Source organism: Eulemur rufifrons, chromosome 17 (genome assembly GCF_041146395.1).
Source record: "Eulemur rufifrons isolate Redbay chromosome 17, OSU_ERuf_1, whole genome shotgun sequence".
Lineage (NCBI taxonomy): Eukaryota > Metazoa > Chordata > Mammalia > Primates > Lemuridae > Eulemur > Eulemur rufifrons.
This window is the reverse complement of record NC_090999.1, coordinates 27,476,695-27,701,432: the sequence shown is the minus strand read 5'-3', so window position 1 is coordinate 27,701,432 and position 224,738 is coordinate 27,476,695. Positions and strand designations below refer to the sequence as shown.

The 224,738-nt window shown below is 38.6% G+C and overlaps 5 protein-coding genes and 1 non-coding gene across 9 annotated transcripts; 4 read left to right on the top strand and 2 right to left on the bottom strand.

Annotated features, from left to right (window-relative positions):
• Window positions 1–10,085: 10,085 nt before the first annotated feature.
• On the top strand, window positions 10,086–68,923 carry MROH2B (maestro heat like repeat family member 2B). The gene is made up of 42 exons (XM_069492264.1): window positions 10,086–10,605; window positions 11,602–11,663; window positions 14,036–14,146; window positions 15,797–15,956; window positions 16,664–16,762; window positions 19,317–19,471; window positions 22,455–22,595; window positions 22,956–23,048; window positions 23,140–23,209; window positions 24,881–24,994; window positions 26,324–26,397; window positions 28,272–28,394; window positions 30,016–30,129; window positions 31,713–31,869; window positions 32,008–32,048; window positions 32,683–32,824; window positions 33,369–33,412; window positions 35,315–35,422; window positions 38,159–38,275; window positions 40,131–40,238; window positions 40,799–40,951; window positions 43,320–43,346; window positions 44,039–44,158; window positions 44,368–44,447; window positions 47,779–47,914; window positions 48,012–48,107; window positions 48,373–48,462; window positions 48,847–48,967; window positions 51,072–51,169; window positions 56,296–56,448; window positions 57,627–57,784; window positions 58,348–58,474; window positions 59,001–59,188; window positions 59,911–60,051; window positions 60,424–60,538; window positions 61,538–61,684; window positions 61,928–62,110; window positions 65,530–65,685; window positions 66,726–66,857; window positions 67,269–67,371; window positions 68,275–68,340; window positions 68,788–68,923. Exons 1-42 carry the CDS (start codon window positions 10,578–10,580, stop codon window positions 68,892–68,894), a joined length of 4,758 nt encoding a protein of 1,585 aa, XP_069348365.1. The 5' UTR covers window positions 10,086–10,577; the 3' UTR covers window positions 68,895–68,923.
• Window positions 68,924–80,181: 11,258 nt separating this feature from the next.
• On the bottom strand, window positions 80,182–136,790 carry C7 (complement C7). Its single transcript, XM_069492128.1, has 18 exons — window positions 136,630–136,790; window positions 128,830–128,885; window positions 126,961–127,036; window positions 123,971–124,112; window positions 121,563–121,710; window positions 120,347–120,485; window positions 112,522–112,692; window positions 110,639–110,882; window positions 108,007–108,117; window positions 105,415–105,581; window positions 102,924–103,152; window positions 100,800–100,971; window positions 98,834–98,921; window positions 96,441–96,573; window positions 92,395–92,586; window positions 86,020–86,110; window positions 82,940–83,124; window positions 80,182–81,444 (listed from the first exon to the last, which is right to left on the bottom strand). The coding sequence occupies exons 1-18, from the start codon at window positions 136,633–136,635 to the stop codon at window positions 81,263–81,265; spliced, it is 2,532 nt and encodes an 843-aa protein (XP_069348229.1). The 5' UTR covers window positions 136,636–136,790; the 3' UTR covers window positions 80,182–81,262.
• Window positions 136,791–154,298: 17,508 nt separating this feature from the next.
• On the bottom strand, window positions 154,299–162,565 carry CARD6 (caspase recruitment domain family member 6). Its single transcript, XM_069491935.1, has 3 exons — window positions 162,283–162,565; window positions 159,559–160,119; window positions 154,299–157,442 (listed from the first exon to the last, which is right to left on the bottom strand). The coding sequence occupies exons 1-3, from the start codon at window positions 162,563–162,565 to the stop codon at window positions 155,167–155,169; spliced, it is 3,120 nt and encodes a 1,039-aa protein (XP_069348036.1). The 3' UTR covers window positions 154,299–155,166.
• A 6,253-nt stretch (window positions 162,566–168,818) lies between these two features.
• Window positions 168,819–171,370, top strand: RPL37 (ribosomal protein L37). The gene is made up of 4 exons (XM_069492398.1): window positions 168,819–168,877; window positions 169,456–169,591; window positions 169,794–169,878; window positions 171,249–171,370. Exons 1-4 carry the CDS (start codon window positions 168,875–168,877, stop codon window positions 171,316–171,318), a joined length of 294 nt encoding a protein of 97 aa, XP_069348499.1. The 5' UTR covers window positions 168,819–168,874; the 3' UTR covers window positions 171,319–171,370.
• On the top strand, window positions 171,092–171,169 carry LOC138398535 (small nucleolar RNA SNORD72). The gene has a single exon (XR_011236013.1). It is a non-coding gene; the product is annotated as a small nucleolar RNA SNORD72 (small nucleolar RNA).
• A 20,932-nt stretch (window positions 171,371–192,302) lies between the features above and the next one.
• Window positions 192,303–223,626, top strand: PRKAA1 (protein kinase AMP-activated catalytic subunit alpha 1). Of its 4 annotated transcripts, none has more exons than XM_069491916.1 (9): window positions 192,303–192,429; window positions 208,892–209,033; window positions 211,000–211,093; window positions 214,234–214,378; window positions 215,961–216,048; window positions 217,771–217,995; window positions 220,233–220,719; window positions 220,831–220,957; window positions 222,524–223,626. In XM_069491916.1, exons 1-9 carry the CDS (start codon window positions 192,303–192,305, stop codon window positions 222,766–222,768), a joined length of 1,680 nt encoding a protein of 559 aa, XP_069348017.1. In that variant the 3' UTR covers window positions 222,769–223,626. The 4 variants fall into 4 exon arrangements, with proteins under 4 accessions (XP_069348017.1, XP_069348020.1, XP_069348018.1 ...); XM_069491919.1 differs by lacking the exon at window positions 192,303–192,429 and adding an exon at window positions 193,712–193,762; XM_069491917.1 differs by lacking the exons at window positions 192,303–192,429; window positions 211,000–211,093 and having other exon boundaries at window positions 208,969–209,033.
• The last annotated feature ends 1,112 nt before the right edge of the window (window positions 223,627–224,738 follow it).

Sequence of the window (224,738 nt, the reverse complement as noted above, 5' to 3'; positions counted from 1 at the left end):
TCACCAGTACAGGTGCTCTCCGTCTCCCAGGGACCTGGCTGGATCCCACTTGTGGATCCTGTTGGTTGGGGCGCCATGCAATTGGTGCAGATCAGTGAAATGTGAGTAGGAAATGTGTGTAGCTTCTGGACCAAGCATTTAATTGCCAGCATGAAGATTCCTCCAGAGTTTCCCTTTCCCTATGGCACATTTGAGATGGTTGCTTCTCCATCAGCCTGAGTCCCTGAGTCACTAACAGTGGCAGAGACCCTAGGGGCTCAAATTTCTGTGGGTATGTGGCATGAGCAAAAAATAAACCTTTCTTGTTTACCCTGAAAAGCAGCCCACCCTGGGTTTTATACTCCAACATCACATCAATCACTGGGCTAAAGCATTAAAGCACATGATTCTGGGTGGGGAACTAGAACAGAGTCCAAGCTAATCCAACCAGTCCTTCCTATCCCAGGATGTTATATCCCCAGTACTTTCTGCAGTTATTCTTGAGAACCACAAGTGAGAAAGGAGGGAGAACTGGGTTGGTTCAAGGACACTTGGGGAACTGTCCTAAATAAGAGGCATTCATAGTGAGTGCAATTCCATATAATTTTCCTGTCCCCCATCATTATAATATTAAACAGTCTGTCCATCACAGTAAAAAACTAATGTTTTACTTAATAATAACTGCCAGTTTATGACGAATCTCTTCTTTTTAAAGATATACATTTCTTTCCCAGACCAAGATTATGAGGTCAAGCTAAAAAGGATGCTGAGTCATCACTAGAATAAACCACCTTGAGTTTCCACACACCATTCCATACATAAATTCTACAAAACTATATAGCAAAGTCTTTTTGCTTTTATTTTATACATTTTTAGAGATAAGGTCTCCGTCTGTCATCCAGGCTGGAGTGCAGTGGCATGATCATAGCTCACTGCAACCTCTAATACCTGGGCTCAAGCAATCCTCCTGCCTCACCTTCCCTGGTAGCTGGAACTACAGGCATGCACCACCATGCCCAGCTAATTTTTTTTTTTTCTTTTAGAGACAGGGTCTCACTTCACTACATTGCCCAGACTGGTCTTGAACCCCTGGGCTCAAGCAATCCTCCTGACTTTCAACCTCCCAGGGTGCTGGGATTACAGGCATGAGCCACCATGCCCAGCCAGACAGTACTTTTGAGGGGAAATTTGAAAATGCTCCTCCCCAGCACTAGCTTATCTCTATTGACTATTCTGAAACAAGCAGGAACAATCTCATTCAGCAACAAGTTGACAAATCAAAGTTGGCTGCAATCCTAAACCTGGATAATTAAAAATGTTATACATCAAGAAGTTTATCTCTCTAGAACTTTTGTCTGGCTGTCCTGGTTGATACATAGAATCAACAATATCTGAGACAGATCTTCTACAATGCTCTTCTGCCATCCTAGATGATAACATTATCGAGTCAAAGTGACTCACCACAATATCCACGTTCCAGCATACAAGGGGGTGAAAGGAACCAAAGATCATTCTCCTTTCCTGGCAAAGGCATGACTCTAAAGTTGTACACAGCACCTCTGTTCACATCCTATTGGCCACAGCATTGTCACATGGCTCCGGATGGCAAGAAAGGCTGGGATATCTAGTTTTTATGGAAACACTGCTACCTAGCTAAAGCTTCAATTATGATAGAAGGAGAGAATATGTATTTAAAAGACAGCTAACAGTGTCTGTGTAAAATTCAGATGAAGAGGAAACATTCTGACAAATTTTTAAATATTGATTCTGCCTTGGTCAATGATGTAAATTCACAAGTGCTACAGCTATGGTCTCCAACCCCCGGGCCATGGACCAGTACCCATCCGGGCTGCACAGCAGGAGGTGAGCAGCAGGCGAATGAGTGAAGCTGAGTGAAGCTTCATCTGTATTTACAGCTGCTCCCCATCGCTTGCCACCCCACCCCCAACCCTGGGTCTGTGAAAAAATTGTCTTTTGTGAAACCAGTCCCTGGTACCAAAAAGGTTGGGGACCACTGCATAAGTAGATCTGTCTCTTTGTACACTTCTTTAATAAAAATCACTTTTCCCTTTACTTCCACTAAATAAACAAATGTTGAAAGAACTAGATTTAAAATAGGACCGTAATTTTAGTCTGCCTGAAATGGCCAGAGGATTTAATCTAGTCTGTTTCTTGCTTACCCCAGCATTGGTGTTAGGAAAGCTTCATTTTGAAATGAAAAGGTGTGAATTTGACAAATGATATTCAGGCAGGTGAACTGTATATTCATTACATGGTTAGTGGTTATCTATTTATTGAAGGACAGCCATGTGCAAGGCATTTTGCTAGGCATGAGAGTGCAAATACATAGCAAAATACATATGGTCCTTGTCTTCATGACATCAGTTACATAATCACAAAATAGAAACATGATTACAAGAGGAAGTAAGTGCAATTAAAGTTGATACAGAGTGCCTGGCAGTATGTAGGCAATGGGAATATGGAGATAAATGAGCTCTTGGAAACCACAGAAAGTTTTTTCTTTTGCACTCAAGCATCAAGTCTAGCTCTCTTTGTGTATCTTATGTGTAGAGGAGAGACCTAAGGGATTCACAAAAATATGCCAGACAGAAACGTAGCTTATTAGCTTCCAGGCACCACAGAGTTACACCTCTTAGGAGTGATGTATTTATAAACCAATTAATTTTTACTCTAATCTAGTTTTCTACCAGAAAAAAAGCTGAGTAGTCTGTATGAATAATAGAAAACAGATCAGGGATGTGTTTGTCCCAGACTATGCTTCTCTGCTACTCTCCTGGAAGTCTTGTTGAGCTGCCAAAATGGTAATGGACTTCATTAAAAGCATTCCAACAGTCAATGCTCAGCAAAAATGGAGGAGGATGCTGGGAAGTTGCCATTGCTGTGCCAAGACGCTGATCTAAAAAAAGAAGCAGGTTTGCCCTGGCAGGAGAGTAAGGTACAAAACAAAGTAGAACCTCTGAATTATATTATCCAGGATTTTTTAGAGAACTGAGGCTTCCATTTTTAGTATTTTTCATTGTATACAATAATATTTTTCTATTTCATTATTCATGTCTTATGACAATTATTCTTACAAAACCCCATTCAATAGCCCCTTTATCCTGGGATAGTTGTCCCCATTCTGCACTGCTATGTCTGCCATGACACCCATGGGCTCCAAGATGACATTTGCTCAACTCTCATCTCCGACTTTAAGCCCACAGAAGCACCCTGCTCCTGCCCTTCTCCTCAGTGTCCAGCAAAATAAGAAAACATTTAAATACCCAATAATTCCTTCTTCTAACACACATGGTGCACCTGCTGGCTTCAATAAGGAAAGTAGAAAAAGAGATCATTACTGAAGTCAGGGAACCTTGCACAAGTGCTAGGCCTGTGGGAACTTTGGTCTCCTCAATAGTAAAACATAGTTAAGAATGACTGACCTCCTTTATCTTATGAAGTTTTAATGAGATAAAGTATATGAAAGCACTTTGAAGATAACAACATACACTACATAAGCCAAAGGCATGAGGATAAGGGTGTTCTCTGAACGCACTGGATGTGGGATGTTTTAAAGGTCCCGAAAATCTTCTTGTCCTCGTGACTTCACCCTTCCCAAATTGTGATATAAACCAGCTTACCATGACACCTGAAATTTATACCCTTACTCTTGTTCCTTTGCATTGGACCTAGTTCTCCACAAGTGTCTCTGAAAATACCACAGACATACCCAGTATTAGTAAAAACTGAACCTGGAGGGCAGATACAGAGAGAAGTTTATCAGATTATTCCACTTTGGTCTTGCCCAATAAGACAGTATAACTTAGCAAATGGGTTACAACCTGCTTAAATTTGGACTGAGCAGAGAAAAGTCAAGTTTGACTGAACTATTTATGTGCTTGAGTAGGGCACAAAGAGCATAGAATTAGGATTGGATTCAAAAGGGAAATGTGGAAGCAAGTACTACAGAAAAACTTCATCTGCTTAACCACTTGACTCAAATCTAGACAATAAGCACCAAGTTTGGCTGGAAAGATTAAAGAACTTTCTTTCCAAGTCCCTTTCATCATATCCTTTGTGAGTCATGGTTTCCTCCTTTGTGAAGTAATAGTAATGCTCACCTTTCAAGTGTTGGAGGATTAGCTATCAAAATAATGAAATGCACTAAAAATATCTGAGATATAATGTATGCTCAGTAAATACTGTCTGTGGAAGTTTATTAATGTGTAATGTGAAGTTTTTATTAGGGGTGCAGAAGAAAGAGTTGGCATAGAGAAGGGAAACATTTAAATTCTGACCCTGGTGGGATCTTTCCTCCCTTCTTTGAGAACTGCAAGGCCTAGAAATTTCATGTAGTTCTTGTAGTCAAAGGCAAATACAAAGCAAAGACAAGAGACCCTGAGAGTTGTGTAGAGATGTACAAAACTTAGAAGGCAGTGAGGCACACAAGCACAAAAGAACATGGACTTTGAGGGCTGTGCTTGAAGAAAGGACTTAGATAAAGAAAAGGGAATCAATGCTGCAGAGTTTGATTGACAATAAATGAAACAGCTAAAGCAGGGTGACTCAACCATAAATGGCTTCCAACCTGTCCAAGAATGAGAACTACATATAGAGAAAAAGTTAAAAGAAGCAAAATTGGGCAAGGTAGATGGAAGTAGTGAGCAAGCATCTAGCCATGTTAATGGAGTTCAACGCTATAATTAGAGTTAAATTAAATTTTAGTGCACTGAGAGACATTGCAGCTGCAGTCTTGAAATCACCCTTAATATTTAAGAAATTCTTGGGAAAGAGATGCAAAACAAATAAACACTACACAGAGAGAAATATCCTGATTTTCAAAAAGATGAGGAAAGCGAATTCTGAAAGCTATAATTTGATACCCCCAAAAATATTTAAAGAGGATTAAACATGAACATACAATTAATAAACTCTTGGAAAAGATGTGATGGCTCACAATCTGAACATCCCTCTGAAGCCCTCTGAAAATCCTTTATTGATATAATTCTTAGACTAATTAGGAGAGTTATAAACAATGTGATTTTATTTCTACTTCATTTAAGGTAGATCTATTTAACTTATACTTGTTTGAAACTGAGAGAGATAATCAATAAGTTAGAAGACAAAAAAAATCAAAATAGACAAGAATGATAAATCCTAACAAACAAGACTAAATTTAACAGAGTAATATATTTTTTATCTATTTTTTATAGGGCAGACATGGAATTTTTCACAAGCTTATTAAGGTATAAAATTATATATATTTATAATGTACAATATGATGTTTTCATATGGATACATTGCAAAATGATTAAATCAAGCTGATGAACATTGGTTCAACTATTTCAACTGAGCACTTAACAAAAACTCTCTGTAGTCAAAAGATAGAACTATATGATGAATGCATACAGGAAATAAAATTTGTAGACTTACTGAGTATCAATCCTCAAATAGCTAGTTCATTACTATCAACAGGAAGGAATAATGTAGGGTCCATCTAAAGATTTCAATTCCTGCTTGATTTTCCTTGTCCCCTCTCTATATTTTAGAAACTGATTCTCCAACTTCTCCCCCTATGTAGCCTCAAAACAGCCACTTTTCCCAAGCTGATCTTGAGAGAGCAGCATGTACACCAAAAACCTCCTCATGTCTCATGTGGGAGCTTGGAATTAATAGAGAAGTCTAGTGCTAATCCCTGAAGCTCAGTGTTCTATTCACAATTCCTGGGGGGAAATTATTTTACTGACACTATCATCCCTCAAGGTCTTCTTCAAAGCCAAGTAGACCCAGGATCTAACAAGCCAGGAACAAGTCTTGGGCACCTGGGTAGCAGTCCCCAAATTGCAATGCCAGATACTTCCCCTTTCCCACATAAGTTATATTGGTGCATCTATAAACTATATGATCCCAAATGTTTATCCATTAATGGTTATTCTGCCCAGTTTGTTCTAGAAGCTGAGTTTTGCCATTGGGTTGCTATTTGGGAGGCTACCAAAGTTCTACCGTGTTCCTCTGGGACAATCCCTGGCCCTCATACACTCACTTTTCCTACCTACCAATAAGCATCTCCCCTCCCTATTTCATCCATAGCTGTGGTTTGTTCCATATTTGTCTGCCACCTGAAATCCTGGACCCAGAACTTTTCATTCATTTCTTAGTAAGCATAAGCTTACTTTCCTAGTTACCCTAAAAACATTTATCCTTCCAGTCAACAAATATGCCTCTGGTTCCCTGATATTCTCTCCCTACTGGATGGCCCAGTGTTACCAATTCCTAAATATTACTATGGCTCAGAATACCCAAGTTACAACCTCTAAACTATTTCAAAATGCTTATTTTTTTAATTTATTGATTCAACAAATATTTACTGAGACCCTATCACCATATGCTGAACCCTTATCTGGAAAATAGGGATAGAGAAGTAAAAAAATAAGTAAAATCCCCTGCCATCTTTTTTTTCTTTTTTTTTTTTTTTTTTTCTTTTTGGGACAAAGTCTCACTCTGCTGCCCGAACTAGAGTGCCATGGCGTCAGCCTAGCTCACAGCAACATCAAACTCCTGGGCTCAAGCAATCCTCCTGCCTCAGCCTCCTGGGCAGCTGAGACTACAGGCATGTGCCACCATGCATGGCTAATTTCTTTCTATTTTTAGTAGAGATGGGGTCCCACTCTTGCTCAGACTGGTCTCAAACCTCTGACCTCAACCGATCCTCCTACCTCGGCCTCCCACAGTGCTAGGATTACAAGCGTGAGCCACCACACCCAGCCTTCTGCCATCTTTTAAGATACATATATTTAATGTGAACTTTTTTTAAAACTAGGGGGTAAAATCAAAAATTTGGAAGATGACATGTAAGGGACATTAAAGAAAAAACAAAGGAAAACATTTGGAAGAAAAAGTAATAAAAATAAACTAGAATAAGCCAAAACAAATAAGACTAAATTCAACAAAATATTTTTTCTTTTGTTTTCTATTTATTTTTTATGCAGCAGATACGGAATTTTTCACCAGCTTATTAAGATATAAAATTATATATATATTTAGATACATCCATAGTCTTTCAAACTCATGGTTTGGCTTGTGATTATCTTTCAAATATATTTTTTTAGAGCAAACCATGGATAAGTAAAACATTCGCGTTATTTTCAAATATGACCTCCATCATGAGACCATGCAGTGCAGACAGCTAGAAATATTAACAAAGTGTTTGCGAAGGATGTTACTAATAAACACATGATACATTGATGACATGAAAAGTTTCATTCTGGTGACTTTAATCTTGAAAATGAACCACATGGGCGACCTGAGACCAAGTTGGATAATGATGATCTGAAAGCTGCAGTGGAAGCGAATCCATCTCAACCTATGTGTGAATTAGCAGCAAGGTTTGATGTAACTATTCCAACAATATTGGACCATTTGAAACAAACTGGCAAGGTAAAGAAGCTGGATAAATGGGGACTGCATGAATTAAATGAGCATCAGAAGAGAAATCATCTCAGAGCTTGCCTTTCTTTGCTGTCATGACATAAAGACAAACCATTTCTACACTGTATCATTACGTGTGATGAAAAGTGGATTCCTTTTGACAATCACAAGTGTTTGGCACAATGGTTGGATGAAGTGCTGGAACACAGTCCAGAACAGAATATTCACCAAAAAAGCTAATGGTATATCTATTTGGTGGTCCAGCACTGGTACTATGTACTACAGCTTCATGAAACGTGGTCAATCCATTACAGCAGATGTCTACTGCAACCAGCTGGACGAAATGACGAGGATGCTTGTGATTAAGCAGCTAAGATTGGTTAATAGAGACAGGCCAATCCTCTTGCAAGATAATACTCGACCACATGTTGCACAAATAATGCTGCCCAAACTACAGAGGCTGGACTTGGAAACTCTCTGTTATCCACTGTATTCACCAGACCTTGCACCAACTGGCTACCACTTCTTGCAGGCTCTGGACCACTTCTTGCAAGGAAAAATATTCAGTTCTCAACAAGCTGTGGAAAACGCCTTTCACAATTTAATCGCCACTCACTCTCCAGATTTCTTTGCTGCTGACGTAAACAAGCTACTGTTAAGATGGCAACACTGTGTTGATAGTTTAGGCTCATACTTTGATTAATTGTTAATCAAATTGATTAGTTGATTAAATAATCAATTTGATTAACTGTGTCTTATTTGAGATATAATAAACTAAACTTTTGATTCAAAATTAGATATCTCGGCCGGGCGCGGTGGCTCACGCCTGTAATCCTAGCACTCTGGGAGGCCGAGGTGGGCGGATCGTTTGAGCTCAGGAGTTCGAGACCAGCCTGAGCAAGAGCGAGACCCCATCTCTACTAAAAATAGAAAGAAATTATATGGACAGCTAAAAATATATATAGAAAAAATTAGCCGGGCATGGTGGTGCATGCCTGTAGTCCCAGCTACTCGGGAGGCTGAGGCAGTAGGATCGCTTAAGCCCAGGAGTTTGAGGTTGCTGTGAGCTAAACTGACGCCACGGCACTCACTCTAGCCCGGGCAACAGAGCGAAACTCTGTCTCAAAAAAAAAAAAAAAAAAAAAAAATTAGATATCTCATATTTAATGAGCTAATAAAACAACACTTAATTAGTTAGCACACGCCATCCTATTAGCTTTGAAAATTAGTGTTTAGCACTAATTCTGGGGTCTCAAAAAAATCAAACCCATATTGTGTTAGACTACTGTAAAGAGAAGGGGAGTAAATGATGGGAAAAATGAAACATGCAGGCTCCCCCAAAATAGAATGACAGCAAATCATTTTTGAGGATTTGGGATTTTTAAATCTATCTGCAATGCTAGTTTCAATAGACGAATTTGCTTTGTCTGAAAAAATTTTAGCAAAAACGTGTTTTGATTGCCCTGATAAATTACAAAGTCAGTATAAATCAGTCATCTCCTAACTTTCTTAATTTCTTTGAAATAGAGAAACTCTCTATATACAGACATGCAGAAAAATCATTTGTCACCATTCACAAAAAAGAAAATGATTATAATAATTACCTAAGTGCCTAGTTTTTTTATTATTGATTCTATTGTACATTGTTCTTTAAGATTCTAAGAGCACATAATTTCTAACATCTTTGTTTTCCTATAAGATGTTAAGAGTTTCAGGCTGCCTATAATCACCTCAATACCTCTCTGACCTGCCAATCTCAGCCTATCCTGCAATGACTGATTGATTCATGGTGCTGAGGAAGAGAAGCTTCTGTGCTTGCCCAACACAATGAACACCCTTCAGTTAACTGCTAAATTTTCACTTGTCTGCTAATGGGTAATTGGTCAAGGATCTTAGCCAGTGCTTCTCAGACTTTAGAAAACTTAATCACCAGCGTTACACATGAAAAATATAGATTCCTGCCCCCTCATTCTAATCTATCAGGTCTGAGGTGAGGCCTGGGAATTGACATTTTAAATAAGGACACAAGGTGAATCCTATTACAAGGCAGTTGGGGACAATACTCTGAGAAAAAGTGATGCTGACTCAGGAAGCTGAAAATGTTCTTAGCCACCAGCCTGCTGAGGACCTCTGTAGTTGACATAGTACAAAATATCAGCCTATGAGAAGGATGATTAATTCAAAGGTTTAGTTGGAAGCATTTGACCTTTGAATCTGAAATAAGCTTCGCTAATGAAGAAAAGATAGCCAGAGAAGCAGCAGCAGCTGAAAACTTTCATGAGCCCTTCTTCTTGGCCCCTTTTATGTTCAGCCATATAGACTTCTAGTACTCACTTCCTGCTCTTGCTTTATCATCCACCATATTAACATACAGTCTGGACATGGGTCAGAGATTGTGATCACGTAGATTTAGGGTTAGGGGCCAATGAGACAAGATTTAGGTTCATGCTAGAAAGTTGAAAGCACGATGGCCAAGAGGTCTGGATAAAAATTGATATGAAAACAAAACGAGAGAATGGAGTAAGACAAAAACGCTGAGTCTGGAGTGAGGCCAAGATCCTAACCACATCCCTGAGGAAACAGTAGAGAGGGAGGCAGAGACGGCTTTGCTTTGCCGCTGTCAGTTGGACATTCCATTCAACTGCCCTATGGGCATTCCGGCCCACTGAGCATGCCCCGTTTACGTGACTGATTTTCGCTAAGTAGAACAATCAACAGGATCACCATAGAGGCTTTACCAACACCAGGCCAGTAAAGTGACCACTGAAAACCATTACCAAATTTGTGATCAATGGACCCAAGTTTAGGGCAAGGAACTCCTTTGGTCTACAACAATGGTTTGAATCCCAGTCTCTAATTTCTTCCTTCTCAAATATTCTGGTCTCCACCAAAAGGACAACATTTGGTGAGATGCAGCCATTTTCTTGGTCAGCAGGAGGTCAAAAGCAAGACTATGTTGTAGTGGTAGAATACAGCATCATTCTTAACAGCAAACCCATTGCTGGGAGCTCCAGATTCACTGTACCAATCAAGTGGAGGAGGGATTTTCATTTAGAGAGCCTTATGTGAACCTTATATGAGAAACTTGCCAACCTGCTTCTTTGATTTTTCAGCCTTACTATTTCTGATACTTAGGTGCTATCTTTTAGAGAGCCTGAAACAGCCAAGACATGGCTCATGGCATGGAGGAATCCACAGGTAAGCACCATCGGGCCCTGCAGAGTCAAGGCTTCTGCTTTGTGTTTGTGTCTGTGGAATCGTATGCACACGCAGGGGCTGGGCAATGGTGTGTCACTGTGGGAAGTCTGCACACCTCAAAGGTTTTATGAAGGATCATTTCTCTCTGTGCTCCCTTTATTCCAAAAGGCAGTTTGTTGTTTAATTTCAATTACTAAAAGAGTTCTTTGGAAACATTCCCCCCCATTTTCCATGTACAGCTGCCTGTCTGCTTTGCCAAAAAGACTACACTAAAGAGGTGTGGTGCTTGACATGGAGGCTCATGGGAAATCTTCACCTTCAAAGGCATCTCTCCTACCAACTTGGCTTGTGGCCTGAAATTGCTCAATTGCTTTGACTGAAAATTTTTAATTTTCTAGAATGCTCTATTAAAAAACACATATGCCTGGAAAGCGAAAGTCAAAAACATTTAGATCAGTATCAGAAAATAGCGATGTCTCATGAGTGTGGGACTAGAAGAAGGACTCTGCAGGCAGAGGAGGGCAGATAGAAGTGAAGAGGGTGTTGGAAAAGAAGACAGGCCAGGTATTGAGGGAGGAGGAGTGGAAAATAAACAGCTATATTGCACCACTGCCTTCTAAAGCTCAGGTCAGGCATAAGGGATTCAGCTCATTGAACCTTAGAGCTGAGCCTTGCTAGAGAGGATATATAGGGCAGCACCAGCTTGACTGGAGGGATGAATAGGAATCAAGCATCGTTTATTTTCCCCTCCACATTTAATTCAGGTTTTGAAAAAATTACTGAGCATCTGCTATTTTCACGTCTGTCAGGGATATGAAACATAAGGCACAGTTCTTGCCATCAAAGAGCTAGCAGTCAAGGGGGAGAGAGAGAGAGAGAGATGGGGGTGGGAGGGGGGAATAAATGAATGAATGGACTTTCTATGACTACTGCAAAGTAATTAACAGGAGCGCATTTCAGCACATATTTTAATTCTTCTTTTTCTATACATTTTAGAGGTGTTTGGAGATATTAACCTCACTCTTGGCATGTTGAACAAGGAAGATAATGCTAGCAAGGTAGGACAAATAGGGAAAAATCTCTTTCCCATTCACCTTTTTTAGTCCAGATGTTGCAACATTTCATATACATCCTTCTCTGCCTCAACTTTCTTATTTTTCTTTGGCTTCTTACATGGCATTAGATTTTTCAGAAAATGCAGTTGTAATGGGAGTCATTATATATGTTATGAGATATATATATATGATATTTAGCATTTCAAGGATCACAGTATCTATGTCTAGAAGATAGTAAAAGAATGTTCTTTTTCATAACGTTATATAGACAGATGTGGAAAGAGAGGGATGTCAGACTTAAAACCACATGGATGACAGCCACCTCCTTTATAATTTGAGGGCTCCTACAAAAACCCCAAAGGGTCTCCCCTACTCATCTGTAATGCTATTTTATAACTAGAAATGTATTTCTCTGAGAAATAAAGGCTTTTCAGACTTCAGCAACATTTTATAAAATAATAACTATCCTTCATTGAACACCTACCTAGGAAGTAGAGTACTAGATGTTTTCCACACAATAGTACATTATATAATATTCATTCCTCAAAACAACTTTATGAGGCAGGTATAGATATTTCCATTTGACAACTGAGAAAAGATAAGGCACAGAGAAGTCACATGACTTACCCAACTGAGAACAGCAGGACTATATCCAAATACAAGCCCATCTGGCTCCAAAAAAGTTTCCTAATCATTATTCAATGTTGCCTCCCTGTGAAGGGCAGTGCCTACCAGGGTGGGGAACCTGCAGTCTTGGGGCCGCATGTGGCCTTCTGGATCCTTGAGTGTGGCCTTTTGACTGAATCCAAATTTTATGGAATCCCTTTTAATAAAGGGATTTGTTCTGTGAAGTTTGGATTTGGTAGAGGGGCCACACCTGAGGATCTGGAGGGCCACATACGGCCTTGAGGCCACAGGTTCCCCCTTTATCTCTTACTTCAGTGGCCTTCACCCCTGACTGCATATTAGAATCCCTTAGAGAGTTTTAGGAAAATACCAACAGCCAGGCCCCATGACCAGGGATCCTGACTGGATCAGTCTGTGAAAAACCCGGGCATTTAAAACTCTCTGAGACAATCCTAATATTTAGGGATGGTTGTAAAACATCTCATCAACTTCCTAGTAGGAATTAACTTTCCCATAGAGCACTATTTCTCAAACACTGGGAATCGCTTGGGGAATGGTCTCTGGATCCCAGAAGTACTGAAGGTGAATTTCCAGGGAAGAGACCAGAGAATATGTACTTTTGACAGGCACTTTCAAATTATTTTTATGGTGGATCAAGTCAGAGAAGAGTAATAGCTAGCAAAACCAAGGGGTTAAGGTGCCAGTTAAATGTCAGACTGTTGGGTTCAAAGTGTAGCATTACCACATAATACTGGACACATTAAGCTCTCCGTCACTTAATTACCTTATCTATAAAATGAGTATATTACTGGTACCTAACAGAGGTTTCTTGTAACCATTAATGAAATGTCCCAGATAAAGAGCCTCGCACAGTTTCAGGAATAGAGGAAGGGGCTCTCCATAAATGTTAGCCTTGCTAACGGAACAAGGCCTGCAGAAAGGAGAGAAAGCTCACGGAGCAAGAGAGACTCACAGGGGGTCAGGCAGGCTGTGAAAGTACTTACAGGGAAGAAAGCAAAGACCAACAATACCTTATTCTCAAATTTCCCAAGGACCAGCCCCGAGGAGTAGGGCACAAAAGTTATTTCACACCTTAAACACAGATTCAGTACCTGGAGGTACATGTTAAGGCTGTTGGACATCTCAGAACACCAGTCTCTCATCTTGCAGAGGACATGTAGCCGCCTAAGAGATTTAGAAGAGCCATCACACACGGCATCTGGGCAAGCCACGTGATTCCTGGAGTCTGCAGCTCCATCCAAAATGTTGACCACAAGCATTTCTCCACAAAGGCATGAATAAAACGAGGGCCTCTAAATCTCCATTAGGATCCAGCTTCATAGCTTAGCAGCCTCTTTGGGAATCAAGTGTGTGCCCTAGTAAGATTCTTACTCCTTGGTACTAAGAGCAGCAATTAGGGTAACAGACACTTCCATTCCCCTGAGTGCCCTACAACAGTGATTTCCAATAGACTTTGATATGTTGGGCAGCCTGCCCTGCCTTCAAGTAGATCTTGCTGTAGGAAAGTAGTAAAATTAAAATAGTTTTCAGAATTAACTTTGATCTACTTACAAGCCCTTGACTCCTAAAGATGCACATTATTTTCAGGAAGTCTCAATTAAGACATATAAAATCCACCATATAGTAAAGATACATTGCTTTCTTTAATGGTGTACTTCATTTGGACTTCATCTGATTCCTTTATTTTTGCAACTCAAGTTTCTGTGTATACCCTTGTGTGTTCACAGGAAGACATTTACAGTCATCTCACTTCTATTATTCAAAATACTGACATCTTAGATGATGCAATTGTCCAACGGTTGATTTATTATGCTTCTAAGGACATGAGAGACGACAATGTAAGTTGTTCTTGGTAGTGACTCGGCATCAAGGCCAGCAACAGGTCTTTAAGTGACCCAACAGATCTTTAAGTGACCCAAATGCACCCAAATGGACGTCCACGAGCTTTTTCTACATTGCTGCCTGGGCCATAAATCACTTTTATTTGTTCTTCCTGGTAACTTGGATACAGTTGCTGTGCCTGTTATTTACCTTTCACAGATAAGGAAACTGAGGCAAACCTAAGAATGACTTTACAGCTAATTATCCAACCTGCTTTTAGATGAGGAAGTGATGCTTAGAGAGATTGTTTTCAAAGTAACACAGCTATCTACTGACAAAACGAGTAACTAGAATCCAGCCTTCTAGGCTCCCATATCACTTCTTATTTCATTATGTGCCTACTTATCTTGGATTGTCTGATAGACACTGTAGCAAAATAAAAATTTATATATATATATAGAGAGAGAGAGAGAGAGAGAGAGACAAGGTCTCACTCTGTCACCCTGGCTGGAATGCAGTGGCGTTATCACAGCACACTGTAAACTCAAACTCCTGGGCTCAAGTGACTTTCCTGCCTCAGCCTCCTGAGTAACTAGGACTACAGGTGGGCTCCATCCACCATGCCTGGCTAATTTTTGTATTTTTTGTAGAGATGAGGTCTCACTCTTGCTCAGGCTGGTCTCAAAGTCCTGACCTCAAGCTATCCTCCCACCTCTGCCACCCAAAGTGCTAGGATTATAGGCATGAGCCACTGTGCCCAGACTAATAAAAATTATTTGTAGGAATAACTTGAATATTAGGATGATGTTATTTTCTTCCAGAAAGAATTTTTACTTGCTCCTGCCAAGGGCACTAGCAGTCTATGATCACTTTCAAGGCTTGAGATTTCTGGGCCACTTCTGTGACTCAAAGCTGCACTGCAGTTCATGTGAGGACTGAATTAACATTTCATCTCAATATAGCCCTTTGGGGTCTTAGCCCAAAAGATGGGAAGTGGAAGGACCAGGGTCTCAGGACCAGGCCCCAAGCTCTGACTATTGCCCCAGAATGCTTCAAAGAAACCTCAAATGCAGGCCTTATCTCTCTGGACTCCCAATCTTTTCCAGATTTCAACTCAGTAACTCATTCCATTCTATACTGTGAGCTTCCTAATGTCTTATAATTATGTTTTTTTAATATCTTGTCCAGGTCTTTTTATTTTCCTCAGCAGGAGGGTTGATAAAATTTACTTAGCTTACCATCACCAAAAGCAGAAGTCCCTTCTCCAACATTGAAGATATTATAATTACCAGAATAACACCAAAACCAAAGCTTTCAACTCCCAGCCCATTTCCTTTCACCATTGCTTTTAGTCTTTCGACCACAGTATTTGTATCGCTTAAACATCAAACATAAATCCTATGTTCATTAGCATCAACCCTGATCAATTAGCAAGAAAATATCTATTGACCCCCAAGTTTACAAGAACCTTATCAAAACCAGTTTTTTAAATGCATTCAAATTTCCTCTGCTTTCCCAACTACTGACACCTACAGTTTTGCAACACATTGTTCTCCCTCTATCCCAAAACTAGAGGAACTTATGAATATTATGTAGACTCGTTCTCCTCTGTAGAGTCACTTTGCTCTTCCTCTCATTGTAATTATTATTTTTCTTTCTCTCCTCAGATTCCCAGAGAAATCAGAATGCTAGCTGGTGAGGTTTTGGTGTCTCTTGCTGCACATGATTTCAACTCTGTGATGTATGAAGTACAAAGTAACTTCAGGATCCTAGAGCTGCCAAATGAATTTGCTGTGCTTTCCCTGGCTGAATTGGCTACCAGCTATGGTATGATGGAAACACTCTCCACATTTTCCCTGGGAAAGGAGCACCCCTAATTGTCTAAAACCTAAATGGGAGCAAATGGTAGAAGAGAGAGTATCTCTACATTCTGCTGTACTAAAAAATATTGATAGAGGGATGTGGGCAGCAGTTTATGAGCATAGATGAGCCTGCCGGCCAGCCATCAGTCCAGACAGCTCTGAAGTTGGCTGGACCCGCTCTCTCATCCTCACCTTCCTACATCTGGATCTACATTTGCAGAAGCGCATTTTCTATAAGATGTATCCTGCAAATCACTGAACACTTAGATGAAATAAGTGTTTCCTGCCATTTGTTCCTACACTGCTTTATTTAAGATATTTGGTGAGCACATGGTATACCTGTTACATGAGCCCTGGGGATACAGGCAAGGTCTGGTGGGAGAGATTGGCATTAATAAAATAATTATCCAAATAAGCAATTGCCACTAAACCATAGCTACAGGTGGTGATACAGCCAGGCCTTATTTTCAACCAAGCACTCCTTGGTTTAACTACCGCCTGGCATTAAGGTGGGGTGGGGGAAGCGGGGGAATAGTAGGAATACCTTCCGACTGCACATCATCCGCCTCCTCCATGCAGCCCTGAAAGCTTCCCTGTCGGTGTGAGAGGAGCCACAGAACCCTGAGTGTGCAGAGATAAATACCACCTCTCTCCTGTCTGCCCCCCCTGCAGTGTCCCAGAGCATCCCCTTCATGATGATGACCCTGCTCACCATGCAAACCATGCTCAGGCTGGCTGAGGACGAAAACATGAGGGGGACGTTCTGCATCGGTGGGTACCCCTGTGATTTCCTCTTTGCTTAAGAACAGACTGCAGACTACTAGCCTTATAAATTGAGCAAAAGTCTTCTTTTCCCCTCAACTCCAGTCCTGTCCTGTCCTGTCCTAATAGTAATAGCTACCATTTACTGAGTGCCTGCCACATGGAAGGCCCTCGGCTGGGAATTATCTCATGCCGTCCTCCCAGCAATTCTGCAAGGTCAGTATTATTGGCCCGTTTTACAGACGAGAAACTGAAGGACATGAAAATTATGTAATTTTCCCCAAATGATGATAGAGTCAATGAGAAATAGACATGGTGTTCAAACCTAGGTCTTTAGGACCACCCAGTCTATGCTCTTTTCACTGCCCTGTACAACCTCCCTTTCTACTGACCTCCTCTTTCATGGGCTCACACTTTCTCTGCAATGACTATGAGCCCTTACCAGCTCTTAGCAGTGGGTTAAATTCTGGCATCTGATTATAATGTAATATCATAAAAATGATAAGTAAACAAAGTAACCAAAATACAACAGTCATAAAATCAAGAAAAATAGGCAAGCAAACTGGGGTCACAAATCCCCTGTAACCAAAACTGAAAGACAATGACAGTAATCAAAAACCTACAGAGAGGAACGTGCCCTGGAATCCCTGGGAGGAAGCATCTGCAGTGCAGAGGGGGGCTGCTCGGTGAGACGGGAGACCTGGACTCTCGTCTCTGTTCAGACTGAGCCACCAGGTGACCCGCCCTCCTCTCAGTCCCAGTTTCACTCCGAAACATCAGAAGTGATTGCTGAGCTCCCTGCCACTCATACCACACCCTAACACTACGACTCTCCAATATTTAAAAGCCCATACTGTCAGGAATGTCTTTTTTACCTACCCACCAAGCCTCTTCAATTCCATTGTGCCCATTTCCTCTTGTTCTGTCATTAACAAAGGTAATATTTTATATAAAAATATATCAAGAATTTACTATGTGCCTGAACATTGCCCTGGGTATTTTAAAATTATTATTTCCTTTAACCCTCACAGCAACCCCATTAGAGAGGTAACATTTTTCCCCCCTTTCACAGATGAGAACATTGAGGATTAGAAAGGTTCAGCAACTTGCCTGAGGTCACACAGCCATAAGAGCCAAGACTGTCAACTATGCTAGGCTGACTCAAAGATCTGAGCAGCTACACTAGATTAAACCACTTTCCAGTATTTCTCACTATCCCTATTTCCTATTGTAAAGTTATCTAAGTGTCCATTTTTCCTAAAGCAACTTTTTGCCTGACTGCCATTAAAGAAAAGGTATAAAATTTGCTAGGCATCCATCCATCGGTCCATCCTAGCATATCTAAGTCATTCATTCAATCAGCAAATAAGTAAGCAGATGTTGTGCTGGCTGCTTGCGATACTACAGACACCTACAACCAACAAGACATCATCCCTTCTCTCATGTTGCTTACAAGCCAGTGGGAGACACACACACGCAGAAACACACACACACCAAGAAAAAGATTATGATATAGTAGGAGATTCTCAAAGAAATCAGGGGTTTGTAGGGAATGTGATGAGTCAATAAATGGCCAACTCTAAAGCTAACATACAAACAGTCTTTTCCAGAATATTCTGTGTATGTGAGGTGTTCATGAGGAATGAACTATGAATTTTCTCTGTCATCTAATGAAATGTGTAGCATGAAGGCTGAAGGAAAAATATTATTTGATGCATTTGATACAAATATGTGGATTAGTGGCCCAAATGGTATTTTTGCAGGCCCAGGATTTGTTTAAATTTTATTGAGGTTAAACACAGGCACAGAAAATCACACAAATCAGAAGTGTACAAGTTGATGAGTCATTACAAAGGGAACCTGTGGCCACCAGTTGGGTCAAGAATTGGAAGATTATTGGTGTCCAGAGGCCCCCCTCATGTTTCCTCTGATGGGTAACCATAATCCTGACTTCTAACACATGAGTTTTGTCTGTTTGTGAGATTCATACATGCTGTACTGTGGAGCTGTATCCCATTTTTATTTCAATATGCTATTAGATGTCTATAATATAATTTATTTTTCCATTCTACTTACTAGCAGATATTTAGAAGATTTTCTGCTTGTCACTATTATCAAAACAAAAAGCAGATATGATCATTCTTGTTCCAGTCTTTTGGTGCCTATATGTACACATGTGTAATGCCTATATACCTAAGAGTAGAATTGCTGGGTCATATGGAATGCATATTCAACCAAAGAGTTTTCCAATGCATTTGCACCAATTCACACTCCCACCAGCAGTACTTAAGAATACCAGCTGCACTTTGGTCTTGTCAACACTTGGCATTTTCTGTCTTAAATTTTAGCCATTCTGGATACTATGTAGTAGTTCACATTACAGTTTTAATTTGCATTTTACTAATGTGACCGAACACTTTTTAAATGTTTATTTGGCATAGTTGTAAGATAGTATAGAAACTATTACACATTTGCTAATCATCAGTACTATTTTCTCAAATTATTCTATGGTCCTTCCCATCTTTATATTTTTCTCAGTCTGTGGTTGTGTTTTTTAACGTAGCCCTGGAGAAGTTCAGCAAGGCCATTTACAAGTATGTCAACCACTGGAGAGATTTCCCTTATCCCAGACTGGATGCCAACCGACTCTCTGACAAGATCTTCATGCTGTTCCGGTACATAATGGAGAAATGGGTCCCCCTGGCCTCGCCCATGCACGTGAGTGGAGCCACAGGGTGCCTCAAGCTGGATGGCCCTCCATGCCCATTGAAATTCTTCTTCTCTTTGTGACACGACAGTTAAGCTCAGTTCTTTTGGATGCTATTGGTTGTGTTTTATGAGGTTTATCCAGGCTTTCACTCTTTTCCATGTATTTTAAATCACTACCCATTTTTTCAAATAATATTTTTTGAATCCCCATGACATCTGTCCCGAATTCTGGGGATATAATAGGGATTATACAGACCAAAATTCCCACACTCGTGAAACTGACATTCTAATGTTTGGAGAGAATAATAAATAAAATAAAATGAGTAAAAAATACAGAATATTAGTTCTTTCACATCTTATATGTCATAACCCATATTTGAGCTGAGTCACTAATTAGGCAAAACAGCAGTCCACAGAAATTGCTTGTGTTTACAAATATCATGATTAAACAAAATAACATCTACAGAATGTATTTACTTGGCTGCTCCAAAATACTGCAATGCCTTACAGAGACTAGATTGCTAAGTACATTCACGTATGTCTGGCTTTAAAAGTGCATTCACCTTATCTTGCTTAATTGCTATAATTTTTGTAAAGTAGGCTAAATTATATCCTATTTAGGTCTCTTCATTGCTGTATTATAAAAGGTTTAACACTTAGCACCTTCTCTAGTTCAGTCTCTTTTCTATACTTTAAACTATTAAAGCATTTATTTTTTTTTACCATCCTAGGGTAGTTAAGCCATTAGCAAACATGGAACCTTTAAAATATCCTGTAGAAGTCTTTTCTTCAAGGCTCCCTGAAAACAAAGATCAATGCATCCATTTGGTGGCTATTATCCTTGCTTCCCACAGGCAGGGCCAGGCAAGTGGGCAAGAAGTTACACAAGTGATAATGGAGCACAGAGGGGGAAGCACTTCACTCCCCTGGTGAGCTGCAACATTGGAAGGGAGCCTTGCAACCCATGAAGCTGCTCACCACAGGGAAGATGCAAGTCCTTAAAGAGGGAAGAAAACCTACTGAAGCATAGCTTGGAGATGGGATAGCCAGTACACTGGAGTGAGTGCAGCGGGAGAAGAGGAAGGAGAGGAAGGAAAGAAGATACAAGGTGAAAACAAATGAAACCAGAAAGATGGTCTTGGCCACATAATGAAAAGCATTCAATGCTACATAGGAGTTTGTACTCACATCCTTTCTTAAAACCTTTCAAGGGTTTCTCATTTCTTAAAAAAAAGTCACTTTTTTTTAAGAAATGAGAAACCCTTGAAAGGTTTTAAGAAAGGATTTGAGTATTATATTAGAAATATTACTTTAATATCAATGTTAAAGATAGATGGGGTATAAGGGTGGATTAAGACAAGACTGTCAGTTAAGAGGCTATGAAAATATCCCAGGTCATAAATGGTAAGGAGACCAATTGATGTAGTGTCAGTGGTACTGATCAGAGGAGTCAGATGCTGAAGAATAGAATTAACAGGACTTGGCAATCAATTGGATGTTTATGATGGGGAAAATAGTGGCACCCGGGTGATTCCTGGATTTCTGACTTCAGTAATCTTGAGGTCATTGAGTTGAGAAAATAGGAGGAATATCAAATTTGGGGCTGTACAAAATGAATTTTATGTAGACACTTGAGTACCTATGGTATATTCAAATGGAAATAGCAGTAGGTTTGGAGATATTCAGAATTAGAGTTAAAAAGAAAAGCATAAGTCCACCTAAAGAAGATAAGCAAAAAAAGAAAAGAAAAGAAAATAAAAAACTAGATATATAAATTTGGATATCATCATTATGTAAGTGCCAACTGAATAAATGGTTTTAGATAGAGCTGCTCAAAGAAAGTACATAGAGTGAGAAAGTGCCAAAAATAAAGTTCTTGGGGGCATCCAGAGATGCAAGGGAGCAAAGGGAGAACTCATGGTCCTTTTAAAGGAGAAGAGCCAAGCAGAATGAGATCTTAGAAACAAAGAAAGCAGAAATTTTCAAGAAGCAAAGGAAGATCTCCATAGTCCATTGTTACAGTGCTCAAGAGAAAAATCCTGACAAGTGTCTATTGCATGGAAATGTGTGGTAGAAGAACCACCCAGATGACACATGGTCTTGAATGAAATAAATGGTTATTGTCATTAGCCACTAAGTTTTGAGGTGGTTTGTTATACAGTAAAGTTCAGCTGAGACAAAAAAATTTATCATATAATATTAAATGGAAAAAGCAGAATATAGAACTATATATTAAAGAATGGTATCAATTTTTAAGAAATTAAAATCCATAAAAAATATGAAAGAAAAAGTCAAATGAATCAAAAAAAATATTAAAATATACCCAACAGTGGTTATCTATGGGTACTACGGGTACTATGTTTTCTTCTGCATCACAGTATTCGTGATTTCTATATTCTTACAATTAATATCTATTACATTTATATTTTATACTTTGGAAGTTGCTCATTTTCTACATCAAATGGAAGCCAAATTATAGAAGATTGAGGGGGAGAACGGGAGGTAAGAAGTAGAGATAGAAAATGTAAACCACTTTTTCAAAAATCTTTGCTCCAAAGAAAAGGAAAGAGAAATAGAATCCGGGGGCGGGGGGATAATAGGGTAATAGTGGTGGTCAAGATATGGTGGAATCAATGAATATCTTTTAATATGAGGGAAATTTTAAATTCATTGATACACTGAAAGAAAGTTACTATTAGAGAGAGGTTAAAAACTAGCAGAGAAGGGCAAATATTGAAAGGAGTGTCAATATAGATACAGATGTAGATACAAATACAAGTTTGCCTCATACAATGATCTTAATCTGAACATTTTTTAAAGATTCTAAGGAATCATTTTTTTGGCTGAAAGCAGTGAGGAAACTTTTTTTTTTTTTTTTTTTTTTTTTGGCGGGGGGCGGAGGGGGGGGGGCGGGCAGCTACCTAAAGCTCCTTGTGCTCTGAAAATGTATTAAAAGAGTATTAGAAATGGTATCAGTTTGCTGTCTTCACAGATGCTGCATATCATCAAGGCCCATGGCCCCACAGTGAGCCTGCTGCTGCATCGGGAAGACTTCTGTGAATACGCCCTGAGCCAGGTGCCCTGGCTCCTGGGCCAGTATAAAGACAGAGAGATTGATTTCCACGTCACTCAGGTAAGAGCCACTCCCTAACGGAACTGAATCAGAGAATCCATGGTATTAAGTCTCAAAAGGGCCTGAGGAACTTAAACTCCCTTTTGGGCAGCTGAACTTAAATACCTCTTGGGGTGTATGAGGTGGAAAAGAGGTTGTCATAACCCGACGCTGGGGACTCCAGAAAGGGTTTAAGGATCTTCATGTCAAGCTGCTGAGGCACCGAACAAGGTAGAGGGGCCAGAATCATTAAAGAAAACTTGTAACTGCAGCAAGGTGACGTGTTTGTTCTTCTCACAAAACACAACTATTTGCCTTCCTTGTCCCGTGCTGCCGCTTCGTTGGCAGCCCCCAGCTAACCTGTGAGAGCTTTCGTTTTAGAGTCTTAAACAAATACTGACAGCAACAGTCCTTTATGATGTTGGCCTTCCACGGAGCTTGAGGAGATCCATCTTTATCAATCTACTCCACCAGGTAAGAAGACCATGCTGCCAAATCCGATTGTTAACTTTTAACCGGCTTTCTGTTTTTGACATCCACTACCTGATTTTTCCTACCCATTCAGATCTGCAGAGCTCCAGAGCCTCCAGTAAAAGAAAATGAAATTGAAGCCTCGCGCTGTTTCCTCATTCTAGGTAGGACCCAACATCCAGAAGGTTTTTAGTAAAACTGTCTCCACATTATGATGAAAATGGGGCCGGGCGTGGTGGCTCACGCCTGTAATCCTAGCACTCTGGGAGGCCGAGGCGGGCGGATCACTGGAGCTCAGGAGTTCGAGACCAGCCTGAGCAAGAGTGAGACCCCGTCTCTACTAAAAAATAGAAAGAAATTATCTGGCCAACTAAAAATATATATAGAAAAAATTAGCCGGGCATGGTGGCGCATGCCTGTAGTCCCAGCTACTTGGGAGGCTGAGGCAGCAGGATTGCTTAAGCCCAGGAGTTTGAGGTTGCTGTGAGCTAGGCTGACGCCACGGCACTCACTCTAGCCCGGGCAACAGAGCGAGACTCTGTCTCAAAAAAAAAAAAAAAAAAAAAAAAAGAAAATGGTACAGGATGTGCAAACTGACACATTATTTACTTTCACACACACACACACACACACACACACACAGGATGCTTCTTCAGCTCACAGTTTCCTGTGCCTGCCCCTCTCTGCGCAAGTTCCCAGGAGGAACAGGTTAGGAAGAGTGACAATCATGCCAGGGTGCCTAGAACTGGGGTTGGGGTGGAGAGGGGGTTCCAGGGAGATACAATTTTTGGTTCTCAAACCAAAATAGTCCTAGGAAAACTGAGGTAAGTTGGTGACCCAATGGATAGGAAACTGCTTTTTTCTTGGTATTTGAGATTGTTTGAAACTGTGTCAAGTCTGAAATGACCCTTTTTTCTCCCTAGTCATCTCTCAGTATCTAAGCCTCTTTAGTTATCCGTCACTCCCTCTCTCTCTCTCTATCTCTCTCTCTCTCTCTCTCTGTCTCTTTCCTTTCACTCTCTCCCTTTTCTTATTGCCTTTAGATCACAAGCCCCTCCAATGTCTGGTTAGAATGCCCAACACAGGTTGTATGGGAAGCACCAAGGTCCCAGGGCCAGGATACAAAACTATGTTGCAGCAAAATCTCTGAGGATGAGATCAGCAACAATTCAACACCTCCCACTCCTCTGCCCTCCCTCAACTATGTCACTTCTCCTAGCTCACTGCATACCATTCTGTTATGTATGCCTTATGTATGCATACCTCTCTATTTCTCTCCTGACTGGTACTTCTGTCTCTATGTTTTCCTCTTCTTCCCCAGCCCCAGCCTAATTCACTGACAATTTCCAAAACAAACAACTCTGCTCCAGCCAGGTGTTTCCTCATCCTTCCCTGCTTCAATCCCTGCAGCTGTCTAGCTTTACAGCTGGTGAAGCATCACTCCGATCTCTGCCTACATCTTCACATGGGGTTCTCACTGTGCATCTGTCTGCGTCTGTTCTCGTTTTCTTATAAGGACACCAGTCATATCAAACTAGAGCCCACTCGTATGACTTTATCGTAACTTGATTACATCTGCAAAGACCCTAATTTCCAAGTAAGACCACATTCACAGGTATGAACAGAAGTGGCCTAGGTAGAGAAAGCTCTCTTAGTGACCAAACTGCTTAATTAATTCTGTGATACTGAAGAAGCACAGAGATAATGAAGCCAAATTACCAACTGAAGAGTGACCTTGACAATCTTCATGACAAAATTCCCCTCTTCCCAATCACAAATATTTTACCTACGATGAAAATGAGTCCTTACAACTCCAGTATTTCTTAAACCTGCAGCCCATTCCAACCCTGCAGACCTGCTGGAATTTTTTGATGAACAAATAAGAAGTCAGAATGAAGCCACTCGAACTGGAATCCTGACTTTGTTAAGATTGATTATCAGTGCTGAGGGTAAGCAATGAGGATGAAGCCAGAGTGTTTTATTTTGTGCCAAGAAGCAAACTGAAACCTATGCATTCTCTAACCCTATCCTATGTCTTTTGGATACTTATGTAACATCATGCAGAAGTGGAAATCCTGTCTTCTGAGTCTCCTACAATCTATAGTCCTTTTCAACAGGCATTTTCAGTTACCTCTCTTCTTTCATGATAATTATGGATGAACCCAGTTGGAAAGAATAAGTGGAATTTTTGAGAATCAAATTTAGAATTTAGAAGTCTTAGTCAGTTGGTTAAGTGGCCCAATAAGCAGAGGGTGTGGGAGGTGAGAGGAGTGTACAATTCTCTAGAGATTGGTAGATTTAGAAAAGAGTAGAATTTAATGAATTGCCATATTTCATTAATTCCAGGAAGCATATATTTTCATAACATTTAATGCATCTTACAATTGATAGCACCTTTAATTATAACTGCCACTATTTTTTTTGGTACAATATAAAATAGTTGTGCATCATGAAATTGGTGATATCTTAGAGTCAATAAAATATAAGAATTCTTTTGCATAGCATGATACAGTTTTTTGAAATTCAGTTAGCACTGTGATCTACAGAAGAGTCAGGAGATAAATATGAAGCAGTCTCACAAAATTTAGGGCTGATCCATCAGGCATGATGTATTGAACCCACTGTAGCTGCAGCCCCAATTGCTGGGCCATGGAACTGGGCCACACAGCAGGCAGGAGGTAAGTGGCTGGAGAGCTAACCAAGCTTCATCTGTATTGCAGCCACTCCCCATCCCTCACATCACCGCCTGAGCTCTGCCTCCTGTCAGATCAGCAGCTGGGTTAGAGTCTCCTAACAGAGTGATCCCTACTGTAAACTGTGCATGCGAGGGATCTAGGTTGCTCCTTATGAGAATCTAATGGCTGATGATCAGATGTGGAGCTGAGGCTGTGATACTAGTGCTGGGGAGCGGCTGCAAATACAGATTATCATTATAGAGAGGTTTGACTGCACAATAAATGTAACCTGCTTGAATCATCCCCAAACCAACCCCTACGCTGGGTCTGTGGAAAAATTGTCTTCTGCGAAACCAGTCCCTGGTGTCAAAAAGACTGGGGACTGCTGCACTTTGGAACCTAAGGTTTTAAACAACAATAAACAAATGTAATAGGAAACAAAGAAAGCACTCACACTCTACATCTAGAAATTGAATAACATAGGCTGTTAAAGACAAGAGACTTTGCAATTATGTATCACAATTCTAATGGGTTTTCACCAATCCCAGAATATAATGCACTCCTGCTGAGTCGGGCCTCTCAATTTCTCCCTCTGTTTTTCAGAGCCCAGGTTGAGGGATCACATCATTTCAATTGAAAGAACAGTCAAACTCGTCATGGGTGACCTCAGTATAAAAGTAAGAGAATGAATAGGGATTTTTATTTCGATAATGGTAGTTTTAGGAATAAATGCCATGATTTTGATACATTAAGGATCTACTTATGAGATTGCTTTATATAGAGGTCTGTGATCAAGTCCATGTTTAAAAGAACTCTATCTTTTCCAAAAAGGTAAATTTCATCAACGTAGAGACCTAAAGTACATATAGTTCAAGAGCTTCTTAGTGGAAAAAATATTTTTGCCCAGATCATTATTATGCCAACACACTTCAGAAAGTTTAAAAATTATTTGTTAATTATAAAGATAATGTATCTTCTTCCAAAAAACATTAATAATAACCCCCCTGTTCTTAGTATAGATATCCTATTTTTCAACCAGGCAGTACCTAGAGCAAGTCCTATGCATAGTAATTGCTCAATATTTCCAGATTATTTGATTAAAAAATTAGAAGACATAGAACCTAAGCTGGAAAAAATTAAGAAAAATTAGAAATTATTGTATTTTTTGTATAAAAAAACACATTTTGTTTGGAATAAACCCCTATACAGAAGCCAGTGAAGAGGAGAAAACTCCTCTAAGAGACTTAGGTTGCCAGTGACTATGTTTAAAATAACAAAAGCTTTGCAATAAGTAACAATGGAGTGATTATACACACACACACACACACACACACACACATATATATATATATATCCCCATAACTGACCAAGCCAATAGAAGAATTATGATAAGAGTTTAAGGTAGAATAAAAGAGCACAGATACTTTAAGGAAGGCCAGCTCCCCAGGCAAAAATAGAGAGAAGGTGTTCCTCTATTCCCCTATTTAGGTAGACTCTTCAGTTCCTTCATGATAATTGCTTTGGCCACAATATAGCCTTGCCTTCTTTTTCAAAATTATTCTTTTCTTTCCACCATTTATTAAAAGACCCATTCATTAAGAGATTGGTTCTTAGCTTCCTGTCCTCCAGGGAAGTAGTCTATTATAATAAAGAAGGTAAAACCAAATTATTAAAAATATTATAAGTTTACATAAAACCTCACTCCAATTCCTGGGGCCAGATTTATTTCAGAATTCATAATTTTTCAGATTTTAGAAAAACATTGCTGTGACAGTAACTCACCATTAAAATCCATTAATATTAATATTTCTGCAAGAAAATGTATGTATATCCATACTACATGGAATAAGACAACAAATAGCTTTAAAACAGTTCAGTTTGAGTTTTGCCACCAAATGAATTGACATCAAATTTAAGAAATAAAATTCCAGTTTTCAGAGTTGTTTGGATTTTGAAATTGTGAATAAGTGATTTCAGACTTGTGGTTCAATGTGCTATCTTTTGTTGAGTGTTTTTAAAGTGAGGCATCATTTTAGCCCAAAGTTACCAACATTTCATAATATATAGTAATAGAGGACATGTTTTGGGGAGCTGGGGAGAAAGATTTTGGCTAAAGAGAGCATTTCCATTGACTCTTTCATAACCTATAGGTCACTTTCTGCTCCATCTATTTATGTAGGTTGAGCATCCCTAATCCAAAAATCCGAAATCTTAAATGCTCCAAAATCCAAAACTTTTTGAGCACTGACATGATGCTCAAAGGTCATGCTCAAAGAAAAGGCTAACTGGAGCATTATGGATTGAGGATTTTTGGATTAGGGATGCTTAACCAGTAAGTATAATGCAGATATTCGAAAATCTGAAACACTCCAAAATCCAAATACTCCTGATCCCAAGCATTTTAGATAAGGGATACTCAGTAAGTAGCATTATCCAACGTATGCTCCTTTTTGAAAAAGTTCCCACTAAATGATCCTTAAGGTTATAAAATAGGAGAAGGTAAATCTGCCAAATATAGTAAAATGCTGCCACTGCATTGTTCTTACTCTAGGTAAGGAATTTCACCCTTCTCCTCATCCAAACCATGTGTGAAAAGTGCTACGTTGAAGCTCGAGAAGGATGGCCTTTGATTGATTATGTCTTCTCCCAGTTTGCGACGTCAAACAGGAATCTGGTATGAGGAGGCTACAGGTTTGAGTGTTGCACTGAAACAAGTGCAGTTAACTCAACTGGATTTTTTAAATAAAATCACTGGGGTTCAATTAAATAACTGATTTGAGTTAATATTTTAGCCTTATCAAATGTATTGATAATTTTTTTCAGCCTCTAGTTTTCTCGGTTCTGTTTCACTAATATCCTTTCTATAATACCTTATAATAAACACGTTAGGTTAAATCACCATTTCCCCTGAAGAGGAGGCAAAGTGACCTCCAAAGACTTGGCTTGGGTGTGGTCTGGAGAGAGGCAGAAAGAGTGTATTGCTTTGGAGAAAACAAAACAGATACCAATATTGTTGGACTGTTGGCTGCTATAAAAAAATATCATAAACTAGTGGTTTACAAACAACCAACATTTATTTCTCACTGTACTGGAGGCCGAGAAGTCCTAGATTCAGTGTCTGGTGAGGGCCCAATTCCTGACAGATGGTGCCTTCTCACTGTGTCCTCACATGGTGGAAGGGTCTAGCTAGCTCTCTGGGGTTTCTTTCATAAAGGCACGAATCCCGTTCATGAGGGCTTCACCCTCATGACTTAATCACCTCTCAAAGACCACACTTCCTAATACCATCACCTTGGAGGTCAGAATTTCAACATATAAATTTCGGTGGGACACAAATATTCAGACCGTAGCAACTGGGGTCAGCTTCCTTTGGGTAAATAGGCTGAAAAACATGTGCTTAAGATCTCAGTGATCTTAGCAAGTTAGTCACAACTGAAATTACAGTTCACTCCACAAAGAAGCAGTGTTTTGAAAATTTTTGCCCCAGAGAAAATGGCAAAGGGAGAGATGGAATATCTGGAGTTCAAGAGAAGCCTCACAATTTTCGCATTTCTAACTTAGCCAGGGATGTGTTTTCCAACCCATTCCTCCAAGGGGGCACTTTCAAACAGGGATTAGATGTTAGAGATCCCTGTCCCATGAGTCCCTGAAGTTGAGTGACTGTGTAGCTGGGTCCCTTGAGATTTTGGTAACCCGGTGTTTTTTAATGACTGAAATAACGTACAGTTAGACTAGGCCCTTGGTTGGTTGCTCGTTTCCTGCTCAGCACCCCTTGTTCTCACAGCAATTATTAACTGCTGATACACTGTTTCTTAATAAGCAGGAGAAGAGAACTCCAGGGTCATCAGGAGAATCTGTAAATTTGTTTTATGGAAAGAATGAATGTCCCTGAAAAAATGACAACTAGTTGCTGACACCAAAAAGTCTGGTTACTCAAGATGTTATCTGAGACTAAAAACAACACAGAATCCCACCGCCACCCCCCCACCACCCCCATCCTCCTCTTATTCCCCAGCCACATAAGCTCCCTGCTTCATTTCTGCAGGGAGGACAGATCTGAGAGATTTCGCTCTCCCATCTTCTCACTTTAGCCAAATTGAACAAACCTTTCTCTGTCTCCAAGCACCAGCGTCACAGTGTTTGGCTTTAGCTGCACATCAGATACACGAGCCTGAATCTGGACTTCTACAACAACTATGTCCTCCACTCCAGGGTCTGGGAACACATCCAAGCAAGGTCAGGGGAGACCAACATTAAGGATTATTAACAAGTCACCTGTTTTATCTTTCTTAAAGGAGAAACTAATGAAAACTAATTCCCATGAGGATGAAATGAGAGAGGAATCTGTCCGCGAAACAAGTCTTGAGGTCTTAAAAACCCTGGACCCATTAGTCATTGGAATGCCTCAGGTAAGGGATCCTTTGTTACCACTTACAGTTAGTTACTTTGATCACGTGCCTAAAGCTCTGCCCATTTAGAAGTAAAGACACATTTTGTACTCCACGTATCATCAGCTTTTTGATGCTCTGACTAGAAGTGTATTGTGTTGCTTAGTGTCCAGCGTATGGTGATTCCTCAAAAACAGATATCTTATTAGTTAATTAAGATAATTAATATAAATTATCACGTATCTGAATAGTACATGACAGTTTATAAGCACCTTAGTATATTATTTCTCCTCTTCCCCCAACACATCTAGAAATATTAAGTCATGAGTGGTGGCTCTAGCGCAGTCAATGCCAGACTTTCTTTATTCATCTGGGAAGGTGGTAAAAGCAGCCAGGACTCCAGGGAGACCTAATTAATCTGAAACTCAAGGGAAAAAGCCTTGGAATCTGTATTTTCCTTAAGGAAAATAGCCTGAGAAAGGATTTAGTGGCCAGAAGTACCTGGCACAGCCAGAAGACAATCAATAGACCACCCCATTTAAGTAGATCAGAGGCTTCATCTAGGATAGTCTGTGGTTCTGGAATTGTCTGGCTTGTTTACTTAAATGCAAATTTCCAGGCCGCATGTGAGACCTATTGAATCAACACACCTGGACTTGGGGCCCATGAGTCTGCTATCAAATAAGTTCCAATATTTCGGAAACATATTAAAGTTTAAGACCTGAGATAGAAGTAAATGATGAAAAAATAGTCTAGGACCAAACTCTAAAGGGCCTAGCATGCCAAACTCCTCCCTTGTGGTTGATAAGCCAATGAAAACTTTAATAAAAAGCTAAAAATTTAAAATGATAATTGTAGGAAACCAGTGGATTGACAAATGCATAGACTAAGAGCAAAGAGGCTATATAGCAGATCAGACACAACTTGTAGGAACTACAGCAAGGTCATTACTGTAGGAACAAAACATGGAAGGGCATGGGAGATCTCACAGTAAAAACAGGACTGAGCTTGGTGATTAAATATAGATGAGAAGGAAGAAGGAAGAGTACAAGTTGACACCAAGGCTTCCATTAGGACAAAGGAGTTTTCTAAAGGACACAAAACATACTAACTACAGACTTCCAGAGCAGAAAGATGAGAGCCCAAAGCACAGAAAATAACAGCAATCTATTCAATATCCTCTCCCAATTGTTCTCACTTGGGGAAGTCCCACTCTAACCCTGGAGTTTGGGGAAATATGTGGAGCATTTTTGGTTGTCACATTGACAAGAGAAATACTGGCACTTGGTGAGTGGTGCCCAGGGATGCTAGACTTCCTGCAGTGCCTAGAACAGTCTCTCACAATAAAGAAATATCCTGCCCCAAATGCCAGGAAGAACCCCATGGAGAAACCCTGACCAACACTCACTAAAACTAGCACCTGAAAAGGAATGTGTGCAGGGATTTATTTTATTTAACAAGTTTGTCTTGACTTGGCCTGAAGAGCAAAATAATAACAAAGAAAAGAAAAGCTTCTAAATCAGAGGGAAACACACAGCGAGGACCAGGGAGAAATAATGAAAAAGAATAAGCAATCCTGGCATCCTGCCCTACGTCTTCCACAGGTGCTATGGCCAAGAATCCTGACTTTTGTGGTACCTACAGAATATACGGGAACTCTGGACCACCTGTTTAGCATCATCAGAACTCTGGTTATGGCAGAGGAGAGGAAGAGGCAGAGTGCCAAGGAATCAACAGCACTTATAATCTCTACAGGAGCTGGTTTGTACATTCATAAACAAAGCAAAACTTTTCTATTATGAGAGACTCATTTCCAGAAAGGCTACTGTCCTTTGATCTTACACCCAACCCCCTTCTCTAACCCCTACAGTGATGATGAAAATTGCTTTCTCTTTCTAGTGAAACTTCCTTCACCACAGCAGCTACTGGCCAGACTTCTGGTGAGTGAGTGACAAAGAACCAATGTAGGATAAATTTAAGCTGATAAAGATAATTTAGTTCCAAACAAATGCTAATAAAAATTACACAGATACTCCAAAGCAAAAGAAACATTAAAGGTTCATAATAAATGTTCTGCTATACTAATGACATTCATGAATATTTATTATTGGCAAGATTATCTTCTCACTCTGAAATGCTTGTTAAACTTTATGATTTTAAAATAAGTATAGACTGAATCTCACCCATATGTACCAGCAAACAAATTTCCACATCTATTTGGATTTCCCTTCTCTCCCTTTGGCTACATATGTAAAATCATTTTCTCAAGCACTATTTCCACATGCCCTTATTTAATTAATAGATATGTCTAAGTGTTGGTTCTTCCCATTTAATTTTGATTGGTGGTTTCCATGTATTTTTTTACCTTTATCCTCACACACACAAAAAAAAAATGGGCAGAAAGGCTAAGTATTAACTTCACTCTAGAATAAGAAAGAACCAACTGTGATGATTTGTTAAAAGATTATCCAGTGTTGGAATCAAGGGAATCCAGAACAAAAGTAAAAAAGAAAAGAGAGGTGGGCCTTATAAATACCCCTGAAATTGATGAAAATTTTCTCTTCCATCCTCTAGGTAATATCTATGCTTGCAAGTTTAGGGAAATTACTCGGGGCTGGTGCAATTGGACTTTTGAAGATATTGCCTGAGATGATTCACCCAAAATTGGTAGACCTGTGGCAAACACGCTTACCTGAGCTGCTGCAACCTCTGGAAGGTACAAGGCAGTAGGATCAGGTCCTTACCCAATGAAGCAAGAGCATGCACCATTTCTCTGTGTAAAGCCATTATTGCTCATTTTAGGCAATAAAAACAATGAACTTGATGTGCAAGGTAGACAACTATGTTTTTTTCTTTGCTCCTCATGTTCTATTTCTCCACCAATACTCGTACTATGACAAGACCTAGTGGGTAACATTCTCAGAAGGAATTTTTACTTTTGCTCTGGTCTTTGTCTTGTATCTAGAGAAACCCTTTTTTAATATTTTTCTAAAAAGTTATTGCTCATTCATGTTAGAATGTCAAAATATGGTCATTTCAGTAGTTACTGTTGAAATTATCAAAAAGTCTAGATTTTTATCATGGCTTGAAGACCTTCTCTCCACCTGACTGGCACTTTCAAGTTGCCAGCATAGACAATTTGATCTCAAATAAACATTCTGAGCATGGAGAAGCTTGAAACGGGATTTCAGCACCCCAAGGCAAGGGTGAATTTGAGTCTTGGATTTTTTTGCAGTTATTGCATCCATTTTTATTTCTAGGACAGAACACCAGTATTGTGCTATGGGAAACCATGCTGCTTCAGGTAAGGGTTGCTTCTAGACTAATTGTTGGTGATGGGGTGATGAAATCAGCCAAAGTTACCCATCCTAACTAAAAAGAACTAGTACCCAAAGGGTAGTAAACAACACTTATTTTTCTTGGGAAAAGGACTAGAATGTTAGAAGTGACCACTTAAGGATAATGCTCTCTAACTCACCATAATTTGAACAGCAATCTTAAGCTTTCAATTTGATTAAGAATTGAAGACAATTTGGAAGACTCACTCAGTAATATTTTTCCCTGTGTCTTTCTTAAATCTTCTTTAATTTTCAAGTATCTTTTTCCTCTCCTTGCAACTACATTCTTTTACCATTCGCATACCAAGTTGTATGGTTGTATTTACCATACAACTTCATTTCCTCCTCTATCTGCTGCTCTCTGTCTTTTTTCCTGATTTCTAAAAACCAAAGGGCCACATTGTAGTCCTTTTCCAGAAAAAAAAAATCTCCTCTCTCACCCATAAACTTTTTGGACCTTTACAACTAAACAGTGCCACAGGCAATACAAAATCCCAGCAATGGTGAATTGCAGACAGGAGTTGGGCATCAGCTTTACAGAGATTTAGACTTCAGAAACCCTCAGGAGGTCAAAGAGCCCACAGACAGGGAGCTTGTAACATAGTTTTCCACTTTATAAGCCACCAACATAGGAATTGCCTGAGGCTTCTTAAAAGTGTCAATTTTTAGTGCCCTCTCCACAGCACCTCCTTTACCTCCTGTCACCACCTCTTACAGAATCAGAATCTCTGGGGATGAAACCTGAGAACTGGCATGTTTTCAGGGCGCCCACCAATGATTCTCACCCAATATAAGTACTAAAATTGACTACCTCACTCCCCTGGTCCTCAACTATAGGATCCATCTCTCCTTCTGGTTCTATGCTTCCTTTATCTCCTCCTCCCTCTGTCAAAATCATACCAGATTTTCCCCTGCTACCGTTTTAAAATAACTGTTTTTGCTAGGAAGGAAGTTTTTTTTCCTCTACTGTAAAGGCTTGAAAACAGTGCCTTTTCCCCTTCCAATGTTGAGTATATGTCTGGTCTTTTTTTTCCCAAAACTGTCTACACATGACTTCTTCCTTTAAACCTCCAAGGCTGTTTAATTTCTTTTCTTTAAAGGACCCACTAAATGAGCTCCTATTCAGAAAATGCATACTAACCTTTTCATTGGTTTTGACATTATGCGCACTTTTCTAAGCGTGAAGTAGAAAAAAATAGGAAAAATAACATATTTTAGAAATTGCAATGAGTTTTGTCCTCCAAAAAGACAAAAACACTTTTTTTATTTACTGTTCAATGAAGGACATGAGTTCAGAGGACTGATTTTGACCCTGGCTCAGAACAATGGGTGAAACCAGGAATCTTTAGTTACTAGAGTTGAAGTTGGCAAAAATATAACTATCCATCTAAGTGTGCCTGTTCTTCAAGACATTTAATTCTTGATTACAAAGATCTCCCTCCTGGTTTGTTTGGTTTTTCTTTGTTGTTTTTCTTTTTTTTTTTTTTTTGTATATAATAAGCCAAACTAACATCTACAAATGGAGTTTTTCCAAATGTTAACTTCAATTTAAGTTTCAGATTGGATTTTTTCTATTTTAAGTCAGCAATATTTATTTAGGAGAAAAAAAAAGGAAGGCACTTAGATGGAGTTATTAATATTTCCACATTCTGTGTATTTTATTCTTAATGGGAATTCAGAACATATCAGAAAATAGTTTTTAAAATAAACTAAGAAGAAAAGTTCTTAAGGAACCAGTTATTTTATGGGAAAAGGAATACTCCCATTTAACGTATATTTATGCTTTTAAAAGATAAAGTAATAAAAAAAGTATCAAGAAAGCACACTAAACAGTCACACTCATATCTAACTTCCACTTCCTACAACAGTTGCTCAAAGAATCCTTATGGAAGATCAGTGACACGGCCTGGACCATTCAGCTGAGTCGGGATTTCAACCAGCAAATGGGTAGTTACAGCAACACCTCCATTGAGAAGGTTGGTTTTTCAGCTAAGAGGGGACCTTAGCTTTTATTGTGTGATCCAAAATGGCTGCTCAAGCTCCATCTTGTCTGTACTGCAGCCAAAAGGAGGCAGGAATAGTTAGGAAAAGAAGTTCCCTCTTTTTAACACCACTTGCTGACAGTTGAATACTACCTTCTCTTCATTTCACATTTGACCAAAACTTACTCATATGGCCACACCTGTCTGCAAAGAAGACTGGGAGGAATAATGCCTGTAAGATACATATGTATCTGACTGAAACTCAGGGGCGCTTTCCAGAGGAGGAAGAAGAATGGATACTGGAAGGCAAATAGCAGTCTCTGCCACAGCACTGGTTTAATGTCAGCTATGTCTCAGTTTCCATTATGCCAGTCTTGTAAGGCTGACTATTAGAAACAATCTACTGCAATTTAACAAAAGCTTAGAGCTGAAAAGAGTGCTCAAAAGCCAGTTCTTCCATTCTTCTGTCTCCAAACAGCCTCTCCCTACCCCTTCACCTTGTAGCCATCCATTCCAAATGGGGGTTGAATACAGTTTCTGCTGTTTGCTACGAACATAGCCTCAGTTCAGTTATCTAACCTTTCTGGATCCTCACTATACTCATCAATAAAATAGACACCATACCCACCCCTGAGGGCTGTAGTATTATGAAGCTTCAGTGAGATGAAGTATATAAAGTCCCCAGTTCAATGCCTAGCATAAGGCATGTACTCAACATAAAAGTAGCTTTAATCATGGTCTTTATTATGTTAATATCATTCATAAATTTATTTCCCTGGGAAAAATATTTAACTCTTGTCAGTTCCAATATTAAGTATTTCTTCCCACAAATTATTCATTATCAACCTTCATCTCTCCTATGTATTTTCAAAATTCCACTCACTGATTGACTCTCTAGGTGGTACAGAGTACTGATTCTCCAAATTGGTCCACCAATCCTATCAACACATCAAGAAGACTTGCTGAGCAAGTCTTAGCACACGAACTAGCACTGTGCACTTCATGTCTTACTACTCATCCAACAGCTTCCAGACCCACAAGATTACTCCAGGATAATGGTGGTACGGGTAGGCAGAGCAATTTAAACAATGAGCTTCCTGGTTGGCTCTCAACCCTTACACTGAACAAGAGTAAAGTAAAAGTGTATTAATTAGATTTTGCTCCATGACAAACTACCCCGAGTGGCTTAAAATAACAACCACCTCTTTAGCTCACAATTTTGGAGTTTGACAATTTGGGCTGGCCTTACCTGGGCAGTCACCTGATTTCAACTCGGCTCACAGGGTATGTAGAAGTTGGCTTGTCTACAACAGTCTTAACTAAGACAGTTTATTTCTATTCCTTGTGCTGTCTCATCTTCCAGCAGCCTAGCCCAGACTCCCTGTCAAGTTGGTAGCTGCAAAGTATACAAGGTCTCTTGAGGTATAGGCTCAGAACTGGCCCACTACCACTTTTGCCACATTTTATTGGCCAAAGCAAGTCACAAGGCCAGCGCAGGTCAAAGACTGGGAAAACAAATGCCTTTCCTGATGGAAGACACTGCAATGCCCCATAGAAAGGAGACATGGATGGAGGTAGGATAGAAAAGTTGTGACTGTTTTTGCACTGCCCAGTTGGGTTCCTGATTTCTTGGATTCTGTGGCAAGTCACAAAGCAGGAATACACAATACACTGAACCCAAATCAGCTGGGAAGCAACAGGTCAGGAGGACTGGAAGGCACTAAGAATCATCTTTTACACTTAAGTCGGTTTTTCCCCTTTATGCCATCAATTTTTTTCTGCAGCAAAAGACTTTCCCAGATTCTTTCCAAGATGGAGTTAAATAGACACTAGCCAGCTTTGCCCCAGATTCATATTTACTTCTGTGTTGTACACAATTTTCCTCACTATAATTCCCTTATCACAGAGAATTTTTGCCTGGACAACTAAGAGTGGAACGGATGCTACCTAGTCAGAGTCTCGCTCTGGTTACACTGCTGTCACTCTGGCAGTCGAGGTAGCAGCAGCTGCGCCATCTGTTTTACCCTCTTATGCCCCCCTCTCACCCCAAGTCAGACTGGTCTGCACAAGTTCTTCTGAATGTAATAATTTAATTCCATCTATTTCTATTAGCCTTTCCTTTCCCCCTACACCACAGATTCCCCTCTGATCAATAATGACCATCGATAGCTACAATCCAGTGAGCCATGCAGAGTCCTCAAAGTGGACCATCAACTGGTCAGTTTCCTCTCCTGCATTTGACAAGGAGATTCTAAATAAAGAGATGCCAACTTGATATTATATGGCTATAAATGATTTGAATCTTAGAAAACAAATTAAAGCCATCTTCAAAATAAGCCTATTTTCACCGAGCATGTTTCTTCAATGAGCATTTGTTAAGCAAATATTAGTTACAAGGAACTGTACAGTGGAAATAATGCATAAGACCTTCTGCTACCAAAAACTCAAATTCTGAGCATAGAGACAAACAAGAAAATTTTAAAAATTACAATAGTGAGCGAAGGTATTTTAATGGCAGGACACAAGTTATAGAAGAGGACAGGTGGAGGGCAGATCCTAGGGGAATGAAAAACTTTCAAGAAGAGATAATAGTTGAGGTACATGGTTGTTATGCAGTTATTAAGTTATCCCAACTTCTTCCCTTCAGATGACTATTTTAACCCTTTCACTTTTCATCAGAATCTTGCTTTCCAACCTTTAAAATCCTCTTGCTTGTCTTTTGTTTTCCAGAAATTCCTTTGGAAAGCCATGGGAACCACCTTAGCATCCTGCCAAGATACAAACTTTGTAAGCTCACAGATTAAGGAGTTTCTGATTGCTCCCCACCAACTGGGAGATCAAAGACAGGTGGGACCCCTTTCTCTCAATTTCCTATTATGATAATGACAAATTGATCACCTCTGTGAGCTCGTATGATAATGTTATACTTAACCAGAATTATCCATGAATACATTCAGAATAGTCCAACAAAATTTTTCAGAGACATGAGAGTTCCCTATTTAAATATCAATACTTCATTTTTAACCAAGTTTGTGAAAATATTTTAAAATGAATTTTAACCATTCTCACTTTGATAAAGTTTTATCTTGGCTTCATAATTTAGAGCATGATTGTGAACATCAAAATTGTTTCATTTAAAAGCAGAAAACAACCTCATAGACCATTGGTTTTCAATCTAGAGAGACTATAAGTACAACCTGGAGAGCTTTTGCAAAGCACTTATTTTCTACCTTAGCCTAGGCTGGAGAGCACATATAAATGTGGAGCAGCGAGACGATGTGTATCAAAAAAATAAATAAATAAATAAACCAAGAACAAAACAAACCTCCCAGGCTAACAGAGCCCACCAGTTTTGTTATATACTTTCCTCAGAAATTCTGAGATATTTAGCATTATTTCTCCTACATTAAATGGCCAGAGACCACTAGACTTTACTGAACTTTGAATCTGCTTTTATATTACTATTATATTTTCCTTGCCAGATATTGTTAAACTTTCTTGCTCTTGGAACTATTTCTAACACCATTTTTTCCATTTTAGTTCTGCTCTCAGCTAGGAAAAAAAATAAGTTGATTTTAGATATAAGCATATAATGAGGCTCTCATTCAAGGTCTGAGGGGTTCAAAAATTTTAAAAGACAAACTGTGACATCCATTTGAACTTCTCAAATATCTTTTTTACTTTAAGTTCTTGGATGTGTGCCACACACTCTGGATGAGTAAAGTTTTAATACAAGACTTTCTTGATCTCACTGAGCCTAATTGGCTTTCAGTCTTTTAAACATGATTCTCAATCATGTAATGTCAAGAGCTCCAATTCTGGCTCAGACTAGGTAGGTTAAAATCCTGGGTCCACAAGACTGGTCTAGTCTAGGGGTTCTCACTGTGGCCCTAGCAAGGTTATGCAACCAAATATAACAATATTCATGAACAAATTGTCATGAAGTCTGTGCAGTGAAAGCAGCCTTAGACAAGAGAGGTGGGGAGGGGAGAACACGGGCAGGGGGGATATAACCTTAGAGTGTGAAACAAGAGCTACCAGCTTTCAAAAATTTAATCGCTTAATATACAATAAAGTTTCACCAGCAGAATGATCCTTTAAAAATATCACTTAACTCAAGCTCAAAAAATCATTCATCGGCTTCCCACCAATCTTAGATTAAAAGTCCAAAATCTTGAAGATGGCCTAAAAGGCCACATTAGAACCCACCTCACCTCCTGTCTGACCTCATTTTGCACTGCTTTCCTCCCTGATTGCTCACTCAGACTTTCAGTAAACCTCAGGGGCCTTTTCTGTGATTGGAACTCTCCTTTCCAGAAAGTCCAGTGGCTTACGCCCTCACACATTGCAGTCAATGTCAACTTGTTCATGCAGCCATCCCATTTAAATTGCAAACTTCCCCCAAACATAGCCAGCTATTTCCTTTTCTTGCTTTACTTATCTCTATAGCACTTGTCACCATCTGGAATACCATATATTTACATGCTCACTAAATTTCTGTGTACCCTTATTTCACTTCCTTGTTGCTTCCCTGTTGGTCCTCCTCGTTGTACACTCCACAAGAAGGGGGAGTTAGGTGTATTCTGCTCCCGACTGTATCCTCAGCACCTAAAGAATGCCTGGCACATAGTAGCTGCTCAATAAATATTTGTTGACTAAATGAATGGTTAAACTCAAAATCTCATGCTTTTTCTGATTTTAGGGAATAACAGCTATTTTAGGACATTGTGCTGAGAACCACTTGGATATTGTTTTAAAAGTTCTTAAAACATTCCAAAACCAGGAAAAGTTTTTCATGAATCGATGTAAGGTAAAAAGAATAATCTTCTCCCTCAAAGCTCTTAGTCATTACAAGGGCAAATTAAACTGATTTCTTCAGTGAATATTCTTTCTCCCTATTATACTTGCTCCTGTGCCCAGGTCCTTATTCCAGGTCAGAACTGTCCAAGCCCGGGCTCTGTAGGATGATCAGCTATGTAACAAGTCTCCATTTTCTCTGTCACTAATGCTGATCTAGAAGGTCCTAATCAGCTCCACGTGTGCCTAGGTCTATCCCTCTACCAGCTGCTCAGCCTCAGGAGCAGCTTCCATTATGTATACTCTGCTTCCCCTGAAGGAGAGGGATCTTGCAAGTAAACAGTTAACAAAAGCCTCTCACAGCCGCCACCTCTATGAAGGCCTGATAGGCCCACAGCACTGTCCTGGCTGTTTACATTTAGACAAGCAAAAGTGTATCAGTTTTAGATTCATTTTAATCATCCCAGTCTAGTCTCTCAATCTCAGTAGTGGTCCATGGGATTAGAAAAAAGCTCGAGAGAAAAGAAAACTCCTTAGGTCATACTTTTCATGTATTCCTTTCCTGGTCTTCAGAGCATTTTTTCTGGGAAAAAGAGCCTAACCAAGACAGACATCATGGTGATCTACGGAGCCGTGGCCCTCCATGCTCCCAAGCAGCAACTTCTCGCCAGGCTTGACCGAGACATCGTATCCCAAGTCTTGTTGCTTTACGGCCAATGCTCTCAGGTAATGCCCTTAGCAGGGCTGCCTCCGTTTCCCGGCTGGGGTTCCCAGATCTTACAGGGGCCCACCTCCTGGGAATCTTTAGGCTCAAAGGATATAGGCCAAAAGAGAGTTAGTATCTGGTATGTTTGGAAGATGAGAAAATATGGGAGCCAAAAAATTTATTATGAAATAAAGTTAGGTGATTTGTTTCTTTCCCAAGGCCTTGGGCAGTACATGTCCTACCACTCCTGTGATGCTTTCCCAGATCAATTGTTTCCATAGTGATCTCACCCTTGTTTGAACTTAAAACAATTACTCCTGTACTACTTTAAGGCAACTAGCTTATTATGTCCTTATTATAAGAGTCTCAGAAATGTTACTTAAGGTAGAAATATTTGTAAACCACCTAAATGGATAAGTGCCATGCATGCATTTTTAAGTGAATAAAATATGTCATTCATCAAGTTACTAAAGTCACTTTACCTATTTTCCCTTCCACATTCATCCCAGTTACCCTGACCCTCCTTGCTGCTCCTCAAACACGCCTAGAGTATTCCAGCCTTGGAGCCTCCGAACTGAGTTGGAACTGCTCGGATCATTTCTGTCTCCCATAGCACTTTCTCTTATCTTTAATAAACTGCTTTATACACATTGCCAATTCATCCATTTTGCTGACAAGTACCAGGTTGGCCACCTAAGAATCACTTAGGGATCCAGTTTAAAATAGAGCTTCCAAAAGTCATTTTCCAGAGAAGTTGATTTTCCAGTTGGTCCCAGGAAAATGCTGGAAATCTCTGTGTTTAAAAAGTTCATGAATGATTCTTATTTATAGACAGGCGTGGGGAGCTTTCATTGACTATGTGCACATCTGCTTCTCCCATTGCATTATCAGCACCTTGATGTTAGGGACTGTGCCTGATGCTCCTTTACTTCCTCTTCTGTGTCTCCACAAATCACATGTCTGGTACATAAGTGCTCTGGACATTCATTCATATGTATGTGTGCTGAAAATGGGCTCGTGGGGAGCTCATCAGCATGTGCTAGTGGGAGAGTGTAGGGCAGTGATCCCCACACCTTAGTTGCATGAGAATCACTTGGAAAGCCTGCTGAAAATAGAGATGCCCAGTGAATCACCGTGTTCAGCAATGGATCGCTGACTGAACACCCTCCCGGGGAGCTGAGGCCAATGCCCCCAAAATCCGATAAGCAATGCTGAGAATCGAAAACATAATAAAAGATGTTTTATGTTACATTAATTTTTAGTCAATCATTCAGGAAAATAAAAGAGGAAGGGAAATAAAGATGATTCAGACAAACATTACTATGCATTTCAGGGTACAGTGAATTCTTCTGTAACATTACATATGTCCGCATGCAAAACAATTATGTTACACCATATACTAAAATCAACTCACAACGAATCAAAGACCTAAATATAAGAGCTAAAACTATTAAACTCTTAGAAGAAAACATAGAGGGAAAACTTCATGACATTGGATTTGACATATGCACAAGATAATACAGGAAAAACACAGAGATTATGGGGGAAATAGGGTCAGGCACAACTCTCAGAAAACTCCATTAGTGACACACTTTTTATAAAAATATGGGAACCTAATCTTTTTTAAAATATTAAAAATACAGAAATACTACCCAAAAAGGAGCACTTTACCTTGCAACACTTGAGGTCAGTTGTGAAAGTTGTGAAATGGTGGAAGAAAGGAAGATTATCTTAAATTCCACAGACACCTGCAACACCAGGTTTAGACAGGAGTGGCTCATAACAGAGTAAACTGGGGCAGCTGGTAGATGCTTGGGCACGCTTTGGGTATTCCCACAGAGCTCAGTTCAGCTGTGCACCGTTAGTCTCAGACGAAAGTGCACCTAAGCAAATGCAAACTTGGTACGTGCTAAAAGTACTCCCTAATACAGTGTATCAATCTCCTTGGAACAACTTTGCATTTTCAAGGCAAGCATTATAACAGAACTGACTGTACTCTCAGTTCCAGAGTCAGCTGCTCTATGACTTCATATTATAACTTTCCACTCCTCATTTCCCCAAGAGCATTACCCCTTTTCCTTACCAAAGTCTTAAAACTGATTGTAAAGCCTAAAAACTCAAAGGCTTGAAGTCTCTATCCTGCCTTCTGAAGCTTATTCATCACTCACCTGAGGGAAAGAATCGCCAAGGTGCAAGTTTTAGCTTTAAAAATGGTGGAGGATGTGAACAGCTCCCTTCCGCTTGGCAAGGACCCGCCCCCACCACCACCTGACGCAAGGCTCCAATACTGCTTCACTGTTGATGATTGGCGGAGGCTGGTCCTTCTGTGGGGCTGAGTTGTCTCTGCTGCTGCTTACTGAGTATCTGCTTTTGTCTTTGATTTTTCAGATTCTGGGAGTGTCTGTGATGAACAAGGTATGAGATAGAGAGACAGACAGACAAATCATGCTTCCTTGAAGTGTGTCAAGCATAAATAAATATTCTCTTGATTTGATTCCAGTAGAAATGATCCCAGTATGTAACTAATTAATCCAATTCCAAAGCCAGGACCCTTGATCCCAATCTAAGGCAGCACAAGTAGCTGTGTTCTAGTTCCAGGTAGTTTAAAAGGTGAGCTATAAACTAAAGCAGTGTTTTCCAGACTTTGAGTTGTGACCCACTAGTTGACCAAGAAATCAGTTTAAGAGGTCACAACCAGCAGATTTTTTTTAATGAAATAACATAAAAGAGAAAATAGAAGAATGCATTGCATATAGCAGTTGTAAGTATTATTACACTTTATTTCAGTTGTATTTTAGATACATTTTGTACATGCATTTAAATACTGGGTGGAATTGTAAACTGTTTCTTGCTTCAGTTTATGGTCAAAAAAGTTTGAAAGCCACTGCTCTGGAGAACCTTCAGTCTACCATGGGTGATGGAGGAAGAGATTGACCTTTGTGTCTCCCTTTTCCCGCTGCTCAGATCCTAGGCTGAAGTAGAGATAGCAAAGGGAGCAAGCATTCTCGCTCCTCTGTGGGCACATATTTCAACCCCAGACCACACATTTATAGACCTGGGTGTGGTGCCTAAGACCATGGCTTGCATCGTGAATTATTTTACTTTAGGACATAGATCTGCAAATGAGTTTCACAAGAAGCATCACTGAGATTGGCATTGCTGTCCAAGATGCTGAGGATCACAACTTCCAGTTTTCCTACAAGGAGACACTGATCGGTTACATGCTGGTGAGTGTGCAGAGAGGGAATGAGGAAGACTCCTAAGTATCCCATTACCAAGAGTACAGGGCTGTCTTTTTTAAAATGTATGAAATTCACCAGTCCCACATAACAGATCTCTGCCTTATTTCTAACTCAGGGCACTCAATGGTCCAATGAGGTTGCAGCTGCATCCTTGAGCTTTTCTGAAACATTTCACTGCCTTGCTTCTGTTGCAGGACTTCATTAGGGATGAACCCCTGGATTCCTTAGCTAGCCCTGTTCGGTGGAAAGCCTTAATCGCCACTAGATACTTCAGGTAGAAAATTTTTTGTTGTTCTTATTGAAAAAGTATTTCTTCCCCCTCATCCTCCTGATCAACTGACTTATCTATCAGTGCGGACACCAGTGCACCCTCCCAAAAATAAACACTTTCAAACTGGGGCTTTTTTTCCTTCCAAAGAGTTACAGAACTGGCTGAGAGACTGATCATTTGATGACTGACGGAGACTAAAGAGCTGTTCAGAGGAATTAGATTTATTGATTGACTGAAATTTCTGTGCAAAAGGAAATTTTTCTCCCTTTATCTTAGCCTATAGGCAAATTTTAATCTTCCAATAAAAAACTTACGAAAGTCCTAATTACATTCTATGTGGTTAGCAGCAATAAACCTGAAGATGAAAATAATTTTAGGCATGTTTTTAAAATAACATTTTCCCTCAAAGTAAAAGAAATACAAGTTTACTGTTAAAATTTGGAAACTACAGAAAATGTTTTAAAATAGTAAAATCACCCATCATCCCTCTGTGGTGCACATTTTGGTATATTTGCTTCAAGTCTTTATTTCTAGTCTTCCATTTTTATTACAGGGTTGAGATTCCATGCTGCATGTGGTTTTGCATTTTGCTTTTTCTCACTTCACAAATTGCATGTTTCCACATTATTACCAATTCTTCATGAACAACATTCTTTTTTCATTTCTTAATTTTTTATGTTTGATTATGGCAAAATACATAACACACAAAATTTGTCATCTTTGAGCATATGGTTCAATAGTGTTAAGTCCATTCACCATTCACATTGTTATACAACCAATCTCCAGAACTCTTTTCCTCATGTAAAACTGAAACTGTATACCCATTGAAAAACTAACTCCCCATTCTTTCCTCCCCACAGCCCCTGGAAACCACCAATCTATTTTCTATTTCTGTGAATTTGTCTACTCTAAGTAGCTTGTATAAATGAAATCATACGGTATTGTCTTTTTGTGACTGACTTATTTCACTTAACATAACGTCCTCAAGGCCATCCATGCTGTACCATGTATCAGAAATGCATTCCTCCCGCTTGACAACCACTGATTTTCTTGCTGTCATTAGAAATAATTTTCAGGTTCTACAGCTGCCCTGTCTAAGTGTGAGTAGTCACTAGCCACATGTGGCTACTGTACACCTCAGCTGCAGCTGGTCTGAATGAAGATGTAATGTAAGTGTAAAACACACTGGATTTTGAAGATATAGTGTGCAAAGTAATATTAATTATCCTGTTATTTTTTACATTGACTACATGTTAAAATTATACAGAATACATTGGATTAAAAAAAATGTCATTAAAATTAATTTGACGTGTTTCTTTTTACTCTTTTCAAAATGGTTACTGGACAATTTTAAATGACATATGCAACTTGCATTATATTGCTACTTGACAACACTGTTCTAGAGCCCGGTTAATTCTTAATTCATCTTCAAGATTTATTTATTTGAGTTTTCTACAAACTTCCTTCATCTTTGTTAACATGAAAACCTGTTATTTTCCTTATCTTGCCTTTCACTATATTTTGTAGAAATTATGTGGGTGATTTTTGTATTTATTTTTCTCAGTAGGCTAAAACTTCTTCAAGGCCAGGCCATATTTTGTTCATTACTGTTTTTTTTAGAACTTAGCTGAATGACTGATAATGACATAGATGCCACTCAATACTTTCTGAACAAAACTGTCAATTATTATACTTGGAAGTTCAGAAAACACTTCTTGGACAAAGGTATTCATCAAAGTATTATTTATAGTTTTTTAAAATAGGCAACAATTAAATATAACAACAGGAGGTTGGTTAAGTAAGATGAGGCCTATTAATACAACAAGATGGTAGGCAGGTATTAAAATGATTAAAATGGCATTTGTTACCTCAGCATAATAAATGCCATATATAAAAAGCTTATAGCTGCCCTCATACTCAATAGTGAAAGACTAAAATTTTTCCTTCTAAGATAAGGAACAAGGCAAGAATGCCGTTTTCACTACTTCTATTTAACATAGAAGGATCCTGATTTTAGGTATATACCCAGATGTAGGACTGCTGGGTCATGTGGTTATTCTATTTTTAATTTTTTGAGAAACTGCAATACTATTTTTCATGGCAGCAGCAACATTTTATATTCCCATAAATAGTGCACAAGTGATTAGTGATGTTGAGCATCATTTCTTGTGCTTGTTGGCCATTTGTATATCTTCTTTGGAGAAATGTCTATTCAAGTCCTTTGTTCATTATTTAAATCAAGGTGGTGTTGTTTTTGTTGTTATTGTTGAGTTGTAAGATTTCTTTATATATCCTGGATATTAGCCCCTCATTAGATATATGATTTACAAGGACTTTCTCCTGTATCATAGGTTGCCTTTTCACTCTGTTGATTGTATCCTTTGATACACAGAAGTTTTTAATTTTGATGTAGTCTGTTTGTCTATTTTTACTTCTGTTGCCTGTGCTACTGGTGTGATATTCAAGAAATCATTGTCAAATCCAATGTCATGAAATTTTCACTCTATGTTTTCTTCTAAGAGTTTAATAGTTTTAGCTCTTATATTTAGGTCTTTGATTCATTGTGAGTTGATTTTAGTATATAGTGTAACATAACTGTTTTGTATGCGGACATTCAGTTTTTCAACAACACTTGTTGTAAAGATTGTCTTCACAACAAAAGCTCAGCTACAAAAGCAAAAATAAATAGGTGGCACTAACCTAAACTGAACGCTAAAAAGCTTCTACACTGCACAGGGTGCAATTGACAAAATGAAAAGGCAACTTATGAATTGGGAAAAAATATTTGCAAACCATGTATATAATAAGGGGTTAGTATTCAAAATTCACAAAGAAGTCATACAACTCAATAGCAAGAAAACATATAATCCAATTTTAAAAATGGACAAAGGACTTGAATGGACATTTCTCAAAAGAAGACATACAAATGGCCAACAGGTATATGAAAAAATACCCAATGTCATTCATCATCAGGGAAATACAAATCAAAATCACTATGAGATATCTCTTTACATCTGTTAAGATAGCTATTATCAAAAAGATAGACACTTGTTGGCAAAAGCGTTTCCCAAAAATGGGTAAAAATAAGTGTTGTCTGTGGAGAAAAGGGAATTCCTATGCACTGTTTGTGGGGATGTAGATTGGTACAGTTATTATGGAAAACAGTATGGAGGTTCCTAAAGAAATTAAAAATAGAATTACTATATGAACCAACATGGCAGAAAATGTGCCACATTTGCCACATGTTTAGATTTCATTGGCAGTTCTTGGGAATTCACCGGGGCTGTTCTGTTGTTAATCATAATATCCATCCTCCCCATGCTTCTCATTTCAGTAAACTGAAGCCAAAGCTCTCACTGAATGACCACCTCAATATTCTTGAAGAGAATATTCGGAGGTTGCTGCCCCTCCCACCTCTGGAAAGTCTGAAAAATGATGGCCAGACAGACAAGGACAAGGAGCACATTAAAGTACGTGGCAGCCAGGCCTGAGTAGATGGAAAACTGGATGGAGTGGGACTTTACTCTCATCTCAGGCTGGGACTCACACATGCACATTTGATTTCAGTTTCTCTATGAACGATCCATGGATGCTCTAGGAAAACTTCTGAGGACCATGATATGGGACAATGTGAATGCAGAGGACTGTCAAGAAATGTTTAATGTGAGTAGGGCCTCCGCTCAAGCTGTTGCCTATTCTCCCTAATCTGCCCTCCTGCGTGCCAGACTCTTCTTCACAGGGACACATCCAGCCTGACCCTCCCCACCACGTAGAGCCAGTCCACTTAAAAAACTGTTTGTGAGAATGAGAGAACCCTCTTAGAGAAAAAAAGGGAGAGAGACAGAGACAGAATGACACAGAGAGAGAATATGAGGCTAAATGTGTATGAAGAATACTAAGGGAAGTATATTTATTCCTTGACCAACAGCTTCTCCGGATGTGGCTTGTTTCACAAAAACAATGGGAAAGAGAAAGAGCCTTCCAGATCACTGCGAAAGTGCTGACAAATGATATTGAAGTAAGTAATCCCCTAAAATAAATAGATTTCATTGCTTGCAAACAACAGGGATCTCCAAGGCCTCTGGAATTCAAAACACCTGCCTGGTGGATCTCGGGTCTCAGAGTGGAGTGCTTTCCCAAGAACCCCCGGACAGGTACCTCCTAACTCCAGATTGCAGCAAGCACACTAAAATAGAGCTATTTGGTTGTCTTTGCATGCTTGCTTGCTTCCCTTTCCACTGCCCTTTAAGGAGTCAGGAACATTTTAAGGGAAAGCTCAAGATTAAATTTCATTCTAAGGACCTTCAGAGACAAAATAAGGGACTTAAGATCCAGTGTTGGGAATATTCTGGGAAACCATCCGGCCATCCCACCACATTGGAGTGCCTCCTTTGTCCTGCAGGCACCAGAGGACTTTAAAATAGGTTCACTACTCGGGCTCCTGGCTCCTCACTGCTGTGACACCCTGCCCACCATCCGCCAGGCGGCTGCTAGCTCAGCTATTGCTCTGCTCTCTATAAAAGGTGAGAAAGAGGTGGGGGGACCCACAAAAGAAGAGAAGTTACCTATTTTCTTTTATTCTGTTTTTCTCTTTGTGCATCTATATCTCTTTCCTTCCTCTCCTCCCATGATTCTCTCTCCTCTCCTCCCCTTCTCTTCTCTGCCCTCCACTTCCCTCTCCCCTCCTCTCCTCTTTTTCTCTCTCCCTCTCTAGTTCAGCCATTCCTCAGTTTTAATGCCTTAATTATATCACAGAATTTGTGTCTTTCTTAGATCTGAAACAAGTCATTTTTTCCTCCGTGGCTCCATTTTCCTATTTTTTAAAATAAAGATAATAACACCGGAGCATTATAAAGATCCATTAAAGTAGGTAAAATGTTTTGAGAGTCTCTGATTTAAATCACTGAGTAATTGGGCATATTAGCAATGCTTCCTCTATCACACAGTTTTCTTCAGGGGAAGATTGCACTGTTATTATGGTGCTAAGTGACTTTCAAAGCTCTCTAAGAGGCAGAACTTTGTGAAGGTTTTTTCAGGAGAGCAGGACCTCCCCCTGCTCTCCAAGTACATGAGAATAACTGTCAATATCAGAAAATATAAGGGATTTCAAAACCTCAGTCTCACGCTGAAACCAACAACTGGGGCATCCTATCAGGTTAATTCAGCAGGTGTTTCAGCTACGACAGCCCTACACTGTGTGTGCACAGTTCTGTGGACACCAGGTGCAGCCAGGAACACTCAGTCTAGGTTTAATGCCATCTTATGCCTATGTTCTCATCATCGCTCTTTTAGCTACTCAGAATATATATTGAGTTCCTTTCCATGTGTCAGACACTGTTCTGATACTGGAAACACAGAGATATTATAATTCTAAGATTCACATAAGTAAAGTGTGTTAAAGCCAAAAGGTGGGATTTGGTTGGGGAGTTGGGGGGTACCCAGTCAAAAAGAAAAAATTTATTCAGCAGAGTCAGAATAGGTATGAAAGTCCCTTAGACTATGGAAAAATAAGCCATTAAGGATATACCCTTTTACCAAGACAAGAAAGAAAGAAAGAAGGAAAGAGGGAAGGAAGGGAAGAAGGAAGGGAGGGAGGGAGGAAGGGAAACTAAAGAACCATTCCAGTAAGAGAAAAAATGTTCCAGAAAGCGACTCACAGGAAGAAAGAAATTTGAATTCTACCTGTTATTATTCTACCTATTATTGTTGTTCTACCTATTCTTCCTTTTGCCTACTGCATTTTCCTAAAACATGAAAAATTAAGTTTCTCATATACTCTTTGTTAACAAGAAATCCCGTTCTTCAGTTACATTAACTCTTTTTCTTTGATTGATCAAACAAGAATGGTAGAGGGAGAAAAAGAACTTGTGCTGTTAAACACCTACTAGGCACAAGTAACAAGTGTGATGCTAAATTAAATACCCATTAATATTCATGGATGTTCCTCAATTAGTTTTGAAATGAGGGATTTGAAATTAAGGAGTTTACTGAAAGTATTGTAGCTGAGCTCTGAGCCCAGGTGTGTCCACATGTGTTCCACTGGGCTACGCTGCCTTCCACAAAATGCTCAAGTGTTTCCACAATCACTGTACATTCAAATTTAAAAAACAGAAAATCATTATTCTTTAGGTCTGCATTTATAAGTTGATCTCAAAAATCACTTATGTAGTTGCTGTTGGAAACTTTTTATCACAGTAGTTACTTTTCAATTTCCCCAGTAAGGTGGCTCACTGAAAAATGGAACCCTGAAAGAGACGGCAGTATAGCAGAGTAGTCAGAGCCTGGGCATTGTGTCAGGCAGACCAGGGTTCAAATTCCAACTCTCCTATTTTAACTCACTGCATGACCTTCGGCAATGGCATCACATCTCTCTGCCCCACCTTTCTCAATTCCAAAATAGAGACAATAACAGGAGAGTCTACCCTAGATAATCTTTGTGAATAATAAATGAGATCATTGTATGCAGGGTATTCAGCATGGTACCACCAAGTAGGAAATACTCAGTGTGGTGTGTTCACCATCTCACCAGACAGCAGCTGATTTAGAGTCACATCAAAATATAGCCAGCCTCATCAACCCCTAGCAGGTCTTTGAACTCTTATTCATTTCTCTCTCTGTTGATTTTAGGTATTCACCTAGAAGTGGAAAGACTGCAGGGTTTGCAGGAAGGGCTGGAAAGTGATGATGTGCAGGTCCAGATGAAGATTTCTTCTAAAATAGCTAAGGTAATAAATATAGAAGTCTTGCCAAGGAATGTAAAGATGATTCTAGATTGATTTCCTAATGAGTAAGCTATGTACTCCCCACTATTAAGGAAGGCAATGGTCTAGACATTCAAGCATAATGAAAGACCTTTTGTCCTGTCATTTATTTTTTTTATTTCAAAATGTTAATTAAGGGAGTACAAGTGATTTTCTTACATGGATACCTTGTATAATGATTAAGTCACGGCTTTTGGTGTGCCCATCACCAGAATAGTGTTCATTGTACCCAACAGGTAAGTTTTTTATCCCATATCCCCTCTCCCATCCTCCCCCCTTCTTGGTTTCTCATGTCCTTTATATCACTTTATGCCTGTATATACCCTTATATTAGCTCCCGCTTAGTAACGAGAACATATGGTCTTGGTTTTCCATTCCTGAGATACTACACTTAGGATAATGGTCTCCAGTTCCATCCATGTTGCTGCAAATGACACTATTTCATTCCTTTTTAAGGTTAAGTAGTATTTCATGGTGTATATGCCACATTTTCTTTATCTACTCATGAATTGATGGGCACTCAGGTTGATTCCACGTCTTTGCAAATGTGGATTGTGAAGCAGTAAACATTCAAGTGCAGGTGTCTTTTTGATAAAATGACTTATTTTCCTTTGGGCAGATACCCAGTAGTAGGATTGCTGAGTTGAATGGTAAGACTATATTTATTTCTTTGAAGAATCTCCATACTGTTATCCATAGAGGTTGTACTAATTTGCAGTCCCACCAACAGTGTACAGGCATTCTCTTCTCTCTGCATCCACACCAGTGCCTATTGGTTTTTGACTTTTTAATAATGGCCATGATGATAGGGGTAAGGTGGTATCTCATTGTAGTTTTAATTTGCATTTCCGTGACAATTAGTGATGTTGAGCATGTTTTCACATCCTTGTTGACCATTTGTCTGTCTTCTTTCATAACACTACTGTTCATGTTTTTTGCCCACTTTTTAATGGGGTTGTTTGTTTTTTTCTTGGACATATAGTAATAACATTTATCAGGTGTTGGGCAGATGGGGGGGGAGCATATACACACCTAATGGGTGCGGTGTGCACCATCTGGGGGATGGACATGCTTGAAGCTCTGACTCGGGTGGGGCAAAGGCAATATACATAACCTAAACATTTGTACCCCTGTAATATGCTGAAATAAGAAAAAATTAAAAAAAGAAAAAATCTATGGGATATAGTCAAAGCAGTCCTATGGGGGAAGTTCATAGCCTTAAATGCCCATGTCCAAAAGACAGAAAGATCACAAATTAGCAACCTAATGTCATATCTCAAGGAACTAGAAAAAAAAAAGAACAAACCAAACCCAAAGCCAGAAGAAGAAAAGAAATAAAAAAGCTCAGAGCAAAGCCAAACAATATGAAAATCAAAAAGATAATATAAAGAATCAATGAAATAAAAAGTTCTTTCTTTGAAAAGATAAACAAAATTGATAGACCACTAGCCAGATTAACCAGAAATAGAAGAGAAAAAACTCACATAAACTTAATCAGAAGTGGCCGGGCGCGGTGGCTCACGCCTGTAATCCTAGCACTCTGGGAGGCCGAGGCGGGTGGATCGTTTGAGCTCAGGAGTTCAAGACCAGCCTGAGCAAGAGCGAGACCCCGTCTCTACTAAAAAATAGAAAGAAATTATATGGACAACTAAAAATATATACAGAAAAAATTAGCCGGGCATGGTGGCGCATGCCTGTAGTCCCAGCTACTCGGGAGGCTGAGGCAGGAGGATCGCTTGAGCCCAGGAGTTTGAGGTTGCTGTGAGTGAGGCTGATGCCACGGCACTCTAGCCTGGGCAACAGAGTGAGACGTTGTCTCAAAAAAAAAAAAAAAACAAACTTAATCAGAAGTGAAAAATGAGACATAACAATTGATACCCCAGAAATAGAAAATATGATCTGTGAATTCTATGAAAACTCCTACACACACGAACTAGAAAACCTAGAGAAAATGGATATATTCTTAGAAAAACACAATCTCCCAAGACTCAATCAGGAAGAAATAGAAATTCTAAACAGAACTATAAGGAGAAGCAAGATTGAAACAGTAGTAAAATAAAAAAAAAATCTCGCAGCACAAAGTAGCCCCTGACCAGATGGATTCGCAGCTTAATTCTACCAGATACAAAGAAGAACTGGCACCTATCCTATAGAAACTGTTTTATAACATCAAGAAGGAGGGAATCCTCCCTAACTCATTCTATCAATCCAGTATCACCCTGATATCAAAGCCAGGAAAGAACACACACACACATACATGCACACAAGCACACACACACACAAAGAAAACTACATAACAATGTTCTTTAAGAACATGGATGCAAAAATTGTCAACAGAATACTAGCAAACTGATTTCAACAGCACATCAAAAATAATTAGCAAGAAAAAAACAAACAATCCCATTAAAAATTTGCACTAATTGATCAACACTTATGTGGACATATGGAAGTAACATTCATAGGGCATCAGGCAGGTGGGAGGGGGAGGAAGGGATGGGTAAATTCACACCTAATGGGTACAGCATGCAATGTCTGGGGGCACGCTTATAGCTCTGACTTGGGTGGTGCAAAGACAATATATGTAACCAAAGCATTTGTACCCTGCAATATTCTGAAATTAAAAAAAAAAAAAAAGAAATGTATCCAAAAAAAGTGGGCAAAAGACATGAACAGAAGCTTTGCAAAAGAACGTAGACAAATGGCCAATAAACATATCATAAAATGCACAATGTCACTAATCATCAGGGAAATGCAAATTAAAACCACAATGAGATATCACCTTACCCCAGTTAGAATGGTTTTTATCAAAAAGTCCAAAGACAATAGATGCTGGTGTGGATGCAGAGAAAAAGGAATGCTTATACACTGTTGGTGGGACTGCAAAGTAGTACAACCTCTGTGGAGAACAATATGGAGATTCCTCAAAGAACTAAAAGTAGACCTACCATTTGATCCAGCAATCCCAATACTGTGTATTTATCAAAAGGAAAAGAAGTCATTTTATTAAAAAGATTACCTGCACTCGAATGTTCATTGCAGCACAATTCACAATTGCAAAGATGTGGAATCAACCCAAGTGCCCATCAATACATGAGTGGATTAATGAAGTGCAGACTATGTATATTATGGAATACTAGGCAGCCATGAAGAAGGATGCATTAAGGCATTTTGCAACAATTTGGATGGAACTGGAGACCATTATCCTAAGTGAAGTACCTAAAAAATGGAAAACTAAACACTACATGTACATGCTATTAAATTGTAACTAACTGATGCACACACAAGTACACAGAGGGAAATAAAACTCAGTGGGAATCAAGTAGGGGGGGCGGTGGGAGGAGGGGATGGGTAAAAACCTACCCATCAGTACAATGAACGGGTACAATGAACACTATCTAGGTGATGGGCACGCTTATAACCCTGACTTGAGCATAACAGAATTGATACATGTAACCAAAAACATTTGTACCCCCATAATATTTTGAAAAAAAAAAAAAACAAAAAAAGCCAGTAGAGTGTTCTGAGTAGAAGAATCAGGGCCACTATGTACAATTTTGCCAGTTGTGAAATGCAAAAGGGCACCATCATGTAAAGTAGCATCATTCATAATGTAGACATTGCAGATTTATATTTGTATCATGGAAATTTTCTAGATTCCAATAAAGGATACAACAAAATCAATACATTTTTATGACACTATATTTACAGACAGAAGTGTAACATCGTGAGGACAGGGTACACTTTCCTAATGTGCAAAGGTGCCTTATGAGATAGCAGTGGTTCTGAGAGGAGAAATATGATTAGACTTACATTTCTGAGGATCATTCTGGCTAGTGTGTGGAGAATAGAATATAGGCTGCAAAGAGCAAAATCAGAGAAGTTAGTTTGGAGTAAACTGCAAGAATCCAGGTGTCAGATGAGGTAGCTTGGACCAAGGTGGCAGTAGCAGAGACATGAGAAAATGATCAGCATGTGGCAGAGAAACCACTCAGGGGACAAGGAGGAAGCATGTGTCAAATGCCTGAAAGGCGTCTGGGACATGCTCAAAAATATGCTTAAAACATGAGTTCCCTTCTTTCCTTTCTTCCTAAATCAAAATCCATCCCAATGTGAAAACAAAACAGATAACCACTGACCTTGGACACCAGGCAAGCATTTGGTGTTACACATAATAGGAGCAGTAGTCCAGTCCTTTAAGTGTGGAACTATAACTAAACAATCACTGGGATATGTAGCTATTCATGGAAGGAGCTCATTTCTTCTCAATAAAACATCAGCAGCCCATTTAATGGAGGGGAAGTCAGCTGTAAATAGGAATGTTCCCATGTCTACAAATTCATAATCATTACCATCTTGTTTAGTTAAAACCCCAGGTAATACTCCTAGAGCTCATTCAAACTGCCAGGTTTTACCTGCCTGCCCCCTTTTCATTAATGCACGTACACAGGCTACACACGCAGATCCACACAGTGCTGTCAACGAAACGTTCTGTATGGTTCTTGAACCTGGAGACCAAAACTGCAAAGTTGTTTTTTTATTTTCTTGACCTTTTGTTGACTTCTCAATATTGAAACATGGAAGAGAGAAGCAGGGCTCCTGGTAATCCATACTCTATATGGAGACTGTCAGGCACCTGAGTATTCAGCACGGCACTTAGTACATGTCGGCAGATTTTCCTGAATTCTCAAGGCTTAGCTATTCTTTGGCAGATTCAAGACATGTTTCTATGATATATAAAATGTATGTGAAAGTACATTACAGTATATAAGTTGCTATGCAAACATTATGCATTATTTTTCCCTTATGCAATATGCTGTAACTTTAGGTTTGGAGAGGAAATTGCAAGCTTGGGATTCAAAAAAAAATATGAAATAATAAAAAGACAACTCCAGGGAAAGTTTGCTTAGAGATAATAAGGTCATGTCTGTGTCCTCTTTTAGCATTTTCTCTAGTTCCTATGGCCTCAATCATGAGCTGTTGGAATGCCCTATTGTTTTAATATCCTAAAAAAAACAATAGCAGCATGTTCTAAGTATCTAGACAGAAAGAGAGGTGGTTGGTAGTGTGAATCTTTCTGGGTGCATTTTCAGATTGTCAGTAAATCCATCCCGAATGAGGAGATTCAGATGTTCCTGGAGGAAACACTGGATGGTCTGGAGAGCCTCAACCCCACGTGTACCACGGCCTGTGGCATATGGATGATTGCTGCCCTGAAGGAGCAGGGGGTGGCTCTGGAAGACCAGGTGAACTGATGGCTGGTTCTATAACTGAGCAGAATTCCAACACTTCTGAAATGCGATCCTCCTGCCTCAGCCTCCCGAGTAGCTGGGACTACAGTCATGCGCCACCATGCCCGGCTAATTTTTTTCTATATATATATATATAATTTTAGCTGTCCAGATCACTTCTTTCTATTTTTTTTAAGTAGAGACGGGGTCTCGCTCTTGCTCAGGCTGGTCTCCAACTCCTGACCTCAAGCAATCTTCCTGCCTCAGTCTCCCAGAGTGCTAGGATTACAGGCATGAGCCACTGCGCCCGCCTTTGGCATTTTCTTATGCCCGTGTCCTCATGATTTTTTTTAAACAGACTTCATTTTTAGAGCAATTTTAGGTTCACAGCAAAACTGAGCTGAGAGTTCCCATCTACTCCCTTCCCACGCACAGCCTCCCCCAGTATCAACATCCCATAGCAGAATGGCACATTTGTTACAATTGGTGAACCTACACTGACACATCATTATCACCCAAAGTCCATAGCTTATGTGGACTTTAGGGTTTAGAGTTTACTTTTGATGTTGTACAATTCTAGGGGTTTGACGAATACATAATGGCATGTATCCTCCATTATAATAGAACACAGAATAGTTTCACTACCCTAAAAATCCTCTGTGCTCTGCCTCTCGTGTCTTTTGATTTTACACCTTTGGATGCCCTTGCCTACTGTCTCCACCTTGCCTTTTGAAATTGCTACATATCCTTCAACACTCAGACCAAATGCCCCTCCAAAATGACTCAGTTCCTTCTGGGTTCCTCTATCAGGTCTTTGCACCTCTTACATATCATTTGCCATAGCCTGCCTTGAGCACAGTTCTTCGGGTATATGACTAATATCCTGTATTCGATCACTTACTCCCTTTGGTACGTCTTTTTCATCTTCGGTAAATTCTCCACATTGCCCAGCACAGCACCTGGCATAATGCACCTTTCACTAAGGGTTTGCTAAATTGATTTGGGAATAAATACCTGATTCACCAATAATCTTCCTGAGTGAGAAATAGGCCATGTGTAGAATCAATTATTGTTTTTAACATTATTTATAAGTCATTAACCACCCACCCAGTGCATGCTGATGTACTCATCCTGAGCCATTCATGTAGAGAGAAAATGGCAACTTAATGTCTGACTTGACTTTTTCTTTTTAGCTATTGGAGATCTTGAACTCAATTTACCGTCACATGCCGGTCCTCAGACAAAAGGAAGAAAGTTTCCAGTTTGTTTTAGAAGCCATCTCCCAGATAGCCAGCTTTCACATGGAGGCAGTTGTTGTCAACCTTTTACAGAAGCCTCTGCCCTTTGACAGGTAGACTCTAATTGAACTGATCCCTTCTCCCAGGAAAGGCCACTCTGAAAAGCACTGGGGAAGGATGTACTGTTTGAGAAACAGAGAGCAAACAAAGTTTGAAAACATCTCACTTGAATATTTAAAAATTGGTATTTGAATCACAAGCAATGTTTTCCCAAGAGTTTTTCATAAACATATATACTTACAGAGTCAATATATATTGATATAAATACATTTGTATATGTGATATGTATATTCAATGAGGAAATACATATCCTCATTAAATGATAATGAGATTTTTTTGGAAAAAAATACACCACAAGGGTAAGTGAATATTAGAAAGTGAATATTTCTCCTCTTTTTGGTGGCCCAGAGTGCACCTACGTGAGAGGTTTCGGACCTGATGGACCTTAATAAACCTCAGTAACCCAAGGCCAGAATGCTCCCCAGGCACGGCAGCATGTCTATCTGCCCTTGAAATTGTGATTAGTCATAATGTGATTTTAGAGTGAGTCAGAAGGAAAAGCTCACAGCCCAAAGAGTCATACCTTATCTATCAATTTCCTGCCTTGCCACCCTAGGGACACAAAGACACTGTGGAAGGCCCTGGCTGAAAACCCAGCCTCCAGTGGGAAACTCATGCGGGCCTTAGTAAACAAACTGGAGACGGGGTTGGAGGATGACATCGCTGGGACCGAAGCGATTTCAGTGAGTTGGCCGACCCTTCTCGAGCCCGGAGCTGTGCCTCCTCCATGATCTGTCCCCATCTAGAACTCAGCGCTGTAGCATGAAGCACACTTCTCTGGTACCCTGACTTTAGTTTATATTGGACAAATATGTGGTAATTTTGTCTGTGGCTGATCATTTTTTGAAGCAAATTTCTTGTCGACCACAAAGAAAACCTTTGTATCTGTATTTCCAGATTAGTCTTCAAGATATCCAAAGCATCCTTTTTTTGGTTGAGAAACTCTAATGCTGAAAAACATTTTATTTTACATGACTGGTGCCCCCGGCAGTCAGAGTGCCAACATGGCAGTCCCGAGAGAAAAACACAGCCTGAGTTGAGAAGTTCCCAGACACATAAACCCTCCCTTTTTAGTGTGTTTTTGCCATGACCGTGGCCAGCTTGGAAAGCAATCGCTGGGGGAGAAAACAAACTTGCAGATCAGCCCAGGAAGAAGATGGCCTTGGAGGAAAGGAGACTGCCCGACCCACAGAGCCTTTCTCCCCCCAGGTGGCCTGTGCTATACAAGAAGTGGTCTCATGGGGCACCCCCATCACTCGCTTGTACCCGGAGCTGTTCACGCTCCTCCTGAAGCTGGTCAGCTGCACACTGGGCCAGAAGATGCCCACTGCGCCCTTGAGCCACAGGCGGCGCGTGATGCAGCAGGGAGAACGGCAGCAGGTCGCAGACCCCTGCAGGTAAATGGCCAAGCGGGGAGAGCCTTCCGGAGCTGTCCTGACCCCCGATTCCAGAAGAGGGGCTGTGGAAGTCAGTCTGTGCCTCCCAGCGTGGCACCAAACGCCCGTGAAGAAACGAGGCTCTAATGTTCTTAAGCCACAACACTGTAGTTCCTCTTCCTGAGCCAGTACCCAGTGTAGCTGCACAGAATGGTCACATACGAAACAAGGGGCTATGCTTTCCTCCCTAGAGGGCATATTCTATTCTCTTTTGTTTCTTTCACTGAGACCTTTCTAGGAAAGCTAGAATTCTGTGACCTTGAAGGTAACCAGGGAGAGAAGAAAAATAAAAATAAATACCATATTTTATAAAATCTAGGACTTCGCCAATTACAAGACAACAATTTTAATACACACACCCTGCAAGACGTATCCTGATTTCAGAGATGCTGTTTTAGAATTAGTGAGATAGAATATTTTTCACTTTCCATTCTTAGGACTTTTTTCGCCTCCTGGAGGGTTGACAAGATTTTGTGGCATTGCTTACTGGCCCAAGTCATCTGCATGTCCCCTTGGACCCCCAAGGCTAAAGTATGAGAGTAGGGCTCCCTCTTTTTTCCTTACAAACATCCATTAATCCAGGAATGGGGGAGCATTGTGGGAAGCAGGAAATGTGAACTTGGAAATTCATAATTCTCTGTATGGGGCTGACTTCCTTTTGTGATGCCAACTGTCTTCTTTAGGCTCTCAACTGCAACTCTAAAATGTTTGCAAGCCCAAGCCATGAGAGAAGGCCTTGCAAAAGAATCTGATGAGGGGGACAACTTATGGACCCTTCTCAGCAGCCCTGCGACCCATCACATAGGAGTATGTGCGCTGGCCAGGTATTGTGCAGAACCAGATACAGAGGAAAAAACCAAAAACAAAGAATAGACATGCAATGCAGGCAACTTCACTGAGAGTGATCAACTCACCTCAGACTTATAGTCCATGGGGAATAAACAGGGAAGAAAAAGCAAAGAGGGTGGGAAGAGATGGTAAGATCAGCCCCACCTTACTGCTCCCCTCAGGAAAAAAAAAAAAAAAAAGAAAAAAGACTGATTTAAGTGAACAGCTTTAGACAAACCACATTTAAATTGGACACTTGGGTAGGCTATTTTAAAGTTCAAAATTATTTACCTGATGAACAAATACACTAATATTTCCTCCATTGTTTAGGGGGAAAAGAATTCTCTGCTAAAATTTGCATTTTCTAGGAGCATGGCAGTGTGGCAACATGGAGTCATACTGGACATCATGGAACAACTACTGTCATCTCTCACCTCCTCCTCGGAATACTACCGGATAACGGGCACAGCTTTCTTCTGTGAGGCAAGGGACAGCAGCCATCAGAGCGTGCTCACTGGGTCCCCTTCGGGAGGGATCTGGAGCTCAGAGAGAGATGAAACCATGGAAAGGGAACCTTCAAGGGGAGCTTTAGTAGTGGAGGAACCAGCTTCTGCCAGAGATATGGTGCCTAAGCAGGGAGTGAAAGAGAGAGGAGAAAGCACCCTCAGAAAACCACCTCCTGCCCTCTGGTGTGCAGAAATCAACCTCATAGGGCAGAGAAGGGAGGAGAACAAATCTGGGAAGGATAAAAGAAAAAGTAACCAACAAGCATATTGGTGCTGACCCTTGGAACTCTAGCATAAAGACCATCTCGGCCAATCCAGAGAAGGAACATCATCAGGAATTCATGTTTTCCCTGCCCTAATTTTCCATTTAAACTAGACACATCTCTTTTTTTTTTTTTTTTTTTTTTTTTTTTTTTTTTGAGACAGAGTCTCGCTTTGTTGCCCAGGCTAGAGTGAGTGCCGTGGCGTCAGCCTAGCTCACAGCAACCTCAAACTCCTGGGCTTAAACGATCCTCCCGCCTCAGCCTCCCGAGTAGCTGGGACTACAGGCATGCGCCACCATGCCCGGCTAATTTTTTCTAATATATGTATATTTTAGTTGGCCAGATAATTTCTTTCTATTTTTAGTAGAGATGGGGTCTCGCTCTTGCTCAGGCTGGTCTCGAACTCCTGAGCTCAAACAATCCACCCGCCTCGGCCTCCCAGAGTGCTAGGATTACAGGCGTGAGCCACCGCGCCCAGCCTAGACACATCTCTTATCTAGATATTTGGGTTCTCATCACCACGTAACCTTGACCTATGGGCCACTCACCTCTAGAGTTTAGCTTCTGCAAGACTTGCTGGTTCCCCTGAGGGCTTTCTCCTCTGCTCCACAAGCATCAAGGGCCTCTCTTTAATTGTAGTTGTGACGCCTTGTGGCACTCTCCTGAAGGGAGGCCCCTGCCTTAACTAAAAGGGAGGAGTGTGTTGATTTCAGCTCATGAAGGAGCCGATCCTTTGGAAGCACGGGAATCTGCGGGATGTGCTGAGCTTGATGGATCAGAGCGCCTGGGACTCCAACGCCATTCTGAGGCAAATGGCCATCCGAGGACTCGGCAACACGGCGTCCGGGGCCCCTCACAAGGTAAAAGGCTTTCTAGGGGAAAGAGTTCACTTAAATAGAGTTTTGAAACAATTAGTTACTAACCCACACCTAGTAAATGACTATAAATTAAGTGAAAATTCAAATAAATTGCTAAAGTGGTGGCTCTTGGGTTGAAGCACATGTGACCCTAACAGAATTTCAGTCCCCTTGTCTGGGGGACTCCTAACCTATTCCAGATAGACAGAGAACAATTTTAGAGATTGAGACCTTGTTTCAAAATAGGTGAAGAAGCATAAGCAGATAATGTTAGAATCTGTCATCAGAGGCCTGTATCACCTGGCTCGCACTGAAGTCGTCTGTGAAAGCTTGAAGGCTCTCAAAAAGATCCTGGAACTGCTCACAGACCGAGATGTGAGCTTCTACTTCAAAGAAATAGTGCTGCAAACGAGAACCTTCTTTGAAGACGTAAGTGAGCCTGTTCAGGAATCTTCCTTTCCCAGAAGAAGTGAGTGAACAGAACAAAGTTCAGGTAGTGCTTGTGGAAGACAACGTAAGTGCATATTCCTTGGCCAACCCCTGAGGTCTCCTGCAGGCAAGCCCCACGTAGGTTTCTGGCTTCCTCTGTCTTTCTGCCTGAGAGTGCTTTCTGGCTGGGGAATCACGATCAGTCTAAGCAGGTTGGGCCAGAATTATTAGAGGAAGAAATACCCTGGGAAGGACCCCCAAACAATGAGAAAGAAGAGTTTGTAAATTCCCCAGCTTCCTCCCTGCTCCGAAGGATTGAGCGCCACTTGCCCATAAGAGTAACACTCATGAATACTCTCTTTCTTAGCTCTCCTCGCTTCCCTGTCTCATTCCCACTCTTCCTCATGCTTTCTGGGCTCACCTCCTGAATAAATTACTTGCACCTAAATCTTCACCTCATGGTTTGCTTTTGGGGGCTGGGGGGACACAAATCATGGCAATATTCAATGCAGGACTAGGGCCTGAATAAAGACAATGTTGCCTCCAACACCGTCCTTCCACTTCAGAGATTCTTTTCATCCAGCACTCTGTAGACTATAGCCCATTGACCAAATCCAGTGCACAGTCTGTTTTGGCAAATAAAGTTTTATAGGAACACAGCCATACTCGTTGATTACATATGTCTATGGCTTCTTGCACACTCCGCTAGCAGAGTTTATTAGCTGTTACAGAGACCATATGACCCACAAGTTTGAATTATTTACTGTCTGGCCTTTTATAGAAAAGGTGCTTGGTTTGCCAAGCACAAATCTACTCCATATATAGCCCTGATTTCAAAAAAGCTCAGTTGGCAAACCTAGGCAGAGGAGGGTCATTTTCCCTTATACCTTCTAGGAAACTACGTTTGGGTATTTATTTTTGGTTTATTCACTGCTATCTATGTAAAGATCTATTTCACATCTGACTTAAATCTATTATTTTGTGACCTAAACCTGTTTCCTCATGTTCTGTTGTCAGAGAAGATGGAAAACTTCTAGTTGCCACCTCTAGTGCATTTTTCATAAACATTAAGGCTTTATTAAATTACCTATTTACCTTCTAGTCTCCAGATTGAAAAAAATCACCATTTCCTTCATTATTCATCATAAACCTAATTTTTCTGCTCATTAAATATTTTGCAAGCCAGTGACTGAGTTAGATCTCTGAATTAGACCTGAGAAGTATTAAATAGAATCTAAAGAAAAATTACCTCTCAAGTCCAACCTTTTCCTATTTATTTGCTCCAATTTTTTTTAATCTTGCCCTTTCTTCCTGACTCTGCAATTTATTAACCATACAGACCTCTAGAATTTAGTCTGCAATCTATGCTCACAGTCAATAATTCTTTAGTGTTGTGTTTCTACAGTTTCCCTTGTCTATGTGCTAGGATAAACCTGGCCTTTGAAAACAGCTTTCTGCTTATTTCCAACTATTTTCTCCAATTAACTAATATCGCTTTTAATTCTCATCTTATTCTGAAAAATGCTTACTAGGCTCCAGCCCAATTTAGTAAATCTTCTGTAAAAATAACAAAGATGTTCTCTCTTTCATTACACAGATAATTGATGACAATCTTTAACAACAAAGAGCTTAAGTCATCCCTACAGAACCCCACCTGTTAGGTTTCCTGGGTTGTTGTTGATCCAACAATAATAATAATAATTCTCTTGAATCTGAGCCTCCAGTAAATCACAAGTCTACCTAACAGTTTTGTGATCAAGATAATGTTTCTTAGTATTATTGCAGAAGAAAAATCAATCTAAAGTCTTCCTGGTTGTTAGACCTTTCTCATTCCTAATAGATATCAATTCCATCATGTTTGCATAAAAGTAAAGTTGGAAAAACTTGGGTCTATGTAATAACGCACTATTTATTTTCCAGTAATGCTATCTTTCTGCAAATATACTTAACTCGACACTTTGCCCCATATTTTTCTATAGATTAAGTGTGTGATTCTATAATGGCCAAGTTTTCTCTCTTTTTTTTTTTTCTTCCAATATTTAAGTACTCTCTTGGAATTCTCAAAACATGGCAACACTTCAGTGAAATGGCAAAACAGAAAATGCGGCTGCTGGCCTGGGCTCCATCCAGTCCCTTCTTGCTACTGTTCCCCACACTGTCACTCTGAGCTTAACTCTCTGTGATTCCATTTTCTCAACAGAAAACGAGGACATTGGACTAGATGTTCTCTAATATCTCTCCCAGCACCCAAAGCGCTTTGCCACTTGTTTTTTTCTGCTTTTTCATCATCTCAATTGGTTGATTCTTCTGGGACCTATCTTTAGATCCCAGATTTTGGAAAATTCCTAAGTTCTTTTTTGAGTAAATTCCTCTCCACCTTTTTGATACTTCGATTTTAGTTTCCTTTCTTTTTCTAAAAAGACATCTTTTAAAAAATATATCCTGACCTTCTTCCTAAAATATTTTAGGAAGTGTTTCTATTTTCATTTTCATTATACAAGTTTACATCTCATATATTCATTTAACTTTTCTGACCTTTTCCCAGAAACCCATCTTTATTTTTCCGGAACATCTATATTAACTTTATTTTTTATGTTTATTATTTATCTAAATAATATTCTTCTACTCAGGACTACTTTTGCTTTTATCCCACTTTGTCCATATGCGGTATTTTAAACTAGTTTTCTGGGTCTGAAAAAAACCTCTCCATATAATTCATCTCACTACATTTCTTTCCTTTGTTGGAACTCTGAACCATATCATCAATGTATATAAGATAATAGAAGGCCATCTTTCTCCACCTTAGTCTTTGTTTCTTCAAATCATTGTCTACCATCCTGCACAAAAAGCAAGGAAGTTGCTTAACTTCACATACTGAAGAGTAGGGCCAGGCACTTGTTTATTTAAACTCTCTCTGAGACCCAAGGCCCAAATTCCTGAGCTGCCTGTAATCCCTTTAGAAAGTGTTTGTCTCTTAGAAAAGAGTCCTAGGCCTTGAGCAATTTAGACCAGAGGCCCCATAATTCTAGGCTAGTGATACAACCGAGCTAATTTAAGTAAAATACACAACCAGCAAAGCCCTTCCTGGCCTTCTGCTGCAAGCACTACTGTCTATCATTCCTGTGGTCACACTTCCCTCGCCAGCTACTCAAAGACAGATATCAAGTCTCTGGCTCTATGGCATCACATAAACCCCAGACCCATCTTTTTTTTTTTTTTTTTTTTTAACTAATATAGTATTTGGAGACAGTGTCTGGGAAAGGAAGAAAGTTCTTGGCACTGTGACAATAATGCACCAGTGTCTGAGTTCCAATCTTCCTTTGCTGAAGTAGAGCGGGATAGGCTGAGGACCAAGGTTATGCTGGCAGGAAATGGCCTGTGAGAGGATTTTCACCCACCATATGTAACTGTCACCACAGGAGCAAGATGATGTGAGACTGACTGCTATCTTCTTATTTGAGGATATGGCATCCCTAACAGGAAGAAGGTGGAAGATTTTTTTTGCTGAAGAAATTAAAAAGAGCTTGATTTCATTCCTTCTTCACCTCTGGGATCCCAATCCCAAGATTGGAGCTGTAAGTTGCCCTCCACAAACACCTGTACCTCCTCCTCTCCCTTTGGCTGAGAAGTGCCAGTAAGCCTGGTCTAGCTGACCTAGAAGCCAGATCCAAAGTCACCCCTCAGGGCTGGGCGTGGTGGCTCACGCCTATAATCCTAGCACTCTGGGAGGCGGAGGCAGGAGGATTGCTTGAGGTCAGGAGTTTGAGACCAGCCTCAGCAAGAGTGAGACCCCATCTCTACTAAAAATAGAAAGAAATTAGTGGAGCAACTAAACAAAATAAAAAAATTAGCCAGGCATGATGGCGCATGCCTGTAGTCCCAGCTATTTGGGAGGCTGAGGCAGGAGGATTGTTTGAGCCCAGGAGTTTAAGTCTGTGAGCTAGGCTGACACCACGACACTCTATCCTGGGCAACAGAGAGAGACTTTGTCTCAAAAAAACAAAGCAAAACAAAAGCAAAGTCACCTGTCAGAACTGAACCTGAAAAGCTGGCCGGGCGCGGTGGCTCACGCCTGTAATCCTAGCACTCTGGGAGGCCGAGGTGGGCGGATCGTTTGAGCTCAGGAGTTCGAGACCAGCCTGAGCAAGAGCGAGACCCCACCTCTACTAAAAATAGAAAGAAATTATATGGACAGCTAAAAATATATATAGAAAAAATTAGCCGGGCATGGTGGCGCATGCCTGTAGTCCCAGCTACTCGGGAGGCTGAGACAGGAGGATCGCTTGAGCTCAGGAGTTTGAGGTTGCTGTGAGCTAGGCTGACGCCACGGCACTCACTCTAGCCTGGGCAACAGAGTGAGACTCTGTCTCAAAAAAAAAAAAAAAAAAAAAAAAAGAACTGAACCTGAAAAGCACTTCTCCAATTCTGGGTTCTTCTTGACATCTCTTCCCAAGTTTGCTTTCCCATCCTTGAAACTGGGAAGGTGCCAGCAATGACTACAAAGCTCTTCACACCACTGACTTACTGCCCCTTTACCAATATCATTCAGCATCATTTCCCTTCTGCAAAGAGATCCTAGCATTATGGACTGTGACATAGAAAACTTATTTTTTAGGCTTGCCGTGATGTCTTGATCGTCTGCATTCCTTTTCTGGGCCTTCAGGAACTCTATGGGGTATTAGACCATCTCCTTGATAATGATCTACCAAGGGCCAGAGATTTCTACAGACAACTCTGTGTGAAACTGGTGAGTGTGCAGTAGATGCTGACTCCAAAAGAAGCAGGACAAGAGTCCAGACAAATCCTGGAAAGGCAAACAACATAGCAAGGACTCTCTGGCCAGAGCCAGAACTGCCTTAGAAGGATAGCAGTGTGCCTTGGTGTCCTGCTGCATTGCCCCCTGCTCCTTTCCCAAGTCCTGTCTGGGATCTGTTCTCCTCAGTTCCTGAAACTCACGTCTGTTAATCAATTCTTTAAGCCCAAGTGCCTTCCTGATTAAATTTATATCAAAGTAGTCATAAGACAATTTTCAATCAATGAATTTATGCCTACATGAGTGTTCACTGGCCTTTAGAGTTCCCTTCTGAGGACCTATAGGATGCTGAGTGTCAGAAAGGGTCACTTTCCAGTTGCCCTCTTTAACATACATCTCTTCTAGGCAAAGAAAAACCAGGAAATTCTATGGATTCTCCACACACACTCCTTCACCTTCTTCACCAGCAGCTGGGAGATGATCAGGAGTGCAGCTGTCAAACTCACAGGTGAGCTCACATCCACATTCCTTCATCAGTTATGTCTCCTTTTTTCCATCTAGTTTTGCTTTGACCTTCTCCCTCAAAGGAACCTGTTTTCCTCTGCAAGTGAAAACTCATAACCTTCTTCTGACTTATCAGCTCTCACTCTCCCCCCAGCCGAGCCCTCCATGCTCCTTCTTTCCATTTCCTAGTCATTGTTCCTTCTTTTCCCTAAGCCTTCGCTCCAAGCCTGCTGCCTCTACATAAATATTTTCCTTCACCCCATGCCTTAGTATAAACCATACTCAGCATTCTAAGCTCTGTTCTAGCTCAGAGCTTTGACAACAACATGATAAAAGTGAAAAGTGTGTTGAGGTAGAGGCCAGCAAACCCTGGCTCTGCTGTTTGATTCTGCACAATTTACTTATCCTCGCTGTTATCTGTGTGATCTATAAAACAAAACATAAGTAAATCTCTGAAGATCCTTCTATTATGAAATTCCAAGTCTTACCTTGAATCCTGTTCCAACTAATCCAGCTCACAGTGAACAAACCCACTTGCTTGGCCCTCCTTAAGACCAAGTTAAAGACAAAGGATTATTTATTGGATCATGCATATGATCTCCTCAATTACATTATAAACTTTTTGAAGACAGGGACTATATCTGACAACAACTGACCCCCACCAACAAAGACCATTGTCTTCTTTCCCAAATACACTCTGGATATGTGACCACTTCAGACATGCCACTTGGGACCCAATAGAGCTCACTCTTATATTATCCTACGGGGTGCAGGGAGAGTCATATAGTTTGCTCATTCACTAACCTACCATTTACCTTCTGACCAGGTGCAGAGTCTGAATCAATCCACTTTTCATGGTCTCTTCCCCTATAATGAAATCAGTAACTTTTTCTCCTTTTGACTTTAGATGCCATTGTTCACAATTTGACCAGCCAATATGTGGAATTATTAGACAGAGAACAACTGACCGCACGTGAGTACCAGCCCTAGTTTCTGCCCAGCATATTGTCGCATTCTTAGGGAAAGAGAAGTTCCATGTAGGTGCAGAAATTGAAAATCTTAGTACCAGTTATCATCTCTGATGCTCTCTAGACACTTCAGAGTGTAAAGCAACCTCCAGCTCCACCCCTTTGCAAGTGTCATTTCCAACACACTACAGTTTTCCAGGTGTCTAAATCTACTGATAACAAGGTCAGGGTCTTCTCTCCCCTGATTCCGATGTTAAAATAGTTTCTCAAGTTGTAGCTCTAAATCCTACATTTGGGTAAAATGTGAGCAGTAGGACATGAGACCCACAGAGGGCTGACCCTTGCTGGGGAGCCTTGAAGAGCTGTGTAGGTTGGGCCTTGGTTTGAGTTGCCCTTCCTGTGGGACTCTGACCCTCCTCATCCACTTAACCTTGCTTTGCTTTCCATTTCAGGGCTCCAAGATCTTCGACAAGACCCCTGTATCAGTGTCCAGAGAGCAGCTGAAGCTGCCTTGCAGACCCTCCTGAGAAGGTGTAAAGAGATAAGCATCATTCTGTGAACCATCAAGAAATAAACTGCTAGGCTTTTTTCTATAACTGACTCCTGTCTTCATCCTATTAATTCACAAATTTGTAGCAGCTTGAGGAGAGAGGATGGGGATCTCGAAGTGGTAGTATATTCCTTCCTCTCCAGGACCTCCCTGGTGGCTTCCATTAGTAAAAAATAAATACCACAAATTCACTTCAGAGATGACCTGTGATTTGAGCAGTGACAGCCACATGGCTGTGTGCACACTAGCCCTCCATCTGGAGAAGCTACATTCCAGCAGATATCAAAAAGTGACAGACTTTGCCACACATGACCCTGTTGCCATGAAGAAGAGGGCCATCATTGTTTTCCACACATAGCCCTTTCCTCTCAGATCTTTGTAAGCTTTGAATTACCACCCACACTGTTCTCTTTTTAAAATACAGTCTTATGATAAACTTTAACCTGTCTGTCGTCTCCCAGGTTGTAATTTATGTGTCAAGACTATGCCAAGTACTCATCTATCAAAGACACCTTCTGACATTCTATTAAATCTTATAGTTTCCTTTCCATTTTTATCCCAGGGCAATAGAGTGTCTGTGTGTGTGTGTGTGTGTGTGTGTGTGTGTGTATTAACCTTCTTCATAGTATCTGAATCCTAATTCTTTACTATTTTTCACAATGCATAAGTCAAAGGTTGCATACATGAAGTTACATACTTTAAAAGAAGTTTCTAACACAGAATCCGGCTCTCATTTAACACTATTACAATCACTTATTAGGAACATTGTTAGTATGTTCCTTTTGAATGTCCCTGCAAATTCCTATTACTTACATTCTGATCTCTCCATCCTCAAACTCTTTGGGGAAACATTGTTTGTTTCTTCAAAACCTAGGGACCAAACAAATCTCTTGGGTCAGAGATTCTGGGTCAGGAGGCCACTTATTTATTCATTTAACAAATATATATTGAATGCCTACAATTTTATAAGGCATTGTTATAGCCAGTGAGACTGAAACAGTGAGGGGAAAAATAGAAAAACTGTGCCCTCATGGAATGTCTATTCCAGGAAATCCATGTATAAGTTCCAGAGGATGGAGCCAGCCCTCAAGATGGCCCTCAATGGTTCATGCCTCCTGGTATCCATGCGCCTGTGCAATCCCCTCCCACAACAAATAGGACTGACCTGTGCAACCAATACACTACTTCAGAAATAATGGAATGTGACTTCCAAGACAAGGCCATAATGATATCGTACTCTCTTAACTCACTCACTCTGAGGGAAGCCAGCTGACATGTCATGAGGATACTCAAGTAGCCCTATGAAGAGTCCATGTGACAAAGAACTGATGCCTCCTGCAAACAGCCAGCACTAAATTGCAAGGCACAGAAATGAGCCACCTTCAGAATGGGTCCGTGAGCCCCAGTTAAAGTCTGTAGATGATTGAAACCTCACCGTGAGTGCAACCTATGATTGTGAGATAAAACACAGAATGCCCAGGTAAATTTGAATTTTGGATAAACATCGAATAATTTTTTCAGTAAAAATATGTCCCAATTATATACTGCACTAAAAAATTATTTGTTATTTATTTGTAATTTGACTTGAGAATCTTATATTTTTATTTGCTAAATCTGGCAACCCTCACACAATCTAATGAGGATTTTGAGCTGGAATCACTAAACTAAGCTACTCCCAAATTCCTGAACCACGAAACTGTGTGAAATAATAAAACTTTGGTTTCTTAAGCCACTAGGTCTTGAGGTAATTTGCTATGCACCAGGAGGTAACTATTACACAGAGGGTCTATGATCCCACCAAAATGGTATGCAAATTTCTGCGTATAATTGCACAGGTGCATTTTCTGGGTAATGGCTTTCATTAAATCCTTAATGGAGTCAGAAGCTATCCCCAAGCATAACATACATTAAACAGAGCAAAAAAAAAAAAGAAGAGGAAGGTAAATGATTGGGGTTAGTTGACCTCTTTTGCTCTTTTGGCAGGTTAAGTCAAAAGACTTCAAAATAACATTGTCCAATAGAACTTTCTGCAATGACAGAAATCAGCTTTTCTTCTACACTGATTGATATGGTAGCCACTAGCCACACGTAGCAACTGAGCACTTGAAAGGTAGCTAACGTATCTGACAAGTTATATTTTTTATTTTATTTTATTTTAATTAATTTAAATTTAAATAGTCTTGGGTCACTAGTAGTTATGATATTACACAGGACAGTTTCAGAATGTAGGGCAAGAAGTATTCATAGAATTGGGTTAAGCCACCCCCAAACTATAAGGATGTCCTCAACAGGAGTATAAATTCACTGACACAGGACTTTGTCACATACTTCTTTATATATCTCCACTGCTACTCCCCACTCATCCTAGCAACCAGCAAACGGCCTGTCTCATAAATTGACTGACGGAAATTAGGTAGAATGGCCCCATGAAATACATGTTGCCTCTGAATCTTTAACTGTCTAAACCCTTACCATAGAAGGACTCATTTTACCGTGACAAGAATTTCCCAGACTCTCTTTTCACGTACTGGCTGGACCCCTTACTAGCTATGTGCCTTGGGAAAACCATGTAACCTCTCTGTACTTTAATTTCTATATCTGTAAAATTAGGATAATAATTTTCTACATCAAAGTGCTATTTGGGGGATTAAATGAGTAACATGTGTTAGTCTGTCCAGGGACTATAACAAAATATCCAAGACTGGGTAATTTATAAAAAACAGACCTTGTTGTTCACAGTTCTAGAGGCTGGGAAGTCTAAGATGAAGGTGCCAGCAGATTTGGTGTCTGGTGAGGGCCTGTTCTTCATATGAGGTTCTTCTTGCTGCATCCTCACATGGTGGAAGAGGCAAATAAGCTCCCTTAAGACTCTTTTATAAGGATACTAATCCCACTCACGAGAGTGGAGCCTCTAAGACCTAATCACCTCCAAAGATATCCCCTTTAATACCAGAAGCTTGGCTGCTAAGTTTCAACATATGAATTTGGAAGGGGACACAAACATTTAGACCAAAGCACATGTAAAGAAAGCATTTAGAATCCTAGCACAGAATCATTGTTGAAGCAATGCTAACTATGCTGTTCAGAGACTGCCTAACAGGCTAGTACTGCTTTCAAGAGCTCTGAATCATGTTATTTTGCAACTCAGTACTCTGCCCTTTAACCCAACAGTGAGAGCCAGTGTTCTGCTGGTAAATCAGGGATGTTTAGCTTGGCTGACCCTGCTATGAAGGAAGTTTTACCAGAAAAGAAGAGAACAAAGATCACAGATGGGGAGAAATAAATAGGCTTCCAGTGAAAGAAGTCAGAAAAATTGCTTAACTAGAATTGTCCCTGTACTGTCATTGTTTCAAAGGATAAAATACAAAAAGAGACACTTCTTCTGGAGCCCTTAAAAGACCCTGAAATTATAGCGAAGATTTTCTAATATCATTTTATTATTACTCAATCTGGTCTCCAACCCCACCACTATCCTTCAGATTAAGTATAGAATTCAAAAATGCGTGGTCAATCTCAAGCAATAGTAACCTTGGGGCTAATCGGGAGCCCCCAGCAGAAAGCAACTTTCTGGCACGTAATTTTATACAGTTGCATCCTGGGAATTATCACTTCTTGAGATTTCTCTTTATTATTCATTTATTTCAGGTATCCCCTAAACCAGGACAGGAGAAAATGTGACAGAGTCAAGAGGAACATGAGGGAGGGACAGAGGAATTCATTGCAAATGTGTGTGTGTGCATAAGAATGCCAAGTCATGACCTGAAAAATGGCATTAACTTCCTACCTCTACTTTGTCCAACTTTATTTATCCAACAAAACATCCTTCCTTATTTATATTCCTTCGGGACAAAGTGTCCTGGATTTTATTTATTGAATTATGTGGTTATCCTGAAGGCAAGATAAATTTGGAGAATATAATTTTCCAAAGAGATGTGACTCACAGCTTCTTTTTCAATTTAGGAGCCACTGAAAGACACAAAGATAAGAAATTCCTCCTTCCACATTACCCACCATGTTTTTCCAAATATTCTCAGAGGTAAGAACTGAGAATTAAATTGGCCAGCATCCTAACACTTTCTTTACTGCACAGTGGTCAAAAACAGGCCCTATCTTGGAAATGTAGGGCCTTGCACACTGCTTATTAGCCTGCAGAACAAGTTAACCGAGACTTCAAATTTTTTCAGAAAAAGTAGGGGAGAGTTGAAATCCATGTTTACCCTGCTCCCAGTGGAATCATAAATAAACTATTCGTTATCCCACATCCAGTTGTCAGATGGTGTGCTCTGGTTAGGATCCTGAGAATGTGAGGCAGATAGGCTTGTGGGCAGGGCTCGTGAGTGGCAGTGTTCCAGTCCATTACATTCTTTTTTTTTTTTTTAATTTCAATAGATTTAGAGGATACAAGTGGTTTTTTGATACATGGATGAATTGTATAGTGCTGAAGTCAGGGCTTTAGTATACTCTCACCCAAATAGTATACATTGTACCAAATAGGTAATTTTTGATCCCTCACTCCCTTCCCACCCTCCTACCTTCTCAGTCTCCAAAGTCCATTATACCACTCTGTATTCTCATGTCTATGTTCATGATGGATATTTGTCTGTAGGTTTTTTTTTTTTCGGTTGTATTGTTTCCTGACTTTGGTATCAAGGTGATACTGGCTTCGTAGAATGAAGTAAAGAGGGTCCTCCTTCTTGATGTTATGGAACAGTTTCAGTAGGATAGGTATCAGTTCTTTGTAGGTCTGGTAAAATTTGGCTGTGAATCCATCTGGTCCTCCTTTTTTTAATCAGGAGGAATTTTTATGACTGATTCAATCTTGCTACTCAATAATTGATAGAACAAGCAACTGAACATTAATAAGAATATAGAAGACTTAAACAACACTATCAACCAACTTGACATTATTAACATGTATGAAACACTCCACTGAACAACAGAATGCAAATTATTTTCAAGTATACATAAAATATTTACCAAACTAGATCAAATTCTGGGCAATAAATCAAATCTCAGTGAATTTAAAAGGATTGAAATCATACAAAATATGTTCTCTAACCACTGTGGAATTGAACTAGAAATCAATAACAGAAAGATATCTGATATCTCCAAAATATTTGAAAAAATAGATGTTATTTAATAAAATAAATCAGTGTTTCATTAAAACTCCATACCCTCAAGGTCAAATCTTAGTAGTCCCATTTACAGGTGGGAATGCCCCTAGATTCACACACACACACACACACACACACACACACACAAAGATTCATGCAAAACTAGAGCTCTAAAAATTTGTATCAATCCACTTTAAAAGGTTAGTTGAAGAAATTCATCCTTTTTATATAGCTGGATCTTTTTAAAAAGAGTTACAGAAATTAGATGCTTTGTCTTTACCTCAGTAACCAAATCTTATACTGAATATTAGCTTATTTTGAATAGGACCAAGTATAGCAAAAATTTTAGAACCTGTTAAGATCTTCTACCAATGATAAATGCTATTACCATCTGCAACACATCATAACAGTGGTTAAAATATGAGTACTGAACCAAAGGGCTTGGATTTGCGTGTGTGTGTGTGTGTGTGTGTGTGTGTATAAAATAAAGTTACTTTTTTGTTGTGTTTTCTGCTTTTATTTTTTTTAATTTACACATAATACTTATACATATTTATGGGTACTGTGTGATATTTCAATACATGTATGCAATGTGTAATGATCGAATTAGGATAATCAATATATTCATCACCTCAAAGATTTATCCTTTCTTGTGTTGGGAACATTTGAAATCCATTATTCTAGCTATTTGAAAATATGCAATAAACTGTTATTTAATTATAGTCACCCTACAGTGCTATAGAACACTAGAACTTATTCCTCCTAAGTTTCTACCCTATATGACTATAATTTTATATTTGTTAACCAATCTCTCACTATCCTTCCCTCCCCTTTCTCCTTCCCATCCTCTAGTAATGACTATTCTGTTCTCTACTTCTAGGAGATCAACATAGTTAGCTTCCACATGTGGGTGACAACATGCATTATTTATCTTTCTAGGCCTTGTTTGTTTCAACTAACATAAAATCTTCCATGCTCATCCATGTTGAGAAAAGGCTGGGATTTGAACTATGGTTCCTCCACTTGTGATCTGTGTGAACATGGGTGAATTTATTATTATACTTTCTCTATGCCTCAGTTTCTTCATTTGTAAAATGAGGCTACTTATAGTACTTATTCCTAGTATGGTGCTGATTAAATGAGTTAATGTATATAAGGTGCTCACAGCAGTTACTAGCATGTGATAAGCAGCATTCAAGTTTCAGCTTTAAATATTAATGTTACTCTTTTTTATCACTAAGTTCTTTGTACTCCCCATCATAAGATTGAGTTCCAATGTTCCTTTTCAGAAGAGATGGTACTTCTCAGCCTGAGTTGCTCAGGACTTGTATTAGGTCTTTGAGGCACTGACAATATAATGTGAGAGAAAAACGTCTCCCCAGAATCTGCAGAAACAGCACATCAGGCTTTATAAATTTACTTTGATCTTTTTGCATTCCTTGAAAAGATTGGCAAAGGGCAAGCTTATCAGGTAAGATTCCTCACAAACCCACTGAATGAAGCAACAGGTTTGACCAATAAATTCCAGCAGTTCACGGTCTCTACTATGGACTAACGTCTGTATCTGCCCAAAATGCTTATATTGAAGACTTAATCTCCAATGTGATGGTATTTGGAGGTGGTGCCTTTGGGGGATAATTAGGTATAAACGAGTTCCTGAGAGTGGGATCCTCACGTTGGTATTAGTTCCCTTATAAGGAGAGTAGGAGAAGAGCTCCCTCTCTTTCTACCAAGTGAGTACACCGTGAGAAGGTCGCCATGTGCAAACCAGAAAACAGGTCCTCAACAGACACCAAATCTGCCAGCACCTTGATCTTGAACATCCCAGGCTCCAGAACAGTGAGAAATAAATGTTTTGTTTTTGTTTAAGCCACCCAGTCTGTGGTATTTTGTGGAAGCAGCCCAGACTGAAAGACCTTCTTTCTCCCGACAAAATGTGAAAGAACATTATTGAAGGCTTGTAATTCCCATCTACATACAAATAAACTGTCACCTCCAGCCACCTCCACTGCTAGAAGCAGGAGCAGCAGTCTCTTGGTAAGCCAGCATCCCAAGATCAACTTTCCCAGAATTTAGGCTTATTTGTTAATATTGTTTAGATCTCAGCAATTTCCAAGCTTCCTCTTTAAGCATTCTGCTCCCTTCTCTGCTGCAGTTCTCAACCATGAGCTTCTTCACCCTCAGTCAATGCTCCACAGAGAAGGTTAGAATAAGTCCTCTAACTATACTCAAAAGAAGGAAGTAAGAAAATTAGGAGGGACATACTTCCCATGTCACAAAAGAAAAGGCATGCCTATTTAATTCCATGCCAGCATTTCAGAATACCAGCTGTGCAGGTGCAGTGAGAGACCACCCCTGCATAACCCATGAATTCTGTAAGGCATAATTCACACATAACTGCCACTGGTATGCAGGACAGTAAAGGGTCCAGCACCACCCTGCAAGGCAGAAAAGCCACTTTCAGACCAAGCCTTCTGCTAACCAGCTATGTGACTGTGGACATTTGATTGAGCATTTACAGCCAGTGTACTGAGCAATGGTGGAGGTTGGGGGTGCACAGAACAATATAAGACAAGTCCCTATCCTTACCAGGCAAGAGGGGGTTTGGGGACCAGATCTCAAAGGTGCTTTTCTGTCAACTTTAATGAATCTGTGCACCATGTCCATGCTAAAGAGCCAATTATTACGTTATTATGAGATTCAAGATGCTTTGGAAGACTCATTATCGTCATACCAAAGCCATTTAATCCTATAGGGCCACAAGAGTCCAATTAGTGGGCTTGTCCACAGTTTTACATCAAGCCCGACTTCAGCAGTTGCTCTTGGTACTATCTGTGCAGAGAAGAGTTTCTGGACCTAGGGTTCCATTGTGGCCCCTCATTAAATACTGCCATAATGCACACTTGGGTTGTGTGTGGTCTAATGATATACCAATCCGGAGTCTCTCATGCTGATCACTTTCTCTTGAGATGTCAAGCAAAATTTTCCTTTGATAAGAAAATTCCATTTCACTGTTGCCGAAAATCCCTTTGACCTCTTTGTGTTCCCAGTCAACTTGGTCAGCTGATTATTTTGTAATGGACCCCCAAGTTAGCATCACAGATGCTCCATTTTTCTCTATCTTTGACATCATTGATGTGTCATGTGCCTAAGTCCCCTCCCCTGAAATTCAGTACAAGTCTCCTCTTGTAGGGACACATAAAAATAACAGTGATAACAGAGCAGTTCTCATGTTTGTCCTTTCACAGGAAATTGCCCTCAGCCTGTGAATCAAAAAGAACATTTTAATGTTCTTTCTTCTTTTTACCACCTTTTCGCCTCCAGCCCGCCCCTTTTGAAACAATGACAGTCTTTCCATCTGGTCCTGTTAACCCTTGGCTGAAAAAGCAAATTTTTCTACATGATTGATATTTTGAGTGTAAATCTAGAGCTCTGCCTTCAGAGCCTGACAGAAATAAATAAAAAGACAAATTATAGGTGCTTTGGTTGTCACAGCAGGGGCTCCTATCATGCCATCAGCTTTCTTGTCCACAAATGTGTGAACTGCCGGAAAGACTAAGGTAATTGAAAGGCAGGCATAAACCTCCCTAGTTTCTCAGATATTAACGGAAATTGCCTCCTACAGAGGTTGCTTTCTGGGTTAGTGTTCTGAAAGAGAAACAGGCCACTCTGCTTCTAACACAAGTATTGAATACACTTTAACTAGTCCATCAAGGAAGAAAAATCTCAGTAGACTGATATGGCTGCTCAGTTCTGCCAACCCTGTACTAAGAATGGCCCAATCTCTCTGTCTCTCTCAGTCTCTCTCTCTCTCTTCTCTCTTTCTCTCCCTTTCTATTTCTCTTTTCTCTTCTGTCTACTTCTTTCCCACTTCAGAGAGAGAAAGCGAAGTAGTAGATACACCTGAGCATTCGCTTCATCTTTTACCCAAAATATGTGACATCTTAGTATATCATCAAATTTTTGATGACCACCTCCACTAACTACTATGCTGGTCTCACAAATAATCCAAATGCCTGTGGTGAGTTAGTGTATGTGTTGTGTGTGTGTATGGTTATAAGAAATCTGGATAAGAATAGAAAGAAACTATAGGACAAATGATAAACCATGGTACTATAGTTTGAATGTGTCTCCCAAAGCTCATGTGTTGGAAACTTAATCCCCAATGCAACAGTGTTGACAGATGGGGCCTAATAAGAGATAATTAGGCCATAAGGGCTCTGCTCTCACGAATGGAGTATGCTGTTATTACAGGAGTAGGTTACTTATTGAGAGGGTGGGTTTGTTATAAAAGTGAGTTTGGCTCCCTCTGGCTCTCCTGCTCTTGCCCTCCAGCTTCCACCATGGGACAATGCAGCATGAGGGCCCTTGCCAGATGCCAGCACCATGATCGTGGACTTCCCAGCCTCCAGAACCAGAAGCCAAATAAATTTTTGCTCATTATAAATTACCCAATCTTATTCTATTATAGCAGCATAAAATGGACTAAGACATGTGGGGCTCAAAAATATTAAGACACATACTTATCTTAACCTAAGGAAAAAGTGACTAATGATTCATGTGTAGGCAGATAATAAGCTGTTTCAGGGAATGCTGGGTAAACCAGCTGCTCAGCACCTACAGCTCTGACCTGTTACTCAACAACTAGATAGATTCACAAGTCTCCTGTGAAGCTGAGATTAACCATGATCTGCCCAGCTGAGAGAGGAGCCCTCAGTCAAATCAGCCAGTTACCTGGCCAGTTGCTGTTAGGTAACCCAAGGTTTTAGGGGTTCTTTGTCAGATTTTCTGCTTGCCACTCCACACCCCTGCCATATCCCACCTGAATATCTAGAACCTTCCCTCTGTTTTAAGGCAATTACAAGTGTCCTGGACTGGTGGGGAGGAAGGTTATATGCAGAACAGTTTGAATGGGGCTCATTAACTCATAGGGCACTGATAAGCAGCACTTCTATTGATTATTTATTAAGAAGTGTGTGAGATGTCATAGGAAGGCACTTCTTAATGCAATTAGGAGATGTTCTAAGGCAACTTCTCTGCCCAGGTAACTTACAGTGTCCATGAAAGTTGTCTGTGATGGTCTGTAGGATGTATCTTGGCTCCCCTGTAGCTCCCTGAAGCTAGCGATGATTACTGCACCAACCAATTTCCTTCTCTCCCTCTAGTCCCTCCAAGCTCCAGGTGACTTTAATCTTGGTACTTTCTGCTTTCTTAGCCCAGGTGACCCATTCCTGATCTGAGGCAGAGGGAAGGGCAGGCAGGGGGTAATTCTCACACTCCATACTCCCTCTATCCTCTTTCAATTTATTTTCATGGCATAAGTAGTCCCCCTAGCTTTCTTTAAAGCCTCTCTATAGGTGTTCAAGAACTAGTTTCAAAACATTTTTTAAGACTCAATATTGAAAATGACTTTCTCCTTGCAGACCTGCTACAATAATCCTAATCCTCCATAGGCAATTGTGAATGTCTCTGTCTGACTAGAAGAAAGATCAGCACATAAATGCTCAGAAAAGAAAAAGAGGCAAATAATTTTGCATTTGAAGACAGCATCTCTCTACAACCACATTCACTGCTCCCCTCCTTCTCCAAGTCATTAATCCTTTACTTCTCCTTCAATAACTCTGATGAGACTTCTTTCTCAAACCTCTTAATGGTTACATCTACTAGCTTCTTTTTATCAGACCTCAGTCTCTAATAGCATTTGATAACGTTGGCCATATCCTCTGCATTAGGAAGGGGGTGTGGTGATACATAAGCAGTAGGAATTTAACTCCATGCTAGCTTAAGTTAAGAGGAGAAATTATTGGAAGGATTCTGAGGTATTTCTTCCTAAATGAATTACTTATTCAACCCTTTGTCTCAGGGTCTGCATTCAGGCCTGGCATTTTCAAATCTATCCCCCACCCCAGAGTAGAAATTAACTCTGTAATAACCTCTAACAAGTGCAGTTGAAATGTCTGAATGTTATTATTTTCAATCAGCTGAAACCTGCCTCCTTGTAATTTCCACATATTATTTCTGCATCTTCCCTAAAGGCACACTTTGGTATAAAAAGCTAGATCTGGATCATAAAACTTCAGGCAAGAACCCATTCACCATTCCTCATAGAAATCTTCTCTAAAATTAAACATAATACAGATGAAACAATTCTGAAGAATAGTATCTTTAATGAGTTTTCTAATCCTTGTCATCTTAACTGAAGTTTTGTTGAAATGTATTTATCAGCATGAGAACAATACAGAGATAGTGGTTGTATATAAAAAAACATACTTTAAATTTCATTTAAGCCCACTCATTTCACCTCCCACGGCCATGTTTTTGTTTTGATGAAAGATGAATAAGGGATAAATAGAAGGCCAATGTTTCAAACTAATCTACCTGTATATTCCCTGAAAAAGCTGGGAGCGTATCCATGTTAGGGAAAACTGTTCTCAAATATGCAATCGCTCAATACCTCGGGTGTGAACTGATGCTTCTTCCATAACAGAAAAGGAAGAGGCACAAATCGCAGATCTTGTGTCTGATACTTACTAAAGAAAAACCCCAAAGAGAAAACTGAATTGTATTTGTTCTTAGACAAAAAGACAAAAAGTGCCCCTGTGGCTACAGCATGATGAATTCTGCTCTGACATTTCAGTGGTTCAATCCCCTGACAGGAACAGGGATCCTCACAGGTGGTGGCTGACTCAATAGGGTGAGGCATGAGATTACTACTCGGGATGGAAATAATTGTGTCTGTCTTTTGTCACTCAAGGTCCACTTTGAATTTAGTTGCATTGAGGGAAGCCAACCTCTCTAATCAGGAAATCGTGTTCTTTCTGTTTTCCTAATCAGTTTGTAGACTGTGCTCTGGCCCACGGGCTGGGTCAATCATACTTAATAGAATCATATTGCTGAAGGAAGTATTCAAGTGTCTCTAGTCTAATCCTCTAATGTTACAAGTAAAAAAATGTCAAGGTCCAGAAAAGTTAGCAATTTTTCCAAAAACACAGAGCTGGCTTGTGCAAAGGCTCATGAAATGTCTTCATCCTGACTGATATTAAAAAGAAGAAAAAAAGAGCATCCAGATTCAGGTTTGGGAGAACAAAGGGTTGTGGTTATACAGATGGCTGGGAATTGAGGAAAGAAGTGGACACGGGAGAAGGAGAAAGAATGTGCCTCCGTGCTGGAAAAGCTGTCCCAGTGCCCAGATGGGCAGCTGCTTTAACTCAGCCCCAGCTGCCTGCTGGGTTCCCAGCAAGACGACCAGGCCCTCCAGGAAGCCTACTGGGTTTCTGCAGCGCAGGGCCTGGTGCTGGTGATGGAGAAGCTGAGCCCTCTGCATCTCAGGACGCCCGCCTCACACTCAGACACTGTCTGCTCCTTGCCGTTCACTTCCGCACAGACACTGAACCCTTCTTCCTCACACTCCGATGCTTCTCGACAGACACATTTGTTGCTCTGGGCTGGAAAAATAAGCGAGAGAGGCTTAATGGCACATTGTGGAGGTGGGGGAGTCAAAGCACATTACCTCCAAAGTAATGATGTGGTGATTAGAGAGCTATAGAAGCTCCTGTCTTGAATGCTACAATACACTGTCCCCTGGAAAAGCAGTACAACCAGAAAATTAAGGCATTTTGCTCCACTCAGAATAAATAGATTTTGAGCTTGGTGCCAAGCTTTCTATTGCTTGGACCCACATGGGGAGGTTCATCCAAGTCAAGAGCTCTCCAGCTCTCTCCTCATCCATGCTGCTGTCCGTGTAAGCCAGCAATGGCATATAACCTTTCTTCCCCCCAGACCTCAGCAAAGAGCTGAGAGTCAAGGCTCACACAGGGAGAGAGAAAGAAAAGAGGAATTAAGCCTGCTTTGAGAGAGGGAAAAGGCATGGCATACAAAAGGCCACACATCCCAAGAAACAAATCAGAAATGAATTGAGGAGGCCAGGAGTCTGTACAAAGAAAGTACGTAGCTGGAATGCACCAGCCAGGTGTCTCCAGAAGGAGAGTAGTAAGGTCACCCAGCAGACAGTGGTGACCACCAAAAGGAAAGGGACCCAGACATGGCAAGGGTTACATACGTCATTGTCTGGGCTGCGAACCGTGAGGGAGTGAGGGGAAAGGTGTCCAGTGGGTATAGACCAGGAGCGGCAGGGACTGAAGAGCTGACACAGACCTATGGATCACCAAGCCAAATTTACAGATAGAGAGACTCAGGGAGTGACTTGGCTCTAGAGATTCGGCCCTTCCCCTTTCATAGGATGGCCCAAACCGTGGGAGGTGTGCCGTGCCCTTGGTGGTATTCAAGATCATTGTATGTGCTACTTGGACATAACAGTAGCAAATATTGAATCACAACTCAAGAAAGTATTAACAACTCCTTTTTCTATTCTCTTAAATCCATCTGATTACTTCTAAGAGAAAATGTCAGCTTGACAATAATCCATTTTTAACACCCTCTGACACTTGCTTAACAAAAAGAAAGAGCATCGTCAGTCTCAGAGGAGTATCTGGCTACAATCCACAACTTATTTTGTTCCATTACATGTATTTTTATAGTTACCTAATATTTATGGCAAGTGATACTTCCTTTTAATGACATGATATAAAGTCTCTATTTTTAAAAAGTTATTTTTATATCAGTCTTTTTAAAAATGAGTACATAATATGGATAATGCAAGGACAGAGCAAAAGTCATGAAAGTGGAATGGGAATCCCCAATGTTTGGGGGAACATTCTGACCATCAGAAATTGTTTCTTATCCTTTGAATTCCCTGATCTGTGCCCCTCTGCAGAGAAGGGAGTGGGGAAGGGACTAGTTCACTGTCAAACCAGTCTGAGTCTTTAACACCTTCAGGTATCTGCTTGGACCCACTGCTAAACTAGAAACCAGATTTTTAAAAACCTCAGTATGGTGACTTTAGCATTCTTATTTAAGTTACAAATATGAAAGGCTCCTTACTGTCACATTTTTCCCATAGTGGACACGCTCCACAAACTTTCTCAGCTGAGGCAGGCAGAGTACAGCTGTCTCTACCAGTAAGAGTGTAATTTCTACCCTGACAGTGGAGAACATGCATCTTGCAAACTGTCAGTGGCAGTATTCTTTTGCTTCTCTCATCTCGAGCACATACATCCAAGGAAGATCTGAAAAGAATATGTTAATGACATTATCTACAAAATTTTTAATCTTAAAAGCAGAGGAGAAGTGAAAAGTGAGACTCTGAGCTTTGTGCCCCTGGATGTTATCACCCACAACAAAAAAATGGGACAGAAACTCAAATCCCCTTCACTCCTAGGGCCCAATCTGGATATTCAAAATGAGCCTATTTATAGGTACTCTTTATTTGCTCACCATTTTTACAAGCATAGATATCTAGTATTGATCTAGTTTCATCTAGAACAGATCAGATACAGAAAATCAGATGAGAAGGCAAGGTCTGCTAGCAACAGCTACTGGATTGACAAGGAAGGAGACAGAAAATCAGCAAAGATCAAGCATTCAATGAGTTCATCGTCAAATGAGATCACTGACTGCAGGAGAAATGAGTTCCTCCCAGCCCAGCTACCAAGAGTTCATGTCCATAAAACAGCATCACCAATAATTGATGGCTCTGAGTCATCAAGGGAAGATAAAACTATATTTCTCAATGCTATTTTTTTTTTTTTTTTGAGACAGAGTTTCACTCTGTTGCCCAGGCTAAAGTGCCATGGTGTCAGCCTACCTCACAGCAACCTCAAACTCCTGGGCTCAAGCGATCCTCCTGTCTCAGCCTCCCGAGTAGCTGGGACTACAGGCATGCACCACCATGCCCGGCTAATTTTTCTATATATATTTTTAGCTGTCCATATAATTTCTTTCTATTTTTAGTAGAGACAGGGTCTCACTCTTGCTCAGGCTGGTCTCGAATTCCTCAGCTCAAACAATCCGCCTGCCTCGGCCTCCCAGAGTGCTAGGATTACAGACATGAGCCACTGCGCCCGGCCTCTCAACGCTATTTTTAAAAGTATCTATGTTTACAAAATAGTTTAGAAATATTTCCGGAGGGCCAGATGGGTGACTCATATCTGTAATCCCAACTATTTGGGAGGCCAATGCAGGAGGATAACTTGAGGCCAGGAGGATCACTTGAGGCCAGGAGTTTGAGACCAGCCTGGGAAATATAGCAAAACCACGTCTCCAAAAAAAAAAATGAAAAAAAATTAGCCAGGCACAGTGTTGTGTGCCTGTAGTCCAAGCTACTTAAGAGGCTTGCTTGAGTCCAGCAGTCCAAGGCTGCAGTGAGCTATGATCATACCATTGTGCATCCAGCCAGGGTGACACAGGGAGACTCTGTCTCAAAAAAAAATAAATAAATAAAAGGAAAGAAATATTTCCATAAAACGTGTTTCTTTTTTTGCAAGCATTGGTGCTAAAATGATAAGATACAGCTGTTTAGAAATGTCACTATTAAAAAACCCCACATTTCTGAATGCTGATGAGTAAGGAAGAAATTGCTATACATGAAACCTTAGACAACAAAGCATTTTTGTATGTCAGATAGAGTCATAAAGAGTCTACATTCACATATTTTATTTATTTCTAATATTTTTCTCTTTGACCAAGAGCTAAATTTACTTGGAGTTATTTACATAACAGAAACAAATCCTATTGGTTTTTGTATCTATCTTTTGATCTGTTTATTTAAACTTTAGATAGAATGACTCAGAATGGCTGAAAAGGCAGAGACCCTACCATATTACCTTGTTAGCATTTGAGACCTTGAAATGATATGAAAATTCATACCATGTCTACAACAGGCTGTAGATAAATTAAATAAATTGGGGAAGTTGAAAAGAGGATGAAAGTGAATCACAGTGAACAATTATTATTAGAGAACAGCAGCAGAGTCAGAATATCAGAATCAGAATTACCTGGGCTGACCACCATTTCCATTCATACCATTTAGTTATATTCTTCTACACACCAGAAGTTACTATATAGAGGCGCTATTAACCTACTTTAAGTTCAAGAAGTTGGATATGGGTTTTGATGACCATAATAACTGAAAGTCAAGAAATTCATCGGTAAATTAGTGTTTTGGTTCTTGACCTTAGAGATGATCAATAAATCGGGGGGCTGAGGATCTGTTTCCTCCCAGATCCACTCTCCAGCTCTTCTCCACCTGCCTGGGAGACTGCGGCATATGGACTACATCATGGGCTCCCTTGTCCTCTAGCTTCAGTCAGTTTGATCGGGTGGGAGCACAGGCAGGAGGTTGCAGGCAGGAAGGAGAGTGCAGCTGGGGTGTTTGTTCCCCTGGCTCACTCCTATGGGATCTCTGAGGTCCCTAAAATGAGTATCAGCTCCTCCACAGAGCCTTGTCTCCAGGGTTTCCGAAATGCTCCCTCCTCTCTCCTTCAGGCCTGGGTGTGACATATGGCCCAAGCTGTTACCAGCCCAAGAGTACTGCCCTGGGGCTTGTCATTTCCTTTACTCTGCTCATACTTTTGTAAACAGTCCTGCTAAGAAACCTCTTCTTGTCCTAATGTAATTGTGCCCTCTGTATCCTACTAGGACCATGACACAAACGTCTAGTAACTACTTTAGATATCCTCCTACAATGCAGTAATTTCAAGTTGGTGGCAATCTTACAATGCAAGTCTAGATTAGATGCTCAAGAATCAGAAAAAGCAGATGCTCTTTATCTATATTACTTTAAGAGCTTATGTCCCATGAGAATTTTAGCTCTAATCTTCTAAAGCTCTAAATCCTCAGGTGACAGTTTTGTCACTTTGCTCCATTCTATATATAAAACAAGCAGTGCCCAAGTAGTCTTTCAGCCTTTCTCATTAGCCAGATTGGAACACTGCTCAATGCCATGGCTGTCAGCCCCAGTGACCCAAGCAGATAACAGGCAGCAGATGGACCAGATTAAAAATGCAAAGACCCTTAACCCTTGGTAAGCTACGCCTTCAATCTAGCAGAGACTAGCATCTAAGAAATCATCACATTTATCTTGAATAAAATAAAACAGAGAAGTGAGCAAAGACAGAGCTTACCCACATTCATAGGGCATCTTACAAACACATCTTGAATTCTGCAGTTTCTCCCAGCGCTGACAATTAGGTACTGCCTGTGTTAAAGGGGCATCTAAAAACAAAAGGATAAGGGAGATGCAATTGTTGGGAGAAGAGCTGTCCATAGTAAACAAGGTATTATTTGAATTGTTGGCACAGGGTCTGCAGTATTCTCAACTGCAATGAGTTTACACAGTAAATATAATAATAATAATAAAACTGTAAAGCATTTTACAACACAGAGTAGCCTAGGAAAACTCTACAAATAATTGCATTGGTAATAAGAGCTACTATTTCTTGAGCATTTACAATTGGTCGTGCACTTTTCATACATTGAGATATATAAGCCACCCTTAAAAAATGCCCATTTAAAAGATGAGAAAACTAAGGGTCAGAAAAGTTAGAAAACTGGTGTTAGTTCACACATTTAACCAATTGGCTGAGCCTGGATTTAAGTCCACATTTGTCTGAATCCAAGGCCAGTAAAGGGCTCCCTTTCAAGAAGTTGGTGTTTGGAGTTTAGACTGCATTTTGCCCACTGTGCCTATAATGAGACAGAAAGCAGCAATGTAACTTGACTTATACACAGAGAAGAGAACTCCCCGGGATCCCGAGGAGGCCTGCAATAACCTCTCACATGTAAGTGTCTAAGTGGTCTCCCTCAACAGTGGGTAGATGTCTGGAGGTACATACATTAATAAAATTCTTTCTGTAGGCGAGGGAGGCAAGATGGCTGACTAGAGACATCACTGCTGGACCATCCCGGAGGAAGGAAGGGTTTCAGGAAAAGGAGAGGGGAGAGGAGATGCAGCTTAGGTGTAGATCATAGAGAGAAGTGCTGGAGCCTGCCAGGGACCCCACAGAGGAAAAGTGCAAAGCGGAGAAGGAAGAAAATAAAGGAAAATAGTTATCAGCGAAGATTAAACCCAGAGAGGCTCGGTGCCCAGTGAAGGGGTATGGGGGTGTCCTTTTCTCTCTCCCATACTCCTTTGGTGACCAGCGGGCTACCAAGTTTCTCGGATGCTTTTCCACCCCCACGAGCCCAAGCACTGAAGCAAACATGGAAGAGTGGGCAGAACTTGCGTGATCTCAGAGTTTAGACATTCCATGTGGGGTTCCCCTCCAAGGACAGTGACGTGAGAGGCCAGAGAGCAGGCTTTCTTCCATTCAGACTCTTATTACTCCCTCTCTCCTGCACCCACTACAGCCAGAAGAGTAGTTTTAGCCAAGAATTTGGTGATTGGCTGCCTCCCCCAAGAGAGTGCGTCCTGAAGTCTAAGGTTTCCACGAGACTGGGGCCCATGCCTTTCCCCCTTGAGGACCTGCAGGGCACGTGATCTGGGAGCTCCCTGCCCACCAGCATTTTGTGGAGACACATGCCAGTAGGTCAGACGTGCAGGCTGGATCCCATGTCCCCTGGACTTGAGTGGGTCACTGGGGGACACAATAGGGGGGGCGGTTTGGGAGCTGGACTTGGGGGGCAAGAGAACCCAAGTGGGCAGAACTGATGGGAAAATACATGGGGGTCTGAGACACGGCAATCTGGGAGACAGCCCATCCCCCCAACAGGAAAGCCACACTATTAGAGTAGGGCAGGTCCTCTGGCGGACCCACCCAGGGAGCCATAGTGACCAAGTGTGGTGCATTCAGGCACTTGGGCTGTCAGGCAACTGTGTCCCCCTCCCCTATCCATTACAATCAGGAGAGTAGTTTGAGCCAAGAATTTGGTGAGCAGCCGCCTCTCCCCAGCTGGCTGAGGTTTCCACAGAGAGTGGGACCCACACCTTTCCCACTGAGGACCTGCAGTGGGCCTGGGGTGCCTGTTCTGGGAGCTCTCTGCCCACTAGTGTTTCACGGAGATGCACACCAGAGGGTCAGACACCATGCTGGACCCCATGCCCCCTAGATTTGAGCTGGCTGCTGAGGGCCTCAGTGGGAGGTTTGGGAGATGGATTCAGGGGGTGAGGGAGCCCATGTGGACAGAACTGACAGTAGAATAATGAGATGCAGCAATCTGGGAGAGCACCCATCCCCCCAACAGGAAAGCCACACTGTTGGATTAACACTGGTTCTCTCCAGTGAGGAAGATCTCAACCCAGGGTGCCATAGAAACCAAGAGTTCAGGCACCTACTCATGAGCAGCCCTCCTTGTCTGGAGTGCCCTGCAGGTCCAAAAACAGTAGATGCTGGCATGAATGCAGAGAGAAAGGCATGCTCATACACTGTTGGTGGGACTGCAAATTAGTACAACATCTATGGTAAACAGTACAGAAATTCCTCAAAGAACTAAATGTAGACCTACCATTTGATCCAGAAATATCACTACTGGGTATTTACCCAAAGGAAAGTAAGTCATTTTATCTAAAAGGCATCTGCACCCAAATGTTTATTGTAGCACAATTCACAATTGCAAAGATGTGGAATCAGGCCGGGCGCGGTGGCTCACGCCTGTAATCCTAGCACTCTGGGAGGCCGAGGCTGGTGGATCGCTAGAGGTCAAGAGTTCGAGACCAGCCTGAGCAAGAGTGAGACCCCGTCTCTACTAAAAATAGAAAGAAATTATCTGGCCAACTAAAAAATATATATACAAAAAATTAGCCAGGCATGGTGGCACATGCCTGTAGTCCCAGCTACTCGGGAGGCTGAGGCAGGAGAATCGCTTAAGTCCAGGAGTTTGAGGTTGCTGTGAGCTAGGCTGACGCCACGGCACTCACTCTAGCCCGGGCAACAAAGCGAGACTCTGTCTCAAAAAAAAAAAAAAAAAAAAAAAAAGACGTGGAATCAACCCAGGTGTTCATCAATTCATGAGTGGATTAATAAAATGTGGTATATGTACACCATGTAGTACTACTTAGCCATAAAAAAAGATGAATTAATACCTTTTGCAACAATCTGGATGGGATTGGAGACCATTCTCCTAAGTGAAGTATCTCAAGAATGGGACAAAAAATACCACTCACTATTAAATTGGAACTAACCAATAAGCACACACATGCACAAAGGGAAGTAAAACTCAATGGAAAGCAACCATAGGGAGGGGAGGAAAGGAGGGGAATAAATCAACCTAATGGGTACTATAAACACTTATTTGGGTGATGGGCACACCTATAGCCAGGACTCAAGCATTACAAAAACGATCCATGTAGCCTAAAATATTTGTACTGCCTTAATATTTTGCAATAAATAAAAAAAATTCTTTCTATAACTGTATATTTTATAGCAACTGATAAGAAGTCAACCATCATTCTTATTTTGGCAGGAAAACAACTTGGTCCAGCCTACAAGGGCATGATTGACTGCCATTGCATCAGCTATCCCTGATTGCAATGGGAATAATCTAAAACACCCTGATGTTTTCACCTCCTGCCAGCTTCATTACATTGGAGTTCATTGGCATATACTTTTGCATCATAAAAGTAGATACTCCAATTTATCTGAAGAGGATGTTTTTATAACTGCCCAAACTACAGAATACTTCCTTACTTTAAACATGACAGTACAATCTTGTGAACAATTCAAAAACTTATAAACAATGGTAGCAATGTGAAGTATGCCTGCTGTCGCCAACAATCTCAATAGCAGTACTCATTCTTTACAAATGGTGCTATCCTGAATTGGATCTTAGAACATAGAAAGGACATTAGTGGGAAAACCGGTGATACCTGAATAAAGGATGTAGTTTAGTCAAGAGCATTGTACCAATATTAACTTCTTAGTTTTAACCAACCAAGTCATGTGAAGTTATGTAAGATGTTAATATTATGGGAAAATGGGTGAAGGGTATATAGAAACTATATTTGCAACCTTTCTGAAACCTAAAATTATTCTAAAATAAAATGTTTTTGTTTTTGGTGTTTTTTTGTTTGTTTGTTTTTTGTTTTTTAATGGTATTATCTACATCAGTGCTTCTCAACCAGAAGCAGTTTTGCTCCCAGGGGACATTTGACAATCACTAGCGACATTTTTGATTTTCACAATTAGAGGGTGCTACTGGCACCTGGTGGATAGAGATCACGGATGCTGCTGAACATCCTACCACTCACAGAACAGGTTCCCACAGCAAAGAATTATCAGCCTCTAAATTCCAATAACACTGAGGTTTAGAAGGCTTAATCTGGATATACCGAAACTTATATTAATGATCAAGCCATGTAAATTAGTTCTGCATTGTAATTGCAAATTTATTTTTGGACAAATTTTGAAATTTTAAACTATATATATATATATATATATATATATGTTTGCTAAAAGTTGTTATAATTTCTTTGTGAAAAATCACTGATAGAATTACCTAGACCAAAGACTTTTGCATTTAAGAAGAATATAGCTTTGTTATCTTTATAGATTTGTTTACAAATAAACACACTCGTAAGGCCCACCAGGAGTATAGACCTTTGCTATTTTAAAACCAAATGTCTTCATATCAAAGTTAAATACCAACGGAGGTAAGGGGGAATGAGGGGTTAGTGTTTAATGGGTATAGAGTTTCAGTTTGGAAAGATGGCAAAATTCTGGAGATGGATGGTGATTGTACAACAATGGGAATGTCCCTAATGCCACTGAACAGTGCATTTAAAAATGGTTGAAATAATAAATTTTATGTTATGCACACTTTACCACAATATAAAAAAGACCCAATACTGAAACTGCCAGTATTTTAAAACATCACTTTTGGAGGCTGGTAAACCTAAAATTTTTGGTTGCTATAGGCTTATTTTAAAGGTAGTTATTATTGTTACCTACGTCTTCAGAAAAACATACAGGTCTGAAAAATATCCTTGATTAAAAGCAACTTTAACAGAATTTTTTACTGAGTGGGAGAAACTTCACAACAAAACTGTGCTATAAAATGACTGAAGCAGCATTTTAGAAAGACTAGTCTACAATCTCATCTGGAACAGAAGTGCAACCTCATCAACTGCATATTGTTCTCCTTCATTTTAGAATTATAAGTACAGGTCCATTGCTTTAAATATCCCAAGGAAACTCATATTTATGCTGCAGCGTATGTAGAAAACAAAGTAATTGCCTTCTGATATGGGGCCTGGACAGCTAAAGAGCATATCAGGACTGGCCGAGGGGTCATTCCACTGGACATGCTTCTTGCCCGTTCTCCATGCCCTGTTCCATGGAGCAGTTAGTTGCAAACACCTAATTCACCTAACAGCATCACTAATGGAATCTAGTACTTCATCCTCACTCTAAAAGAAAAATTTCAGCATTTCATTAAAAAATCATATACTAATGTCATATGTAATAGCATACATTGAGTTTTTCTTCATTCTTGTTTTTGTTACAAATGTATTTTCCATTTATTAAACAAATGTAAAAAAAGAAAAAATAAGAGGTTATTTTAAAACAAATCCAACTCAAATTATCTCTGAAAAGAAATAGTTTGGTGCTCTAAATCCCTTCCTACCTTGGGTTCTTAAAAGACCATTTTAATTTTCCTGGTGCTCAAAATACTCCTTTTTTTTTTTTTTTTTTTGAGACAGAGTCTCACTCTGTTGCCCAGGCTAGAGTGAGTGCCGTGGCGTCAGCCTAGCTCACAGCAACCTCAAACTCCTGGGCTCAAGCGATCCTCCTGTCTCAGCCTCCCGAGTAGCTGGGACTACAGGCATGCACCACCATGCCCGGCTAATTTTTTCTATATATATATTTTTTTTAGCTGTCCATATAATTTCTTTCTATTTTTAGTAGAGATGGGGTCTCGCTCTTGCTCAGGCTGGTCTCGAACTCCTGAGCTCAAACGATCCGCCCACCTCGGCCTCCCAGAGTGCTAGGATTACAGGCGTGAGCCACCACGCCTGGCCAAAATACTCCATTTTTGGTTTCCACTATTAAGAACAATTTCACAAACCACAAAACTTTTCCTTCAATAATGTCTGTGATGTTAAGTGGAAATGCTTTTTTAAATTTTCAATTTCAAAAATACCAATAAATTTGCTGAGAGTCCAAAAATAAAACATATAGACTTTTATATAAATTATGACCTCAATTCTATACCTAGTAAAAGTAAGTACAGGAAAAAAATCAGGAGGAAACCAAAAATCAGTTTTTAAAAATCCTTCGTTTTCTCAGCACCATAACATTATAAAGCTAATCTTTCATGTGGAGGATTTAAGTTAAAAGTTTCAGAATTACTAGGGCCGTGGTTGCCTTTCCTGGCATTCCATGAGTATTTCTATGCCATTTGGAAAAAAACATGTTACCCACTCTTCAAACTGACCTTCTCACAGGGACCAGGGATGGAGGAAATCACTCACAATTGCAGTAATACAGTGCCATGAAGTTCACCACCATGGCTCTCACTCACCTGAGTGCACATGTCCTTGGCTAGACACTGAAGCCACTCACCTTTTTGCACACACTGTACATTCTTCATCTCAGGACTCCACTTAAGGCTGGAGCCACAGAGAAATGCTGAAGGACCTTCTAAGGACATGCCACCTGAACAAGAAAAGGTCACCTTTTCACCAACTGAGTAGAAAGGTTTGTGGGGGTGACTCTGTACGCCATCCATCAGTACAGGTAGAACACAGGCAATTTCTAAAGATAAACAAGAGCAGAATACATGGGTCATTGCTTTCTTAAACCATCTTTTTAATAAATGACAGCCTTAAATGGTGCTGATACATTTGTTCTGCTTTTTCACATCAGAGGACAAGGAGGAAGAAGTGAGTTCACTCTTAACAGTGGCCTGAAATATATGTCCCACATACCCAGCATGTCATTGACCAACAAATGACTGAAGGCCAAAACAGCTCCTACCCTCCACCCCTCAAAAAAATGTGATAATTTAAAATGAATAAGCTTAACAAATAGAGTCCAATGCTCAGCCTGCTGTTAAAAATAGACTTTTCACAGCTGCCACTTATTTCTTTGGTCTGGTGATGTCCCACCAGAATTTTCCCAAGAGCTATATTCATTTGCACGTCATTAGCTTTCATCCATCTAGATATTTTGCCATCTGAAATGTTTAAAGCACCAGTTTCTTATTTTTTAGAGATGGGGTCTTGCTGGGTTGCCCAGGCTAGAGTGCAGTGGCTATTCACAAGTGCCGTCATAGCAAACTACAGCCACAAACTCCTGCATGAGCTCATGCGATCCTGCCATCTCAGCCTCCTAAGTAGTTGTGACCATAAGCATGGACCCCCCTCGACCAGCTAAAGCACCACCTTTAATGCTGCAAACATAAAAGCTCTCAGTGTTCTTTAATTTCCCATCTTTCTTCTTTTACTCAATTATATTCATTAGCTCCAATTGTCTACTTTAAAAAGAGCAGAGAAAAATGAGAAACATGCATAATTACAAAGAGCAAGTCAGAAATCACAATTTAAGAAAAGAAAAATCTTGGTAATCTCCCTAATGGACTTTGGACAACATTCTACAAAATATTGCTCTATTTCTGCACTATTTTCATCAGAAAATCCATTCATTCATTCATCCAGAAACAGCATTTATTAAGTGTCTATATTTTGCCAAATATGTTATGTATTGCTGGGGACACAGCAAGGTACAAATCACATATTCTGCCCTCAAAAAGCTATAATCTAGCATCAAATTTGTTTATTTCTGACACATTTTCTGGTTTCCCAATCAATCTCCCACCAAGACAAATAGGTAGGCTGTACAAAATTAAAAGAAAAAATATTTCTGAGAGAATTAGAGCTCTAACAAGGCAGTACACATTTGAAGGTCCAGGATTCCAGAGAGATGGGCAGTCTAAGTGGTGATTATAACATTTGGTTATGCTTTTTGCCTTGAGGTATTTGTGAATTTGAAAAAAGTATATATACTGAAAGGCTGCTAAACTGAAAAGAAAGCTATATATCTCTGAGGCTGAAAAAATGAGTAGAGTTTTTATCAGTCTCACAGGGCTGGGGGATCAAAAACTAGAGTCTAGTCCTGTTAAAAAGGAGAGGTCCAAGTAGAAAGACCATACTTTTGGTTGGGATCCCTTAATGGCTATACCCTTGGAATAACGGTAAACCAGACATAAACCAGTCACACTGCTTGCCAGAAACAAAAGAAAAAAACTAAACTTTGTCTAGAGGAAGATATCATTATCCAATTTCCTTAATTTCCATACATAAAGTCTGGCATTCAATCAAAATTAATCCAACATTCAAAAAGCCAAGAATTGACCAAAATCCAGCCAAAAGAGTCAATAGAAACAGACCCACAGGAGATCTAGATAATGAAATTAACAAATATGTACTCTGAAACAACTGCAATTAATATGGTGGGGAAAAAAATGACAAGATAGAGAATTTCAACAGAGAATTAGAAGGTATAAAAAGTAGACATAGATGGGTATATACATACATAATGAGTGCGATGTGCACCGTCTGGGGGGATGGACATGTTTGAAGCTCTGGCTGGGGGGGGGGGCAAGGGCAACATATGTAACCTAAACATTTGTACCCCCATAATATGAAGAAATAAAAAAAAAAGTAGACATAAATATTTGAAGTGATATATATGCTAATTACCATGATTTGATTATTATACATATATTCAAATATCACTCTGTATCTCATAAATATGTACAATTATTGTATCAACTAAAAATAAAGAAAAAATAATATTTAAAAATAATAATGTAACAATATTGGCTTATCAATTGTCATAAATGCACCACACTAATGGAGGATGTTAATAGGGAAACTGGGGTGGAGGGTTAAGGAGGTAAATGGGAGCTCTGTACTTTCCACTCAATTTTCCTGTAAACTAAAACTGCTCTAAAAATAAAGTTATTAATTAGAAAATTCACTAAGCAATAGAAAAGTAGACAAGTGGAACCTATAAAATTGAAAAATAAAATTGATAAAATTAAGAACTCAATGGAGTTCTTAAAAGTAAATTATACACAGCTGTACATAGAATTAATAAACTGGAAGACAGATCAACAGAAAATATTTAGAATGAAACACAAGAAAGAAAGATGAAAAACAGAAAAGAATGTTAAAAAAATATAATATGGTCTCAAAAGGTATAATTTGTGTCCCATTAGGAAAGGTGAGCAAGAATAGGACAGAAGCAATATTTTTTAGCTAGAATAAATACAAAGAAAATCACATCCAGGCACATCAGAGAATAGTTGCTGCTGAAAAACAAAGACCAAAAATAATAAACAACAATGGTAATAGTACTGTTAAAAGTAGCCAGACAGAAAAAACATGATTTCCAAAGGAGAAACATTAAGACTTCTCTCTAGAAAACAATTAAGTTAGAGGACAATGTAATATCTTCAAAGGGCTTAAAGAAAATAACTGCTAACCTAGAATTCTTTACCTAATTAAAAAATACAAGTAAAATACAGACATTTTTAGATTAGCAAAAACTGAGATTAGATTAACAAAAACTGAGACAATTTTTTACCAGTAGATTCACAATAAAGAAAAAGAAGCTCTTCAAGCAGAAGTATCTTATTAATCTCTTCAAAGAACCAACTTTTGGCTTTATCACTCCTAACTAGCAAATATTCATATTCTATTTAAGCTAATTCTGCTCAAGGACTCCAGGAGAAAATGGACAAAACACTTAGCCAATTCTCCAAAGAAGATACCCAAAAGGCCATGAAGCATAAAAACAACCTAAACACCATTAGTCACTAGAAAAAAATTACAAAATTAAATAATAAGTTACTGCTACACACTCACCACTGTAGCAGATGATATTAAGTGTTAGTGAGGATAGAGAGAAATCTTGCCTTCTCAAATTACGGTAGAATATAAATTGATACAACTACTTGGAAAGCTGGCAACCTCTACTAAATCTAAATGTATGGAAACCTAATGTATAGATATCCAATTACTCAGAAATTTCACTAATAGGTATATTCCCAAAAGTAAAAAACAATGCATGAGTACACTTGGGCTTTCCTCATATAGCACACACAACTGATTTTAGGAAAAATATATCTCTGTAGCTCTGTCTGTCCATATGCTGAGCAAATTTATATTCCAACTGAGATGAAAATCAAAAAGTAGTTTTAGAATGGTGCAACATGTAAAAGCTCTCATTCAGATGTAGGCATCTGAACAAAATAGGACCCAAAGCATTTAAGGAAGTGAATTGATCGCAGTGTATCCCTGGTAACTGAATGCCAAAGAATATCCTAAAAGGTTTCACCTGAACAGAGTTCTCTGGCTTATTTAATTTGCACCAGAAACTTTACAATTGCAATAAAATTGACTTAACTGAATGGGAACATTACCAACTAGAGAAAGCTGAGGGCTTATTCAAGTCACTCCTGCAATTTGGACAGCATCATATCAGACTTTCAGAAAAGGGAGGGCAAGACATGGGGCATGTGGTGAGTGGTTATTCATTTCAATGCATTCTCTTCCTCATAATTTTCTCATCTTAAATTATATACTACAACTGAGGCCACTCACTCTGACAATGCATTTCCCCAACAAGCCACTGTAAATCGTCTCCACATCTGGCAACTGGGTCTCCAATAAGAGAGTATCCTTCATTGCAAGTGTACATTATATTTTTCCCAACAGGAAACACGGAGTCTTTATCCTAAACAAAAATAAAACATGCAAAAAGGAAAAGTTCATCTTATCTATTTTGTATTAACAAAAGGTTTCTTTACATACATTTGTCTATAAATCATACCTTATTTTAATCATCAGGTAACCTAAATTTAAATAACTGATTTAGAAAAGTGTTTATAAAACATTTTTCCCTGTATAGTCAATGACATTAGTACCACCATTAATTGAAACAAAGTCATTAATGCCACTGTATGATAACATATTGATTGCTCCAGAAATACCAAGCACTGTACTTAGCATTTTACTAAAATTACTTTAATGAACACTACCCAAATAAGTTCTTTCCATTTTACTTGTAGGAAAAACCAGTTTTTTATCAGATTTGGGGAACATCTTTGTCAGTCAACTCTTCATATTAAGGTATCCTGGGCTGTTCATTGGGAACACTACCTAAAAAACGCCATCAGGAACACCCAGAAATGTTCAAATCCTATCAGCATGTTCATGGAAGTTTAAGTTTCTCACTGATGATTTTTAAGGAAAGCATAATGTTGATCTTCTCCACTCCACCCTCCAGCTCCACTCTGTCAGTATGGAAATGCTGTGGGGGTTGGGCCAGATCCAAGGACATTTCATTAGCCTATAATGCCAGGAGATGAGCCTTCATGATGAAGCAAGGAGGAATTCAAAGTCTGAACCTATGAGGAGGTAACCATACTCATTTGAGGTCCCTCTTAGTTCCGTTCCTTACCCTTCTGGTTCTTCTCCAACCCCAAGGAGGATGGTGAAGAAACTCAGACGTGGGAGAGGGGTTGGAGCTGATACCTAGACCAGATCTGCTCCAAGAATCAGAACAAAATTTCCTGATGCCTCCCCTTCTTCTCATTGTCAGTCTTGCTCCTCCTGGCCCCACCTGGCTCCATAATGGAGTTAGTAGGAAACAGAGGGCCCAGGTTAATGCTGAGCTTTGAGGAAAACAGGGAACAGCACATGTTCTGCTTTGATTCTAGCCCCTAAGCTTTTCTCTGCCTTGCAAAATATACTTCTATAATACATGAGGAAGTCTAATTGAACAGTGTCCAAACTTAGCTCTGTATCAGAGCCACTCGTAATAACTTAAAAACTAGACTCTCAGGTTTTACCCCAAACCTATCAAATCAGAAAGTGTGGAGGACAAGAAGCAAGCAGCAATCTCTGTTTTTACGTTCCCTGAGTGACTCTTATGTGGCCAGTACACAGAGCAGTGTTTGGAACATCTGGCTCCTAAAAGGACATCACATGCACTGAAGTTTGGGGCAATAGATTCATGGTTTGCTAAAGTATGTGAGTTTTCTTGGCCTCATTCTCTAAGCATATGTTTCATTCAGGAACTCCATGGATTGTGGTGACTGTGGTGGGACAGTATGGGTTTTAGAGATGCTAAGTTCATTTTCTCTCTCTCTATATATATATACCCACACACACATACTCGCGCACACACACTCACACACACACACCCCACTTTCATCACTTTGATATCCCAACAGTACCTACATTTGGGGAAACCTCAGCAAGCTCTCAGTGAATGTATGCTCAAGGGCCTAGAATTTGAGAGGTAAAATCCCTCATGAAGAAAGCAAGGCTGGGGAGCAGTGAGAGAATCCCCATGAATTATAGCTCCTGTGTGAGCCATGAGGAGACTTCAATGGGGTTAGGGGTAAAGGCCTCATCATAACAAGGACTGAGAACAGCACGCATTAAAATGTCCCCAAAGCCAAGAAAAGTCCCTAGAATGACACATGGCAGATGACTAGTGTTCCTTCCTGAACAAGAAAATTGCTCCAAGCTCAACGACACATATCTCACTAGACACTTGCTAAATATTTTATTGACTCCTGGAATAAACCTGATACTTCATCCCAAGTCCCACAGTTATGAGGGGAAGAAAGTCTTCTTCCAGTGGCAAAAATAAGAAAAGTTCTCTAAGTTGAAGAACTTGCTTATAGATTGGTATTTTGGTGTTCACAGTGGCAATGTTTAGTAGCCCTCTGGCGTGACTATATTTCTCACTCACTGGATGGCAGTATTGATTTCCCACACCACCGGGGATATACCGCCTTCTGCAGAACACTAATCACCTTAGGCCAAAGAGGAAAAGTCACAAACTAAAACCCTCACCACTAAAACTAAAATGCACATATAAAATATTTTTAGCACTGTTTCACCATGAAAGAAGAAAATAGGTTATGGTCTTAGTAGACAGAACTTGGAGTATTATAAAGGAAAAAATATCTTTCATAACCAACTTGAACAAATCCATCTTTCAAGACAGGAGGTGATGGACAGAACTGTGTTGGAACCAAAGACAAAGGAAAACAATGTGGTTCAAGCAATCTGAAAGAAAAAAAGAAATAAAATGTAATTAATGTGATTGATATCCACAGTTTACTAAATATTTTGGATTACATTTGATTTTTCCTTTGCATCTGGAGGGACTCCATTCATGTAAGTACATTAATGCGATATTTTTGTCATTCTCAGAACCAAACATCTGATCACATTCTCTGGTAGAAAACTCAGACATAAACTCAAGTTGCCAAAGACAGTGATTTATATATCTACTAGGTCAGGAACATGAAAAACAAACAAAAAGAAAGAAAAGAAAAATAAATAAAGCTTTTGGACAACATGACCACTTTATATGATTTCTAGAGGTTCTCTCTCAGAACCCACTTTTCTCTCGCTGTTTGGTTCTGAAATTCATTTAACACAGAATTAACTCTATATTGAAAATAAGGTAATTAGTGATCCCAAGAGAGAGGTAACACAAAATTATAACTACCTCTCATTGAGCATTTACTATGTGCCAGGCACCATGGCAGTTGTTCTGCATATGTGCAATATCTCAATTCATACTCGCAGCAACCTTCCCAGATATGTGGGGAATAACAAAGGCATGGAAACTTTGGATAACTTGTCTAAGATTATGAATGAATAAATACTAGGGCTGGATTTACATCCACTCAGTTAGGCTCCTACAGTCATGCTCTTTCTACCTCTCAGAAGGCAATAAGGGAGTATAGGGAGTCTCGCTCGGTATCTACATTTTTCTGAAATATATATAACTGATAGCACATTCTTTGGTGAAAGCAAGTTTTGACAAGACTTGGGGCAGGAATCCTAGGCCTAAAAGAAAGATAGAGGAACAGAAGCCCTAATATCATCTCACTCATGACAGTCAAAGAAACCCAGAAATGTGAAGTATTGATCATAATTGTCCTGTTTGTACCAAGGAGGAAGATAATTCCCCTCCTCTGAGCACCAAAAAGAGTAAAACTTCCTTCAGTGCCTCCCAGATTCTTATCCTCCCCGAGACAAGTGCACTGAAGCCAGCATTCTCTCCCCACCATAATCCGTATGCTTGTCAGCCTCCTCGGTCAAGAGATGATGGTTATTGTCAGGTTACAAGGTACAAAAGACATAAGAATAAGGCACCCCACCTCCCTACACTTCCACCATATACGCAAGCACCTTGCCTCTTTCTTCAACTTGCATGACCTTTAAATGACCTTACTAGAACTTTTTGACAACTCTGACTGGACAGGGTTAAAAAGGAGAGTTTTAACAGTAGGGTGTGGCATAAACAATTATGACCCCAGGGTATGATTCATCAACTATGCAGTTTTGGGATTGCTTTTGTAAGGTCCTGACAATCGGGAAGTTGTCCCAGACTACTGGGCCAAGATATTATCTACCTGAAGTGTCTGGCTTTACGATTAACCCAAAAAATAAATAAATGAGAAGGAATGGCATACCTGAAAAGTAACACAACACTTACTGAATGCTTATTATCTGTCAGAAACTGTAGTAATATCTTTACATGCTTAATCTCATTTAATTCTGACAACATCCTATTATCAGTTTAACTATTATTATTCTTCTCATTTTAGGGGTGTGACAAGTAACTTGCCCAGGGTCACACAGCATCTGCCTGGTGCCAGAGCGGCTGCTTGCATCCACTCAGCAGGACTGCTCCCAGTTACCCAGCCGTTGGTAACACTCGGGTCAGGAAAACCTGACGTGCACAGTGCAAGTTGACCCCAACGTGCCTTCCTCCTTCAACTGACCCCAGTGCTTAGGGGCAAAGCAGTCACTGATAAAGACTGCCATTTATTAATAACCTCTAAATCTTTCAACAGAAGTGATCATGTGTTCCACTCTACAAAGGGCACTGTGTTCTATGCGGCTGCCGGGAGGTTGTGTCTCCATTACCGCAAGTGCTCCAGCTCCTCGTCCTCACAATGCCTGCTTTCTGTCGTTTCTCCGGTGCAGGATTTCCCACCCCCACTGGGAGGCGGGTTATTGCATTCTCGGCTCCTTGTTTTCTTCCCTTGAACACAGGGGCCCCAAGAGGACCAGCAACTCCAACCTCCATCGACCCCTCCTGTAAGATGAGAGACATTTAGTAAGTTCTGGGAGAGGAGGACTTCAGAGCTTAGCGCTATGCTTCCTGCTAATGTGTTTGTTGGAAAAAGGGATGATTCTGGGGATTGATTACCTTCTCTCTGTTCACTGAGGTTTTCTACAATGGCCAGAATGGCTCTACAGACCAGCTAGGAATGTCCATATTAATGCTGCCTTAGCAAACTTCTTGCAATAATGTCTTAAATTTATTGATTCTTTTACAACTGTTGCAAAGCACTTTCATGTACATTGTATCATTTATTTACTTCCCACAGCAATGAATGGAGGTGGGCAAGAGGTCTGTTACCACTCCCTTTAATAGACATGGAATCTAAGACAAAGTGGTTAAATGCCATGCCCAATGTTCTAATGGCTGCTAAGAGCCACAACCAGACGGTAACCAGGTCTTCTTCTGGCTGAGTCCAGGCTCTTTCTGTCACCCCACAGTCTCTCAATAAGGCAAGTAAACTCCTTTAGTGAAAGCACTGACTTGGCAGAAAGAGAATGTAACCTACTGGGTACTCCCAGTCTGCTAACCCCACAGGTGACACTGTACAAAATGAGGAAATGCTTAAATGGGAGAAATGCTTTGAAATCACCAGTTTTACCTCTTTTCATTATTCTTCTCTAATCTATAGGCACTTCCTCAACCCACCCTGACCAGCTTCTATGTCAGAGCCTGCTTAAGATTCACAGTTCTTCTAGTATTTCCCCCCATCATATCCCTTGGGGGAGGTAAGAGAGAACTTGCACCACGTTCTGAGAGCTTTGCTTTCCTGTTAGACAGTGATCTCAGAAACCATTCCCCCAAAACATTTCACGCTAACAATAAATGTACGTATCTGCTGCTACTTGGCTATTTTTACTCTGTCTGACCTCTCTTTTCCCTCCACTCCGCAGCCACTCTTCAGTACTGCGCACCCCAAAACTAAACTAATTTGCATAATATTTTCCTATGACCTTCCTTACACTGTCATAATTAGAAATTTATTTAATAAAGTATTTTAATTTATTTAAGAAAGTAGACCCTTGAGTATATTAATAGTGGATAATAATAGCTGAAAATGGTTGTGATTCCTATCCAAATCCTTACCAGCAAGACGTGATTTCATTTTAACAGATAATTGGATTCCAAGCCACAAAGGAATGAATCACAGTGGCAGAATTTTAATTTACCAGGACAGGTCACTTGGGGAGACATTTAGGGATAAGGATACCTTCCTGCTGTTTGTCTATAAGCAACCATAGTTTAGTCATGTATTTATTCATTGATCAAACATTTATTTAGTGACTTCTATGGATCAAGCCCTATGTCAGGCTCTGGGAATAAAGAAAGGAAATCAAACATCCCTGACCTTAAGGAATGAGCTTTCCAGGAGAGAGAGAGAGACACATAAATAAATGTATATAAATTGTACTCATACTTTACTCATAGATCAGCTTCACATAGCCTTATACTAAGTGCCTGAAGGACTATACACACTATTGAGCACATAGCAGATGTTCAACAAATATTTGTGAACGACTGATTGATAATACATAATACAGAATAGAAATAGAAATGTTTCAAAGCGCTTGTCATCAGAAAGGTTAGGTAATGTAAACACAAGCTCCATAGATCTTTGTTACAGCAAAACCTTACTGAGATAATCATGGAAGGAAGGAAGGTGTTTCCAGCATAATTCTATTGTAATAGAGAATGGGGAGGGAAGGGCACAGTGGTGCTGTTAATTCAGGTGGGTAAACAGAGAGACAGCAAAGGGTCTTAACCACTATAGCTATGATCTGGAGGTGGGGAAGGGAGGGAGATTCTAAATTTGTATGAGATTTCAACCTCTCCAGACACAAAAAAGCACACCTCAGGGATCAGAGAGAAAGAGTAATTCCCTTTCCATTTGTACAGGGGGACCAGAGGAAAGTAAGCCCACTGACCTGCTTGATTCCCTACGAGGACTCCTTGCTCACATGCCATACCAAATGTGTATGGTTTGCAATGGCACTGACACTGTGTCCCCACGACAGTGGCCACGCCGCCATTTTGACAAGGCTGGCAATGACAGGGGTCAAATTCATCCAGATACTCTTCAAGAGCCCGTTTCAGGTACAGTCTTTTTGCAGAGGCACAAGGTACTTCCTTTACCAGCTCGTATAAAGGTGTCAGCTATAGACATAAAGACATCATAGTCAGTAATCAGGGTTTTAAGCAAAAATATTTTCCTTTTCACCTTTAGGCTCAATCCCCATTAATAACAAAATCAATAGTCACTCTTATGTTTATTACAATTTTTTTGTTCAAATAAAAAGAAAGCAATTCACTCTCTTCGTAACAAAATCAAGAGAAACATAGGAAAAATTAGGATGCGATAAGGGAGGAATGCTTTTTATATCTTGTGTGCATGCATAAAATTAAAAAATGAAAAAAACAGAACATTCATTTTCTAGTTAATGGAAGATTATTTTGAAGATAATACATTACCACCCCTGTAATGGACAGAAGAAAAGGAAATGCACTTAGATTACAGCAAAGAAGCAAGTGCAATTAAATTTAGAATTAAATTTTCCAACTCTGGGAGATTTAACATGTCTCTTTAGTGGAGACTATAGACCCTCTCCTGGAGAAACTTAAAGCAGGTAAACATTATTCCTCTTTGTTGAATGTTTCAGAAGAAAAGCAACTTTGAAATCAAAGATGTACTGGCTAAACTTTGACAGTCTGCTCTCCCAGGAAGAAGAAAGCTCTGCTTTATGGCATTTGCCAGTTTGTGCAGTGCAACTACTGTCACCATGGCCGATTTCTGGCTACTATGATGTCACTAAACACAGAACTGGGAAGAGATATACACAGCTGCCTCCTGAGAGCTCAACCTCTTCTAAACAGGATGACTTGCATGATCACAGGCCTGTATAGCGTCTTTTCTTTCTCTGTTCCTTTCCTACCCAGCTAGTAAGTTAGCACAAATATGATAATTTACAGTCCTGTGTAGAACAGTACATAATTGAGAGTGGGAAAGAACGTCTTTTTTTCCCTAATCAACAATTTAGGATTTGTAAAGATTTGTATGAGATACTGACAATTAATACAGACCATTTTGAATATTGACAGATGGCACTTTAAAATGAGACTTTCCAGGAAAAACTCACCTTCCCACCTTCACCCTTATTCAGAGGCTAATGGGTGTGGTATAGTGCTAGGAAGGGATTTGAGGAGCTACTGTAATTTTTTTGAGTTTATAAAATGTATACAAGTCTCTTAATCTCTGAAAATCAGGATTTACCTGGGACATTATTTGACTCCATAGCAGGAAATAGATCATAAAATCAATTCTGCTGTAACATTTATTTTGAAAATGTGAATTTGTTCTATTGGGATAGATATATTGGAAACAATTTGAGCATAGCACAAATTTTGTGGTTTTTAATGTACAGTTTTGTCAACATGAAATACAGTGTGAACACAGAAAACTGCATGCAGCTGAACCAAGCCACATAGGAATACACAAAACCCTGAGCACACGTGCATGCACACACACACACCCCCTTAAACATCTGTGTCAGTTTGCTGCCTGTGTTGTAAACTACACCCATGCACATCTGGTGCTAAAACTGTCTTTCAGAAGACTGCGCTCCCTCTACCGCTTCATGATAACTCACAAACTGCAACCCTGCTAGCGCCCTGCAGACTTCAGGCCTTTTTGCAGGTAATGTGCGACATTTATTGTGGTATAGATACATTTTTAATATTAAATAATTTAACATATATAAAGCCATGCTACTGTATTTATCAGTGCCTATCTTTTTTTATGAGATGATATCACAGATAATATTTTTCAGTGCTGCATCCATAACCCTATTTTTCCCATAAACCCTATGGGAAAAATGGGATTTTGGGTCTTTATTGTGCAATTTTGCATAGCTCAGTGATTTTTAGAAACACATATGTTGCATTATAAAAGAATTGACTATATCAATAAAACATCCTAAAATTCTGCCAGCCAATATGATGCTATCTTAATTTGCATGACTTCAGGAGTCCATGAGCCAAGACCACAACAACAAAGGTGATCTGAACATAATAGTTGTCAAGCCTTAATGCCTTCCTCTTGCAAGAATCTATAATTCCTCTGAATGTGGGACTAAGGAAAACATAATCACATTTAGGCCAAAAGTTAAAAATGCAAATTTAGTCATTAATTTCTCTTGGGATTTACAAGACATTTAACCTTCACAACTAAAATATGAACATACCAGATAACACACCTTCTGTTTCTTATTATGTATGCATTCATTTTACCGTACAAAACATAATTGGAATACAGAAAATGCTAATTACAGCTTGTCTGTTTAACCACCTTGATTTAATCTCATTTTCCCAATGCAAATAAACATGACTGCTTCCTACTGCTTTAAACAAAGCATTACATACTTTTTGCTTTATGACTTGGGGAAGATTAGTCACAGATTCTGCCCAGTCAGAATATCGCCTTTTGTTTCCAGCAGGATTGTCCAGCTCTAGGAAACTGAGGCCAGATATAAAACCTGCACCTCCCCCTCTGACGAACGGTTCCCCTCGCAGTACATTGCTCTGGGTTCCTGCACAGGAGAAATCAAACTAAATAAGTCAGGATGCACAAACAAAATGAAAATGAGAACATAAAAGTGAAAAGTCTATCAAGTATTAAAAAATAATCCATCAAACTATATGACATTGTGGAAAAGCCAAACTATGAAGACAGTAAAAAGACGAGTGGTGGCCAGAGGGAAGGGCAGGATGCATAGGCGGAGCACATGAAACTATTCCATGTAATAGAGCAGGGAAATTATTCCGTATAATACTACAATGGTACATGGTACAGTCATTATACATTTGTCAAAACCCATAAAATGTATAACACCAAGAATGAACCCTGATATATACCATGGACTTGGGGTGATAACAATATGTCAATGTAGGTTCATCAGTGGTAACAAATGTTCTGCTCTGGTAGGATGTTGATAGTGGGGGAGGCTGTGCATGGTGGGAGCAGAGGGTATACGGGAACTCTCTGTACTTTCCACTTAATTGTGCTGTGAACCTACAGCTACTCTATGAAATAAGGTCTATTTCTTTTTTAATTTATTGCCTGACAGTCAATGGTTTAGGGAATTTTGTTCATGTTCTTAGTGCAATAGGAGTATCATGTTATGCATATTATGTAGATTTCAGAGTCCCAACCAAGACCTGTGAGAGAATACATAAGTCTTGGAATCAGCATTTTAACAAGCTTCCCCAAGTAACCCTCATGCATACTGAAGTTTAAGAATCACTGCCTTAACCAGTACACCTGTAGTTTAAGAACTACAGATTCTAAGACATCTGTTTTTATGTTATTTTTAAGCCTGTAGCTTACCTCTCCACACCCCAGTGAGCTCTCTGTTCAACCTACTTTTCCCTAGAAAAGGCGGCCCAAGGCAACAGTGAAGAGCCCAGACTGTAAAGCCAGATTTCACGTATTTGCATCTCATATGTGATTCTTACTGTGATCGTGAGCAACCTTTCTGTGCCTTAGCATTCCTGTCTGTAACATATGAATATGAATAATATCTAACACTTATGTAGGAAGAGCATATTGGTCAATTTTTATAAATCGCTTAAAATTGTGCTAGACACACAGTGCTTCATGTTTCTTAAATACAAAATAAAATAAAATTGGTGAGCAGCTTCCAATCCCCAGCCCAGCTGATAACTGATGTCAACATCTTCCCAAAGAATTTTTCCAGATCATTATTTTTCCACCTCATTCAAAAACTTGTCTTCCTCTGATGTGTCAACTTCACGAGACAAACACCTTCTCTGTTATAGTCACTGCAGTATTCCCAGCGCCTAGAAAAATTCCTGGCACATACCTCAAACCCCATAAATAGTTGATGAATGAAGTAAGTGAATGAATACATACCCCTAGTTTTAGTACTCTGTCTCCCTCCTTCTTGCAGTCCTTTACCAATATCCCAAGAATCACTGCTTCTTCACTGAGAGCCCAGGCACCTGGATCAGTCTTCACCTTGACCCTGATTTCTGCCATCCCCTAGGAGGATTCGAGCTCTACTGCTCAGTCTATAGCCTTACACAATGCACTGCAGTCTTACCTCCATTCCTACCACACTACAGAATTTCTTCCTTACAGCAAATAACTCTTTTATTTTTTTTTTTGTAGCCTTGCCAAGGCTTTATATTGCCAGTCTTTTTTTTTTTTTCATCTTATTATTATGGGGGATACAGAATTGCAGGTTACATACGTTGCCCATGTACCGCCTTTCCCCCCAAATCAGAGCAGCAACTAACTCTTAACCACCAAATCCAATGGAAATTTTTTTAGTCCTTATCTTAGTTAACCTCTCTACCATTTCACTCCGTTGGCCTCTTCTCCTTTACTTTCCACTTGTTCTATTTCTCATCCTATCAGATTATTCCTTCTCCATCCCTGTTTTTTCTCTATGACTTTACCTATGTAATCTTTTATTTAATCTCTCCCTGTAGCAAATCTCTTGATGGCACCCCATAGCTATCAGAATGAAATCCAAACTCCTTAACATGGTACCTTCACAGTCCAGATGAGTTTACCTTTCCAATTTCTTCTTCAACCACTCAAAGACTAGCATACCACCTTCCTCACCCACCCCACTACCACTGGCATGCACCGAAACCCTACCTGCACTGAGTATTCATGTCACAGAGTGGAACTGAACCTTCCCTTGATATTGTCATTTTCTAGGCTTGTTTGCCAACCACCCTAAGGGAGGAAGGTGGTGCACACTGACAACATGTTTACCACAGAGGAGATGCACAGTGAACGCCCCACCCTGTGTGATGTCTCACTGCTGTGACTTATGAAAGAGAGATCAGAGGGGATAATAATCAAATAGATGAAAAACACAAAGTAGAACACCCGCTAAAGCTTTAAAAGCCCCGGGAGACCAAAAATATACCAAAAGAGAGTGGAAGAGAGCTTGCAATGCAGATTGCTCCCTTCACATTTACCTGAAGCTGATTTTAAAGCATCTTCCAATTCCTTGCATTTTTGCTTAGATGATCTAAAGATAAAATGGAAGCCTGAGGAAGAACATTTCTTCTCCTCTACTGAACTAAAACCTGGGGGGGAAAGGTAAAAAAGACATGTTTAATTTCTGCATTTGTTGAAGACCTTCTTTGAGATGAAACCAAGTATGAGAGTGATTGTTACTTGCTACTATGGCCATCCAACCAAGAATGACATGATATGAATATTTTCAAGTGCTCTAGGAGGGTCCAAGCTCAGAAAAGAGGATATTTGACTCTTGTTATTTTCCTTCTGTTAGATTAGGCCACAGAGGAAAAGAGGCAGGAGTGATTTCTACCTGAAATAGTGGAAGGAACAGAAATTGAACACTCCAAAGAGTGATATCTTTTACCCACTCACAGTCAGCTTCTTAGGCATAAAACAGATAAAAGTAGGAGGATCATGGCTTCTCCCAACTGACCTAGTTGAGATTCCAAAAGCTGGGTTCTGGTTTTCCAGGAATTAATTCCTAAAGCCCTAGTTCTACTGGCTCAGTCTCTCCACCTTTAATATTAATCTGTGGCTCCTAACGTCTCCATCCTATGACTCGTAATCTTAGAATGTGATAATTTCTACTCATTATCAAATAGAGTTTTGCCAATGTATTTTTTAAGTAGGATATAAAATAATAAAAGTATAGAAGTATATTTTTCTCATATAATTTTATTGACTATATTAGACTACCCTCCATTTCTTTCTTTTTTTGTTTGTTTTTCTATTTTTTTGAGATGGTCTCTCTCTGTTCCCTGGACATGACGGCAGTGGTGTCACCATAACTCACTGTAACCTCAAACTCCTGGGCTCAGGCAATCTTCCTGCCTCAGCCTCCTGAGTAGCTGGAACTACAGGCACACACCACCATGCCCAGGTAATTTTCTATTTTTTGTAGAGACGGAGTCTCACTATGTTGCTCAGGCTGGTCTCAAACTCCTGACCTAAGTGATCCTTTCACCTCAGGCTCCCAAAGTGCTAGGCTTACAGGTGTGAATCACCACACTCAGCTTCAATATTTTTTGAAGAACAATTATTTCTGGCATATATTATATGCCTGAAGTTTTGATTATATTTAAATTAAAATTTTAGGGGGAAATATAAAATGCTTGAGTAAAACTTTACTAAAAAGAATAATTTTGCAAACTTCAGAAGTTTTTTTTAAAACTCCTCTGCATTTCCTTTAAGTGCTATAAAAAGAAGTGAAACTGAGTTAAGATCAAGTCACTTGCTGCATTGATTGTCCAAAGAAAGTGTCTGTCTTTGCTACAAAAACCTGTGCTTATGCACTCATTTTTAACATATGAGATTAGAAAAGTTCAAATTATAGTTTAATTTTATCTGGTAGAGACCTACAAAAAAAATAGTCCAATGAAAACACAGAAAAAATAGTATAGTTCACACATTTAAAGAAAGCTATAAGATTTCCTCTGAATCTTGTGTAAGAAGTCTTATTCTCTCCTGGGCAGGGTGGCTCACACTTGTAATCCCAGCACTTTGGGAGGTTGAGGCAGGAGGATCATTTGAGCCCAGGAGTTCAGACCAGCCTGGGCGACATAGAGAGACCCTGTCTCTAAAAACAAAATAAAATAAAATAAAAATAAGTCTTATTCTTCTCCAAGGTTGTAACAGAATCTTTACTGAAGAGAAAGAGCTTGAGAGAGGATTTGGAATTGGGGAGGAAGTGTGGGCATTAGCTAAGGACAAAGTTAGGAAGGAAAAGGTTTAACTTGAAACGTTATTAAGCCAGGGCCAAATAGTCTCTAGAGAGCAGGAGTGGATGTTAAGACGCTACTCCCTCCTCTCCCATATCTGGGCAAGATGGTGAGGCTCTTCTCCTCAATGTTAAGTCAACAAAGCAAGAAGAAGTCAGTGGCATGTCCTGAATCTATCAAAAATCAGGCAATTTTAGCAGTGACACAGCATAAGCAGTAAGCTAAGCTAACTTTGAGGCCAGTTAGATCTTGGTTTATAATCTATGTGACCCTAGATACGTCTCGTAATAGCACTAAGTCTCTATTTCTCAATCTGTGGGAGAAGGATTATAGTACCTATCTCCCTGGGTGCTAGTGAGGATTATTGCTAACATATGTAACTTGCATCAATCAATTTAAACTATTGTTACAAGTACTAAGTAGTAAGCAAACTTGTGATATTCAGAGCAGATTGTTTTTAAAAGAATGTAAGTGATTTAAAAAACAAAGGTAAATAAAATGCTTTCTTAAAACATTTTGATTTCTGGAACATGAGTAAATTCCCATTTAGTTTTTCTCGAGAAGTATTGTTTAATCTGAGAAATGGAAAAGGTTAAAAATTATTCTGAAAGTCCAACCAAAACCCTCTGGAGATAGCCAATAATGATAATGGTTTAACTCAGGCACTATCAAAAAGAACAGGCAGGCTTTTCTTAAAGCATATAAGATTTTAAGTAGAGTATAATGGATCCTTGCAACTTTGAACTCCTTTACAATTTAAATCTCTATTTGTCAAATTTTAAAGCTCAAAAGTTTAAGTTAACGACATGTTATTTCCCCATTAAAATCCCTGATATGCTTTTAGGTAACAATTTTTTCAATACTGTACCGCTTTGTTGGATTTTTTCTGCGTCCAAATAAAATAAAACCCTGTATTCTCCTCCTAGGGACCCAGACTGCAGAAAATGTGTTCCGTACTGGTCGATTAATCTTCGGTAGGCACCGTAGTCATACAGAGAGGGAAGGTGGGAGAGCTCCCTCCAGAATGGCTCAGCAAGTTGTAAAAATTCTGGATTGTTATTAATAAACTGAGCCACTTCAACAGTGTTCTGAATAACCAGCAATTGATAACTCTACGGGAAGAAGAAAGAGTAAAAGTGTTAGATGAAAGATAGAAAGGAAATAGAAATAATTCCCTGCTCAGTGTCTCCATCAACTGCCACCTCCAATCAACCCAGTCTATTTCAATGCATGATGAGGTCTCTTCTGGGCCCACTCTCTTGAAGCAATCTAAGAAATTTCTGGAGTCCCAAATAGGAATAATATCTAAGCAATGCCACAGTAATTTATTACATGACCTCTAAAACCCCAGGACCAAGTTGTTATACCTTCCTCAAATAGAAAAAGAGAATCAACTCATTAACTGCTAATAATCTCACAAATAGTTACATAAAATAATGTGTCTCTAGTGTCCATGTCTTGACAATGACTTATAGGTAGGGTGAATGTATAATTTATTTCCCATATTGATGTATTTATAGGTTAAGCTACTTTATAGTGAGATCTTTTAAACATTTCCTAAGCATCTTTCAATGATATCCAACACAGACCACAGATCTACCTTATACCAAATCCCCACTATGTGAATAATATAATATGGAGATGATAAATGCTTTTACCGCTCATATTCCCACAATCAGATTCTTAGTCATAAAATAAATAAAATCAATATTACTTATACCCACCTTGTGTGGTATAAGGAACTTTATTAATCAAGTTACTGACTTTAAGAATAAGATGAAATGTGCAGATTGTGAATAATGATCAGCCTGAAAACTTCTTCAGCAGTAAGTGTATATCAATTAGCACAATTCATCTCCACTATTCAGTGTCTCAAGATGAAAGTTTCAGTATCTCAGAACAATGAAGTGTCTAAAAATAAGTCTTTTGGCTGGATGCAGTGGCCCACGCCTGTAATCCTAGCACTCTGGGAGGCTGAGGCGGGTGGATCGCTCGAGGTCAGGAGTTCGAGACCAGCCTGAGCAAGAGCGAGACCCCCGTCTCTACTAAAAACAGAAAGAAATTATCTGGCCAACTAAAAATATATATAGAAAAAATTAGCTGGGCATGGTGGCACATGCCTGTAGTCCCAGCTACTTGGGAGGCTGAGGCAGTAGGATCGCTTAAGCCCAGGAGTTTGAGGTTGCAGTGAGCTAGGCTAACGCCACGGCACTCACTCTAGCCTGGGCAAGAAAGCGAGACTCTGTCTCAAAATAAATAAATAAATAAATAAGTCTTTTAACTTCCTCAGATGAAAATTTTGGTATTCCAAAAGTAATAAAGTATTTTTAAAATCTTTTAGTTTCATGCACCTTCTAAAAAGACTCTATATTTGAAATTAGGAAGCATACATAGGCATTAATTGGATTTTTAATTGTATATAACACTTAAAATGGTACTATCAGTGATTATGAGTGAGAAGTTTAGGTTAGTTTAAAATAGAACATTTCAAAGTAATAAGATTTTTTAAGATTTTCAAATAACAGCAAATACTTCAATGAGAAAATAAAAAGTATAAATATATTATCAAAAAGAATGAATTAAACAATACTGTACCTTTTAAAGAAATATATTGTATTGTGTCTTAAAGGAGGTACTATTGCCCTAATTTAAAAATGAAAGATGATCCTTTTGATAAATATACTTTTGTTAATGTGAGCAATACTTAAAACCAGTAAAATACAGGAAAATTAGCTGATATTTTGTACTAACCTTTTTCTTATGGATTTCATTGGTATTTGAAGTATAACTGTGTGAAGCAGATGATGAAGACCTAAAAAAGAAGCGCTTCCTTCTAGATGATGTATGTTCTGCCGACGTATGTTTTACATAAGACCAACTACTGTTGTAAAATTCATAATTAAAATCATTGTTTACTTTCACCTACAAAGAAAACGAAAGATTTTGCCATGACCAAATTAAGGCCTTGGATATACCCACAAAATTTTTGTCATGGATCCTTTAACATGGATACTTTCTTCAAACAACCTTCCCAAAAAGACAAAGCTCCTCATTGACATAAAACAAACGTGACTCTCATTAAGACCAGGCCTGTATGAATATAAGGAAAGAGTTCATTCTACAATTACTCTTTGTTAAATAGGAGACAGGGTATCAATAATGGTAATCCCAAAGGATTCACTAAACACATTTGTGTACAAACAACTTCTACCTTCCTTTAATGTCAACATTTAGCCCAGAAGTGAGCAAATTAACAAAGCTATGTTAACAGACAACAACAAAGTATTTAGCTCTTGATTTTTTCATCTAATAAAGGGAAACAGAGTTGCAAATAGCTGATATGAAGCAATTAGATCTTTTGAACTTTGTTTTAGAATGCTCTATGTCTGCAGTCCCCAACCCCCTGGCCGCAAACCAGTAGTGGTCTGCAGCCTGTTAGGGACCAGGCTGCAGAGATCCACCCCCCTACCCCACCCCCGTCCATGGAGAAATTGTCTTCCATGAAACTTAGGAGTTGGAGTTGGGGGGACCCACACAGCAGGAGGTGAGTGTCCAGTGAATGAGGGAAGCTTCATCTGTATTTACAGCTGCTCCCCTCCCCATAACTCGCATCACCTCCTGAGCTCTGCCTGCCTCCCATGGAAAAATTGTCTTCCATGAAACCGGTCCTTGGTGCCAAAAGCATTGGGGATCACTGCTCTGTGTGATCCAGTAGTGAATTTAACTTTCTAATTCTGTTTGACTTGAACAAATGCTAAAATTGGATTTATTTTTCCTATGCTAGGTGCTAAAAGGCCATCTTGAAAGAATTTTAAAGCAGACAATAGATGAGTTACCTGTGGCTAACTGAGAAGTGACAGCTCCAGCTTTCATTGAAGAGAAAAACATTCATTTACCTTTTGTTTTACTCTAGATCAAGTGTCAAAATGAAATGCCCACAGGGGGCTGGCAAGCAATATAAATGTTGCAAACATCCAGTGGAAGGTGTGGTGATAGAAAAGTGAGCACATACTCTGTCTAAAAGGGACAATTCTCCAATCCATCAGACAGTCACCATATGTAACTACAGGTTGTAGTATTGATAGACTGTCTGATTTTTTTCAAGAGATAAATCTGAATCTTATGTAAAAATCTCTCGAAATTATAGGCAACTAATTTTCTAAAAATGTCAGTCTCTATGGGAATAAAACAAAACATGCAAGAAGACTCTCTCTCATAGTGTCTGTTCTATATAAATATTCAAATTGGGAACTCTTCTTCTATAAACATTTGTGTTTTTATTATATATACATACACATCTGTGTTTGAGATCAAAGCATAAATAAGCACAGAGAAAATTGGAAGGATGGAAATGATACACTTTTTAAAAGAACTAAAATGAAAGAAAATGACAATATTATGCAGTCATCCTAAATGATACTTGTGAAGACAAAATATTCATGTTGTCACATTAAATGAGAAAGGGGGTAAAAGTGTGAAAATGCTGTTAACTACAAGCATGCAAGTATATGCCCAGTCAAAAAAGACTAGAAAGAAATACATGAAAATGCTGGAAAATATGGTATGACTTTTATACTACCCCATGTTGAAAATTAGGCATGCATGCTCAAAAATATAATAAAGATAAGAAGATAAGAAAAGGTTGATTTAATCAGACCTTTTATTAGAGGATTTTTTTATTACATTGTGAAATTGGTTTGTTAAATAAGAAGGCATTGTTCAAAGTGCTATTAGAGATTTCTACAGTCACTAGGTAGGGTCTCAATACTATTTGGTTTTAGATAAACACAAAGTTTAGTTTTTTATCTCTTTTGAGAAAAGATATCTCTCTTTCAATGTGGTAAAAAAATGAGCCTATTTTCCCCTATCTTTAGATCCACAATTCAAATACTTGGTTCCTGATTTGTGTAACTAAGCCTCTTAGCTGCTTTAGCTCAGCCTCTCCTCACTCCTATCTACCCTACACATAGCTGCAGGAATCATCTTTTCAAGGCAGTATGATTTTATTAAATTTTCTTTAAGTAATACTCTCCTCCTTCCAGCTTAGATCCTGGATTCTCCCAGACTGATCCTTCCTCTGAAATCACAAATTCAAACGTCCTATATTCTGATATCTTATTCTTCTAACTCTCATATTATTATTGCCACATCTATTATTTAACTTCATAGAAACATGTTCTGCAACTTATTCTCCCTCTTTCTCCTTATCAGTACTTTCAATTTTTTACTTCCTTCCTGTTGTAGCTTAGGCTTCATGATTCCCCACTTCAACCACTCCCTTGCCAATGAACTTAACTTCCTTGCTTAGATGTCCTGCTATCGTGTTTGCCTGGCAAAAACCCAACCTGAGTCAATGCTTGTGGCCAAGCTGCTTAGTGCTACTATAGAAAAATCACATAACTGTATAGATTGGTGCCACTATAAATCCAATCATGATTTTCATCCTCAGCGGAATCCTCAATACCACTCCTTCCAGAAGTTTTTTATTTCTCGGGTCAGTTTCCTTTCTCTCTCCCATTCTCTAAAATAGCTATTTTAAAATTCTGCAAAATTTTGAAAACTTTTCAAAACTCAATTCCCCAGTTCTATAGCCACTTCCTTCACTCTCAGAAGATGATCTTACTCTTCTTTACAAACATTCCCACCTTCAGACAGAGACCTCTTAAATTGCTGGCCAAGAAATCTACAAACTTGCTAACATTTATTCCCTTCTTCTCCTCCGTAAGTATCCCTCCTCCTGTCTCAGGCTAAATTCTCTGTCTCTTCTCGGTACTGTATTCCCTCCAATCTCTTCAAAGGATGGATTAAATTCACTGATTATTCCCTCTCCTATCGCTTCAATTTTTCTTTCTCTACTGGCTCCTTTCTATCAACACTTACACATATTCTAACCCAACCAACTAAAAAAAGAAAGCCTTTTCCTGTTAATATACACTCCCTTTCTAGCAAATTTCCTGCTTTCCCATCTCACCACCTTAAATGAGTTAACTATAATTAATTGTCTTAAATTCCTCACCTCCCATTCACTCTTCCACCTACAGTGTTCTGACTTCCAATAAGGTTGCCAGCATCTCCCTTATTTCACCAGATGGTGAATACTTCTCCTGACATCATTCAACACTGTTACTGCTCTCTCTTTTTGGAAACACTTCTCACTTCTGTTGGCTCCCTGGTTTTCTTCTTTTCTCTCTGGATATACCTTCTAAGACTCCCCTAAGGCATCTCCCTCTGTTATACCACTCTTCTACACCATTTCCAATTACCAATCATGTACTAATAACCACCAAATGCATATCTCCAGCCCAGCTTTCTCCTGAGCACTTGTGCAACCCATAGGTACCTAAACTGAACTTGCCTTCTCCCTACAGCCCTTATCCATATCAGTGAATTGCATTTCATCTGGCCATTGGTCCAAGTCAGAAAGCCATTCTTGTCCCTGACTGCTCACTCTCCATCATCCCCCACATTCAATCATTTGCCAAGTTTCCCTAGGTCATTATCACATCCCCTGGGGTTATCACAACTTTCTAACTAAAATTTTTCCTTAGGTCTGCCACTCTCCAATTCATTCTTTACTGCCCACAAGGGTGGCATCATAGAATTCTAGATTCCCTTCTTTTTCTTGCTTGCTTTTTTTTTTTTTTTTTTTTTTTTTGAGACAGAGTCTCACTCTGTTGTCCAGGCTAGAGTGCAGTGCTGTCATCATAGCTCACTGACTGCAGCCTCAAACTCCTGGGCTCAAGCAATCCTCCTGCCTCGCCCTCCTGAGTAGCTGGGACTATTGGCACACACCACCATGCCCAGGTAATTTTTCTATTTTTTGTAAAGAATGAGTCTCACTATGTTTCTCAGACTGGTCTCAAACTACTGGCTTCAAATAATCCTCTCACCTCAACCTCCTACCTCAACATCCTTAAAGTACAAGGATTATAGGCATGAGCCACTACACTCAGCCAGAATTTCCTTCTTAAACTCTCCAATGGCTCTTTTTTAATCCAACTACTTAAATGACAAGAAAAGTCTTTTTATTTTGTTTTTTAATTTACTTATCACCCATAAACATATTTCTTACAACCCCTCACACTTCACTCTGTATTCCAGCCAGTTGGGATTGTGTTCAATTATTCAGAAGTGTTCCTTAGCCCTCTTGTTTCTTCATTTTTCTCCCTCTCCCTCTCCCTCACTCCTCTCTATATAAAGATGATAGAGATAGATATAGAGATAGAGCTAAATGTAGATAGAGATATTTACTATATATATACATACACATATTTTATTTATATGTCTCCTGTAAGTATAGTGTGCTGCTAAGACAGAGCTTTGGAGCCAGACTTCTAGGGTTCAAATCCTGTGTTTGCCATCTATCACTTCTATGATCGTGGGTAAGCTATTTCTTTGCTTCAGTTTCGGCATCTGTAAAATGAGATGACAGTATCTACCTCTTTGGGTTATTATAAGGAAAAAAGATCCATGCAAAGCTCTTAGAACAGTGCTTGGTATACAAAGGGCTCTTACTTGTGAGCTATTTTTATCATCATCCAAATTATTCCTGGTTAGCAAGGTAGATTTAGAAATCTCAGGTATCTAGTCCTCATACCAACAGGAAGCAGAGGCTCCAATAATTTAGCATTAGTTAAAATTTCCTTTAGAATATGTTTTTGTTTTTCATTTGATATGCATACAGGATCTCTCTTAAAAATATATAATGAAGTACATTCAAGATCAAATACAGGAAAATCCACGAAGTCTCTCCAACTTCATCTTTAACTCATTCCCCTCTGCAACTCATCATATGCTGAGAACAAACACAACAGTCTTTCAGCCATCTCTGAAGCTGAACTAAACCGGCACCTTCCCGAGCAACCACAGAGCAGGAATGCACTTAGGTTTCAAAAGCTTTCTTTGTTGTATAAAAGTATGAGTAAAGAGACCATGTGCATAGCATCCAAGTAAGTGGCTTACTCAATAAGAAACTAGGTTAGCCTGGATAAACCATGATGTTGAAAACCAAAACAGAGATTATGAGAGAGATTGACTGATTCTGTGTTATGTTTATTTACAAATATTTATAAGCTAAAAGTCACCTTCCACCTCGTAGAGAACTGAAGGTCGACTTAGTTGAACTGTGGAGGACCTTCCTCCGTGTCCACCTCTGGGTTTAGCACTTAGATGACTGAGTCGCTGCCTGTTGCTTCCACCTCACTTTTCTCAGACTGGGTTCTCAAAACATCTCTGTTCCTCACTCGATAACAGGCTATAATTTTTCTCTACCCTGACAAACACCTTCACATTCAGTGACTGGGAAGGCATTTCAGATGTCAATCCAAAAACCAAGCCCTGCTGAGGAAAAGGAATGTGAGGATCACACTGTTATTAAATTATTCCTCTTCCTCAGAAGTGCAGACTTTCCGCATGTCTGCCTTCCAAGTCAGAAACGCTCTTCCTTGTTTTCTCTGCTCTGTAACTTTCCAAATTTGGTTCTTCAAGAATATACATTCAATTCTTCCCATTATAATTAGGAAAGAATTAGCAGCACATCCTCCTTAGAATGGAGAGAGAAAAAAAATATCTACATATGCCTATCTCACATTTTCCCTTCTGGTCAAAAGTTAAGTTACAATACTTATTATTCATCATGTTAAATTTAGAGCTGAAAAAGAAATTAAGTGCAATACATGGGGAGAGTAAAGGGTAATAGAAAAATAATGGGCTGTGAAATCTGACACTGGATCCAAGCTCCACTACTTACTAATTTGGGGACATGTAGTAAGTCAGATGAAATCCTTTGAGCCCTGACTTCTACATATATAAAATAGTAAGATATCACTTACCTTTCAAGACTGTTGTAAAGATTAAACCTATGCTAATCTCCTAAAATAATGCAAATGCCACAGTAGATATTAACATATGGGTAGTTATCATTATGTTTCAGATCTGCTTTACTCTTCGTATTTATGATTCAATAACTCTTAAATGTAACTAATTTATTCTATTGTAAGTTGGCGGATGGTGAGATTGCTGTTTATAATGAAAGCTGTTTTCTGGAGAGGATGAATTTGGGTACGTGAAAGGCCCTTTTGTCTGAACATTCTAACAGTTTGGTTTATAAATTTGAAAGTAATAGAGAAAGCTGAATTGAATATTTTTGGAGTTCTAGGATGAAAGGAAGGAAAAGGAATGAGAGAGAGGATCTTGGAAGAGGAGCTCGAGAAAGAGGCTAAAACAGGATGAGGCCAGAAACCTCATTTTGTTGAGGCTGTGGAAGGATATTTTAAGATGGAGGATTTCAACTGTTATTGCTTGAATATGTGTGCACTGCTGCAATAGAAATCTCTCCTTTATCTTCCCCTCAGATCTTCAGGAAAGTCCCCTAAAGCCATAACTGTTATGCATCAGTAGATTTTGTGTTAAAATTGGGGAACAGGATGAGTTTAGGTGGGTATAACAGAAATAGCATTCAAGACACACAAACCTAGAACCAGAGGAGATCCTGAGATCATAAGCAAAATTAAAAAGTCAGGAAATACCAACATTGCCAAGAATGTGGAGTAGAGGACACTCTTCCACACTGCTAGTGGGAGTATAAATCCATCCAGCCATTTTGGAAACTTAACCTAGTAGAGTTTAGTATGTACATATTCTACAAAGCAGCAATTTGAGTTCCAGGTGTACGCCCTAGAGAAACTCTAGCTCGTTTGTATGGGACTCATGCACAAGGATGTTCAAGGCATTTTCATAAGAAAAAATTGGGAACAGCAATAAAAATGCCACCTGAAATAGCATACGTAGATCTCAAAACCATAATTTTGAGTCAAAAAATAAGTGATACAATATATATTTTATGGTATATATATAAATGACAAAAGGCAAAACTAAATCACAAATTTCTATTTACAGACGAAGACATATAGAATAACATTTACAAAAAAATTAGGAAATGATTAATACAAAATATAACATAGTGTTTTCCTGGGCTGGGGCTGGGGTGGGTTTGGATATGACCAGAGAGAAACATAAAGGAGCCTTTAAGTCACTGGCAATATTCTATTTCTTAAGGTGGATGGTGGACACATAAGGGCATTTGATTTATCAGTTTTTTTCAAACTGCACATGTACAGTATCCACATTCTTTTGTATATATGAAATAATTCATGAATTTAAAATACAAACTTTTTAAAGGAGTTGAAACTGTGACAGTATAAGGAGATTACCATTACCAGTCATGGCCATAGCCTTGAGTTTTAACACCCATACAGGGACAGACAGTAAGGTCTTGGGCCCACATAGAACATGGAATTGAAAATGAGGCATAAGGATATGTCAGCTTAAATGACACAAGTTAAAAAAGTGTCATTGAATGACTCAATGACCTTCAACACAAGTGAAAAGTATCATTGCCCTTTACCAAAGAGCTAAAGAATGTGTATTTTTTTAAGTCTACATAAAACATTTATAAAAATTGACCACATATTAGGCCATAAGTAAATTCTCAACAAATATCAAAAAGTCAACATCACATAAATTATGATCTCTGACAATTCACAGATTAGAAATCAGTAACAATGTAATTAAGTACCTGAAATGTGTAGGAGAGGACATTTCCACTCAGTCTGTAGAAATCCCTTCCATCCCCACTAAACACCTTTCTGCATTGACCACCAAAACTTTTGGTATTGATGACTCTGTTCCTAAACTGGCCAGTGAGGGCATTGTAACTGTTAGAAGGAGAAGCAGGAGGAAGAAAGAAAAGGCACTTAAAAATCACAAAAAGCACTTGATGGGGGAAAAAAATTATTAGAGAACTCTAGAAATTCTTAAAATGCATTACAGTTAAGCACTTCTTTGAGAGAGCGCAAATAAAGAGAACAGCATCTTAATGCACACCATATGTCATCCAGCTTCCCTTGCTTGGTATAATAGCTAAAACTAATAGCTCAGAAAATCCAACATCCTTTCAGCCTAGAACATATTTGGAAAACATGCAACTTTGTTGTACCTATGGCAACAGCTGTCTTTGAATTGAATCTATAGATAAAACCAATACAACTAAGGTTACTCTTTAAGATAGAGAGTGCTCTACAATGAATTTCAACCAGTTGCCTCTTAGCATGCTGAATAGTATACTCTTTAAAGTAATTTTATCCTATTTCTCTGTTAAAAAAATTTAAAATATTATAGAAGAATCACGTCTACCACTCTAAAATAGGTTATTTTAAAGACTTGAAACCTTAACTTAAGTCAGATGACCCCTAAAAGTCCTTCAGAATTCTTTTTGAAGCGGCAAACAGAACTTTCCCAACTTCACTTGAAAATAAATGTTCCCAGCAAGTTTAGGCAATTACTTTTCAGCCTGGGTATTATGACACACTCATTTCTCTCTTTTCACCTGTTCTCAGTCTATTGTCTCTTCATTCTCTTGAGTAGCCCCACGTTATTAAATTAGCTTTCTCTCTTTCTTCCTCTCTCTCTCCCTCTCTCCCCCACACACATGCACACCCCCCATAGGGTCACCTACTGTCCAGGTTTCCCTGGGACTGAGGGAATTTTAGTGCTAAAACCAGGACCATCCCAGGACAATGGGTCACTCTACATCTTACCACATGTATCTGCAAGGATACAGGTGTGAATAAAAACAAAGTTGTTTCAGGATGTGGAAAAGAGCCCTCAGCCAATGAGAAGTCTTGGCTATTAGATGATTTGTTATTAGACTCCTCAAGCCATAAGCTAAAACAAAACAAAATTAAAAACTATACAGCCCACTGATGTACTCAGGAGGCTGCCCAGCACCTTACCCATTTCCAGTAAGTTCTACATTGGGAGGGGGTTTTTCTACGTCACAGGAAGGTTTCCTTTCCGAGTCCTCGCATCTGTCTTCATCAGCGCTGTCTTCTTCACAGTCAGAATCTCCGTTGCAAACCAATGATCTGCTGATGCACTGACCTGAACACGGGGAAATCCATGCAAATATTAAAGAGGGAAGAAGGGAATCACCACCCAGGATTGAAAAGGCTTCACCTGCCACTCCCAACACTGCCCTGATACTCTAATGTAAATTTGAGGTAAATCCTCAGAGTATCTAGGAAAGGACTAGTGATGATTTGGGTCTCCACTTTGCAAAACACAGAAATGATTCTTAACTCTGGCAGACACAAAATTGACAATAGGACTTGAATTCAAAATTTTAGGCTCTCCCCCATAATTGTCAAGTAGTTTATCTAAATCGTAAAATGCCAACTACTGGGAAGATAGATTGACCTCCTGCCCTTCAATTTCCAATTTCCTTTTCTGCAATCATTAATTAAGATGATAAAGGTGAGCTTTTCTTGGTGATTTAGATTTGTAAGCTTTAAGAGCACAGGAACTCGGTCAAAAGGTTAAAAGTCAACATTTCCTTAGCAGCTATTTTGTGCAAGACACTCTTCGAGTGTTGGGGTACAAATATGAATAAAAATGATCTTTACCAAACTTGCCATGTACTTTTACAATCTAATGGGAAAGACTATGAAGACATAGATCATTATAACTCAGCAACATAATTATTATGATAGGCATAAGCCCGGAATACCAAGGAAGCACTGGAGGGTACCAGGGGATCTACCCCCTGCCTACTTCTCCAGCATCATCTCCAGCCATTCTCCTGCTAGCTTCTTATGCTCTGGTCATACTGGACCACCTGCATCAACAAAAGGCCAGGCTTTCTGTCATCTCCAACGCTCTTGATTTACAATTTTCTCTGCCTAGAAGGGTTTTCCCTACCTATCTTCTACTTGCGCTTCAAGAATCAGATTAAACATTATTTCCTCTTGAAAACCATCCCTACCCCACAGGCTGTAATGCATGTTATTCCTCTGTGTCCTTATGTTTTGTGCACAACTGTCCTCAAAGTATAACATGTACCCCATTATACTGTCACTCAGTTCAATGCAGCAAACATTTCTTGAGACTTTATTATGTAGTACTAGGCCCTCCATATGGCAAAATGAAAGAAATATAATCCATGTCATCAGAGTTCATAGTCTACCAAGAGAGACATCCAGGCCAACAAATAATTCAGATTACAAATGGTACAATATACACAGGAAACACAAAAAATTGATTAGTTAATTAGTTCATTAACTAACTAGTTAGTTAATTAGTTCTATCAGTCAGGGATTTAGGGAAGGTTTCACAAAGGAAATATCATCTGATTTGGATTTTGAAAGTGAAATAGGAGTTTGACAGGTATCATTGAGGAGCACTTCTAACATGAGGATTATTTATGTACTATTCTGCCCATAAAACTTTAGTATTTTTTTTTTTTTTTTGAGACAGAGTCTTGCTCTGTCACTCCTGCTAGGGTGCGGTGGCACCATCACAGCTCACTGCAACCTCAAACTCCTAGGCTCAAGCAATTCTCCTGCCTCAGCCTCCCAAGTAGCTGGGACTACAAGCATGCGCTACCATGCCCAGCTAATTTTTTCTATTCGTTGTAGAGACAGGATCTCGCTCTTGCTCAGGCTGGTCTCGAACTCCTGGCCTCAAGTAATCCTCCTGTCTCAGCATCCCAGAGTGCTAGGATTACAGGTGTAAGCCACTGTGCCTGGCCAAACTTAAGCATTAATATTTTTGAGAGAAGAGACTATGTGTTTCATTTTATATCCACAACCATCATCACTGTATTTGGAACATGACAAGAAGAATAAGTGTTTACTAAAAGTTGTGGAATTAATCTAGCTACATAAATGCAACATAGACAATAGGTCAAGTAATATTCAATGCCAAAATTTTCAATGTTTCAATCACCCCATTCATAGCAGTGACCAATATTGCTGTTTGATTAGCTAATTAGAGTTACTTTTCTTGTAAACGTAATTGGGGCAGCAACATTGTTTTTGCCCACTCTCCATGTATACACCAGATCACCCTGCATCTACACCAAAAATGCACTGTCAAGAATTGTTTGGGTCTGTCAATAGCCAGAGTTCTATTTAAAGAGGCAAAGAGTTTTCTCACCTTTCTTACCAGATGTCTCCCCTTGCATTGGAAAGAATGACAGATGAGTGTGTGATTAATACACCCACAAAAATCCTGCTGACATTTGGAGGAAATTAATTTATAGGACAATATAAATTCAGTAAAATTCAACACATATGTATCGAGCAAGTTAAACAAATAGCATAAATTTACAGTCTGCATGCTGAGCCTATAAAAAAAAAATTACCTGAAAAACACCTGAAACGTTCTCCACATCCCTCCTCTGTTGGACATCCTCTTGTAGGGTCACAGGATTGTGTTTCAAAAGCACTTCCAGTACAAGGATGGCCCCCATACTGCCCATACACAGCAACTGACCGCCTGCGAGTCTAAACACAAAGCAGGTAGTGATTTTTTTTTTTTAGGTAGCTCCAGGTTCTTTATCAGAGTAATAAAATCTGAGAGAAATTAATATAATTTGAGAAACGATGTCTTGAGAATTGTTCTGGGGTTATACAGAAGTAAAACCTCAAAAATCAATGGGTCCACAGACCCACTTGTCTTTGAGCTCAGTGGCCCTTGGATTATTATTTATAAGGAGGTTCCAATAATTTATTTATGTTCAGGGTTAAAAGCAAAAAGAAAAATTTTTTAGTGAATCCTTAAGAAAGTAACTGAAAGAGTCAAGTGTAGCTGGGTAGACACAAAAGCAAATAGAGTCCAACACAGAATGATTAATGTTTTTGCCAAAGCTGTGTACCAGGAGCTAATTAGAAAAGGTGAAATGAATTGTGCAGGAGAGAGGGTAAGTGTACTGGGAAGGGGTGTTAAGATGAAGCAGAGTTAGGGTAACCTTTAGAATAATGGTAGCAATTGAATTAAGCTGAAACTTAATCCTTTTTCAGAAAGAAAGGCAAGGGAAAACAATTCAGGGAAAAATATATAATATGGAGATCAAATTTACAAAATAGAAATTTAAGTAGTTCAAAGGTGAAGCTACATCTACAATGGAATTTTAATTAACAATCAAAAACATTGACCTCCAAAGTGAAAAGTATGTGAAAAGCAAGCCTCTGGGGGGAAAGGAGCAGTACAGGAAAATTGAGGAAATGATCAAACTAAATGAGAAATTTACAATTAATTTATCCTAAAGTTTATTTAATCCTCATTCAATATGAAGATATGTATCTAATGTTTAAACAAAAAGAAATATCTACAAAATCATTTTCCTCCCCACTGGTAATCAAAGGAGCATCTTTTAGGTTCTTCCTGTTCTCACCTCTTCTCCATTAATAAAAACGAACCTGATCTGAGTTTCCTAAGGATCTAAACCTTGAGCAAAGATCAACAGGGAAGAGTCAATGCACACACCAATGTTAGATTTATTCATCCATCCTAAGCTGGGTTAGAAGTGGGGATTCCTGGGGACAATAGGTCACAGTGATATAATTTGAACTCTGGGCAGGGTGGCATCAGCCAGAGCCTGGCTCTGGTGCCTTTGATTGTGTATAAACAGAGGAGCCACAGAGGAATGTGAGTGGGGAGTGGAACCCAGTAAATTTTCTTAATACATTTTTGGTTTCTGTTTTTACTTAATGAAGACGCCTCTCATATGTAGCTAATCAATGTGTTCTTTTCTGAGGTTCCGGTGCATGGATCATGTTGATTGCATAAGGCATGTTCTCCCTCTACACGTTACCAGGATGCCCTTCATGCTGCACACTCTCAGCAGTCTCATTCTCACCTGCCAGATTCTGATCTTGTGACTGTTTTTCATTTTCACTTGTCTCCTTCTAAATGAAAATTTTGTTTTTATAACCTAGGGATGTATCTATTGCATAATGATTTTCACTCAAGGAAAAAAATTACTTACATGAAAAATATCCCCTATTTCTTTACTTTTATTTAGTGTTCTTTCTTGTTTTTAAATTATAAAAATGTTTTATATGTTTAGTGTTTCTTTGACTTTTGCCTTGTTATTCATGTACCTCTTTGCCTGTAATCAAGTTGTCATTTATTATGTTTGATAGAAAAAAATTCTTCATTTGTGTAACTTGTTTTAAAATACCTCTCATGTAAGTACTAAATAAATGCTTGATGAAAATGACAATAATGATGATGCTTGATGCTTCAAAACAGAAATTATCTTCATATCATAATATGGTTGTTATTTTAATAATCAAAAAATGATTTTTAAATATATATTTTTATCCAAAAAGGACTGCTTTAAAAATATTTAACTATTCAAATGTTCAAAACCTTTATAACAAACATTGTATTTCTAGGAATTTGTCCACAGAAAATTGTGGGAAAAGAGGACAGATATTATGTATAAAATGTTTGTTAAAGTTTTATTTATACTAACAAAAAATGGAAACAACCTAAATATAAAACAACAAAAAAGTGGGTAAGATAGGTATATGCATGTAATGGAATATAATAAGCTGTTATGAGTTATTATGCTGATAGTATAATGTTAGGTTAGAAAAGTAAAATATAAAGCTGTGATCAAATAATCTTATTTTTTAAAATTATAAGCACATAGAAAGAAAATAAGCAGAAACAATAAATACCAAAACATTGGTATATTTGTTTCTCCTGAACGGTAGGATTATGAGTAGTATTTTCTTTCTTTATACTTTTCTGTATTTTCTTCAATGAACATTTTATAATTAGAAAAAAAAACCAGACATTTTTAGAAGTACTTTATAAGATCCAGGTCAGGCTAACATTTATTTGCATTACTTAGGAAAGAAATTTTAAAGCATTGCAAAATGTTTTATTTTTCACAGCCATGAATTAAAACCAAGCAACCATTTTGTGAAGTAAAACCAACCAACCATTTTGCTATTTGTTAGTGTTTGTTTGAAATGAGAAGAAAAATTTAACCCAGTGAATATAAAACAAATTTTAAATTATCTACAAATTTTATTTCATGTTACTCCTATTTCTCTAATAGTAAAAGAATTAGTGAATTGCCTTTAACTTTTAGCCTGTATATATTTCTAGCTCAAAAGTAACATCTAGAAAAGTCTTTAAAGAAAACTGAATGTAGAAATTATTTTATCACAATATTAATTATTAACAAGTCACATTTTTCTCCCTTCAAAGTTACTAACAATTTTCAAGAAACATTAACATTAATTAATGAACATTCAAAAGTTAATACCATCTGGGTCATAGCTAAGCTATTTCTGCATATAAATTTATCACATACAAAGTTTTGTGGGGTCCTACCTGAGTCTTGGTACAGCCATTGCATTCTGACCAAGAGGCATAGGAGTCCCACTGGCAATTGACTGGAGAGGAGGCGCTGTTACAGTGTCAAATTGTCCATCATAAATCAGGTAGAAATACAGATGGGGGACACAAAGAATGGTGAAAATAGTCAAAGATAGTAAAAGAAGCTACTTCAAAATTTTTTCCTAACAAACACTAAAAGTATCCCTAAACATATAATAATCATAGGGAGGAAGAGCCATCTTCTTAGAGATTAACATTTATTAAACATCCATTACATACCATGTACTATTAAAACACTACAGTTGAAGAAATAATAAAAGAGATAGGTCACTGACTATTGGTAGAAGGACAGAGACATAGATGTATAAACAAATAATCATAATACAATAGAGCTGATTTGATAAATTTCATAACAGAAATGTATACAATATAATGAGTCATGGAAATATAGATAAGGAAGCATTCGGAGTTGTGAGGGCAGGTGAGAACATACAGGAGGAAGGTATCATGGCCCTTGAAGGGATTCTGAATGATGAGTTGGAGAGTTACCCAGAAATTCTTAACTGAGAGATAAGAAGCTCTAATAAGACCTTATGAGATGTGGGCTAACGGGACAGGAATTTACTTAAATGTCCCTCTGTTCATTTATGCCACTTCTCAAGCACACACCCAAGTGGAGCAATTTGAGCTTAAACAGTTCCACTCAAATAAAGCGCATACTATCAGCATCTGGTTGAGTGATAAACAAATAAATCAAGGAAGCACATGTGGGAATGGAGAGTTGACTCTCATACAACGCTCTACTGTGGCCACGTCACCAAGAGGAGGTCACATGGGTTAACTGTAAGAGATTAAAGAATCCTTGCCTAAAACAATACAAGGGGTAGAGGAACCAGGACTCCTTATTTCTGGATTCTCAGCACAGTCCTAACCTGGGAGATATCTCGAGTCAAGGTGATTCTTGCATATCTTAAGACAGTCAGGTTACTCTGAAATTAATGAATCGCATTCAGTAATGCATGTCTCCAGTGCTTTTATAGAACCAACCTTGCTAACTTGTAGATTTATATGGCACCAATGATCCGAATACCAGAGTATCTTTGACCCTTGGATAATCTGCATGTACTGTTATTTGTCTAGTTTGGGTCCCAGAGGAAAACAGAAGCCCTCCACAAATGCAGAGGCTTACCAGAGGAAGCCTGCTTGGCCTTTCATCCTCATGTTCCCACATCACCCTGAGCAGCCTCTCTCAGAGCCCTCAGTGCATTCGTGTTTCAATGGATGGCCTCAAGATCTGAATCACCCAGCAGACTCTTGGTGTCACTTTGCTCTTCTTTGTATTCCTGTTACCTAGCACAGGCTCAACACACATTCTCATAGTTCCCTAAAGAGAACTGACCTGCCTCTGTCCATCAGTCTGACAGTGAAAGTACGCTGGGGGTAAATGATGCTGGCTTTTTTCCAGGTCTCAAGAACCAATAAATCTATTTTCTTTAAAAACTCTCAACTTTTAAAATCCAGAGACTGTTTTACAAGGATTACATTTAAAGATCAAATAGAGCTCTATGATGTATAAGTCTGCTATAATTCTCTGAATTACAGGTAAAACCATGGTACTGGGCAAAAACACTGAGGTATTTTTAGTCTTTAAGTTTCTTCCTTACAGGGAAAATATAAAGTAAAATAAGAATAAGAATAAACCATTATCATTGTCTTTTCTAAAAATATGAAAAGAGAAAACATGTTGGAGGGATAAACTAACTCAAGTGGTAATGTAAAAATTTGACCATACTACAAAGTTTTCTAAAAATTAAAAAATAATAATTTTAATGATTTTCACACACAATCCAGAAAAATTCTCACCTTGAAAATATTTGAAAGCCTCCTGTAAATCCCACCAAAATGAATAAGCTTATTTCCTAAAAAAGAAAAACAATAAAGAGCATTATTTTAGCTTTTTTTTTTTTTTTTTTTTTTGAGACAGAATTTTGCTCTGTTGCCCAGGCTGGAGTGCAGTGGTGTAGTCATAGTTCACTGCAGCTCGAACTCCTGGGCTCAAGTGATTAGTTTGTTATTGAATTCAGTTGGCTAGTATTTTGTTGAGGATTTTTCATCTATGTTCATCAAGGATAATGGCATGTAATTTTCTTTTATTATTTAATATAATATTCTTGTCTGGCTTTGGTATCAGAATAATGCTGGCCTTGTAAAAAAAAAAAAAAGAGTTTGAAAGTATTCTCTCCTTTTTGACATTTTGGAAAAGTTTGAGAAGGATTGGTGTTGGTTCTTCTTTAAATGTTTCGTAGAATTCAGCCGCGAAGCCATCAGGTCCTGGGCTTTTCTTTGTTGCAGACTTTTTATTACTGATTTAATCTCCTTATTCCGTTTTGGTCTATTCAGATTTTCTATTTCTTTTTTCTGGTTTTTTTTTTTTTTCTCTCCTACCTAAGGAGTTAATGCACTCCTTTGTAAAGCGACTTTCACCTGTAGAATCCTAACAAGTGTTTGGTATGTCCTCTGATTTAAGCCACTCCGACTCAATGTCATGTTTTATTATCCTTTTGGGAGTCACAAACTAGATTGGACTTGAAAGACGTCTTCTGTCCAAGGAGTGGCAACTCTCGCCTGTTAAAAGCAGCAGAATTAGTTTGGCGTCAGTTCAGCGTTAGCTGAATCTGGCAGCATGTGCACAAAATCTAATCCAAATCTAACCCACCAAATCTAATCTAACCCACCAGCTTTTATTGCGGCAGTTTAATAGTCACAGCAAAACCATGGCCTCATGGCCAAGATCATGGCCTCAAAGTGTCACCGGGCCGGCTCCAGCTTTTGTCTAGGCTTGGGTGATGTGAAACTAGGGCCAGGCCTCGAATTTCCTGCGTGACAAGTAATTTATAACCAGAACCCGGGAGAAACCAAGGACAACAGCTGCGCTGCCATGCCGTGCCGCCGCCATGCAAGTAGGGCTCACACCGCTCACCTGCACAGTTGTCACCGCCGCTCCTCTCCCACCCCGACCGGCGGGCATCCTGGCCCTGCTCCGGCACGGGGTTAGAGACCCAGAGCCCAGCGCCCAGCAGCTGGGATCACGCTCCACACGCTGAGCCCGCAGCTCGCATGGCCTTGGCCACCGCGCCGGCCGCCAGCCTCCCGCTCTGGCCCCAGGCTGCTACAGCTCGCTCCAGATTTTCTATTTCTTTATGATTCAGTCTTTGGAGGCTGTGTGTTGTCTAGGAATTTATTGATTTCTTCTAGGTTAGCCAATTTGTTGCTGCAAAGTTGTTCGTAGTAGTCTTTTATGATCCTTTGTATTTCTGTGTTGTTAGTTGTAATGTCTTCTCTATGATTTCTTATTTTATTTATTTGAACCTTTTTTCTTCATTTTTTAGTTAGTCTAGCTAATGTTTTGTCAACTTTGTTTAGATTTCCAAAAAGCTAATTTTTTCTCTATATATTTTTAGCTGTTTATATAATTTCTTTCTATTTTTAATAGAGACAGGGTCTCGCTCTTGCTCAGGCTGGTCTAGAACTCCTGAGCTCAAACAATCCACCCACCTCAGCCTCCCAGAGTGCTAGGATTACAGGTGTGAGCCACTGCGCCCGGCCAGATCCTTTAATGTTTGTTTTATATATTTAGGTGCTCCAATGTTGAGTGTATACATATTTACAATTGTTATATCTTCTCAATAAATTGGCTACTTTATCATTATATAATGTCCTTCTTTGTTTTTTTTTTTTTACAGTTTTTGACTTAAAGTCTATGTTGTCTGCTATAAGTATAGCTATCTCTGCTCTCTTTTGGTTTCTATTTGTGTAAAATATCTTTTCCTGGCCCTTAACTTTCAGTTTACGTGTGCCTTTAATAGTGAGGTGAGTCTCTTATAAGTAACACACAGCAGGGTCTTGCTTTTTAATCCATTCACTCACTCTGTGTCTTTTTATTGGAGAATTCAATCCATTTACACTCAGTGTAATTATTGATGGATAAGGACTTATTATTACAATTTTATTAGTTATTTTCTGGTTGTTTCATAGATATATTGTCTCTTTCTCTTTTGTTGTCTTTCTTTGTGGTTTGGGGGTTTTATGTAGTTGTATGTTTTGAATCCTTTCCATTTTTGTTTTGTGGTTCTGCTGAAGATTTCTGCTTTGTGGTTACCATGAGGCTCACACAGAACATCTTATATAACAGCCTATTTCAAGCTGATAACAATTTAACTTTGATTACATACAGTTCCACATTTTTGCTACCCCCCCATTTTATGCTTTTGATGTCAGAATTTATATTTTGTAATGTGTATCCTTTGACAATTTATTTTAGCTATACTGTAGTTGTTATTAGGTTTGTCTTCAGCTTGCATTTCTTTTATTTTTTTATTTTACTTTTATTTTTATTTATTTATTTATTTATTTTTGAGAAAGAGTCTCACTCTGTGTTGTCCAGGCTAAAGTGCCATGGCGTCAGCCTAGCTTACAGCAGCCTCAAACTCCTGGGCTCAAGCAATTCTCCTGCCTCAGCCTCCTGAGTAGCTGGGACTACAGGCATGCGCCACCATGTCCAGCTAATTTTTTCTATGTAATTTTAGTTGTCTGGTTAATTTCCTTCTATTTTTTAGTAGAGACGGGGGTCTCGCTCTTGCTCAGGCTGGTCTCGATTACAACAACATAGATTATTAACTTGGAGCACATTATGTTAAATGAAATAAACCAAACACAGAAAGCCAAATACCACCATGATCTCACTTATATTTAAAATCTAAAAATGTTGAACTCATAGAAGTAGAAAGCAGATAGTGTTTATCAGGGGCTATGGGGGCAGGGTGGAGATTGTTGGGGAGATGTTGGTCAAAGGATATTAAATTTCAGGTAGTAAGTTCAAGAGATCTATTGTACAAAATGGTGACTTAGATAATAACAATGTGTTATGTTCTTAAAAATTGCTAAGAGAGTAGATCTTAAGTGTTCTCACCACAAATGATAAGTATGGGAGGTAATGCATATGGTTAATTAGCTAAATTGAGGCATTCTACAATGTATACATTTTTAGACATGTTGTATGCAATAAATACATACAATTTTTGTCAATTAAAATAAATAAAATAGAAAATAAATAATTTTTTAAATTACAATTTTATATAATTCTGTTCATCCCCATCTCCTCTTCCTATTCATTTCTATAAAGACAACTAGGGGTTGGGCAATGTTATAGACAAACAAATTGAAAATACTCAGTACAGTTAAATGACCTCAAGCATTTCCTTGGAGTCCTATAATTTTTTAATCCCTTTCTCCACTCCCCTTCTCTCTAACTTCAGCACCCAGAAGGACACCCAGAGGAGAGAAAGCCTGGAAGACATAGCAGTACTAATGGCCAGTTAAAAGGAAATGAGCTTTGTAAATGAGTAATCAAAAGTGGAGGCACAGCTGTAGTCAGGGGGCGGTCACTCTCATTTTAATCCTTAGTACTGTGGGTGGTTCCTTCAGTGTTGAAAACACCCCTGAGGTCTTTTATAATCACCTTCATGTAATAGCACAAGCCTAAATATTGAGGATCTGACAGGTTACAAAATTGTATGTAAAATGTGATTACATTTTGTTTGAAAAATCAAACATGTATTGAAAAACAAATCTAGAAAGAAATATAACAAAGGATAATAGTTTATTTCTGGTTGTGAAATTACAGGTGATTTCCGTTATTTTTACTTATCTGTATTTTCCTACTTTAACTGACAACTAAATGGGTGGGGAGATACAATTCAAATCTTTACTGATGATTCTCTAAGAATATCAAATGCATCCAGTTTATAATCAGTATAAAAGACCTTTATATCATTTTATCCCACATTTTAACAAGCCAATATTCTTTCTCTTCTCCCTGAGCTCCCCAAACCTCTTTTCTCTCAATGTATCTTCTCAATATCTTTTTCAGATCTTTCCACTAACCTTCCTAGATCACCCATCTTTTATTAGGTATCTTCCTTTTAGTGGTAAAATCCTAGTTGCCTACTTTGGGCTTTTATAGTTCTACAAATCTTTAAGCCTATCATCCTGATTAGCATATCTAAAAGGATGGAAAGGTACCAAGGAGCTGGAAAAGAATGAACAATAGTAGAGAAAAGCTATGAATACTTTACTGATTTCAACAAACATGTGAAGCGTATAATTGGGGGGGGTTGTTTTAAATTATAAATTATGTGGGCTTTTTATTTTTTTGTTTTTGTTTTGTTTTTACTTTTTCAATAATGTGCCTTTCCTCCATGCTGTGCCAACTCATTTTTTCCTGTCCCTGGGAAAGGCTATCTAATCTTTACTAAACACTCTTAGGCATTAACAAACAGTCACATTTTCAGAAAATAATAATTCTGGAAACAATCTAATATTCAAACTTCAGTATATCATCCAATTATAAATTTCTCTCCTACTCCCAGTTTCTGGGTGTTTTTAATGGGGAGAGGTAGGGTGCATTTCAAAATTCCTCTAACTTAACTCCTGTTTCTCACCGCCTCGAGCTCGGTCTCCTCTGCCTCGGTCTCCTTTAAAGTCAGAGCAGGAGGAGAGAGAGGTGCAGAATCAAAAAGAACCTTGCTTGATTGATCCAGTTGGAGTCTGGTGATGGTAAATCAGGGTGTGTTAGATGTTTGAATGCTGATTCTTTATCTCTCAAGGTGTTTTTGTGGTTTTTTGGATGTCTCTCCACTGGGGATCCATAACCACTGTTCTCTGGCACAAATGATTCATCCTTTTGTTCATCACTTTTGATCTCACCAGTGCCTGCTTCCTGGGAGTCCTTTACAAACTGACGCTATTTGTTGGGGTTGCTTTATACTCTTAGGCAGACTCCCTGACCACTCAAGTTTGGCTCCCTCCCAAAGACCCACACCTGGTCCACAGTGTGGACCTTCACACATCCGTGTCCTGACAAACTCTGAATGTCCAGGCTGTAACTGATACTGCCAAGTTGATTTATTCTGCTAAAGGCAAGCCTGTGCCTTTAAATTTTCTCAAACATACAAAAGGTATCATTCTCTATATTCCCCATACTTCAAAGGACACAATCTCACATACTCTTGCAAATGAGGATGGCCTACACGTTACCAAACAGATTTGGAAATACTCTTTGTAATGTTGCATAAAATAACCAGCATGTCACTTTAATATGCAGGGTACTTATTGTTGACTATGTTGAGTACCTATTGTTCTTGGCCTTTGACTCTCACCCAAAACGGGCATCATAAAAAAAATCATTTTTAACATCCTGTCTGATGTATTTTAAAAGAATTTCAACCAAATTTCAGGTAGTACACTTTTTGTCGTGAATGCCTTTGCCAACACCTTCCCCATTGCGTACTACTTATTATGAGTCATCAAGATCTGCTTACTGTAAGGCCAGTTCTATCCATGAGCTAAACCAAGTGAATCTACTAATCAAAAGCATTTTTTTTTTTAACTTTGCTATCTGGGTCTCTGAAAAAAAAAAAAAAAAAAAAAAGCATATACTATTCCTTGCCTTGCCTTTGGGAAGAGTATCTTATCAAATGGACAAGAGAGAACAGTCACAAATAAATAAACAATCACATGAATGACAGAAATAGACACACATCTGAATTAATTCTATAAAAGAATCGCTTAGTTGAGAAGATATGGTATTTTTGTACTGTGTCAAAGTAGCTAAAATGGAACTACATTTCCCTGAATTCTCTTCTCTTCCTTCTTATCACTGAATGAGCTTTAGCTCTACCTCCTTCTTCTATTATATTCCAGTTACAGACCTGATTAGAGACATCACTGTGCCTGACCATATCACAGCCCTGTGTGAACCATTCCCTAGGTTCACAGATCCCAAGCTCAGTTCAGTCCTGGAAGGGCAGAGTAAATAGCTGGCCCACAGCCAGCTAAGAGGGAAGCCCCTTTGGTTCCGAAGTCCTTCTTAAACACCTCAGACCCAAGTTATCTCCTATCCAAGGGACACAAAATGAAAGGGAATTCTAGGACCACCTCTCTAAATTTAGTTCACATGGATGGTGGGGGTTGGGGGGGCCTAAAGATTAATCTCCTTTAAAAGGTCAGACATGGAAACCGTTTCTGGTATCTTCACAGCCTAGGGCTTTCCCAAGCTTTCCTTCTTTGAAATGTATAACAAAAGCATGTCCTTCATGTTTACTGTAAAAATAGGAATATCTACTTTCAAATACATGTAGGAACTCTGCATACAACTTGAAGTAAAATAATTGCTTCATTTGTTGATATTCTGTCACCAATTAAAGGATAAAAGTATATTTATTATCACAGCAGTAAAATGCCATAATAATCAATGATTAAACAAATTCTTAAGCACAAAGCAATTATTAAGAAGTCTCATCATAAAATAAATAAGGAAATTGATTGACAGTTAATAACACTAGGAGAAAATATGTTAACTAGATGACTTTAGGAAGAGATCATATTCTTTTTGAGCTAACAAAGATTCTAAATTTTTAAATAAAAATACAAGGTAGAGTAATAGAGATTAGATTATAATTCTGACTTTGTGAGGTTACCTGGTGTTCTAGCATAACATTAAACAAATTAACTTTGTGATTCGTGTTTAATTTTTAATTACTTAATTCCACATAAGGCATGGGTTAATGGAGACCCATATCTCACTTCTCTGCACCTATCGGTAAGTGAGCATGGATTCAGTACTGCAGATGGACAGCACTGTGACCACAGAACAAACCCAACAGCTGACAGAACTGAAAAATTATTGCTCCAGCATTATAATGCAACATTGTTAAAGTTTAAATACCAAAATTTACAATAATAAAATTGTAATAGCTATTTCAACTTATTTTTGCATCCCAGAAATTCAGTGTATGGTAGTGATTTCTGTCTTTGATCTTATCTTTGGTTGAATAATATTTTTTTTAACATTTGGCCATTTTGCATTGGGGTAACATGTGTATTTGGCAAACCTTTAGTTTTGCTCCATCTATTTGTATCTTCTTTTTGTTGTTGTTGTTGTTCGAATCTTCTTCTTTTTTTTTTTTTTATTTCAGCTTATCATCATGGGGGGTACAAAAGTTCAGGCCACATACACTGCCCGTGTCCTGCCCATCCCCCCGAGTCAGAACTTCAAGCGTGTCCATTCCCCAGATAGTGCGCATTGCACTCATTATGTAGTTATACCCCCATCCCCGCCCCCCGCCCCCATCCCCTCGAGTCAGAACATTCAAGTGTGACCATCCTGACTCTTTCCTCAAAGCTTCCAAATTCTAAATTTCCAAGTCTGCAAATTCACTTTTCTATAAGCTGTTAGATAAGTCAAATTACAAGACCTCATTGCATGGCTCCAAATCAAAACAAACAAAAACACACTGGAGGAAATGTTTCCCTAAGAAAAGACAATAGTACTATTGTATTTTTTTATGGCTTTCTCAGAACTTTTATAAACATTGTCTCCAATTCCTGATTCCCAGTCCTCTGAACTATAATTTAACTAAAAATAAGAAAAAGAAATTCACTTTGTCTAAACTATTAAATATATCTAAATAAGGATTCTTTAAAGTTACCCCCAGATCTTTTATTTCTTTGTTTTCCCATGGCCTTTTCCTTATTTGATTTCTTTCAGTTAAGTATTACCCCTCATTGAGATAATTTATGAAAGTAATGAAATTATTATCTTACCTTCATGTTTGGGAAAACATTCAAGGAAAAGGAGGGGGGAAATTTTCCTCTGTAGGTGTTGGGTGAGTTTTTAACAGCAGGAAGAATCCAGCAGGCTGCCTCCTTCTCTGCCTCTCCCTGCTCTAGATTATCTTGGCACTCATATATACAGCTAGTGGTCCCGAGACTTAGCTCCTACCCCCACTGGATTCTCCAGGGACACAAAGAGCCTGACCCTGTACTAAATCTGTGCCTTGAAGCCAGATGCATCTTATCAATTACACAGGCCTAAGCTACAGCCAGCTGGGACTGCTTGGAAGCTATAGATATGTTTCTGAGAAACGTATCTGTAAATCAGTAAAGACAGCAAATGTTCTCAGTTCAATGTTTAAGTGATTTTCAACCAAAAAAAGACTCTGTGCAAGGCAAAGGATAAGCCTCCTTCCTGTTTCACTATACTAAACTAGGCGGATGTTTCCATGATTCTCTTAAACGGTGTTATACACCAGACTTTGAGATTAAACACTTTGTGGGAGAAGAGATCTAAATACAGTTCTTTCACTCAAAATGTAAATGGAATGTTCTGGAGTAGATTTTTTTCCTCAAACAAAATACAGGCATAACACAACCCAATATCTATCCCTTGATACTTAACTTTCACAGAATAATCACAAACAGCATCATTTTTTGCAAACATATTTGAGGTCATCAAATTTTCTCAAGAACTTCCCTTAGGAGCTTCCACATCTTTTGTTCAAATTTTAGTTAATTTGTGTGGAAGAAATTTTGCCACAGAAAAGATGACCCCTGACTCGTGAAAGAAATATTTTTTATACAACTCCAATTGCATGAATTCCAGATGCCATAGACTCTTCTTAAGTACTTAATATGCAATTCCATAGTCAGTAGCTTAGTTTGCACCACCACCCCCCAGCAGAAGATTCAAAGACAAGAATTCAATGTCAAGTAGTTTTGTTTTTGTTTTGAGTAATGATTCTAGAAAGCGCTGCTGGGGATGGAGAAGTGAGACTGGTAAGGGGAGCAAGTCAATAAAGGGTACTTTATCAAGCAAGAGACTACTGTAGAGAATTGGAGCTCAGTCCCGGTGAGGAAATCTGGGGGACAATGCAGAGCATGCTTTGGAGTTAGGCTAAGTAATGAGTAAGGAAATGGGTATTTATCCACCAAAACTCTGTCCATCATTGGCGAAGGTAGCTTCTGGACCCATGACTCTCCGGCACTTCCAGCTTGCCCTGGCAGGCTGAGCACACACCTGCATCCCGGAAAAAAAAAAAGGCCTTTAAGTAGGGAATTGCAGGTATTTGCAGTATTTGCAGGTGTTTACCCATATAGACGTGAGTGCTGAGGGGATATGGATGGGGCACCAACAGTATCTGCCTCAGTAGCTTTTCATGTATACATGCATATATTTGCATATATTTCTAAATTCAATCAATGTTTATTAAAAGTATATGAGATAATAGGCTATAGGCTTTGACAGGTAGAAGCTGTATCCTTTATTTGCATTCTTTACATGCTATAAAGGACCATATCAACCCATCTATAGAGTATCCTTAATCTACAGGGTGATTTATATGTATCTACAATAGTTTAGAATTTGAATCACTTGGCTCAGATATCCCATAGATTACTCAACTCTGAAAGGTTTGCAGAAACTTCCTTTCTCCAAATGCCTTTTACATCTCCATCTTCACATCTTTGATCTCACACAAGCATTTCTTCTGTTTGGGATTTTAACAGTAGGAACCATTAGAACAAAGGCATTAAACATAGGTGGGAGCCACAGTATGGGAATTTTGACTGCTGGCATGAACTGTGCAGACTTCATTCAAGGTCAATGGGAACTCACCCACTGGAAGTTTTTAAGAAAGAATCAAAGCAGTGTTTTACAATGATTGAAACAGTGGCAGTGTGCAGACTACATGGAAGAGGTAAGGAGGGGAGGTGAGAAGTGTGGTTTGGAATTTATTTCAGTAGTTCAGACCAGGGCAATCAAAGGCCTCATTTAAGAAGAGATAGACAAAAGGGCAAGAAGAATTCACAAAGCTTAGTGATTAAACATGGTTTTAAGTCTCATTGACGAAGAGAATTGGAAGAATTTAAGAACAATTTAAAGGAGGAGAGAAATAGAAAGTCAAAGAGGAAGAGATGGTTTTGGAGAGGGAACAGTTTTACTTTGGGGAAAGCATGCAACATATAACTGAAAATGTAGATCTCTTTGAGCAAAGATAGCTTCACTTCTAGCCCTTGGAGCCCCTGGCATGAAGGTACCTAACTGAAGTCACGGAAGTAGATGTGCTCCTAGAGACTGATCACAATGAAGCATAAAACCACAAGAAAAGTCCCTATTCAAGAAGCAAGAAGAGGAAAAGCCAAAAGGAGAGTTTACAAAAGGAGAAGGAAAACCAAAACAATGCAGCATCAAGACAATTCAGGAGAATCTCAAGGAGAGGCCAGCCAGCGATGACAAATGCCATATGGAGATCAAAGGGAATGAGAATTAAGGGAAGACCGTGCCATTTGGCAATGAGAACATTGTTGATACACTTGGGACAGTTTCCTAAATCATTTTCCACAGACTCTAGTGCCGCAAGACACTTTAAAAAAATAAATAAACAAATTTTGTGTTTAAACAAGTGTAAGAAACTGTGTATATTATAGAAAAGGGTTTTCTCTACCTCTAAACTACTGACAATTTGGGCCTGGTAATTCTTTGATGTCGGGGGTCGGGGGTACTGTCCCGTGCACTGGAGGATGTTCAGCAGCGTTCTTGGCCTCTGCCCACTGGATGCCAGTAGAACCCTTCCTCAGCACCACATATGTCTCCAGAAATTGCCAAATGTCCCTTGTCTGTCCCTCCATTGAGAACCACTGTTGTGTTCTACCCCCAGCAAATGCCCAGCCTTAGATCCACAAAGCACAGTGCACAGAGCACAGTGCATTGTAAATTAAATGATCTGAAAGTTCTGCACCAAGAAAAAACTTTTTAAACTTTTTCAACCCAGCATTTCCCAAGTTAATATGACCCCAGAACTTGTATTTCTAACAACCCTCAAAACTAGTAACATGGACATGCTTTGGCAAATGGTGTCCGAGCTGATGCTGAATTAGTAGAGGGGAAAAGCAGATTTCTGACAGCCTGGGGAAAGGTCACGAGGGCGCAGCCCTCTCCTCATCTCCTATGACACACCAGCTCTTCCCCAATAGCCCTCACATCCCTTGACAGCACCTCAAAAACTGCTAATGTCCCCAGACCCTAATAAAAACTATTAGGCCACGAATGATATCAGGAAGCACTTCTGGTCCACCACAGGGAGTTAAATAAAAACATTTTAACAAGGCTATTTCATTTACTAGCCATTTCATTTTGTTATGAATTGTTCCAACAAATTCAGCTGACTCTGGGGGCCTAAGAGGAACCAACTCACTGGGGAAGAGTAAAAGCTTCCTTTTTCTCTCTGGTATTCAGACTGCTAAGGTCAGAACTGAACCAGCCTGGAGTTGGAGCGAAGAAGCAACAGCATCCTCTAGTGGCAGGCTTCTCCAGGCCCATGAGCAAAAGAACAGCATTTGGATCAGGAGTTAAACCACTCAGGAGGGAGACACAGTGTATCTTCTTAGACTTCCAGGCAAGTGCTTGTTAAGCTAATAAGTACTCCAGGTGGTGTCTCTTTTTCCATTAAAGTATCACAGTGTGAACAGTTTGAGAATGAAAAATGGCTGCCAGGCAATGCCTTATTCAAAGGAAGTTTTCAGCGAAATGATGATTGTTAAGTGCTTTATCATTGCATTTATCAAGATACTGCCCATCTCTGCTGGTAGCCCTGCACCAGACACTATGATTTGTGCATTAATTTAAAGTGAGATCACTAGATTAATACTCCCTGTTGGCATCCAGTTCTTCACAAGAATGTTGTTTAAGGTTTAAATAGATTAAGAAATATTTATTTTTTATGTGGATGATATTTAAAAAAAAAAAATATTTGCAAGACTTCACACTCCCCTTTTGGACAGATGTCATTGACCTTTACAACACTGGACAAGCTTTTGCCCTGGTAGCTCTGATGGCTGCAGGTGGCAAGGATCAAATTACAGTCAGGAGGCAGTGAGATGTTTTGTCACTATGGCTTTTGATAGTGTCAGGAACTTGCTAAATTTAGGAGAAGGCTCAGATTTGTTTGGGTTTCTGAATGGCATCTGGGTTTTTCAGCTATCTGCAGTGCACATTGTGGCAAGAGCCTGCAAGTACAAGATACATTTCATTTGGTTTAAATTTGAATTAAGTCAAACAACTCTGAGAAGGAAGAAGTAAAATGCAAATATTTCAGTGGTTCTGTAAGTACATTATGTAAAGTCCTACAGAACAAGGGTATAAAAGGACAAGGTCATTTATTTGTTCTACACTTCAAACTTGTGGTGCCGAAGCAAAAAGTTTTCTTTTCAGCCCTAAAATAAAAATAAATAGCTTTCCGAAAATGTCGGGCCACCCCATAATTTTAAGCTTTACCTCTTTAAATTGTCTTTAAATAGATGTGTTTTAATATCATCATTATGTATGACGATAGGTCAAGAAAGAATAAAGAAAGAATAAAGAATGAGTGATAGAAAGAAGTAAAATCCTGAACTGTATAACCTCTTCAAATGTTTGTGAAAAAAATCTTAGAAACCAGGGAAGAATGCTCACAAACACATAACTAGAAACTTCTCCTTAAGAGTAGGAATTTTCCTGAAAGCAAAAAAGGTACTAATTTGTATTTCACTAGTACAAACGTGTGCTCTGCAGACAGACAGTCTGGGTTCGAATCTTGGGCTAGCTGCTTAGCCTTTCAGACCCTCTGTTTTATCTAAAAAGTGGAAATAATATTATCTAACTCATAGGGTTATTATATTAAATGAGATAATTCAAGTAAAACAATTAGCATATCAAGTTTAATCCAGTAAATGGGATCTGGTATACAAAAGATTAGAAACAACCCAAATATTATCAATAGTGGATTGGTTAACCAAATGATAGCACACATATTAACAGGAATATTATGCAGCTAAAAAAATTCTATGCACTGATATGGAAAGAACTACAAAATACCCTGTTAAGAAAGAAAAAAGAAAGATACAGAACAGTCTGTCACTTTGGAGTTAAAAGGAGGGAGGAGACTAGGAATACATATTTTATTTGTGTGTATTTATTTGCATGAAGGAACTCTGGTAGTATAGACAAGAAACTAATAAAAATTGTTGTCTGACTAGGTGAAAAGATGGAAACAGGATGGATAGAAAAAGAGATAGGACTAAGATTTTTTGCTTTACACTATTTTATATTTTAATACATTAATGTATTGTCAACTAAAAAAAGAAATTTAAAATTATTTTAATTTTATTTTATCTGTTATCACTTTATTATTCATAGTACAACAGAATAGACATTCCTAATAGATTCTTTGTCCTTTGATTGTTTGCTGTCTGTTCATTTGTTTGTTTAAAGGAACTGTGGAATACAGCAGGGATACACACAGCACCAACAGAAACAGGAGACTTACTGAAATGCTTCCTGGGCACCAGGGCCAAAAGGATGGCCTGGAAGGTAGATACGGGGGATTCATAGACCTTTACTTTATGTATAAATATGTAAAGTATATTTATATATGCTAAATATTCTCTTGATGTTTGTGTGACCAAAGTTCCAAATGCTTGCTCTTTCAAAGTGAGCATATGAGTAAATATCACTGATGCTATGTATTTAAATATATATGAAGCGGTAATAAATTACTCAGACTCATAAAGGAATTAGTTTCATTCTCCTCTTTTTTCTTCTTCAGCTTCTACTGATTTGGGCCTGTTTCTTCAAAGAAAATACAGCATGCCAAAATAGAACCTCAGACAAATCTTTTCTCAAATTTAGACTTTACCATTTGCTATCTGTATTATCCTCTTAAGCCTCAATTTTCCTACCTAAAAAAGGGTAATGAAACTTTTCTTTTAGGGTTAATGAGATTCAAGATATTAATATATAAAATGCACACCGCAGCATCCTGAGCACGTATAAGCTGCATACCCAGGAACAATAATTGACTTTTTAAAAAAATATGCATAAGTGAATATGAGCCAAAGAAATAATTTAGCAAAACAGTTTATCCAAAGGCATTCCTTTAATAATACACAGTTTGGGTGCCACGCTTCCCCAGAACAATTAAATCAACTTGTAAACACTTAGTCCAGGTGTCCAAGGAACTCAATTAATAATTACTACCAGGGTGATTAGTACATGTATGACATTAGATCCACATGGATCTGTGAAGATAGTCATTGTGTACCTAGGGCTACTTTAAAATTTACATGATCTAAAGTGAGAATGCACAAGCCTATTGAAGAATCAAGATACTTTTCTTTAGATTAAAATTATATCAACTATCATTGTGATAGTGATGGTACAGCTCACACTAATTAGAAGGTACAGTTAATAGTTGCATATAACTTTGATTAAGCAAAAGATAAAACCAATTATGTTAATAAATGCTTTTATTGTCAAAAAATCTTTTAAAACATGTGGCCCAGTGTAGGGTGAAGAAGAGGACATCTCATTTGTGAAAAAGTCAGGAAGAATGCCACAAAATATTTAGCACTTAATGTGGTCAACAGAAGTTAGGGGCTTCCTCTTCTCTCATCAAGACTAAAATGGGGGAACATCAAAATGAGAAGTAGGCTTTCAAAACTGTCCAAACACAGTAACCTCTCTGTCCACAGGGGAAATTGAGCAACACTTTTGGACTGTATGAAATAGACCTATGAAAATGGACGTACTTAGTATTTTATCTAAAGTATGTCTAAAACTGCCACTTATTTCTCCTTGGATAGACCCTATGTTTGTGGCCAGGGATAGACACAGACACAGATACAGATGTAGGTAATATCTGTACAAAGTAACATGTGGATATTTACTGTTTAAAAATTTTGATTATATATTCAAGAGTAATTTGATTTAAAATTCCTCCTTGAGATCTCACATTGAGTTATTTACCGAACAAACGTGTCTTCTATGTGACATCATGCTAGTCATTGGGAATTGTCATATAAAGATGAGTATGACAAATCATGGTTGAGAAACATATATCCCAATTGAATATGTAAATACATGACTAAATCAATGAAATACATGATGATAAGCACCTCTGAATCATTGTTGAATTTTTCCTATTCCTCACTGCCTCCTGTACCCAGTCAGTCAACAAGTTGTGTAGAATAAACTTCTGATTTACATTCCCCTTCATTCTATTCTACTGCCAGTGTACTAGCCAGTTCCTCCCTTTTCATAGGGATTGCACTGAATCTTTAGATTGCATTAGGTAGTATTACCATCCTAACAATATTAAATTTTTTGATCCCTGAACATGGTATGTCATTCTATTTATTTAGGCCTCCTTTAATTTCTTTCAGCCATGTTTTAAAGTTTTTAATGTATAAGTTTTGGACTTTTGTTTAAATTTATTCACAAGTATTTTATTCCTTTTGAATTTTTTTCAGATTGTTCACTGTTAGTGTATAGAAATTGAATTAATTTTTATATGTGGATCTTTTATTCCACAACCTTGATGAACTAGTTTATTAGCTCTAATAAGAGTTTGTGTGTTTGAATTACTTATAATTTTATATATAAAACCATGTTATCTACAAATAGCAAACCAAACTGAGAGAGAGAACTTCCACTGAACCAATGCACTCTGCCTGCTTTCCTCTTACAGTGGATTACTTCTTTATATTCCTGACTCAGTAGCTAGAAATTCTACCTCATCTTACTCTGCTAGAGGACATGAAGAGAAGGAAGATAACTTTGGACTCTGAGTCTCTTTGATCTCCAGAATCCCTGGGATACTATCAGAATAAATTGGTTCAGAATGCTGTCAGGCAGGCATTCCAGGCAGGAAAGGGGCCTTTGCCCCAACTCCTACCCCTGTAACTAAGCTGGTGTCTTTTGGGCACTGAAGTGGACATGAAGATGGATGAGTTGATGCTACCAAGATTTTAGATGACAAGAACGGAGCTCCTGGTATTAGTTCTCCTTTACACATTTGGTAGAACTCAGAAGTAAAGCCATGCAGTCCAGAGCTTTTTGTTGTTGGGAGACTTTTTATTACCGATTCACTCTCATTACTTGTTATTGTCTATTCAGGTTTTCCAATTTCTTCCTGATTCAATCTTAGTAGATTTTATGTGTCTAAAATTTATCCATTACCTCTAAGTTTTCCAGTTTGTAAGTGTATAGTTGTTCATAATAGTGTCTAATGATCTCATCTTTCTGTGATATCAATTGTAATGTCCCCTTTTTCATTTCTTATTTTGTTTATTTGGGTCTTCTCTCTTTTTTTCTTGGTTACTCTCGCTAGCAGTTTATCAATTTTATTTATCTTTTTAAAAAACCAACTTTTCACTTTATTTATCCTTTGTATTTTTTTAGTCTCTATTTCATTTAGTTCTTATTATATTTTTCTTATTAGTTCTTTCCTTCTACTAATTTTAAGTTTGGCTTATGCTTGCTTTTCTAGTTCCTTGAGGTTCATAATTTGAGTGGTCATTTGAAATCTTTCTACTTTTTTGATGTAGGTGTTTATGACTGTAAACTTCCCTATCAGACCTGCTTTTACTACATTCCATAGGTTTTGGGATGTTGTGCTTCCATTTTCATTTGTTTCAAGAAATGTTTTGATGTCCAGCTTAATGTATTCATTAACCCAGTGGTCATTCAAGAGCATATTGTTTAATTTCCATGTATTTGTATAGTTTCCAAAGTTCCTCTTGGTATTGATTTCTATTTTTATTTCATTATTGTCTGAGAAGATACTTGATTTGATTTTGATTTTTTAAAATTTTTTGAGACTTGTTTTGTGTCCTAATATATGGTCTGTCTTGGAGAATGTTCCATGTATGTGCTGATGAAAAGAATGTGTATTCTGCAGCTGCTGGATAAAATGTCCTGTAAAAGTCTGTTAGGTCCATTTGGTCTGAAGTGCAGTTTAAATCTAATGTTTCTTTGTTGATTTTCTGTCTAGATGATCTGTCTAATGCTGAGAATGGGGTGGTGAAGTCCCCCTCTATTATTGTATTGGAGTCAATCTTTCCCTTTAAGTCTAGTAATATTTTCTTTATATATCTGGGTGCTCCAATGTTAGGTGTATATATATTTAGAATTCTTATATCCTCTTGCTGAATTGATCCCTTCATCATTATATAATGACAATGACCTTTTTGGTCTCCTTTAACAGTTTTTAATGTCAATTCTGCTTTATGTGATATAAGTATAGCTACTCCTGCTCACTTTTGGTTTCCATTTGTATGGAATATCTTTTTTCATCCCTTTATTTTAAGTCTGTATGTGTCTTTACAGGTTAAGTAGGTTTCTCATAGTAAGCATATAGTTAGGTCATGGTTTTTCTTTAATCTATCCAACCAGTCTATATCTTTTAAGTGGAAATTTTAATCCATTTATATTCAAGGTTATTATTGATAAGTGAGATTTTGTTCCTCCCATGTTGTTAATTATTTTCTGGTTGTTTTGTATATCTTTTGTTCCTTTTTTTCTCTCTTATTATCATTGCAGTTTGGTAGTTTTCTGTAGTGGTAGCATTAATTTTTTCCCTCATACCTCTAATATCTACTGTCTCATATTTATTCTTAACCAATGACTTTCTTATTTCATTGATAAAATGGAACCTATTACAATAATATTTATATATACTGCTATCATCCATCCACCCACCTATGAGCATGTGTGCCCAAATACTTGCCTTATCTTTTATTACCAGAGATGAACTCCACATGCTCCTAGCTCAGGCAAATTCCTCTATTTGTATACCAGATTTCATCCTATCCACTCACAATTAGAGCCTGAAAAGTCAGCCTTCATTTCCCTTAAAAACTCTGCTTAGAAACAATCCTGCACTCAGTGAGATAATAGCCCCACTCCCTTTACAATTAACCATTGCACAGTGGAGAGATTATGTGGCCCTTGTTCCAGCAGAGATATTTAACTATTTCCCTAAACAAGCTACATTTTCAAGGTTCAGTGATGCTCTGCGTTTGGACCCATAATACATGTCCATAGCATTTTGCAGAATGGCTAACATTCATAGACACAGTCCCAGATCCCAGGGCTGCAACTTCAGCCACAGAGCTTCTAACTTTCTCAGGAAAATCTTTACCTAGGATTTGATCCATTATTGACGAATGCTCCTGGTAAAGTACTATCAAGTATATTAATGAGGCCCACTCCAAAAAAGAAAGCTTATTATACTTTCTAATCCAATAAATTCCGCACACCTTCTGCTGAGGGAACTTTTTCACTCCCATAACCAGTAAGTACTCTGCTGACTGATTGCCTTTATGCCCTTCTTGTACAAAAAGATAGAATTGACCCTCTATTCACCCTAAGTCCCTTCAGCAAGAATATAAAAAATATGATGCTGCCCATAACTAAAATTGGATTTCTAATGCATTTTATATTTCATCTGAGAGCAGCCTTCAAAACAATATGGAAAGAATGCCACTGATGAATTAAGGTCTCAGGTAATGAAAGGTTCTATTGAGCCTAATTCTTTTAGGATACAGTAAAGCAGTGTTTCTCATGAGTTACTGGTAACACTAATTCATTGAAAAGACCTCCATGAACTCCAGCCTCTGTCTTCTGCCCTCTCTTTTTTTTCACTTTCCTTTCAATCAAAAAATTCTCCATGCCAATTTTCACGTACTTCTCAGTATACTTTCCAGATATCCCTAACTTAACTATTTCTCTCATGAGGCCTGAAATTATAGGCTTAACAATTTATTCTTTCCTTCAAACAATTCATCTCCAGGCTGGGAAATTTAAAAGTATTCAGCTGGGTATGATGGCTCACACCTGTAGTCCTAGCACTTTGGGAGGCTAAGGTGGGAGGATCACTTGAGCCAAGGAGTTAGAGGTTGCAGTGAGCTGTGATGATGCCACTGCAACCTAGCCTGGGCAACAGAGCAAGACTCTGTCTCCAAAAAAGAAAAGAAAAGAAAAGAATAGAATTCCACTTGAAAAGAGTATAGACCATGCGGAAGGAAAGAGAAAAGTGAGATAAGGGAAAGACATAAGAAAGAAATTAAGCAGTGTATTAGCCTTCGGTCTCAGCTGTGGCAGGACTAAGCTAGCAATGCCAACGCCCCCGGCTTTCAAAGCTCCCACTCTGGCTTTACCTCCTCCTACAGCCCACTCTGCAGCCACAGTTGAACAGGTCATCTACTTTGCAAAGGGCTTCTTGGCTGCAACATCATCACTGCCATCCCTAAGACTGCAGTGAGTTAATCATCTGCTGTGGCAGATGCAACATACAAGCAAACAGATTGCTGCTGACTACTGTCCAAAGGCACAAGGCATTCCGTACTCCATGCAAGTGCCCAGGAGGTTTCATGCCACTAAAACTTGAGAAGCACTACTCTAAAGCATACAAATTATTCAGAATAGCAGACCTAGAGTAGGTCAATAATGTCACAGTCAAAAAGAAGAAAAAAGGAACAAGAAAATCTTATGCTTTCTCAATCTAGTTGCCAAATGTTTACTGAGCATACAATATAAGCAAGGCTCTCATCTAGGCCTCAGGAATATAGCAGTGTACAGAACAGACAAAGCTCCTGCCCTCGTGGGCATATTCATGCAAAGACATGAAAATGCACTTCAGTGGAAGGGTTGAGTGGAAAGGATGCTTGTCAACATCACTCAGAAAAAGACCTACCCTTATTGCCTCTCAACATAATGATAATTACAAGAATTATAGTCAACATTTATTAAGTAGTTATTATGTGCCAGTGTGCTAAGCACTTCATATACATTACCAAGCATTCTAATAAAGGCATTTGCACTAATATTTTTTTCTCTTTTGGCCCACTTGGGTATAATAGAAAGAACACTGCATATGAATTCAGAATATTTGGGCTCCAGTCCTAATGTGACCATTTTCTGACTGTGTGATCTTTAGTAACTCCCTTAACTTCCTTTACCCTCAATTTCATTAAATAAGAATATTATCTTTACATGTCTTTCTGGAGTTATAGAGAGGATTGGCTGATTTATTACATGTTGAACACTGACAGCACTGGCACATAGAAAAAAATAAAAAAATTTGCCAGTCATCATTATCATAAATATTTAATATTTTATTATTAAGTAATGAATATAAGTAAAAAGACATTGCAATGCAAATTTAGCTTCATGGTATGGATTTCACAGAACACAAAGTTTTTCTTTCTGTTAGTTCTTATTTTTATTGAACAGAAACCACACAATACAACTTATACTCAAATTATTGTGATTATCATTATTATTAGACACAGGGTCTCACTCTGTTGCTCAGGCTGGAGTGTAGTGGCACAATCAAAATTCACTACTACCTCAAATTTTGGTCTCAAGTGATCCTCCCGCCTCAGCCTCCCAAGTAGCAGGGACTACAGGCATGTGTCACCACACCTGGCCTCAAATTACTTTTATTTATTGCATCATACATTATAAAGTTAAGATTATATTTTATTGTCTTGTGTTCTATTTTTTTAAATCTGAGTGTATCACTCTTCCACTGGCAGAAACCCAAATGCAGTTTTTGCTGCATAAATATCTGCTAGTAAAAAATATGAAAAGAGTACTTATTTTGAATAATATCTCCCAGTTCTAGGCCAAAATATTTAGAACACATTACAAAACTCTTATAATATCAGTTATTACCAGCATATTTACACCATTATTTTTAATAGTTGCATAGAATAACATTGCATAGGTGTAGTACAGACATTTTCTTAAACACTCTGGATTTTTCTAATCTTTTATAAACAATGTAAGATTGTACATTCTTTACATATACACATCTTTGCATACATCAGCAAGAATATGTGTAAGATGAATTCATAAAGTAAAGTTGCTGGCTCAAAACTTACACGTATTTAATTTTTATTTTTTATAAATATAACCCAATTTCCTTCTATAATAATTTATACCCTTATCAGAATGGAAGTGTTTCTTGCCCATACCTTTTAATAACATTAATTTTAAAAACTGTAATTGAAAGAGGTTGAAATTAATGTCCAAAAGATGGCATCTGAATTACTTGTAACGTTTAACTGCCTATGTTTTTCTACATCCCTTACAAACAAAAATAATAACTGATCTCTGAATACATTTACTTTCAGCCTCCATATTTGATATGTATTAAGTTGTTTAAAAGAATTTTTTCCGATTAACTGAAGAAATATTTTTAATGTCTTTCCTTTTTAAAGGAAAACGTATACAACGTTTAATGTGTCAGTCCCAGATTAGGCTTGGACAGACCTGGTTTTAAATATTAATATAGCAGCAATATGTTGTTAATGTGTAAGCATTCAAAAGATCCAGAAGATGGCAGTATAATGGTGCTTTCCTAAATTTTAGAAGCAGAAAATCTGAGATTAGGTAGATTTTTCCCATTTGTATTTTCTGTTTTCTTAAAATGATGCAAGATCACAAAATCCAAGGCACTAAGGAGCAAGAAGAGGAGGAAACCTCCTCACACTTGTAGGACAGAGGATCCCTGAGGCAGTATAATGCACACAGGGCAGGGAATTAGAGAATTTGCTTCAAATTTCAGCTCCTTGTGGAAGTCCCTTAATCTCTGCATCTATGTTTCCTTGTGGGTGAAATCATCTAGCAATGTCCACCCCACAAAGACCACCGTGAAAAGTAAATGAGATAAAATATTTAAATATATGCAGCACTAAGAATATAATGAGCATTCAATTAATTATTATTTGATGCAATTCTGTAGGGAACTACTTGAAGACTTAGAATGAAATTCTCATTTAGGAACCAACGTAATAAAAGCTATTATGTGAAAGGCCCTGTGCTATGTCCTGGAAAGGGTTAAGAAGACACAGAGGAGAATGTCCTTCTTGGAGGGTGGTGGAAAGAATTACCTAAATAGATAACAAATGATGCAAGGTAGTGAAGAGAAAAAGAGGTCTCTGGCAGGTATGGTGGTCTGAGAAGTCTCAACCTAAAATTTAAAAAAAAGGCAGGAGGATTGCTTGAGTCCAGGAGTTCAAGGCTGCAGTGAGCTATGATCACACCACTGTACTACAGCCTGGGCAACAGAGTGAGACTTCATCTCTTAAAACAAACAAGCAAACAAAAAAACCTTCCCATGTCCAAAATTGTGAAATTTTTTTCTGTTTACTATTGCTGCCAAAGGAGAGGAACTTTTCCATTCATACACCCCAAATCAATTCATGAACTTTAGACTGAATTTAATAATTTCTGCCAATGATTTCCACCCTGAGAGAAAATAAAAAGAATCAAAGCAAACCTCCTCTTTGAAGTAGACTCTCATAGCTATAGACAAAAATCCCTGAGTCTGCTTTCCCACAGAAATGGGGGTAAGCGTATAAGACTGCTCAGACATTTGAAAAAAGAAATATTTTTCACAAAGATCTTGCACCAGTTCTAATCCTCTGGAAAGCACATGCTAAGATGGAATTAGAAGTGCAAGAAAAGTCTGTGAAGCACAAATAGAGGAAAGAACCCGAGTAGACAGGGACGGCCTCACGTTGCTGTACAGAGCTGACACTATGAAGACAAAGAGAGAAGGATGGAGGACTGGAAGAGCCTCAGACTACAGCGCAGCTCAGAGAAAGTCTCAACCAGGCCAACAAGGAGCTCCCAGTACAGATTGCCTGGTAGAGGAGTCCAAATGAGAAGGAGCGGCCCAGCTTAGTATCCAGCCATGCCCAGTCCTGGGCTGAGTGTAGCCTGCTAGAGTGTGGTTTCAGGAAAGCTGCAGTGGAGCCCCAAGGAAGCACATCGGGGGGCTTCGGGCCAACCTCACTGCTCACAGCAGGAGCTGTCTTGGAAGGGACAATGGAGCAACATTCTCCTCTGGGTGCCCGAGACTGAAACTATATGGGTAATAGCTGAATAATTTCAAATACGGTTTGGTTGTAGGTAGATGGTTTTATATCTGGGTTTTCTATTCTGTTCCATTGCTCTCTGTCTCTATTTTTGCACCAATACCATGCTGTTTTGGTTGCCAAGATTTCATGCTGTCTATTCTGCCTGCTCTCAACACTGTGTCTGACTTTGCCACATTCGACCCTAGTACAGACTCAGAAATGTAATTGGGTGCTGCCTGTAAATACATATACACATAGAAAAGGTATATGAAAAAGTTATTAGTGAGTAATGGGACTACATTACTAGTTACTCTGAGTTATGAGATTACAGATCTTTTTTTTTTTTTTTTTTTTTTTTGAGACAGAGTCTCATTCTCTTGCCTGGGCCAGAGTGCCATGGCATTAGCCTAGCTCACAGCAACCTCAAACTCCTGGGCTCAGGCTATCCTCCTGCCTCAGCCTCCCGAGTAGCTGGGACTACAGGCAGGCGCCACCAAGCCTAGGTAATTTTTTCTATTTTCAGTTGTTTTGCTAATTTCTTTCTATTTTTAGTAGAGACGAGGTCTCGCTCTTGCTCAGGGTGGTCTCAAACTGCTGAACTCAAGCAGTCCTCCCAACTCGGCCTCCCAGAGTGCTAGGATTACAGGCGTGAGCCACCACGCCTGGCCCAGATTATTTTTATGTTCTTTGTTTTTTTGTTCTTTATTTCTGCATTTCCAAAACTATATGCAATGAACTTGTAGTTTTATAATAAGGAGGGAACACAGTTATATATAGGATCTCACAACTACAGTGCCATCTCTCATTCTGTTCCCATGTCTTCTCAGTTCCTAGTCCAATGCCTTGCACATGATAGATACTCAATAAGTAAATGTGATAGAAGGAAGAAAAACAAAGAAGAGAAAAAAAGAAGAATGAGATGGAAGGGGAGGAAGCTGCAGGATGTCTTCTGCTTGCCACTCCAGATTCATTCTCCACCCTGCTCTAAACCCTAAAGGGCCCTAAAAGCCCTCATGAGCTGCCTGGATAGACTCCCTTGTTCTCTGGTTTCTGGTTGGGTTTGGCCAAGAGGATGCACTGGCAGCAGATCAGATGTAGGGAGGAGATATTTATTCCCTGAGACACTTCCCTGAGGGTCACTACAGTCTACTGTATCCCTCAACCAACCAGACCCAAGACCCTTCCCACACAGTTCTTCTGATTGGAGCAAGTACCCCCCCTCCCCCAATTTTACTAGATCCAGGGTACTCCCCTCTCCTTTGCATTTTCTTTTCTTACATCTTTTTCACTCCTTTAGAAATACTTCCTTTATTGAAGGAAGTATTGTCCAATTTGAAGGTACCATTTATGTCTTGCCGAGACCCAGACTGGTACAAAATCTGCTGATGACAAGAGTCCAATAGGTTCTCTCCTTCCAGGAACTAATCTTGAAGGATTCAGAGAAAGGTTTAAAAACAATCACTACTATTGCTCATTTCAAAAGTTTAAACAAAAAAATTTATTTTCAGCAGGAAAATTCCACTTTTACACCAAAGATTTTGTAGTTATAAACTAGTTATCATGCTTTTTCTCCTGCCAAAAGACATGCTAAAAATTCATAGTTGAAAAAGAAAAGTTCACATGTACAGTCCTCCATTTCTTTCTTCATTCTTACAACAATAGCAAAATTAAACACTCTGGAAACATTCAGTATTGATTGTCTAATACATACACAAATGAAGGATACCTGTGGTAATATGAGAATGTTCTCAAAGATTATTCCATTTCTTCAAAGATCAGTTCTCATTCGTCAATACGGTTTTGTGTTGGGTTTTTTTTTTTGGTTTTTTTTTTGTGTGTGTTCTTGAAGGCATTTTTTTAAACACAGATTTCTCCTACTTGGGAGCTATTTTAGTATTTTTAATTAATATTAATTTTATTAAAGTTACACATTCAAAAATTGGGGCTCTTAAATTCAATTTACAAATCTCATTATTTTATTTTTAATCTAGTGAATTTTAATACCTACTTTTAATGTGTCATATTTGGTGTCATTTACAAACTTAGCTAATTAAACTTCACTTAATTATTTTATTTATTTATTTTTTTTTTTTGAGACAGAGTCTCACTCTGTCACCCCAACTAGAATGCAGTGGCATCATCATAGCTCACTGTAACCTCAAACTCCTGGGCTCATGCAATCCTCTTGCCTTACCCTCCAGAATAGCTGGGACTACAGGAAAGTGCCACTGTGCCCAGATAATTTTTCTATTTTTTTTTTTTTTTTTTTTTTTAGTATAGATGGGTTCTCACTGTTGCTCAGGCTGGTCTTGAACTTCTGAGCTCAAGCAGTCCTCCTGCCTTGGCTTCCCAGAGTGCTAGGATTACAGGCATGAGCCACCACACTTGACCAATTATTTTAAATTTAATATATCCTTTTTACTTAATGTTTCTAACAAGTAGAATTTACCCAAATGTTTAAAACACCATGAATCTAATAAAATTATAAATTCTGTGAATCTTGAGTTCTCTTAAACATTTCAACACTTTTTATAAACTTTGAAAATTTAGTCTTTCCAACTAAAAAAAATTACAACTCTACAATTAAAAATTCAATGAAACATTTTAAATTGGAATCATGAGGCTAATATATCAGGTCCTCTGATAAGCCAAATTTTTAAACTATTACAAATATTTACAATATGAAACAGATTATTCCTAAAGTTAATGCCAAGTAATTAATTTTACTGGTTGTTAGTTCATTATTTCTATCTGTGAGGGTCAAATGAAAGAATTTATCATCTGAACAAATTGTGGCTATTATCACAAGCAAGTTGATTTAATCGCCCCAAATAAGCAGAGTTATCTGCTCAGTGGCTGATATTGAATTACAAACTTTTGACCAAGGCACCTCTGGAGCAGCCAACATCTAGGACAATTTTTCTTGCAACACAGAGGTAACCTGAGTACGTTTTTCTGGTCACTTTGCAATTAGAGACTCCAACACTATTCTTCTCCAAGTAGAGCTGTCTCACAAACCCCCATTCCCTGCATTCAAGTTATATACTACCTAATACTTAAGGTTGGATTCAATTAATTTATTTACTGCTTGATTCTATTTTTTTTCTTTTCTTTTTTTTTTTTTTTTTGAGATAGAATCTTGCTCTGTCACCCTGGCTAGAGTGCAGTGGCATGATCATGGCTCACCGCAACCTCAAACACCTGGGCTCAAGTAATGCTCCTGCCTCAGCCTCCAAAGTAGCTGGGACTACAGGTGCGCACCACCATGCCATTTTTTTCTAATTTTAGCAGAGATGGGGTTTCACTCTTGCTCAGGCTGGTTTCGAATTCCTGACCTCAGGCAACCTTCCCACCTTGGCCTCCCAGAGTGCTAGGATTATAGGCATTAGCCACTGCGTCTAGCCTACTAGTCTTAATTATTTTCATATTTTTCCTCCTGGTTAGGGATATAACTCTTACAGATATTCTAATGATATCCATTTAGGCTATGCATATCTTTTTGTGTTTATCATGTTAATGACAGCAGTCTTTTACCTTCATGGCAACCTCTTCAGGTTACTATACGATAAGGATGGCCTTGGTAAAGGATAAGTTTTATAGATCTCTGGAGTAAGCTCTTTAATGCTTCGTGCCCCTCTTGGGCCCTACTTTTGGGTGGTATGCCTTGGCTTGGGAAGGACTGGTCCAGGATGACTTAGATTGAATGGGTCTGGACTGAGAAGTCTTAGATTGGGAGGGCTGGGGCTGGTGTGGCTTGGGATGAGTAGATCTAGATGAAGAAGGCTCAGCTTGGGAGGGCTGGGGCTGAGGGGGTTTTGTCTGAGAGGGTTTAGGTTGAGAAGGCACAGGGTGGGAGCGTTTAAGCTGGGAGTTTTTGACTTGGGATGGCTTGGGCTGATTGGATTTGAATTGAGAGCTCTTGGACATGGGATGGGTCCCTATTTGGAAAGTTGGATTTGAAGGCCTACCCTGGGTCTTCTGCTGGGCTCCTGGCTGAGAAGCAAATCCTACCTGGTTTTGTCTGGCTGCTGCTGGTTGAAAGGATTGAGGGTGAGGATTTTCAATGTGGGATGTTGCTCTCATAAATTTTCCAGGTGCTTCATTTAGCTGTGTTCCCCGGATGCACACTTGCCTAGGCTGTGGCTTCCCTACTACTCCTGCTGGCTGTGAACCCAGGGAATGGGAGTGACCTACCTGGGAGACCCTAGACCTTTCAACAGCTCCCATTGCTTGTGGTCTCTCAGGATAGGCCCGCACATGCTGAGAAATGGATCTTGGTGGTGTCCCAAATGTTCCATTCAAGGGGCGCCCCCGAACAGGTCTAGAAAATTTCATGAATCTTGCACCTAAATAAAACCTGTGGGGTTGAAAGAATTGAATACGAAAACTTTTACCTCGACTCTGGGGCCTTGCATTCTGAAACGGCAAAGGACAGAACCACTGAAACCTTGGCTCTGACCCAAAGTGGAAGCCTATAATCCGAGGGGCTTTCAAGGAAACGTGGTTAAAGTTACCTCTAATTCTTCTTGACAGTGGCCAGGAGCTTTCTAGAGGAGGCCTGACTAATGGAGTTTGGTGGAAATTCTGAAGATTCCAGCTGACCTCACAACTACCCCCAGGCTCTCCTGTAGGCATCTGAGTGTGGCTTCCAGATGAGCTTTTTGATTGACTATGTCTTTGTTGTCCCTCACCATCAGCTGTTCCAGCCATGTTTTCATTAGGGGAAACTTGAATTCCTTGAGTGTTCTCAAGGTCTTGGTCTACCTGAATCCCCAACTCCCTGGCCAAGGAGGCCATGTCCTCCACGGACACATATCTGAGTAAGGAGGAGGACATCACTTCCTGGAGAGCAGCTCGGAGGCCCTCCATGTTCTTCCTTCCATCCCCAGCTTCCTCCCCCTCCCAGAACAGTAACTGTGATGGCTTCAATTTCAGGATCCTCTGGAAAATCTGAGCCTCTTCACTCTCCCTAGCTTGGGGACTAAGGACAAAGTAGCATCTTCCAATGGCAGCTTCTCCTAAAAACATTAGCAAGTCCCATTCCTTCTCACCTAAGCAGTCAGTGAAAAAAAACAGAGCTGAGGAAACTTCCATCAAAAAACCAAACTGGGTCCAAAAGCATTTTAGATCTCCACGAAGGTTGGCCACAGAAACAGGCTTTTGGAAAAAACTAGGGTTTTCCTTTAGGTCATCATTATCAGGAAAACACCATGTTATCTCAACCAGGCCATCAGAGATTTGCCGGGGAAGCACCAGAACAGGCGAATCTTGATGGATAAAGATTCTGTGTGACTTCAGTTGGGCAGGGCTGAGCATTGTGTTGAGGATTCTGGACTTAGAGAAGCTACAGTGTCCTACACGTACAAAAGAAATGACAGGCATCTTTGTGAAGGTCAGAAACTTTTCTGTATCCCCTGTAGGCCCTCCTGAGGACTGTGTGGACTGCTTCTTCACAATGTCCTTCATGGCCCCCAGCATTAAGATGCTTTTGTTGTTTTCTGCATCTGGCAGTAGTAGGGGAAGAGCAAACTGGCATTGATACATGTTTGACATGATTTCATGTTGCAGAGAGCTGTCTGAACACAGCATGGAGGCACAAAGGACATCAAGAGGATGAACTGTTTGCACGTCTTGAATTTGCAAATTCTCCAAGCCAGTCAGCAATTCCTCTTTGCTATCTTTATCCAGAACCCTGTGCCTGAGAATGGAATCTCTGGCTGTCACATCCAGTGCTTGAACTTTCATCAGGAAATTCCAGACTAAGTCTCCTGCAGTCGTGGGTGTCCATTTACATCCTTTTTCTAAGGAGAATTGTTTAACAACATCTGGCAGCAGCTTTCTGCTTCTATCCATGTTCAAACATGACAGCATGTCTTTAAACACCTTTTTTCTTTCTGTAGGAGAGAAAATACTAGTGAATGCCATGTTCAGAATCTTAGTTTCCCTCACTGACTTTTTAAATTAAATTAGTAATTGACATTTTCACTGCAAAAAGATGAAACAATACAAATAAAGTGAAAGTCCCCATTCACCACTCTGCCAAGGCCACTTTCCTTTGAAGAGATATGTCAATATGATACAGTATGTTTGCTTCCCACCCTTTTTCTATGCAAGTACATAATTATGCATGTACATATAGAAATATATAGTTTTGCTTAACAGATGCTATTTTATTTTTACATAAATGAAATTATACCAAACAGGCCGGGCATGGTGGCTCACGCCTGTAATCCTAGCACTCTGGGAGGCCAAGCCAGGAGGATCACTTGAGCTCAGGAGCTCGAGACCAGCCTGAGCAAGAGCGAGATCCCATCTCTACTAAAAATAGAAAGAAATTAGCCAGACAACTAAAAATAAAAAAAATTAGTGGAGCGTGGTGACACATGCCTGTAGTCCCAGCTACTTGGGAGGCTGAGGCAGTAGGATTGCTTGAGCCCAGGAGTTTGAAGTTGCTGTGAGCCAGGCTGACACCACGACAATCTAGCCTGGGCAACAGAGTGAGACTCTGTCTCCAAAGAAAAAAAAATGATATTATACCAAACAAATGATTCTTCAACCTCTTTTTCACTTAATGGTATTCCTTGCAAATTCTTCCTAGTTAGCATATACAGAGATCTACCTAATTCACTTTAGCCATTTCATGGTGCTCCATGGTTTGGATGAACTGTTACTTATTTAACTGTTTTGTATGGATTATCATTTAGTCTTTTTATTTTTTTTTAAATTTTGCTAATGAAAAAAATAAAATAAAAATTTTGCTAATGTTTGTATACAGCAATGAAAAACTTTGTTAGTGTTATATTACATACATGTATGAGGAATTCTCTAGGTTGACATTGATTTCTTTCTTAAATTTACCTCTTGCTAAAGTTTAGAGAAACTGAAGATTTTATTTCCATCAAAGTTTTCTCAGAATTTACATGCTGTCCCTAATTTCTCCTGATCACCCACTTTCTAATATATCTTCTAGCTACTTAGAAATACAGAAATAGTGCTTAGTAGAGAAAGATCAGAGTGGATTTTCTACTCCTGACAGATGGCGAGCTGGCATAAAAATGTAAAATCTCTTTTAAAAAGAGCCTATAAGAAACAATAAAAGTAAGAGAAAAACATAGATTTTAAGAATTAATAAAAGTAACTATATGAAATCCTTGGGGGACGGGCGCAGTGGCTCATGCCTGTAATCCTAGCACTCTGGGAGGCCGAGGCAGGAGGATAGTTTGAGCTCAGGAGTTTGAGACCAGCCTGAGCAAGAGCAAGATCCCGTTTCTACTAAAAATAGAAAGAAATTAGCTGGACAACTGAAAATAACATATAGAAAAAATTAGCCAGGCATGATGGTGCAGGCCTGTAGTCCCAGCTACTTGGGAGGCTGAGACAGGAGGATTGCTTGAGCCCAGGAGTTTGAAGTTGCTGTGAGCTAGGCTGATGCCATGGCACCCTAGTCTGGGCAACAGAGTGAGACTCTGTCTCAGAAAGCAAAGAAATATTCAGATTCAAGTTACTAATATAATTCTCCTTATGAGATGGCAATATATGGGCTGGACCAAGCCAAGTAACTATATTTTGAGATCTTAACCATTCACCACAAACTCCTCTACTATCTCCACTTAAGTGGTTAGGCCCATAATCCCCATATCTGTCTGGTAACAAAGGCACTAAAATGACAAAAGTGGTTGATCTGAGAAATAGAAAGTTACACCTAAAATTCATGGTTAGCAAATATTTGTATGTATGATGGAAGGTGACTACAGAAATCTATAAGCTGACAAACAGTATTTACTTTTGCTTGTACTGTCCACCACTTCTTAGGTCCTGGGTGCTCCTTCACATCAACACCTACCTCTGAGGAGACTCCAGGTTACAGAGGTACAAGGAATTTCTTAGTAGTTGATTTTTTGCTGACATCTGTGCCCTTCTTCATCCCTCCTCCCCTTAATAAGGTGTCATGGTAACCTTATTAACTTATTCATAAGTTGTTGCCTAGCTCTACGCACATCATTTCCATACCTTCCATACTTTTCTCTTCCTCTTCCTCCTCCAATAAAATGCTGGTTTCTGGGTCCTCATAACTCTGTTCTTCACCAGAGAACCCTGTGGTTTCTGAATACTCAGAATCCTCTTCATTCTCGTATACAATGTGCTTGGGGCCATCATAATCCTCTTCTTCCACAGTGGTTTCTGCATCTTCAGAGTATGCAACAGATTCTAGATAGTCTTCTTCTCCTAAGTATAAAGAATCATCTGGCTCCTCATATCTCTGTCCATCCCTTAAATATGTAATAGTTGCTGGAACTTCGTATTCAGCTTTCTCAACTGAATATGCCAATGTGACAGTTGGTGTGTCATATCCCTTCTTGTTCCCCATGGAGGACAAAGCAGTTTCCCTATAACTAGTTTTCTTGTCTTTGAGAAGCTCAAAGGTTTCCAAATCCAAGTGTTCTTTCTCTTTGAAGGACACCGTGATTTCAGGATTCTCAGGTTGTTTGCTTCCAAAAGAAAAAGCATCTTCTGAATTCTGGCTGACCGCAATAGATTGAGGAGGTAGTATAGTCTCATGTTTTAAAATTTCTGAAAAGAATAAGACAATTTGGGTTTTTTTTGGTTTTGTTTTTCCTCATTAATAAAAAGAAATTATATATATAATAACTTGAATTTCTTTTTTTTTTTTTTTTTTTTTTTTTTGAGACAGAGTCTCACTTTGTTGCCCGGGCTAGAGTGAGTGCCATGGCGTCAGCCTAGCTCACAGCAACCTCAAACTCCTGGGCTTAAGCGATCCTACTGCCTCAGCCTCCCGAGTAGCTGGGACTACAGGCACGCGCCACCATGCCCGGCTAATTTTTTCTATATATATTTTAGTTGTCCATATAATTTCTTTCTATTTTTAGTAGAGACGGGGTCTCGCTCTTGCTCAGGCTGGTCTCGAACTCCTGACCTTGAGCGATCCACCCACCTCGGCCTCCCAGAGTGCTAGGATTACAGGCGTGAGCCACCGTGCCCGGCCAATAACTTGAATTTCTGAGTCCTCAAAGCATCATCCCTTTTCCTTATTTCATACTTACTGCCTCCTATGTAACTTGGATGGCAACAAATCAACTGTCAGAACTTTCTTTTTCCCGCTGAAAAAAATCAGATCACATCACTGTCTCACTCAACAGTTTGAGTCTTTCATAGCAACCTTACAGGGTAAACAAAAAAAACATAAAATTTTGATTTTTGAACAGTGTTTACTTGTGGACTTACTGTGATCCACAATAGACTCCAGTTTCCTGGGGCCATTGCTAATGAAATCTGATCTCAATAATTTCTAGTCAGTAAGCAAATAGCTCTGATTTTGAATTGTATGTCCTAGAAATAATAAAAGCTATTTTTCTATGCATATGTGTCTTGTCTTACACTAGGGACCATTAATATTCACCTTTTTATCTGAGCCCCTACCTCTCTAACACCCCTTAGAATAATTCTAAATATAGGTTGGGCGCAGTGGCTCATGCCTGTAATTCTAGGACTTTGGGAGGACGAGGTGGGAGGAGCTCGTGAGCTCAGGAATTCAAGACCAGCCTAAGCAAGAATGAGACCTCCTCTCTACTTAAAATAGAAAAAAATAGCCAGTGTGGTAGCATGTGCCTGTAGTCCCAGCTACCGGGGAGGCGGACGCAGGAGGATCCCTTTGAGCCCAGGAGTTTGGGGTTGCAGTGAGCTATAATGACACCACTGTACTCTAACCAGGTTGGCAGAGCAAGACTCTGTCTCAAAAAAAAAAAAAAAAAAAATCCTGAATATTTTTTCAGATTTCTACACAAGGAGCTACACCTGCCTCTAGTGGCAATTTACAGAATTGCTAAACAATTGGAAGAACTGATGCCTCATGGGCCACTAGTAAGCTTTTTTTTTTTTTTTTTTGGTGAGACAGTGTCTCACTCTGTCCCCCTGCTAGAGTGCAGTGGCGTCATCGTAGCTCACTGTAATCGTAAACCTCCTGGCTTATGTGATCCTCTTACCTCAGCCTCCCAAGTAGCTGGGGCTACAGGCGGGTGCCACAATGCCCAGCTAATTTTTCTATTTTTAGTAGAGACGGGGTCTCACTCTTGCCCAGGCTGGTCTCCAACTCCTGACCTCAAGCAATCCTCCCACCTCGGCCTCCCACAGTGCTAGGATTACAGGCATGATCCACGGCGCCTACTAGTTATCTTTGACACATTTAAGAATTATTATTTGAATTGCTCCAGAAAATTCTGGTGCTGCTGGCATTTTTATCACCAAGAAACTGAAATTATCGATCTGCCATCTGTGTATGCTAAACATTATTTTTCCTGTATTTTCAAAATGGCTACACCAAGTGAAAGATGCAGCTTGTGGTCTTGGGACTGTTAATATTCATGAATTAACTTACTTGAAAAAGAAACTCCAGATTCTGTCACTATTAACAGTGTTCTCTTTCCAACTGTGAGGTTTTAGGATGTTATTGCCAGAATAATAAGCAGTTTATGCTAGCACTAAAACAACTGCAAGTTTTAGATACAGTCTAAAATTATCAATCCCCTAAACCAACAAGATGCATCACTCCCTGGTTTTTAAATTCTGGACACTTTCCCCCTATCTCATATTTCAGTGAAAATTATCTCCAGGAGAAAGACAAACAAAATGAAAGGTGGTAATTTTTTTTCTTTTTTTTTTTTTTTCAGAAAATCTGCCCCCCTCTCTCACTCCAGAAAGTGTACAAAATCAACTTACCGTGCCTTAAGCCCCAAATGGCAGCTGACTCTGGAAAAGTACTAAATAAACACTTGAAAAAATGCTGACAGGTCACCTCTCCCTTTCTCTGTACCAAAATTAACAGCTTCCGACTTTTCTTCAGGGGATCTGTAACATGCTCCAGAGTCTCATATTCTTCCTCAGAAATCAGCCTCCAAGAGGTTAAAGTGTCTAAGATAGAATCAGGATCCTGCTGGAGGATTTCAAGCAACTGTTTTCTTTCTCTTTCTATGATCTCTGAGGGAACGCTCTCCGTGGCCATTGTTTCTTTTTCCTCTAGACCAGGAAATGGGTTATGAAAGCATCACGATGTGAACTAAAATTCAATCTGAGGCTCCTCTCCACTCCCACTGGCTGAATAAATGGACTCTTTCTTGGCCAAGGGGATATCCTAAAACTCCCGCCGTGAGAAGGGAGGTCAGACATGCCTCATCATGCCAACTGCACCTACTTAGAGATGTCCTTTGTAACATAACAGGGCTGAGGCTATGCAAGACAAACCTGCACGTCCTCAATTTATACAACAAATACGAGGCTGTAGCTTGTCTCTGATTAACAGACTACCTTATCTTAACTTAAAACATTTTAAGCCTTTAGACAAATCTTCATTTCTTCAAACAATTACAAGTCAAAGAGTCTTTAAACCCACCTATAACCTGTAAGCCCCCACTTTGATATGTCCCACCTTAGGGAGCCAAACCAATGTATGCCTTCCATGTATTGATTTATGACATTACCTGTAATTCCTGTCTCCCTGAAATGTATAAAAACCAAACTGTAACCCAATCACAGCCAGTCCATTTGCCCAAGGCTTCTTGGGCATAGCTCCAGTCCATGGTTCTTAAATTTGGCTCAGAATAAACTTCTTTAAATTATTTTACAGAGTTTGCCTTCTTTTCCATTGACACTGGTAAGTAAATAAATAAAAGTAAAAAAAAAAAAAAAACAACAAAGAGTAATTCTATTTGGCAAAGATTAAATATGTCAATGATACCTAGTGTTGGAAAATATAGATACAAAGAAGCACAGTGGGGGAATCCAGCCCTGGGCACTCTCTCACTGGCTCCCAGCAGATTATTTATCTGCTCTTTCAAAGGCTTGTCTCAATCTCACCATGACTCAAACCGGGGTCACCTCCTCCAAGAAGTCTCTCGTGAACTTGCTTGGACTAGGTATTTCCTGCTCTGACCTCTATACTATGATGATAAGAACGTAAATTATTAATTGATTTTTGGAGGGCAATATGCAGCAATAAATAAATAAATAAAATGACATATAAAAATAAAACTTCATTTCCTTCAATCCAGCAATTTCATTTCCAGGAAATGATCTTAAGAAAATAATCAGGCCCGGCATGGTGGCTCACACCTATAATCCCAGCATTTTGGGAGGTGAGGTGGGAGGATCGCTTGAGATCAGGAGTTTGAGACCAGTCTGGGCAATATAGCAAGACCCCATCTTTAAATTTTTTTTTTTAAATTAGCCAGGCATGCTGTTACATGTCTGTAAGTCCCAGCTACTCTGGAGGCTGAGGCAGGAGGTTTGCTTGAGCCCAGAAGTTCGAGGTTACAGTGAGCTATGATCACGCCACTGCATTTCAGCCTGGGTGACAGAGAAAGATCTTGTCTCAAAAAAATAAAATAAAATAAATAGGACAAATGCCCAAAGATGTATATGCAAGGATCTGCATTATGACATTGCTTATAAAAGCAGAAAATTGAAAATAACCACAATTTCTGAAATTGGAAATTTGTGAAATAAATATTGATATGTCAACAGTGAAAATATCAAAGAATTGTTAAAAATGATAAAGTAGATCTCTACATATGGACAAGTATGATACACATAATATATTGCTATGGAAAACAACAGTTTACAGATCTCATTTTTGTTTTAAAAAATTAATAGGAGCCAGGCGTGGTGGCTCATGCCTGTAATCCTAGGACTCTGGGAGGCTGAGGCAGGATTGCTTGAGCTCAGGAGTTCGAGGTTGCAGTGAGCTAGGCTGATGCCACAGTACTCTAGCCTGGGCAACAGAGCGAGACTCTGTCTCAAAAGAAAAAAAAAATTAATAGGTATACAGTGTATGTACATAATATGTATATAGATAGATAACCCAAATTTTAACATTGGTTATCTCTGGGGATTTGATTACAGAGGGATTTATATTTTCCACTTTAAACATTACTATTTAATATTGTACATTTTTTGTTTTTATTATCGAACTTTTTTTTCATTTTGATTTCAAAAAAAAAAACTATCTACTTGGTCTTTGTTTATTTTTTCACAAGAACCTGAAAAGAATCTAATAACTAGCAACAGGATACTGGATGAATAAACTGTAGTATTTCATGTAACATAACATTACATAGCATTCAAAAAGAATGAACTTCATGACCTACAATATAGAGGAATCATAATAATTGTCAATGGAAATGAAATCAAACTCTGTAAAATAATTTAGAGGTTTATTTGGAGCTGAGTATGTGTGAGCATGGCCCGGAGAGCCAATGCCCAGGAAGCCTTGAGCAAGTGGTGTTGCCACAGTTGGGTTACAGTTTGGTTTTATACATTGCAGGGAGACAGGAATTACACATAAAGTCATAAATCAATACATGGAAGGCGTATGTTGGTTTGGCCCAAAAAGGCAGGACATTTCAAATCAGGAAATTACAGATTATGGGTGGGTTTAAAGATTCTTTGATTTGTAATTGTTTAAAGACATGAAGCTTTGTCTAAAGGCTTGGAATGTTGTAAGTTAAGGCAAGGATGTCTGTTAATCAGAGATAAGCCATCAGACATAGACTCAAGTGACCTGTTAAGTAAATTGATGATCTGTAGGTGTTTTAAGCCTTGTCTTGCATATCCTGAGGCCTGTTAATGAGTTATAAATGATATCTCCAAGAAGGGAGGGAGACATGATAAGGTATGTCTGACCTTTCTCACCACCAGCAACTCAGCTTTAAGATGTCTCTGGGCTCCCCTTGGCCAAGAGGGGGTCCATTCAGTCAGCTGGGGGGTTTAAGATTTTATTTTAGTTCACAATCAGCAATAATTTCATTTATTGTAGAAACAAAGGCAGTGCCAAGTCCTGGTAATCAAGACACTTGATAGTATCAAAACCACGGATGCGGGACTTAATATAGTTTCTATCACTGCTAAAAAGCAAAATGTCACAGGACAAATGATTAGGCTAACAGCCTTAGATTGTGTTTCAGAAGTGATCTATTCCTGACCTAAACCTAGCAATTGTATAGAAACCTGGAGATTCTAACTAGTCTTCCCAGCCCTCTAGAGAACAGAGAGGGTTTACTTGACCAGAGGAAAATTTATGTGATTTCATGTACACTATGTGTACATGATTATGTGATTGCATGTACACCAAAAAGAACACCTCACACCAGGGAGAGGAGGAAAAATGTTTCTTTTTCTCCTGTCTTCAATTCTGAGAATGTCTGGGGACTCACACAGTGCCTGTTACACTGCTTGGCTCCTCAATAGTTGACACTTGTTCTAACCTTTCTACACTGATCTCATTTCTCCCAGCCCTTTTCCCCCACAAAGATGACCCCGTCCTAATCCCTAAAACCTGTGAATATGTTAGGTTACATGGCAAAAGACAAATTAAGATTACAGACGGAATAAGGTTGCTAATTAGGTGACCATGAGGTGAGGAAATTATCTGGGTGGGGTCAATATAATCACAAAGGGCCTTAAAAGTAGAAGGTGGCAAGAGAGAATAATGCAATGTGAGAAAGGCAACAGTAATCTCCCTTTATCAAGGTTTCACTTTCCTCAGGTTCAGGGTTTTGGTTATGCATGATTAACTGTGGTCTGAAAATAGGTGAGTACAGTACAATAAGATATTTTGAGAGAGAGGGAAAGACCACATTCACATAACTTTTACTACAGTATATTGTTCTAATTGTTCTATTTTATTAGTATTGTTGTTAATCTTACTGTGCCTAATTCATAAATTAAAATTTATTATAGGTATGTATGTATATATAGAAAAAAATAGTCTATGTAGGGATTGGCACTATCTGTGGTTTCAGGCATCCACTGTGGGTGTTGGAACTTATTCCATGTAGAAAAGGGGAGACTGGCCAGGTGTGGTGGCTCATGCCTATAATCCCAGAACTTTAGGACTCCAAGGCAGGAGGACTGCTTGAGGCCAGGAGTTCAAGACCAGCCTGAGCAACATAGTGGACTCCAGCTCTACAAAAAACAGAAAAATTAGTTAGGCGTGGTGGCATGCGCCTGCAGCCCTAGCTACTTGGGAGGCTGGGGTAGGTGGATCCCCTGAGCCCAGGAGTTTGAGGTTGCAGTGAGCTATGATGAGGCCACTACATTCTAGCCCTGGGCTAGGCAACAGAGAGACCTGTCTCAAAAAAAAAAAAAAAAAAAAGAAAAAAAAGAAAAGAAAAGAAGAAAGAAAAAGAAAAAAAGAAAAATAAAAAGGGAGATATTGTATTACTGGCATTGAAGGTGCAAGGGGACAATAAATCAAGGAGTTTGGGCAGCCTCTAGAAGCTGAAAAAGGCAAAAGAACAGATTCTCCCCTAGAGCCTCCCAGAAAGGTAGCCCTGCCAACATTTCAATTTTAGCCCAGTGAGACCCTTCTTGTGCTTCTGAGCAGCAGAACCTTAATAAATTTATATTTTTTAAAAAATTGTGGTAACAACACTTGAGATTTACTCTTAACAGAATTTTAGGTGTATAATATTGTTGACTACAGGCACAGTATTTTAGATCACTAGAACTCATTCATCTCCCATAATTGAAACTTTGTGTCAATTAAATTTGTGTTGCTGTAAGCCACTAAGTTTCTGGTAACTTGTTACAGAAGCAACAGGAAATACAGCACCTCATCCAGAGTCTCCCCTGAATTGAAGTTTGGTCCAATCATCCATCTCTCTCCCCTGGACGTCACATTTCCCATCTCCTCTATAACATCTATCACTTCCAGTGAGGACAGGAAATAAGTCCTGTTAATGTTTCTATTTCCATCCTCTAGAAAAGAGTCTACTATTTATTAGGCAGTACTCAATTGTTAACCTGCTAAAATTGAACTTCTGATTCCTAAGCATTCATCTTGTTCTACTAGCTAGTCAATTTACTAAAATTTTGCATGACAAGTCAAGAATTCTCAGTTTGTTTTAGAAAGATTATATAGCTTTTTATCCTTTTTCTTTCTTTCTTTCTTTCTTTTTTTTTTTTTTTTTGTTAGCCACACACACTTGAAATTGGTATTTTCTTTTTCTTTTTAAAGAGAAGGAGTCTAGCTCTGTAGCCCAGGCTGGAGTGCAGTGACCCAATCATAGCTCACTGTAACCTCAAATTCCTGAGCTCAAGCAATCCTCCTGCCGCAGCCTCTATCTACAGTAGCTAGGTCTACAGGCGCACGCCACCACGCCCGGCTAATTTATTTTTTGTAGAAACGGGGCCTTGCTTTGTTGCCCAGGATGGTCTAAAAACTCCTGAGCTCAAGTGATCCTCCCGTCTCAGCCTCCCAAAGTGCCAGGATGACAGGCGTGATCCTAGCATAAGTGCTAGCTAGCTCTTGGTAGCGCATGCCTGTAGTCCCATCTACTCGGGAGGGTAAGGTAGGAGCATCATTTGAGCCCAGGAATTCGAGGTTACAGTGAGCTATGATTGGGTCACTGCACTACAGGCTGGGCTACCGAGCTAAAAACCTGTTTCTTACACGTTTGGATATAATCTTATTTTGTGGGGGGGCGGACTTTTTTTTGAATAAGCAGTTCCAAATACAATAGCGTTGACCAAGGTAATTTGGGAACCACCGATTTCAAAACTATGTGGAAAGCATTTTAAGTACAGACTTCCAGACCCTATCCAAACCTGCTGAATCAGATTTCCTAACGAGAGGATGATGGAAACTATAATTAACTAGTTCCATGTGTGATTCCTTGGCACAGTCAAACCTCTTGCCTCTAAATTACTACAGTATAAAAGCTACTATCTTCCTTTCCCTTTAGATTCTAAGCTCCAGCCCCTCCAAGGACAGTCAGTGCCTCCTACTCCCGGCAACCTCTCAAAGTGAAGAGTCCGCATCAGCCAAAAGCTTCCGGGCCCCGAGTGAGGAGCCTGGAGAAACTGGCTTCCCCCGGATTGAGATCCCAGTCCCACAGTCATCACACACACGCCGGGAGCGCTGAGCAGGCCGCTCCCGCACTCCAGTTTCTCCTTGCAGATGGAGGATCCGAATCTGCGACGTGGCAACAGATCTGATCGAGAACGCGCAAGACAGGTTTGCAGCACCAGCAGCACGGAAAGCCAAACTCCGCCCCGGAACGCGGTCCTGGGCCTAGGCGGGCCAGGCGCAAACACGCCCATCCGGTCGCCACCATACGCCTGCCTGACGCTGAAACCTGATTGGCTCCGCCTGGCTGCGCATCTTCTCTTGGCCCCACCCACACGGCGGCGACGGACGATTGAGAACGCGGCACCGCGCTCCGCAGGAAGTACTTCCCTGGGCGGAAGCTTGTGAGCGCGATATAGCGGAAGTGCCTTCCTTTCCGGTCTCTTTGGTGTCGGCCACAGAAGCGAGATGGTGAGTTGACGGTGGGGGTTTTTCGAATCGTATTCCATCCTTGTCCTCTGCGCCTCGTTGCTTGGTATTCTTGGGGGGCTGGCAGGATTCCGGATAAGGGGAACGGGTGGGCAGGAAAGGGGTGTGCGGTGGCCCTCGAGAACCAGAAGAATGGCTCTTGATTGGTGTCTAGGGGACCAGCCTGTAGCCGTGGAGCTGGCGCCGCAGTAGGTCCCTTGCTTCGGTATGACCTTTGGGGAACCCGCACAGCTCGGCCCTCGAATGGGAGCTGAGGGAAGAAGTTACGGAGCGTTTGGCTCTGAGTAACAGCAAAGGCATTGGTTGGTGGTGCCTGGCAGAAAGTTTTTGCCTTTGAGGTAGGTAGGAAAACCAGTCTTACTTTAAGAAGGGAGATTTCAGAACACTGCAACTCTTGCCGAAGGCTTTAGATAATTGGCATTTGTGGAAATTACAAATTTCTCCCGCAATTGTGGCCTTTATGGTTACATTTAAGTCTTATCAGTGGTTTTCCCTGAAAATGTCAAGAGTAAATGTAGAAATTCCCAGATGTCGGAATAGTTTATTCCCTTAATTTACAGACGAAGGGGACGTCATCATTTGGTAAGCGTCGCAATAAGACGCATACGTTGTGCCGCCGCTGTGGCTCTAAGGCCTACCACCTTCAGAAGTCGACCTGTGGCAAATGTGGCTACCCTGCCAAGCGCAAGAGAAAGTGTAAGTAATGTTTTTCAGGCCAACTGGTTTTGTTTGTATTGCACTTCACTGGGGCAATGGCTTTGAATTGTATTTGGTGTCTGACATAAAATTTGTACATCTGTATGCTGAAGAGTCATATTACTCAAGTATATAGACAGTGGTGCCTTTAAGTTCTGTGGGGGAGAAACCATTTGTAATCTTACCTGAACTTGTGTTTTAGATAATTGGAGTGCTAAGGCTAAAAGACGAAATACCACCGGGACTGGTCGGATGAGGCACCTAAAAATTGTATACCGCAGATTCAGGTACAGTTTTCATGTTTTGATCATTGGTCTTATGGGCTTGAATAAGAACTCTTGTGTGGACGCGTGTAAAAAGGTCCCATCATGATGGTCAGTGGGGGTGAGCTGTTGGAAGCAACTTTTTTGTTTGGCCACCATACCTTAATTTTAATTTGGATTTTTATTAATAATTTTTCATTAAATAGTAATACAAGTGTCTGGAGCATTGGTTTCCACCACCAAAATGTATTTATTAGGAATACCTTCGTCTCACTCTTAATTGGTATCAAAATTTTTGAAGACAATAGTGAATGAGGTCTGGAGTCAGGCTAACTTGGTTCAATTCAGTTTTGTGGCTTTAGGCAGGTCTGCTGTAGAAAACTGCCCCAGTTGCTATTGCCTTTCAGATAGAAAGATACCTTAGGGTCTTGTTACTCAAAAGTCTGGACCTTAAGAGTGAGTTAGAAATGCAGACTCTTCAGCCCACCAACCTGCATTTTAACAGTAGCTTCTAAGAGTAACCAATCTAAGAAGTGATGCAGACTAAGCTTTAAAGTCGTGTTCCCTCCATTACCATGTTCTGTTTCAGTGATTCTCAGCTATTGATACTTGGAGCTGGATGATTCTTTGTTGTGGGGGAATGTCCTGTGCAAAACAGGATATTTTGCAGAATCTCTGGCCTCTATCTACTCAGTCTCTAGAGTATCCAATTTTAAAAGGTTATAAGGCAACTGGGGATTTGTGAACATGCTTAGGTATGTTTGTTCATATGCTGAGGTGCCTCTTCTGTTTACCTACAGTCATTTGTACAGTTGTACAGACTTAGTGCTGTGTAGTCTGCCTAATGTAATGTAGTAGTTCAGAGCATGAACTTGGAGCCATACTGTAAGCTTACTTTGACTTGCCTCAATTTACTCATCTTTAAAAGGGGAGTAATAGTATACTTTTCTTAGGGTAGCTATGAATATTGAGTTAAAATGTAAATCTCTAAGTTAAGCAGTTTAGAAAATGTCTGCCATTAAATATGCTCTTTTTTGCTTTGCTAAGGGAAAATGTTTGGGATCTATCCCTCAGCAGAGAACAATTTTCACAAATACCTTAATTCTCTTGACAAGCTAGAACAAAATAACTGGCCTAGTGACCACTATGGCCAAATAAGTTTTGGGGCCATTATTGCAGTTTTAGTTAACTGTATCCTAAAATGGATATCTTTAAGCAGAATAAAGTAAAGAGTAGCGGCTTATCAGTGATGTTGTAAAAATAAATGTCTGAACATATGAATAACATTGATTTCAGCATTTAACTGAGATAAGCTTGTTTGAAATCTGCTTAACAAAAATTAAAACGTGTGCGTTGTTGCTGAAGTAACTGTTCTTGTTTTTAATGTGGTGCAGGCATGGATTCCGTGAAGGAACAACACCTAAACCCAAGAGGGCAGCTGTTGCAGCATCCAGTTCATCTTAAGAATTTCAACAATTAGTCATACAATAAATGTTTTGGTTTTTAAAAATCTGTATCTGATGTGCTAAGGTATTTTTTAATCAGACTTGCAGTCTCAGTGAATTACTGTAGGTTTGGGGAATGGGACACCTCAATACTGCACTTACTAAATATTGAACTGGGTTTGTAACACTGCTTAAAGCTATTGAGAAACAAGCAGATTCCAGGATTTCTTCAGACGACACTGGACCATATAAAACAATATAGTAAGTTAAGATAGCATGGCTCATATGGCATAGATGGATATTTAAAATGTTAGAGTAAATGAAAGCATAACTTTAGTAGCACGTTCATCTGCTATAGTGTAATGACTGTGGGGGCCAATTTTCAGTCTCGTAGGGATTAGAGTACCAGCGAGAACATAACAGGGTAGGGTTTGAGTGAATTCCCTTTTTTGAAAGGTAGTCTTCCTCATCCTAGCAAACATGCTTGTTGGGCACCTGGGACGTAGGCTGTGTATAAGGTTGGTAGCCTAAGTGAAAAATACATAAGTAGGTTTTAAAGAGAAAGAACCATATGTAAATAAAGATTGAGTAGAAAGTAAAGGAAAGCCAGTGTAAGCCCTGAGATTCATAGATAAAAGGCAATGATAAAACTACCTAGTTGACTTGTTTAAATTGAAGTGTGGCAGCAAGGCCAACTTTGAACTGCTGAGAGGACAGGCGCAATTAAAGGGAGCACAGATACTGTAACAGATACATAAAATAGTAATGTATCCAAGCTGTGCTGTCTAAATTGTAAGCTCTTGTTTTTAGGATATTTAAGGTTCTTAACTTGGCCTTGAAAGGGTTTTCATGATCTTTACTGCCTCACCAACCTTAATCTTTTATCACTAATAACAGATTAGAATGCTTTCTAAGATAACTAGCTAATTACTGCCCTTGTCCTGCTTTTTAACTCCTAATTCATCCTTTAGCTCTCAGCTTAACATTTACTTGTACAGAAGCCCCTGCTGATCTAAATCCTGTTGGGTGTCCTCCCAGTACATGAGACTATCCTTTAGGGTGTATGGTTCCTAGAGTCTGGTTGCCATTTGTTGGTGTGGTTTTACTAATTTCTGTGCCTGTGTTCTCTTGTGAACTGGAAGGCTACTAGTAACTTTCATGGGCAGGTGAGCAGTGGATAGTATAAGAAAGGTGAGATTATTGCTTGTTTCCTGCTGCCTGTGGCTCATGTCACAGAATAGGTTTCAGTGTGAAATTTCTCTGGTGCGATGGTAACAATGCCCATATATCTATCATAGGAGGTTTGCAGACCAAATGAAGTAACCATAGACTCAGAGAAGCAATGGGGGAGAGGTGGGGGTGGCTTAACACTTAGAATAGGGTGTAAACAGGTGGGCTGAGTTGCACTCAGTGAATTCTAGTTTACAAAATATATGTCTTAACTCTAGTTTATCTGATGTCCTGAGGCTCAGAGCTGAGGTTGGGGCAATGGATCCTACTTCAGGAAAAGATGTCTGGGGCCAGTGCTAACACTTGTTCTATTGAGAGGAACCAGTAAACTTGATCCAACATCTGTTGAGTCCCTAGTTGTCCTTGGGCATAGAGCACACACGACACAGATGGGTGTCACCAGTGGGTAACGAAAATGAGATTATGGTACATTGCCTCGTGTCTCATTGTTTACTTGCCTCATTGGTCCCCTACCCCCTTATCACATATGCTTTACTTTTATTTGGCACTTCTCATAGGTTATTAACTTTATAACATGAGTTTCATCTATTTGTTTTTGCTTTTTATGGCAGAATTGAATAATCTCAAATAAAAGCAAATTTGCGTTATGTTAGGCCCTGGCATATTTGTTGAATGGAAGATTGGGAAATGTCACATTAAATTGCCGATCTCTAAAGACAACCGTTAGAAGATTGGTAACAGCCTTGAAGACTGCAAGTTGGCAGAGTTCCTGTGGGTATAATTAAAAGCAGTGAAGTTTCGCCAGTTTTGGCTTGAGAAGTCATGGGCTTGTAATGAAAGTCCAGCAAAGATACCCTGACTCCCAGATACTGTACAGGCCAGCCCAACTTAACCACCTCACACTCCTGCTATGCAGAGAGGATAAGTCACTTACTGATTCTTAGAAACAACTCTGAACTAACTCCAATTTTTACTTGAAAGTCTTAATAAGCAGTGGATCTAGAGATTCAAATTCTAGTCACTACCTTTTGTGGCTGGCTTGCTTCATGTGCCACTTCATTAAACTCCAAGATCCAATCATTTTTATTTGGTGCAATGTTGTGCTCTGTTTCTATCTTTAACAGCACTTAGTCCTGCCTTGTTATAGTTATGTTCAGGTATCCATTATATTTTAAATTTCTGAGCAGAAATCGTGCTTTATCTTTTTTGCAGTATTAGATATAGTTTTGCAAAAATGTTAAATTTATTTTTCTATTCACTAAATGCCTCAGTGTGCTTTTCAATCCTTTGCACTTTGCTCTCTACTTGAAATGCCTTTCCCCCAACTCCCAGTTCTGAAAGTCAGGGAACATCCTTTTACCCTTTTTGACTTTACCAAAGCTAGAGGCTGATTTGCCAGGGAACCTTCAAATATAGCAGGGTACTAGGGTACTTATTTTCACAAGTAACTACTTATGTTCTGTAAAGTTACAAAAGTATAGTGGAGGCTGGGTGAGGTGGCTCATGCCTGTAAACCTGGTGCTTTGGGAGCCCAAGGTGGGAGGATCAGCTGGGGCCAGGACTTCAAAACCAGCCAGGGCAACACAAGACCCCAAATCTACAAAATATATTTTTACAAAAATGAGCTGGGCATGGTGGCTTGAGCCTGTAATCCTACCTATTGGGACTGGAAGGCAGAGGCAGGATTGCTTGAGCCCAGGAGTTTGAGGTTGCATTGAGCTATGATGATGCCACTGTACACTGGGTGGCAGAGTGAGGACCTGTGTCCAAAAAATATACATATATATATATACGTATATATACACACATATATATACGTGTATATATACACACGTATATATACATGTATATATATATGTAGACAGAGCGTGCAATAGCAAGGTTGAGGCTGTGGCTCTTAAAGCCTTTCGGAACCATACCTTAATTTTACCTCCCGTAGTAACTATGCCCTGCATTGAATAATAAACAATGACTAGTAAAGCAAAGGCAAATTCATTCATTCAATAAACTTTTTTGAGCTCCTTCTAAGGCCTGGGCATAGTAATGTTGAAAAGTACAATTTCTGTCCCTAAGAAATTGTCCTCTAGTGGAGACACAGGTGAACAACAATTATATATTGTTCATATATGTGCTATGATGGATAAGTGCACAGGTTGCTGTGAGCACATTGAAAAGGAGTGTCCAAATATGTGAAGGAAGGGAAAGGTTTAAGCTGAGCCAGGAAGGACTTAAAGGAATCATGGTAAGAAAGGAGTTAAGTGACTTTGCCAGCTTTGGAACAGTTGGCATAGTGGTAACCAGTCAAAGCAGGGCATAACCATGAAGCTGCAGATACTGCGATTGTCTGGTCAGGAGAAGGGGTGGGGTGGGGGTATTGGCAAAAGAAGAATCCAGAGGGGTAAGCAGTGATAAATTGGGGAGGATTAGCTTAAAGACAATGGTAAATCACTGAAGATTTCAAACAGTGTTATGTTTTTATTTTTTGAGACAGATTCTCATTTCTGTTGCCCTTGCTAGAGTGCTGTGGCATCAGTTTAGATCACAGATCACAGCAACCTCAAACTCCTGGGCTCAAGCGATCCTTCTGTCTCAGCCTCCCAAGTAGGTGGGACGACAGGCACCTGCTACTATGCCCGGATAGTTTTTTCTATTTTTGGTAGAAACAGGGTCTCACTCTTGTTCAGGCTGGTCTCGAACTCCTGAGCTCAAGTGATCCTCCTGCCTTGGCTTCCCAGAGTGCTAGGATTACAGGCGTGAGCCACTGCACCCAGCCAGAGTGTTATGAATAGTTACCATTTTAGCAAGATTAATGTGGAAGGTGGTATGGATGTGATGAGTCTTGAAGCTGGAAAACCAGGCAACAGGTTCTTAAATAGTCCATGTGAAAATCTATAAGGATGTGAACTAAGGCAGTATCAGTAAGGTTGATTCTCAGGGGGAGGTCAGAGAACATCTAAAAGAGAGTAGCTAACTTCCAAGTCCCTGTTGCCTTTTGTATAATTTTCTGTATCTCATAGGGTGTGTGAGGATTACATGATATCATATATGTGAAAATAATAGCATTGTGTCTAATGCAGCAAATCTCAAAAATATTATCAAGGAAACAGGAGTCTTAGGATGCCTTTAAGTTTCTGGACTAGTGCATTGGTATATAGAATGATAAGGAATACAGGATGGCGGTAATGAGGGGAAAATATTAAAGTTGGGTTTTGTTGAGACGCTAGTGGGACACTAGGAGAAAGTATCTAGGAAGTAGTTGAGATGGAAAGCCAGGGCTGGAGATCTACATTTGGAAATAACAAACATACAATTGTGAATGGAAATTGATTTTAAGGGTTAGAATGGTGAAGATAATATAAGCATGGAGATATGAAGTAATGGTACAATCTGGTAGGCATTTAGAAATCATGGTGAGAAAAGGGAGGGATTCAGGTCATCGATGAAGTTCAGTAACCATCAGTAATTGTTGAAACCATTGGAGAATATACAAATTCCAAAAAAAAAAAGATAATTTGGAGAGGTTCAAAGAAAAGATTTGGGGAGATGTGCATCAGGGAAAAGAGCAGAGAGAAGTTCATTCATTTGTTCAACATAATATGCACGATGCACCTACTATATACCACGCCACGTTAGAGGTACAGTGGGAGCAAAACCAGACATAATCCCTGTTCTCTTGAAGTTGGCAGTTGACTCCAGTGGTTGAGAGCTCAGGAACTAGAGTAGGGTTGAATCCAGCAAACCAAGGAAGGAGATTGTTTGAGGGGACACTCAGTCATATGTGGCTGAGGCCAAAGAGAATGAAGATGTTTTAAAAAAAAGACTAGATTTGGCTAAATTTAGGTTAGTGTTTACTTTTCATAAACCTCTCATGTTTCAGTAGAGTATCAAGGAAGAAAAGCCAGTTTGCCAGGGGTTCAGGGGAGATCAGGCAATGAGGAATGGGGAGTTTAGTTTAAAAAATAAAACTAGACACTTGGAGGTTATCTAGATAGTCTAGGGTTTCCTTTTATTTTTATTGACTACAAAATTGACTATGTAGTACCCTTTCATTCACGAAGCATGTCTCTCTTTAGTGATCTCTATGTATAGTCAGAAGCAGTGCTGAGCCTAGGAGATCTAAGTGGCAAACAAGACAGATAAGGACTCTGCTCTGACAAAGATTTCAATCACATATGGTGTATGTGGCAGGTGACGGATAATAGACAATTTCAGATAATGATAAGTGAATAATGATGAAGATACTATCAGCGTGATAAAGGGTGTGGAAGGGGGAACCTTTTTTAGAAAGGTGATTAAAAGAGATAAAGATACCTTTATCTCTTTTGAGTGGCTCCTTACCATTTAGCACTTTTTGAGTTTTGGGTTGGTTGCAAAATTTAACCTTGGCTATAATTAGTTGAAACTTTCCTGTGTAATATCATAAATTCATGTATGAAAAGCAAAGTAATACATTATAAAATTATTTCAAGAACTTGTTTCAGAGAGATTTCTCTTTCACATTAATACATGTCATATTTAGCTTTAAAAAAAAAAAGGAGTTTTGATCATAATCTAAGAGAAGCATAGGGCAGAGACTGAATAACCTCAGGAACTAAGAATGGAAGTAGCAAACCAAAGTCGTCCTTGTATAGTAAGTGGAGGGATGTTTTGACAAGGAAAATTCCAATGAAAAAAATGGTTCTCATGTATATGAGTTTGTAGAATAGGCATGGTATGTGGATTGAGGTCAAAACATAAGTTTTATTTTTGTTCATATCTTTACAGAGTTGAAGTATACCCTAGTGCCCTAGAATGAAGAAGACTTGACCTGAACTGTGCATTTTTAGGTTACTCACAGATAAATTTTTTTGAAAAGTCTTCATCATGATTAAGTGTAAAAACAGTTTTATTTCAATAAGTTAAACATCCAGACCTATGTTATAGTCAAAACTTAAAGTTGACTTAACCTTAACTCACTTTCAGTTGGGGACTGCTCTGGGCTGGAAGCTGGCCGTGGAGATGCGGTTTCACTTCTCAATGGGATTAAAGATTAGATAGGAGGAAAGAGGTGAGAGCCGAAGAGATGGGGTGATTCTTTCTAGGCGGGGTGTCTTCACAATCTCTGGACCCAGCAGATAATTAAGCTAACTTTTTCTCTCTGCACACTTATATGACTTCTTTGGAGGTTCCCTGCTAGGTTACCACTCCTGTAGGTTTCCTTGTATCTAAGGACCTATGTCAATTCAAAATAGTCTTTTGTAATTCCTCATAGCCCTTGCTCTTCAGTCCCTTTATCCTCAGGTTTTCTTTGCCTGACAGGATCAAAATGATTCCATGCTGGCTCTCTCTCCCGAGTGGCCCACATCTGGTCCTCAGGAAACATTCCCACATCCCTGGCCTGAACATACTCTGTGGTGCAGGGAGATCTCTTTGCAGCCGCCCTCACCACTCTCCACCAAAGCCATTGTAGGAAACACATTTCAAAGCTCTCTGAATGGTTCTCTTGATGTTCTTTTCATTAGGTTTAGAGCTAGAAGGTAGTAACCCCCTTTTCCAAGGAGGTTTAATTGAACACTTATAATTCTCTTCCAAGAAATGTCTTCCATTAGTCTTTCCCTTGGATCCCTTCTGTATCCTTGATTTGACTGAGGATTCTAAAAACTGTGACCAGGTTCTTGGATACATTTCTCTTGGGGATGTGTGTATATGTGACTATTTTGGTAGTTCCCTGAAGCAGGAAGAATTCCATCTGATAGAGTGTTACATTTATGGAGCTCTACAAATAAACAGCTGGCAAATGTAAAAAATATTTTCTTTGTCTTCAAAATGTTTGAAATTATTTGAACTCCTGAGTTACTATATGGATAAAATTAATAAGTTCTTTAGGGGAAAGTAAACTTTAAAAAATACAACTAATAAAATGGTACAGGAGAAAGGCCCAGCTTCCCCAAGACAAGTGTTAGAGGTGGCTGAAGAGGAACAGGCCAAGTGACAAATGGAACAGAACCATCGTGGGTGAATGGGAAGAAGGCAAAGTAGTATATATAGTTCAGATACCTCAAAGTGAAGAAGGCATAGGCAAAGCAGAAACTATTTGTGGTCCCTGCACACAGGGATTTATTGAATAGGGATTCCTTTTCCCAGGGTATGTTTTTGTCTGCTTTGAGAAAGCAGCCCTTGGAGGAGAAGCAGCTCCCCAAGGGAGGAGAAGCAGGAAGCCTCAGAGAGAAGTATTGTCTTATTAGGGATTGCTCTGGAGAGAGAAACCTTTGGGAGCATACCCCTTGAGGTAGCACAGCATGGCACCGTGCTTTTAAAATTGCAAGAGACTTGAGATGGTATAATATCGCTCTTTTATTTCAGAGAGGAGAAAACTATGGTGCAGAGAGATTATTTGTTAAAGGTATATATTTTCTTTCTCTGATAATAAAGATTCTGACAACAGTGAGTATTATTGGAATGCATCCTTTTAATTAATAAGGATATTGTACAATGAAAGATTACTTTTGTAGCAAATTTGTCTTCATTAGATAGAATCCATACGCATCTATGACCTGGATGTGGAACCACAGTGCTAATCATACCTCATAAAGTATAGAGATCTAAGAAACTATTCATGCGCATAATTTTAGCATTGGGCTAACTCATCTAAAGGGTGATAGCAAGCCATTTTCCAATAATTTTGACTAGAGCAAATCTGCCCTTTCCTGATCCCCCAACACAAAAAAAGTTCTATAAGAGAACATATTATGCAGTAAAATCCTCAAAAGTTTAAAAATTTTTGAACAGTTTTAAATTTTGAATAAATTTTATATTAAAGAGACAACTCTTGGGGTCTGAATAGATGAACTACATGGAGATTTAAAGATAGTATTACATTTTGCCTTCTGGTATTTTTCAACATCTTGAGTTGAGACCAATGTTAAAAGTCTGTGTAGAGACATCAATAGGCACTTAGTGTTTGCAAAATAAGAAAAACCTCAGTTATTGGACTAAAACATTGTAGTTCATTATATAAATATCAGAAATGACATGTAGAGTATAAAAATATAAATATTCAATAAAAATAGTTGGTATATCAGTCAGGGTTCAATGAAGAGACAGAAACAACACAGTAATTTGAACAGAAAAAGTTTAAGGGATTGGGGTAAGGAGGGGTTGGCTATTAAAAGTTAAAGAGAACACTGTAGAATATAGGAATAGCAGAAATAAGGAGTAGCCACTACCCCTAGAGCTGAAATAGAGCACCCAAGGAAGAGCTGAGATCCAGATGTTGTCAGAGAAAGTGCAGCATAACTCACTGGATGATGTGTCTTGCCTCTGGGACTTGCTGGGAAACCACCAGAAGGAGTTCCAGTGGCACTGGGGAGGTGGCTTGTCAATAGCATTCTGCTCTGTAGCTGCCTGAAGGGGTTCTCAGGGAAGCTTCTAGTCAGTAGGCATCTTTGACCAGTGTCTGCGGCAGAAGACTGACACTGGGGAAGCCACCCACATTGCAGGAGTCTGGCCCTGGAGGACTGATAGGCCTCTTTCTGAAGTTTACCAAAAAACATTTTAATACAACTTAGAGCTTGCTAAGTTTGAATGTTTGAATGTTTGTGTCCCTTTGTCTTAACTATTTTGTGCTGCTCTAACAGAATACTTGAGACTGGGTAACTTACAAAGAACAGACATTTATTCTCTTAAAGTTCTGGAAGCTGGGAAGTCCAAGATCAAGGTGCAGGCATCTGGTGTGGGCCTTCTTACTGTGTTCCCATGTGGTGGGAGGTGGAAGGGCAAGAGAAGCAAAAGAGGGCTAAACTCATTTTTTATTAATCCCACCCATGAGGGCAAAATCACCTCTTAAAGATCCTACTTCTTAATACTGTTAAAATGGCAATTAAATTTCAACATGAATTTTGGAGGGGGCAAACATTGAAACCATAGCATCCTCCAAAATTCAAGTTGAAACTTAATGTCCTATGCAATAGTATTAAGAGGTGGGACTTTTAGGAGGTGGTTAGGTCATGAGCACTCCTCCTCCTGAATGGAATTAAGGCCTTTGTAAAAGATGCTTCATACAGTATTTGGCCCTGTTTGCCCTAACACCTTCCACCCTAGGAGGACACAGCATTTGCCCCCTGTTGCCTTTCTGCCCCATCTTCTTTGTGAGGACACAGAATTTAAGGAATCTTAGAAGAAGAAAATGAATCCTCACCAGCCACTGAATCTGCCAGCACCTTGATCTTGGACTTCTCAGCCTTCAGAACTGTGAGAAATAATTTTTTATTTTTTATAAGCTACCCAGTTTATGGTATTTTGTTAATAGCAGCCCAAACAGACCAAGACAGGATGGTTCCACCACACCGTGTACTTCATTTGCCTTGATGGTTAATCAGCAAACTGATTAATCCACTCCCAGATAAGAAAAAATTGTTTGAAACTGGTTCACCAATTGATCAAAATTGTAACTGTCAAACAGGCAGACTACTCCTGATGGCCCGACAAACACTTTCCCTCCTTAACTCTGAAAGAGCATCTTATTTTTTTTTTCTTAAGGAAGGATTTTTCCATAGCTTCTATGAACTGACCAAAAAGGAAACTACAGAATCTTTATTTTAACACAGAGCTAATAGGCTAAAAGCACACTGTTTAAGATTGGACATAGTGCCTTAGAGCATAGCCACATATAGTCTAGTTAATTACATAATAGTGGATTTGGACCTGAAACTAGAGCCAATTACTAGGGGAAAAATGTGGGGAACATTGAACCAGCATTCCCAATTCTGAACATATATCCTACACAAGCACTTACGCAAAGGCACAAAGTTTTATGCCTGTGGGTATTTGTTGCATTATTTGAAATACATAAGAAAACAGAAACAACTAAATACCCTAAGCAGAAATTTAGTTAAATAAATTATGGTACATTCTGACAATGGAATAGCAATGTAGCTGTTAAAACAAGCAAAAGTAAAATAACCAAGGCCATAAAGCTACAGTAGATAAGGTAGTGTAGTACTGGTGTATGAACAGGCATATAAATCAGTGGATCATACAGAGTCCAGCAGTAGATTCACATATATATGATCAATTGATTTTTTCTAAAAAAAAAAAAAAAAAAAAAATGCCAAAGTAATTCAATCAAGAAAGAACAGTCTTTTCAACGTGGTGCTGTAACAACTAGATATCAACATGTAAAAAAATGAAAAAATAAAAAGAATATTAAACCTTGTACTATTAAGTCAAGATGGATCAAAGATCTAAATGTAAAACTTAAAACTATAAAACCTATAAAAAAAATAGGAAGAAAATCTTTGTGATCTTTGGCTAGGCAAAAATTTCTTAGATATGACATAAAAGACTCAATCTATAAAAGAAAAAATTGATACATTAGATTTTATCAAAACTAAACCCTCTGTTCTTCAAAAGACACAGCAAATGAATAAAATAAATGAATACAATAAAGATAAACCAAATTTTTTAAATGGGCAAAAGATTTGAACAGATAATTCACCAAAGAGTAAATATACAAGGAAAATAAACACATGAAAAGATGTTCAACATCATTAGTCATTTGGGAAATGCAAATTAAAACCACAATGCAATAGTAGCATTACTATGTCTACTAGCCTGGCTAAAATAAAAAATAAACAAAATAACAATAGCACATACCAATGAGGAAGAACTGGAAATCTCACTCTTTGCTGGTGGAAATGCAAAACGATACAGTCACTTTGAAAAAAATCTGGCTATTTCCTATAAAGTTAACCATACATCTATGAATTCAGCAATCCCACTCTTAAGTATATTTACTCAAGAAAAATGAAAACACAAAGACCTCTATATGAATGTTTATAGCAGGCTATTCCTGCTCCAAGAACTAGAAACAACCCAAATATTATAACTAAAGAATAGATAGATAAATTTTGGTATATGCATACAGTAGAATGCTATTCACCAATAAAAAGCAATAAACTACTGATACATACAACCCGATATGGATGAGTCTCAAAATGGTTATCTTAAGTGAAAGGAGTTGGATGCAAAAGGGTACATATTATGTGATTATCTTTATATGACATTCTGAAAAAGGCAAAACTATAAGGACAGAAATCAAAATAGCATAAGGAATACTTTGGGGCAATGGAGGTATTCCATCTCTTTATTTTGGTGGTAGTCACACAACTGTATATATTTTTCAAAACTCATTGAACTCTACACCTAAAAAGGGTGAATTTTAATGTGCGTAAATTATACTTTAATAAACTTGTCTTTAAAAAGAAAGATTAAGGGAAACTCTGACAATGGAGCAATACTTTCAAAATTCTCAAGGAAATTCCAATTTAAAATTCTTATATCCAGCCAGACTATTAAGTGTAAAGGTGGAATAAAGATTTCCATCATATATGCTTTCAGAAAAATTTACCCCGAGTCTTTCTCAGAAAACTACTGGTGAGATATGTTTCTTTCAAAATAGGGTGTGGGGTAGAAACAAAACCAAAAACAAACAAAAGGAAAACCATGGTATACAGGAAACAATAAATCCAACATAGACGGAAGAGAAAGGACATCCCTAGGATGGTGGTGAGGGAAGAATGTTGGGTGATAACTCAGAGACAGGTATAGGAGGCAAACAATTGAAGCAGGTAAGAAAGCTCCAGGAGAGTTGTCTTCAAGATCAAAGTGATACTACACCTCATGTATTTCAACGTTATTTCAATGTATTGAGAGAAGATTTTAGACAATTGGTAGAGAGTTTGTGTTGAATTAATAATAGGTACATAGAAATTTAAGCAAATAAAAAACATGATAAACTATTAATTACACACAAAACAAAAAGTCTTTTGGTAAAGGTCAATGATAATGTATGTAATCCAATAAGGCACCTAGAAGATCCTCTGTGTTAAAATTTCATAGATTTAAGTACTCTAGACCCATTTCAGTAAAAATAAAGTGTACTACAACAAATTCTTAACACAAATTTCCATATAAAACAGACTTAATTTCTGAAATTAAAAGCCAAACCCATTTCACAATGTACTTGAATTTATTTTACTCTATGTCAGAGAAATTATAGATACAAAAACATGACAATTATATTAGTGATTTCACGTACTAATTATATATGTGTCTTAATCTGCTGCTGTAACAAAATACCTTAGACTGGGTAATTTAGAAACAACAGAAATCTATTGCTCACAGTTCCAGAGGCTGGCACCTCGCGCTGGCAAATCAAAGATCGAGGTGCCAACAGGTTCAGTGTCTGATAAGAGTTCTCTGTCTCAAAGGTGGTGCCTTCCTACTATGTCCTCACATAACAGAAGGGAAAAGCATCTCTCTGGGTCTCTTTTATTTGTTTTTTTGTTTTGTTTTGTTTTTGAGACAGAGTCTTTCTCTGTTGCCCAGGCTAGAGTGCCATGGTGTCAGTCTAGTTCACAGCAATTTCAAACTCCTGAGTTCAAGCAATCCTTTTGCCTCAGCCTCCCTAGTAGCTGGGACTACAGGTGAGCACTACCACGCATGGCTATTATTTCTATTTTTAGTAGAGACAGTCTCACTCTTGCTCAGGCTGGTCTCGAACTCCTGACCTCAAGCAATCCTCCCGCCTCAGCCTACTGAAGTGCTAGGATTACAGGCATGAGCCACTGTGCCCAGCCAGTGGGGCCTCTTTTATAAGAGCGTTAAATCTTATTCACAAGGGCAAAGCTCTCATGACTTAATCACCTCCCAAAGGCCCAACTCTTAATGCCACTGGGGGCTAGGTTTCAACATAAGAACTTTGGGGGAACTCAAACATTCAGACCACAGCATTATGTAAGGAATAATATTCCTTACAGAAAAATTAAAAAATAGATCTTTATCTCTTTTCTTCCCTACATAATTTATAAAACCCTTATACATAGGGGCACTAGGAAAATCTTTTCTTTTAATAGTTGGTCTTTGACCCCAGTTCCTTCCACAGAGCTCCTAAATTCCTAGGAATTTCCTATGTAATAGGAGCATATTTTGTTCTAATAAGGCTACTCTCGGTGGACTCCTGGATAGCCTCAGGATGGGGGCTGGTTACCAAAGGAACCAACCATGTGATTAGAGGATTGAGACTTTCACCCCACCCACTAATCTCTGGGGAGGGGAGAGGTTGAGTTAATCACTAAGGGCCAACTAAATCACTAATGGCCAATCATATAATCAGTCATGCTTATGTAATGGATTCTCCGTAAAATCCCAAAAGGATAGGGTTTGGAGAGCTTCTGAATTGCTGAACACATGCAAGGTCTTGGAGGAGAGGGCATGGAAGCTCTGTGTCCCTTCCCCCATACCTTGCTCTATTATTCTCTTCCATCTGGCTGTTCATCTATATCTTTTGTAATATTCTTTATAATAAACTGGAAAATGTAACGAAATTGTTTCCTTGGGTTCTGGAAGTACTCAACCAAATTAATAGAGCATGAAGTGGTAGTTGTGGGAACCCCTGATTTATAGCCAGTTGGTCAGAAGCACAAGCACACATAGTCACAACCCAGGGCTTGTGATTGACATCTGAGGTAGGCAGGGGCAATCCTGTGGGACTGAGCCCTTAACCTATGAGATCTGACTGTATCTCCAGGTAGATACTATCAGAACTGAATTAAATTATAGGGCAGCCAGTTGGTGTCTGCTGGAGAATTTGGTGTCAAAGTGTTGAGTAGTGTCGAAGAGTATGAAAACCAGTTTGGTTTTTTCCTATCTCATTCAGCTGCTATGACACAACACCATAGACTAGGTGGCTTATAAACAACAGAAATTTATTTCTCACAATTCTGAAGGCTGGAAGCCCAAGGTCAGGTTGCCAGCATGGTCGGGTTCTGATCAGGGCCCTCTTCTGGGTTGCAAACTGCTGACTTTTTGTTGTACCCTCACATGGTGGAAAGAAAGCAAGAGAGCTCTCCGGGATCTCTCTTATAAGGGCACTAATCCCATTCATGGATTTCTACCCTCATGACTTAATTCCCTCCCCACGTCCTAGCATCTTCACATTGAGCATTAGAATTTCAACATACGAATTTTGGAGGACACAAACATTCAATCCATAACAACATCTAAATGTGGTATCCTGGATGGGATCTTACAACAGAAAAAAGATACTAGGTAAAAACTAAGGAAATCAGAATGAAACATGGACTATAGTTACTGATAACCTACGAATATTGGTTTATTTATTGTAACAAATGTACCACATAATGCAACATGTTGGTAATAAGGAAAACTGGGTATGAAGTATATAAGAACTTTGTACTGGCTTCACAATTTTTCTGTAAATCTAAAGATGGTCTAGGCCGGGCGCGGTGGCTCACGCCTGTAATCCTAGCACTGTGGGAGGCCGAGGTGGGCGGATCCTTTGAGCTCAGGAGTTCGAGACCAGCCTGAGCAAGAGCGAGACCCCATCTCTACTAAAAATAGAAAGAAATTATATGGACAGCTAAAAATATATATAGAAAAAATTAGCCGGGCATGGTGGTGCATGCCTGTAGTCCCAACTACTCGGGAGGCTGAGACAGGAGGATCCCTTGAGCTCAGGAGTTTGAGGTTGCTGTGAGCTGATGCCACGGCACTCACTCTAGCCTGGCAACAAAGTGAGACTCTGTCTCAAAAAAAAAAAAAAAAAAATAAAGATGGTCTAATAAAGTCTGTTTTAAATAGGGATTTGGGAAGCTTAGAGATTAATAATATCCAGCAAAATAAATAATAAACAAACAAGGAAATAAGGAAATTAAGGGAAGGAAAATATGATAAATCCAGGGATGATGTTAGAATACTAAAATGCATGCCTTTAGCAACTACCTCTTTGTTAGAGGCAGAGTGTAAATGTCAGTCAGCTGAATTGAAAATGTTTTGCACTTCTGCTTTGTAGAGCAACCCCCAGTGCATTCTTGCATTGAGGATAGAGGGCAACAGCACAAGGTTAGAAGGAGCTGAGCTGGGCAGCCGCACAGGAGTCAATCTATAAGGGATACTACACTTCTCTGAGGCACCAAAGCATCACTGGAATTTCTATTTATCTGAGCTCTTCTCAGGATGTGGCTAAAAAGAACTATTGCGACAAACCACTAGGGGCGATCACACTCCCCATCCCACAAAACCCATGCTTTGCTGGCCTGTTAGCTGCTAAGAAGTAAGGGGTTTTGGTCCCTGGGGCATTGCTCTGGCAGTCCTCTTTCTCTGCCTTTCTACTTAAATAAATGTTGGACAGACTTTTAAAGCATATTGCTTTAAAGGGGATTAAATTACTAGTCTGAATGGAGAGCCAAAAAACAGGACAGTGGAATTCTCTCTCTCTGATGGTTTTAAAAGATAGTTTAGACTATCATCATATCCTTCAGGCAATCATCTAAGGATATTATTTCTCTTAACTGATAAGAATAGGGCAGGAAAAAGTTTGGAATTGCATCTTTTGGCTAATAAATATACTTTTGTTATAGTGAGTGAGGATAGATCCATATGCCTGATAATCAGCTAATCAACTGAGGGGTGGCTTTGATACCTTCTTATTAACACTAAGGAACCCACACCAGGACCAATTAGCCACATCTGCATGGAGATGGGCCAAAGGAGTCCTTGTGAACAATGCCAACATTTTCCCTAGAAAACTGTTCTGGGCCTGTTTCTACAAGGCTAAGTGAAACCTAAAATTCATCATCATGAGCAGATTGCAAATGTCCTAGCCTAAAAACAAATTTCAGACCAGGAGTTAGAAATCATCTACCTAAGCTTATGGGGTACAATTAACCACAAACTTATTTTAATCACTGTAACTTCTTGGGGAGCTTCTAATATAAATTGACAGCTGTTCTGTCTCTTTCATAGGTTTGTATTGCTTTACGGTCTTCTAAATTAATTATTTATTTTTATATTATTTTATTTCAGAGTATTATGGAGGTACAAACGTTTTGGTTACATAAATTGCTTTTGTACAGTTTGAGTCAAAATTATAAGTGTGTCCCTCACCTCAGATAGTGTGCATTGTACCTGTTAGGTGTGAATTTACTCAATCCCACCTTTCCCCTCCCACCTGCTTGATTTCTGAGGAGTTTTATTTCCATATATGCACATAAGTGTCATTTGATTAGTTCCAATTTAATGGTGAATACATGTGCTATTTGTTTCTCCATTCTTATGATACTTCACTTAGAAGAATGGTCTCCAGTTCTGTAGGATTTTCTTAATTATCTATGTTTTTGAAGTAAGTGATCTATCCTTGGATCCCTTAACTCTGCAAACTGAACAGACGTCATCTATACTCATTGCCCTACTTCATCTGCCATCTATTCAGTGGCGATCAGGGTCTCTAGACTGACTTTTCTTTGATGCTGTAGACCTGTATTACCAGTATCATCATGGATATCTTTACCTGAATGTCTTCTAGATGCCTTAATATTACATATGGAATTCATTATTTCAATTGAACTCCCATTCACCATTTCCCTCAAGTCCCACCAGAAGCCTGGTAGGCAATTAAGATTACTTCCTTTCCCTCTCTCTGCACATCAACCTCTGTGCCGTGCTAATTCCACCTTCTAAATAGGTCATGAGTTTTTCCTTTCCATACATGGTGCCTCCCTCACCATTTTCTTCACTAGGTGATTGCAAGTCTCCTGTTTTACCACCACTTTGATCTTGCTCTCCTCCACACAAAAGTCAGAGTTTTAAATTTTTTTCTAAAAGTTATTTTTTTGACTCTGTAATATATGCATAAGGTTCAAAATCAAAAGTTACAAAGGCCAGCCTGAACAAGAGTGAGACCCCACCTCTACTAAAAATAGAAAGAAATTATATGGATAGCTAAAAATATATATAGAAAAAATTAGCCGGGCATGGTGGCGCATGCCTGTAGTCCTAGCTACTTGGGAGGCTGAGACAGGAGGATCGCTTGAGCTCAGGAGTTTGAGGTTGCTGTGAGCTAGGCTGACGCCACGGCACTCACTCTAGCCTGGGCAACAGAGTGAGACTCTGTCTCAAAAAAAAAAACAAAACAAAAAAAAAAAACAAAACAAAAAAAAAAACAAAAAAAAGAAAAAAAAAAAAGAAAAAAAAAAAAAAAGTTACAAAGGGATGCCAGGGAACAGACTGCCCCTTGTATCTGACTCTTAGTTACCTGGTTTCTCTTCCCAAAGGTGCCCATAGCTACCAATTTCTTAAGGGAAGAATATATTTCTAAAATGCATCTACTTCATATCTTCCCATGGCTTATCACTCTCTACAAGATAATGTACAAATTGAGAAGCACATGAGGCCTTTCAGGATTTAGTCCTGTTTCCCTCTCATTTCTTTTACCATCCAGATTCCAGCTCCTTAATAACTAGATCTTCCCTAAAAAGCCTAAGTCTTACCTCCCTCTGTGACTTTACATATGCTCTTCCCCCTACCTGAAATGCCTTCCCTAGTTCCCTCCATCCCCCATGCCACTCTTTTCTTTGAGTAGAAAACGTCACATCTTAATACTCTTCCCTAAACATATTGAAGATAAGATAAAACCTTGGTAGACCTCCGTAGGTAAAGGTTATACCCTCTTCTCATCATGCCCTTTAGAATCATATATGTATTTTTATTGTAGCACTTACCACAATGCTTTGTTTGCCACTTGAAGGGAGATACTGTGTTCCTTCAGTTTTTAAGTCCCCAGGATTTAGCACACTATTCCAATACATAGTTTTTGTTTAATAATCATAAAATATTAGTTACAGCTGGGCATGTAGCTCATGCCTATAGTCCCAGCTTTTCAGGAGGCTGAGGCAGGAGGATCACTTGAGTCCAGGAGTTTGAGGCTGCAGTGTGGTATGAGTGTCACCACACTCCAGTCTGGGTGACAGAGAGAGACTCTCTCTTAAAAAAAAAAAAGAAAAAAAATACACACACACACACACATATGTTACAATGTAACTACAACTAAGCTAAGGAAATATTAGGCTGCGTTAATAGCAGTGAAATACTCAGAATTTTTAGTTCCAACCACCATATTTAGAGATAGACATTGAGGATATGTAATACCCACCTGACAGTGTAGAGTCTAGCAATGCCATGATGGCCTTAAGAAGAAAAGACTGAGGAGACAAAGCTCTCTTAGAATGTCTAAAGGGCTAGAGAGGAAGTAGCTGACAACTAACTAACTACATGGCTCCTCCATGAGACTGGAGGTTCTCCACCAGTGTTGAGTCATCTTGCTAGGTCTTCATCAGCACTGGGATGTATTGTAACTTATTTGTACTGATAAAAGCTGAAGTACTGAAGTTTGCAAACAATCTACTAATTTACTCACCCCCCCCTTAAAGTAGAATGGAGTCAGGTACTTCTATAATGTCACTCCTGTACACTTACATCCAATATATTTTGCTGAGATAGGGGTAGCATTATATACAAATGATAGATCAGGAAACTGGGTGTAAGCCACAGTCTGCCTTATCTTTGCTTCCACCCTGGAAGAATGCTGAGCATGTGAATATTATCTGTCCTGGTTGGGGGGTGGTGGTGCTGAAATATAGACTAGACCATGAGCCCTTTCAGTGGAGGAACCATGACTTTCATTTTTTTGAAAAATCAAATTTGCCATAGTGTCAGACAGTTAACAAATGTTTGAGGAAAGAAGAAAGTGAAGGTTTGGGGACAGGTTAATGGGAAAAAGAAAGGAAGAGAGGGTGGAAGAAAATGTGACAAAAAATTTAAAAAAGGAATGAAGGAAAGAGAAAAAACGAAGGAATACAAGAGGCTTATTATGTACTGTTTTTAAAAACAGTAAATTGGATTCAGTTTTTAACTCAGCATGAGGAAAGAAAACAAAAACAAAAAAACCAAGCAGTTAAAGCTGCTTAAACAGAGACTACAGGAAAATGGATGACTTCTAAGTTCCCATCCAATTTTTTGACCTATGATTCTAGGTTTTATTTCCCCAACAATACTTTTAAGGGAATATGTCATTTAATGACCACTTATTAAATATAATTATAATCTGCAATATCACAAAGCAGAAACAAACTGATGTTTCTTCAAAAAAAAAGTTTATATTACTTTCTTGAGTCTTCACAGTTTCATGAAGAGATTGGCAAATGGATTGGCAAAATTTAGCTTCAGTTTACTCCCTTGCAAGATGCTTAGTGGCTTAACTAGCACTGTACCAAGCTGAGGTAACTTGTGATCTTTTTCTTTTAGGTTAAAAAAAAAATAACAGAACCTTCCTTCCTGGGCTAAATTCTAGACATGATACCAATTTAAAGTAACGTAAGATGCTATATTGGAGGTGGGGGGTTAGCAGGGAGTTAAAGTTTTTTTCTTTCCTTAAGAGAATCCAGAGAGCTATTTTTGCTCTGTAGAGATCCAAAAAGCCTGAGCTGCAGAAATACACAAGAAAAACAAGTAAAAGTGAAGAAGTCAGACAGCAAAAGTTACAACAGTAGCCCCTGGCTGCCCCCCAAATATAACAGTAATCAAAGATTTAACTATTTGTTCTTTAAAAAATATGCAGTCCATAATACAGGAGGAATTTGATGATTCAAGGCTGGCTGCTCATGTGGTGTTAATTCTAAGCTCAAAGGCAGAATTTTGCTTTCCCTGCAATACCTCCCTTGGAAAAAATTAATACTTAATGCTTTGGATTTCATAAATAGAAAGGAGAAAATCAAGAGAGTTGGGTAACTGATTTCCGTTGGGAAGAAAAGCGGCATCTTTTGCTTTTTTATATTTTCATGAACGGTACTATTTTTTGCCCATTGACCCTGGCCCAAAGGCTGTGACACTGCAAAATTGAGCGAGTATAAACTTATTAATATATTTATTGATGGAACACATGGTTTTGCCTACTGTTAGAGGAGTGGAAGTAACAAACTCAAACATTCTATTACAAATAAACATACTTTTTTTTTTTTACTTTCCTCTGTGGTATGGTATGGTTCTATTTATACAGATAATAGACTAAGTCTTACTCATTGCACGTACAATAAATTTGTCTATTGAGTTGGTTGATGCAACTGTAAGCCTTGTTTTCAATCCAGTGAAAGTGTATTGATAATCTAAAATATTAATTCCTATACATCAAATAGGCCCCCCTCCCCGAATACACATCCATTCACACATTCCCAGGCTGCTCCTTGCAACAGAGCTTGCTTTGGGGAGGAAATTTCAGGATAGCATCCAGGAGAAAAGGGCGACGACGCCCCTAGAACCGCCACGGTGCCCAATAGCAACTTACTGGCTCAAAGCAAAAAAAAAAAAAAAGGGCGTTTGGAGGGGGTAAGGTGGGAGGAGGGCGAGAAACTCCATCAAAGATGCAAGTGAATACTCCATGCGGCATCTATAACAGATTCCATCCGAGAAGGAAAGATGGGAATCGAGGTTAGAAAACAGTGGCAAGGCGGCGTCCCCTGCCGTGTTTCAATTCGCGCTGCACTAGCAACAAGCCACATATCTGCATTACGCGAGCGGGCTTCCCCAGTGCCCACCTCCTGCCTTGGAATCACAAGGAGAGGGTCTCCTCCGGCCCAGGAGTGCCAGTGAGGGGGGAACACTTTGGGCAGAAACTCCAAGGGAGAAGAGAGCCGAGGGGCTACTGGCCTTCTCGGTAACCCAGGAAGCCCTCTCCCGCGCGCAGGTGGGCGGGGGCCCGGGCTGGAGGACGCGGGGCGAGGAGGCAGTGCCCACGCCTCTCCCAGCGACCCTCGCCAGCCCCGCCGGGGGGCGCGTCTGAGCCCGACGGCGGCTGCGGGGACTGGGCGGGTGGCGCAGGGCGGCGGCTCCACTTCGCCGCCGCCTTCCCGCGTCCCCACCCCCTCCCCGCCCGCCCCCAGCGCGGCCTCGCCCGCCCCCTCCGCCCCCTCCCGCGGCGCCATGCGCAGACTCAGTTCCTGGAGAAAGATGGCGACAGCCGAGAAGCAGAAACACGACGGGCGGGTGAAGATCGGTCACTACATCCTGGGGGACACGCTGGGGGTCGGCACCTTTGGCAAAGTGAAGGGTGAGAACCCCCGGGGCAAGGCTTGGCCCCAGCTAGAGAGCCAGGCGACTTCCGCTTTTCGCACCTCTTCATCCTCCCCTACCCGCTGCGTTCCTCGTCTCCGGGGCTTGGCAGCCCCTGTCCTGTCTCCTGCGGGAGCAGAGCCCGAGGCCGCCGCGGGACTACGGCGCGGCCCTCCGAGGCCGGCTCGGGGTTGGGTGGGGACCGGTCGCCATGGCGACGGCGCAGTGGCCGGAGGGGCTTGGTCCGTGTGAGGCGCGGGGATGCGGAGGTGCAAACTTTCTCAGGTGGGAGAGTCGGAAGCCGAGCGGTGCGCTCTGGGTGCTGGGTGAGGGCGCCGGGGTCTTGGGCGGGAGCCCGGGGATGGTGGCCTCCTCTTCGCCCGGGTTGTGCTCCCTTGGCTCAGGGCCAGCCCATCGCTTCCTTGGCGGTTCTCGGCGTTGTCCGTATTTCCGTCCTCTTTGGGAGGCTGTCGACTTACCTGCCCCTGGTGTTTCCCACGCGTGAGACGTGTTCTCCCAAAAGTAAGGTTGCTTTGGGGATAGCCTACAGAATGAAAAAAAAAAGGCCATGTCGTCGGAAAGGATCAGCGATTTCTTCTGAGCAGTTGATGAATGTAAACTGGTTCTACATTTGTGATGCATAGTGTATGCTCTGAATGAGACTCTGTGCCTTTAGTGTTTCTGGATTATCAAGAGTTTTGCAGTCTCTGTATGCCAAACCTGGTGGTCAGTGCAGATGTTACCTCCAGATAGCATTTATTAGTTTATTAATGCAATTCATTTCCATTTGTTTTCAAAGGATATTTGATAAACGATATAGTGCACATCATTTGAACTTTTTGTTTTTTTTTTTTTTTTAAAAGTGTAGAATCTCTTATCCTGTGTTCTAAGACAGTATTCTGGAAATAATAAACCTGCTGTACAGTCCACCAATTCTGGCACAGAAGGTTTAATTGCAAATTTTCTGAGGCGTAAATTTTTTTTCTTTAAAATATTTGACTTTGTTATTAGGGATGTAGAGGAAGAAAGTTTGGAACTGATAAAAATAATTCATGCAATGGCTTTGGAGAAATAATAGACTATGGCTTACATATACTAAGTTCCTGGTAAATATTTGACTTGAAAGAAAGTTTGTGAAAGTTTGTACAGTGAATTAACTGAGCCTTGCTGTTCCAGAGCTAAATAAACATTTTCTGATTTTATCTAGGGTTGGAAGAGGAGAACCCTTCCTTCTCTTGCCCTTTGTGAGTCATAGAACTGGAAAATTGCTGTATAGCCCACAGGGAAGCAACTGCCTAAACCTTCTTGTGAAAATCAGCAAGGCCAACAATGTAAGGAAGTAAGAAACAAATGCCAGAATAGGATAATAACAGCTACTAGGGCGGGTCCATATTAGGCCAGTAAAATGTTTCTATGCCCTTAAAGTTTTTTATTTTTGGCTTTGTTATTTCTTGTTAGCAATTACAAACGGCTTTTAGTTTACAAGTATTTGTAAAAAATGCTCATTAATGCCCCCATCCCTTCCCAGAGTTCTTACTGCTTGGATTATGCTATTCATTATTCCCCTAATATAGACCTGGGTGAAGTCAGATCTATTTGCTGAGTGGCTTTTGGAGTAGCAGATAGGAAAGCAAGAAGAAATTTTTCATCTGCTGGATTTGATCTGTGATATGGCTGTGACATGAATCTCTCCGGTGACTTAGCTGTTGCTTAACCTTCACTTCTTCTCTCACCTGTGCTTCTCTTGAAGTACCATACTCTGCAAAGTCAACAACCTCCCCAAATATAGAAAGGCCAATATTAGAGGATCATAGGTTTCATGGATATGGTTACATTTGTTCATAAACACATTTGCTGATGTTGGTGGTCAGAATCTTTAACCAGTTCATTTTTTAAGTTGTTAAACAGTTGGGACGCTTTTTGCTATAAGTAATAAAAAATCTAACTCAACTTAGCCAAGAACATATCTATGGTTGTCTCTCCAAAGCCAGGAGGCCCAGCATACCTCTCATGAGTTTCATTGGCTCATCCAGTCCCTCTGGGTAGGGATGTCATGTGCCAATTAGTTTAGGCTTATGTTCCTAAACAGGCACTAGCAACAATCATAGCTCTCTGCAGTCCTGAACATCTGAGCTCAAGCAATCCTCCTACCTTAGTCTCCCCAGTAGCTGGGACTACAGGTGTGCACCGCCACACCCAGCTAATTTTTCTTATTTTTTGTAGAAAAGAGGTCTTGCTATGTCACCAAGGCTGGTCTTGAACTCCTGGCCTCAAGTGATCTTCCTGCCTGGGCCTCCCAAAGTGTTGGGATTACAGGTGTGAGGCACTGCACCCAGCCTATAGGGCAGTAATTGGATAGTATGAGGAGACAGGATAGACACCTACACAGAAGTGGGTATTGTTAGGGTAGAGAAAGGGGGACATGGATGCTCAGTGAATAGGCAAAAATAGCCACCATAGTGGTGATGTTGGTAACTAACACCAACAATCTTAATTTGACAAGAATTCTTATAAATAATAGGATTAGTCATATATTTTAATTGGTACAATTTGGAATGGAGCTTTTAAAGTTAGTTATATACATTGGATAGAAATTGGATGCAAACATTAAGGAAGATTATGATACTGATATTCAGAAAAATTTCCAGTATGATATTCCATGCTTATAGGAAATTTAATTTTTAGGGGGCAAGAACTATAAATTAATAGTGATTGCTTCCTATTACAGGCTAAAAAAAATCCTTTAGTTATTTAATGGTAACATTTTGAGGGGAAAGTTTAAACAGAAAACTAGGATTAGTTTGAGATTATGCTTGAATTATCTTTGTTATTTCCAAGGTATCTTTTTTCTTTTTCATTCTGGGTGTCAACATTTTTTTTTTTTTTTTTTAGAGAGATGGGGTCTTGCTCTGTCACCCAGGTTTGAGGGCAATGGTATGATCGTAGCTCACTGTAGCCTTGAACTTCTAGACTCAAGCCATTCTCATGCCTCAGCCTCTTGAGTAGCTGGGATTACAGGAGTGAGCAATGGCACATGGCTTGGTTGTCAAGATGTTAGTCTCCATGCCTCTGTGAGGCTTCCCCCACCCCTCTTTAAAAGCATGGATGAACAAAGTCATGTTATTATGGTAAATTAAAAGGCAGTTTTTGTTAGTTTTCCTAGAGAAGACGGTCTTTGTAGTGGGATGGATGTGTCTTCAGCAAATCAGTTATTTGTACATATAACCTATGTATTGAGCTAGTGAGTATTTCTATGTAAAGCTGTAATTTCAGGTAAATAGGTGACTGTTCTCTTTGTGAATGAATCACAGTAGGAATTATTTTAAAAAATCTAAATATGAACTAGAGCTCCCTAATATCAGCATGAGTGAATCTCAAGAATGTAAGGTTAAGCCTCAAAAGCAAGTTTTAGAATACATACAGTTTAATGTTATTTATACGAATTTTAAAAATTTGCAAAATGACTCATACATTGTTGGTGGGAGTAAAAATTGGTATCACCTCTATAGGGTATGTCAGTATTTATAGAAATTAACCCAGCAATTCAACTTCTAGGAATTTAGTCTGTAAATGTACTCATGTGTGTCAAATAATGTGTTACTCATCACCATATTGTTATAAATACATAAGATTGGAAGTAACTTTTCTAATAGTATAATAGTTAAATTATAGCTTATCTACATGGTGAAATACCTTGCAAACATGAAGGAAAAAGAGGGAGGAACTTTATATAATTTAGAGAACAATTTCCAAGGTATATTTTTAAGAGGAAAAAGTAGAACAGTATGTATAGTACATATGCCTGCCATTTATGTATAAAAGACAGGGCAAACATGTACCTAGGTGTGACTGCTTATGTATGTACAGTGTATCTCTTTAAATATTGACACAAAACTGTGTTACATTCCTTACTGAGGGAGGGGAAACTAGGTAGCAGGAAAATGTTGCACTGTATATGCATTTGTACTGTTGAATAGTGTGCGTAGTGCAGGTATTATGTATTCAAAATATATAAAATTAAAAATTAAAAAATCATAAAACAGTGTTACTATATTGTTTATGGATTCATACAAGTGTAGTAAAAATATATAAACGTGTGGGAAAGACAAACACCTAGTTTAGGATAGTGATTACCTCTAGGTAGAGATGAAGGAGAAATTAATCTGGGAGAAGTTTACAGGGCTTTAGTTGTATTTGTAATGTTTTACTGCTTAAGCTGGTGGTAGTGCATGGGTATTTGTTATGCTTTTTGGTATGCCTGAAATATTTTATTAGCATTCTTAAATTTCTATCTATAGCTTTTAAAACTCATCTGTCTCAAGGATTAAGCTATTTCCCTAACACTTTTAATCGTGAATTAAAAAAAATTTTGTTTATTATTTGTGTTTTTAAATTTTATTTCTGAATTTTTTCTGGTAGTGAAATTTTTATTCTTTTAAAGTAGGAATGGAATCACTAGGTGGTTAGAATATCTTCAGTAACTATTTCTATCTTTGTGGCATCTCTATTGTATTAAAATCCTCTCTTTCAAAGTATGATTTTGTTTCACTCCAAGATTATATGTCTGATTAGAAGAACATTTGTTACAGTGTTCTACAGTTAGAGTTCCCTTTAGAGAACATTAACATGGTTGTTAGCTAATATTTAGTTGATTAATCTGCTGTTCTTGTGAGGGAAGACATTGTGAATGTTGGTAACCTTTGCTGTGACACGTAAATCTTCCATGGCCAAAATATCTGTCTTCCATTTCATTTAAAAGCAATACCTTAGCACTGTTGTAAAACTGACAGTCTGAAGTGTAAAGTTGGAGCTTTGAAAAAGCAGGGCGGAGGGGGGAGCCCTTAGTCATGCGTATTCTTGACAAAGTCCATTTATTACATTCATTGACTGTGGAGCAGCATTTAGTTTGGCTGCAACCAAGTTTACTCACTGGAAAATCTTTAGCCCAGTTTTGAGAAAACAGCTGAGGTTCTGAGATTATGCTAAACTGTTTTTCCCCTTCTACTGCACAAGGATTGCGGGCTAGAGTGGATAGGTCAAAACACTTAGAGTCAGAAGACCTGTCCCAACTTGATCACAATAGCTTTACTCTGGTAATTTCCAGAATCTCTCACAGCCTCAATTTCTTTATCTGTAAAAGAAGATGATACCTGTATCATAGGTTTATTGTGAGGCTCTAACGTGATAATGTGGGTCTTTTGTAAGCTATAAGCGCTATATATATATATATATATTTTTAGACAGGGTCTTACTCTGTTGCTTGGTGTTGCCTGGGCTACAGTGCAGTGGTGTCATCATAGCTCACTGCAAACCTCAAGTTCCTGGGCTCAAGTGATCCTCCTGCCTGAACCTCCTGAGCAGCTGGGACTGCATGCCACCACAGCTGGCTAATTTTTTTATTATTTGTAGAGACAGGGTCTTGGTCTTGCTCTTGCTCAGGCATATCTTAAACTCCTGGCCTCAAGCAATCCTCCCTCCCTGGGCCTCCCAGACTGTGAGGATTACAGGTGTGAGCCACTGCACCCGGCCAAGATAGTATATTTTTAAAAGTATTAATATTATGCTGCTGAAACTTTAATATTGAAGTAATGTTGGTAATTGGGTTCAAGGAAAATATTTCTGTTCCTATAAGCAAAGAAAATGTGACAGATTATAGTATGATGGCCTTAAATTACCAAGATTTTGTTGAGATGAAAGAGAGGGGAAGAATGAGTAAGGTAGAGGGGACATTGCCTACCCTGAAAGAGAAAATATTTTAGAGTCATCAATGTTGGGACATTATTTTAAAATCTTAGAAGCAAAAACTTGTATCAAATTAAGATTGAGAAATACCAAGTTAAAGAAGTAAGAGATTTCTTTGCTATAGGACTTTACAGAGTCTTTACTGTGTTACTAAGCATAGTGAGTCTTCAGACTCACTACATCCTCTCCCAGACTTATTTGATTATGAAATCTTTTTCTGTGGAGAGTCTTCAATCCTAGTGTTTTGTAGAGCATATTTTAGAAAACTTATTCTAATAATTTTTATTTTATGATTTTTTAGCCCATAGAAAATTAGAATCCTGAAATTAGAATATTGCAAAGGGAGCTGTAATAGTTGATTCTCGATAGCCATTGGTAACCACCATTTTGCTCTCTACTTCTATGAGTTCAACATTTTTAGATTCCAAATATAAATGAGATAATAATATATTTGTCTCTCTGTGTCTGGCTTATTTCACTTAACATAATATCCTCTAGGTTCATCCATATTGTTGCCAATGACAGAACTTCTGTTTTTTTTTTTTTGTTTGGTTTGTTTTTAAGGCTGAATAGTATTCTGTTGTGTGTATATATACCACGTCTTTTGAATCCATTCATCCATTGATGGACACTTAGGTTGTTTACACTTCTTGGCTATTGTGAATAATGCTGCAATGAACATGGAAGTGCAGACATCTCTTTGACATACTGATTTCAGTTCCTTTGGGTATATATATGCAGTAATGGGATTGCCAGATCAAGTGGTAATTCTATTTTTATTAATAGTTTTTTAAGGAACTGCTATACTTTTTTTTTTAAATGGCTATATTAATTTATAATACACCAGCAGTGTATAAGGATTACCTTTTCTCCACATTCTCGCCAACACTTGTTCTCTTTCATCTTTTTTTTTTTTTTTTTTTTTTTAAGAGACAGGGTCTCACTCTGTCACTCAGGCTGGAGTGCAGTGGTACGATCATAGCTATCTGTAACGTCAGGCTTCTGGGCTCAAGCAGTCCTCCTGCCTCAGCGTCCCAAAGTGCTAGGATTACAGGCATGAGCCACCATGCTTGGCCTTCATCTTTTTGATAATAGCTAATCTAACAGGTGTGAGGTGATATCTCATTGTGGTTTTAATTCGTATTTCTCTTATGATTAGAGATGTTGAACAGTTTTTCATCTATCTGTAGACCATTTGTATATCTTTTGAGAAATGTCTTTAAGTCTTTTGCCCATTTTTTAATAGGGTTATTTGTTTTCTTGTTATTCAGTAATCTGAGTTCCTTATATGTTTTGGATATTAGTCTTATATCTGATGTATGATTGGCAAATATGTTCTCTAAATCTGTGAGTTGTCTCTTCATTCTATTAATTGTTTCTTTTGTGGTGCAGAAGCTTTCTAATTTGATGCCCTCCCATTCATCTATTTTTACTTTTGTTGCCTGTGCTTATGGAGTCATATCCAAGAAATTACTACCCAGACTTATGTCATGGAGCTTCTCCCCTATGTTTTCTTCTGTTAGTTTTATAGTTTCAGGTCTTACATTTAAGTCTTTAATGCATTTTGAATTTTTTCTTTTAAAAGGGGTGAGACAAGGGATCCAATTTCATTTTTCTATATGTGGCTATCCAGTTTTCCCAGCACCATTTGTTGAAGAGACTGTCCTTTCCACATTGTGTGTTCTTAGCACCTTTGGCAAAAATCAGTTGACTGTAGATCTGTGAGTTTATTTGGGCTCTCCATCATATTCCATTGGTTGGGATATCTTTATATGTCAGTACCATGCTGTTTTAATTACTATAGCTTTGTAATAATATATTTTGAAACATGGCAGTGTGATGCCTCCAGCTTTGTTCTTTTTAGTCAAGATTGCTTTGGCTGTTCGAGGTCTTTTTTGGTTCCATATGAATTTTAGGATTTTTTTTTCTATTCTGTGAAGAATAGCAATGAAATTTTTTTTTTTTTTTTTTGAGACAGAGTCTCACTCTGTTTCCCAGGCTAGAGTGCCATGGCGTCAACCTAGCTCAAAGCAACCTCAAACTCCTGGGCTCAAGCGATCTTCCTGCCTCAGCCTCCTGAGTAGCTGGGACTACAGGCATGCGCCACCATGCCTGGCTAATTTTTTCTGTATATATTTTTAGTTTTCCATATAATTTCTTTCTATTTTTAGTAGAGATGGGGTCTCGCTCTTGCTCAGGCTGGTCTTGAACTCCTGACCTTGAGTGATCCTCCTGCCTTGGCCTCCCAGAGTGCTAGGATTACAGGCATGAGCCACCGCGCCTGGCTAGCACTGAAATTTTGATAGGGATTTTGCTTTGGGTAATATGGACATTTTAGCAATATTAATTCTTCTACTCCATGAACATAAGATATCCTTCCTTTTTTTGTGTGTCATCTTCAATTTCTTTCATCAGTATTTTATAATTTTCAGTATACAGATCTTTAACTTCCTTGGTTAAATTTTTTTGATGCTATATAAATGAGATTGTTTTCTTAATTTCTTTTTCAGACAGTTTATTGTTATTATATAGAAACATTACTGATTTTTGTTAAGTTGATTTGTATCCTGCAACTTTACTGAATTTGTTTATCAGCTCTAACAATTTTTTGGTGGAGTCTGTAGGATTTTCTTTATATAAGATCATGTCATTAGCAAATAAAGAGAATTTTACTTCGTTTCCTATTTGGATGCCTTTTATTTCTTACTGTTGCCTAACTACTCTGGCTAGGACTCCAGTACTATGTTGAACAGACGTGTTGAGAGTGAGTGTCCTTGTCTTGTTCCTGATCTTAGAGGAAAGGTCTTCAGCTTTTCACTGTTGAGAGTGTTAGCTGTGGGCTTGTCATATATGGCCTTTATTTGTGCTGAGGAACATTCCTTCTATGTCTAATTTGTTGAGAATTTTTATCATAAAAAGATGTTGAATTTTGTCAAATGCTTTTTCTGCATTTAATATGGTTTTTATCCTTCATTATGTTAATATGCTGAATAACTTTTATTGAGCTGCACATATTGAACCATCCTTGTATTCCAGGGATAAATCCCACTTGATCATGGTGAATAATCCTTTTAATGTACTATTGAATGTGGTTTGCTAGTATTTTGTTGAGGATTTTTGCATTTATGTTTATCTGTGACATTGGTCTATAGTTTTCTTTTCTTGTAGTGTCTTTGGTTTGGTATCAGGGTAATGCTGGCCTCATAAAAAGAGTTTGGAAGTATTCCTTCCTCTTCAGTTTTTTTGAAGCATTTGAGAAAAATTGGTATTAGTTCTTCAAATGTTTAGTAGAATTGAGCTATGAAGCTATCTGGTCCTGGGTTTCATTTGATGGGAGACTTTTAATTACTGATTCAGTCTCTTTACTCATTATTTGTTCATATTTCCAGTCTCTTTGGTATTCAGTCTTGGTAGGTTATATGTTTCTAGGAATTTATCAATTTCTTCTAGGTTGTCCAATTTGTTGGTGTATAATACTGCTCACAGTAGTCTTTTATGATCCTTTGTATTTCTGTGTTATCAGTTGTAACATCTCTTTCATTTCTGATTTTATTTATTTGAGTTGTCTCATTTTTCTTTTTTTTTTTTTGGTATAGGTGTCTATTTTGTTTAGCCTTTCAAAAAACCAAGTCCTAGTTTCATTGATTTTTTTTTTTATTGTTTTTTCTAGTCTCTGTTTTACTTGTTTATGCTCTGATCTTTGTTATTTTCATCCTTCTGCTAATGTTTGGTTTAATTTTTTTTGTTTTTAGTTCCTTGTGTATTGTTAGGTGTTTATTTGAGATCTTTCTTCCTTTTTGATGTAGGCATTTATTGCTATAAACTTGCCTACTAGCACTACTTTTGCTACATTCCATAAGTTTTAGTATGTAGTATTTCCACTTTTGTTTGCCTCAAGATATTTTTAAATTTCTCCTTAATTTCTTCTTTGACCCAATAGTTGTTCAGGAACGTAGGGTTTAATAGCCATATATTTGTTAATTTTCCATGATTCCTCCTGTTACTGGTTTCTAGTTTCATACTATTTTGGTTGAAAAAGATAGTTGATATGATTTCAATATTCTTAAGCCTGCTAGACTTGATTTGTGGCCTATCATATGATCTGTCCTGGAGAATGTTTTGTGTGTACTTGAGAAGAATGTGTATTCTGTTACTCTTGGGTAGAATGTTCTGTATATGTCCATTAGGTAGGTCCATTTGGTCTAAAGTGTAGTTCAAGTCCAGTGTTTCCTTATTGATTTTCTGTCTGGATGGTCTATCTAATGTTGAAAGTGGGGTATTGAAAACCCTAATTATTATTGTGTTGTAGTCTATATCTTCCTTCAGCTCTCTTAATAAACATTATGCTTTATATATTTAGGTGTCCTAATGTTGGGTGTATATATATTTACAGTTGTTATATATTGTATTGATAAACTGACCTCTTTTATCACTATATAATGACCTTCTTTGTCTTTTTTTGTAGTGTTTGACCTGAAGTCAATTTTGTCTGAAATAAGTATGGCTACCCGTGCTCTCTTTTTGTTTTTGTTTGCATGGAATATCTTTTTCAGTCCTTTCATTTTGAGTCTATGAGTGTCCTTTAAGGTAAAATGAGTGTCTTGTAGATAGCATGGAATTGGGTCTTGTTTGTTATCCAATAAGCCACTCTGTGCCTTTTGATTGGAGAATTCAATCTTTTTACATGCAAAGTAGTTATTGATAGGTAAAGACTTACTAGTGTCATTTTGTTAACTGTTTTCTGGTTGTTTTGTAGATCCTTTGTTCCTTTCTTTATTAGTTTCCTCCTTTGGGGTTTGATAGCTTTATGCAGTGATATGCTTTGAATCTTATCTTTTTATCTTTTGTGTATCTAGTATAGGCTTTTGCTTTGTGGTTAGCCTAAGGCTTGCATAAAACATCTTAAATCTAGCAATTTAAGCTGACAAGAACTTACCTTTGATCACATATACAGACTCTACTTTTACTCCCCCTCCTCCTGTTTTATGTTTATGATGTTCCAATTTACATTTAAAAAATAATTTGTATTCTTAAAAACAATAGTTTTGCCTTTTAACCTTTATACTAGAGATATAGTTGTTTTTTTCCCATGACAGTATTCGAGTGTTTTAGATTTGACGATGTACTTACTTTTACCAGTACACTCATATGTTTTCATTATACTAGTTAGTGTTCTCTTCCTTCAGCTTGAAGAATTCCCTTTAGCATTTCTTATAAGGCAGATCTAGTGGTGATAAACTCTCAGCTTTTGTTTGTCTGACAGAATCTTTATCACTGCCTCATTTTTGAGAGATAAGGTTGCTGGGTATAGTATTCTTGTTTACCAAGTTTTTTTTTTCTTTTAGGATTTTGAATATATCACCCCTCTCCCCTTTGGCCTACTGAAATTTTTTCTGATAATCTTATGGGGTTCTTACATATTTGTGCACATTTTTTCATCTATTTAACTCTTAAGTTAAATTCTTAGGGGAACTACAGATTTAAATATATATGTGTGTGTGTGTGTGTGTGTGTGTATATATACATATATACACATATAACTGTATATAACCATATAAGTGATATAACTGTATCAGTCTTAATGAAATGCCTCCTAGGACATTTTTTTTTTCCCTCTGAGCCTTAGTTTGTCTATAATCTCCTAGGGCATTGACTGCCCTAAAAATGTTCTATCATTTTACTCAGTCATGAAAAGGGAATTAGTATACTAATTTTCCATTTAAAAACAAACTCATCATGTACTCTGCCTATTTATTTAGTTTTTAACATCTGTGTGTGTGTGTGTGTGTGTATGTGTGTGTACGTATGAATTCAAACAATCTCTTGACAGTTGCTGTTTGGGTACCTCCCCTGTCCTCAATTTTTGTTTGGGAACAATCATAGGTTTATGATTCTTCTGTTGTTTCAAATGTGAAGAAGTTATATTGCTATACTTTTTTACAATTGATTATAATTTGATGAAATGCTCAAATATTAGAAAAAAGTTTTGTGGTTTATCTTGATTGGTTATTGATTTGTTTATTCTGCCTTTTTTAGGGAGGGCTTCTATTACTTACAGGTAGAATAGTCTTTTACTCTCTATTACTCATGAGTTGAATTATACTTGAATCTGTATTCCTTGATTATCACCTTCCCTCTTATTCTTGTTAATTTTTTCCTCATTTTTTGTTATGTGTTCCATAAAATTTTCCAGCACATTATTGCTGCAACTTACTGCTTTTAAATGATTTTGTCTCTTGTAAAATTCTTCTTCTCTGCTCTTATTTCATCACTCCTGTATTTTCTTATCATTGAAAATAGTTAATAATTTTTGCCAAAGCATTTATTGGATGAATTTAATATGTATTTTTGTTTGTTTTATTCTTTTGTATTGTAAGACCTTTTGGTTTTGTAAGGCCCAGGTTGCTCTTGGTCAGTACTGTTTTACCCAAAAGCATTAATTGGCATATAGGAGATGCTCAGTACATAATGCCAAATGAATGAATTTGAGAGAATGCTTTGAATCTCCTATTCTGGTTCCTTCTTAATTGACATAATGTATGTCCAGAGTTTTAGATAAGCTCCAGTAGTTTCTTAAAGTTAATCGGAGTTGAAATTCAGTTGAGCAGGGTATGATAGGAGACTGGTTGGTTTGTGAATTGGAGTTCAAGCCCAAATGGATTCTATCTTAGCGTTCTTTCCAATTATGCGTCTGTCAGTATTGTGACTATTTCCCAGCCCTGTTTCACCTGAGCAGCCAACAGGATAAAATTCCTACTAAGCCAGAGCTTGAAGATTCTTGGAGGATGTGATTACTACCTCAGCAGGTATCAAGAAACTCAGAAAGAAGGTACTTCCTGAATTGGGATTTAACAGTCAGGTGGGCTGCTCTTAATGACATCTAATTGGTATTGGAGATTGGAGAAAGCCTTATTAGAAGTTAGAATGTGCTTGATTCCTACAACTGATTTCACCTGTGATTATAGGTTTTTCTTCCTTCTTTCTCTTATAGCCCTGTACCTTTTCTTCCACACCCCATTCTCCTAATACAGTTATATCATACTTAAAAAAAAAAAATCCATATTTGGTGTTTTCATAAGTATGACTGTGTAAATACTATTTGTTAAGCCAATATCTATGACTATATTTGTGTTTCTTATAGAACAGTTAATTTTTCCTGGAGTTAATAAATAATCTCATTTTTTTCATTTGCTTAGCTTTCTTTTAACCTGAGGCTAAATTTCCCACATCTTTGAGTGCCTTTGTAAAATCTCTCTCTATATGGTATTCCAAACTTTCAAACCTGTAAGATAATTTATCTTATCTATTCTTCCCTCCCCCGCCCCACCCTCCACCCCCAAATAACTTATCTTGGATCACCTTTATCACATTCCTGTCTGGATTTGTTGTCTTCTAGGCCTTCTATACATTCGTTATTGTGACTGTGCTTCATCAACATTCTGGGGATTCTCTTAGTTTTTCTCCTATATTAAATCCCTTCTTTACTGGTTTCCATGCATCTTCCTTAGGTTTCTTCCTGATTTTGATGGAATATATATTCTCTAGTAGGTTCCTGAGATTAAATTTTTGGAGACTTTGCCTCTAGAATTATCAGTGTCTAAATTCTACCAATGCCAATCATAATTCCAAAAGACTCAATCCCTAATGCCATAATCATGAATGTTGAAATCCCAAATCACCAAAATCTCTAAATTTTAAAAATATCTGACGTCTAAAATCCCAAAAATCCCAATCCTGAAAGCCAAATTCTGGGGAAAGGATTTTCGGTTGCATGCAGGATAGCTGGATCATGTTAGGGGGAACCATTACCTTTTTATTGTATTTACTTGAAAATTAAGTATGGTTTAAGGAGATGACTGTGGGTGCCAAGTTGACAGGGGATGGGCTTGTGGATTTAATTTCAGGGGTCAACTTGATTAAGGAATAACTAGAAACTCGGTAAAGCATTATTTTGGGTTTGTCTGTGAAGGAGTTTCCAGAGGAGATTAGTGTGTGAGTCTGAGAGGACTAGGTGGGGAAGATCTGCCCTCATTGTTGCTGGCAACCATCCAATCTGCCGGGTGCCAGGAGAGAACAGATACAGACTACAAATTGGGTTCTCTCTCAGAGCTGGGACAGACTTTTCTTTTTTTGCCTTGGACATCAGAACTCCAGGCTTGCCAGCCTTTAGACTCCAGGACTTACACTAAGCGGCCCCCAGACTCCTGGGGCTTTTGGCCTCAGATTGAAAGCTGGTTCAGCTTCCTTGATTCTGAGGCCTTTTGGACTGAGCCATACTACTGGCACCCCATGGTCTCCAGCTTCCAGACAGCCTGTCTTGGAACTTCTGAGCCACCATAATTACGTGAGCCAATGCCCCTAATAAATCTAATATAGCTATATACATATCCTATTGGTTCTGTCCCTCTGGAGAACTCTGATTTTGTACAGATTTGGTATTGGGGAAGCCAAATATTATTCCTTCTTACTATATTCCTTACAACACAACAGAGGAGATCTGTGAAATTGTTCATTCGAAAAGGCTGTGATAGATATATGAGGCTACTTAATAGTGAAAAATAAAAGTTTAGAAGCTAATTATTATTGGCGTTGTGGAAGCAGAATTTCACTTAATTGCAATGGCCAAGTAATAACCAGACATTCAGATGAACAGTATATATTTACAAAATTTGTAGATTACAACCACTCTCCAAATACACATACAGTGTTTCAAAAATCAAAAATCATAGAAGTAAAAACACAGGCAAAAAATACAAGAAATCTCCCCTGCCTTTATTCAGTCAGGTACAACTTCTGCCCCTTCACACATAGCGCCAGTTCGATATGGTATGTATTTCACCTTTGCATCATTTCCAATACTGGAGGTATAAATAGTGACTTTATAAAAGACTTTTAGAGAGTTCTAATTTGTTTTTTTTTTTTTTTGCAAATTTGACTCCATGAAAGTGCATTATCACAATGTTGACTGTGTGTGTAAGCATTGTGCAGATACATAAAAATGTTGAAACTTTCTTGGTAAATGAAGAGATACCCTTTTTGTATTGATATATCTACATTTGTGAAAAAAAGAATTTCTCAAGATACAGCTCTTTGGGCAACGGCATATGTGGTGGTGACCCACTGCAGTTTGTGATTGATCTCATCAAAAGTTTTAGGTTGCCTGGTATTTCAGATGACTGGAGTTATAAAGCTGGGTGTATACAATTACCAACCATAGTGATATATGTTTATTGATATATATGTTTATGCATTTTGCTTTTTGACCTATTTCCTTATGAATAGAGTTCATCTCATAAGTGATACACTTGTATGACTGTCACTGGTATACCTGTTTATGCTTGCAAAAATATGTTATTATTGCCTATTTTATTGTGTAAAGTGGCCTATGAAGTGTTCTGTCATGTTTTATGTTTCTCAAATAAATTCCCTTTAAAAATGTAAATAAATGTCTTTTTTTGGAGACAGATTCTCACTCTGTTGCCCTGGCTAGAGTGCAGTGGCATGATCATAGCTCACTGCAACCTCAAACTCCTAGGCTAAGGTGATCCTCCTGCCTCAGCCTCCTGAGTAGCTGGGACTATAGGCACGCATCACAATACCTGGCTAATTTTTTTTTTTTTTTTTGTAAGTATAGGCAGGGTCTTGCTCTTACTCAGGCTGGTCCTCCTGCCTTGGCCTGCCAGAGTGCTAGGATTACAGGTGTGAGTCACCACGCCTGGCCAATAAATGTCTTTTAAATAACTTTAAAACAATTTTTTTTCCAGAATTTTCAGGATTTTTATCATCCTGGATTGTGATTTTTGGGATTTTAGACTTTAGAGATTTTGATCTTTCAGGATTTCAGTATTGCAGATTATGGCATTTGGGATGGTGTCTTTTGAGATTATGGCTCTTTGGGCATAGCATTTAAAATGGAAATGTAAAATGTTCTTTTTTTTTTCTTATTTAAAAAAATTTTCTATCTATCTATGTATGTATTCACTTTAAGAGACAGAGTCTCACTCTGTTGCCCAGGCTAGAGTGCAGTAGCATGGTCATAGCTCATTGCAGCCTCAAACTTCTGAGCTTAGGCAATTCTCCTGGCTCAGACTCCTGAGTAGCTGGGACTACAGGCATGTACCACCATACCCAGCTAATTTTTAAAAAATGTTTTTTTGGAGACAGGGTCTTACTGTGTTACCCAGGCTGTTTTTCTAATTTTTAACTTCATTTTAAAAAGTAGAAACCACATGCCCACGAACCAAAATTTAAAAGGTTCAAGGGGTTATAGATAGGGGAAATATATCTATGGCATGAGGGAGTCTTTTGGGATGATGGAACTGTTTTGTATCTGATTATAATGGTGGTTATACCAGTTTCTACATGTGTTAAAATCAATAGACCCGAATACCAAAAGAAAAATTCAATGTATATGTATGATAGACTAAAAAATGAAAAACAAAATAAAAGAATTTAAAAGTATAAAAAGCTATCTTTTCTTTTTCTCTTCTTATCCTTTCAGCTTTCCTTTCTGGAAGAAACCACTATTACCAATTTCTTATGTATTCTTCTACTTAATTACTCTTAAACATCTAAACATTCAGGAGTCAATTGGGCAGAAGAGAAAGGAACTTAACTTTGTTCAAGTATTTTTCTGAGAATGCTTAAATTACTGCTCTTAGAATCTAAATACTATTAATCAAGCTTGACACTAATTTTAAAAACTATTTCTCCCACAGTTGGCAAACATGAATTGACTGGACATAAAGTTGCTGTGAAGATACTCAATCGACAGAAGATTCGAAGCCTCGATGTGGTAGGAAAAATCCGCAGAGAAATTCAGAACCTCAAGCTTTTCAGGCATCCTCATATAATTAAACTGTAAGTTCTGTTTATATTAAATATCGTCCAATCATCTTTCCATCATTTTTGTTAACCTACTTAATCTGACAAGTGAGAAAGATGACTGGCACTTCTGTTTCCTGAAGGTTTTGAAAAGTTTCTTCCTGCTCATATATTTATCTAACACCATTCACACTCAGTTAAGCCTATGTTCATGTTTTGCCCTTGTGCTTATCAGCTGTTATCCTTCTCATTCTTTCCTGTCTTCTGGACAGATGCCCTTCTGTGAGATAATGTTCAGTGCCCCTATTGCTGTAAAACCAGCAATAATCTGCTAGTAAAAACTCCTGACTTCTAGGCTGGGCGTGGTGGCTCATGCCTGTAATCCTAACACTCTGAGAGGCTGAAATAGGAGGATCACTTGAAGTCAGGAGTTCAAGATCAGCTTGAGCAAGAGTGAGACCCTGCCTCTACTAAAAATAGAAAAAACTAGCCAGGCATGGTGGCATGTGCCTACTCAGGAGGCTGAGGCAGGAGAATCACCTGAACATAGGAGTTGGAGGTGGCAGTGAGCTATGATGACACGACTGTACTCTAGCCAGGCAACAGAGTGAGACTCAAAAAAGAAAAGAAAAGAAACAAACAAAAAACCCTCTTGACTTCTAAATTTCAACATGATGTCAGTTAGCCTCATTGAAGACAATGTAGTAGAAAGGGTTTTCCCCCATGCTGCTTATATTGACCATACCAATAACAAAATTTCAGGAATCTAATATTTCAATAGGGCAATAATCTTACAGTTGTTTTACAGTTGCCAGTTGTAGGCTCCACTGATAACTTATTTACTGCTCAGCTCCTGCTTTATTATGCAGGCTATAAATGAAACCTGCCTTAATGTTTTCTCCTGAACTGGCTAACTCAAAGTTTGTTTTACTCTCATCTCTTCTCGTTTGTTAAGGTGGCATGGTTTTAAATACTGTCCATATGCTGATGACACCTAAATGTACATCTTCAGCTTTGAAATCTCTTCTGTGAGTTCCAGACTCAGTACCCACTGCCAACTTTACATCTCCATTTAGATGTTCACAGATATTTAAACATGGCCCAACTGAACTCTTTATTATGACTCTCTCAAACCTGCTCTTCCCACAGTTTTCACTTTCTCAGCCAATAGCCAGTTACCCAGTGCAAAAACTTAGGAACCATCCTTAACTTCCCTATTTCTCTCACTTCCTATTATCCGTTCCATCTCTTCCTTCAAAATGTACCTAGGATCCGTTTCTCAGCTCCTTTATTGCCATCAACCTGGTCTTAGTCACCTTCATCTTTCTCACAGACTTCTGCAGTAGCCTCCTGCTTCTACCTTTACTGTACACAGTCAGTTCTTCACATTGCTGCTGTAGTTCTCCTTTTAATGTGACAGATCACATGACTACTTAAAACCTTCAATAGCTTTTCATCTTCCTTGTAGTAAAAGCCAAAGCTTCATCATGGTTTGTAAAGTTCTGTGTCCTCTGGCCTTCAGTTATACCTTTGACTCCACATCTTATTTCTCTCTCCCAGCTTAATCTGCTCTAGCCTTCTCACCATTCCTCAAACGTGCCAAGCAGGCTTCCACCTGGGTACCTTTGTACTTGCTGTTCCCTCTTCCTGGTTCACCTCCTCCTAGATAATGGTATAATTTGCTCCCATTCTTCCTTTAGACTTTGCTCAAATTTTACTTTATCAGAGGCTTTCCTTGAATGCTCTGTATAAAAAGATTTCCCCTTAGTTTGCTTTATTTCTCTTCATAGCATGTTCCACCACCTAAGATACTGCTTATTTATTTATTGTCTGTGTCCTGGCTCCTAAAACATAAACTCCATGGGAACAGACAATTTTTATTCCCTGCAGTTTTCCTAGCTTCTAGCACAGCACCTGGTATATTATAAGTGCTTAGTAAATATTTATTGAATGAGTGAATATACATGTTATAATATTGGTAGACAATGTTTTCTCTCACCAGGTACCAGGTCATCAGTACACCATCTGATATTTTCATGGTGATGGAATATGTCTCAGGAGGAGAGCTATTTGATTATATCTGTAAAAATGGAAGGGTAAGCTGTTCTGATTTAATCCCATATATATTTTATAACTCCTTTATCCCTTACTAGCATCAGAATGTCAGAGAGCAATTTTAAAAGGTCTATTTAGTAACCAGTTCCCTTACTCATATCATAATGAACCTCACAGTTTGTATATTTTCTGAAGGTCACATGATTTATTAATGACAGAATTGGATTGAGATCCCAGAACTCATAATTCTCAGACTTATGCTTTTGGGGTATACAAATACATTTAAATAGTATCTTAAAGTATATCATTAATCCTTACAAATATATTATTCCTTAAAGGTCTAGGCCTACTTTAGCCACATTCAAATTGCATTCATTTTTTGGTTTCAGAAATATGATGCACTTGGGTAGTAAGAACAGACTCCATGAAGGAGGTAGGAATTAGATATAAAGGATTTAGAGCTGGAAGGAACTTTAGAAGACCTTTCGAGCACTACTTTAAGTTACAGATTCAAAAACTGAAAACTGCTCCCTGTCCATACTTTATCTCATACCCAGGTTATGTGGTATGCAAAAGCCCCTTTCTGGAAGAGCTGTGTCTGGCACCAAGAAGACAATTTTTCTTACTCCTAACCTTAATTACATTATTCACTCATTCATGTGTTCTGTATAGCATATCTGTTTACTTTCATCAAAATCAAACTCATTAACCAAGTAAATTTTTATTTTACTGTTTCTTAACGTGATTCATTTCTATTTGAGGCATCCCCCTTCTCTTCACCAAAAAAAAAAAAAAAAAAGTTCTGCCTAGAAAAATGGTAATAGGCACAAGTTGAGTTGATATCTTTTTTTCTTATCTTTTCTGTTTTTATTTCTTTGTCATTTTGTTTTACCTGTGGGTATTCAGTTTTAGCTAATGAATATTAAAATTTCAGCTGCCATATTTTCTATTTCAAAGATCGTTCTTGTTTTCTGAAATTTTCTTTTCTTTAAATAGCCTAATGTAATAACCTGGTCTGTCTGAGGATGACAGTTTTTTAAAGTTTTCTTCTGTTCCATATTGTTTATGTACCTTCTGTGCTCTCTGTTCCCATTTTTTTTCTGTTCATTTTATTTGTCTTTGTCTTTTGTGCATGGCCCTTCCTCAGATATCTGGTGATTCTTGGTTGTCCACTTAATATTTAAGAGTGAGGTACTAAATACCAAGTTCATGTGAGTGGAACTTGTTGATTGGTGGCCTTTCCCATAGGTTGAATAGGTAAGGACTTGTTCATTTTATTAGGGTACACCGAATGTCAATAATCACAAATACGTTTTCTTGGATCAGATATTCATTCCAAAAGAAATCTTCCAATTTCCTTGGAGGCATTAGCTTAGCTGTCAGTGCCCCAGAAGCTGAGTGGGGAAAAGGGCTGCAAGTCTCATTAGTTAGTAAGTTCACTTTCACTTAATTCCCATGTTTTCCTCATGATCCCTGCCTTGGTGTCCTTGAGAACAGAGTTGGCTCAGCCTTATAACCTGTAAGTAGGTCTTATTCCCCAGTAGGGTGAGTTTAAAAGCTTCTTATTTCAACCATTTTTCCTGTTTTCAGCCTACTTCTCACTTCTTCCTTCAGCAGTTCCCAATGTTTCCAATTTCTAAGCCTTTCCAGGGTTCTGTGTACAGATAAGTTTATGTCTTATTGGTTTCCACCCCTGTGGCCTTCAGTTTCAGATTTCTCCTGTTGGCTCAGTCTTTATTGTTGTTCAACCACTGTCCAACTTGGTGACTCCTCTTGATTACTGCTGTCTCTTTTCTTATTCTTTTTGTCTTTATATGCCTCTTTTATGCTGATGTCATTTTAATGATGTTTCAAGGACTGGAAACAAAAGATTCAACCTGCCATGTTTAATTGGAAATATGCTTTGACTTTTGTAATCTTCCTTTATAGATATCCCCTGCTTCATCCTTTATACTGTTATTTGTTGTGAATACAGTATAATTTTTTTTTTGTAGCCTATCTAGTTATTTTACCTCTTACGTTTTGTTTAACCAGCTAAGTTTTCTCTTATTCTTTCATATTTTGAACAGATATTCTTTTTTTCCCTGAACCTACATTTTGTCTAGAAATGAAAGTGTTAGATTGCTAAAGGATTAGTATTTTTTTTCTAGAGGAAGGGTATCTCATGGTACTTCAACAGTTTTAAATTTTCTTTAAAAAGAAATTACTAGTTTGTCTTTTATCCCAGATTATCCATGCTATTTAAGGTGTGAAAGTCTAGTTTTAGAATGTTAATTCGTGACCTGTGTTAGAGAATTGCATATTAGAGTCTTTTGCCTAGAGGATTAATGGCTTATTTATTAAATATGACTTCTTGGGAGCAAGCATGTCCATGTAATATTTATCACTTACGTTGAAAAAAATCATAAAAGAAAATACGGATAGAGAAGTTTTTAAAGAATATTTTAAAAAATGTAGTTGCAGCATAAGATACTTTTTCATTACACACTAAAGAGAAATGCTTTTATATTTTATAAAATGAATTAAGGTTTTTTGTTAAAATTAAAACATTTTTTATTTCAGGACATACAACATGGTTGCTTGCAAGTTCAGTTCATGAACAGTGCTTAAATGTTACTTCCTCATGGTCTAAAATAGTATTTCCCACCCCAACATCATTCTCTGCACTCATATTTTGCTTTATTTTTCTTCAAAGCACTATCACTCCTTGATATTACATTTATTTGTCTATTTTCATTAATTAGGGCTTTAGTTTTATTCATTGCTATATAATGACTTACCTAAAACAGTGTGTAGCACGTTGAAGGTATTCAATAAATATTTGTTAAAGGAATGAAAGATTAAACATTTCTAATTTATACAACAGAACATGCCAAGTTTCAAGTAGAAATTGGAACCATTTGAAATAGCTAATGAGATGTAGAGGAAGGCAGTCTAATACAATGTAGTCATATGTAAATGATATTATTAGAAAGTGAAGTTACTGATTTGGTTTCCAGGATCTGCTTAGCATTTCTCTTTTGTGCTGCATGTTGTCTCCTCCCCATGTCAAACATATCTCATGAGTAAAAATCATTTGGAAGGTTTCATGCATTTTGACAATTTTATAGGTTGGGGAATTATAGATAGGAGAATTTATGTTGAAAGACACACCTTTAAGATGTCTCTCTGCTTTTCTTAGCTGGATGAAAAAGAAAGTCGACGTCTGTTCCAACAGATCCTTTCTGGTGTAGATTATTGTCACCGGCATATGGTGGTCCATAGAGATTTGAAACCTGAAAATGTCCTGCTTGATGCACACATGAATGCAAAGATAGCTGATTTTGGTAAGGATATATTTATAGTTTCATATGTTCACTATGTTTAGCAAACATAAGTAGCATTCTTCACATAACTTTCATGTAGTAGACTGAGTACTCAAAGTATCTTCACTTTTTGTCTATGAACATACAAAAGGAGAAAAGCTAAGGAATTCTCTTTTCTTAGCTTTATGTCTTTAAAATTGAGTTTTATGATAGTTGGTAAACAATTCCAGTTCAAGTTAGCAGCATTAGTGAGATCATTTGAAAAGAGAAGATAAGATAGCAAACTTGTTTCTAGTATGTTCTTTTGGTCAAGTATGGGAAAAAAAAGAAACTGAATGGGATAGAATTATTCAAAACTTTGAAAACCAGAAGGTGAACTATATGAGCAAAATTATTTTTAAAAAATTTAAATGATAAAAAACCATAATTTTAGCTTGAGGAACATTACTTTGATTGTTAAAAATGAATTTATTTTTCCATTTTTCTATATAAATTGCCACTGACATTATTAAATCTAAAAGAAAAATGAATCTCTGCAACTGTCTTATTTTGGTTGGTTTTAGTTCAATTGAGAGGAAATTCCTTCCCTTTATATTAGTAACAGTAGTCTAGAAAGAAAAAATTTTAAAAAGAGAGGAAATTCTTGTAAATATTTTCCTCAGTTTTGAATAAATACACACACATTTGTATTTATATGTGCGTGTATATATATATTTAAATATATGATGCCAGGTGCAGTGGCTCACACCTGTAATCTCAGTGACTTAGGAGGCTGAGGCAGGAGGATCGATTAAGGCCAGGAGTTTAAGACTAGCCTGGGCAACATAGCGAGACCCTGTCTCTAAAAAAACGTAAAAATAAAAAAATTAACCAGGCAAGGTGGCATGTGCCTGTAGTGCCAGCTACTCAGGAGGCTGAAGCAGGAAGATTGCTTGAGCCCAGGAGTCTGAGGCTGCAGTGAACTATAATAATGCCACTGTACTCCAGCCTAGATAACAGAGCGAGATCTCATCTGTAAAATAAAATAAAATAACTCTATAGAGATTCACTGAACAGTGCCAGCCAAACCTGAACTGTTTTTATTTTGGTTTTGGTTTTGGTTCTGTGACTGGCTAAATTATTTGAATTCCTTATTTTCCTCAGTTGTCATGATTTTATAGAGTGTATTTCTAAGGGGGCAAAAGTTTCTTTTTGGAGTAAAACTATAAGGTAACTTAGAGATTCAAAATTATTATGGTTATTTTTTAAAGAATTTGAACAGGGTGAATAGAAGCTTTGAATTTTAATCCTTCTGTTCTAGATTATATTCCCCTAGCAATTTCTGTATTAATCAAACTTAAATATGCCAGGTTTATTCTAGTAAGCAATAGCTTAATATATACTCACTAAAAACTCCAACGATGCACTAACTTATATGAAACAGATTGCACATTTTAGGGCATAATGGCAGAATATTTGGGAACAGTAAAGATTATAGGATTTTGTTGAAGAACAAAATGATGATTTATCACTTTAATGGAAACTCAGTTTTATTATTTAATGGGGTTTCGTTTTTATTTTTGTCCTTGGGAAATCTTGAGTAGCTGATTTTGTGCACTTTCAGGTCTTTCAAACATGATGTCAGATGGTGAATTTTTAAGAACAAGTTGTGGCTCACCCAACTATGCTGCACCAGAAGTAATTTCAGGAAGGTAGTATTTGATACCCTCCCGCCCCCAAAACATTTGTAATTGTCTTTTTCTTCTAGATTTTGTTAATTTATAGTATCATATTTAATTCTAGTGAAAGGAAAGAAATATAAGGCTTAGTCTTTTCTTATCCAGGAGTGTTCATTTTAAGAATAAAACATTTTAAGTGAGTAAGGGTTAAGGACTCCATTTATAGAGGAGAATGTTGGTTTGCAAATCAACATATTAAAGTAGTTAGAAAAGAGTATTTTAATTTTTTTCCTGTTGGAAGAAATTACACGTTTAAAACTAGTGAGTTTTAAAGGTAGGTAAGACACTGAAAACTTGAATAATACAGAAATATATAATAGTTAGAAATGGTTTACTATTTACTTAGATAAAGAATTAAATGTGTAATGTGTAGCTTTTTTTTTTTTTTAACTTAAATGGCTTTTTGTATTAGCTTTAGGTTAGACTTCATTTATGTTGAAACTTCAGTCTCTAAATCTTTTGGAGACTATAATACTGTAAGAATTCTCACCTCAGTTTGCTAACCACTAGCATTGAGAACATGAAGATACTGTATAGTGCAGCTTTTTGAATAGTTTGGAATACAGAAGAGTTTAATTTTTTAGAAAGTAACTCTTTATTCTTTACTAAACCACTGAAATTGAAAATAGAGAAGCTTAAGTTTGTTTATTAGCTTTTATAATGAACTTTTAATAACTTTTCATCTAAATCATGTTTCTCTGAATATTTCACATCTTGATTAACTCAGAATACAGAAGTATTGTGGTATTTTCTTTCTATTTTCATAAACTTGTTTGCCTAGATAGACTGCTCAAAGAAATGAGATTTGTGTGAATTTATGACTATGAATAAGGCAGGAGTAGCTAATTTTAGATTTATCAAGTTTCATCATTATCTTTTTATATTAATGTCTAAAATTCATTTTAAAATTAATTCATTTGTGTTTATCTTAATTCTTCTGGGAAGAAAACAATTCTGTATGTGGATACTGTGGGCACTGTTAATTAAATAAATAAAATGTGTTACAATTATGCCTATATTACTGAAATTTAATTTTCCAACTTTGGTTAGGTCTTTCTTTAAGGTCTAGGTGAATGGGAACTTTTGCTTTCAAAAGAATTATTTATTGATCAGTTCAACAATGTATCAATTTAAAGAAATCTTTTTCTTGAAGCCATACTTTGAATAGGTGATCTAACTAGTCTGCAGCTAGTTAATGCAGTTGGCTACAGTGTACTGCAAATAGAAATCTTTTGTGAATCCGTGAGCTTAGCTTTCTTCCACAGCCTCAGGCTCCTTTGACCTTGGTGTAAGGGGTCTTTGGTTATTGGGAATAGTGGGTACAGAGTCCATCATTAGAGAACATTCTCAGTTGAGGAAACATCATTTAATCTCTCCTTTAATTCAGTAGTGATAGGTTTGTTCAAGGTTTGGCCCTGTTGGTTGGATCCCTTGAGGGCCATAGTAAAGTAGAATTTTAGCCACGGTCTGCAATTCACAAAACCTCTTAACTTTCAAGACCTCAAAACTTCTTAATCTTTCAAAGATAATACTGATGGAAATAAGATCTTTATGTGTAATGTGCAGCAGTGGCTATAAACACCATCTTTTGATTACTAATTCTTTATGAAATATACATATTTGAAAGTTTTGATTAAATGATTGCCTCTTAAGTTACAAATGATTATTTAATCCAATTGGTATTTCCTGTTGCAGATTATATGCAGGCCCAGAGGTAGATATATGGAGCAGTGGGGTTATTCTCTATGCTTTATTATGTGGAACCCTTCCATTTGATGATGATCATGTGCCAACTCTTTTTAAGAAGATATGTGATGGGATCTTTTATACCCCTCAGTATTTAAATCCTTCTGTGATTAGCCTTCTGAAACACATGCTGCAGGTGGATCCCATGAAGAGGGCCACAATCAAAGATATCAGGTAATAAAGCAATTTGGAAATTATCAGATCTGTAATATCCATAAGTTAACTGAAAGAAAAAGTTGCAGAATAGTATACTGTAAATTTTATGTGAAAATAATGCCGTGCGTGGATACATTTATCTATTTTATTTTGGTATTAAAAATAGATAAGTTGCTTTAGAGAAGTAAGATTGGTAGGAGGAAAGGCATTCACTTTTTACTTATGCATCTTTGAGACTGCTACAATGAATATCATATTACTTTTTAAATTTTAAAAAAGCTAATGAAAAATAAAAAGGACCCAAGTGGAGTGTTAATGAAATTTTGTAGTAGTTCTTTACAGTGAACTTTTAATAACTCATAGTGTGCTTCATATTTGACTTGAATATATTCTTATTAGGGTTAACACTTTTTAATAATAAATTCATTGCTATTTGAGTTTTAATCTCATGAATTACTGTATTTTTTTCCTCTTCTTAATCACAAGGAATGAGAAAATTTTAATTAAATCAATGACGTATTTTTTTTTTTTTTCCCTAGTAGTATACATTGAATCACATGAAATTACTGTTTTGGTAAAAGCTACTATTACCAATTTCATATGATTCAATCTAATAGTTTAAATAAGGCAGAAGTGATGATGACAAATATTTTCAAATTTGAGTGAGCCATTTCTGAGGAAGACTTAAAAAAATTTACTGCAAACTTTGTGTCTTCTACCGTCATTTCTTTCCTTTCTTTTCTCCCCATGGAAATTTCTCTTTTGGTATGCTAATGGCTAGACCACACATTTCTCTTGGATCAAGGGAGAAGGAAAAAAGAAATCAGATAATGGATCTAGAAATAGCAAATACAAAAGCATTAGGGTGATAAGGAAGGAAAGATTATATGTGGAACTTATACCTTGATTACTTTCCATTTACTCCATATGGTTTAGATTAGCTAAAAAGGAGACCATGAAAGGCAGGGTTTGATTTTTACCACCAGAGGGAAAGGACAAATCATTCTCTAAAATTTATATTTTAAAATATCTAAGCTAGAAATGTTTTTGCTTATGTTTTATATATTTTTTTTCCAATTAAGATGTAATATATGACAATTAGAAAAACACCAAAAAAATAGAGAAGATAATAAAAATAATCTTTAATATCGTCACCCAGAAGATAACCATTGTTCATTTGGGTTTTTTCTTCTCTTGATTTTTTTTAGTTCTAGCATAGTTTTTGACATAGGTCAGGTCAAACAAATCCTTTTATATTTGAGATTAGGGAATTAGAATAGGAAATCATTCAGAGAGCATAGCCTTTTGAGTCACATAGATCTGGGTAGCAATCTTGGTTCTGCCACATACTGTCCTCATGGCCTTGAGCAAGTTCCTTAATATATTTGAACCTCAGTTCCTTCATTTAAAACAAAGGGATATTATTCTCTTCATAGAATTGTTTTGATGATGAGGGAAGATAATGTATATGAAGGGTTAAGTACTTACTGGGTTTAACTTAAGTGTTTAATACAGTAAGTACTCAATAAATGGTAGCTGTCTACTATTTTTGTTGTTATATTATTTTCACTTAATATTATATCAAAAGAGTATTAAAATGAAGCCCCATAATATGTTCTCTCTCTCAGTTGGAAATAAGCTGTTTTTTTTTTCATTGTTTGTCATTGTTATTCATTGTAAAACTTTATTTATTAATTTTGAGACAGAGTATCTCTCTGTTGCCCAGGCTAGAGTGCCATGGCATCATCGTAGCTGACAGCAACCTCAAACTCCTGGGCTCAAGCAATCTTCCTGCCCTTGCCTCCTGAGTAGCTGGGACTATAGGCGTTCTCTATGATGCTGGCTAATTTTTTTTTTTCTTTTCTATTTTTAGTAGAGACAGCTCTTGCTCTTGCTCAGGCTGGTCTTGAACTCCTGAGCTCCAGCAATTTGCCCACCTTGGCCTCCCAGAGTGCTAGGATTACAGGAGTGAGCCACCGCACCTGGCCTCATTCTAAAATTTTAAATAAAAGTATAGACATTTCTTTTTCTGTTGCTACATCAGTGCATTCTTACCCATAAAATCAGAGGGAGACTAGAGCATTTCCCTTGATATATAGAATGAAGTGTGAACTAGAAAAGGAAAATTAAAGTATAAAAAATGACAATATAGTATGGGTATAAATATAAATGAATTCATATCCTAAATTCCCCAAACTGTTACTTTCAGTCTCAGATCTACTTAGAATCCTCCTCACCCTGTCATTTTCTCTCAGGGAACATGAATGGTTTAAACAGGACCTTCCAAAATATCTCTTTCCTGAGGATCCATCATATAGTTCAACCATGATTGACGATGAAGCCTTAAAAGAAGTATGTGAAAAATTTGAGTGCTCAGAAGAGGAAGTTCTCAGCTGCCTTTATAATAGAAATCACCAGGACCCTTTGGCAGTTGCCTACCATCTCATAATAGATAACAGGAGAATAATGAATGAAGCCAAAGATTTCTACTTGGCGACAAGCCCACCTGATTCTTTCCTCGATGATCACCATCTGACTCGGCCCCATCCTGAAAGAGTACCATTCTTGGTTGCTGAAACACCACGGGCACGTCATACTCTCGATGAATTAAATCCACAGAAATCCAAACATCAAGGTGTAAGGAAAGCAAAATGGCATTTAGGAATTAGAAGTCAAAGTCGACCAAATGATATCATGGCAGAAGTATGCAGAGCAATTAAACAATTGGATTATGAATGGAAGGTAAGAAAGAAAGAACATTGTGATTATTAGCACATTTGGCAAACCTGTAGTCTATAAAATGTTTTATAGAAGAATTGCTTTTGACTTCATTTTTTTCATGCCATATTCTAGGTTGTAAACCCGTATTATTTGCGTGTACGAAGGAAGAATCCTGTGACAAGCACATACTCCAAAATGAGTCTACAATTATACCAAGTGGATAGTAGAACTTACTTATTGGATTTTCGTAGTATTGATGGTATGTACATCACACAAAGCAATGTAGATGATATATTAGACCTTGTTACTTGGTTTTTTAGTCTTTGATTCTTTTGAAGCTTCTTGACTTATTGCTAATAATTCAATAGCAAAGGAATATAAAATGTGACTTTTTTGTGCCTTCGTGATATTAACATTTGTGAATCATGTTATTCTTTTAACCTTATGGTATATTGTCCTTTGAAGATTATCATCTTGTAAAATCCTCAAAGCCAGATGAAATCTGATCCCAAAGTGATAGTTTTCTATCACATTTATTTTTTTGGTGTGGTTTATTTTGGTTAGATAAAATATTTTATTTAGAAATGTTGACTTTTCTGTAAGTTTTAATTATTAAAGATTTTTAAATTAAGTACAAGGTTATGGCAATTTTTTGTTGGCCAAATCAATTGCATTAAGATACGGTGTCGCCTTTGTTTATGGAAAATTGCATGGAATTATTAGATGAGGTTCACCTATAAATTTTTTTCTTTCTTTTTTTATTTTTTTTTATTTTTTTGAGACAGTGTCTCATTCTGTTGCCTGAGCTAAAGTGCAGTGATGTCATCATAGCTCACAGCAACCTCAAACTCCTGGGCTCAAGCAATCCTCCTGCCTCAGCCTCCCAAGTAGCTGGGACTGCAGGCATGCGCCACCATGCCCGGCTAATTTTTTCTATTTTTGGTAAAGACGGGTTCTTGCTCTTGCTCAGGCTGGTCTGTCTTCTTTATAAATTTAAGATAATATCCACATAGTATCAGAAAGACACAGGTTTCAGTCATGAAATACTGGCCAAACTTTTTTGTTTGGTTATTTTTATGTCCACACAGTATATATCTGCTAACACATACTAATACAGTCTGAGATACGGAATAGGTTTTCATTTTCTCATTGTATTGGGATCAAATTTGCAACATTAGATTTATTAGCACTTGAGTCTGCCAGGTAAATGATCATTTACTGTTTTTGTACTGTGTTCCCAACTTTAGAATTTTTTTGATTTTTGTTCATTGGAATTGTTGATGTTTTATAGGATCTGAAATAAACTATGAAAAGAAAGTGAAGAGTGAAAAGTACTGAGCTGAGAGTTAGGAGAGTTGGGTTCTAGACTTACCTTTCTGTTCATTTGTTACCTTGGGCAGTCACTTCTCTGGGTTTGTTTTCTTATCAGTAAAATGAGCGGTTGGATAAGATGATTTCCAAGATACCTTCTAAATATCAAGTGTGTTGATACCATGATTTTAATATAGGGGAATTAATTTTTATTGCTAGAGAATGATGTTTATTAAGCTCCAGGTTATTAGTTTACTGGGTTCTTAATCTTGAATTGCGACTGATGAGTAGCTACATACTGTACCCAGTCTTGATCAGTCATCACAAGAGTACACACTGTGTGTAAAAAGGAGAGTGGTTTAACATAGGCTCATTGCTATTTGTATTTAAAATAAAATAAACATGCTCTTGATAGCTGGTCACTAGTCTCACTTAAAGAAGCAAATTCAATACTGTTATAAAAATTTTGGGGGGAGGTCACAGATTATAATAAATTGAAATTCTTTTTACCCAGATGAAATTACAGAAGCCAAATCAGGGACAGCTACTCCACAGAGATCGGGATCACTTAGCAACTATCGATCTTGCCAAAGGAATGATTCAGATGCTGAGGCTCAAGGAAAATCCTCAGAAGTTTCTCTTACCTCATCTGTGACCTCACTTGACTCTTCTCCTGTTGACTTAACTCCAAGACCTGGAAGTCACACAATAGAATTTTTTGAGATGTGTGCAAATCTAATTAAAATTCTTGCACAGTAAACCTAAAACTTTGCTTATTTCTTTGATAGCAATAAGCATGCATAATAAGTCATAGCCAAATGCTTCCATTTATAATCAAGTTATACATAATTATAACTGAGGATTGGCCTTTGGAATGCAATTTGCACAGGGATTGGAACATGATTAATAGTTAAAAGCCTAATGTGCAGAAATGAATTAAGATCATTTTGTTTATTGTTCAGTAGATATATAGCATAATATACACAATGGATTGTAGGTCTCTCAGGCTCACTTGATTTTTGGCTATTTTATACTTAGTGTACACAGGGCTTTGAGAATATTAATTTACCATAAAGGCCTTCATATATTATTACTTATTGATGTGATATATATTTGCTTCATAAATTCATTCAATAAATATTTGCCTAGAAATCTCAGAGACCTTTTATAGGTGATTTTGTTTCCTGGGCTCCTTAACTTATAGCTAGTATCTTCTAACAGTAGTAACTGTCTGGATAACTTCTTCCATATCCCCCTCTTAAAAGTCTATAGTGGATGGTAAGTCATATTAGATATTAGGCTCAATTTGAATTTTTTCTTTGGCTTTATAAAGTCCAAAAACATACAGAGTTTATATATTCAGATACTCTAGTGCTAAGTTAATCTTATAGTTTGTCCCACTGTATTCTGTACATAAAGTGTTCTTTTTGTTTTTAAATCTGAGTAGCATATACTGTAAATAAATCACGTTGTTTTTGCCAATTTCACAAATTCCTCTGGCTTATCGTATCAGTCAGTATTGAGTGTATGCAAAAATTTCTAGTCATTCAATTATGTATTTTTAAAGTTGATTCAGTGCATAGAAAGAATATCTCTTACAAACTTTAAATGCTTGAATATGACTTTTCCCCTCAAATTTTATTATGAACATTTTTAAAATAAGAAAAATTAATATAGGGTGATCACATGTTTATCTACCATTTAGATTCAACAATTGTGTTTTGCCATATTTGTTTTCTCTATACCTATATATGTATAAAGATACAGATATGCATGTGTGTGTGTGTTTGTGTGTGTGTATACATACATGTTTTTTGTCCTAAACCATTTGGATGTTACAGATACACTTACTGCCCTTAAATACTTCAAGCATTTCCTAAAACTAATGACATTCTCCTAAAAAACCATAATACCAATATAAAATTAGTAATTTCCTAATATCATCTAATTCTCAATCCATATTTAAATTTCCCCAGTTGTCCTCCAAATTACTTTTATAGCTGGTTATTCCATATTTCATATTCAAGTTTACATATTGGATTTGTTTATATCTCTTTAGTAAAATATAACATTATTATTTGATAAAATGTGGAACAAATCAGTTCTTCTAAATGATCACATGTGTTTTGCCTTTTAATTACTTTTTAAAAAATTAGCATTATGGGAACTTTCTAAAGATATTTAATCTTCCTAAGATCTCTAATTTACATTTGTATTTTCTTTTTCTCACTCTTAGTAATAGCATCACATAATGAGTGTAAATGAAGATTTAAAGTCACCTCAGATAAAACTGGTATCATGTATGCTAATAAAAATATTGTACCATTCATATTGCCTTATATTAGCTTCATAATATTGATTTATTTTGGTATTAAGCATTTTTCCCATTGCAACAGAGCTATCTTTTTTCTACTTTAAGAATCGTATTTTAGGATTGTTTTGGGCAAATAGAGTGAGCATCTACGTAACCAGATGAGAATGTACTCAAATGTCATGATAGCTTGCATAAATGATTACTCTAGTTGTAGATTTGACTCCAGCACCTCAAGAATCATGCACTGAATTCAGAAGAAAAATCTTGTTTCTTTTTGTCCAGAGCTTGTTCTATTCAACTTCAAATTTGAAAGCTGTACAAAGTAATAGAAGTTCCATTTAAATATGTGTTCAAAACCTGTATTTATAACTTTTATGTGGCCCTCTGTTTTGAGGATATTGATGTCACTTAAGTT

Coding starts and splice junctions, on each gene's coding strand:
- MROH2B (XM_069492264.1), top strand. CDS start 10,578: ATGGCTCATGGCATGGAGGAATCCACAG. Junction 32,825..33,368: donor GCTGCTGCAACCTCTGGAAG/GTACAAGGCAGT, acceptor TTTTATTTCTAG/GACAGAACACCAGTATTGTG. Junction 60,539..61,537: donor GCACAGCTTTCTTCTGTGAG/GCAAGGGACAGC, acceptor TGTTGATTTCAG/CTCATGAAGGAGCCGATCCT.
- C7 (XM_069492128.1), bottom strand. Junction 124,113..126,960: donor ATGGCTGTACCAAGACTCAG/GTAGGACCCCAC, acceptor CTTTGTGTTTAG/ACTCGCAGGCGGTCAGTTGC. Junction 105,582..108,006: donor TGCTTTAAAATCAGCTTCAG/GTAAATGTGAAG, acceptor TCTCCTGTGCAG/GAACCCAGAGCAATGTACTG.
- CARD6 (XM_069491935.1), bottom strand. CDS start 162,565: ATGGCCACGGAGAGCGTTCCCTCAGAGATCATAGAAAGAGAAAGAAAA. Junction 160,120..162,282: donor CATTTGGGGCTTAAGGCACG/GTAAGTTGATTT, acceptor TATTCTTTTCAG/AAATTTTAAAACATGAGACT. Junction 157,443..159,558: donor GGAAGAGAAAAGTATGGAAG/GTATGGAAATGA, acceptor TCTCTCCTACAG/AAAGAAAAAAGGTGTTTAAA.
- RPL37 (XM_069492398.1), top strand. Junction 169,592..169,793: donor TGCCAAGCGCAAGAGAAAGT/GTAAGTAATGTT, acceptor CTTGTGTTTTAG/ATAATTGGAGTGCTAAGGCT. Junction 169,879..171,248: donor ATTGTATACCGCAGATTCAG/GTACAGTTTTCA, acceptor AATGTGGTGCAG/GCATGGATTCCGTGAAGGAA.
- PRKAA1 (XM_069491916.1), top strand. CDS start 192,303: ATGCGCAGACTCAGTTCCTGGAGAAAGATGGCGACAGCCGAGAAGCAG. Junction 214,379..215,960: donor TGCAAAGATAGCTGATTTTG/GTAAGGATATAT, acceptor GTGCACTTTCAG/GTCTTTCAAACATGATGTCA. Junction 217,996..220,232: donor GCCACAATCAAAGATATCAG/GTAATAAAGCAA, acceptor ATTTTCTCTCAG/GGAACATGAATGGTTTAAAC.